We start from the raw sequence: 237,442 nt of genomic DNA, 5'->3' as shown, positions 1-237,442 counted from the left end.
TCTTCTTTAGTGTCCCTTTAAAGCAGTGACAGAATGGATAGGCAACTATTTCGTCTCGCATGATCATAGAATTCCCACCGCAAACAGAGAGATAATAGTGGGAGGAAAGGCAGATTGCATGTGCGTGGGGTGTATGCATTCATTTTTCTGCTGTCTTTCTCTTTGCCCTCAAAATTTTCCTTGCTAAAGACAGCAATGACCAAAGCCGCGAAGGGACACTTATAAAATTACTGTGCTGCTTTTGACTATTTACATTGTTCCTTTACATCACAGACTTTAGTCCCTTTTTCGTATTTGCGACTGCAGTTGTTGGTGGCTAACCTCCGCAGAAGTGGCACTGCACTGTTGGTCAAAGGTGCGTGGTTGAGTAAAATGTTCTGTTCGGCAAACTTTAGGGGCGAACCTCCTTCTGGCGTGGGTCGTATGTCCAGTGTTGTCGTAGTAGTCAGTTGCGTTGCATGTCAACAAAAACGGCGTCACAGCATATCCATGAAGTCAATGATGATGAGTGGGGCAAAGCATCCGTCAGTTCATCCGTGCATCCATCCGTGCTTCGCCCCACTCGTCATTATTCACCTCGTGGATATGCTGTGATTTTTTTTCATGACATGGGAGGAAAAAAAAACTAGCACAAAAGTTCAAAGAAGAGGTAGTCGACAGGTGCAGTACCAAAAAGACCTAGCAAGGGTAGAGCATGCTCAGGGTTAGCAGCAAGGTCGAAGGGGGAAATGACGGCAGAAGCCAGATTATGACGATTGTCAAAGCTTATGAGGATACCATTGGTGAAGTTAAAGAATTGTTAACTACCTTCTCTCACCTCACTACTTGTTGTGCACATAACGGTAAGCTTGGGTCAGAGGATGCTGAATTTGAATATACTTCAACGCTTTCCAGTTTTATATGTAGTATGTGTCAATGATGTCAGGGTTTATGTATACTGTAGCATTGGCACTAATAAGGACACACCAACCTCCACTGCATTGTTATTTTTTTGCACCCATGATGGCAAGCATAGGATGATGCACACAAAAGTAGGATAAATGTTTAGATGCCTTTACATATTCAAGACCTTACGCAGAGCTGCAGCGCACCTCCTGTCCTTTCCATAGGCTTTAAAGCCGTGCTATAAGGTTGTGCTTCATGTCCAGTTTGCCTTGCAAGAAAATGTGGACCCCTTCACTATAACATGAGCCAGTGTGACCGTCTAACCTAAGATGCTGGCATTGAGTCTTACAACTCCACATACCAGATGTACAGCGCCGCATTCAGCTTACACTTCATGGGGGTGATAAGGTGCCAGTATAGTCTTGTCGCTGTTAGTATGCAGTCAACCACATCAAATAGTTGAGAGATAGCTAAAACTATGCTATACATCATTTAGAATCTAGAGGACCGTAGCGCAACATGACTGAAGCCAGGCTTGAGGTAAGTCAAGCGTACTGATCACCATGTTAACCAAAACACTTGCTCCTGCTCTGAAGGCACAGCCACACTGAGCCACATGCTTATCGATAAACAAAGCAGAATCTAAACATTATTGACTATAGCTTTCCTGTGATGCACCATCCACCCTTCCACCTGTTCAGCTGTAAGCAAATAATTACGAAGCACTGTATATAGACCTATTTCATGTTTGTAGGCAGCAGTAGACGCCGCCAATATTTCACTTGTGAAGGTGCACTTCCCAAGTGTTTACAAGCGGCGGGCACAACAGAGGAAGTTGCAGCGGCTATAAGAGAGACTTTGAAATGAACATGCGAGGTATGTAGACGTATAGCTCTAGCTTTGAGAACCTCATCAAAAGATGAGGTATCTTAACGATGAAAATGTGGCTCATTTGCAAAATGCCATTACCATTGTGGCAGTACACGCCACATATGTACATTTTAATTTGTTGACTTTGCAAAACGTGATCACCGTTGTGGCAGTCTACGATGCACGTGTGCACTAATGCAAGAACGACAGACCCAGTTCAGCAAGAGGCTCTAGGGTAGGATATGCAAATACATACTGGAAAAATGCGTAGCGACGAATCCTTACGATAAATTCTCGCATATCGCAAGAACGACTGAGCCAGTTCAACAAGAGCCTTTAGGGTACAATATGCAAATGCACACTGAAAAAATACATAGCGACGAATCCTTACGATAAATCCTCGCATATCCCAACAACGACAGACCCAGTTCAGCAAGAGGCTCTAGGGTGCAACATGCAAATGCACACTGGAAAAATACATAGCGACGAATTTTTATGATAAATCCTCGCATATCCCAAAAACGAGAGACCCAGTTCAGCAGAAGGCTCTAGGGTACGATATGCCAATGCACACTGGAAAAATACATAGCCACGAATCCTTACGGTAAATCCTCGAATATCATAAATTTGCTGGAGAAGTTATACCAAGAAGTTATTCAGGAGAAGAATTCATGCCAACGACAAAGGCGATCTCGGCGACACTTTCATCCCCAATACGCTTGTGATAATGCTTCAACTATGTACTGTGGACAATGTGGTTACGTACCTGATGGGTCCGCAGCTCGATTCGTACACTCAGGTTGAGGCCGTGAAATGCGCACAGACCGTAAATAGACTCGGCAAGTTTCCCGACTGCTGTTCTTCTGTGAATTCTCACAGACACGAAAATCTCGTGAAGCGCATTATAGCCAGCACAGCTCTGCCCAATAAACTTGTGTCCGGCGCATCATCGTAGCCCCACATAATCAGCAAAAGTATAGTCGAAGTCATCCTTTCGTTCATTGCTGCTTTAATAAACTCTGCCCATGCAGAAAGTAACATATGCGCGATGACTGAGTGACACGTTTAGGTCACACGAGTAGATAACGAAATCATTTTTAAGCGCCTTAGCCTTCTGCAGTTATATCAGCAATGGCCACCGTGAAAAATTCTTCTCGTATGGCAATGCTATCCCCAATGCTAATGTGCTTTGAGGTGAATATGCTCGCTGTGCCTCCACACAAAAAAAAACATCACAGTTAAGAAAGCTTGACAAAGTTAAATCATTTCTGCTGAGTAGGCTGCTCCAAAACATAACCGATGAACTGGTGTCGAAGGCAAGCTCTCGCATTTTATAGCTACTGCTAATTTTCTTGCGACAGCTTTGGTAAAAAAAGAAATTGAAAGAAAGAAAAACCTAGCCAATTTTTCTAGTGTTTTGCGTGCAAATATGCATTACAGCTCGCCCGTAAACTGTTCTTTCTTCTTTGCATGACGACAAACAGCCTATGCACTGGCAAAAACACAGCAGCAACTGCAGTTGGCACGGCAGAGGCTTTTGCCTCTCGCACAGAACTAAACAGCCAACGAGAGGGCCACCCAATTTTTGTAACCTATGTCCGGTAGAATTCGCCTATACATAGTTCGTGCAATGCTGGGTTGCGTCTAAATGACCATAGCAACAAAGCAAAATCAGAAGTCACTTACTGACTGCATAGAGTTAAAAAGGTTGTATGCGTTAGTACTAATATTCGTGTTTGATACCGTCCATTCTCTGAAATGCATAAGGTCAGTGAAGCACACTCTTTCACTAGCACTTTCACGGTTTCATTAGAACTTCTACGTGTTCAGCTGGTACAGATACTGGGATCTGCACACATCCTTGCAGGTTTCAGCAGCAAAATGACAGTGACTATCACAGAACCTACCTATTCATGATATATTTTTTGTCCTGATAAGCAGGATCACCAGCTTTATTGCACATCTATGACCACACACAGAACCTTTTTGAAAGCACTCAGCAGTAATAAAGCACCAGCTGTCAGTCAAAGACGCCTCAGCTGCCGAGAAAGCATAAATTCACAGAGAAAAAAATCAGCACAGGTGTGCACAGCACACTGAAGAAAGTAGACAACACAGTTTGGTGTCTGGACTACTTACACAATTCATTTTATCAGCTATACAAGTTCTGTGACGTGACACTTGAGTTCTTGCCTTTAAAGTGAGTTCTTGCCTTTAAAGTGAGTTCTTGCCTTTTAAGTGCTCTCTGACACCTTAGACTTCTCACCACTGGCTCCACTCGTCGTCGCAATCAGCTTCGCCGCTTCCTCCTGGTCTTTTTTCCGCCGCTCCTTTCCGAGAAGGATGGCGGTCTTGAAGAGATTGCAGTAGAGCTGGATTGCCGATGGTGTGTCGTCGTTTCCCGGGATCGGGTAGGTAATGAGGCGCGGGTCGGAGTTGGTGTCGACGATGGCGACTGTCGGGATGAGCATGTTGTTGCACTCCTTGATGGCCGGGTGCTCCTCGAACACAGAGTCGAGCGTGGACAGCAGGATCACCGTGTCGGGAAGTCGCGTGACAGTGCCAAACTGGGCAGTCGCATTGGTGAACAGGCCGGCCCTCCACCATCGGGCATGGGCGAACTCCTGGCACGCCTTGGCCGTTTCCTCCACCATGTGGGCGGTCTGCGAGTTCAAGAGGCATTTAGGAGAACGTGGACCTGACAGAGACCAAATGAACGACAATGTGCTGCTGCACACATTTGCCACATGATTTCATGTATAAGTGCTTAAAAGAGAGTTTTGCAAATTACATGACTTTGTAATTTACGCTGCATGTATGCGCACTTCCACTACTACACAGTTAAAATATTGGTAGCCACGCAAGCAGCTTGAATGCCATCTGTAACAGTATAATTCTGGCGTCCTAGGTTATCATGCTTAGAAACGCCTAATTAATATTATTAGTCGATATAGTATACACTGACATGCACAACAGGTCAAATGCTATGAAACATTTAAAGAAAAAAAAAAAGGTGAGCAACTCCCAGATGCCTATATAGATATTAAAAAACTTGTCAGAGGTATTTGCACCGAAAAACACAATTTAATGAACTCAAGTAAATTTCCTGTGTATATATATCTTGCAAATTCACTGAAACTTTTATTGTGAAAAATGCCTAAATGTATAAGCATGAAATTCTCCAAGCACCCCGCCTTTAAGATCATTTAGTAGTCAAGAAGAGGAATAAGCAAAGTGTTCTGTATTTGTCGCTCTGCGTGACATCAACATTAATTGTTTATCGCTGGCAACTCAATTGAGGAAGACGATGGTGCCCCGAAATAAATCCACGTATGGCATCTAGTCGAGGCACTGGGTAGTGATATCAATACACATGCTTTCGGGTATGCTGCCTAGTCGTAGCACGGTTTTCATTGGAACCGATACACATGTATAAGCTATATAGCTTTTTTTTTTCCTTTGGTTATTTATATTTTGTTCGATATGACTGGTAGCTAGCTCAGGCAGGAACAGGGGCAAATATGTCTGCTTCTGTTGAGAGCTTCAGCCTCGTTTATTAGCAATTGATACAAATCCATTCCTGTGTAGTAGGAAAAAATACTGTTCTTTCGCACTTCTGGCACCTTTCCTTGAGACTGTAGCTGCAAGTTGGTGGCAGCAACATTAAGATGAGAGTCACCTAATTTCTTGGTTAAACTTATCGACAGTTACACAGCTAAATCTCATTTTACGAACACCAATATAATAATGCAATTTCAAAAATTTTTTTTTATCTATATCAGTGTGAATATTTAATATGAATGCCAACTACAACAAAAAAATTTTTTTTCTTTATACAATTAAAGTATAAAGAATTTATGTTACATGTTGAAGCTTGTAGCTGTTCCGTAATGCAGAGTTTAGGAGCCCTAGAGAGGACTTCAAAATGACAGTGCGTATCTCCAGATGAATCTACGGTATTAACTGACCTGCTGGTGCCTGGTGACAAATAGGATGATGCCGTCTCGGTACGCGATGTGTGCGACAAAGTTGAGTGCACGAAAGAGGTGATCGAAGGTCTTTTCAAGGTCAATCACGAGGTATCCCAGCCTGGAGCCAAAGAGGTAAGGCTTCATGAGCTCGTTTAGGGTTCCCTCCTTGTGGCCCAAGTGAACTCGTGCGTCGAAGAGCTCACGCATCGACAAAATCTTGCCGATGCCAAAGTAGTCGGCATGCTGTAGGGGATCCAGCAATGTGCTGCCAGTGGTTGCAGGCTCTGTGAAATGATTGAAACAAGAAAACAGCAGTTGTCAATAACTCAATAAGTTGATAACATTTCGGTCTTGTTACCGACGTCGGTAGAAACAATATGAAGGCACCAATTCTACCATCATTTCGAGTTCCTTGGGGCAAACATTGTATCTGGAATTCCAGGATGGCACAATAACTACCGACAGAAAACAATTCTACCGTAGTGTTTTGCATGAAGTACGGTCAAATCCAGTGCTTTGTATATAAATGAAGGAAAGTGTAAAGCTAAGAGCTGGTTTCTTTTGTTAGGCACAATATTAATGAGAATAGACATAGACGATAAATAATGTTGCATAATGTTGAGGGGATGCTATTAGAAGCAATTCTATTGTAAATTTGACATTACTTTGTCTGACATTATTGTCTATTAGTTTTCATTATTGATATTGCTTAATAAAGGACCACTTATCTCTAAAAGCACAGGGGAAGCTGTGAATTAACCCGGAAAATGGCATACGTGAAGACAAATTGAATTCTCACTACATCAATAGTGACTTACCTAGCACAAACAGCAAACGATCAACAGAAATACAGGTGGTGATGAAAATTCATCAAGCAAGGGTGTCGTTAAGTGCCGTTAGAGGTCAACGCTTTGACAAGCTGACCTGATGCCTTCAGCGTGCTGACAGGGTGAAGTTTTATTGTTGAAGCACTCGTGTCATCTGCATTTCATGTTCTACTCCTAGTGGACTCTCAGCAGTTACTTCGACATATAGAAAAATTCAAAAAAAAAACATTGTGCAAGCGTGCAATAGAATGCCAAGTGACTTAAGGTGCGCAGTAGACTCCTGATAAACGAAAATCGCTTAAATGAAACAGCTGCCTCAAGTGTTTGGTTTTTCACTCGACTGTTGCACCTCTGTGCACTTTTCTCAGTACCAGCAGCCCATTGCCACTTTAATAATAACTTCTGATGTTTAAACACGGAATGATTACGCGGAACGCCGAAGTGGAGGGCTCAAACAATCTTGACCATCTAAGATTCTTGAGCGGGTACCTAAAAGTAAACTGGCCTCTAGCATATCGCTTCCATTGAGATGCGGCCACCGCAGCGGGATTCAATCTCGCGACCTCCGAAACCGCAGCCGCATACCGAAACCAAAGTGCTATCATGGCGGCAATCTTAGGTGACGCATATCTACTGTGCGGATTGGCCAGGAATTGGGTGGTTTCATGAAGTAGTACGAAGTTTTAGAATATTGTAGGGGTAAATTATAGAAAGGTTACAGATTACCCAGACAATTATGGTGCTTGGTCTAATGCATATATCTATTAAAGAAAACAATCATTGCGAAGTTAGCACAGAATTTCATTTTCATCGATCGCACGAACGCTTGTGGTTTCGTATATCCGTAAGTAGTACGGAAAAACCGCAGAACCAGATGCACATGCTAAATCGCTCACCATCTGCCTTTGGTTGAGGACTTGGCTGTTGGCTGAGAGGTCCGCGGGTGCTGATACTCCTCGCAGACACATTTCTGAGCAAAGATGCACCCAAACCTGGGAAGAACGGAGTTGATGAAGCGAAAGCATGCCCTCCAATCTAGTACCAACATACGCAACAATTTCAAAAGCAACTCTGGTTTCCCCCTCTAACCAGCCTTTTAAAGATCAGGGCACATATGCTTATGCCACTTTTTGTGTGATCAAAGATGATTTCGCTTTGAATACGCAGTATTCACCGCAAAATAACCCACCAAAGCGGCGCACGATGGCTCGCATGGCGGGCGCCATTTTGTTTGAAACCGTTTGTTGCCAGAGCAGGGACAGCGCCATTCTCCCATAAGCGGCCGCCATGTTTGTGAGAGATGATAAGCGTATTTATGATAAAAACAGTTCGATAAGTGGAGCGAGTAGGTTGCGCACCTTAAAGATACCTCGTTCACAGGTGAACATTGTTCACAGCTTCTAACGCAATCACTTTATTCGCAATCATGTTCCGTATTTTGACTACCTAACTGCATATAGCATAGGCAATTCATTAATTTTCCACATTAATCGGGAACTTGGAAAATAATTTGATTCAGTTCCTGGCCAAAGGATCACTTGCCCAAAATGTGCGTGATAAAGAAGCAATGCAGTCGTAGTAATGTTGTGGTAGTGGTACGCTCGGCGCTGCGGGTAAAAGCGGGAACGAAAGTTCGTGTCCGAACTCATTTATCTCCAAGGCAACAAGTCAACGCGAAAGAGCGCGGAACAGAGCGGAAGATGGGAGAGAGCAAAGTCGCATCCCGCGGAGGGTTTGAGAGAGGATTACGCGCGCTGCGATGGATAAAGAGCGCGCGAATGGGTGGAGTCACGAAGGCGGCGGGATGAGGAAGATAGGACGATCGAGATGTTCAGTCTTGACCTTGGACTAGTGCCTTCGACGAACCGACCCGAGCGAAGGAAAACGCGTACCGATAGTCACGCGTTTCGCCTCGGGCACGGCGCGATCATACGACCGCCTTCTCATCCCGCAATCACGAACGACTTCGCTGCGCGCGCCTCCTTTATGGCATGGATCGACTCCGTCCTCGCGTCCCTGCTTCACAACGTGTTTCTCCCTCTAATCGTGCTCAGCCTTTGCCTCAGGTACGCGCTCCAGCGAGACTACACCGCGCGGCGACTCAAGTTCCAAGCGTGGCTCTCCAACTACATGTCGTACCGGGAAACGGGTGCCATGCTGGAGGCTAAGGAGATCCTCTTCGGCAAGCTAGAGTCGATCGTCTCGCAGGACTGGTACCTGCGCAACCTGGGGCTCATACGGATACTCGAGATCGGCGCGGGCTCCGGTTCGAATCTCGCCTTCTACCCGCGCAACTGCCACCTCGTTGCGGTGGACAGCAACCCGTTCACGGCGTCTTATCTGCGCCGAAAGTTGGCCCGCGTTCCCGTGCTCCTCGAGATGTTTCTGGTGCAGAACGGGGGCTCGCTGAACAATGTCAAGAGTTGCTACGTGGACGCTGTTGTCACGACGCACGTGCTCTGCGGCGTCAAGGACTTGGACGCCGTGCTCAAGGAGATCGCCCGCGTGCTGGCGCCGGTGAGTTGTGGGAAAGCGCTACTGCGGAAACGCAGTGCGAGGAACTGTGGGGTGCGTATTTGTTTACGGATTTGGTGACCCTGACATTTGTGCGATAATGAGATGGCAATGCTGCGAGAACGTGCCTTATTTCGAAGCAGCCCGCACGAAGGGGTAGGGCATTCAGAATGCACCCTTACCCTTTGTTAATTGGTATCAGTTGGTAGAGCAACTGATTGGATAAACATATATGTTCTGACGTCTTTTCTCGCCGCAACAGATAATGAAGATATTGGCATGATTGTACGAAGACAAGATACACAGAACTGTCAGTTTGGTTCATGTGCCAATCGCATGGTGTCTAGTTTACAAGCTAACGAAAGTCGACTAACATATGACTTATACTGACCATCATTAAGGTGCTTAACCTCTTGAAAAAAAGGTTGTTTTTTATGTGTGTCGCACATCTCCTTTTACAGTTTTACATCTCCTTTTTACAGGATGACGCTGCATCGAAATATCTGGCTGTGTTGACATGTTAGCTCAAGTTTAAGAAGCGGAGTTGGTCAAAATAATTGTGGAACTGCTCATTACACCACATTTGGTTGGTTGACTGAATGCTGCTTGGAATAAAAGCTGTCCTTATTAAAATTATTCAATGGGATTTTTATATCCAGAGATCTTGGGAGCTTGTCCCTATGCCTTAATCTTAATTTGTTGTCGATTATAATATGACCTATGAGGTATTTGTGAAACAGTGCTATAGAGAAGCTTCGTAATGAGCTTAAGCTGCATGTGTTGGCTGTTGGCGGATAATCATTATTCGGTTATGGCATTCAAGTCATGAAGGAAGGAAAACCAAAAGTCAGCACAGGACGTACAGGCTTGCACGATCCCAGGTGCATTACAAAGGTTGTGAAATAGTGCATTGTTTTATATGCTTTGCCTTTCTTGCTTGTGGGGAAACCAGCAATCCTTCATCAGGATATCATTTGCTCTCTTCGATTTGACCTTGGTCAGCGCTGCACTATGCGTAGAGGAGGCATTCTTTGTTCTGAGTGAAGAAGGGGAAAGGAGGATCGGCCTCACTCGTAGGTTGAGAAGGCTCCAGTCCAAGGAGGCTTCGTGAGGACTCACATGTCTTCTGCCAATTATTTTTCCTTCTTTCACACACTTTCTTACACAGCTGTGACTCAAACGACGCAGCTGTAGAAGAAACTAAAGTGCACAGTCAGCAAGAAACGCACAGGACGAGAGGATATGTGAAAAGGCTAAATCCTTGAGAAACCTGGCCACAGCCTCAAATTCAGTTTGCTTCAAACTATAGGACTTCTTGGGACCTGAGCAGAGGCACAGAAATTTAAAAGTTTGGTTCATCAGGGTGCACATACTTTTCTTTGAACCTGTCTTCTACAAACAGAGTTGCCTGATGCTACCAAGCTAACAAGCAAATAATCATGACAAAAGAAGCGGAAACTCAATGAATTTTTCCATTCATCAGGATATTTCTAATTACAAAAAATTCACTTAAATACGAATGGGCATCAAAAAATTCACCCTAGTTTTTTCGTACAACGAGAATATCTTCAGCTATGACTGGAAGGAAAGTCTCTAGGGTAGTTCACATTTTGTTGAATGTGCCTTTGCGAGCGCAATATTAACGTTACGTGTATATCCCCCCAACATCTGTTTGACTTCAACCCTCAACTATACAGCAGCCTTCAGCAAACTCATTATTAGTTGAAGGTAAGCACACTACTCTGAAACGTGATTATTACTAAATAACTATATTTGCTGGGAAAATGTAAATAAGTTCAAAAAACACAAGCGACCGGAAAATTATTTCACAAGGATAGGAATGTGGGCTAGTTGGGCATTCATATTGTTACATCCTCAATAGGCGTTTGGGGGTTTATTGGTACACGGTTCATATGACGAGCCGTACAGGACCAGGATGCAAGAGAGTTCTTGTTCGTTCATCCCCTTTCGCTTCTTCCTTCTTTTTCTAGTGCGGCACATACGCCGTGTGGCAATATTCAAACAGCGAACTTGGGGCACGGCAACGCACAACAGTGCTGTGTGGTTCTTCTTTTGTCTGCTGTGTATTGCCACGCTTACAGTTCACTGAAAGAATATAAAAAATCCCACAAGTGATTCGGCAGAAAAAGAATCTTCCCAAATTCGCTTATTCTACGAGGAATTGGCAACTCTGCTTACAAATCTATTCGAATACTTTACTGGCTGGTTCTGGTACAGAGTTGAATATGAACCTGATACTGCCAGCATCAAATCAGAGGAAACATAACATACTTTTTGAATGGTTCTTGCATATTCATTCGCTTTGACAAGAGATCCAAAATTATGTTTGCATTGTACTTTCCATAATTTCAGCATTAACATTACATGTGAAGTGTCGTATAAATAAATATAAACATAATATTTTCATCTGAGGGGTAATATCACAGGCATAAAGCTGTATGACTTGCATAATACAGCATGCTACCTTACCCTAAAACTGGGACTTTATTGGCTACACAACTATCACTCAGGTTTCTTTAGCAGTTCTCTGGACGCAGATGATCAGCTTATTCGTTACTGATGCCTCATCACTGGCTTTAAAGCAGAAATTAAGAATACTAGGATGTGAACATCTCTTTACATTGATTACAAGAGTGGCTATTCAATATTCGTCAAATGTATCTAGTTTTTGTTCAGTTCTCCTGAAAAAATTCACGACTTGATCGCCCCTATCTTTAGCACACCTGCGATATGAAATTTTTTGGGCTTTCACACCAATTTTCTCTTTGTTTGCTTTTCATTGATGTTTTGAAAAACTGCTGAACTGTTTTTTAAATATTCTCATTCATGATTAGGGGCCGTTAGCTTTGAAAATTCGTTATCGTAGAACACTATACAATTCCATGGCTCAATGAAAAAAAAAATTATTTGCACCCAGCCTCTTTTACATTTGTGGCTATGAGATAGTCCAGATTTTTAATGTCTATTGGAAGGCTTCTGGGAACAAGGTGAACTGATTGAGGGAAGTGCATGTACAGGATTCTGACATTTGGCCAACAATTAAATCCCCCAAGTTATCTTCCTTGAGCTGTCCTTGTCTTCATTATCTTTCAGCTTTATATGACCATGATTTCGGTGGCTATAGCTACTTTCTTGGACTCTGTTTTCATTTCCCTGTGAATGTACTTTACATGGCAAACAGGTAGCTTATCCACTGAGGTGTTACGCCGCAGGGTTTCGAGACATGGATTCGACTTCCACTCACTGTGGTTTCACTTCTATGTGGGTTAAGTGCTAATATGTGTGTGTACTTAGATTTATACACTCTTTAAGTAAATGCCATGCAGTCAGATTTAACTTAGAGTCCCCCACTGCAGCATGCGTGGTAATCTTAACGTGGTTTTAGTTGGCTAAATTCCAGAATTCATAGTTAGAACTAATTGCATGATGATCTCCCCTGACCTTTTGGTTGCTGTCTCCTGCATTGTTTCCATTGCAAATTCATTTACTGATGCAAAGTGTATTCGAATGACCTAACATCTGATGAAACCAATAGTAAATAGAGGCAAGGAAAGTATACATATACAGTCATCATTTGTAACCGTTGACTGCAATGTGGCATTCGTAATAAATGTGTAAGGAAATTCAAGCGGGAGAAAAAGACGGCTTGCTGCCGGTGGGAACTGAACCTGCAACTTTTAGGCAACACGTTGCTGCAAACAAAATGAACCTAATTAGTAGGGCGACAGACAGGTTACTCGAAAGCTCTAAGATTTGCTCTTATCATGGCGAAGGTGTCTTATCATCTGTTTTAATTTTGTTTATATTTCCATCGGAATTACCACACTACAGGTTTAGAGGCTACGTATAATGCCCCCATACTTACCTTGGCTTCGTGTCCGCCTTGGTCGATCAGTAGTTACGGCGCTCGACTGCTGGTCCAAAAGTCGCTGGTTCGATCTTAGCTGCGGCGGTTGCATCTTAGAGGAAGCAGAGTGAATGAGGCCCGCGTACTGCGCGATGTCAGTGCACATTGAAGAACACCGGATGGTCGAAATTTCCGGAGCCTTCCACATGCCCCTCGTAATCGTATTGGGGATTCGGGATGCAAAGTCTCAGATACGCTGAAACCAAATTATAACAAAGTTGCATCTTACACGAAAAAAAAGTTTGTTACATCCGAAAATTAGTTATAAAAAGTATATTCTATATTTATTGTAAGACTATTGTTCATTTACTTCGTTATGCCCCGCCGTGGTGGTCTAGTGGCTAAGGTACTCGTCTGCTGACCCGCAGGTCGCGGGATCAAATACCGGCTGCGGCGGCTGCATTTTTGATGGAGGCGAAAGTGCTGTAGGCCTGCGTGCTCAGATTAAGGTGCACGTTAAAGAACCACAGGTGGCTGAAATTTCCGGAGCCCTCAACTACAGCGTCTCTTATAATCATATGGTGGTTTTCGGACGTTAAATCCTACATATCAATCGCAATCTTAGAGGAAGCAAAACACCTTGTTAGAACTGATATTTTGTTATATCTAGGTTTGTTATATTGAGGTTTGAGCATATCACTATTTCTATGCTTTATTGTCTGTTGATTTCATTATGTTGTATGTAACAAAGGAAAAAACGAGCTCTTGATCTATTCCATTTCCTCGTTCTCACATAAGCACGACCCTTTCATCTCAGGGCGGCAAATTCTTCTATGTGGAGCACATGCGGCACGATCCAGGCGACTGGCGTCGCTACGTGCAGATGCTCGTCGGCCCGCTCTGGCGGAGGATCTTCAACGGCTGCAGCCTGACTCAGGAGTTGCACGACGGCATCCAGAAGTCGGCACATTTTGCTTCGGTGTCGCAGTGCAAGGTGTACTCTGCGCGGAGCAAGTTTGTCGGCATTTTCCTCAACCCCGTTCTAGTGGGTATCGCAACTAAGAGGGAGTTTGTGCGGAGGAGGCCAATGAAGTTGAGCAATGCATTTCTGGCTGCACGGGCAATGTAGAGAGTGGGTGGTGTTTCACACAGTGTATACTCAGAGGTGTAATGACATGATGTTTTTTACATTTCATTTATGCGCATTACATCAAAATAGAAAGCCATAACACACAAGGAAAACGACTGACAAGCCTTAAATTGTAGCAGGATCATTTTATTTTTTCATGTTGAAATACATAAGGCACAGAGTGTAGTGATTAAAAACCATAGAAGGCTTAACAATTTTTGCATACAATGCTTATCTGTTAATATTATTTTTTCATTGTGGCAAAGGCATAGAGGTATTAAAATATAGTGTTCTTATTTTGCAAGTCAAACAAACAAAGAAGATAGGTAAGCAAAGTACTGTTCAGAATAGTTACATTAAATGGGCTCAATATGAGAGTAACAGAAGCAAGAAACATCACTATGACAAAAATATAAATTGCTGGTATTTGCAGGATAGACATTTAAAACACTTTTACAGAATATGCATTTCAAAACGTTTTCATTTCTTTTTAATAGCTTTCTGTAAACCACTTTTGATACAGTTTTGAAAAGCATGGGATAGAGACAGAGCGCTACGATATCATAACAGTACGTGTTACCATACATAGGCCCTCTGGGGTGGTAAAACTAAATCTGGTTTGTATAAAGCTAATGTCGTAAATTTTTATTGAGGGCACTTTGATGATTTCTGGTAGTTTTTCTTTGGTTTCAAAGCTCCGAACTTCCAGATAACCATGAACAAAGAAGTTGAATATGTCATGCCAGTGTCTACTCCTCGAAAAGGGTTAGTAAACAGACTCCGACTTTTTTATACATTCGCCAAACAAGCTCACCAATTCGTACAGTAGGTCGCCATGGTCACATTCGCCAAATGTTACAGTGCTGGGAAGCCGCGTAGGCCCTTCATTTTGAAAAACAATCCTGTGCCTGTTTTCCTCGCCTGACCAGTCACCCTCACACCCTCAATCTGACGAAATCTTCTCCGTGGGCAACGTTACGCACCACTGAGCTCGTCGATTGGTTCTTTGCCCTACGAAACGGAACCATGAGCCTGCGGGGATGCAGTTTTAGCCACGCAGTCCACATTTTCATTTTTCTGTGCTGCCCTCTGCCGTTCTGTGGAGCCCGAGACACAGGGAGAAGTGGTATTGCCAGAAGGAAAGCGTCCGAGGTAAAGAGGCGTCTCACTGCTCTACAGCAAAGGGAAAAGTGCTCCTCGCTCTCATTTTCTGCCCGCGCCGAGAAAAGCACCGCTTGGTCATTGGTTGTGCGCCAATGACGTATCACAGACGTGTCGCGTTGATGAAGTAGGCGGAGTCACAACGACGGGCCACTCCTTCGCGGAGAAGGGCGACGAGTGGACGCACGAAAATTTGAAAGTGGCTGCAAGAGATGTTCTAACCCCTGTAACATCCTTGTTATAGCACGTATTTGGAAAATTCTTGAGGTATGCAGCATGTTCACATAGCAAAAGTGCACATGTCTCTCTTCATACAAATTTTGTTTACTGGCCCTTTAACAGATGTAAATTGCCCTCAATTTTTATGATTCATTCACAAGAAAACTTAAGTTGCGAAGGCCTACCATTCGAATGGATGATACCTCTATACATGCGATTTTATCTTTAATATTGTGGTAATTGGTTTTTAGAGATTTGCAATCAATTTTACTGACTGCAATCTTCTGCAGAGTGAGTCGGCAAGTAACAGATAAATGGTAGGCTTGCGTGCAGGTAGTCTTCTTATTTACAGTTTATAGAATGTTCTAAAAGTCACAGTTGCTTCATGCTGTAGCAGTTTCACATTCAGGGTACAACTAGTCAAAGGTTTCAGACATGACAGTGTCAGTCATCTGCCACTGCAACATTACCCCAGTCACACCAGAATTCGTGTCTCTGGTGGCTGTGAACTGCAAACAAGTGTTGTTTCTTTTTACAAGAAATAGTCGTTGCCATTTTTTCTTTGTTTTGCATCAAATTAATCAATATTCCTAAAAACACCTTGATTCGTTTTGCTGTGCTGGTCACTTGTAAACGATTGAGCAGCACTGGTTTGGTGCAGAAAAAAACTTCAAATGCATAGCATACAATGTCGTGAGTGAATCTATTGAAATAACACCAGGTTTAGTGGAAAGTGCAGGAGCCAGCTGTCTGAATTCTCGCTTCGTGTTGTATGTCAGCAGGGAAACCTGTGAAATTGGGCAAAGTTTTATGTGGAGGACCGTCCCAGCCCTCTAGGAATGGGCGAGATCATATTCTATAAAAACTAGATCATAGTTCACTTTGGAGATATGCACATAGTACATTAGAAGTGGTGTTGTTTAGTGTTTTCATTCTGATGATTAGTTAGCTATGCTGCTGAGAGTCATGGCTATTTTCCCAGCTGTAGTTCCTGTTTAACGAAACATTTTAGAAGGCTAGTTGGTGATGCGTATTTCTCTGTTTTAAAGAAATCTAGCGCTAAACTTTGACCAACAGCACTCGAAAAGATTGATTGATTGATATGTGGGGTTTAACGTCCCAAAACCACTATATGATTATGAGAGACGCCGTAGTGGAGGGCTCCGAAAATTTAGATCACCTGGGGTTCTTTAACGTGCACCCAAATCTGAGTACACGAGCACTCGGAAAGACGTAACAGGATGGGTGCTCAACAGCGACCATCCCGTCACGTCCTTTCGTGTGCCTGTGTTCAAAGTTTAGCGCTGGCTATTCTTCAAAAAAGAAACAAAAAATTGTTGCTGTTGCAGCTTTCACTGAAGTCAGCCTGAAAGCTTGTAAGAGATTCTGCAAACTTGTTTCTGAGCTGTTGTTTTAGACAACACACAGGCTTTCATGTGTGCCTACAGTGCTTTAGATGCTTTTAATAATTAGAGGCAGTCATTTCTTAGCAGCTTCACCTGCTCGGTTTCTGAGTTTCATGAGTACTTAGGTAGTGTGCCTCAAGCTTAATATTCATGCTAATATAAAGATTAGACAACAGGGTATACTTGCCTCGCTTGCCTACAACAACATTGACCATCGTGTTGGCATTGTCAGTCTTTCTAGAGTCAAAAGAGGCATGACTGCCTTTCTAGACTTTAGTATTCTCGGAACGTTGATACCTTAGAAGTTTGCAGCTTTGGGCATCCGGCTACAAGTTCAAATTTTCGGTGACATACAATGAACTTTTGCATTTTCAAGATTTATGATTTCGTACGTCTAACTTACGACTCTTTGCACCGTGCTTTATGGCGCAAACTACAGTCATATGACAATGATGGTGTGCTGTAACATCACTGTGACCGCACCGTCATCGTCAGTCATAACAGGAAAAGCAGCCGGAGCTACATTGTAGTGATAGCTTTCCCAGTGCTGTCTGTTTTTCTGGTTCTTGCTACCTACACTTTTAACAGGATCAGTCAGTCGTGAGCTATAGATGACAAAAATAGCACAGAATCGAGAAAAAAGGCATCGCCACGAAATAGTTGCTGGGAAGCAAGCAGAAATCACATTTCAAGAGCGAGTGCTCTTTGATAGTGCACATCTGTAATCTCTCTTCTTGTTCTAAATCTCGCTGTCATTGCATCCAGGCACGAGAATGGGTGATACGTTTGTGTACAGCGAATACCCATCGCAGAGGCCTAGGCGTTCGAGTGAGTCGTCTCTATGATACTCTTAAATTTTCTATACACTCGTACCTGTCGAAATGGAGCTGCTGGAATTTGTTGCTTCGATAGTCTTGAGATGACGCATGCATTCTAGATTGTGTTAAAACATGCGACTGCTCTACAAAAAAGCATGGTCGACTATACTAAAAAATTCTGTGTGAAATTTTTTCGGGTACTGATTATAGCAGCACCTTCAACATCGTCTCTTGTCTGCCTGAATCACCTCTGGAAGTTTCGATTTTCTTTCCTCGTAGATGTTACTTGCTTCTGTGCATTTGCTTATAATCTTGCCATGCAGTAGCCACAGTATTTTGATAAATTTCTATAGAAACATTATTTTAGCGTGCTGGTAGGCAAGAGACTTTCTTTTAAAGGCTTTCATTCAGTTGGAGTCAACTGGCTCTTCTAGATCCTAGCTTGCAGTCCAGTTGAAATTTTTATCCCGACAGAATTTTCAACTTTGTATCACACAATTCGTGCTTCAGCTGTGCCTAAACTTCGTCATAATTGAATCGACATCACACTGCTTTTACATTCTCTACTTAAAGCTAAATTACGATAATATTGGAAATATGATCACATTTAGCATTTTATCCTGAAATAGGACATCCCCATTTGTGATTAGCCGCTGGATGGTCATCACATATTTGGTCAACCAATCACTTTTATCAGGTGTGGTGATCTAAAGGTGTGATTCGTTCATTTTCAACCTTTAATGTGGTAGAAGAGACAAGATGATTGAAAGGGGTAGAACAAGAAATGTTTTTAAGCAAGAAAAGCAGTACACTGATTAAGAAACAGTATACTGCCTTGAAATCAGATTCTCTTGAAAAGGAATATACTGATTAAAAAACACAGCCTTAGAGTTTCAGACAAGCTTACGCGCTAAAAATTGTTGCGCGTGCAGCTGTAAAAAGTATTCTGCTTACAGTTTTTTTATTTTTTTTGCGACACTATTCAGTTTACGGAGAAACCAGTAAAAAAGTATCACTGGTGCTTCTTTCTCACACGTGCATCTAGTCTTGCAGTGTGACAGTTTTGGAAGTCACAAAACTGCACCGAGTCTTTTTTTTTCTCTAAACAAGTACGACACTAAGTTAGTCAAAAAATTCTATGGAGGTTTGATGTTGCCAACTGTGGCTGAGGAGGAATGAGATACTGGGGCCAACACTTTGGTAAAGAGATCTTTTTTTGTTGGGCCCTTTGAGTTGCCCTGGATAACAGTTGTTTTTTTCGAGAACAGTTTAGAGCAATGTAGGCAAAAACCGTTGCCGCAGTTGTTGCCCTTTCTATCAGAGGAAGCAACTTGCAATAAAGTTACCCATCAAGTCACCCATCAAGGCAACTTGTGTTCTTTCAACCTTCGTCAAGGCGACAAGTTGTCCTAATGAATTTCGACACTTGTCAAAACGTCGGCTGAGCATTCTTTGATTCATCCACTGTTGAATATCAGAGTTCCATACACAGTCGGCAGTTGTATTTCATGGTTCAGGAATTGATAAGTGGACGGAAAATGATGTTCAGCTTCGTTGACATTTTTACAAATGTTGTTCTTTCAATCAGCTGAGCAGACACCTGCGGTGTCTTTGATTATGGATTGCTGTACGACCTCAACTAATCTTTGGCAGGGTTGTTTTCCGCCATCAAATGGGCTGTGAATTGATTTCGATGTGTTGTGCGCCTTAGATCAGTGTTGTTAATGCATCCTGGCATTGTAATGCATCACTGCTTGCACTTGCTGTCATACATGCCGCTGAAGTTTTCGCATCGATTGCAGTGCACAGCAAAATGGTTGTTGGCATATGCTTAGGGTTTATGCCTTCAAAGTAGCTGCACATTGTAAAGCATTTAAAACCCACTTTGCAGTTCTTTCGACAAATATTTTTCGGCATTAATTTAGGAGTGCTTTCAGAGCAAAGGGAGCTCAGCTGCTTATCCCCAATTTTGTTAAGGCACTCGAAATGTGCAAATTCACAATGGTGGCAAACCTGGAATTTCGAGTAAGATTTAGGTCTGAATAGTCGAACCATGTTGAGGTGTGTATACTGGGACATACTCCACCGGCCTTTCATGCGATTTGACTTCCGACATGCTTGATCGTAGGATCTGTTTATTGCATTTATCGGCAGTGGTCTCATACTTTGTCTTATAACACGTGTACTTTGCTTACATGCATGATTATCTTGTTTTCATTATTAATTCGCCTAATCGTTTAACTCATGGTTGTAGGAAGGGCGACATTGTCACTTTGAATCTCAGCTACAGTGATACAAATTGCATATTGAGTGCCTTAAATTGCATATAAAATATAGCTTCATTATAGTGCATTTAAAGCAAGCAGTACACCATTAGACATCTGTTTAGGATACTAATTGAGACCAAGGGATGCACCGTACTTTTAACTTTTAAAATCGGTCATTGCAAGGTGCACTTTGGCTGTGATTGAATAAGTTTCTGGTGTTATGACTCACTGTGATCCATTTATTTATTTATTTATTTATTGTGGCAATATTGCAACTGAACCATTTTTCTGCTAAGCATGATGATGCAGGTTTGTTTTGCAACCGCTTTGCTACATCTTTGATGAGCTTGAGATGAAAAAATGCCTATAACGCTTTCTATATTAGATCACTGTTTTTGTTAGAACCCAGTGACACTACAGTCAATTTTTGCTGATGAATAAACAAACAGGCAAGCCCTAGCAGCCGCCATTGAAATCTGTCACATCATGCTGAGACAGTGTTAAAAAAACGCTGTCGCCACCAGTGTTGTTGTCTTTTTTGGTGTTTTCCAGCTTACATAGCATCTTATGGCTGGGGTAGTATCTTTAGTATTCATGTGAAAGGGTGGTTTGCTACTATGAAACAAATAGCTCCCACTTTTCTCTTATATCATTTGCAGTTTAAACAACAACCCTGCACATTTGTATCGCTCAGCCGATTGCATCCTGAGGCCGCTTGCAGCTGTGTTTTTTTATAACGAGTCAGCTCGCAGGTACACTAGAATGTTGACACTGCCGCATGCATTGCCTTAGTCAAAGTGTGCAACCCTCGGCCGCATGCAGCTTCTGAAGCCTCCTGCCTTACATCTTTCGCGAAAGGTTTTGCTTCTCTCGCACCTTTGTACGCAGCACTACAAGTAGGAAAAGAACCCAAGACGTGGCAAGTCTAGCTTTTAATATATGATTAGCGCTGTTTTTTTGCTATAGTCTCCGAGTTTCTGCGATCACTGAGGGATGAAACTGAGGAGACAAAATGCATTTTATGGTGACGTAATTGGAAGACGTCACTTAGTTAGTGGAATATGCAGGGTTTACCGAAAGCAAGATAAAAGTATGCACACTAGCAACTTTCTTCTTTTTTTTTTGACAAAAATGTGAACCTCTTCTTAAATGTTGCCGGGATTATTGTACCTAGAAGTACAATTGCCTAGAGGTACACTGCAAGCAATTATACCCAGGACAGTAAATGCTCACTTTCAAGATTCATATACCTAAGCTGGTTATTCTGGTATCTGATACATGTTTGACCAGCGAAACTGGGAACGTGTGTCCGAGAGTAGAGGGCGCGTGATCCCGCTCTACTGTTTAGGTTGCTTGATTCGTGTGTTGGTATGTCATATATTAAATGTCATCAGTACACGGCAGTCAACAAGGATAAAGTGCAATATAGCTACTTGTATGTTCCGTTGTCACTTTTTTGTCCTGTGTTAGATACACTATACCGAGTCACTGTACCGAAAATCCAGTTATAGGCGCCGCAACACCCTCGTGGCATTTTTTTTGTTCTGCTGGTCAAACTGGCATCTGCTTCTGTTTTGTTTGCTCTTAGTCCTTGACCGGAATAGCACCCACATCTCCTCTGTAAAACCTATTGTGAGGTAAGAGAACAGTTGGTTAAAATGGCTCCTAGGCACACGTTCACGTCATGTCAAAATCTTGTGCATTAGTAGTAGATATTTGTAACAACATTCAGGAGATACAGGTGCATGCAGTGAAGTGGTTAAGTTAGGCCCTGTGGAGTGATGAAAAAAGCAAACTGCATTCATGGATGAATACCGGGTAGATTCATTTCCTTTGCACGTTTGTCGCTCACTTCTTAGCAACACATGATCTGGGCACCCCCCCCCCCCCCCCCTTTTAGTGTCTGGTATATTTCAGGGAGCACTAGACTCAATATAAGACAAAGCACAGATTAATTCATGCAATTCGTAGAATTGTTGAGCTTTGACTGTTCTTGTTAGTCAAGCTTGGAGCTCAGCCATGAGAACGTAGAGAGGCGCTCGCTGCATGCCTGTTGTTACTGTGCATGGCACAGCAGATGCGCAGAGGTGACAAAACTTTGACACATTGCTTAAAGCGTTGGCACTGTATGCATGTTGCTACTGCCTGTTTGTTGGTGTTATCTCACAAACGACAGCTTTGCTGGCTTGCATATGTGGTTGCTGTTGCATGACGCCACATGCTGCTGCTACTGACTGTTGAATAGGCACAGGTATAGAGGAGTTGAGTAGGGCTGGTCCCCCTCCCCTCCTAATGGTGCATTCAGATGGCGGACCGAATCCGGATTCGTCGTGGACGCGGACGGCTTATCCGTGGATGATCCGCCTGCAGGCGCATCCACACGACGGACGGTGTCGTAGGAGAAAACAGCCGGATTACCCTCGACAGGAGATTCGGAGGTGGCTGGGAATCGGAGCTAAACAAAAGTCTGGTGCCTGATAGCAAGCGATTTTCTACTCAATATATAATTACCTGAATCATACAGCATTTTAATTATTTCAGTCAAATAGGTTGTATAGCATACATAATTCATTGAATGAAACATGTATTCAGTAGAGTTTCGTTTGGGCATTCTGTTCTTGTCTTTATGTCTGTGATGTTGTTGTCGTGAGTTATACACAGAAAGAATAAAGGCTGTTGTCACATTAGAAATTTTATGAACACCACAATATATGGTGCAGATATAATCATATACACATACTATATATATATACAACATATTGTAACATGCTTGTATAGATTTCTTCGTTTCCATTCTTTGCAACTGGGCACAATATTACGTTCCCATCCTACACGGCGTGTTCTGTAACCACGAATGCGTGATATTTTTGTGTGGCAACTGTGTATTTTTGAAAGTCATATTATGCGAGAGTCTGAGAGTACACTATGTATACCCATGTTGAAATTTAAGATAATAAAGTGTTGAACTGCATATTGTTCTGTGGTTTATTCTGTGGTCACACAAATTATTTTTACAATTTTGTAAACATGTGACTGCTGGTTTTATTTTGGTGGAAGTTTGGTGGAAAGGTGGATGCGGAAACACGCAAGTGCCTCTGTGTGCTCTTTGCCTTGTGCTCATATTCATACACAAATGATGGTGAGCTCTAACCACACGTACCGGTTTCTACGGGTCAGCGCATGGCATGTAGACTCGGCGTAGCTTTGCTGTGGTGGGTGAGTGCGCAGTTGCGTGAAGCTGCGCGCCTTCTCCCTTCGCAGGCAGAGGGCATGCCACGCGCTGTGATGCGTGTGGTCTGGTCATTGAAGGCCTTAAAAGGCCTGACCACACGCAGCCGTTGGAGTGCGTGGCTTTCCTGACGCGACGCCGCGCCTTCTCCCTGCGGAGAGAAAGGGCGCGTAGCCAATCACTCCTCTCTATATAGGGAAAGGATGCGACGCCGCGTCAAATAGCCACCCGCTGCAACGGCTGCGTGTGGCCAGGCCTTTACCACACGTGCGCGTTGCAGTGCGTCATTGCATGGCTTTATGACGAGGCGCCGCGCATTTTTCAATAGGGAGAGGGCGCGGCGCCGCGTCAATATGTCGCGCGCTTGCATGCTGCAACGTAATACGTTGTTTGGCGGTCCCTTAATTGGGGCTGGGGTGATAAGAGGGGGGATGCAGAATTTTTTGCGAAAGGGGGAGGGCGCCTTTTTGATTCAAAATGGGGGCCGGGCAAGCAAATGGTACGTCATTTTGCGCTATGTATGCATGGCAAAAAATAATGGGGAGGGAGAGGCACATGCCCGAAGCTCCACCCCTTGGCTACACCACTGGGAAGTGCTGCACGCCCTCTCTAAACGTATGTCATTATGTCTGCAGCGAAAGCGACACGTACCGATCCGCGCCACAAGCATGCTGTGATCATCAAACCATCACGAATGATACGTCGGAAAGCTCACCAAAAAGCTGCATCTCAAATCTTCGTGCTATAAAAAAATCCTCATAAGGCTAAACAGCGCGCTCATATTTACGAAGACGGATAGAAGGAACACGACAGACACGACGGGCGCAAATGATTCCGAGAGGTGCTTCTATAGTTTGACAACCACACGATTTAGCGGTTTATCATCCCAAAACCACCACATGATTGTGAAGGGCGTCGTAGCAAGGCTCCGAGAATTTCAACGATCTGAAGTTTTTTAACGTGCACCTAAATGATAAATCTAAACAAACGAGCCTCGAGCATTTTCGAATGCAGCGACGTTCGAGCCTTGAACAAATGAGATTTTCGTATCGTTCCGTGTGCGTATTCACTGCTCAATGCATGAGCGCCGAGAAAGCCAGGCTGCCTCCCCACAGGCATCTCTACTCCTCTCACCGCTTTCTACTTGCGGAAGAGGTAATAGGTGACCAGTAAAAGAGCGAGGGATTGTGGGATGCATCGTGTGCTGTCGGCTTCCGGTTCGAGGAGAGTATACGACGGCGAATCGCTCGGCCGTAAGCCTCAGATTATTCAGCATTCGCGTGCACGCTCGCCCGTTTATCTTTGTCCTGCTAAACCATGGTCGATTGTTCAGCCATTGCGTGCTCCAACCCGAGCATGAAAGGCAAACGCATGTATCGGTTCCCATAGAACGAAGAAAGTAAAAATGAGGTGGGCCGCAGCTGTGAAGAGAGCCGCAGCGACAAGTAGCCTTTGGGTACTGTTACGCCTGGGAGTCCACACCAAACGTCATAGCCTCTGCAAAGGCAATCTGTGTCAAGGCCAGCGATCGAGCCCACCTGAAGCGATCAACTCAACGACGTCATCGAGTGGTGGCGCCGGTCTGTCACGCAACGCTCAGTGGGCTCCCTCAGCCCACGAGCCCGATGAAGCAATCGGCGCCTTCCAGTCTGGCGAGTCTTACGCAATGCGTGGCAACATGCCTCGTCCTTGGGTGCAACCACGCGCAGCGCCGGGTCCCCATTGGAGGGTTCTGACATCACGGCCAGCGGCGCTTCTGGTTGGACGTTGGTGACGCGAAAGATCCACCCGGTGCCTATAAAAAAGCCAAGCGGCGCGTCGCCAGCAGTTGACCTAGGTGTCATAGAGAAGCCACCGTGTGCGTGCGAGAGAAGGCATCTCGGCTCTTTGAGTCCCTAAGCTGTCGGCCCCAGTGCCGAATTTGTAACGCCTCTATTTCTATGCTGTACATAAACCTTGCCTTAACACACCGTCGTCTCGTCTATCAGCTCTGCGCAGAAGCAGTCGCAAGCTGAGTAACACACGCTACCAAACGGCTGGTGACCTTGGCGGCAGAGTTCGGAGCAGTGGCGCCTTCGGGACCGTGTTGGCGTCGCGCCTTCGTAACAGTACCGAACATTGGATCCAGAGTGTGCGAAGACCATTTAATCTCAAGCACGTGTGTATTCCACACTAATAAAAAGCTTTCGCATGGATTGATGCGAATATTATGTCCAGAAATAAATTGTCGCGCAGGTGCGCCTAGCACAGATATTATGGGAACGCGGGCAAAATCTACCTGTCATATGAGATGAGCGCCGGCATTGCACCCGTATGTATGACAAAAAATGGCTGCATATCCACGGAGTGAATGACGGAGAGTGGGGCGAAGCATCCGTCTGTCCATTCGTCCTTGCGTCCGCCTGTGTGACCGTCCGTGCGTCCATCTGCCCGTCCGTGCGTCTGTTCGTGCGTCCGCTTATCCATCTGTACGTCCGTCCCTGCGTTCGCCCATGCATCCACCCCTGCGTCCGTCCACGCGTCCATCCATGCATCTGTCTGTGTGTCCGTTCGTCCATCTATTCAACACTCCAAGTACCACCATCTCGCATCTTTTCATCATATATTCCCCATATAGAAGCACCGCCATCCAGCGGACATTCCAAGGACTGAACGAGAGGAAGCACACGCACACTTTCTTACGGCTTGCGCTTCGAATCTACTTCCCACCTTGAATCACCTCGAGTTCATGGTATATACTAGTTTACTGTATTCATGGCACTGCGGCCCAACGCTCGTTAAACTTTTCTAAAACCAAGGAGGTTACGCCCAGCGAGTATAACGTAGCAACCCTTTCTTGTAATATAGTGCTCAATGTACATGCCAATGGCTGCTAATGGGGAATGAGAGGCAGGAGAGTTCAGCTTTTAGTTAACACGCACACTGCGATTTTTTTATTTTTCAACAATGCACAGGAGAAATCTCCCACCGGCACCACCTTGCAGGTCAAAACGTAAGACTGCTTACACACTACGACTACTACGAGGGACGAACGGGTGCCGCCTTAAGGAGCTTCGCCCCTTAAAAAAAAACGCGAAAACTTTACACAAGAATAAGCTTGCGCGAAGCACTGGACAAGTCCGTTTGCATTTATCTTGGTCAAACTGTGCGTCAGCACGGCACACAGAAGTGCGTTAAACAAGCGCAGGGTTTCGATTCTTCGGCGCTGTCTATGTCTGACTGTATTGTTTATTTGCCGCCGTGCCACGCAGCTTGACCAAGATCAGTGATCAGCATCCGGCTTCGACTAAGAAATGCATCTTATAGTGCGCTGAAGGCTATAAAAGTAAATGTGCAGATCCCACGCACAGTGGGAATCGATGATATTATGCGAAGCATGAATGGTAAATATTGATATGCACTTTAAGATCAGCACAACGTTACGAAGTGGAGGTAAATGATGCAATACATGACTTCCGTGTCATAGTTATCATGTTTGGATGTGTAGTTTACGTTCGTCATCTATTCACGTCGCCAAATACCAAATTTAATATATAGGGAGCTAACAAAACAGGCGCGCACGCGATGAGCGTGGTATGTTGTCATGTTCTTACATGACACGCGTGTCAGGATTATCATGTTTGCACCGGCATTTTTTCATCCATTGACGTTACGTAACAACAAATTCAGTATATGTGGAGCTTAGAAAACGGCCATGAGAGCATCATGAAGGGCCCAATATACTCCGATGTAGCGTTGACGCGCGCGAACGCTGGGCACAGCGACGCTACGTCTGCAAAACGCGAGCACTATATAGTCTGACGCCAGGTGCGACCAGCGTCCGTCGGCGCGGCCCGACGGCAACCGGCACGAAATGCGACATGCTCCACCTCGCGCCGATGCGTTACCCAGACAACACTGCGTCTCCCTCGTTTCGTGACGGAGGGACGCCGGACGCGCTGAAACGCGTATACGCGTCAAGGCAACGCAGCGCGCGTCTGCGAGTATATGGCAGGACCGGCGCCTGGCGTGATGTGACGAAATGAACGCCGGCGAGCACGCGCACCGCGTCACGTCGAAATGTATTGGCGCCTTGACTGTGGCATGTATTCATATTCTCACATGACACGCCTCTCATGATTACCATGTTTGCACCAGTCGCATACGTTCGTCATCCTTGGCGTCACGAATACCAAATCTGGCATATGTGAAGCCAGCGAAACGGCCGCGAGCACATCATCAGTGTGGCATGTAGTCATGTTGTTACATGATACGCATGTCGTGATTATCATGTTTGGATGTGTCAGTTACCTATGTCATCCGTTCGCGTCCCGTAATACCGAGTTTGGTATATGCGAAGCTAGCGAAACGGCCGTGAGCACATCATGAGCGTGGCATGCAGTAATGTTGTTACATGACACGCATCTATTGTTTATCATGTTTGCACCAGCATCACACCTTCGTCATGCACTCACATCCCGTATTACCAAATTTGGTATAAGTAACTCTAGCGAAACTGCCACCAGCGCATCATGAGCGTGGCATATAGTCATGTTGTTACATGAAACGCATCTCATGATTATCATGTTTGCATCAGTCACATACCTTCGTCATCCATTCACGTACTGTAAATTCAAAATTTGATATATGTGACGATAGCGAAACGGTTGCGAGTGCATCATGAGCGCAGCATGTATTCATGTCGTTACATGACACGCATGTCATAATTTTCCGGTTAGGGTCTGTCAGTGTTCGCCATGTAATCATGCCATACCATACCAGTTTTGCAACATGTAATGTGAACGAAACCACCGCAAGATCTGCAGGACCATGAAATGCAAATAATGACATTCACGACAAATAATGACTTTTAAGTTATGACTAGTCAAATATGTTTTTCATACAGTCATGTTATGCCATACCAAGTTTGGTATCGATGACATTATCGAAACGGCCAGGAGAGCTAAAGGTCGTTGGCGGCTAGATAGATAGATACGCTCAAAGTCACCGAAGTTCGCTTAGAAGTGCTTCGCATTAAAAAAAAAAAAAAAACAGATATCTCAACGCTCTCGAGAAATTCGGCGCTTCATGCCGATCGACTGACGATTTCAGTCGAAGCAGTGATCCCGAAATGAACTCTTAACACACTCCTAGAGTCATCACCATCCCCTGAGATGTTTAAAATCGTGATTTTTTTATCTGAAGTAACGTATCATACAATGAAAACTGTCTGCTGTATCGACTGATCTGTTAGCAAAACGGACAGTACCCCTGAGCAGCATAAAAGCACTGCAGAGCATTTTGGTGCGATTAAAAGTTTCCTTACTGTTCATGGCTTTCGTAGCTGGTCATTGCCGCAGTCACGGCGAGCAGAAAAAACAACAACAACTTCTAAAGCACTGACATTTCACGGAGAGGTGCTTTTTTTCAACGGAGCGGTACAAAAGTGCATGCGTGCTGCTGCTGACCCGCGTGGTGTGTCGAACCGGAAGCCGTCGTATCCCACAGTTTCCTGCGTTCGTCTATTTTATCGAAAAGTGGCCGGGGACAGCGAATTTACACTGCGCTGATTATTCGGTAATACGCGCTTTGAAGAGTTGAATGAAGACTTGACTCGCGACGCCTTGACGCGGAGATGCCCTTGTGACTGTACTCTACTCGCGGCGGCTAGGAGATGGAGATAGCTAGCGCGCGCCTCTAGACCGGCCGTGTTCTAGCAATTCACGGAGGTAGCCATCTCAGTTTTCCCGGCCCTTACCGTACGCTACCCAAACGCTAGAGGGCAGCTCAAAAAATTGGAAATGCAGATTGTTCAGGCATGTGTACTACTTGACAAACGCTGTATTGCTAGTTGCGAACCACGGAGGGCAGCCGGTACAGCGTAGCGTCGATGGTTGCGCCAAAATGAGATCAAAAGAACGCGCCAAAAGTGCCTTTGCTGTCTCCTGGCAGACGGCAGCACCTATGCAGTAAATTCGTAGAATGTGCGTTCCAGGGTTCACGAGAACCGTAATCAGAAGTAAGTCGAATCACTGATTGCACTGTCGTAGTCATTAATGCTTTGTGACGAAGACTGGAATAAAAGTAGGCAATCACTGATCACCGAGAGGCCTTGCGGGTCAGTAGGACAGTGCTGGAGAAACTCGTGGTCAAGCACGGCTAATGGCGACGGCAATCTGATTCTTGAGGATTTACATAATTACGTTTAGCTCACAGGATTGATACTTCTATCAGCGAAAGTCAGTGCGTAAGCACAAACGTGAAACATATTATGGCGCTGCGTGACCATTTGTTTAGAAAGTAAAAACGAGCACTTGGTTTCTATACAGAACTGGCACGCAAGCAAGTGATAACGTCAAGACGGTTGTGACAATACTGTTTAGAACAGAGGTTAGCAAGTTTGTGTACCAATATTGGGCGTTTCGCCAACTGTTACGAGGGTTTCGAGGCCCCAGAACTAATTCTGTAGCGTTGCGCGCTGGCAACAACACTCCACCGTTCAAAACAGCGCCGTAGAATTAGCCAAAGCCCAATAGCACAGCCAACTTCGACGTTGCCAAACAAAACAACGTCATACGACCACTCGCTCGTGCGAGCGCCCAGCGACAACGGTGCGAGGGCAGCCATCCAGAAAGTTCGCCATCCGCAATCAGCTGATTTTTTCTCTCGGCAACGCGGAAAACCGGAAAACACGTGACAGCGGTGGTGGCGCCGCTGGCGCGCGGCGGTCCACTTCCACTACGCTGCGTCAGTGCGCCGCTTTTAGGCCTAGCACTCGGTCGTGTCGTCCCTTTCCTCAGTGCAGTGGACCTCTTAACCAATTAGGTTTTTTTTTTCTTCCTCACCCTACCGGATTGTACTCTCATCTGTCGGCGCCGTGAGGAAGGATCCGGTTCTGTCAGTAACTTCAATTTGGGGAAAGAAAGCGGAGAGATCGTGATTCTTCCCGTGGATAACAAAAACACCTGCTGCCGCCTACGACTCCGACGATGGTGTGAATGGTGCAGTCTCCGGAGGGAGCCCTTGCAGCGAAACCAGCGCCTGTGTGCCTCGAAAACCGGGCGACAACCGGGGCTGCCGTGTTACACCCGCCTCCCGTGTTTTCTGGGTCTTTCCAGCCTGCGCCCTTGAGGCGGTGTAAGTGAGGAGCACGAGACGTGGCTCATCGGATATGTGATTGCGCGGCTGCAAGCCGCGGCTCTGCCCCGGTGGGGTTCAGCACAGCCTGTGCCGCCGTTCGAGACAGCAGCTTCGAGTTCGTCGGTCGTGTGGCCTTTTTCCTATTCGTGGTTCACGCTTCCCTCTAGCGCTCCGAGGCGAGAACGGTTAGCGACTTCGGCGGCTGCTGCGGTCAAAAATGGCGGACGCAGACCCCGAAACGCTGCTCGAGTGGCTCAACATGGGCCAGGGAGACGAGCGGGACATGCAGCTCATAGCCCTGGAACAGCTATGCATGCTGCTTCTCATGTCGGACAACGTGGACCGCTGCTTCGAAAGGTGCGTAGCCCTAATCTTGGAATGATCTAGCGGTATTCGCGTGCACGTCGCCTCTTTTTTTTTTTTTTTTTTTTACCCTGCGCGCTTGGTCGGGATTTTGTTTCGTTTTATTTTACGTGTTTGCTCGAGGACATAGATTGTTGTTCCTCGTTTTTTTTTCGCCCCTTTTGGTATCACCCCTCCCTTGTCAAAGCAATTGCGCCAAATAGCGCAATTTTTTCGGCCATGAGGTTGTGATAACGCGAGAGTGATCTTGTTTTTTTCCTTGCGGCGGAGCCTCGTGTGGCTCTTCGATTCCTAGCGCGACCACAATGTGACCGGCTTTTGTTTTCCTTCCCTCTGAAATCGCATTTCCCCGTTTCTATGTTTGGGAACTATTCGGAGCGGGAGGAAGGGGTTGTCACGGAAACAAAGCCAGTCCTCCGCGCACTGGCCCTCCTTTTCTTTTTGAAATTTGTAGTCCGGCCATTTGACGAAGGCCCTACCAGTAATCCTGTCTATATCTCGTGGAAGTGTTTTTATTAGTCGTCTAAGTTTTGTAGCCGTGTTCGGACTTGATTTTTCGTAATTAATTTATCATTACGAACCGCTTCCTCTTGTGCCGGCCTTCCATGGGTTTATCGGAACAAGAGACGGACAGAGAATGCGACTCGGTGCACGAAGCGGGTGGCTGGCATTGCACTTCACTGGCTTAATGCAAGATGGCTTGCACGCAGTTCTTGTGACCCTGCCGGCGGTTTGTTTTTGATTACGCAGCTTAGCTTTGCGTTAGTTGCCTCTGCGCATGCGTCATACGCTAACTTGTTGGTTACGCGCGTTAAGGCTCGAAGATTACGCACGTCGCTTTAGCACGATACGCTATCTGTAGCGTATTGTGTTAAAGCGACGCTATGTCCATTTACCTGCCTGTACACTGCTACACGAAAACGAAAGGTAAAACAAAATAAGCTCCACGTGAGGTGATTTTTGTCGAAGTCTTTGTGTATTGCTGTGTCGGAAAACCTTTAGTTTTAGAGTTATGACTAAAGCACTCGACAGAAAGAAAAAAAAAATGCGGTGAAGGCGAAACCGAAGAAAAAGGCAAACTGTTTTATTGGCGGTAGCCTAAGCTGCGAACAAAAACTAAAAAAAAAAAAACTAAAAGCAACAAAGGCAGTTATACATGGAACTTAGCCTTTCTTTGCGTGCTCCTTTCTGCTACATCTTGGACAGAAAATTGTTTCACGTGGGAGACGCACGTTCATCCAGTACATGTCGGCGTAGTTTCCTCGTTCCGATTCGATACGCTTGACGAAGTTCGATACGATACGCTACCATCTCACTCGCAGACGCACCTGCCCGCAACTCTAGGTGCTTGCTAATTGATTTTTACTAACTACAGCTGTATAACAAAGACACGGTACACTACTGGCTCGTTATGAGATTCCAACGAAGGCAACGTTGCATTTTTTTTGTGGGCTTCCTAAAATATCGCCTGTCTCATCATGCCGATTAGGTTATTCTAAGACAACAAAATGTCAACTCGGCTATCGCGGTCCCTTCCGCGGTTAGCATAGATCTTGCTCGTTTAGCGGCGTCAAGGACATTTCGAGTGTTTCAGATAGTTGGCTATCCCGCAAAGAGGCACGTCTTGTTGTGTCGCTAGTTTTAGGTCGGAAAATTCAACGTCCTGATAAAGTACGTCAGGAATTCTGACTTAGCCTGGTCAGCTTAACGCATTTCGATAAATGTGACAGGTGGGAGGCCATTGTATTTAGATTTAGGTGCACTTCAAAGAGTATCACGTACGGTCGAAAGGTGAAAACAAGACGCTGACCCCCCCCCCCCCCCCCAAAAAAAAAAAAAAAGAAAACTCTCGAAGAAATAACAGGAGTTTCGATACGTATTTCCTTCCATGTTTTGACCGTGATTTATATCTGGCCAAACCAGTTTTCCTGAGCATTTAACACCAGATATACTGTCGAAATGTTCGGAGCCCTCCTCTGAGACGGGTCCCTCACAATCATATTGTGGTTTTGAGACGTTAAACCCCAGATATTATTATCCTGAACATCAGGCATCGCACTGAGTTTGATTGTTGCAATTAACTTGACGGGGTTCGACAACCCCGTAAAGAAAGAACACATTGGGAATCGATGAGAAGTCGGGAACAAAGGAACGGTGATATCGACGCTTGACAGTGTCTGCACTATTATTGTTAAAATACTAGGGTTGACATTATTAAAGAGCACTTACTTTCACGTGAGATCCGAAGACGAGGGAGAGAGAGAAAAAAAAACAAATGCGTTGAAATCTAACGTGGCACTGACGTAGTGGTGCTCGGTTACTGAAGAGAAAAATTTGAAGACATTTCAGTCTAGAGCAGTCGGCATACAGCGGGGCGAATTCGCTCAAGCAATGTTTTGACTGGATGCTTCATAGGTACTTGGAGGTGGCGTTTAATTGTAGTTCCTATATTTATTTTAAATTGAGCTAGCGTTTGATGAAGCACAATTTCGGTTTTTTGTCAACACAGAAAAATACACTAAAAAGGATACGAAACACGGCATTCAGTGATTCTTGAAGAAATGCCTGCAGATAATCAATGTGCAGCCCACTTCGTCGCGCTTCGAAGCCGCAGTGCGTGGGTTCGACTCCTTGCTTTAGATTCGGGCCGGCGGGGGTTGCAGAGATAACCGCGTGCTCTTTGATTTAAGGTTGTGTTCGTGATCGATACGTAGTCTCCAAACTACAACGTGCCTCCTCGTGATTGTGTTTTGATTTTGACACGCGAACCGCCTTCATTCCAATAGCTTGTTTGCTCCTGCACTGCCCACCACGGGTTAATGCTTCTTACGGCAGGTTTGTTGTTTGCCATAAGCAGTTACAAAAATTTAGTAAACGAGAAATATATCACCGTTCAAGTACTCCGTATACAGATTGGCGAAAACCAGCGAAGTCGAAGTGTTCAGCCTTGGTGTTTGTCGCGAGCTTGAGTATAAGTTGTTTGCTGTTACGGCTTTTTGGTTCCTCTCTTTATCACCTCATTTAAGTGATATGGGCTTAAAACTTTTTTTTTTCGGTGGTTTGGTCACATAAGCGTTTAAAAACGATGTTAAGAACACCGAAATGATTTTACGGGTTACGCTTTATGCTGTGGCTGGTAGTGTCCGTGGTTATACTACATATTTGCCGACAAATCTTGCAAGAGAGAGCTGTTTACCATTAAATGAATTCGCGCGTTACGACTGTTGCCAGACTCGGCGAATTTCGCCACCAATGCAATTGTTTTTTTTTTTGTCTGTTTTTTGCTCGTCCGATAGATGACGTAACTGACATGCGCACGTCGTGAGTCCCCCCCCCCCCCCCCCCACTCTTCCTCAGGGAAAAGAAATCAACAACAACAACAAAAAAAAACTGTCGTGACGTTTTTTCTCGACGAAGAGGTTAAATTTAACGCGCAAAAAATTGCTCGAGCGCTTCGAATTGCCGCCTCTCGCTGACCTAGAAACGGAAGTCCCGTGAGTGAGCAGCAACATCAAGCCCAGCCCCCTTCGTGACGTAAACGATCCCAGAAGCGACGAAGACATGCCCCCTCCGCGCGCGCTCGCATTTCGCGCAGTTTCGTGCTAAGCATTATTCTCGCGTGCCCCACATCTTGCCATTGATATATATGCGATGAACAACCGAATCTAAGTGGTGTAAGTCGAAGAACCCGTTGCGCCTTAGTATGATATCCGCATCGAACCATTATTACGGCTGACGCGCCGTCTGCAAATGCGACGATAGATTTGTCGGCATGCGGCTGGCCGAAAATTGCGTTTTGTTTGGCGTGTGTTGTTTGCGCCCTGTCCCGAGTTACGATGTTCGTTTTCGATACAATTACTTTGCAGGCCTGCCCCTCCTCTTGACGCACAGTATTACAACGACAATGATGTCTAATTGAATTCGGCTTGTTTCCGATAGAGACGTTTTATAGTCGGTCAGTCAAAGAACTTTATTTGGTCCTGAGAAGATTAGAATGCCCCCGTCAGGGGGTACCGTCTTTATAGTTAGCTACCGCGTTTCGCTCGCCTGCAAAAACGGCGTTGTAGGGATGAATGACTGCTCTCGGTTGTTACAAATGGCACTACTTTATTATTTCAGTGTAAGTTCACCGATATAGTGGTTTATGTAAGGTTTTTCGCGCGGTGTTGGTACTTTGTATCTCAGCGTCCGCACTAGTGTACAGAACATAATAAGCGAATCGGGATTAAGCTAGTCAGTGCCTTCCCTTAGAATCGATTGGGAATGGGTAATGTCACTCTTCCATCAAGTTGTGCCAGCATTTCAAATCGAGACAAGGAGTTTGGCCAGCTTCTAGCCCCGCCGCGGTGGTCTAGTGGCTAAGGTACTCGGCTGCTGACCCGCAGGTGGCGGGATCAAATCCCGGCTGCGGCGGCTGCATTTCCGATGGAGGCGGAAATGTTGTAGGCCCGTGTGCTCAGATTTGGGCGCACGTTAAAGAACCCCAGGTGGTCTAAATTTCCGGAGCCCTCCACTACGGCGTCTCTCATAATCATATGGTGGTTTTGGGACGTTAAACTCCACAAATCAATCGAGTTTGGCCAGCTTAAGCACAGTCTTCCAATAGTTTGGTCACATATGTAGACGCTGGGATACAAAAGATTAAAGAATAAGAGCGCCTCAACATCCCCTCGGTGTCTTGTGATATAATTTATTACCAAGTCTCGTTGACTCTTATTTCGCCCGCGTACGTAGGCGGCAGTTACTTTTCGTGAAAGTGATCGGTGTTCATTCCGAAGCGAACGGAACGAAAAGTTTGGCGCATTCTGTTATTTTACAGACTACTCGAATTCTCAGAAATGATGTCACGGCGATGTCGATGTCTCTTCGAAAAGCAAAGCATCTCGGCTTTTCTGCGAGACGTCGCAGTGACGTCTCACATTAGTTGCGCTTAGTGTAGTACACAATGGGGAATTCTAGTTGGAACATGTTACGACGTGTCAGTTGCGTTATACGAGTTTCAATGGTTCTCGCTGAGACGCTACGGCACGTTCACTGTTTCGTCTCGGAGTGTAGGGCCATTCGTAATCGTAGCGGGATTCGGTGTCTAACGAGCCATTGTTCATTGCCAAAGGCGTGTCGTGTCGCACGCCGGGAACACGTTGGAACTTCTCTGAGATCTCGTTTAACACAAACTGGACCGCTTCTCGTGAGCGCGCTTACATTCCAACTGATGTCCTTCGAAAAGCGACTGAAAGTCTACAATGAACAAGAAAGACACAACTTTATTCTCGATTTTTTTTTTGTAAGGGCTGGTGTGTAGCCTCGCATTACGTGCAGTCATTGAGACCTCGAAAAAAAAAATCAAACATGCAACTTCAACAAATTGCTTTTTCTTAGGGCGTTGGTGAACATTATACTATTGTCGTTCGACGCGAGAAATGGGGACACCGCAAAAAAAAAAAAAAAGGCCGGACAAAAAGTCACGCACTGTACATTACGATGAGGACCTTGAATCGCGTGCGTGACCGTAAACAAGCAAACAAACAAAGAACGCAGCCCGATAGTCGTATGCAAAATTTAAAACTTCGAGCTACCGTGGCGGCAGGCGCGATCGAGCCTGCATTTTTCTTTTCACCGAACACAATCGATGCAGCGAATCGGGGGATTCGCATTTTTCGGGCGCTACGTTTGAGCGTGTGTTTAGTATAGCTTACGTACCGTACTTTGGGTATGTCGAGACAGCCCGCGCTGAGCTGCGCTCTCATTGGACAGGCGCTTTTTTTGCCTTTACGCGCGTATGTCGCTATAGGTTTAACGTTAGGAAACGATGCAGGGCTACAGGAGGACTGGACTGGTCGTTCTCCGCCATATCTGTGCGCTGTAACAAACTCGCACGCCACTCTGTTCTACACGCCAACCGGTATGTCCGGTAAACGAGGGAACACGAGTGAATTTCGGTCTTTGGATAGCGGGTGGCGCGGTGTAAGAAGTGAGTCGATTCGCCAAGGATTTTGTTCTAAATTTTTAAGCGATCGCGTTTTTAATTTTCGTGCATTACCCTTCCCCACACCTTTCCCTCCCCGTTCGTTTTTTTATTTATTCTTGGGCACCTATCATCCTCTTTATTTACAGGCTACGAGGTGGTCTATAACCACTGACCGAGGGACTATGCAGGATATGTTATCTTTGCAGTAGTTTGCTTTTGGGGGTTTTATTTACCACGTTTATTTATTTTGTGATTGTAATGGCTTTCGCTTCCCAATCGTCTTCGGCGATCTCTGAAGCCCCTGTGAATGTTTTCTTTGTCAGCTTGTACTTGTGGTCCGGTATTATTTCGATATGATGCTCCTCGCCCTCGCGCCTTACCACATAGCTGGCGCGGATGGACCGACACGTCTTGTTGCGCGCTTGCTGTAGGCCTGAATAGACCTTCAAGTTGCCCCACCCCTTGCTTTTTCTTTTTTTTTTACTTTTTAAGTGCGGTAGAATTGATTAGGCAACTCGGACTGCAAAAGAGCGGGCCACGTAATCTGCTGGGGTTAGTAGGGAACCGTGGGGAACTCTTAAATCGGGAACAGCGGCTTCTCAAGGCGTATAAATTCTTTTTGAATTTTCGCAGAACGCTCAACATACGTTTAGTTCGCTCAACATTCGTTTAATAGCGCGCAGCACAAGACCGGGACGGAATGAAATGTGACAGTCAGACACGGCACCCATCTTTCTCAATTGTGACTCTGGCCTCGAATTGTGCGTTGGATGTCGTGTAGGAATACCGACATGCCCAAGCTTACGTCATTCCGTACTTACATTAATTAGCCTATCCGACCACATGTTCTGTTGGAGCCAATCTTTTGTTATGGTCATTGAGCGGGAACAAGCGACTCGTAATCCTAGTCGCTTTTCGAAGATAGCCTAACTTCAGAAGCAGCAGCCGAGAAAGAATTCTGGTTTACTTATTGTATGTAAACCTGAAACTGATGTAATTTTGGTGCATTTTCTTTTTATTTCCCAATTTCTTGAAGTTTGAAAATCGACGTCAATTTTTTTTTTCATGTTTCTGCTCTGCGGATTAGTAATTCCAAGTGAAAAGGGCTAAGAGCATCGTCAAGGTGCTAACGTAGTAGCTTTTTGCTCTTATCCTTGCGTTTGCTTTCCGCAACTCTGTGAAGAAAATGCTCAATAAAACTGATATGAAATAAAAAAAGATACAGATGGCCGGACATGCGGCGTTCTGGTTTTATCTTCGCAGGGCAGTTTTCAAGGGTCGAAAGGTGTTTTCCGAGCACGGACAGGCGACGGTTATATTTCGCCCTTAAACACGTGGTCGCTGTTTATCGAATTTATTGCGACCTTGTAACGCTTGCCTTGCTGTCCTTCGTGATGCTTCTTCCGTCTAATCGGCTGGGTCTTTCGGCTCGCCGGGGGACGCGCTTCGTGCACCTGCCGCTGATTTGCCTTTTGTACGAGTAGCTAAATTGAGCGAGTTGTAGTAGTATGTTCGCGATCACTCGGCGTTGCAGCTAAACGAGGACCCGAAATAATAAACGATCAAAGGCGGCGTGGCGCGTCTGTACACATACTTTTTTTTTATTTCGTATCCGCGTGTAGCTTATTTGTAATTGGTTTACGCTGTATAACTGAGGGCATGGACGTTAGTTGACGCTTTCTTTCGAGACATACTACAGATCGGGGGGGGGGGGGGGGGGGGGTCTTCAAAATTTTTTGTCTTTAAACATATTGCCCCATAAATGAGTCCTCCATGTGTGTAGCATTGCTCTGATTTGAACGGGGCAGAGGTGTGCAAAGCAAGTACTGCCATTTGATTATTTTTTGTAAGCCATATTTTGGGCTATTTGAGTCGTGTGCGACCATGATGTGTGTGTCCAGCACTTGAGCGGTAGTTCCTTTGGATGCTGCTGAATAAGTAGTAGTAGTATTTGTTGTTGTTAACATCTTTATTCACATTTTAAGCCCTTGGTTGGTTCGTCGTGGAAGCGCCCGAAAATACTCGGAAGTTGATCGCCATTCTATCTCCTTCAATTGCTTGTATCGATAACACTCCTTTCCCCTCGTGCCTGGCACATCAAATTGGACAAGCGGCGATGACGTCATGTGACGTTATTCCTGATCACGTGATTTCTCGGATCGTTTGTGCTGACTCCCTATGATGTTGGATGAAGTCTCGTAAGGCTTTCGTTTGATGAAGTCTCGTTGAGGCTTTCGCCTGAACAAGCCCTTCTCGCGATAGACGCGGTGGCTTCGCGCTTACCGGGTGATAAACATTCGCAGATTGACCGAGGAATACAGGGCAATACCGATAACGCTTACGCGTAAGGTTGCACTATGATGTGCTCTTTCAGCGTCATCTTAGGCCCGATACGGTTAAAGGGGCACCCGACCCTCTGTCGTTTCACCGAATAGCGATATCATGCTATGTCGTACTCAGATCGCTACTTGAAATTACGTCGTCGGCTTTATTAAGTAAGCGGTGTTAGTTAAAGAAGGCAATGGGGGCGCCATCGGTTTTGTCTCGATGACGCAATATCGGTGACTTTTCGGCAACGGGCTTTGCCGATGTTTTCCTCGAGGCACTGGCGCTCTGTAGCATTGTCTTTCGTGGAGCTTTCATCAACGAATATCAATAGCAGCGAGAAGAAAGGAGAGACGAATTGGCTTGAGGCAGTAAGTTGCGAAACGTCTAGCCGCGTAGAGCCTATTCCCCCCCCCCCCCTTTTTTTTTGTGTGCAGAAATGAGACGGTGTGTGTCAGTTAACAAGGGACAGAGGGAATGTGCCGAGAGTGTAATAACAGGAAACACCTTAGACGGAGGCTTGTTGCTGGGCTAGTTACCAAGCGGGAAATCGCCCTTTTTTTTTATCCTTTTACACTGCTTTGAATGGAACGACAGTCGCGGTGGCTCAACTCTGATAACTGTCGCCGTCTGTGCCGTACGCACGACGTCTTCAGAGGTGCTATGACCGATTTCCACACTTCGAGAGCGCCAATGAGCTCCTCTCACGTGCTCCCTTATCTGTCCCTATTGTGCGTCTCGGCCGATCGTCACGTGACCTAGCCCGCAGTCTCGTTAATATTCTGCGCAAACAAGCCCTCTTTTTCGCTGCGGCGACAAAAGCGGGCGGACGAGAGGGGTCTTCCGGTCTTTGCGACGGCGAACGTGGCTCCTGGCAGCGGCACGTTCTCTCGCTCTCCTTTCTTCCGTGCGCCCCCCCCCCCCCCTCTCCATCCTGCGTTTATACCTGTTCCACAAGGACTCGCTCTTCTTCGTCTCGTTTCCTTTAGTTTTATATATATATATATATATGTATGTGTGTGTGGGGGGGCGGAAGGGGGGGGCTGCGAGAAGCAGAAGACCACAGAGAGAGAGGGTGGCATATAGCGTTTCTGTATAGCTGCATTTTTGCTTCGTATAACGCTTAAGGCAGCGAGAGAGAGGGAGAGAATAAGGTCGAAGTTAACCAGAAGAAAATTCTGTTTTCTGCCCGGCACTGGGGAAAGGGAAATGGGATAGAAAGGTATAGAGGGAGAAATAAAAGCGAATGCTTAGAAAAAAAGGAAACGTGCGCGCACACACACGTACGGGAGTGTCACAGTAGCAGCGAGGAAGCCATTGCCCACGTCCCTTGTGACTGTCTTCATTAGTAGCTCCCACAGGCAAACAGCTTTCGGCAACGCTATAGCACGGCTTGATGCCCGGCCGCTCTCGGAGCAGTCATTTTTCGAATGCCGGAACGTCCGACCTTGCTACCCAGAAAGCCACGAAAATGCTGCTGATGTTTCTGCGGTCAACGGGACTTGCAGGTAAAGATGTGTACAAAGCTAATTGGTGTGGTTGCGAGTGCCAGGAATGCGTTCTCTGGTCCAACCAGGGGCGACACAACACGCACCCCGCTTCCAGCCACAGCGGCGAGTTTTATTAGAGCGGTTGGCGAGTGATGTCGTGGTCCACGCCTTGCGACACTGCTCGTGGGGACCCCCTCGTGCAGAGTCGGATTGCCAAGAACGTTCCTTTTCTTCGGTGTTCTTCAGCGTGTGTCGTTCTCGGATCGTGCCTCGTTTGTTCGCTGGTCTGCCCGTCTTCGCGGTATATCACGCGCCGCGTTTTTCGTCTCCTTAATTATTCTTGCTCCTCTGTGAATCTCTTGTGCAGCGTCGGCGAATCGTGAGAGATTTATATTTATGGAAGCGAAAGATGATGTGCGAGCTTTACTGGCGCCAGGGCCAAAATCTGTCCGAAGAGCGCTATTAGTAACTGCGGGGCGTGGACTCACGGGGGTTGCGAAGCGTATAGTTGAAAGGACTGCAGGTGAGAGATGCGATGAACTTTCCGATGTCTGTTGTCGCTTTGGCGAAACACGTTGCGGTGGCTATACGTTGAGCAACGCGTTGAGTTGAGCTGTTGGCAATCGTGCGGGTTCGACCTTTCTTTTGTGTCTTTTTTAGCGCTCAGTGCAAGATCTTGTATTTGTTGTTTCTCTGCCCTGAACGTTAACAAACAACAAAAACACACAGTTGTTTTACGCTAGGAAGTATTCGCAAAAAAACTCCCAAGCATTTTCCCGAGGATGAACATGGTTAAGTGCTAGTACACTGGGTGATGCTATGAGGGGTATTTATTAATTCGCAATATTATATTTATTAATCCCACTATGGTGCCTTTATGGTGTAATGGTTCCTGGGAATCGCAATTTGATCACACGGGGGAGTTTACGTCAACTCACTGGCGAATGCCAACGAATTTTAACTTTACTCCCCCTCCCGACCCGCTCTCGACGGGAGACTGAGAGAGAAGGCGGGTGCGCGAGAGAGAGAGGGGTGCGCGCGCAGCTGCAGCGAGCGAGGAAAGCGGAGGGGGTATAAGACGCGTTACTGACACCGATATCAGCGTCGCGTCCGTGGCTTATTCGGTAGAGCGTCGCGCTGCGGCCCGCCAAGTCCTCTTTCTTTTAAAGATAGAGAGAAGACGGCAGACGCCGCTGACGGCGGTGGATGGTTTGGGGTCGCCTATAAAGTGTATTCACACTTAAAAGAAGAAACATAAATACCCTCGAAGTGACGCACTTTATCATATTGTGACGGGGCGAGATCTAGGTTAATAATTAAGTATAGCGTCCACAGAGAATCGGCAGCCGAACAAGGTGGCTGAGTTGCCTCTCGCTTGCGCGAGAGGCAACTCTGCTGTCGATGGTGCACCTTAAACAATATAGTATGGGCTAGTTGGTTGCTGGACTTACGTGTTAGCGGGACATAGAAATTGAACTCGCCAGCTTTGATCAATTTGTTATGCTCCCATCATCGTTCGTGGCCGTCTGTCAGCGTAAGCCTTCCTTCCATCTTTTTTTTAGTGTACACGGGATAATTATTCAAAGTCGTTGTTTGATTCACTCATTTGGTGAAAAACAAAACAACAGAACTGTCGCTTTTTCTGAAACAGTCACTGCACGTTACGCATGGCTTTCCTTTTGTGAGCAGCCGGGCGTAGCTTAATTTTGTGTGCGTCCGTGCGCGCGCACGCATCTGACATTAGGTTGGTCATCCACGTCGGCCTTCCTGGTTGCGAAGTTATCGCTGGTTATCGCATATCGGAGTGTTCTGCATGTATGCCTGTGTGTGATAGCCGCAGTGCCAGTTGGTCTTCGTGCAGAGAAGCCTGTTTGTTACGCATAACAAAATAAAAAAAAGGAGCATAACGCGAACGGCTCCAGCGAGAAACGGGTTAGTAATTTGCGAAGTTAAATAAAGCTGTTGGCACGGGGAAGAGGAAAGCGCGCCATCCTTATGTGAGGTGGTGGTGGTGGTGTCACGAGGTGGATCGTGATGATTCTGTGCTGTGAACTTTTTTTTGTTTTCCCCGCTGTTTCGCAAGTGTTTTTTTTTTCTGTATTGCACATTTCGCCCGCACAATGGCGTCGGCGTTCCATTGTTCGAAACGACGGCGTAGTGCTAGCTGCACATTCCGGGTATTTGAGCGCGTCTCGTGCACTTGGTTGCATCACGACAAAGACACGTCTACGTTTTACGTGCCACTAATGCTGAGCTTCGCGTGCATTCCTGCACGACTATACGCCGCCATTAGCCGCGCGGGCTGCGTCGTTGTAGAAGCTGCATTTAGGATTACATAATTGACAGATTGTTCCTCGAAAAACTAGAAATGTATCCTAAACGCACGTTGTCTGTAACCGTAAACTTCGAGGCCTCCTTGTTTTCGTGCGCCCCTCTTCGTGCGTGAATTAAGAACCGCATGACTTCCTGCCATGGTGTCACCTTTCGCTGCAGTACCTGTACGCCTCGCTGTCATTTCTTTTGTGTGTGTGTGTGTGTGTGTGTGCCTTTTACGCCATTCGTTGTCTCATCACGGGATTCAACACTAGCGGAGCGGTTTACAAGTGACAGCAATTATATTGAGGGTTAAAGAAAAAAGCATAAAGTAAATGCCTCCCTCAGGCTGCACCACCGAGGTATATAGGTTTGCAAGTGACTGTCATCTCTCCCTCTGATCAATTTGGCTTTTCTTTTGCTGCAGTTAATCGCCTTTCTTACCCTTAATTTCATATTCCTGCCTCGTTAAGCCCAAACTCCATAAGCGCGAAAATGCACGCTACAGCGACGAGCGACGCGACGTAGATCGGCGTCGCGCGATCAGTCGCTAGCGCAGGCAAACCTCATCACGCGACGGCTTCGGCGAGCGAATTCCACTGTTGCTGGCATGAGGCCGTCAACTCGCACCAAGAAAACCGCGTAGCGAGCGGTTTCCAATTAAAAAATAAGATATATTGTTGTGTAATGGAACGGAAAGTGTTTATTATTGCCTTGCAGCATTTTTTATGTGCGCATGCGTAATAAACATTGCGTTATTTCTTGTTGCGCATACGTGACTCGGGCAGGGTCACGTGCACCTATGTAGTATTCGTCTTTTCCGGTTTTTCGCTATTGGCTGCTTGAGCCCAGCACTTCCGGGCGATGAGCGACGGTTTCCAAATCTGGAGAACCGAGCGATCGCGCGAAAACGAGCACGCGACACGTCGCGCGAACGCCCTGTTTCGTCGCTCATAGCGTCGCGTCCTCGCTGTCGCGTGCATTTTCGCGCTTATGAGGTTTGGGCTTCAGTGTGGTGGTTTCGGGGCTCTGCTGCTGATCCGAAGGTCGCGGGTTCGATTCCGGCAGTGGTGGTTGAATTTCGATGGATGCTAAATGCTAGAAGCCCCGTGAAATGTGTTATGACAGTGCACGCTGAATAAGAACACCGTGTGGACGGTAGTTTTCCGAGCTCTCCTTGCCTGACATACGCGGATGTTTTGGCGCGTAAAACCCCCGCAAACTACGTTCATTTCATATTTTTGGGCGTCTCGGCTCGACCCAGCAGGTTGTAGCAAGGGAATGTTCCTTGATCAACTTTTCGCTTCTAAATGTTTAACTACCCTGGTTTGCCTGTTAGGCATTCGCCCGTATGTATGCACACATCCACAAACACGTGAAACGGTGACCAGGCATACGAGCGCTACTGGCCAAGGATTGCTGCTGCCCTCCTCCTCTAACATCCTTCTTGTACCCCAAAGTTTACTTGAAATCACCTTTCCAGCACCGAAATGCCGGATAATCCCCAGCCGTCTTGTTCGAAATCCCTACAAGGAAGCTAATAAAGTTTTAGTCGATCAATCATTCAGAAAGCTCCCTAGCGGTCCGCGAAAGAACTTCCAAACCGTGCCGCAGCGACCGTCGTCGACTCGTCTTCGAACGCTCAGCGGCACCGAAAACAACTCGCCGTCGTCACTGTTGCGGTCTTCGGCGGGCGTCCTTCGACCTTCCTTTCCTCTCCTCTTCTCACCTAACGGCCTTCTCGTTGCCCCCATCCTGCTCGGCGATGTTGCAACGGTCCGGCGCGGTTGGTGCCTGCCGCTGGAGGCGACATCGCCAGGCTTTAATGGTTCGGCGTGGCTGGCGCGCGGACGCCGACTCCAAGGAGAATGGACGCGCACTGAACGATAGAGACGCCAAACTCTCTTCGGCTAAAGATTACTCTACGGAGGGGGCCGCCATCTTGGGCCGTTAACATTTTTGTTTTGCATCTTTTAACCACTACACGAAAACGCGTGAAAGCGTCTGAGTTGGTGCATACGATGTTTCTTGGCCTTATCAATTCGCATTGCAACATGCTCACGCAAGAGCACATCCACTTAAATCCCAAGACGGCGGCTCCCACATGCCATAGCTAATGTGTGGGCGGCCCTGCGTTTCGTTGGGAGCCGAGCGCTTGCCCGCCGCCGCCCTTGAGTGTTTCGGCGGGCTGTTTGCACCAATCAAGTCGTCGGTGTGCGCGCGCGCAAGGCGGCGAAGCGAGCGGCTCTTTTTCGTGCAGATACGGGACGCAATCGTGCATGTCCTTGGCAGCATAGAGCTTCCTAAACTTAACTAGAGGTGACTTTGGCGCTGCGGTAGTTCAGCGACCATGGGAATGATGAAAGAGGTACCCCTTCTAGTGCACTGTAATGATCGGTAGTACACGGATTCCCTCCCCCCCCCCCCCCCTAGTCTTCGTATTTGCGGGCGGCGAATCGTACTTGCGGCTTCGTTTATTGCTGGTCACGGTTTCGTTTTGAAGGAAAGAACGAAACCTTTAGAACTTTGTGACCCGATTCGAAATGGTAAGCCTTAAGGAATAAGGTGGTGACGCGCAACCGCTGCTCATTTGCCGACTTTCGTTTCGTGAGAAAATAGCTCCAAGCCACACGAACAAACACGGAGCCGGAAGCAGACCAGAAGTACGAAGACTGGACAAATACGTGTACTACCCATCATTCCCATGCTCGCTGAAGCGCCGTGCGTTGCAACTCTCTTAGACACTAGCGTCAGAGTTCCCTCTTGTGTATATTAGGACACTCTATGCTTGGCAGGACGATGTGTGTGCCCTGCGCGTGCGTTTGACTGTATACGCATTCGGCTTTGTTGCCGGTCGAGCTCGGTTGGGCTGGCGCTTTGGTTTTGTTTCCGGTCCAGTTGATTGCCTTGGTCCGTTCGAAGCATTAGAGGCGAGCCGAGGTACAGAAACTGCCATTTTTTCCCCTCGAAGTATCCCTTCCGTTTAAACCTATGCCGCCCGTGATGAACTGCCCCGCCGTGGGAGTCTAACTGGTTAAGGTACTCGGCTGCTGACCTGCAGGTCGCGGGATCGAATCCCGGTTGCGGTGGCTGCATTTTCGGTGGAGGCGAAAGTGCTGTATGCCCGTGTGCTCAGATTTATATGCACGTTAACGAACCCGCAGGTGGTCGAAATTTTCGGAGCCCTCCACTACGGCGTCTCTCATAATCATATGATGGTTTTGGGACGTTAAACCCCACAAATAAACCAGTCAGGGACAAAAAAAAAAAAAAGTAACGCTCGATGCTCTTTACGTTCCGGGCGCTCCTTTTGTAAAGGATTGATTGACCTGACAGGAAAACGATAAGCCTCGCATAGCAACATTGCAAGTTTTTTTTTTTTTTCTGTAAGCTTTACTTCCTTATACCGGTTGATTTCACCTCGCACTGCCTGCAGCTCCTTGAAACACGGGAGGGTACAAGCGTGCATACAAAATGGCGCCGAAAAGATGCTTGTATGTTGGTAGTAATGTGAAAATTCGCTGATGTTCGATTAAAACGGGTAGTTGTAAAAAAAAAAAGTGCTTCAAGTGATTGAGATGACCACTGCTCATATCGACAGTGTAGCTCGCGCTTTTTTCTTTTTTAAATAACGTCTCTTTGTTGCGTCGATCTAGCATGCATCAATAGGAGAGAAGAGCGCGCAGTCGGCGTCCTTCGTTCGACCTTTTGCGTTGCAACACCGGGAATGACCGTGGCAGCCTTGTCGTCTCTGTAACTCGGCCCGCAACCCGCAATCACGCGTAACGCTATATACAACGCAAGGGCGGTTTGTGCGACCGACGGACGACGTCGTCTCGGGCAGCCGTCGGAAAGCTGTTCTCGGACACCTCGGGAGACGAGCTCACACGGCAGCCTAGGTCTGCGAAACAAACAAACATGTGGAGGTCACTCTGACTCACTCATAAGCATATTTTGCCTTCGGAAATATTTTTTACCGGGTCTCACCGAAATTTTCCTCAAGTGGACTCGCTCGAACTCGGACATATTTTTTTTTCTCAACTCTACTCACTCGGACTCATCGTCATCACTCTGCATGACTACGCAGGGCAAAAGCCTCTCACCTTTCCCCATTCAAACCGATCCAGTGCTTTCTGCCGCCGCCCATCTAATTTTCTGTCTCCCTCTCTCGCGCTTGCTTTCTCTGGGAATCCAGTCAGTTGCCCTTTATGACCAGCTGTTATCCTGCCTACGGGCGCTGCTCATGTTTATTTCTTCTTTATTTCAACTGTGATACCCTTGAAACCTCTGACTCAAACTCACCAAAATATTTTTTTTTTCTTTCACTCGTACTCGCTCATGAATCGATCTGAGGGAGTTATTTGGCAGATCTATGCGCTTAGAGACCCGAAGGTGAACAATAGATTTCTACGTCGACATGAATTCTCTGCAGTCGTATTGCTGTTTATTCTATATTGCGCAATCATCTCTTTTCTCCTGGCGGTCCGACCCGAAGGTTGCGTGATTGAATCCCGGCTGCGGCAACCGCATTTCGACGGAGATAGAATGTTTACAGGCCCGCGTGCTTTGATTTAGGCGCTTGTTAATAAGCCCCAGGGAGCGGAAATTTTCCGCATCCTTCCAGTTCGGTGTCTCGCGTAAGCGTATCGTATTGAGGCGTAAAACCCGAACCGCAACTTTATTTACTCTCTTTTCTTGGTGTTGAAATTCTCGATTAGTTGTCGGAATTGTAACGAGTCTGCAATTCGTGCACCGTACTGCGAGTTTCGTGCGGGGTGCACTTTTACCAATACATCGCGCTTAAAAATTGCACTTCATGGCCATTGGGAACCCATTACCACGGTGCTGACGCTCTTTGTTCGCACCTTCGAGCAAAAAAAAAAAAAAAGGACATGGAATTTTTATTGTGGTCGTCTTATTATATTTGTTGCCCAAAAATGGGCCTGCCGATTCATGTGACTTCACTGTCGCGCTTTGCTCGATGCTGTGTTCACCATCGTCTCGCCATCGCTGATCGGCGTTTCGTCGTGCCTTGCTCCGTGGCTTGTACACATCACGTAAATAAAGGCTGCTGCGAGGATTATACGCAGGAGTCTTCGGCCTGTAATCAATCCTAGCGTTTGCGCACTGCACAAACGGTATAGGACTGTCGTGTTTGTTGCTTTCGTGTGTTGCAATGCGGCCGTGTTTTTTTTCATTGCGTCTCTACATAACGGCGCTTTGTTTTGTTTTGTGATCGAGACGGCGACTCCTTCATGAGCGGCTGTTTTCTTCAGCTCGCCTACCCTTTGTGTCTGGCGTCGTCCCTCGGAACCGGTCGCAGGCCTACCTTCTACCCGCTATGCGTGTGCGCCCGCTAATGCCCATTATCTCGGGACGGTGCCGTTATGGGCCGTGCAGAAAGAAGACGCATCCTTTAGCCGCCTTTTTCTTGCGTTCACCTCTCGCCGTAGCTCTTCCTCTCGCCGACGTCTTCGTCTTTGGAGCCGTGTAAACATTGCTCAATGGCGACGATGCTGACCTCGGGCGGCCGTATTTCACGCACGCCAAGACGAGAAGGATGCGGAGTCGAAGAGGACGCTGTGCGTCTCGCTAAACTTTTGCTTCTTCTCGTTGTGCCGCGTCGGGCTCGCTCCACAGAGACCGCCATCCCTTCTCCTCCACTTCGGCGCATCATGTTATTAGCGTCGGTTCACGTCGTTGCTTGGCGTATTCTGCGTTGTCGGTTCTCGGCCTAAGGTCGACTGGCCCGATTCGCCGTTACAGTGTCTCTGTGAGCCATAGTCGTGCACGCATCTCGGACGGATTTCGTTTCCCGAGTTGCGACTTGTGATCATGCTTCTTCTAGCAGTGGTGGACAGCTGTGTCGCTTTCCTTGTCGCGCGTATCGAACGCTTCGATGACGCTGCTTGTTCGCTCTATCTGGTGCTATAGAGGTACTGGGTTCGATTCCCAGTGTTGCCGGAACGCTACCCATTTTCAACGAAGGCTCTTTGGGTGAGGCGCTAATCTCGTCCGACGACTTGTGGTAAATACGCCTGCCCCTATCTTTGACTGCACTGTCGAGGCAGTGACGTCAGCCTTTGTACTACCGTGCCGCATTCCAGAAAGTGCGTGCCCCCTCCCCTCTAAAGACCACGTCGATGTCACCTATTTAGATAACTTATACGAGAGTTTGCATGTGTACACCACTCCAACATCCAATGAACAAATCACATCTATCCTCCGCGCAGCAGCTCGCAGACGCTTCAGAATAACGCTGTCTTCTCCGTGCAGTTGCCAGCGGGAACACTAGTACGCCGTCACTGGCCTTGTCAGACTTAAGCAATTCTGCTTTCTCGAACTGCTTGTGAGCATGCGTGGGCAGGTAGGTCGACGGACGTGACGGGAGACGTAGGTCAAAAGTGACTGACGTCAGAGGCCACGGCGGGAAGAGTTAGCAGGCCTGAAGATACTCTGGAGGGTTTTGAGCACGCACTCAACAGCAGTGATGCCCTTAGATTTTTTCCCTTTTACCTGGAAGTACCTCCCGGCCCTCACTCACGTGAACGCAGCTGGTGTGTGCCGTCATTTTCTTCCCATCTTGGAAAATTTATATATAAGTGGCTACTTATTAGAAGAAAAGAGGAAATGGAAGACGCTTCTCTTTGTCTCCCGTATCGGGGACACGGCAAAGCGCCGAGATTTACTAACCACGTATGTCACCGTACATAAGCCGGTGGACGCGACGCGCCTTTCTCATCCGGTCAGTACGCTGTCGTTAGTGAGCGAAAGGACTGTTTCATCAGGCGCTGGCGAAGCGTTGCGAAGAACATGGCTGCCGGAAACGAGTGTTAGCCAGTGGTATTCGTCGAAGGCGCTGCAGTGGTTGTCGCTGAAGCGCCTTCGATCTAGGGACCGTAGGTATACCAGGGGTTATTAGACCTCCGTAAAATTCAAACTGGAGATCATCCAAATTTATTGCGATTTCACAAAATTCATCCCACATTTTATGGACGCGATTGTCCGTGGTGTCGCGACTCGCCACCTACCCTCTACCATATCTCGTGGAGCTGCGTTAAACGGCCAAATGACCTCAATCGCTTACAGCGTATGTATAGAATAGAAAACTCTTTGGATCGGTGGGAGGCGTTCTTCGCTAGCTCAGACTCGGAGGCGCAACTAGCACTCCTGCACCACGTTCGGTTGGCGGCGTGGCGGCGCAAGCTTGTTGACCCTTGGACATGGGGGCCCACCCATCTAGCTCCGAAACTCCTTTTTCAACCCAATAAAGATATGTCTATCTCCCTCTCTCTCTCTCATATTCACATGGTAGCGTTTACGTTATCTCATTCTTCTTTTGACTACTAATCATTGCGATTGCGAGCGAAAGCAGACGAGAACAGTGTTGCTCACTGTCTTCTATTAAGAACCCCGGGTGGCCGAAATTTTCGCAGCCCGCCTCTACGGCCTCTCTCGTAATCATAGCGTTGTTGAGGGACGTTAAACCCCAACAGTTTAAGTGCACTGACCTCGTCTGGCTGTGGGACGCTAAACCACATAAACCAACCAGCCAACGCAGCGGTTAAAATACAGACATCAATGTCTGTTGTCGAGCGTAATTTTTTGAGGCTGTTTCTTTTTCAGCGGTCTCCGCGCAGCAGGCGAAGGCGCTTGCTCCCCGCACTCGGGAGCCTCAGAATGATGCTGTCAGTCTGCAAGCAAACGTGTAAACCACACGTCGTCCTCGGCGAGCGGGCTTGTATTGGTCGCCGTTGCCGCTGTCCTCGTTTTTCGGTGTCGGCGGGCGGGCCTCTTCCTGTTCTTTCCTTCTTTTCTTTTAAAAAGCTTCTCTCTCTTTTTCGCCGGCTTCCTCGAGTGGAAAGTTTATCCACGATAGTTCGAAGGGTTCCACGTGTTGGCCCACACGTGCGGTTGGTATGGCACAAATACGATGACTGCCCGTATTTAAGAATAGCTTTAGTTCTGTACGACGATCATGTGTTGTACAGCGCTCGAGGATTGCCACGCGAAAAAGTTATAGGCTAAGTAATGCGAGTACTGCCGTTTACAGCGTCCACACTTCGTGTCATAGCGCCGTAGTCTTGAATCGAACACTTACGATGGTACCGACATTACGTGCCATATTTGCAGTGACGTGGCGCGGTGACCACGAGTTAATTGTTTACGGCAGCGTGGGGGTTCTCATTGTGGAGGACTTCCTTTACGGGACGTGCTCAGGCTGCTGTACTTCTGTTATTTCCTTTCGTTAACTTTCCTCCTCCGCCATATCGAACTTATCGGCAACTGGGAGGACGCAACGATTCCACCCTAAAGCCGTTCCGTGTGGTACCTACCATACGCCGTTGTCTGTAGCGGCCTCTCGGTCCACGTTGTCGCGCGCTAATAAATGTACAGTTACGCAAATGGGACATGAAAGTTTTCGCTAGTGTTGATGATTGCAGTCTCCGATCGAACGCTCGTAATTACGTGACAATCGGGACAACAGATGCTTCCTTCGATCTCGGCAAAGCGCACCCACATATGGTGTGAAATCGACTGACAGCGCTGTTTTCAACCGGTGTTGCTTCGACAGGCTTTCGCCGGGTAATGCGCGTGAAGGAATGCGCGCTGCGCTATATAGTTACTGGAGCGCTTAGTTCGTTCTTCGAAATATACTCGCGAGAAACTATTCAATGCTGCTGGAGCAAAGAGCGAGCCTAGTTGTGCAGCCTGCGTGGTTCTGCTGATCTTGCGTGTTTGTCGTTACTCGGTTCCGTTTAGTGTCACCCGGAGCATTCGTTTGTGAAACCAGGCGCTGCGAAGCTCAATAATTTGACGCCCCAGTTGATAGATCATATGATTATGAGAGACGGCGTAGTGGAGGGCTCCGCAAATTTCGACTACCTGGGGTTTTTAACGTGCACGCAAATAAGAACACACGGGCTTACAGCATTTTCGCCTTCATCGAAAATGCAGCCGCCGCAGCCGGGATTCGATCCCGCAACCTGCGGGTCAGCAGCCGTGTGCCTGAGCCGCTAGACCACCGCGGCGGGGGACGCCCCAGTTTTAAAAGACGCCTTGTCCTATAATTGTCTCAGCTGCAATATAGCCGCGATCTGTTTGTTTGTGGGCGTAGTGCTTTTTTATTTTTATGAAGAAGACTTTGATTGGGCCTATAGCCACGATCTGTTTGTTTGTTTGTGTGCGTAGTTTTTTTATTTCTCTGATGAAGACGTTGATTGGGCCTGTGACACCGAGGCAAACGGAAGAGGGCCCTTTGGACGGGCTCGCCGTTAAACGATGGTCACGTGCCAACGGCCACACCTTGTCGTCCTCGCAGGTCGTCGGATTTTTCTTTCCCCAGCGCGCATGTTTTGCTTCCGCAGTTCCGTTCTACGCTCAGGTCTGATACGTGCGTGTGCTGACTAGCAGTGGTCGTCGTCCTTTGTCTCTCTTTCACCCACACAAACACACATGCACCAATCGGGGCGTGTAATTGACCGGCGTTGTGGGCCGCTTGCCTCGGCTCTCGCCTTCGTCTCTCCCGCCACGTATTCTAATTGTTCTTCGCTGGGCTCCGCAAAGCGTGAACTGGACAGGGCAGTGGTACGTATCTCGTTCCGCGGCCGTTATAATATAAGCTGCCACGCTGTGTGCGTAGCTGTATAGCGACGGCGGCAGAGACGAGCGAATCGACCCGCACTTTTTTTTTTTTTTAGCGTGGGCGTTCGGTCGTCACCCGTACGCGCCTATAGTAAGTACACGCGACTGGTCACGGTTTGATGATCATTATCCCAGCGGTGATCAGCGCCGATGCTCGGAGGTGGGCCGACCTGTCCTCCTCTGGCCGATCATCTAGCCACGCCTTATGGGCCCGTTCACCTTTTGCCCGCAGGGCGCGCGCAGGACGAATAAGGAGCGGGAAGGGGGTTTGTTTGTGTAATGAGCCGCAGCCTGCGGGTGTCGAAGCTGCGACTATTGACCGTCGTGCGCACCGTGTTGTCCGTGCGGGTGTGCCCGCAGGTCATTGGCGCGGCCCCCCCTACCTCGTTGTGCTTCTCGGACAACGAGCCGAGGTCGGAAATTGGCTGCCCCGTTTTCTAGTGCGGATGGCTGAACCGATGGAAGTGTAGTTTTGCCGACTTTACTTTTTCGCCACCTTGGATTCCTCGAAGTGCACCCGGTCCTGGTGAAGGTGCTGTTGTTTCTCTCTCTTCGCTCCTCCATCGAAATGCGCTGGCCACATTGGTTGGGAAACAACCGCGAATGGCGCTGCTCGCGTTCAGATCGAGAGACGTGTGTTTTTCTCTCAAGTTTGCTTACGATTCATCGGATGGAAGGCTCAGTAAGATAGAGGTTACGCGGAGGTTTACATACGGTGGCTTTTCCCGAACCTCGTACTCTAAAATAGGTCGCATCGGCAAGTACTCTGGTCGAAGTGCACGTTTTGTGACCAGGCTGTTTATATGGTCCACGTGCTGTAGACATGTCCAACTCAGTGCTGTAATAATAATAATAATAATAATAATAATAATAATAATAATAATAATAATAATAATAATAATAATTGTTGCTTACATCCCAAAACCATCACATAGGCACCGCGTAGTGAAGTGCTTCGGAAATTTCGACCTCCTCCGTATGAGAGAGGGCGCGGCGCCGCGTCACAAATACACGCGCTGCGACGGATGCATGTGGTCAGGCCCTTACCCCCGTATCCTAGAACGTACCTTTACTCAACGCTTGACCTTCACTTGAGAAAGCCGATGGGAGCGCCGTCTCTAGGCACGGCAAGTCACTGCATATCAGCGATAACCTGCTGCGATCCTTGAGTAGCGCAGCGTCGTTTTCAGCCGAGTGGTGGCGCAGTGCTCAACTCTGTTCAGTGAAGGGTGGAAGTCGAGTCGAGGAGCGTTTGTGAATACGGGGGTTATACTCCTTCGATTCCCCAACTCCGCAGCCCACCCAGCAGCGAGGGCATCATTGGTCAACCCCATGCTGCTGCCCTGTCTCGAGTGGTGTCGGCCGACGGCTAAGGGCAACAACGGAGGTGGCGGACGTAGCTCCTGGCATTCGTTGAGCGCTGTGGTTGTGAAGCTCCCGCCTTCTTTCCGTCATTGTCCGCCGCGGTGGATCAGTGGCCACTTTGCTCTGCGGCTAACTATAAGGTCGCGGGATCGACCCATGCCTCGGAGGTCGTATTTTGGTGGAGGCTGAATGGTAGAAGCCCGTGTGGTGTGCGATGTCAGTGCATGGTAAAGAACCACGGATTGTCGACTTTTCCGGAGCCCTCCATTTCGGCGTCTCTCATAATCGTATCGTGATTTTGGTTTGCAAAAGCCCAGATATTCTTATTTCCGTCGTCGGGGTGTGTCACGGTGGCGAGCTCGTCGGACAAGCCAAGGCGGCAAATGCGATACGCTGTCCCATTTGTGTCGTCTTGTTTACGCTGTCCCTGGCCTTTGCAAAGAAGAGTCGCCTTGTAGTCGGCCCGGTGCACACGCGTCGCGTGACTTGAGTCATCGCGTCGGCAGCTGCCTGTTGCTGCGGGCCTCTCCTCCTCACGTGCCTTCGCATAGGAAATACAGCGGGCGAGCGTTCACGGCGACGATCGTAACAGCGGTCAAGGGCGGCCTCGTCATTACCGGTTATTGTGGGTGTAACCGCGGTTAGCGTTAGCAACTGTTGTTGTACCTGCAGTTCGTGGTGTAGGTTGTGACGTGACACTCTCCGAAAAAAAAAAAAAAAACGTTGTTGTAAAACTTCGATAATCTTTGATCCCACACTAAACGGCAGTGGGCGTGCAAGTACGAATGCGCATCTCTTGATGTGCGCCATCGTCACCAATAAACAAAAACAGTACCGCAGCTTGCTTGATGTACTCCCCACCAGACCGTCACGCCGACAACTGCGAGTGTTTGCAAGGGCGAAAAGACGGCTACGATAACGCGGAGGGGTACATTTGCAGCATTGCACCTGATGTGTGAAACTGAGTATAACGGTCATGAAAACAAGAGATAAACAGCGCTTAACTCTTGTTTTTTTTAAATTATTTATCTGTCAACTGTGGTGTTTAATGATGGGAACTACACCCACTTTTGTGGGTGGTAAGTCTTATGGTAAGCTCAATAGTACTAAATGGTTAGTGAAAACCATTGAAATTTTCATTACCAGGAATAATCTTGATTGACGAGGATGTTACCCTTGAAAGCTCCTCAAAAAAAAAAATAACTCGCGTTTCTTGAAAACACACTTTTTGGTGCTCCGAACCTGCTTAAAAACTCCCCTTTTACTGCCCTAAACATGTTCGAAAACAGCTTTATTCGTGTTCCCTGAACTGCTCCAATACACTGGAGTCCAATTCCACCCTTGTGACAGGACAGCTTAATTACAGTTGGCTGTGATTCATTTTTTGATGTCTGGGTAGCCGGCTATTTATTCAAAGGGGGGAATTTTGAGGGCCTCGTTGGCTTCGCTTGACGCAACCTCAATGCAAACCAGCCGATAACGAAACCAGCCAAGGATTAGGGGACCTTTATTGTACTGTTTTGACTGTACTGCAGCAATCCTCAATGCAAACCAGCCGATAACGAAAGCAGCCAAGGTATAGGGGACGTTTATTGCACTGTTTTGATTGTACTGCAGCAATTTTAACGCAACTGAAAAAAAAAAGAATTGCCGCTGGACAGGGGACCGAAACTACAACCTTCACCACAACGTGCCACGTGCGCATCCTGTGGCCGCAGTTGTCCAGGACGAGGTATCGTTGTGGAGAGGGTGTTGGGTCTGTCAATGGAGGAAGGAGTACACTTCCTCCACGGGTCTGTCCCGTCTGGCGGTCGAGGAAAGGTAAGAACCTCACCGTTCATCGCGGTGCCTGGCGAGACCGCGGTGACCTTGGAAGCGCGACGAAGACTAACCTGTTCGCCCTTTTGTTTCGCCCTGCTCGGTTGACCTCGACGGCGCAGAGGGCACGAGGGCACACGACACGTGCGCCCCGCGTACACGTGTGTGCCTTCGTTCTCGGTTTTCGTCAACGTCATTGAAACCGCCGGAGCACCTTACATGGAGGGGGGGATGCTTTGTGACGTCACGTTAGCACATCGTCTGGTGGTTTCTTCGTTCGTTCATGCGTAAAAGCCCAGTAACATTGCAGACACGTAACTATCGTAATAAAGCAGGTTATCGGCGCGTGATTATGCTGCCTTGGCCGCCGTGTTGGAACCGTGAAGCGGGTCAGTTACGGCGCGTAAAGGCTGTTATACACAACCGCCAGGTTGTTGGTTCGATTCCACGTTCTTCTCTCTCTCTCTCACCACTCCACTTCGACATCGCACAAACTGGATGCGGCGGAAACAAAAGTATGGGCGCCATTAAACCATGATATTGTCGCATTTGAGTCGGCGAGGACTGTACAGTACGTGTTGCATTTGTAGGTGTACTTAAGAGACCGCTTGCAATCTGTTGCGTGTTTCAACTTATATATGTCTGTCTCACTCTCTCTCTCTCTGCGTACCTGCTTGCAATCTTAGCTGCGCGCCATCGCACTACGCCGTCTCATCTTCGCCCCCCCCCCCACCCCCTACAGCGCAGTGTCGTTGCATTGCATTCCAGCAGCTGTCGCACGCTTGCCCAGTAAGCAAGCACGCAGACAAACAGCTCGGCCAGGTTGCGGAGATCTGCGAGGATGAGTGGCAGCAGTGGCATCATCATCTGCGCGCTCGTTAGTCACTCTTGCAGAACGGTGCGTTTGAGCCGCTTCTGCTTTCTGCTACGCCCATCTCCATGTGTGTTGACTCAGTTATCTCTTCTTCGCCGGTGTATACCGGGAAGGAGGAGGAAGGGGGTAACACCTGTACCACGCTACCACTCGGCTCGTGCATGTCCTCGTCTTGTCTGTTTACGTCTTCGCTCGTGTTCCTTCAGATTGCGCTTTTTTACATTTTTTTAAATTTCTTCCTGTCACACTTGTGTCTGTCGCATCACTGATTGCCAGCGCTGTTATGACGCTACGGTGTCGCAGGCGAGGCGACGTGCCGCCGCGAAAACGTACTGGTCGTCAGGTCTCGCTTGCAATCGCGATGTTGTTGCGACTGATTGCACGTTGCTTGGCGACTGTGGGCTTTTATTGTGGCAAGAGGGCAACGGTTTTCGAGGGTAGTACTAACGACGATAGTTATAGCGTGAGAACAAAACGACGACACAGAGAAAAGGACGACAGGAAGGACACTAGGTAGTGCTGGTAGGTAGTACTAAGACGCGCCGGACTCGTGCGCAACTGTTGCGATACTCCATTTCGCGAAGAACGCTGGCAGCTTTTTTGTCGATCCTATTGGCCCGTCGACGAATCGATTGGCCAGCAACTCGATGAGGGTAGTTTGATTCTAATGCGCTTGAATCTTGAACGAATGGCCTTCGAGTCACCCCCCCCCCCTTTTTTTTTTGGAAAAGGGGTACATCCCGCTTCCTGTGCTGGCATATCGGATAGCGAATCGAGATTGACGCATAAAAGAAAACCTGCACATAACACATGTGCGCTTTAACAGGGGGGGGGGGGGGGATTTTTTTATCCCTGACCCACATGGCGACGTTGAACAGTGTGGTCGATTTCAAAGTGCATGCCAGAAGTTATCGACGTGGGCTTTGAACGTTCTTTTCGAAAGCCCCGACCTTTCGCTTCTCTGCTTCACAGAACTCTTGCGCAGTGGTCCAGTGCAGCCTCGTTTTTTAGGGGCGAAGCTCCTTAGGGCGTGGGCTGTGCGTCCCCTGTAGCCTGTATGTAGCCACCTCTAGTTTAGTTCTTGCAGTGTTCACTAGATGGCGGTACCGTCTCCTGTATGTAGCCACCTCTCGTTTAGTTCTTGTCGTGTTTACTAGATGGTGGTACTTGTAGCTGATGATGAAAAGATGCAAGATGTTATAAACTGGAAAGCGGTACTTGTAGTTGATGAAAGACGCGAGATCTTATAAAATAGGAATGATGTCACATATGGCGCGTGTCATTGGTTGAAGGCAATCGTTCGATTTAGTGCGGCGACGTACGCTAGGGGGAGCGATGTAATAAAATCGAGTGGGCAAAATGTACAGAGGATTCATGGTTTACCAGGTTTACCTCCGGAGCTTCGCCCACTCATCATCATTCACTTCGTGGATATGGCGGAATTTTTTTTTTTTTTTTGTGGGAGGGCCGGGGGACCCATATGTTGCGCGTTTTCTCGGGCATTGATATTTCTTCGTCATCCAGGGCCAGCCGCATTTTGCGAGGGAGGGGGCTTCTATATCAGATATATTGATCATACGTTTTACAGTTAAAGCTCAGTGTTGATGTCCTGCAGTTAGTTAATCGCCGATGACAAGTAGTCAGGTCTGCTTTGTTCCACGAAATGTCATGCAGAATAACTAAAAGATATCGTTGTTCATTTGTGTGTGTGAAACACGCCTGCTTTTGCAGCAAGCGCGTCGCTATCGATCTCCGGCTGGCGAATGCGCATGTTCTGTCAATAATAATAATAATAATAATAATAATAATAATAATAATAATAATAATAATAATAATAATAATAATAATAATAGCCGTTTTCTTGACTGATACCAGAAACACGTGAGGTGACTATAGGTTATATTATTACATTATTATTATTATTATTATTATTATTATTATTATTATTATTATTATTATTATTATTATTATTATTATTATTATAGTCACCAGGGGTAAGAGTAACTAACTGGATTCCCCGAGAAGGCAAGCGGGTCAGGGGGAGACAGAAGGTTAGGTGGGCAGACGAGATTAAGAAGTTTGCGGGTATAAATTGGCAGCAGCAAGCACAGGACCGGGTTAACTGGCGGAACATGGGAGAGGCCTTTGTCCTGCAGTGGACGTAGTCAAACTGATGATGATGATGATACTCACCAGGCGTGTTTCTGGTCTCAGCTAATAAAACTGCTATACTACTTATAGTCCTTCATAACCCAGTTTATATAATATGTAGGCCGGCATGGTGGTTGAGTGAGTGGCCGTAGCGTTTAGCGTTGCAAGTAGTCTAGTAGATCCTCCGTGAGCCGTCACAACATGGTTTATTTCGACCTGATGAAGGGCAGACTCTAGGCCGAAACGTCGAAACAAACCACGTTGTGACGGCTCACGGAGGATCTACTGGACTATATATATATATATATATATATATATATATATATATATATATATATATATATATATATATATATCGGTATAACCGGCGTGTTTACGGTACTCTGTGCGAATCAATATTCCTGTTAAATGGCTCACGTTAGCGCCATGCAACGCTGTCGCTTTTGCGGATCGAAGTAACCGAATGACTGCTTTTCGCGAACCAGACAGGTTTCTTTGCTTCGTTCGTTTATTTCCTCTTGCTTCCTGCGTTCTGTTTTTTTTTTACATTTTGCTTTCCATGGCATACTGTTCGTTCTTGGAAAAGTCTGCACCACCAGGTCCTCCAAGTTTCACCCCCCCCCCCTTACTTTTTCGGCCCGTTCAAGGTCCCCGCAGCGTTTTCGATCAGCCTAATGGTTCCGGAAAGTGGGTAGTTGTTGCAGTTGTACCTACCGCCCACTCCTTTTTTTTCTTGCAAGCGGCTTCCCCCCCCCCCCCTCCTTTTTTTTACCGGTTGCATTGTTGCTTCTACCCTTGTGCGCGCGGTGGGGGCATACGTGCAGGGTAGCAGTCTCTAACGGCCGCTAGTACTTCGGTCTTTGTGATGCAGGTGGCCGTGTCGGACGGTGATGTGTGTCTGCGTGCGTGTTTGTTTGTCCGGCACTCTATCCTCGAGGCAACGGCTTCGGACGGTGTGCTTTTTGTCTCTGTCCGCTTCTTAGTGTACCGAACGTCGGAAGTGAGTTACAAACGTTCCGCCTTACTCCAGGCGCATAAAGGAAAAATAAAAAAAAGTGCTGTCATGTATGTTGCTATGCGCGCGCTGTGTTTGGCAGCCTTAGAGGGATTTTTGTCTCGTCCAAGGTTGTACGGGTGATTTGTGTGGTAATGGTGTTTGCCGTGCGGCTCTGTCGCCATTTACTGGCGAATTCAATCGTTTTAACGGGGTAGTTCAAAACCCGGGATTTTTTTTTTTTTTTTGGCCGGAAGGTTCTTTTAAGCAGTCTCTGGTTGGGAACTCATGGCCATATTTGTGTACGTATATACACTATTATAATATAATACATACAAGGACCCTGGCTATACTAAAGTGGGACCGATTATTCGGAGAAGGTAACTGGGGCTGCAAACAAGCGAAACCGTCTTGCGTAAATTTTTTTTTATCTATCGTAGGGAAAACGCAGGAATTTGATGGCTTAACTACTCTTGAGCCAAACGCGAACGTGACGAAAACATGTCTGGCCTCGTTCTTTGCGTTAGCGGTTGCAATTTCTGATGCCGCGCCTGCCGCTGTATTCGATGCTGTCTTGCAGTCAGCCAGTTTCGTTGCAAAGCAAATGAGTCTGGACGCCCTCGAGTATGGAGTGATATATTGAAATACGGGGCGCAACGCTGGGTCCATACCACCGTCACTGATGTCGACCATGATTTTCCAATATTAACTAGAGGGGACTCTGGCGCTGCAATCGTTCAACCACCGGCCTGCCCCGCCGCGGTGGTCTAGTGGCTAAGGTATTCGGCTGCTAACCCGCAGGTCGCGGGTTCGAATCCCGGCTGCGGCGGCTGCATTTTCGATGGAGGCGAAAATGCTGTAGGCCCGTGTGCTGAGATTTGGGTGCGCGTTAAAGAACCCCAGGTGGTCGAAATTTCCGGAGCCCTCCACTACGGCGTCTGTCATAATCATATGGTGGTTTTGGGACGTTAAACCCCGCATATCAATCATCGATCATTCAGCCACCAAAAAAATTATGGGTAGTACATGGATCTGCCTAGTCTACGTGCTTGCAGGCTTGTAACGCTGTTGTGGCGTTGTTTATTGATGTGTTTTGGTGCTGTTTCGAATAAAAAGAACGGAATGTTGTGAACCCCGTGAGCTGATTTGAATTGGTGAGCTTTAAAAGGTTAGGGTGGTGAAGCGTAACTGCTGAACCTTTGATGAACTTTGTATTGCGGCAAGGCGGTTTGAGGACAAACGGAGGCAAAAGATCGAAAACTAAGCAAATTTGAGGGCTTCCCATAATTCCCATGCTGGCTGTAGTGCCGTGCGTTGCAGCTCTCATCGACACTAGCGCCAAACTTCTCTCTAGTGTACGTTTAGGAAACTATGATGTTGAAGACGTGCTTTGGTAAATCATTATTCGACGCCTTCGTCGCGGGTGCATGGTGTTGCTTGTGTTAACTGGTGCGGTCGATGGAGTTACGCGTGACCTGTGGCCAGAAATTTATTTTCTTGGAAAATAGCGGGCCTTCTATTATTCATTTTTACTTATGCTTCTTTGTATGCATGCACGTTTATACCAGCGTAACTGTTTTTAGGGAAGGGGGGGGGGGAGTCGGAGGGTATTTTAGCCCCTGGCTACGCCACTGTCGGTTGTACGTGAGCGACTTTTAGTTTGAGTGAAGGGAGAGCTGTCACTTGGCGCTCTCGTAGATGACGATATTTCTTGGAGATGACGTCTTACTATATATCATGCCGTCGTGCACGCAGTTCCGAGAACGAGTAGGCGAAAGAAGCACCGCAGGCAGCTGCTGCTGCAGCATCGGGATTTCGTAGAACCTTCGGCATCCCTCGGCGGTGCTTGGCCGCTCACGGGACAGCGTCCGCGTGAGCACGCCACCCGAGAAAAAAGACGCGCGTTTGTGCTGCGGCACGCCAGCACAACCATAGCATACAGCAGCTGCAGGGTCCTCGATGACGCAACGAGTCGGGGCGCTTAAACCCGGGGTCTCCTGCGTTCTCGTGCGGCGACGTGCCGTAGGTTTCTCCCAAGAAAAGCTCGCGGGCGCAACCACCTTCGTCGCCTTGGTAAGGTGGGGGGAAGGGGGAGGTTTCTCAGTCGACGACGTCAATGCCCAACGTCGCATTCGGGAACGGAGCCAAGACAAGCGACCGTCGGAGGTGGAGCGCTCACGTGAACGAGCACGCGATAATGTGGCGGGAGCGAAAAACAAATCACGAACAAAGATGGGGTTGGCGTATATGTGACGTCGGCTTATACGCGCTCCTTCTTCGTTTAGCCGCAGGAAACTTCGAGGGCTGCGATCTCGCCTTGCGGTGGTGGGCGCGTTGACGAGACTGCGTGTGCCAGGGCCGCGAATAGATAATATACAGAAACCTGGCGCGAAATCGGCGCCCTTGAATGCCTGCCTGTTGTAAGCGAGTCGCTGCTGCTGCTGTTTTTCTGGCTGGCACATTGTAGTTGCAACGAGGCGCGGAGACGTACCTTGGCTCGCAGGGTTGCGACAGGTTGGTGAGGCATAAATGAAGTGATGCTGGATTCGGCAAGGGGGGGCGTCCTCACTGCGGCAGGTCTTGATGTTCGCAACGGTGCCGAATGAATTGCCGCAACACGCGCGCGCGCATCTGCGCACGCTTGTGCCAGAATGGTTGGCGTCAGGCGCGGCAGCGGGCACGAACTGTTAACGGTGTCGCAAAGATCGTTGCCGGAAGGCTGACCTTTACACGCTATGGGAACTTAATGAAATATTCAGGTTTCGTAGTCTAAAGATGTCAGCAGACCATAGAGACTTTCGAAATGTGTACGCCGCGAAAGTCTAAAACGCCTCTGCCACGGAATGTCCTCTGTGGAACGTTGGATTCCTCGCGTCGCTGCGCCCTTATTGAGAGCGTTAAGTGCACGCGACCTTTCCAACGAAATGACCTTTATCGCAAAGTACCTCGTTGTATAGAGGCGTATCTCTGCGCAACGCATTTCTCATTTCAGTCCACCTCAGCCGTCGCAGTGTGGTTACGGCTGTCGCATGCTCGCCCGAAGGTCACGGGTTCGATCTCCGCCGCGGCGATCGCATCTCTATGGACGCGAAATGCTTGAGGCGCGTGCGTATACTGTGTGCCACGTCAGTGCAGGACAATGTGTTGCAAAACAATTGGCGGTCGAAATTTCGCAAGAGTCCTTCATCACGGCGTGCGTTTTGTTCGTGTCGTTTTAGCGAGTAAAAGCCGAGATAGTATTTTCACTTTTCGTGCCCAGAGAGATCGAATCGCGTAGATCACCACGTCCACTGCAGGTATACCTAATCCATATATGTCTGTCGTCCCCTTCGCCGTTACGGAAGGAGGCCGGATGCTTATTATACGCGTGTGTCGCAGCTCATCTTGCAGATAGATGTAAGTAGGAGGCACAGTCGCGCGGATCTTTGTCTCGGCCATCCTTCCTGTCGTCGTCTGGTACAGCGAGGCTCGTGTTTCGAGGATTCCGGGCTTCTTATTTCTATACCGCGTGCAGTCCCGCATCCTGTATTGCACGAAACGTAAGTAAAGCCGATCACCCCCATCGGTGCACTACACCAGCGGTACGGTGTTCCATCGGACGGGATGATTCTTCTTCGCCTGCAGTATTTGTGCGGCTCAACACAAGGGTGGCGGTTCAGTTCCCTCTAGCTCGCTCGTTTGCGCTTTCCCATCGCCGTTCTCGATTTCATCCCCGCTCTTTTGCCCCGCCGCGGTGGTCTAGTGGCTAAGGTACTCGGCTGCTGACCCGCAGGGCGCGGGTTCGAACCCCGGCTGCGGCGGCTGCATTTCCGATGGAGGCGGAAATGTTGTAGGCCCGTGTGCTCAGATTTGGGTGCACGTTAAAGAACCCCAGGTGGTCGAAATTTCCGGAGCCCTCCACTACGGCGTCTCTCATAATCATGAAGTGGTTTTGGGACGTTAAACCCCACATATCAATCAATCGATTTCATCCCCGCAATCCTCGTTTCAGCCATCTACCGGTCCGCGTCGACACGATGGCTGGGGAAAATAGCGCTAGTTTTCCTCTCGGAGAATAGAAAGTTTTAGTTTAGTGTACGCAAGATATTACGTGCGCAATGTGCTGTGTACGCTGAGTTTAAGGCTGTGTCCTACAGCATTAGTTTGCCGTGCGCATCACCTGGGGGCACGTGCGCCCGAACTGTGTTGAAACGCTGTTTTTTTTTTTGCATCCTTCGTACGCAGCATCTGTTCGGCAAACAGCGTCGGGCAGTCGGCTTTCTTTTTCGTCTTTTCTCGTGTTTGTTCTTAGGAATGGGATCTTGTGCGATGTCGTTCGCTCATGCACTCGCTCGCTCTCTCACTTCGTCGTGGTTTGTGGTAGTGGTGCGGCTATTTTTGACGTGACAGATGCAGCCTCACTCTCTCATTCACCGACGGACACATTCGCTCACCCACTCACTCTCAATCACGCACTCACAGACACACACTCACTCACAGAAGGAGGCATTCACTCGCAGAGGGACACAGTCACTCGCTCATTCACAGTCGGGCACGGTCACCCGAAGGTCGGTCGCTGTTGAATCCAACTTATCGTCTTGCTTCAACGACGGCCTTGTTCGGCGCCCTCGGTCTTGTACTTTGGTCTACTACCCTCGCTTCTCTCTTTTCAAGGCGCCCGCTGAGCTGCAGTGCACCGGTTCGAACCAGCACAAGGGGTCGCCTGCGGCGCGCCGCAGAGCACGCAGCAGCGCATACCAGCGACGCGTCGAGGTCGCGTGCCGTTCCGGGCAACGGTGTCCCTGACCCTGTCTGTCGGTCGCCACGCCCGTTTAAGCACCGTGCTCCACCTCATCGTTTATTTATTCGATCTTCATTTCTCGAGGCTGTCATCTCCCGAGGGGACGCGTGTGTGTGTTGTCACACTCTTTCGACAGGTGCACGCTCTCATTGTTTGGTGCGATCCTCTCTGGATCGCTCGCTCGGCTGGTGCACGACGTTGTTGTGTTGTCACGGTCTAACGGCGTGTGGCTTTTGTTGTGTGACGGGCCTTCGGTAGATATGCGTGTAGCGGCGTGGCAACGGTGTCGTCCTTGTTGCGTGACGAGTGTTTATGTTCTTTTTTTTTTTGCTTGCTGCAGCTTCTAGCCCTGGTGACATCTGACGGTCGCGGAGGGCAATACTCGTTGCAGTTCGTCACGTGGTTTGTTTTATGATCATTTTGTGGTGATCGTTCATTTTGATTCATTCATTCATTCATTCAGACTTTGTGCAAGCCAATTTACAATTTTCTTAGGAGACGCAGACTAAAGCGGCCTTACTAGGCTACGTTACCCAGACAGCAGGTGCAGCAGTGAGATCTATCATTCACAATATTTATAACTGCGAAACATGTGTGGTACAATACATAACAAACAAAGAAAACCATTCTTTTTGCTTTGAGAGAGAGAAAAAAAAAACAGACTGAAAAATGAAAGCAAGGAAACAGGTGCACTCACGTGGCGATATCTGTTTAAAAAGATAGCATGGTATTCATTACATAGCATTTAGCACAACGATACCCAACTTACCACGAATCCCTAAAGCTCGGGAAATATTCTTTTACTTGCTTTTTAAATTCTGTGGGGGGTATTATATTTTGCGGTAGGATTACTATAGCTGGGCCAGGGCTTTGGTTTACGATGTCTCGTATTAATGTTGCCATTTTTTTTTTTGTAAGCCGTATGTAAGCCGTTGTTTGTGAGGATGGTTTTAGCCAACTACTTCGACGAGGAGCGAAAGACATACGACGCTTCGCTGGACTAGCAACGGAACGTTCATTATAGCAGTTAGAAAGTGCATTGGTCGCTGATTCCCAGTTTGATCGGTTGGTCCCGTTGGTTGCGCTTAGCGAGGAACAACCTACGTTATGTGCAACCAACGCTCGAGCTCAGGCAAGCACAACTCTTGTTAAAGTTTTGTTACGGTTCACTTGAATTCGAAAAAAAGAAATGAACTTCTCTGTTTACTCTTTCTCGGTAACAGGCGACACCAGTCGACTAGTGAAATCAGTCGTAACTACACCAGTCGTAGTGACGTAACTACACAGTGACACCAGTCGTACTAGGCGACACCAGTCGTAACGTCTGTGTTACGCGCCATAGTAGTCGTCCCGCTAAGCTCTAGGACGCAGGTTCGACTGCCAGCCAAAGTGGCTGCATTTCCCTGAGGGATGCAGAATCACTACGGCGTGCATGGATATCGGCGAATGAGAGAGCCTCATGAGCTCATATGATCGAAATTAATTCGGAATGCCGCTACTACGACGTCTCTCGTATGATCATGTCGTCGTCTTGTCTCGGGAAACTCGAGATTCATTACCCTATTTACTATAATGTTATGCGACTTTTTTTCACATTCATGCTACCTCAAAGTCGATGCTCGTGTTACAATGCAATACCGAAAGAACTCTTTCTTCGACGCAAGGAAGGGCCACGCCCCGCGTTATAATCGTTTAAATACGGTATCTAGTGCATGTGCTGAAATATCGCTATTGAATATCGATTTATCAGTTTTGTTCGAGACTTGACTTTCTTACAGATGTCGCCGCAAATAATAATTTGGCTTGCGGTGTGGTGGCGTGGAGAGGAGAGAAACGTTTCATTTTTAATCAGAGAAATGTCGGGCATGTAGAGGATAAAAGAGGAGAGAGACATCCACCTGTGGCTTGACCCCTATTCCCGCGGGAACATATTGTGTCTTGGCCGGTGACGAGCTGGCCGTCGCTGGTCTTCTGACGGCTAGCTGCGCCAGAAACGCGCGCTGCTGAGGATTATCCAGCCTTTTAATCGGTCGCCGCTCGGCGTAAAGAGGATTAATTTCGGTGCCTTGGCGTTATTATTCGAGAAAGCTGGCTTTGTCTTCTAAGGCGCCATTTTTTGGGCAAGCTTAAAATGGTGGAGGCGCGTGATGGAGTGCTTGCAGGGAAAAGCTGCTTAACGCGGCTGCTCGCTCGGGTTGCGCGGACCGTGTCGGTTTACCTTTTTTTTTTTTCTCGTTGGTGGTGTGTGCATCAGGAATCGTTGCTGGTCTAGTTGGTGTTTAGGGTCGTCCACGTATTATATGAACACGTCAGCCGGCATTTAAGCTGGTAGTACTAGAGTAATTATTATAATTCGTGAGCGAAATTTTCATTTTGTGACGTCTAATCACGGTGTTTTTCAAATCATGTATGAAGCATCAGTTTTATGAAACCTTGAATGCTAAGGACGTGTTCACATTAGATGTAGGCGACCTAACGAACTACAGACATCTTCATTTTAGTGCTATAATGAAACGCATTAGAGAGAACTGGTCAAGCCCGTATCGGCGTTTGTCCTGCGGACAAGCGCAGCAGGACCAGAGGTGTATATCGATCCCCGATGACAGTTGGTGCAAAAATTAGTTGTTTACATCGACCCGTAGCGATTGCTGACAGTCCGAAAGCGGGGCTGCATTTGATCTCTCCGGAAGCCCTTGAAAGCTTTACGTGGATCCGGGAAAAGGTTGTCGAATACGCAGAAGTGCACTGTCGATGTCGTCATTTGCCATGTGCGTAAATGTGTAAACATGCAGAGAAAACGAGGTGTCGCGCGCGCCCGAACCCCGAAGGCAATTCGTGTAGAAGACAGGCTGTCCTTCAATCGTAAGCTGTTCTCGGTGCGTGTGGGTGGGTGGTGGTGAAAACATTTAATAACCATTAAATGGTTACAGAAAGGTGATTGGGTTGGGGCCTTATTGGCCTGCGGTCGTTCTGTATTCCTCGTGAGCCACTGCGTCGCGTAGTCAATACGCTATCGACAAGGGCGTGTCTGTGTGTGCTAAGATCAGAGGGTCTCGTATGCAAAAATAGGCTCGCAAAGAGCATAGCGCATGTCCCCGATGCATGATTTGTCTATTCATTGACGCGTGCTGCGAGTGTCAAAAGTTTTTTATGAATACCTAGAGGGAAATGTTGTGCTGTTGTCTACAGGAGCTCCTACGCATGGCGTTTCGACCAGAGTAGGAATGATGGGAAGTACACAAATGTGTCTAATCTTACTACTTGCGACTCCGTTTGGCTTCGCATGGCTTGGAACTGCTTTTGACACGAGACAATCGGCAAATGTTCAGCAGTCGCGCTTCACCACCTTAACCTTCAGGAATCGGCTCACGGATTCGTATCTGCTCATGAACCTCACAGTGGTCCGTTACTTTATTCGAAAAACAAAAACAAAAAAAAACCCCAACAAAAACGCAACAACAAACAGAGCCACAAATGCGATCGAAGCTCGCAAGCACGAAGACTAGGCAAATTTATGTACTACCCGTCGTCATTCCCGTGGTCGCTGAACGATCGCAGCGCCAGAGTTCCCTCTGCTTAATTTTAGATAACTCCATGGTGAATGTGATGTCCTTCGGTGACGTCATCGCTCGTTTTAGTGACGTCACGGCCTCCTCTTGAGGACGCTTTCTCGTTGCGTACTTTGCCGGCGATTTCCCCCCCCCCTTTCTTTCTTTCTCCCTGAGGAGTCTATTGGTGTAGTCGTGCAACCTTGAAATGAACCTTCATATATCGACGCGACGTATGCGGCAGTGCCTCCTCTGCTCGCTGCGTATGTATTTCGCTCGGTTGTCTGGACTCTCGTCTGGCTGGCCTGCTTTGCTGCCCCGCCGCCGTCCTCCTGGCGAGCCTTCCAAGGTCGCGTCGAAATCCGTCAATCGATCGCAGCGCCGTTGTGTGTCGACTGAGTGCGTTGCTGCTTTGCTTTGATTGCCTGCCTGTCTGCTTGCCTGGCCAATTGCTGGGCCAGAATCAAAACAGCTGGCGGCGCGCCGTGCTGCCTGGAGCCCAGTCGTAAAGGAAGCTCTTTTATTTTTTTTTCTGCCTCCTTTTTTTTTGTTTTTGAACTGGGTGACACGCATGTTTACGACGGTCAAGGACGACAGGGATTGTTACTAGTGTGACGAGCGCGCACGTTCCTGTTTCGGATCTTTAACGGCTGGTAGTCAAAAAGTGGGCTATTTATTTATTTATTTATTTATTTATTTATTTATTTATTGATTTATTAGTTTCCCCTGAAAGCCCTCGGTTCGAGGGTATTACATAAGTGTTTAGTGCAGCTGAAATGCGGGTATCGTTACGGGCTTGAACAAAATCTGTAAAAAAAAAAAGCGAGAAACTAAAATGCCTATAACTGATCTGCGCAAAAAAAAAAATAAATGAACCAAACGATTATTTGGCCGCAGGTATATATATATATATATCAATCACAGCATATCCACGGAGTGAATTATCATGAGTGGGGCGAAGCATTCGTCCGTGTGTGCGTCTGTCTGTCCGTGCTGCCGTGCGTCCTATTGCAAACACTAATATTGAACCAACTTCATCTATGAAATGAGACGAGAAATGGTGATGAGACAGTGCCATCTATTATACTGTTCGGGAGGTACTGCCGGTTACTGCCGGTTAAAGAGGAGCTTCGCCCCTAAAAATCGAACAAAAATACAGTTTAATGCCCTGAGGTGTTGTTGCGCAAGGCAACGGCAAATGACCGAATGTACAGGGCTGTCGTCCCGCATCGTTTCTATGCGCGCCGCGCCGCTAGTCAGATGTATTGATCGGGTGAGTCACGATTAGCGCCGGTCTTCCGAGCTCTGTGCTTGAGCGCGCGTGTGCTTGCGATGAAGAAATAGTTAAAAAAACACAGGGGTTATGTGGTCGAGCCGATGTTTGGGCAAGGGGAGTTGTCCTCTTCAAGGCTGGATCTTCCAAGACTTGAGGAAGACGAGTCCACTAGTTGTTCAAGCACTTAACCCTGTTAACGACGATAGTTATAGCGCGAGAACAAAACGACGACACAGGCTCGAGGCAAGAAGGACACGAGCGCTAACTTCCAACTGAGTTTTTTGCGCAGAGCGCGAAAATGTGTCGTCGTTTTCTTTTCGCGCTATAGCTATCGTCATGCCATACCAACTAGCCCAAGCTGCCACACTCCTGTTAACGAATTCTTTTATCACTTTTGTCCATCGCAATCTTCCGTCTTCCCATTACTGTCGTTCCCTTTTTTTCCCCCTTTAGAATTGGCACGTGCTTGCGTGAGACAACACGCTAGACACTGCAGAAACACCTTTTCCCGATTGCCAATCGGCAACAAGTCGGCTTCAAGGCAAGTCTCTTGTGTAAGGAGTCGGGGACAGCGGCGCTTCTCTTGCTGGTACCGTACACCAGCATGAGAGAGAGAAGAGAGAACGGGCAGCGTGCCCCAAGGTCTCTCGCTTCCGGAAACACAAGTGCCGAATCCCGTGTGCTTGTGTGTGTGCGTGCGTGCTGGCCGTACAGCGTGTACTGCATACACGGAAAAGGAGGTGCTTGCTTATTGTTCCCGTTCCCCGCCCTTCCATTACGCCTATAAATACGCGCCGTCAGCTGGCGCTGCTGCTTTGATGAGGAGGTCGATGGGAGCAGCCGAGCCCGGTGTATATTCCAAGAAGTATATATTATCTAGAAAGCGATTAGGGCGTTGGGGGGACGACAATTGGTGGCGTGCACTTGCGCGTATACCGTCTCCGCCTGTGTACCTTCTCCGTTCTCTTACGAAATCGCGGAGCACTGGTTTTTGGCTAGGGAAACTGTGGTAATGCTGGGTCTTCATATACGTGTCAATTCCTTCTTTACTTGATTCATTCCATACTGCTCCCTGAAAGTTCGGCCAGTGTGTGGCAATACATGTCGCGGTGTGAAAGCTCAAGAGAGAGAAAAAAAAGCTTGTGTATACTATAATGCCGTATCGTGGCGTCGTAACCTTACTCCACTGTAAGACGATTTCATTCTTTTATTTCTTTATTAATACTGTAACCCTCACTTGAGGGTCATTACAGGGAGGAATATAAACACAAAACAAAAACAATACACAATGACAAAATAGACATTACGTTTCATGTTGCCGGTAGTACAATTCACGCGAACACTCAAACGCTTTGACATTTGCGCTAGTAACAGCGTACTCTGGAAGTCTATTCCACACTTCTATACTATACGGAAAAAAAGAATTTTAAAGCCATCCAGACGCGCCCAAAAAGGCCTTATTGGGTGACTATGGTTCAACCGAGCTCCTCGTTTGGGTGCATGTTGTATGTATGTGTCTTTATTTATTTTCATTTCGCTTCTTATAATTTGAAACAGGAGTTTTAACCTTTGCTTTTCGCGGCGCACTTGCAGGGGTTCTAGCGCACATGATTTTAACAAATTTGTGACGGATTCTGTCCTCCGGTACCGCGAGCAAATGAAGCGCACTGCTAGCCTTTGAATTTTTTCTATTTTATCTCTCAGTGACTGCTGATGAGGACTCCATACAGAAGACGCATACTCCAAAATAGGGCGAACAAATGTCTTATATGAAAGTAATTTGACATCTCTAGGGGCATGTTGGAGTTTTTTACTCAAGTGAAGATTTGAATAAATAAGGTTAAATATGTAGTATATGTCACGACGCAGACAAAGCAGAAGTCGGATATAGGAGAGCTCACTTTAGTTACATGCAAGGCGCTCGTAAAGAGGACCGGACAAGAACTTCGTCTTCCTTTCTTGCTGCGCGAGCTCTTCTCTGCATGTCCAGGTTGAATATATATATATATATATATATATATATATATATATATATATATATATATATATATAGGGGAAGTTATTAGGCCAATTGTAATGTAAATGAGAAGAAAGAAAAGTGGGTGAAAAGATAACTTGCCGTGGGCAGGATCCGAAACTGCGACCTTCGAATAACTCGTTCGACGCTCTACCACTTGAGCTACCACGACAGCCATCCCCCCAGCCACATTATTGTGAGTATCTATGTCAATTTAAACGTGGGTGTGTCAGTCAGCGCCACTATTCGAAGGTCGCAGTTATTCGAAGGTCGCAGGTTCGGATCCTGCCCATGGCAAGTTATCTTTTCACCCATTTTTCTGTCTTCTCATTTACATTACAATTGGCCTAATAAGTTCCCCTATACCTTATTTGGCATTATTGTCTGTTAGATCTCATTATTATTGTGTAAGCACAAAAAACGAGCCCTTAAGTATACACTTCTTTCCCTTATATATATATATATATATATATATATATATATATATATATATATATATATATATATATATATATATATATATATATATAATGGACTTAGTGTATCAGTACACAGACCAGACGAACATGTGCGTGTGCCCTCCGGCTCTATCTGTATACATACACAGGGAGAAGTCAGAGAGAAGAGATTCGCTTTTTTTCTCTTTATGCTCTCACCTGATGGCGGCGGTCCTCATGATCGCCGAAGCCACGGGCGATTCGAGGAGCGTGGTGCCACAGATACACGCTCTGCACTCGTAATGCTCGAAGGGGCCTTGCTGCGCATGACGACGCGTTTTTTACTGAGCATTGTGCCGGCTTCGATTGCGGCTGTGTGCGCGCGCGCGCTATCCAGCGGGCGTCATTACACACTTGGCAAGGCGTGTGCGGTATATCTTGATGTGTACTACGCGTATTCAGGAAGAGCGCGTGATGTGCGCTCGCGGTTGGTGCAGAGCGATAAGTGCGCCGTATAAGGGACAGTTGCGAGAGCTCTCGCATGCAGGTATGAGCGAAATGCGCACGGGTGTATTTGCGGCGACCTACATATTCGCCTCGTTGAGTCGGTTTTGATTTGCTCCCGCGAACCGCGCTTTCCCGAAATCGAGGTCCTTTGTTTTTTTCTTCCTTTTGTATACGTAATCTTTCTCTTCACTGTGTATCTCGCCTTTCTTTTCTTTTGATTTTTTCCGCCACCTCGCTTGCTCCGTCTCGTCTGATAATCTGCTTATTCGTTTCGCCGGATAAAATCCAGGGCCTCGGAGGGGGGGCAGTGGTGGGGGGGGGGTTGTAGCGGTTCTCCTATTTCGGCATATTCTTTTTCGCTGTGCATGTTCTCGGGAGCTAGCTGACGGGTCTTAATAACGCTTGGAGTCGCCTAATTTAACTCGACGGACGGGAAGAAAATGCATCGAGAACTACGCGTTACGAAACTCGGAGCGGCGGCGTTGTGTAACGTTTCGACTTACTTTACAGTTGCTTATGAAACTGCAGCCCTTTTAAAAAGGTGGAGATTCTAGCGCCACGGATTTGCATTTTCCAGCTCTTCGTGATCTGGCGCCTATAGGACACAAAAGACGTGTTTCGCGAATGAACGTGCGCGGCTCTTCTCGGTCGACAACCAGGCACGAAACCATAGCGTATTCCACATACCTTTAGCGGAACACCTACTGTCGACGCGGGTTTGAAACAGTGGCGCCATGTGTGCTTTTGAAGCCCAAGTATTGAGTGCAAAAATGTAAATTTCTATTAAGAAAGGCTTTCTATGCATGCGCAGTGTGCCGTGGCCCACAGGAATTCGTGTATAGTAGAACCTCGTTCGTACGCTTCTGAGAAAGGAGCAAAAAAAAAAAAAAGGAAAACAGAGAAACACATAAGCAGGTATCATACTCTGTACCTACCAGATGAAATCATGCTCGCTTAGTTAGGTTGGTGACGACTAGCCCAACAGCATGTACTTGTGTATAAAAAGTACTGTCTGGCAAAGCGTGCGATCTGAATTCATTTAAACATCGCGCAGTTTCGATTGATATCAATATCGCGAATATTGGCAATTAAATGACCTTTTAGAGGCTGTCGGGATCTTGAAGTGTCAGCTTGGTGTTCGGGGGCGTGTGTATTAATCATCGGTCGTTACCCTCGGCAGAAAGAGGCTGGCGTGTGTAAAATCGTATGTACCGTGGCCTACAGCCGTGCAAACTTCGAAGAAAAACCTCTAGAGACTTCGTCAACCGCTTCATTTTGTTGTTGTTTATTTCTCGGCGCAAGGGTCTTGTGTGAGTCACAGGCGGCGAGCTCTTTTGGTCGATGTGTGTGTGGCTGGGCGTTTTCCCGATGACTGAAAACGGGTTTGGCCTTGGTCTGCTCGAGACGGCGTCCTGTTATTATTTTCTGCTTTTCTTTTTTTTCTTAAAATGGGCCCTTGCTGCATAGTCCCATCGTCAGTACAGCAGCGTCTCTCTTTTTTTTTTCTCTCTCTGAGTCATACTGTTTACCGACCCACGAGACGTGGCGAGTGCGGTGTTGGGAGTTCACTACATGACCGCTTCTGGACGGTGGAACACGGCCGTTACTTTAGGGTTACACTGACCAACTGTGAACTTGGAAAATCGCTGCGTTAATAAATTCTATGCCCGATTTCAGTCATTTTTTTTTTTTCAGTCGGAAAAAAAGCGAAGCAAAGATAGTAACGATGCCATATCGAACTGCAGTCACAGTTTTGCGGCCCCTGTTTTAGCATCAAAAGCGCTAAAATTAAAGAAAAAAAACGGCATCATGAATGCCTGAAAATTGAAGGTAATACTGATCGCGACTGGACCTGTTGCGAACCACGAATGCCCAATGGTTGGAAATCGTAAGCCAACAAGCGCAGTTGTGTAATTCGGTGAGAAATTACCACCATCCCGGCATTGGCTTACCCGGTTACATGATACTAAATGCGAGGTGCCGTGGTAGGCATTAAGTCTCATACGTAAACTGAAGCACCGACTCCTCTATAAGTACAAATTTGTTAACAGCGCTTCGAGCGCCGGTGCCGTAGAATGTGCGCTGTACTAGCTGACGCTATTCCGACGTGACTGCGCGCTACAGCTGTGCAGTCCCCGATGTCGTGATGTCAACCGGTATCCGCTCCTCGCCGCTCTGCTTTTCAGAAAAAAAAAAAAAAAGACGCGACAACCGGGGTCCGTGAGTCATACACGCGTGCCGGCAGTGTAGTATTCGGAATGCCAGCCCGTCTCGGGCCATGTCACACATATATGCCGCGTCCTCTGGCCGCATCTGTACTGGCCGCAGCTGTTTGAGGAGCACTCGGTTATCATGTACAGTTATATAACGTGAGCGCATCAACTCGTATCTCCCAATCCGCTTTTATTTTTTTCAGTTTCTGGCGGTGTCCTATGCCCGTTTAGTGAGGTTTCAATAGAGGGCCGTCGACAGCCGGTATCGCCGAAATTAAATCGTCCGCATTCAAGACGAGTTTCCCGACTTTTCCCGCCATATAGGGGATCGGCGCGCTTTAGACGTGGCGCTGTGATGAAAAGAGTGTGGGTTTCAAAAGCAATGGCTCTTTCATAGATTAGGCGGGATAGTTAGCACGGCATTTTTTTTTTTTTACTGTAATGTGCAGATAAACGACACGAGAGAGGCAGTGAAGACGCGCGCATAGCGCTACTAATTGACCTCCTTTTAGTTGGCTCTGTATAACGTAATGTTTTAGACAGCAACAGCTATACTTTAGCTATTCGTATGCGTAGTGGTTGCACCAGCCGAGGTTGGGAAAAAAAAAAGTGCTCATAGTTGGAACGGAAAGGGGACGAGATATTGATGACAGGTGCACGCTGCAGTTTGGTGGGCGAAAGGATTCTATTAGATTTTAGCCGAGTATAGTTCGGCTAGCAAACATGCCTTGAAAGATTGTTGCGCCATCAAGGTCAAATGAAACCCAAACAGCGGCAAGCCTTCGCGATGGTATAGTGCGCGCCGTCCGCTTATCAAGTGATGGACAGACACGCATATATGCGCGGAGCGGCCGAACAGGATTCATTTGACGCTGATAGTGAATCAGCTGGCTTAGTCATTTGGAGTTCTTATCTCTTTCGCCGTTGCCCGTACGCGGTGTGTGCGTAAAGTGCAGCGCCCTCGCTTGGTCCATTGTTCTTCCGCATAGCCATCCTATGCCACTCACTTGTTTGAGGTTCTTGAACCGCGGTGCATTCGTATAATGAAAATGCATCCGTGAGAAACTTTTTGTACCAAACGGTCCCGTCTCAGATAGCTTTGCTGATTAATAGCGGTAGGCAGTAGGAAAGGGAGACGTATGACTTTCTCACCGTCAGCTCGGAATGATGCAGTCGATCTCTTCCGAAGGGGCTTCTGTCGTTTCAATCGTGGTTTATCATTTGTCTTTCCTGTGTGGATCCAAGGCAAGCAAACTGCGTACGATTACTCCTATTATATTCGCCTGAACAATGGCTATTTCGTCCGTATCAGCTGCAATCCAACATAAACCAGTTCTGTGCAGCCCATCGAAGACTATCGGGCTCGTGTGAACCACCCAGTAAAAGAGTGACGCGCTCTCTATATAGGAACTCGCTCAGTGCACGCTACTTGTTTACTGATCGTGCGGAGGCAAACAATTGGAACATGCCTGTTCGTCCTGTTATCTGTTCTGATTGGTTGACGCGAAGGACTTGGCCCCGCCGCGGTGGTCTAGTGGCCAACGCACTCGGCTGCTGACCCGCAGGTCGCGGGATCGATTCCCGGCTGTTAGGCCCGTGTGCTCGGATTTGGGTGCACGTTGAAGAACCCCAGGTGGTCTAAATTTTCGGAGCCCTCCACTACGGCGTCTCTCATAATCATATGGAGGTTTTGGGACGTTAAACCCCACATACTATACTGACGCGAAGGACCAACAACTTCTGGGTGGTGTTGGAAGGACTCGGTGAGACGGGACCGTCAAGTCTAAAGAGTCAGTGTAGTCCATTTACGTCATCACGAAATGCACTTGATATGCAACGTTGCTTTTTGATAATTCCTCGTTTCGCTATGATTGAATTTACAGTCGGGTCTAGGTGCGGCTGGTCGATAGAGCGGTCCGTTCGCATGTGCTACATCGGTGTACCTAAATGCGAGCTTAACATGACGTTTTTGGAGTTTATGAAGGAACCTGCGTTTGTGTTAAACACAATTTTGTACAACAGCAGATGGTGATAGCCAAGGAGGCCGTATTTTGAAGTGGTCACTTATTACGACAGAGTCGCATCGCGCAACGTGTAAAATCTCGCGTGCCCAATGACTGCAGCGACAATTTAGCCGCCTTTCCTTAATCAGTTAATCGGCGCTTGCTGAAAGCGGCAGTTTTGGCAATACCTCCCCCCCCACCCCCCCACAAAAGTGATTCTCAAACTACGATCCCGGGTGTCTTCATAAATTTTTTTTTACTCGAGCCTTGAATGTATTTGGAAGCGCAACAGAGCACACAAAATACACTTGTAAGAATCAGACAGGACGAGCCCTGGTCCTGTCTAGTTATTGTGTTTTGCGCTTCCAAATACCTTCATGGCTCGAATACAATCTCTCGCAACTTTCTGTTTTACTTGAATGGTAGTAACAAAATAGAGGGAAACGGAAGTAAATGTGAGATAATTTGTCGCCGATGGCAACTGACACTCGCATTTATTCACAGCGCGTTCGGTCGTGCTTTAGGCTTCCTGCACAATCGCTTCCGGCGTATAACGCAGGCAGCGATAAGAAGCATAAGCCTCCGAGCTCCGTGGTTCTGATATCCTTGCAAAGACCCATCTCAGGGGCTCGACGCCGCTTCAAGCGTTGCAGTCCTCGGAGGAGGGGGGGGGGGGAGGTGTTGGAGGTGGTTGGCGCAATACCGGGCCAAGAGAAACACACGCACGTGCGAGGGGTGTGTGTGGGAAGGGGGGTCACTTTGTGGCTCGCTTTTGGGAGAAACCCGAGGGAAGGAGACGACCCACTTCACACACTTCGTTAGAAGTGCTTCCGCGTGCGCATTCTTCGCGCTCACTTGGCGGCGGCGGTAGCCGGGGCGATTCGGGCTTTCTGGGTGAAACGAGCCGCGCTTCTTCTCCTTGTCCACTTTCCTGATCTTTTGTATGTCTTCCTTTCCCCTTTACATGGCAAACAGGCCGCGTCCGCCTTCTGACATCGCGTATGTAACCATCATCCTACGTCTGTCCCGGTACCACCTCCCCCCAGGGTTGTTTGGGGGGAAGATTTGTTTCGGGCAGACGGCCATGCCCTGGCAAGGGGGCCACCGTCCAGGCGCCGAACGGTGGCCCCCTTGCCAGGGCATGGCCGTCTGCCCGAAACAAAACGTCCCCCACACACGACCCTGGAGGGGAGGCAGTGCCGGGACAGACGTAGGATGATGATGGGTTGATGAGTTAAGTGTGACTCTGGGACAAAGCGTTTCGGCGCCACGTCTCCTTCCTATCTGACAACGGTACCTTCGCTGCTGCGCCGTGGCAAAAGGACGCCGTGGCGGTGTACCGTACCTACCGAACTATACACTGTGTTGAGTGTTTCGATGGAGCCGAAGTGGCAGAGGCCGGCGTACTGTGGGACGTCAGTGCAATTTCCGGAGCCCTCCACTACGGCGTCTCTCATAATCATATGGTGGTTTTGGGACAATAAACCGTAGATATTATATTAGTGTGTGTGTGTGTGTGTGTAAGATTTATGTTCGCGCGATTGGAACCAAGAGTGCTCTCTCTGTATGCCCATGGGGTGTCGACAGGATTTCGTCTTGGGAGTGTTAAGCCTGGGTCGGGAGGAAGGTCGCTGGAGGATACGAAAAACAAAACAGGTTTATGGCACTATTTACACATATTTACAGCAAAGAAAGCTTAGGGGTTTCCCAAACCACGAGCGTGGTGGTTGAACGTTACATAGTTCAGAGCGACGTCCAGCACTCTGCGGCGTCGTTTTAAGCCCTGTCGGGCTCCTCCTGTCCAAGTGGAACACCAATCACACACACACACAACAGGTGAGGGGGACAAGCATGCACGGTCCACGTGAACGTCCAATATTGAGTTGTGAACACTGCACTGCAAGGTGGCGCCAGCAGGGCTCTTCCTCGTCGTGTGTGTGCCGCTAGTCGAGAGTTCCCACGATCCTGACAGCGTACATCAAAGGGTCCGTCGATTTGTTCGCTTAATTAGCGGGGCGATTTGTGGCGTCCGCCACGGTCTCTTCCAAAAAGTTGCCTTCTTTGTTGTCCTCTCTGGAACTGTTTACGATGTCGTGGCGACACGACGTCTCATCCTCCGGCTAGCAGGGACAATGCCAGGCGGGCATAGGCAGCCGGCCGATCGGCTACTTTATTGAGGATTAAAAAGAGCGCCGCTCTCCTGTCAGCTCTGGCGCCGGTCGCAACAGCTTGCCCGTCGCCAGATGAATCACCGAGGGCGTCAGTCACCGCTTCTGCTCGAAGAGACGACAAAAGGGTCCGTAGTTGAAAGTCAGGAACTCGCCTTCGCTTGTCACATGGTCTGGGTAATTACTCAAATCTTCGACAGCGTCTCGCAGACTAGGTGCCGAAGGGATTGTGAGCCTCTCCAGTGGACCGGCTTACGCACCATGGCGTCTGCCCAGATGAATTTCCAGGCCAAACTTAACAGGAGGCGCAAATCCGTGTGACACTATCGGGGGAGTAGTGGTGTTGTGGCTTTGATGAGGTACAATTGACTGCCGTGTTTTTTTTTTTTTTTAATGGATCGGGGTGGGGTGCAGAGAGCATAGGGAGGATGCAAGTGCCTCTTTTGCACCTCCTGCCAACGACCATGTATTTCTGGCATTTTCTTGGCTCCTTAGACGGGCTCGAGAAAAATATAAGTGGCTATTTTAGTGGTAAGAGCGTTAAAATTGTCTGTTTACTTTCATTTACGTTGAATATGAACGCTAGACGCACAAATGGTATTATGCGGGTAATTAGGTCGAAGTGGCAATATCATGCGAGCTAACATGGTACGTGCGTCAGCCAGACGCGAACGGTTGGCTTCACCTAAAAGCACGATCTTTTCCCCGTGGTGATTCCAGGCATGCTGATTTAGACTCATTACGTATGTCCACCACGAGGTCTGTTATTGGCGGTCAACGTGTTTTATCACTCTATCTACATGCTTTTTGGGTCATAATACAAGTTCGTTGTGCTGCACCACTGTTATTTTATACCCGCCCCTTACCTGATTTTCATTTTAATTGTTTTCGAAGGAACGATATAAAAACGTTCGGTAAACTTTTTTTTATTGGGGTGTGTGTGTGCTGCTCATGGGTAGTTGAAAAGTCGTTGTAGATTACCCAGAAAATTCACGCTATTAAGAAATAACATACCAAGCCCAACTTCGCCTCCGCGGGCCCTGAACCTATTGCATAGCTTATATTTTGGAAAGTACGGTACCTACCGCATACTGACACTCTGCATGCGATTACCCCATCGGCTCTTCTGGGCTGCAGTATGTGTTTAGTGTTCGAGAAGGGAAGGGGGGGGGGGGCTTAGAAAAAGGCCGGCGCACTGAATAATGCAGGAAGGCCGCTAGTGGTGGTTGTGATGGTGGTGGTGGTGGCGGAATTCAGCATCCACGCTGTATATAAAACTGCTCTTCTGTATTAATGGAATGAGTCAAACGCTTGACGAGGAAAATTGCCGCGGTGTTTCCCGTAATTTTCTGGGAAAGACGGCGCCTGAAAGTTGCGCCAAATTCCGATGTAAATGCTGATTAAGCTCTATATACTGTTGACCCTTGGCGGGTGTTTTCGAAAGATTGCAATAATTTAACTCTCTCTCATATTGTGTATGTGACGTCATGTTTTTACGCTGCGATGCCGCTAAAAGTTTGCGGTCTTGTGTTGGCACGACAGTGGTTGAATTTCGACTTTGACCGAAAGAAGAGACGCTGTCGTGCTCCACTTCTGGCATTCCTGTCGCGGCGGTCGCGTCTCGACGGATGCGATATGCTATTCGCAACTTCCAGGTAACGTGGCGCCGCGCTGCGGTGCTGGCTGGAAGCTCTGTTGAGATTGAAGTTTTGGACCTGCTTCAAGCAGCAGTTGTTGCTGCCTGTTTTCCCGCATTTGTGGTCGTTTTGCCAACCTTGTAAACGACCTCGATATTACTGGAACCCTGTGAGTCTCCCAAGTTAAAGGCAAAGTAGAAAGAAAAAAGGAAAATGCGACTGATTTCAGTCGACAAAAGCCGACTGATTGCGAGCCTCGATGCTCATAGCCTCTATACACCGTGAGGAAAAGTAAGTCTCCCGTTCAAATTAGCGCCCCAGGTAGCCACGATAGTTAAGAGGGTTAAATTTAGCAGGCAAATAACCAAAGCCCGTGAATCTATGCATCACCTATTTTGTGTACGAGTACAGCAACTTCCAGGTTTGCAGTTTTCGTGCTCAGACCGTCTGCTCGACACGGTCGCTGGGCAAACAGTACCATAACTAAATTAGGAATGCGTTCCGCCTCTGGAATGAACCGGTCTTAAAATATTCATCACATGATTACACATCAGAGGCGTCTGCGAAGTGCCTCCATGACCTCCACATCTGCAGCAATTTGTGCTCGATCTTACTTGCTGATGGCGCTTTTTGCTATTTTTTGTACTTCTCAAACACTCAAAGATAAAATAATAATGGGAACGTCCCCTCTTAAACCCGAAAATTTTATATATTACCACGATGGTTTTGTTCATCCTGCTTGCCGGATTGTTTCTTGATATTCTGTTGTTATTTTACTCAATAAAGCACCCTAAAATCGTGTTACCGGTAATATGACATGGTGCTTGTGCTTCGGCGTTGAAAAACAATTTCTTTTCGTCAGCTTACTCTGTTTCGTGCTTTTAGGTGAGCTTAACGAGCTTTGCGCTGAATACAATGCAAGCAAAACTGTAAGACAAAGCGCGCCTGCGAAAATGTTTCTGACAATACTGAGAAATTTGTACGGAGACTCCCATGATAATAATTTTCCAACATGACACCAGGCGTTGCGCGCGATTACGCTCAACGCCTGGTAAAAAACGTACGTGTGTGCCTCATTTACAATTTTCCGCATATTTATCTGCTCATTGCGCGACCCAGCATTTATTTACTTAATCTTCTATGTTAGCGTTCCCCTACTCTCTCTCAAAAAAAAAAAAAAAAAAAAAAAAAAACATAAATCGAAGGGCCACCGAAGCGCGAAAAATTGCAGCCTTTGCCAAACGTGTACTTTCCTGTATCGTCTCGTTCGGAATGATCATCTCAACGACTGCCATGTTGGATGTACACTCGCGCCACCTATAGGTCTGACCTATAAGTCGTGAAAGTTGCGAATAGAGAGGCCCGCGTGCTTAGATTCAGGCGCGCGTTAGAGAACCCCAGGTGGTCGAAATTTCCGGAGCTGTCCTCTATACAAAGTACTTCGTTATCGTGTCGTGGTTCTCAGACGTAACACCTCATGATGTTATCCTCTCCAGTTTCCTATAGCGTTCTTTCTATACCATTACATACACTTCGCTATGCTCATTTCCTCTGTCATGCGCGGTTGGGCCCAAACCGAATTCCCGCTCAACTATTTGCCCGGAAAACGTGCCAGCACGTTGAGATACTTACAAACAACTGTTTCCAACATTGACTCACTTTTTTTCTTTCTACTTCAAAACGTTTTTTCCCCTCTCTTGAGTTGCCCTTGGCAACGCGCTGCACTTAATATTAGTTCAGGTTCATCGAACCGCGCTTTGAAGCGTTAAACCAGCCGTTGGTAACAGCGTGGCGGCATTTAACGCATTGCGTAACTGCTGTTGTTGCTAAGCGACTGATCGCACGGTTTGTAGTTCTGCGTCGCGCTTGTGTGGCTATACTTGACTCAGTTGACGGCGTTAAGTGGCGCTTAGGGCAACGTTGTATTCATGGTACATAATCGCAAGATCCCGGACCAGATAATCCTTTTGCAAGAAAAAACAGAGAGAGAGAGAGAAAGGTACACTGGTGAAAGATCGGATCTGTTGCGAGTATACTGTTTTCTGACCGAAAGGTGACCTTCCTCTCCCGCCTCATTTCGTTAATATTTTTTTTTCTTTATAAGCCTTTGGCGCAAGTCGTTCAGAATAGGAACGTTATATCGGTCATTTGCGTTCAGTGACCCCTCGATACAACTCGCCGGATATATGAAGGTGCTGATAGAGGCTTCCTTTCCACGTAGCCTCTCGAATGACCTCTGTGTACGAACTAGACAGAAGCTTTCGAATGTGCTATTTCGTGTTAAATTTCAGTATTGGATGGTAATTTCGGTATAGTAAACGTTCATGACTTGTTTTATGGCTCGTGGATGGTAGAATTCTCGAATCCCTAGTACTTGGTAAACCTCGTGAGGCGCGCGTTTCCAACCATGTGATGAGAGGTCAGCAGGAAAAAAATCGATATATTACGAGCCAATTAGTAATTAGGCCAGTGTACTGATGTTAAGTATCGATTCGCATCGTGTATTGAGTAGTGTTGCAGTATTTCACAGGGACTGGAGAAGGTGACCCTAGTTGAGCCGCTCACGAGGAAACCGGCTGTTCTTTCAATCAGTTCATCCAATTAACATTCAATAATTACCCTCACACTTAACTGGCCATTCCTAACATTTAACCCTAACAACTGGCCAATACGTATCCAACAGAACTCGTAGCTTAAACCGGCACAATCGCTGTTGCACCAGCTTTACTCTGGTTAAAATAATACTAAAAAGCATCGTTGTGTCCCGGGCGTTTTTTTGTGCACTGTCGAATTTCGCCTGTTGACTTTTGCACCAATCAAAGAGGCGTGTGTGACACGCCTGCAAAGCAATAGTAGGCGACAAAATTGAAGAATTGAAAGAATCGTACCATACAGACAATTCATTCCTAATGCAAAAAAATGTTGGGCGCAGTACGGAACAGGGGCTGGAGAAGAAAACGGCAGCACAGACGCAGCAGTCCCTCATCTCTAGCCCTGTTCCGTACTGCGCCCAACCTTTTGCATTCAGAATGAACCGCCACAAACTAGCCCAAATGACTGTTTTGCTACAGTGTACTGTATAGACAGTGACGGGAGTGTAGTAACGAGCCCCTTCTACGGAGCTAATCCTCTGCCTGTTTTCGTGAAGCCTTTCCCTGCGCGTGGAAGTTTGCGAAGCTGCTTGCGTGGCGGGCGAAGGTGTATGTAGGCTCTCTGCGGTGCCGTCGCCCGATAAGCCCCCATTGGCCGCGGAAAGGGGAAACCCAGTGGCGAAACGCCGCATGTGCGTGACCTGCCGGATTATTCAGTGCGGGTGTTTGTCTCGGAGGCCTTTGCACCGCTTGAATGCCGCTTTCGTCTTGTGAACTTTGCCGTTATCTTGCGTTTCTACCGAACAAAACAGAGAGAGAGAAAAAAACAAATTCGATGCGGTGTGTATGTAAACAAGGAGCTGTTTTGTAATGGTTATTCCTCTTCTCTGCTCTGCTGTGTCGCAGTCACCTCGACCTTAAGTCAAACAAGCGTTTTTGTTTTGTCGTATCGACAGTGTTGGACTGCTAAGTTCGAGGACGTAGGTTCGATTCTCGTTCCCGAAGGCTGCATTTCGATATGGAGGCGATATGCTAGAAGCCCGTTTACTGTGCGATCTCGGGGCACGTTCACACTAAGTGGTCGAAATTTCCAGAGCCCCTCTACCGCGGCGTGCCCGATAATCTCGTCGGGCTTTTGGCGCCTAAAACCATCGACGTTATTACGGGTCACGAAGAATAGAGCGTAGATTTCAACAGAATTAAAAAAAATCAAATAAAATTTATTGCGGCTTTGACTTCGCTGGAATCTCCGGGCGCTATGTATTGATCGTTCACCGTGCTGCTAAGCTTTAGGATAGTGCCCGCTAAGTCACAAAAAGGTGGGCACGTTCGTGATCGCTCATTGCAGGAGCCCCCCCCCTCCCCCAGCCGGAGAGAAAAAAAAAATCGGGCAACGCCCTTCCAACCTAGCCTTTCCTGCTTGCTTTCTTGCCGATCCAATCGAAGCGCATGACATTCGTCGCTAGCATGCACGGTAACTCGCGTGCGCAGTCGTAATTATTCCTTCCGGGCCGCCTTCGAGGAAGGAAGAAAGCCCCCGCTGCCGCGACGATATCTTCATTGCACCGTGTGTTTTCGATAGTGTGCGCGCACTGATTTACTGGCGCTAAACCAGACCAACGAACCACTGCAGGATTATCTGCGTCCCCTTTTTTTGTTCGTTTGTTTGACTGCCAAATACGTCGACTGTGGAGTGACAGCGTTGCGATACCGCCTTGTTTTCGTTTGAACGGTGCGCGCAGCTTTTTTTGGACGCTGTCGCTTAGCTGTTTTCCACCACAAAAAAAAAACTAAAAACAAAACACGTGAGGATTCCGGTGCATCCTTCTCCTTTCTCATCACGTGACGGTCTGCTCCCTCCCTCATTCCTGTCTACTCTTTAGCATTTTCCTCCTCGGTTTTCTTGCATTTGAAAAGGAAAGCTAAGCACGAAGGAAAATTAAAAAAAAAAACACAGTATCGTTTCCTCGTGATCGTTCTCTGTTGCTGTGGCAGTGCCTGAGGTTGTACGCATCTCGACTGCCACCGCTTCCTTCTTTGCACGTGACAAGTTGAGCGCTCCGCCAACCTCGCGTTTCGTTTCGCTTTTCCACTACTACTTCTCCTCGTGACGTTAAACGAGAAATAAAAAAGTGAGAAAAAAAGTGAGAATATCGTTTTCTCGTGGTTCTTCTCGGCTCCGTTGCTGCGGCATAGCGAGTTATTTTTTTCTAAGTGGCGCTGGCAGAGTCCTCCGACCCTCTCGCTGGCCGGTGTTGTGCGCGAAACCCCCTTCGTTCTCCCTTTTCCTTCTTCCTTTCCTCGCTGTTTGTGTGTCGTCGTCCCACGCGCTGCGTGCAGTTTGGGAAAACCTCGCTGTGCCCTGCCCGCCGAGCCACACCCCGTCCGGAGTGTTTTGGCACGTGCCACGCGCAACCATCACGTGGATTTGTGGTGGAGTCACTCTCCTCGCCGCGTGGCGCCTTCGCGAGACTGCGTGCCGCGGGCAAGTTTCTCCTCTCTTTCCCCCCCCCCCCCCCCTGTCATGTGCCCGAACGGGGTGTTCTGCTCCTCGCTTTTAGTTTTGAGTTCTCTAGTACACCCAGCAATAGGCGGTCCACCTGACAGTTTTGAAACTCCGGGACCTCCTTCTGTACTAATGATCAATGAAGAATTGAATTGTTACATAGGCAGCCTAAACCGCGGTTAACGTAACCGTGGTTACGTGGGACCACGGTTCGTTTGTGATACACGGTATACGCGAAACCGCTGTTATGCCGCTACCCGCGCTTTTGTAGGAAACCGAGCTTGGCAACCTCGGTTTGGTAAAGTGCAATGAACTTTATTTGGTCCTGGAGAACTTCTCAGACACCCCCCTATGTGGGGTCCACCGCAGTTGCTGGCCGCGTCCACGCCGCGACTGCAAGACCGTGGCCCTCCGCCCGTTCGCAGGCCTCCTGAACTGCCGAGTATTGGACTGAGAGTTCGGGGCTTTTAAGAGCCCTCTACCGGTCTTCTTCTGTGCTGAACTTTGCGCCATGTTACGCCGGGCATTGCCAGAGCATGTGAGCGAGATTGCAGTTATGTGCCTCACAACTAGTTTGCTGGTTAACCGAGGAAATGACTGCGTTCGTGGAGGATGGTTTCTTTTGGAAAATGGGCGCTTTTGCGCTGTGTAAACATCGGCGAACTGTGGTTGGTCGCAACCGCGTTTAACTTGCCTGGGTAGCAAGGGTATTTGCACGTAATCTGTCGTGCTGCTGTTTCAGAAGACGCGGGTTCGATTCCAGGGCCTCATCGTTTTGATTGGTATCGGACGGGTTGCAAAGGCGAGGCAGGCGATGATACACCCGGCTGCCAACCCTCCCACCCCGTTTTCCCCTTTTCTGTACACCGGAGCGAACGGAATTTAGCGCATAATGTTTATTACGTTTCTTTTTTCTGTTTGTGCACCTCATGGCGCTTCCACTTACCAGGGTTTCAAAGTTTTTCGTTTTTTTTTTTTGCGAGTGTGCATTCTGATAGCTGACAGTAGTTTGCCCGCCTGTACGTGCTCTGTTGTATTAAATTATTTTTTAGGGCATCCCTCATGATATCAGTCAAGTAGCAGTGGCTAGCCACGCGTTTTACTTAGCTAACCTTTACAGTTACATTGGTTTGCTCTGCGTCGCTCCTATAGCGCGGCTTAGGTGGGCAAAAGAAAAGTGGAACTCTTACTCACTCGAGAAATGTAGCGCTTTGGACTCGCTCTGACTGGAGTGCCGCCAGAATATTCCCGAGCCGGACTCACTTGGACTCGGACTTGAACTCCGACTCGCGGTTCGATCTGAGTCGGAGTGGGTCGATTCGGGAGTTCGCCGACCCGTGTTTAAACGCGGAAGCTTCTTTCAAGAAGCTGTTGGCCGTGCGCCACTTCATTCTAAATACAAAATACATACTTTTGTATTGTCTCTTGTCCTTTCGCTCCTCTTACGTACGTGTCTTTCGAGCTGGCGAAAGTTTTGTGTTTGTGCCAACAAATAGGACATACACCTACCACTATATACTCGTAAAGCCCGCGTTGTTACAAATATGTTATACGTTAGTCGCACTCCGTGTCACTTCGGCCTTTTCTGAAACGTATCGCGGCGGTGACTGCGCGACTCGCTTCGGCGAGTATAACGTATACGGTCTCCTTGCAGTTACCACGCATGCGCGCGCGTTGCGTTTCCGCCGGGAGCGCTTGGGAGTAGTGATAATCGCCGGACCGCGACGTTCACGGTCAGCGCTTTTTTTCCCCTCGTTTTCTTCTGGTCCACGCAATGTTGCGTACGTGCAGACTCGGTGGACCCGTCCAACGTAATGGAAATGTATATACGACGCTACCATTAAAACGTACTTTTGTTCCGCGAAGAAAGGGGCGTCTCGTTTCCTCCTGTTGCGGTTTATGTAGACTTCGATTTCCGTTTTTCTTTAGCGACCACGCGTTTTGTGAAGTCGCAGTCGACTTCATTTTACAGTCTGCCGAAAAACAATTTGGACCAATTACGCGTCGCTACAAGCGTTTTTTTTTTTTTTCGCGAGTTTTCCCACTTGATTTGCCGTCGTCTCACAGTAAGTGAGCCGTTTTCGGTATTGGGAAACTGCGGTGTACTTAATGTGAGAGTCTTTATATTTAGTGCCCATTTTAACACGAGCAAGTACTTTCCATCCGAACAGCAACTTGTTGCATCGGCGTCGCCGTCGTTGGCTGCGGTATCGCGATGCCGAATCAGTGACACCGATGGCTTACGTCCGCCGCGATGTAGCAAAGGTTAAGGTGCTCTACTGGTGACCCAAAGGTCCCCGGTTCGACCCCGGCCGCGCCAGTCGCAATTCGATGGAGGCGATAGGGCCCGTGTACTGCACGTACTGTGAGTGCACGTTTAAAGATTGTAAAATTTCCGAAGCCCTTCACTACGGCGTCATTGAGAATCATACATGATACAGGAAGCGCAAAGTGTGTATAAAAAGACAATCGGCTGCCCCGGCGGCCCGCTTCTCCCGGCCGCACCCGGCAACGTGCATGACGCCGTGCTGGAAGATGGCGGCGCGACTTTGGGAACGGGGAAAAGGGTCCGCTTGGTTTTCCGACGGGCGCGCCCTCTCGCACGTGCGTCCCTCCGCGTGTAGTTAACCTCGATGCACGGAGCGTGTACTCCCCGCCTCCTCCTGGTTGGGTTGAGTTGGTACGTGCTCAGTGGGGCGTAATGGCCGTTCGGTCGCGGTATGTGTAACGTCGCGGAAGTGGTTGTTCTCTGGCGGATGCTGTAACGTGTATCTCTAATGGGGTGCGTTGGAGGCCTCCCGATACTCGGCGCTGGAAGCTTCCGCTGGTCACTAGGTGTGCGGATGATGGGCCTCCGGTAGAGGAAGGGGAAGTGGTTTTTGTCATTGCACTCCTCGCCGTCGGTGGCGTCGCGCAGTGCCGAGAGAGGGGGCTGCGAGCTCGATTTCCGTCCTGTTGCTTGCCACTGCGACTGTGAATGAAAAAAAAAAAGAGAAAGACAGGAGGAGGAATTGGCTTTATTTACTTGTACCGTTTGCTTACGTTAGAGTGATTTCGCAGTGATAGCTTGTATATTTTTATATGACACGTTCACGTTTTCTTCAATTGTGTGTCATTTTGCTTAAGCTTCGTCTTTTCACGGATTGTTTGTAGCTACTCTCGCTGAGTGACTCGTTGTGCATATTCCTTTCAAATGATAAGCTGTTTAATTTTGAGCTTCGACATCGTACACAACTCCTTCGAAGAGTCGCGTCTCCCAAGAGTCTTTCAAGGGAGTATAATGATCTGGAAAAGGGAGCTAACATATACCTATAAGGGAGTGTTATACATGTGGCGTGAAAGGACTCGCCAAAAAGAGGAACAGCTGATCTTCTTTTGCTGTGGAGCTCATCATATTGTGGAGCCGCTTATTGGGCTAACGTGCCGTTTTGGTTGGAAGTTGGTACTGTAGACGTTAACACCTGGATACGAAAACGTTTAGCAGTGATGAGAGACGCCCTAAGGAACACGACGCGCATGTTATGACCATACTCGATTGAATACGTTTTACGCCATCGACGTATTCTCGCAAGTGTCTAAAAATTGAACGCGGCATGATTATTGTACGTTTAGTTCATCAAACCCAAACAGGACGCCTTGAGGTCATCAATCGCATGTTTCTGATACACTTGGACGCCTTTGTGAATGTGAGTATCACCGAAGCAATGTATTCTATAAGTCAATAGTGTATAATCTTAACCGTGGATCAGGGTTTCTGGAGATTAGTTAACAACACGAAAACAATGCCAGCGGGAAGAATCGAATGACAATGGAAAGCCCGAGCTGGTTGATAATAAATCGGTAAATAATCGTCCCACGGAAGCGGGGGTTTCGGAAAGTAGCTGTTCAAAGCTGGTCCACCCTGCACTATATAGCTTTATACACACTCTCCTTGGCAGTGAAAGGCCATGTTCCTCTCGTGTGTAAATGGGGAAGACCTTCGGTCTGTCTACATCTGCGCTAACATTTTTCATCACCATCCGTCATCGCCTCTTCAGCTCGTGTTTCACCTTTCGCGCCGTGTTTCCTTTTCGATGTTGTTGAGGTTGGCCCAGATCGGGTTGGCCTCATTGTTTCAGTGGCGATTCTCCATCATCACAACGCCTGTTACGTTTTGATCTATGTTCGATCACCCTTAGCTTTTTATCATACTTATCATTGAGTTGAGTGCCCGCAGAACACGTCGCTTCGAAAGAACTGCAGAGTTTGTGATGGGAAGAAGAGGATGATTCGGGCAACAGCCGTTCAATCAATACCTGGATTAATGGCTTTGCAGAGGCGTCGAGTCCGTGTGCGGGCGGCCGATCTAATCTCTTCGAACGCGGGGCTTTCTTGTTCCCCGCCTGTATGGCTCGTGGTTTTGTATCGCGTTGTGTAGCCCTTCGCATGGCACACATGCATGCGTGTTCCGCATCGAAATATCCCTCGTGCGATAGCAGCGTCTCCCAATCAGCAGCGGTGGAGTTGTGGAAGAAGCGTTCTCGCGGCGAAACTCGTGCACCGGTTGCCTAATGACTAACGTTTAAACGGCACGGCGATGCAAAGAAGGGGAGGAGCCGATGAACAAGTTGGGCCGCATAAAGAAGCCGTTGTTTTTATCACAGTCGAGGTCGCCCTTCGTGCGAGCCGCCATACCCGGAAATCGCCTCGCAAATTATTGATCAATGTGTCGATATCGTTTCATTTTAACGCGGAAATGTTTGATGTCAGGTACCGCCCCGAAAAATGTTAATGGCGTTATTTCAGCCACGAAAATTGCATGAACTGACACGCTTTTGGCGACGTCATTTCCGTGATGGAAATGACGTCTTGAAAAGCCGATCTTTTTCAGCAGCTTACCGTACTATTATTTTTTTTTTTTTGGCACCCCACGTCCGTGACGGAGTCGACAGAAGAAAAAGCGCGTGTCATTTTTCTCGCATCGATGTAACATGTAAACGTGCTTTTCCGTTTGGAATTCAGTTTTTGTTCTAATGCCACGAAAGGCCTCTCATGGTTAGCAATTGTTGTCACAATGGTCAATTATACCTGGTTACCGAAAGTAATGCAATGAATTCCAGAAAGCCCGGTTGTCGATCCCGTGCGCATTGCAGCATTGGGGTCAAAAACTAGGGCGCAAACGAGCTTCATTCACTTTATACGCATAGTTCCAACTGCCACCGTATATAATTCCAAGTTCCAACTGAGCACGTTGTGTCTGCTGCCGTGTTTTCCACTGGACACTGGGCGAATTTGTTCCCAAGCATCTGCTACTGTTACTTGCTTTTATTTATTTATTTTTTTTCCTCTATCGTGGTAAGCCGCATGCTGCATTGTTTCTTGGCCAAGGTAGTCTGCCACGGGTGCACGTATTAAGCGCACAGTCTGCTATTTATTATTGCTTTGCGGGAGGCCGCTGGGAAGAACTTCGTCTGCGACGCGTTGGCGTGCGTGCTTGGACTGAAATTTCCCGTGCAGCGGTGGCACAGGGAAGTCCATGCGACTGTGCGGGCACGGAGGCACGCTCTGTGGCGTGATGCATGTCGTCATTGTGTGTAACCCGCTTCTCAGCACCGCTTGTGAGACGGAAGGCGTCGCAAATAACACCTAGGGCTGTATACGTACGTGGATACAACACGCATTTTTTTGCTTGGCGGCAGCTTCTGTTGAGTGCTTTGGTCGGGACACTTAACGCCCCACGCTGGCACTGGAGGTATCGTAAGTAAAGTAAATAAACAACTCCAGCTGATTTCATAACATTGTGGACCTTGGCTGGCGTCGTTGTTGCACGTCGTGAAAGACTAAAATTTATGCAGCGGGCTGCACGTGTACGTGTCGAAATGAAGTCGGACATTCATTCCTTGCTGTGTACTCTGAGACTAGCTTGATCCTGTGCTTCGTGCTTGAGATGTACCTAATAAACCCGTTTAGACTTATTTTGTAATTATTTATTTTATAGTATAAACCCTAGTTTACGGACCGAATAAAAGCCTTTTAGAAGGGTCTATTAGGCTTGTAAAACTCTTGTTTTACAGACTTAAGACATGGGCGCGTGGTTACGCGAAGCTGTGCCTCTCGATCGGGAGAAGACGCGGCGCCGCACCAAAAAGCCACGCGCTGCTACGGACACGTGTGGCCATAGGTCTTTGCTCGCCACGGGTGTCTAGTGGTCAAGGTGTTCGAGTGCTGACCAGAAGGTCGCGGGATCGAATTCCGGCCGCACATTCGATGGAGGCGAAAACGCTTGAGGCCTTTGTGCTACTTTTAGGTGGTTGGAATTTTCGGAGCCTTTCTCTATGGTGGTTCTCATAATCATATCGTAGTTTTGCGGCGTTTAACCCCAACAATTTTATTATTACCTCCGTTTTTACAGGGATGACACTCAGAGCAGGATAACTGGGCCGAGTCGTTCTATCGTTGCAAATGGCATCTCAAATATTGGGACGCCAGTACTGAACGTGGCGTTCCGTACGTTCGTTCGCGCTCTGTCGCCGTCCCATTCAACATCACCTTCGTGTAACAAGGCATAATGATGCCTCTCTGGCACTTTTCTCGAAAGAGTTTTAGATGCGAAGCAGCTTTCTGACTCGCGTGTGCAACGCCGTTGCGTTTCCGTCAAAGCAGGTGTTGGAGCGGTGCCAAGTAGGTCTCGCCGCAGCTGCGCGTTGACGTCACGCTGCCCTCGCACGCATCTGGCAGGTGCGCGGCTTACGTCACTCTTCCTCAACCGCAGCACGCTCGCCTCAGCGCCCGCAGCTGCCGGCTCCTCCGCCCTCTCGCAACACACCTCTCTCGCTTCATGCTCTCCACCGCCCGCAATGTTCGACCGCACGTCGAGTGTAAACGCTTTTCCGGCTCGTTTATCTGTGATGGAACTTACACGAAACCCAACCCGTCTCCCGTGTCTTCGCGTTTCGCACCAACGTTTACTCGAGTAAACGCCACACGGAGTTTCGTTTCAAACCGTTCTCCCAGCACCCGCGTCGGCGCCCGTTTCAAACGGGTCAACGTCGTGCGCGCAGCTGCTACTTCGCACCCAACGAGGGTTCCCTTCGGGGAGAGGGTCCATAATTGTTTATTGGCCATATCACGAAGCTTCTTTTTTTGCGCCGTGCGCTCAGAACTCGCCGATTGGCTACACTTTCGACAAGCGCTACTCGTATTATAAAAGCCCGCGCGAAATTCGCGGCTCCGAGGTAGGTCGTAGTGCGCAACGTGCGTGGCCCGTTCCGATGCGCTTGTTCGTGACACCTTCCTCGCCTCTGTTTCTATCTCGTATTTCGTGAGTGCTCTTTTCGGTCGCCCATAAAGCGAGAGAACAAAACAAAAGTGTACGCTTAAATGTGCAGGGAACGCCGAGGCCTCACGCGTCGTAGCGGCCTGCATCGTGAGAAAAAAAAAAAAATGCCGCTACGCATAGTTGCGTTCTCGGCCAGACACACTGCGTACTGCTTGCTTGCTATACTCCACTCTGTGCGCCCGCACGTATACCGGTCGTGCTGTGCTCTCTTTCTAGTTGCGCGCCGCTAACGAAGTCGTCTCGCCGGTTGCACCGTTGTGTGCATGCTTGTGCGCGGTGCCTGCCTGCGAGGGGGCTGCCGTGCAAGTAACGGCTCCGCATCGTAAAGTTGAGGAACGTGGTGTGCGGCGCTTCGAGCGGGGGTAGTCCGGGGGTCGCTCTGAGCAGATGAACGCACCTGACGCCAGCTCAGTGGTGGTGGTCGTCCATTTTAAAAATCGGACCCCCTAGTCACTCACTGTGCGAGATGATAATCGTGTGCGCTTCGAGAAGGAGAACCGCCTCTCTTTGACGCTTGGGTGGTTTTCTATTGTTCCAACTGCGTGTTTTTTTCTTCTTTTTGTCTCGGCATTTGGTTTGTGGAGTCGCTGTCGCTTCCGGTAGGTTGCTGAAGAATGGCCGCCCGACAAAGAGGCGCAGTATCATCTTTGAGTGCGTCCTGATCTGTGGGGCACTAAGTCGCAGCAGGTGGTGGGTGAGCTCGGCTGGTTGGATCGGACAGTAACCACGCCGTGGTCTGTTGTTCCGTGCGGTATAAAGGTTGCCGCGACGCGTGGTGTGGGACGTGAAGGTCTGGTATGTCACGTATCGGTGCATCGCACCGTCGTTAGAAGCACTGAAATTCCGATGACGTCGTTATTTTCGTGAAGCGTCTCACCCGCAACGGGATGGTGCTGCCTTTACGTCATCAAAGCCGCCATGTTAAAGTACCACCAGTACGTTATGTCCATGGCGTCACGCGTGAACTATCTATATCAATATTGAATAACTAACAATCAGATCTGCACAGATAGATTCGCTGGCATTGTTTGGTGGCGAAAATGTTTGGAGCCTGTGTGCTAGATTTTAGGTGTGCTTTAGAGAACCGCAGCTGGTCGAAATTACCGGAGCCCTGCACTACGGCGTCTGGGATGATCATGTCGTGGTTTCGGGACGTAAACCCGAACAGTTATTACTACTATTATATCTAGCATTGTTATTATCACATATTCGGCGGCTGCGTTTTCGACGGAGGCGGAAATGCTGTAGGCCCGTGTACTCAGATTTGCGTGCACGTAAAGAACCTCAGGTAGTCGAAATTTCCGCAGCCCTCTACTACGGCGTCTCTCATGATAATATGGTGGTTTGGGACGTTAAACACCACATATCATCATCATTAGTTCATATCCTGCTAACTTAGTTTTCCCTGTGAGCGGCGTCCGTCATAAGAGTGCGCAGAGTTCCCCTTCAGGAGGAGGGGGGGGGGGAAGGTGAAGGTATATCACGGCGCGCTCCTCCCCTATTCAATCTACGGGTAGGACTTTGTCCCTCCCTTAGGTGACTAGGAAAAGGCACTGACCCCCCCCCCCCCCCCCCCCGCGCTTATGGTGCCAATAACGCTTTCACTGTCACGTCGCCACGGCGTTAGAGGGCAGCAATTCGAGTAAAAGAATAACAACCAACTCACGCCAGGTACAGCCTCATGTGTATCTGTGCCGCTGTGAGTAGCGTTCAGAGTCGGTGTGCCATTAGTCGAGGCTCTCCCATTCCACCCCGCTCGGTGCGCCCACCCGTGCGTTTATCGTTTGACCTTTTTTTTTTCGTGCGCCCCCTGTCATTTGGTCTCCTCCTCTCCTCACGAGTGGTTGGTCATTTGGCCCGGACAGCCTGCTTTAGTTACGTGTACGAAATGGCTCACAGGACCAGAAGAAGCGGCAGCGCGCACATCCACCATCGCCACCAGCCTTGCCCCAGTCTGCCGAACGAAACGGCACTTCGTCGACTGTTCGCGCTCCGTTAGATTTGGCCGCTGTTGCGCAGTTCCCTCTAATGGCCGCTGCCGCTCGTACACTGCGCCCGCGCGGGCACCATCGCTTATATAGCACCACCGCTGCCACTATGTCTGCATGACTGTACTACGACGGAGGCCGGAGACGACTGTTGTTTCATCGTATCCCGCATCGACGGGCTTGGCCGGTCTGCTTCTCGCCCCCCTTCATCCTCGGTCGGTCGTTGACTCTCAAAGGAAGAAATGGCTTGGTTGCTTGCTGCTTTTCGGTCGGCTGCCGATAAGCGGCGGCGCACTTTCGGCTTGCATCCTCGCTGCGCGGTGGCTATTCTCGCGCACACCGTGCCCGCACCACTTGGCGGCGGCATTTCGAGAGTGGCTGAGGGGGAAGACCTCCGCTGGCCGCGATCGCATCGGCTCGATCGGAACATGGGAAGTAGACGTTGAAGAAGTCCGGGTACGGGAAGGGGTGGCCCTTGTTAGAAGGGGTTAGGGGGGTAAGTGTGTCGGAGACTCGTTTTGATGGAGCGGGGGGGGGGGGGGGGGGGCGTTTATATGAAAAACAGGCTGTGCCGGGGCATCGTGCTGAGAACTACGCTTAGCGTGTGTGGGGCGTGAGACTGATTTCATCAGTTGAGCGACGAGGTTCGATGGGGAACGTGGTGTACTCGGCGAGTTAGGAAGCCCGGTTATGTATTGAGGGTGTGCGGTTGGTAGGTGGCCGTACTGCGGTTGGTTTAGCGTCGATAAACCGTTTCATCAAATCCCGACCGGTGCAGCCTTGCTACGGGCGGGTGCTACGATAAACGCGGGCGTGCTTACGTACGATTTGATTATACAATGAGATAACGAGAACGTTTTGAACCGCCCGGGTTGTATCATTTTGATTGGGGCTGCATTGTTCATCAAATACGTGGTTCAAGCTTTGCACTTCGCGTAGCTTTAGCATTGTCTCCGGGATCGCCCATGTTATGGTCAAGTGACGATGTCTTGTAATAACTTCGTTATGTGACAAAAATGACGTCACAAATATTGGCGATCTGTGACATCCTCACGCCGATGGTCACCTTTCGTGTTCGATTAAGCCTCCAAAGCTTTCGCCTTGGTAAAAAATGTGTAAAAGAATTTTTCGAAGAGCTTTAAACTTGACAGATAAGTGATGCGCGTTTACGCCGAATGCTAAATCCGGAATATTCGTTGTTACGCGCCGGCTCAGTATCCATAATAATCATTATTAATATCGCTGTTTTATTGCGTCGAGCCTTTGAAATAATTTTAGTTAACTGTCCGGGGCCGTAGGACTTGTCCTAAACCAATAACAGCGCGACGAAAACGGGGATGGGAAAGAAAAGACAAACTACAGCTTTTTTCTGTTCCTGTTTCCGTCTTGCTATTATTCGCTTAACGTGGACGTGCACCATGTCGCCCAATTGTCCCTTCTGATTCATTGCTTCTGCGGCGAGGTCGTCATGCTGCGGCTCTGACGAGAGTGCCGGATGGTGACCCGACCGGTGAGAGGACTGACTAATCGGAAGATGAAATGGACGACGACCGCGCTGATAAGACCCGCGGGGACGACTCTTATCTTACCACGTGCAGTGGACGTTTCATGGCGGCGCTCCCTTTCGTGGGAGGAAAGCTACTGCTCACGTGGGCAGGGGTGTCTGTTCACACCGTTGCTGCGCCTACATACCGTGAAAAACGCAGAGCATTGCTCATTGTGTACTGCGTGCTGTAGTTCGTTTAGACTGAGGTTGCCTTCTATAAACGGATGAGCTTGATCGCTTCCTGTGGTATGTGCTCTCTGGCGCTCCTACGATTCTGTATAAACAAGTCTGCACTATCCTGCGCTGTTGCTGCCTTGAGGTTGCAACAATGGAGCAGTGTTGTCTGTGTGTGGTCTGGCTAGGCTGTAATGACGGTGTCGTTTCCGGATCTTCATGTGATGTCCGGCGTACGTGATTTCTCGGTTAAAAACGAAATGCCCGGTACAGACTAGTTTACAAATGGGTTTCAGTGCCGACACATTGGGCTGTTGGCCTTTCTGTATTGCATCCTTAACTACGAAACGAACAATGTTACGGAAGACACATATGGATGAAAATGGTTGTGCTGGTGCATGCGATGTTTCATGGCATTATTAATTCACGTCTCAGCATAAAGAAAAAAAAAAACATTGGCTTAACATAAGCCCAAGATGGCGGCACCCATACGTCCCAGGTAAAATATTGTAAAGTGCAGAAGAACTTGTTCTTCGGCTAGTTGGCGCTTGCTAATAATCGTAATGTAGCACGAAAAGACGCAATGGACACACAGAACTCCACACCACAAGCGCTACTAACAGAATTGTTTGTAGCGCTTGGCGCTACTAACAAAATTATCTGTAGAGCTTGTGGTGAGTGGTTCTGTGTGTTCGTTGACTCGTTGTGCTACATTATGAATATTAACCTGTACAGTGGCACTTTGACCATTACAATACTGGAACGTTGCTTGGGATGTGTGGTTAGCTCTGTCATGTGTGTGCCAGGAGCACGACAGTTTGCCGATAACAAAAATATTTCGATGTGTTTTTATTTCCTTCTCCCCAAATATACTTGCACATAATAAAGTTGTACGAGAGTACTGCTATCTGTTTTTCCGAGAGCAGCGGGAATTCTAAAGAAATTGTGGATTTGTGCGCTTGGTACAAGAAGTGTTGTGTAATGTGTGGTTCAGGTCTATGGCAATTTAATAGCAAATATTGAAAAAGAAAATATGAAGACGCGGGTTTAAACAACAGTGTCACCTCAAAAGCTTACTGCGCTAGTGAACAAGGAGGCCTCCCACTACAATTTGTTTTGTGTTTTATTTGAAACTCGGAAGCCGGCATTTGATGGGGCAGGCTGAATTAAATTGCATTACTTCTATGAAGCCACGTATACATTTAGCAACGTTGCTTGTTGGCGAGTTGGAACTATTAAATCATAATGTAGTGCAGCGCAAAAAACAGACACCAAAGTTTATTAGATTGGGACGCACGGATATATGCACTGGCAAAGCAAGAAAGATAAAAACCACGAAGAAAAATATTGGGAAGAAAAAAATAATCAAAAGGTGAAAGTGGGCAGTGTTAGTGCTCGTGTGTCTTATCGGCCCTTGTTTAGTTTTCACGTTTTGATTTTTCTACCCGATTTTTTTTTTCCTTCCTAGTTTTTATCTTTTCTTGCTTTGCCTGTGCATATATTCGTGCGTCCCAATCTAATAAACTCTAGTTGGAAGAATGCACTGTGTCTTTGTTCTCTCGCTCATTTGGTGTCCATTTTTTTTTTGCACTGCACTGCATTATGATTCACGTACGTTTGTTTTGGCTCGCTGATCAAAGTTACCATATCGGTAGCTCTCAAGGGTTCTTCTCGATTTTTCCCTACAGTATTTAGTTTGACGAGTACGTGGCAAGAACCGACGAGAAGAGCACGAAATCAAAACTTACCTTTTTTCTCTCTCTCTCTCCTTTTGTCACTGTGCAGCTGCCCACCCCGCACCTTCCTCCCGGCCCTGTGCCGCATATTTCTGGACGAGGGTGCGCCGGACAATGTGCTCGAGGTCACGGCCCGGGCCATCACCTACTACCTTGACGTGTCGGCCGAGTGTACCCGCCGCATCGTGGCCGTCGATGGCGCCGTCAAGGCTATGTGCAACCGCCTGGTGGTTGCCGACGTGTCCTCGCGCACCAGCAAGGACCTCGCTGAGCAGTGCGTTAAGGTGCGTACGTGTCTGCTGTACTCTTCACCAACTTAAGAACCACCTACTGCCATCCCACTGGAAACTTGCACAAGTGCATTGTCCAAAAGCACTCGCTCATTTTTGTGATGTCAAGCACTTCCTCGAAATATCATATAGCTGACTTGCAGACCAACGTTGGCGTGTTGTAAGTTTTAGGTTGGGAAATTGGACATCCTAGTGAATTTCGCGAGGCATTCTCACATGCTTACACGCATCCAAGTGTACTGTTTTAGGTAGTAATCACACGAGACTAGAAAAAGTATTTGCGGCAGTAGTGGAAATACTGTCCGTCACAGGTCAATGGCAGGCATACTGTGGTTTTCTGGGTGCACCTACCTATTTTTCTTAGCTTGTAACTAAGTATAGCTCGTTGAGTGCATGTGGAAATTTTATGCTCACATTGTGACGAGTCTCCAATTATAGTAGAAGCTCGTTGACTTAAGCTTAAGTAACATAACTTGAACTGATGCCTTGGTTCTAGTGCAGAACACATTGCTATCCACATCACATACTACGAATAAGGAGTCCCCAGTTTTCGTCTCTCCTTGCAGTAGACTCACGACGATCAGAATATGTTGTGAAACCGAACCGAACTAAATTTGCTAGAGGTGTAAAACGATACAGCAGTGTTTCACAGCAGATAAGAATTTGGATGCTGCACTGGAGCTCTTGCGCAAGCAACAAATGATGGAGTCCCAACAATAGAAACACAAGAAAATGCAAATTACTAGTAACTGTTTGCTGTTTAAAGCTTCATGATTTTAGTTTAAGAATTCACCGGCCACAAACATTTATCAGCGCCTTGTTTGCAATGACGAGTGCTGAAGTAGGTTCTTTAAGTTCTGCCCGCACAATGCACAATGTCCATCGATTCTAGCGCCAGCCTGCCCAAATGAGCTCTGCTCAATTCAAACAGTTTAGTTCCCCTTGACATTGAATTAATGAGCTTTTACTGTAATTGTTCAAGTTTTGCATTAGAAAGCCAGTATTACTGAAATAATGCCTGAATTAATCATAAACTTCAATCCTTCGTTTCTTGCATTATACCATGTTATATATAGTAGACTCGCGTTAAACGGAACTTGAAGGGACCAGGAAGATGTGTTGTTTTACAGAAGTTCTGCTTACTGAAAGATGAACATATTTGTAAGATTCAAGTGTCAAACCAATCTTATTAGAGGCAGTAGTAATATCTAAATAGCGATTCCGTTTAAGAGATTCCCAAGTACATAGATTCTAGTGTATGTGTGCTTCGACTTTCCTGCTGATTACCCATAAATCCTCCTCCGTTGCTCCACCTGATCTTTGCTCAAAAATGTTCTTCGTTTTTTGCACCAACGTGTCAGCTTATACGCTCTCTTGACACTTTGTCAATATCTCTGATCGATGACTGCTTAGGTGCTCTTTGCTTATTTCTTTTTTGTTATTTTGCTTGTCTGCCTCATGTATTTCTTCTTTGTCAGTCAGCACAGGTAATCTGCAGTATTCACGAAAAGTTAATCTCCAGGCTACTGTAATCTTCGAAGCTGACATCAGAAGTTTGGTGCAGTAATGGCGGATGGCACACTACAACTCGTTGACTTGGTGCTGTTCAGGTGCTGGAGCTCATCTGCACCCGGGAGGCCGGTGCCGTCTTTGAAGCGGGCGGCCTGCAGTGTGTGCTGTCGTTCATCCGGGACAAGGGCTCCCTGGTCCACAAGGACACGCTCCATTCGGCTATGGCTGTGGTGTCCAGGCTGTGCGGCAAGGTGGACACCAGTGATGCCTGCCTTCCGGCCTGCGTCGAGGCCCTCTCCCTCCTACTTCGGCATGAGGACACGCACGTGAGTCGTGTTTTGATAAGTTATTTCACCATGTAGCAGTGTTAAAGGGTTCATCCCAGTAAGAATAGTTCAGACTTGAAAGCGTTTTATGTTTGGAACTCTGCTAACTCCTTGTTAATGGGCCTCTGCCAAGTTTCAGAGGTGACGTGCTGCTTAGGAAGAGTTATACAAAAAAAAAAAAGTCTCCAATCAGTTGATTAGTGGAGGAGTTAGTTGGACATGCTTTTTGAAACCTCTTGTGGGGGCAGCGCAGAGGCAGTCGGCTCTGACATCGCGATGACACAATGGCACCATTGGTCAGGGGGCTTTTGATGGCGAATAGCTGCTTTTTCTCTACTTGTACCCGAGTATAGTCTATCCCGGTCAAGATAGTCTGATTTCAGTCAGAGGTATAAAAAGAAAGTATATCTGCAGCATGTTACAGACCTCATGCGATCACTATAAATCAGAAAAAACCAGCATCTTACATCATAACATAGGCGGGGTTTTCGCACAAAAAGGTAAAAAAAAAGTGTCAGATCTTTGACCAGATTAAGGGCATAATTGAGTTCCAAGAAACTTACCCACAAGTTGTCACCCTTTGTTAATTTCCAGCAGTAATTTGGGGCAGTGTTCGAAATAATAACAGCAATAATTGAAGCGATCTGACATGTCTTGAGCCTGAAGAATGAACTCGAAACGAGGCAAGGGGAAGGGGTTGGTGAAGAGATTAAAGGAGTGAGGTAGAACAGAATGAAGTCTGCGGTGTGCACTTACGAAGTGCGACCACTGCTGTGCTAGTGTTAACTTTGCGCAGTCACGTGTCTCTGTAACAGTGCTATTAAAGTACTGAAAATGCCACCGTGCATTTATTGCATACACAAAAGGAGGACACCTCCTTAGCTGGTTATGGGGCTCGACTGCTGAACCGAACGTCACGGGATTGAGTCGTGGCCGCATTTCAATGGAGTTAAAATGCCAGAAGCCCATGTGCTCAGGTTTAAATGCAAATATATAAAGAACTCCAGGTGGTTAAAATTTCCAGAGCCTTCCAGTATGGCATCTCTAAATCGGAACATTGGAATTGGAATGTCGAACTCTACCAGTTTTCATTAAGAAGAACAAGGTGTTGTTCTTCAACACTTCACAGGTGTCCGATGGCGCCCTCCGGTGCTTTGCCTCGCTGGCCGACCGCTTCATGCGAAGGTCTTTGGACCCTGCACCCCTGGCCGAGCATGGCCTGGTCCAACAGCTCTTGGGACGCATGGCTCATGCTGCAGCACCAGCATCCTCGCTGCTGGCACCTCCATCCGGAGGTGGAACCCAGAGTGGTGGCACACCTGCACCAGCCACTGCGCCGGCAGAGCCCAAATCTTCACCGACAGTGTCTACCATCATAAGCCTGCTTTCTACTCTCTGCAGAGGATCACCAGCCATAACGCATGTAAGTATTGTAGTGTGTAGTGTGAATGAATTCAGAAGATAGCCTGTCTCTATTTTGTGTTCAGTGAATGTTAGTACAGGTAATGGGCCACGTTGGAAAATAACTCGTAGATAGAAGGGGAAAAAAAATGCTGTATCGTCAAAAAACTTACTTGAAAGCTCCAAGTTTTATTGATACAATATTGAGTGCAGAATTGAAATTAAGCTGAAACCACCAAATCTTGTACAATGAAGCACCAGTTATACATTTTCACGTTGTTTGCAGTGCATCAGCAACAGCATTAACAACAAAATGGCGCTGCTTTGGTTTTCTTTTTTTGGCACTAAATGGTGATGGTGAAAGAAAAAGTGACTGTTTCAAAGACTGGTACAGGATAAGCACTTGAGCTTTTTTCATCTCAACCATGTATAATATTTATTATTATTAACGCAAGCCTGCATATTTCAGGATCTTCTGAGATCAGAGCTTCCCGATGCCATTGAGTCTGCCCTTCAAGGAGATGAACGGTAAGCGTGAATTCCCAAACAAGCTGTTGCTGCGATCAAATTTTGTTTGTTGAGATATTGGAATGGTTTTTTATTTGTTGATATATTGGAATGGTGTTCATAAGATTGACCAGGGCCTGTCATTATGCAAATTATAACCAGATGTGGCCAAATTGTCACGCAGTGTTACATGCACCGACAGTGCATTGTATAAAAAAAAGTGGGAGAGAAAAAGGACATCATGTTTGTTTATGGTTTCATTCAGTCATTGAGAAAAAAAGAAAAGTAATCTACCTCACTTGGGTTGCTATTTCGTACATTGTCAAATTCTGCCATGTTTTCATATTTGATCATTAGTCAACCCTGATTTGCCCACAGAGCTTCTATGGGCCCTTTGACTGACTTATTATGCTGCCATTACAAAATTTGTCAATATTGCTGAATTTCGACAGTGTCAGAAACAGTGACCAGACTTTTTCGAACTTTTGCTTCCATTCCGAAGTGCGCACAATAAGACTGGACACTGGGACCACTACCAATATGCAAGCGCATGGCATCATTTAGCACATAACAGTGCGGCCCATTAGACAGCACGACAAATTTTAACTCTCATTTGTAAATTTTCTCGTAATGACCTTCAACAAAACTGACTGGTGTATTTTTTTGAAATACAGTTTGTCAATATTACACGATACAGCATTTCTTTTTAGCGTCCCAATAAAAGTGTCATTCCGATTACTGTTGTCCCCACAGGTGCGTGCTGGACACGATGCGCCTGGTGGACCTTCTCCTGGTGCTGCTTTTCGAGGGCCGCAAGGCGCTGCCCAAGGCCGGAGTGGCGTCGGTCTCCACACGGCTGAGCTCTCTCCGTAGGGTTGACAGTGCTGGGGGCGAGCGTACCCACCGGCAACTGATCGACTGCATCCGCAGCAAGGACACGGATGCCCTCGTGGACGCCATCGACTCGGGCGGTGAGTACTGTTCTTTTGCCGACAGTGCAAACTGGGGATTGTGGGTAACTGAACAGTGACTTTATGCACGGGCTACAGTTGAACAGCTTTGTGACGGAGTTTCTGGGGCCTTTGGAGTTCTTTACTAGGTAATTCACTTCTGTGTAAAGTTTGCATGACATCGTACCAAGATGTAGCGTGGACTTGAGGAATTGTAAGAAATGGCAAGAAACCTGTTGTGAGGAATCCCGTTCCACACGAGAGTTTGCAGTACCTTTCTTGTGTACGAGTGTCTAAAAATGCAAATGGTTTGCACAATTGTGGGGAAATAAGTTTGGATATCTTTCATTGGTTGCAGGCATCGAGGTTAACTTCATGGACGACGTGGGCCAGACGCTGCTCAACTGGGCCTCGGCCTTTGGAACCCAGGAGATGGTGGAGTTTCTTTGCGACAGGGGCGCTGATGTAAACAAGGGCCAGCGCTCCTCGTCTCTACACTATGCCGCTTGCTTTGGCCGCCCTGGTGTGGCCAAGGTGGGCGGTGCTTCTCTCTCTCTGTCGCATTGTGATTAATAGTCGTCATCATTGTTGTGAGTGTGCACCGCAGGATGACCCTTTGAATTAACCCGGTCTTGCCATTGATAACCTCGTCTTCCAGTAAACTGTCTCTTGAACAGAACCTTTGGTGATTCTTTGCTGAACGTATAAATGACCTGTGTATAATGGAACATGGAAGAATTCTCTGTTAAACTGAACCTTATGGAAGTTTTTTTCGAACAGAGCCTCACTGTTTTTTTTTTTCAAACAGGGCCTTAAATAATTCTCTGTTGATTAAAATCTCAAAAACCCGAGATGGTGTGTTTGGTTTGTCACTAGCTGATAAGCAAAGCTACAGGCAAACAAAGTGTTTCTTCAAAGAGATACAATTGCTTTATTGCATAGAGGAAGACAACATAAACATACCATGGTGGAAATAAAGTATAACGAAGTCAGTTAGTCACAGGTTCAGATACCAATAGCAACCGACGGCGTGCAAATAGCAAGGAACCTTAAGGCACGTTTTTTAATGTTTATTATCGTCCTTGTTTCATTGTGGCCCTATCGGCCAGCATTGGTAAAAGTACAACTGAGTAGACAAGCGACGAATCGCCACCGCTCAATGCCTTTATTGAACCTCAAGCTCGGTGGCTGTACAAACGATGAAGGGTCGATGGTGACACACGCAGTTGCGTTCATGCGAAGTTGCAAGTACGACAGGGCTGTTGAATAAATGACTTGGCATTGGGCAAACTCAAAACCAACACTGTGACGATGGCGTTCTGTTTAAAAGGCAGTTTCGTGCAAGCGATTTTTGTATTTTGTGATTAAATTGTACATGTGTGTGAATTTCTTCACGATTTCATCTTGCCCCTCCAAGCTCTGCCATCCTCAGCTGCGCATGCTTTGGCACCTGTTCTGTATCTGTGATAGACACTAAGCATCCACCCTCTGCGTTGCATGGTTTTCTTCCAGCTTCATTTTTTTTCTCCACCTTAATGTTGGCCTAATGTTGACTATCAATGTTTAATCTGCTAACCTGCACCCTCTTCTTTCCCTCTCTTTATGTTGCACCTAACATTTGTTTGTGCATGAATTTTTGTACGATCTCTAACTTCTTCCTGAGCTCCTCTGCTGACCTCTTGTTCCCTGCATCATGTTGAATAGATTGCGTTGCTGGGCGAATCAGTGCATTGTTTAAAAATAAAGGTAAAGCGCAAGAAAAAAACGACACGGGACATGAGTAGACAGGGTCTGTCTACTTGTCTCCCGTGTTTCGTCTTTTTTTTGCGCTCTACTTTTATTATTGTTTACTGCTGATCCTAAATTCAAAGAGCTTTGTAAAGGTTAGCAGCACTCTTGATTTCCATTGACAAGAAAGACAAAAAAACGTTTGTAGCGAAATGTAGCTATGGTCGGTACTCGTCGATCAAAATGCAATATTTAAATTTCACTACTGTTATTAAAAGTTGCTCAGTATGACCGCATCGTGTTGCTGCAAATCCAGCCTGTTGGCTTAGATGTAAGTGCTCGAGTGAAAATTGTGGCGGATACAGCAGGAACTGCAGATATCGGAAATGGAAGTAAATGCATTACTGAGCCCTAAATTTTCGCTTTTTACTCCAGGAGTGCAGTATGGTTAGCGAGGTGCAACCTATTGCGGTTCATTTGTATTGGAAAAATATACTGTCTGCTCATGGGTTGGCTAAACTGGGGTCACTTGGACCGCGGCTTGCCTAGAGCTCGGAAAGAACCTGGTCTGCAATTTAAGTAGTCACATGCTAGTTGACTTCAGTGGCCACAGGCTGTATTACCATGCAGGATGTGCAATTCGTACGTTGCTGCTGGGGCATTCGGAGTATAATTATCAGCCTGATTATGCCTAATGCACTGCATTGGCCTCCCCATGTTTTCACCCTGACTTGTTTTCACCCTGACCACCCGCCCCCGCCCCAAACTTCTTAATTTGATCTTCCCATCTGACTTTTTGTCTCCCCCCCTGGCATGCTTGCCTTCTATCCGGTCTGGTACTCTTGATTACCAGGGGTTGTCAGTGGCATTTAAGTAAGCATTCACACATAGGCGTGGTACGAGTCGCATCCTAACTGCCACTTGCAGTTATAGGCCGTCTGCACAAACTGTCAAGCCCTGCGTAATGTGCCACGCATGTCTAGCAAATTTATTGCAGGTCAAAATATAAGGGGAAAAGAAGGTTTACTGTATTTACTGGAATAATTTGCACGTATTTCCCAGATTTTTTTCGTATCCATAGTCGACGCCTGCGCTACTGTCGCATACCAAAACTATATTTTATCATCGCGGACACAATCGAAAGCCACCCCTGGCAGTACAATCATAGTTGCGTTATCATAACAACGGCACGTTGCTATATATATATATATATATATATATATATATATATATATATATATATATATATATATATATATAAATAAATATAAGCGGTGCTGTCGCCGAGCCAATGGGCGTGTGCCGGTGTTACTTTATCTAGTCAAATGCGCCTGGCAAGCGAATTGAGATGTGCCTCAAGCCTAACTTCATCACGAAAAAAAAAAAAGGGGGGGGGGAAGGGGGGCTGGGGCGGGTTGAAGGGCTGTAATGGTTCGCACATCCCTTGGCCTTGTTCTAACCCGTGGAGAATACCACATTCGCCACAGTACACCGGTAACCTGCGGAAAAGCGTTTTAATATTTGGAAGGGGTTGTTAGCGTTAGTTACGGGACACAGCACATTCGTTCAATTACTCATGCGTGTGTATGCAGCATAATAATTGTGAGTACTAGTATGATCGCTGACGTCTATAAAAGTTACTGGCAATTATTTGGAGCAGTGTATAACATTTGTGCAGCCCTTAAAAAAAAAAATGAAATAAAACTGTGCGCCAGTTTTCCTTTTTTTTTTTTTTGCCATCGCTAAGGTCGCCAGTTTGGCAGATCCACGTTTGAATCCTCAGTCTGTATTTGACCAGCGTGGCAATCTCTAATGTTGACTTTATCATTGTTTGCTGAGTGGGGTGGTTCAAAACTTTGTTTATTCAAATAGCAGTGCTCATATTCACTCTGCACAATTTAGGGGATGTTGAATGGTTTGTACATATATATTTTTTTTCTAAATTTAAGCCTTATTTTTAATACTGCTCCAAATTTGATCTTTTGTCTTAACAAAAAAAAAATTATCCTGTAACATGCTCCAAATTTAGATTTTAGTGCTCCAAAAATTTTATTTTGGCTGTTACATCCCTGTCCTTCCCCAAATGACCACCGCAGGTTCTTCTTCGGCACGGTGCCAACCCCGACCTGCGCGACGAGGACGGGAAAACGCCCCTGGACAAGGCACGCGAGAGGAACGACGAAGGCCACCGGGAAGTGGCTGCCATTCTGCAGTCTCCCGGTAATGCTTGCTGGACTCTTTCTGTGCATTCTGCACACGTGTGCGTGTGGGCTTTTAATTGAACGCATTCTTACCAACATAGTTATTGAATATAACTTAGCAATGTGCATGTTTGGACTAGTTAGTAATCCTTGAACTTCTGAGATAAAGAAAGCTTCTGCGTGTATTGCTTGAGTGCGTCGTGTTCCCCCGTACCTTGTTTCTGAATTGATGAGCTATAGTAGCATTGGTAGTTCTTCAATGGTGCCACAGTCATAGCACTGAATGTAAGAGAAATCCTGACGTGGCGCTACTGCGACGAAACTTGCTGTATGTCACTGAGGATGGCTCCATTGCTGTACAAGTGAATGCCTGAAGCATTCTATCAACTTTTGCTGTTATTAAAGCTGGGAAACCCAGAAGTATGAGCTCTTCTCTACAGAGTGGGCAATGTAAACTCGCCTGCAAGCAATTTTGTTGCAGCCAGCTCAGTGGCCCTAAATTTCGTAACATTTTAAATACATACCCGATCTCCTGTTTTGACAGCCACAGTTGATATTGCATAACACCTTTCTAAAAACATGCTTGGGGCCTTCAGTATGCTTTGCATTAAAGTCACTCCATTGTAGAGACTGCGTGCCTCGCAGTTTAATCAGGCCCTAGTGATTTTATTTTATTACACACCTGGATCTCTTTTTAAAAAACACTAGTGTAGGAGACAATGGGGTATGAGAGACACAAGTGTGCTTACATCAAAATAGGGGCCACTCGAAAATTGAGGCCATGATAGCCTGCTTTTAAGGGGGCAGACTGGTCTTTGGGACCAAAACGTGACCAAAGCGTGACCAAAAATTTCATTTTTTAAAAAATTGACATATTTGGTTTCTGCAAGTATTTTTGTATTTGTGCAAATTTTCACACACCAGTAAGTGGTAATTTTTTTGTAGTGTCGATATAACTGTCCAGATTCTTGGTGCTAGCATTCATAACCTGCAAAAAAATGGGGAACCGACTTTGTGGCTTTCTTATAATCTGTCGGCACCTGTGTTAGAAGCTCTGCTACGAATTTATGAGCATCTTTATGAGGATTTCAAAACCTGCACACCATGATTGTTGCTTTTTGAAGAAGCTGTGTGTTTTCCATTTTTCTCAAAGTAAATTTACGACTGTTCAATTTTGAGGCCTCAATATTTCTGCAGCTAGGGCAGGTACAAAAATGATTATTTTTGCAATGGAAATCTGTATGTGTGTAGAATGCAAGTACGGGAGCAGAATTTAGAGCACAAGCCTTTTTAATTAATTACTCATCAAAATTGTAACACAATTCCAACTGCTTTTGAAAATGGATAACTCACTTTACTGTAAAATAACCATGAAAGGCCTAAAAACAAAAAAACATGCTTGCATACTTTCAATCTATGCTCTATGTTGGAATATCTTAAATATCACTTTTAATTAAGCACTTTTTTTCTATGGCAGCCTTAAGGGGGGACGTGGCAAGTAAAACTAATTTTTTTATTAATGTACTGTTTGTGATGAAATTTGGTGTGTGTATGTGGATGATTGTGAGGATTCCAAATATGAAAACCGTTTTCAAATACCTTTTGTACTTTTTGAGTTACAAGCATAATTATACTAATTAATGATCTTCACACTTAAAGAGATAATTATTGCTAAATGAAATTATTTTTTCATATTATTATGTTCCCAAAGCATCAACTTGTGCAAAGAAGCTATTAGTTGATTTTTCTAGTTCTTGTAACCATAAATAAAATTTCCAAAACATGGATGTTGTTTTGCGCACACATCGCAGTAATTATAAAATGTGTTCTAAAAATTTTAAATGATGAGTAAGAAGAGAGATAAAGCTTTATTGCACTGCTAAAGGCCTCCTGAGCCTAGTGCAAAAAACGGAACGACTCTATCAGTCTTTGTTAGAAAATGACAGATGTTCTAGCGAAGGCACATAGGCGAAAATCAAGAGTTGAGAAAACTGACTTTGAAAGTTCACTCTTGTTTGGAAGTTCACAACATGCCTAAAACACTCAGAATCCTCCTGGGCAGTAATCCTGAGATGCTGTGGCCTTGGCCTCTGTAGAGCGCAACCCAGTTTTGCGCTTCTTTGTCGTGGAACAATGCGCCTTTTGAGCCCTCTTTACCCTTTTGGCATCCTTTTCGGCTGCTCGCCGCAAAGAGCAGTCTCCTGGATTGAAGCCCAGTTGAGCAGTGATCTCTTGCAGCGCACTCTTGCAGCCACCATTGAAACGGCAGACTGCATCTGCAACTGCACTTTCCACACTTCGAAGGGACGCGAACTGGCTCTTGGACTGGAGTGACCAAATGAGGCTGTTCATACTCTCCACAGCGTTCTGGGTTTTTCCCTGCGCACACCTTTCAAGGAGCTCTTTGTTCGAGAGGCGCTTGTAGATTGGCAGCAGTGCCACTTGCACGTGAGGGGGCAGTTTATGTTTGTGAGGCGGCAGCGGCTCTCCCTTGGCCAATGCCTGATTGTGCGGGCACCAGGAGTCAGTCCCACTTGGGCACAGGTCGTGGTGTGGATCCTGGTCTGTGGATGTTACATGGTAATAAGTGGCCATGATGGCCCTCTCCATGCCAGGAACATCATTGGGATGGCTCTTAATGGCCCAGCCATAATAATTCGTCAACTTCTTTATCAGGCCCTGCGTCAGCCGGCCTTTGCCACCCATGCTCAGTCCTCGGCCTTTGGATTTGTGCTCATCAAGAAGGTTGCGCAAGGAAGTGCCCATTCTTTTTTTCACATGGTTCACACACTCCTGTTTCTTAATCACCATGTAGCCATACACCTTGTCTTGCGTGAGGGCAAGGTACGTACGGCTGTCACCGTCGCAGAGCACATTGATGTATCGAAGCTTGTACTTGGTAAACGATCTTTCAAACATGATCCTAGCTGCTTCTACTTCCATTTGGCCTGCATTAGCATCAATGTTCTTTTGGCACTGTGGCTTGTGTTTCTCAAGCCACTCCTCATAGTTGTCGTCACCTGGCTTGGGGCCAACAGCACAGCCTTGGCAGTAGTTGGACAGGACACAGTGGTCCAAGACCAAGCCTGTGTACAGCTCGATTACACAGCCCACGCCAATATGACTTCTGTGCCCCCTCGTCATCCACGTGCCGTCGTAAATGACGTCAATGTTGCCTGGCACTCCTCCTAGGTCCTTGTAAATGTCATGCACCTTCTGTGCACTTTCTGCTTCAATGCGGGTGGCAGCTGATGTGGTGGCAGGGTGGCTGTACTTCCTTTGCAGTCTCTGGTAGGACTTGTGGTGCAGTGCTCGATGCGAAATGTCCATCGCAGAAAAAATGTCATTTATGGCAGATTGTTTTCTGCCAACTGACTGCACAGCCCTCAAAGCACGCACGTTTACCTCAAAGGGGTTCGTTTTTTGTTGCCCGGAGCACCTCGGGGACGACCACGCACTGTTCACTATGCCACAATTGTCACAAAAAAGTCCCATCCTCGCCGCGAGTCCAAGGCAGTGCGTAGTCTCGAGGCGTATCGACCCTTCGTCGCACTTGTTGCACTTTACTGACGAAAGCAGACCGTTCAGCATCTTCTTATTTACAATGAAGAATGTGGAGTCCTTACCGCCGTCATTTTCGTCGCAGCCTTCGTTCAGAAGCTCGAGCTTCCGCTTTGAAGCGGACTTCGATGCTACGGCATCCAAAACATCCCGCCTTGTCTGCGCCCGCTGCGCGATTTCTTCACTGCTCGGAATCTGGGCCGAAACTCGCGATAGAATGTTCGACGCGCGCACGCCCGGAGTTGCAACGGCTGCCGACGCGGTGCCACCGCAATCGGGTTCGCGAAAGCGTCCATCACGGTCGACGGCATCCGGCGGTCTGACATACGACGATGTGGCACCTTCCACACTCTCGGCCTCACAACAATCAGCGAAGGGTCTGAGTAGAGGCTCCGTGACGCTTGAAGAGCATGCTCCGTCCGGAACTGCGACTGGGGCGGCAGCCGCAGTCGTCTGCCCTTTGTTCCAAGCTTTCCGACGCTTGCCGTACTTGTGGACGCTGCGGAACTTTTTTTGCGACAACATAGCACCGCAGTATGAGCAAGCACTCAGAAGAGACCACCGATGTAAACAAAGCTTGGTAAAAAAAAAGCGGCGGCCGCAGATGCGCTCGCGCTTCCAAGGTTGCCAAGGTGCGCGGCGCAGCTTTGACCAGTAAGAGGTCGCGCCTGCTACCACGTGACCCGCGCAGCCAATTGCCGTTCTTTGTTTTTGTTTTTTTACTTGCTCCTCGCGCTTTTATTTTCACTCGGCGAAATACGAGACCGCGACCATCGGGAAGCCGGCTTTCTCCTCTTTCCAAAGCTACCAAAATGGCGGCCCACAGTCAACAACTTAGCGCGTTTGTGCGGCGTGAACAACACCGTTTCAGGGGCTTTTTTTTCGCACTTTTCGGCGACTAGCCTCGGCAAAAACACTATTTGCGGGATTTGTAGCGCACGTTTCGCTGTAATATTTTAGAACAAGGAAGTTGAAGGTCTGAAGATTACGAAAAAAAATAAATCAGAAAATCGCATATTTTGACCAAAATCGGCACTTTACTTGCCGCGCCCCCCCTTAAACAATAGGAGGTGAACTTAAGTTATATCAGGAACAAGATGAGTTACAGGAAAACTAATAAATACTTGATATCAGTAAAAAAAACTGCATAATCATGTGCAGTTTGATCAAGATCACCGAAGAATTAAACAAAAAAATGTCTAAGACTAGTCTGCCCCCTTAAGGCGCGTTTACACTAGAGCGACACGACACTGACATGACCCCGACGAAAACACTAGGCCGATAACACTGACCACGCCTCAAAAGACATTTCGTTGTAGTGTAGTGAATGAGAGACCGAAAATCTGCAGGCCCGTCCTCGGGGTGTCTGTCTGAGCGAAAATTCACCCCATGTCTTTGCTTCAAACGAAGAAGCAGGCAATCTTGGGGGAGTTAACAATGCCCTCTATGCGGCTTTGTGGCGTCTGCATAGACAGCTCCAGAACAGAAGTCTTTTCTTCGCTAAACTATTGTGTATCCCCTACCTTGTCCCTGGTTACCACGGATTATGGCGGGCTGCGCTGTTTAGCCGGAAAGGGACAATGGCGGAGTGGGAGCATGGTGAAAATTAGGTGCAGGTGTGCAAGTTTAGCCGGCGTGTGCCTCCAATGTGACTACAGAATTGGCCAACCAGAGACCACCTACAGACTGTTTGTGTCTTTGCAGTGTACATAGGCTGAGGACAGAAGAAAAGACACCCCTAAAGACAGCCCACAGACCAAAATCAGTGTAAACACGCCTTTATAAGGGGCTGCTCACATTAACTGCAAAAACTGCTCCACGGTGTTTGTCCTGTAAAGTGGTCCAACTGTAAAAACAACTTTGTCAGACTGTGTGTGCAAATGCACTGTAGCATTATGGCTAAAGTTATGATAACACAGACAACACAGTGCTGATATCTGCTTGTGCGTGTCTGTGTGTGTGCGTGCAGGCGAGTGGATGTGCCCAGTGGGGGAGTCGCCTGGAGAGAAGAGGTCGTGCGGGGGAGGGGCCTCATCGTCTGGAGCCAGCGGGGCTGCGCTCGGCGAGGCAGAGGACGATGGCGAGCCCAAGGGGGACCCCGAGATGGCACCAGTCTACCTGCGGCGCCTGCTGCCCATCTTCTGCCTCACCTTCCAGCACACTCTAATCCGCTCTGTCAGGTGAGTAGCTTGCCTCACTGTCAATACGGCAGCCTCTCTCCTGGTACACTCAAACCTCATTATAACGAAGTTGCGATATACATGAAAATAAGTTTGTTATATCGAAAAATTATTTGTAGAGGCATATCCTAAGACTACATTTATTACTAAACTGCTTTTCATTTACTTTGTTATAACTCATATTTTGTTACATTTGGGTTATGTATAACGAGTTTTGAGTGTACTACTGAACAGGAGCACACTACAGTCGAGCCCACATATAACGGCCCCACTTAAGGGGGGACGCGGCTTTGGGATCGCGAAAAATGGCAAAAAAATCGATTTTTTGAAACTCAAGTTTTCAGTTTCTGGAACCCTTTTTCTATCTGGTTCCAAAATATCTACACTGAAAACCGCGCAGAAGTGCTTCGGAAAATTCGTTTCACCCACCTAGGTAGCAAAAATTTTTCTGGAAATGGCGAGAAAACGGCAATTTTCAAAAAATAATAGCTTCGCTATGCTTGGGCCGGGAGCCGGCTTCTTGGGCTCATCGGATAGAGCATTTCTCCGTGTTTAACTTTCCCGCCTCAGCTGGCTCCTCCCTTTAACAACAAGCGAGGAAAAAGCAAATGTTTGAAGGTCGTTTTGAGGCCCTTGATTGGCCGTGGCCGCCATGTTGCCTCAGCTCGCCTCGCCATTGGCCCGATGTTCGCTCCGGGAGATCGTCCGTCTGCTGCTTGTGCGTCGCGAGGACATGGCTCTCGAAAATCGCCACTTCGTGACGTGTTCACGGCTTGATAATCACTTAAAATATAACTACGCTTTAGTTACGAGCAGTAAGCGGATGCGCGATCAGGTTACTACGAGCGTCGGCGCGGTCTACGAGCGCCGCGCGTCATTGAAGTCGTCTTTAGCCCTAACTCCGCCGACTGCGGGCAGGAACGACGCGCTAGCGCATTCGTGGCGACGTGCTTCTTCGCAAGCAACGAAGCTGTAAGCGGCGGCACGATCTGATTACTACGAGTGGCCGCACCGGATGCACGATCAGATTACTACGAGCGGGCGCGCGGCAGTCTACGAGTGCGGCGCGTCATCGGAGTCTGCTTTAGGCCTAACTCCGCTGACAACGAGACTGCGGGCAGGAACGACGCGCAAGCGCACTCTTGGTGACGTGCTTCTTCGCAAGGAATGTGTCTTGCTCGCTCGCTAGCTCCTCTGAATATTGTACGGGCATTTTACGCATCGGCAGCAGACAACACAGTCAAGCTCGTCACCCCCCCCCTTCACCGCCAAGGATCGCTCGGAACAGCGGTTAGCAGTTTCGCGCGTCGCATTCGAAAATGCGATGCCAAGTGCAGCGCGTGGCGATTTTTTGTCTCCGTAGTTACACATTTCGCGCATCGTCATCAACGCCGCCGGCAAGTGCATTACGCGCCGGCTGCACTGTCCACGCGGCCGCGCACCCCACGGTCATATGGAGCGCCGTCAGTAAGCTTTTGTGATGCGATTCAGACGTGCTTGGAGCCGTGCTTGATATCGCCACGAACGTCTATGAATGTTCCGAGGTTAATAAATTGCTGTAGATTAGAGTTTCCGCGACCGGCTGTATGATGATGCGTTTCACGGCTAGAGCGGTGAAAGAGCGTGTGTGAATCAGGATATGCCCGTTTCGTGTCATTAATTATACTGCTAGACACTCCTGTGCCACCAGTCTTCTGCCCATAACTTTGTTATTTAGAAAGAAGGCATAGGCCGTCATGGTGTGATCCATTTTTCTGATGCAATAAACTTCTCCCCAAATAAAAAAAAAGTTCAGTGAATATTTGTAATCAAGTACTTAATTACGCTAATTACAACTTCAGCACAAAAAAAGGTATGTTTAATAATTTCAGTATATGGTTTTATTCAATTACAATCTTTTCTGTCATACCTATCACACCAATCCTTCATACAAAGAACTTGGTTTGAAATTCATACTTGTTCTTTGTAACTCATGAAAAAGAGTAAATCATGAAAAGAAGTCAAATATCACAAGACAAACCTGAGAGCACAATTTTTAGGTGTCTTAGAGACTTAAAGAAAAGTTGAAACTTTAAACGCAGCTTTCTCAATACTGCTTTTTTTTTTTTTTGACATTATGCTCAGCCCCTCCACATGGTTCAATGAAGAAATAATTTGTTTCTCGTAAAGTATTCGTGGTATCGCTTCAAAATTTTTATGGAAGCACTTTGAGGTTATTCTTAGTGTCTGTGCCAATTTTCATCAATATCCAACGAGAAACAAAAAAGTTCATTGAAAAAAAGCCTGTCGAAAACTTCGACAGGCTTTTTCTCACAAGTGTGTTTTGGACATTGTGCATTGCTCGTGGAAAGAGTAGCACGAGAATGACTGGACCGATTTTGATTCTGTTTTTTTCCCTGAATCCCTGAACACTGCTTGCGGGTACAGCAATCTTCAATTTCTGTTTTGTGGCCCTGTTATTTTTCTAGACGATGATTTGTCTGTGCCATTGTTTCTGACAATGTGTGTCAGCAGCCATGATGATCTCTAAAAAAAAACAAGAACTTATTAAAAAATTCCGAGAGTGTCATACCCTGTAGCTTTCTTTTGAGTAAAGATCAACATCATTCGCAGCTTCCTGGCATGTTTTGTTGCAGCGCTAGGCTTTCCACGAGCAGACCATGTAATTGGATCGTGTAGCATTATGTAACTTGAAAACTACTGAAGCTATCATGATGAAACTGCATATTTCCCTATTCTAGACATTTATGAGTATGCATGCCAAATTTCATTGCTGTAGGTCAACAAATAAAAAAGTTTTTTTTCAAAGCCACCTCCCCCTTAAATCGAACTTTCGCTTGAAACGAACAATATCCGCATGACCGTGAAAATATACGTTGGTTCAATGGCACAAAATCGCACTTACAACGAACATCTCCGAGTGCCGCTGATCGGTTACAGCGAATGGAGTTCAGCGGTTGCCGACTTCCTGGGAAACTAATTTCGACTACCAGTCAGGCATCGGCGAGGTGCCCATGCATTCTTATTGTTAAACATTGCCCCTGCCTCCGCGCCCCTCTAGTTGCCGCCCTCCCCGACCACTTTGTTACGCACCGCTCCGTCCTTAGTCCCCCTCTATTCTGAGCACCCCGCATCGCCAGACGAGGCCAGTGTTTTCACACTGCCACCGATCTTTCGAAGACCGGTCAACCATCTACCCTGTTTTTGATCGCTGGTACTGTTGTAGGCGTCACCGACTTGGAGTGACCAGACCGTTTGCCATCATCGTCAGCCACCGACTGTATCCGATGGTCTGCGTCTAGTGCACGCACATACGCTACCCCACTGACTCTGATAATTTGCGATTCGTTTCGTGTTCAGGACTTCTCGCTCTCTTCGCACTCGGCTCGGCATGCTTTCCGCGCGCATGCGGAAGCGCGATAACGGCTCTTAATTTGCGCGGAACGAATTGCAAAATATCGAAGTTCGTGAGGCCACGCAAACCCGCCGGTGCAACAAAACGATTTTTTGACCATGACCGCCGATTCTTCGAACACCCCCGCGCGCACCGATCTAGGCGGCCATGCTTTGACTTCTGCACGCGCAGGCACTCTTTCCAAGTTTTTCTACGTGCGAGTTTCATGGACCTTTCAAGCAAGCTACCCAACCTGCCTCCTTTCCCTGTGTTTTGATTTTCAAGGTCGCCCTTCCGCTGCATCCTCCCTCTTTATCGCAACTCCTTGCCCTTCCCTCGCCAGTCTGCCCTCCTCTCTTGGTCACAGCCCCTTCGCCTGTCTCCACTGCTTTGCGACGCCCACCACGCTGGCTTGAATTAGTTTCGTTTTCTGACTGGAAACGGGCCCAGAGCTGTTCCACGCGTTCTGGCATGTGTGTCGCATGTGCGCATCTTGCTCGCTCTTGGTGTGCGTATGTGGTCATGAAGGCAGAGGGGAGGACTAGCATGTTTTTTTTTTTCCTGTCGCTCAACAAAACGTTGAAAGTGTGACCGCTTGGCTTGAGCGTCATCCGCGCGTTCGGTGCTGCGTTGCGGAACGCTTGCTCATAGCTGTTGACCACCTGGCAGCCAACTTGCCGCTTCGGGCGTCCCGGTATTCAGCTGTGGACATGGTGAATATTTCGTGGGCGGCGGTGATGACTACATGCGCGCGAAACTGTTTTCGCGAGGCCAACTTTGTAGACGTCGGGTCTGATACCGAGCATGAAGCTTCCGAACAGCGGTGGCGATTTGTGGCAGTGTGGCGTCGACTCCGACCTGGGAGATCGGGTGGGACATCTCTTGCGATGGTTTAATTACGGCCGATGATGATGCTGACACTGCGGAACCGTGCATGGGTTGGGGCATTGTGAATGAAGTACGTGGCGAGAGCGATTAGAAGGAATCTGATTGCGAGAACGACGAAACTTTTGATTCAGTGCCTCATGCAGCTTATGACACGGGGCTCAGCGAACGAGCACCCTGCCGTTTCAAATGAACTCGAGACCGCTCTTAGCGCTTCTGCTCTTCGAAACACGTGCATCACGGACTTTTTGGGGCAAAAAAAGTTTGTGTTTTCACTCGCAACTTTTTTTAAAAGCTGTGTTTCATTTACGATGAACTTCAGGATACAGCAAACGGATGCTGCGTCACGCTCAGGTTTGTTATAAGCGGGCTCGACTATTTGCATCTGCATTCCCATAGGAAAACAATGATCTTGATAGACTCGGGTATAGGAACATCGAAGGAGGCTTGTTCTACTGAAAGATCAACATACTACTACGTCTCTCCTCCCTTAGTCAGCCGGTCCTTGCACGCTCTGCATGTCAATTATCGCAGTGGATGATTGCGCAGACAGCATGGCCTACTAGTGGGATAATCTGCACTGAGGTTTGCGAACCGAGACGGCCGTGCAAATTGCGTGCACAGCCATCTACCGTATTTACTCGCATAATCCTCGCACTTTTTTGCCAAAAAAGCGATGCTAATTGTGGGGGTGCGAGAATTACGCGGGAAGAACTATTCACGAAAACGTACCGAGCGAAAAAAAAATAAAACGAAGTGGCCGCAAATCGGGATTCTCACACCAGCAACTAACAGCAAGCTTTGAGAAGTACTAATTAAGAGTTACCTCAACAATAAAAGCAGAGGTTCAATGCAAGGCAAGATTTATTTGAGACACAAAAAGTGCAAGCAAATAGTCGAGAATTAGAATACCATACGCAAAGCTTGTGGGTGTTGCGGGCGTAATGGTAGCGTTCGTCGCTCAACAGGAGCCCTCAAAAGGTAAGCGTAGGACGTCAGTATTGGGCTTATGGCTATTTAACAGAATCGTCCGCAGTTTCCTTCTGACGAAATAAAGTTTACCATCAATCCCAGTTTTAGGCTCACGGCAGGCCCAACGCGTCTTGGTGGCTTTCAGCTGCCGTCGCCAGTAGCGATAACAAAACTCGTAGACTCCGAAGGGCCTACCGGCGGCCCTGTTGCAGTCGTTTAGTGCCGTTGTCATCTATCACTTGCAACTTGAAGCAGCCGTGTAGCTTCAGTATCACACCATAACGTGCCAAGATTACCGACACAGCATACAAAACACGCCGCAACGCGCACTGGCCACTTCAGCTTGGATTGGATTGAATTTGCGTGCAATAGTATGCTTGATGCTTAAGAGATGGCGCCAAATGGCACGCGCTATCATCATCAGTGGCTGGAACGAGCAGACGACATTATTGCGGCAGTTTTCGGGGGTGCGATAATTGCTCGAGGAAAAAAGAAATCGTATTTTTCTTGGGCGAGTGGGGGGTGCGAGAATTATGCGAGTGCGAAGATTACGCGAGTAAATACGGTAGTGCATCTAATGTTGAATGCCGTGCCCTCTGAAGACTTTTCGCAGGCACGTCGAGGCAAAAGCCAACACAGTGGAACATGCATCTGAAAGGTGGACTGTAGAAGCAAGAAATTCAAAGAACTTGTATGATAAAAAAAATACCGCTATAAGGCACTCTTGATAAGTTGTAGTTTACCCGTAAATACCTTAGAATCTTCTGCAAGTTCTTTTTCTCACTTTTTGTGGTCTCTTTGCAATACAGGAAGTCCAGCCTGAACCTAATCCGGAAGATGCTGCACTACATCCAGCCATCGCTACTCAACGACATGGGCAACACTGAGAAGGGTGTGCCAAACTTCGCATCTCTCGTCGTCGAGGTTCTCGCCAGTGTCCTCGACTCTGAGGTGAGTGTGCTGGGATAGGGACACTTGGATCATGCCTTTGTATGTTGTACTTTTCCAAGTTAGACACGTCTTTAAGGAGGTGTAGCATTTAGCTGGGAGTTGTTCCGTTGGAAAGTGCTGTTTGCTGAATGCTGTTCTGGAACACAGAGCCGCTTGTGTTGAAAGTACCTTGTGGCCTCAACTTTCAGTGTTTGCAGTTTTGTTTTGTTCGCATGGTGCAGGGTCTTTTTCTTTCCTTCTTCGTTGAATTCATACCCTTGTACTGTTTTCTTTTGCGACGTTGCGCAGGAGGACGAGGACAGCCTCCTGATCTGCCTGCAGATGATCCAGGAGGTGATGACTAAGGCCCCGGCCACCTTCCTGGAGCACTTTGCTCGTCTGGGTGTCTTCTCCAAGGTGCAGGCGCTGGCCGGAGGTGGGGCCACCCTGTCGGCCGAGCACTCCTCGGACGAGGCAACGCCGTCCTCCGCGGCGCGGGGCGTAACCCGCGAAGAAGCGGTGAGCGGGCTTTTTGCCCTCCAGTTAGTGTGCGCTGATGCGTAGCCTTGAACAGCAGCACTCTTTTCCTCTGTTGTCTCGTCCCTTTCAAAACTTTCTATATGCTAATGAATCCACGCCAACATGCCCAAGCTGCAACCTTTTCGAACAGGTTGCTGTTTTGAAACATCTTTTTTCCAGAACACTCAGCAAGACGCGAAAGCTTTTTTTGCAATCGTCTAATAGCTCATTATGTCAATAGCATCATCCGTTAACTGTGTACTTTCGAAATGAAATACAAGACGCACTAAGTTCCTTCGTCATCTACCCCATTGCAGACTCCGGAGCCGCCAGCCAGTGCAGCTCACGACGAGGAACCCCAGCCCGCGCAGGCCCAGCAACCTACCGCCCAGGAGGACGCGCGAGAGATTGTGGCGGGAAGGCCGTACCACTGGCGGGACTGGAGCTTGGTGCGGGGTCGTGACTGCCTCTACCTGTGGAGCGAGGCGGCCGCCCTGGAGCTCTCCCACGGCTCCAATGGATGGTTCCGCTTCATCCTCGATGGCAAGCTGGCCACGATGTACTCGAGTGGCAGCCCCGAGGGTGGCTCTGACTCCTCCGAGAACCGGGGCGAGTTCCTCGAGAAGCTCCAGAGGGCACGCGCCCTGGTGCGTTGATGTGGCAGCGACACAGTGCTTCGGTATTTACAGTGTGTCTAAAATTCTCTCTCCCCAGTTGGGAGGGAACTGGACTACTACAGTGAAAGGTGGCAGGAACAGCTGTCAACCAAGTTTGTACGATGAAGGAATTGCAGCATCTTAGGTTAGAGACGGCCGTGCTGCACCTGTTATTCCTCATCAAATGCATTAAGACTTGGCTGTCAGTCCTAATGTCAGCAAGCCTTTAGTATGGAAAGCAGCTAGTTAGTTTCTATTTGTGGGCAAAAGAGCTGTGGTGTGTGCAGTATTCAGTTATACATCCGGTTTTGTTTGGCAACATTACAACAGTGTTCAATTGTATTTGCAGAAAGAATAGATACAATTCGTAGGGAGCAACACAAGTTCTAATAGGCAAAAAAAAGAGAGGGAGAGAGAAATTAACAAGAGCTCTATTATTTCACTTTCGTAATTTAGGACATTGTTCTTGACATAATAGTTTCCTAGCTTACCACACGCTTGATTCTTGGGTGTCTGTTGAGCACTGCATTATCGAATATGCTGTTCCCATTTGTCGGCAGGAAGGGGTAAATGGAAGCTTACGATGAAAAACCGTAAACGGGGGTTGGTGTCGAAACGTCGGCGTTTTCATTGTTCCAATTTGTGTTATTTCAAGACTGGAACACGCGTGCTTGCAGGTGAAGCCGCATACCCCGAGCCAGCCTCTGTTGTCGAGTCCCGGCGCCCTGCGCCTTGTGGTGGGTAACTGGTCGCTCTCCTGCCGGCGGGAGGGCGAGCTGGCCATCCACAACTCGGACGGCCAGCAGCAGGCCACCCTGCTGCGTGAGGACCTGCCCGGCTTCATCTTTGAGTCCAACCGGGGCACCCGGCACTCCTTCACAGCCGAGACCTCTCTGGGGCCTGAGTTCGCTGCGGGCTGGGCGGGACGCCGCGGAAGGCGCCTCCGCTCCAAGATGGAGGCACTTAAGCAGAAGGTGGTTGTTACAACATTCACACTCAAACCTCATTATAATAGTAGCATCTGCCATGAAAATACTTCGTTATATAAAAAAATAGTTATAAACATATGTTCTTATTATTGTATCTATGAAACAGCTACTTTCGCTTATTCGTTACATCCGGGTTCGTTATATTGAAGTTTGAGTGTACTCGGACCAGGAAAGAGCTGAGTTAGTTGGTAGGTATTGATTCTAATAGACGTGTTGCGCTAACACGGGAACAAGAAAAGGTTAAAACACCACGAACACTGTGGTGTCTTACCTCCTTTCTTGCGTCCATGTTTGCACACCCAGTACCATAAAAACCCGCGTATAGCCCGGGGTTTTTTTCTAGATTTTAGGGTGCGAAATTTCGGCCCCGTACTATATGCGGGTCCCAAGAATTTTCGGCCCAAATTCAGTTTCGGTTTCGGCATAGCGCGGTGCTATCATCATCATCAGCTGTCTGCGCGCTTCTGCGCTAGGTAGTGTTAGCGGCGTTAGTCTTAACTGGTCAGTTGGTCAGTGGCCTTTGCTTCAACTTGGTGCCCATAATGACGGCCTCGATTTTGCTCCTGTGATTTTACGCCATGTCAGGACCGCGCAGGCAGTACTCTGCTGCTTTTAAAAGAAAAGTTATCGCTGCTGCCGAAACCATCGGCAACTGTGCCGCGGAGCGGCAGTTCGGAGTCAACGAGCGGAGCATTCGCGGTTGGCGGAAGCAGAAGGAAGCCCTCTTTGCATGCAGCGGCCAGCGAAAAAGTTTCCGCGGACCAAAAAATGGAGCATTTCCTGACGTGGAACGAGAACTCACAGACTTTGTGCGGGAGCAGCGAGCTGCACATCTCGCTGTCAACATCGAGCTGCTACAAGCGAAGGCAAGGGAGATCGCTCGAGACAAAGGCATTCAGCCGGAGGATTTCAAAGCGAGCAAGCATTGGGTGTCTCGCTTCATGCGCCGCGCTGGGTTCTCCCTACGTCGGCGTACGTCGATCTCCCAGAAGCTACCAGAGAGCTACGAAGAGCACCTCGTGGCTTTTCAAAGGTACATAATTGTGTTGCGAAAGGCAGTCCCCTTTCAGCTGGGCCAGATCGGCAACGCGGATCAGACGCCGGTCTACCTGGATATGCCCTCGGCGCTGACGGTGCATCAAAAAGGCTCCAGGCAAGTTATCGTGCGGTCGACTGGAAACGAAAAAACGCGGGTGACTGTAATGTTATCCTGCACGGCTGACGGTCGCAAGCTGCCACCCTACGTGGTGTTCAAACGAAAGACGCTGCCGAAGGGGGAGAAGTTCCCGAAAAATGTCGTCGTCCGCTGCCAGGACAAGGGGTGGATGGACGAATCGTTAGTCCTTGACTGGATAAAGTCCGTGTGGTGTCGACGGCCCGGAGCACTGCTGGGGCTCCCTTCGATGCTTGTGCTCGACGCGTTTCGGTGTCACCTGGCCGACTCCGTAAAGCGACTGCTGCGCGACTCCCGCACCGAGCTCGTCGTCATCCCGGGAGGGATGACATCACAGCTGCAGCCGCTTGATGTGTGCCTTAATAAGCCATTTAAGGACCATGTCAAGCGCCTGTACGTGGAGTGGATGAGGTCCGGAGAACCAGAAGTGACCCCTGCCGGACGGCTGAAACGGGCCTCGCCAGCGATGCTCTGCTCGTGGATAGTCGAGGCTTGGGCCTGCATTCCAGAGGCGCTCGTTTGCCGCGCCTTCAAAAAGTGCTCCATCTCCAACGCGCTTGATGGCACTGAGGATGATGTGCTGTGGGAGAACATTTCCGACAAGGGAGCTTCGGAAGAGAGTGCGTCCGACGACGAGGATGAATGAAATGTCAATAAATGCATTTTTTCCATTTTCCTCGGACTATATTCGGGTGAAAACTTTTTTTCTCACGTTTGCTATCCCCGAATTACACCCCGGACTATATGCGGGTCCGAGCTATATGCGGGTTTTTACGGTATTTTAGTATGAGATTTGCTGGCGGCAAGGCAGCACAGTTGTAAAAACATTATTCACGCCGTAAGGTGTCCAATGGCGAACTCTCTTAGGGAAGATTCAGAAAAAAATAATGCAACTCTTCAGGGAGCATTCAATGTTCCTCCTAAATAGGTTATACACAGGTTTACACTAATTGCTTCATAGAAGGATGCGAGGACTATGGGAGGTGTACGCTGTCGTCATCAAAGCTGCTGCTTTGTTGTACAGCCAGCACTTTCAGAAGCTGCACTTCATTTTGGTTTGTTCACCGGCACAAGCAAAGTAGCAGCTGCACATTCTCAATGTGCGCATTTTGTTGTACGTCAAACGAATTCTTTGTATTCAGAAACAGCGTAGCAAAACAAGGCAGGTGTTCTTTTTTTTAATGGTTTGAAGTTATCTAAAGAGGCTGCTAACAGAGGGTTCACAGCGTTTTTAAGGGGGGACGCGACACTTCGCGACTGAAAATTGGCCAAAAAATAGTTTTCGCGGACCTTCTTTTCGTGTTCGTGACATCATTGCGCACTTACTTACAAAATATTATAGCCTAATACCCCCAACATTTGTCTTTATTCAACTTTAAAAAGCTGAGAATGGGCAATCTGCCCTTTAACGTGAGGGTGAATAGCGCAGATTTCGGCTCTATAATGCGCGGGAACTACGCGCTTGATCGGCATCAGTTTGGTCTTGTTTGAAATAGCCCGTTTTCAGTAAGCAACATTGAGCATTTCCCTGGTTCGAAAAACGGAGCCTCAAAGACAGAGCCATGCTCACTGCCATTGGCTAAGTGGCGCACGTGACTAAAATGGTGCTTTCTGGTTTGGCTTGAAGCTCGCGGCTTACGCCTGCATACGCGACCCGACGCCATATAGAAATAGTTACCGCTTCGACAGCTCGAAATCTGCAGAGCCTTCAGAAGCTTCTGATTGTATCGCCATGCCTATAAACGCAAAAAAGTATCGCACCGTGCATGCATTTGGTCGCAGGAAATGCAAAGGTAGCGGGAAAAAGTCTATAAAGTCATTGGAGCTCTTGGTTGACCCCGACAAACGATGTGTCAACGCTCCGCGGCCGTTCAGCAATGGTGCGACTGAGCGTGTTGCTTCCGCTGACAATGACGGTGAAGCGAACTCCGAGCAGCTATGAATCGATGCCAAGGTGGTGACAGATGCCAAGAAAATCGTGCCTGTGAGAAAGCGACGCTCGAGCAGCTCTCATCGGCGCCAGCAACAGCATGGAAAATTGACTCTTTCATTGGGAGTTGTAGCGGGGCAACTGCCGAGGACTCTTGACGACGGTGCTTCTTATGTGCTTATGCATCTAGATATGCTTAACGCGATGATTGGTGCCTTGTTCTGCAAAACTTGCCACGGACCAGCTACGATTGTCAGAAGGGATCGGGACTACGGACTTGCCATGAAAGTGTTAGTGCAGTGTGAAACGTACGGTAAGATTGCGAATGAATGGATTTCGCCCCGCGTGAGCGACACGAAAACGTGCAACCCGTTTGAAGTGAACCCGTTTGAAGTGAATCTTCTCGCTTCGAGGGCGATGCTCGCTACCGGCAATGGCCAAACGAAAATGAACGACTTTTGTGACAATGGGCATCTGACACCGCGGTATGCACCGTTTCAGCGGCACTTGAAGAATACGTTGCACCGCTGCAACGGGAGCGGCTGAGTCCACTATGAGAGAATGTGCGAAAAAAGTCACTACAATTTATGATGACCTGTGCTTCAGCCATCGGGGCAGCATTGCCGTTAGCTGCGATGTGTGGGAATTGAGGCCGGCCCGCTGCCTTGTCGCGGGCTTTGCCGCCTCTTTCTCCGTTCTCATGTCTGGACGTGTCTCCCTTCCTCCGCTGTCTGCCGCGCCGGGGGAGCGGAGTGAAGTTTGACCCCCTCACTCGGTAGCGGATGTTGACTATGGCACCGTGCGCGGAGTCTCCCGAGGGGTTTTCGCGAGCTGTGTCGGAGGCAGAAAGTCCTCTCCGGGGACGACATGTGGTAAGCACGCTTTTCTTTTCCATCCATCAGCTCCCTGTGGGGCTCGTTCGGACTTCGCCAACAGCGCCTTGCGCCCGCGGTGAACGCTTACCTTATGCCCCCCCCCCACCCTTCCGAACGCTAGGCCGAAGAGTGGTACGGTGTCCTAGTGCGTGGCCTAGCTACGCCAACCCGTCTCCCTCCGAAGCCAATGCGAGCGCCTTTGCCCTCGCTCGAGCAAACGGGCCTTGGTCGCGGTGTATCCGTGGATCACCTTTACCGCGGAGACATGCTCGTGGCACCCTGTGTTGTACTTTTATGCCCATGGCGTGGATAAGCCTATTTGCTTTCCCGTCGCGCCTTTGCAACGGGCTGTACTGCGTTCGGTGGCCACAGACAATAAAGTGTTGCGACTTTGAGCAGTATCGTGTTCTTGCCACGGCGACGGTTAACGCGTGCCCTGCGGCTCGCTAAGACCGGACCCACGCTAGTGGCCGTACTCCTTCGGGATGCGTGTCACCACAGATGGCACATGAAAAACACAGGGTCATTCTTCCCACAGTCCCATATTGAATTATTCAGTGGCTACGTGTTGGACTACATCATTCTTTCAAACTTTTGCCTAGGCTACGAGATGGGCCCAAAGCCTAGTAGTGATGAGGGCTATCAAGAATGGAAGGCTAACCATAAATGCAAAACAAAAATTTGAACAGTAAAGCGGGGCAAATGGAAGTGGAGGCGGCTCTAATTCTCTTTGAGAGATCGTTTGAATGCGATGGCCTGCGCTACAGAACTATGCTGTCTGATGGAGACTCTCGGACCTTTTGCGCCATACAAGACGCCAAGGTGTATGGTTACATTGACGTGCAGAAAGAAGACTGCATAAGTCATGTGCCAAAACGGATGGGCACCGCATTGAGAAACCTGGTGTAGAAACAAAAGTGCAATGTGAAAAGAGGCCTTGGTGGGAAAGGCAGGCTCGCAGGTGAGCTGATCACCAGGCTGAGCACATAATTATGGCCGAGCTCTGAAATTGCATGAAGGGGACGAGGGCGAGATGCAAAAAGGCTGTGATGGCCACATACCACCACTTCACCTCTACTGATGAATGCTCGGACCACAGTCTGCGACCAGCTGGTGAAAGTTCATGGTGTTGGAGCAATGCTGCAAAAGCAAAGGGTGGGCCCGGTCCCAGGAATTCTTACAATCTACCGAAAGACATGGCAGAGGCATTACTACCGGTTTATACCTGGCTTTCGGAAAGGGCCTTGCTTGAAAGTTGCCGAACGCGACAAAACACAGAACTCCGATGAGAGCCTGCATTCGGTAATCGGGAGTATGGTCCCCATGGGGCAGCATGCGTCCCTGTTCGTTGTTGAAGCAGCCGCTGCAGAAGCAATGCTGCGCTTCAACGCAGGTAATTTTAATTGTGCAACAGCAATCTTAGGTGAAATAGACATGAATGCGACAAGAAAAGAACAGCCTTATTGGAACTCCGGAAGCTAGTGAAGAGGAGGCATGAGCACAGAATGCATTCAAACTATGCTTCTGGTGCATTTTGAAGTTGTCTTGTGGCATCTTCTGCAATAAAAATGTGTGCTCATGTTTTTTCTTGATTTCTTAAAATGACAATTTTCATGTGCTTCCCATTATGCCGGAGCATTATCTCTTGTTCTATCTGAGTTATCAATATGATTTTTTTTTTGTTTCGAAGATCAATGCAGGGGATGTGCAATTGTAGATGGGAAATTTTTCATGTCATAATCAACGTCCCACAGCTTTGCGCCCAGAACAATTATTTATACTTTATTACACACTGTGAACATCCTGAATTGGTTTTATGGGTTGCACATTAATGTGCAAGTTGCAGTTAATTAGCTAATTAACCCTTAATAGGAAAAGTGGCAGTTCAATATATCTTTTAAACTATTTGTCACACCAAAAAAAAAAAAAGTCCGATTTTTAAAATAAGTAGTAAAATCTACATAAGCTCTCTAAACTGGACTGAGGTACACGAAACAATAAGAGTTTTTGGGAAGTGTAGCCATCCACCCTTAAGAATGAATGAGTAGTTTTCAAGCGCACTTGCTCTTTGGAGGAACCTCACACTTTGCATATTCCTGTGCTGTTATCCCATAATGATGCACGACCAACGAACCAGCCCCATTTTAAATGTTTCTCGACTGTTTTGGGCCATCATACGCTCATTTTTAATGCAATCCGTCGTGTGTGTACTGCTGATGAACAAGCTCATCTGTAATCTGGCACTTCTGTTTACATGGTTGCAAACATCCGATACATGTCTGGTTTGTTTAGGTGAGGCTAACGAAGCCTCTGCGTGTATGTATATGCAGGTGCGGGTGCAAGCGAGGGACATCTACAACGCCCACTTTCGGAGTGCCCAGGCGCAGCCCCGGGTGGTGGTGACGAGGTTGTGCAAGATCGTGGACCAGATCGACCGTGCCTATCAGAAACAGCTCTCCAGCTGGCAGGAGGTGAGGCCACAGATGGTTGCTGGTCATTAATCTGTTCTATGTTTAAGAAAATAACCGCCCGAGCAATTTTTACGGAGGAGTAACCAGCGAAGCTGAAAACTATGGCCTCTGTGTTTATCATGGTTTGATGGGTAACGATTCGTGCTTCGGCGGGTATCGTCCCGAGCTATGTATGCTGACAAAACCCAGAGAAATACTACCGTATTTACATGATTGTAAGACGACCCTTTTTTTCAAATTTGACAATCCAATGTTGGAGGGTCGTCTTAGAATCGAAATCGAACCATGTACCTTAGAATCGAAATCGAACCATGTATTGTCATCTCGAATAGTTTCCCGCTCAACCCAAAGCGCATAGTTTTCCGCGTGCTTATACAAAAGCTTTTCTTTTTTTAGCATCTACTGCGCGCATTACGAGTGCCTTTATGACGAGCGCACGGCTCTTGAGGGAGCACCGGTAATCGATGGAAGAGCTGCCGTAGGGGGGTATTGGTAGTTGACGGAAGAGCTCCTCTTTGTGATACAATTTTCTAAGCGGGCGCGTAGCCGCGTGCTCCTGTCGCTTGTGTCCACGACCGGCTCTCTCGAGTCATTTCTGTCTGACATGAGTGCCGTAGGCTCGAAGAACACTCGGCGCTCGTTTACGGCAGCGTTTAAGCGGGCTGCTATTCTTCATGCGGAGGAAACCAACAACTGTGCAGCAGGACGGAAGTTCGGAATCGGTGAATGTGTGGTGCGGAAGTGGCGGCTTCAGCGCGAGGAAATTTTCTCGTGCGACTCCAAGCGCCGTGGCTTTTGCGGGCCGAAGTCTGGCCGCTTTTCGGAACTAGAGGCGAAGCTTGCGGCCTACGTGACTGACCTACGCGATCGATCGTTGTTGGTCACCTGCGAAATGGTCACGCAGCAAGCCCGTGTCTACGCTGTTCAGGCAGGGATACCAAGGGCTTCCCCCCCCCCCCCCTCCCCCGAGAGGCGATTTTGGGGGGATCGTCTTACATTCGAGTCGTCTTACAATTGTGTAAATACGGTACTTGTGCAGGCGGGGAGACACCTGGATGGGGCGTATTCTAACACAGATTCTTCATTTTAGTTTCTGCTCACTTACGAACCCACAGATCACAAAATATTTTCACCTCATAGCCATAAAGAACATCGTTGCAAAGATGTCCGAGTTTACGTGTAGATATTTTTCATATCTAATTCAACTTTTTCTGTTATAAGGTTGCTTTGCTAGGCATGGAGGGCATGGATTCAATTCCTGCCAAAGGGGGCATTTTCGTGAGGATAAAATCTAAGTGCACAGTGTAATTAAATTTTTGTGCACTTCAAAGAAGATCGTGTCTTTATAAATGAAATTTGAGACCACTGCGGTGGCGTGGAAAGAACTGGCAACTATATCCTGGTTCTGACACGTAAAGTCTTATAATTTCACTATGTTGATTCTCTTTGCAGCCGCACTCGGACTGGGGACGTCAGCTGCGGCTGGCCCTCCAGGAACTAGTGCAGCTCCTGCAGGACGACCGGGCTGTGTCGGCCTACGAGTTGCACAGTAGCGGGCTGGTCCAGGCACTGCTTCGCCTGCTTGGAAAGAGCGTGAGTCTCGCATTCTTGGTTCACTTGTTCGAATTAGCCGTAACCAGGTGAGTGGTAACGAAGTGGAATAAAAAAAAATGCCGACCAAGGTACAATGCACTGTGTTGGCTCCCTACACTCTGGATGATAACAAGTGACAACAAGCTGCACTGGCTGGACTTGGGATGAGTGCAGACATGGTGGATTTAGGATTGCATGGCAGATCGCAGGTTGTACGTGAGAAAGTATGGTACATCCTGGGATAAGCATGAATCACTCAATGTACGGTGCATGAAACAAATTCCCACGGGTTCTGCCGTCCGGACAATGTCAGAACAATTGTTCGGTGCTGTACTCGTGGAAGAGAACGCCAGTTGGCGAGCACGACGTCAAAGTGCGTCGCCGTTTTGGTGGTACGCTTGCGACGTTTCGCCACTGCGCTGGCCGCTTTGAGAGTTGGCGCTTTTGAGATTTCCTGCTCGGTGCCTTAGTACAGTGGCCAACATTGTGTCCCCTTTGTCGCTTTTTGATTGATCTGAACTGATTTGATTGATTCTGCCAATCTTTCAGGGCTTGGAAGGAAGCAATGGCCACCTGGCTTGGCGAGCCAACCGCCTCCTCAAGGACAGAGTGCACATCTTCAAGAACTGCTTCCACGACAAACCGTACGGCAACGAGTGAGTCCTGCTGTTGTGAATTCATCGTAGGGTTGTTTTGTAGGTGCACTCGTAGAATGTGGCTAAGGCTGTGAAACCAGCTGAGCCAAGTGTACTGCAGTGTTGTTTATCAGTAGACATAGTGTAGTACTAGAGGAGGTGTTGGTTTGGACAAGAGTGTACAACAATTTCATTTTTGTTATAGCACACATTCTACCTTTCACGAGGAAATGTTCATGTGATAGGACAGCTACACTTCTGTTCTCTCTGCACCGAAACGATTGTTGGTTCATTAATTACAAGACTACCGGTGTTACCATCGTCTCGCGGCTGAACCTTGCACCACATACCATGACGATGTGGACTCGGGAGGCAACCAGCATTTTTTTTTTCTCTTTGTGGCAATTGACTTACACGGAATCCACAGGTTAGTCATCGGGGCATGCCCATAATGGCTGCTCGGAGTTACGCTTGTGGAAAATAAGGCTGTCGGCTGTGTTGTCACGAGGCAGCACCGTTTTGGTGACGCCACGAGGTCAACTGCCGGCATGCCGGTCGCTTCAGAGAGTTGGTGCTTGGGTCTCTTACCCGGTGCCTTAGTGTGGTGACGAACAAGTTTCCCACGGGCCGAGCTGTCAAAATATTTAGTCTAGAGCCCTCCACTCTGGCCTCAGTATGGAAAGTTTCGGCATTGTACAAATGTCTTGTGTGGTTTCACTTGTTCTCGCCAAGCAGTGCAAGCTATTAGTGTGCTTTTAGTGATGTGGCTTAAAATGCGGGCGTTTGGTCAGGACCACGGGTTGGCAAACTCATGAGTAGACTCACTGAGGCTCTGGTCGAGCTGCGAGTCTTGAGTCCGGTTGAGTAATATTTAGGGGAGCTTGTTTCGAAGGCATTTCGCTTGAGGAAACTTTTCGCGAGTCCGAGTGAGTCTAGTTAAGGTAAATATTAGTGAGCCTGAGTTTGAGTGAGCCCTAAGCGTGAAATACAGTCGACGACCCATATTTCGGATGCCTAATTTTTCAGACATGCTCGATAATTGGGACATTTACTTGGCACCAGGACATACCCTATAAATTCAATGTATTTTGCAGCTTGAAATTTCGGACACCTAAGGACGGGCTGTTTGATATTTCGGACTTTCCAAGCTTCAATCGAGCCAACCGCCATCATCTTTTGCGCCGCCGCGATCTTGCTTGTTTACTTTTTCATCCAGTAGCCTCGAACCGGTGCTGGATGAGCGCGCGGCGTTCGCCAGCCTCCGCTAGGGTGGCTACCTCGAACTGCTGGATCAAGGCTATTTTCGCATCAGCGTCGCTGCCGAACAATATTTGTTTCTTTTCTGTTGTGACCGTTGGATGGACAGGACCGAATCGACTGACTGTTCGCCTGTGCCATGTGTGTTGCCTAGCTACAAGCGCTGATTCAGAATGGATAAGGGATCGCCGATGTCGTCGGCCTCGAGAGCTTCGATGAAGCACAGAAAGTATGTCACCATGTCGATGGTGAAAAAAGCTGCCATCATCGAGCTCGTTGACAGTGGCCGATCGCGGGCAGACGTAGCGAAAGAGTTCCATATTTCTAAACAGACTATTTTGGACTACATCAAAAATAAGCAGATTTTGAAGGCGGCGGAAAAGTCTACTGGATGTTGTCAGAAGAATGTCAGCCAAGGCGTCTACCCTAAGCTCGAGAAGGCCCTTCTCGTTTGGCCGAAGTCGACAGTGGCCTGCAAGGTTCCCCTCTCCGGGAGCCTCCTCAAACAGAAAGCTGAGACGATGGCGCTTCAAAGGAACATTGAAGGATTTAAGTTCAGTGACGGCTGGCTAAGAAACTTCAAGAAGCGCTTTGATCTCAGTTTTAAAAAACTGTGCGGCGAAAGTGCAGCTGTTGACCTCAGCGTCGTTGCGAATTACCGCTCTGAAAATCTGCAGTCCCTTTTACAAGAGTATTCCCCAGATGATACTTTCAACTGTGACGAGACAGGGCTCTTTTTCAAGCTGATGCCAGAAAAGACACTTGCCTTTGCTGGCGACCCTTGCCATGGTGGCAAACACAGTAAGGAGCGAGTTACTGTACTGATCGGTAATAACATGTCGGGCTCAGAAAAACTGCCGATGCTCGTCATCCGCAAGTCGCAAGCTCCGAGGTGCTTGCAAGGCATAAAGTCCATGCCTGTTTTGTACGAGGCGAACAAAAAGGCCTGGGTAACTCAGCAGCTTTTCGAAAGCTATGTGAGAAGACTGGACCACAAATTTGATTTAGAAGGCCGCAAAATTTTGTTGTTTGTCGACAATTGCGCTGCACACAGGCACATTACCAATTTGAAGGCTGTGCACGTCGAGTTCTTGCCACGGAACACAAGTGTCCTACCACCGATGGACCAGGGTGTCATACTCACTCTCAAAGGGAACTATCGATCACGCTTGCTTTCGCGTGCGGTGGTGTGCCTCGACAGCGGAAAAGCGTACTCGGTCAATTTGCTTGGAGCACTTAGCATGCTCGCTGATGCGTGGAAGTTGATGGCATCGACAACGCTGCGCAACTGTTTCCGCCACACGGTATTTGTGTTGAATGGCGAGTCGGCCGCCTTGGACGAGGACAGCGTCGTCGACCACGTGTTGGGAAGCGAGCAGCTTATCGACGACCTTCGCACTGCGGCCGTTGATATTCCATCAGATGTCTCGTTTTCCGAGTTTGCGTGTGTGGACAACGATTTGGAACTGTGCGCTGGCCTCACGGATGAGGAAATCATTCGGCAAGTGCTTGCGGAGTCCGAGAGTGACGATGACGACTTAACCTGCAACAGCACAGCCGACGCAAGCTGAGCTGATGCAAGCAATTACAACTCTTTCGTCAGCGTACAGCGACACGGCAACTCTAGCCGAAATGCGGGCGGACGTGCTCGCACGAAAGCGAAGCATGGTCCAGAAGAGGATCGATCACTTTTTCCGCCCTCCATCTCAATAGTAACCAATAAAATGAGCATTTTTGGGGCACATTTGCTTTTTCGGACTGCCCGATTTTTCGGACATTTTCGCAGTCCCTTGAGGGTCCGAAAAATCGGTCGTCGACTGTATGTTTTGTGAGTGAGTCTTGAGTAAGCTTCACCTTTAATTGCTGATCTATGGTCTTATCTACTTATCTTCAGCATTAGTATCAATATTATATCGGCTTCAGTTTCATGTCAAGTTCTTTCATAGATACCTCAACAATGCGCTACCTCATATTTGTTTGTCTGAAGCTTGAGTTAGGGAAGAGGGGCATGACTTCACAACGTCACTGCCAAATCGGAATTCAAATAGAAAAGGTTCAGAATGAGCATTTCTTGTCTTTGACATGCTCCCCCTTTTGTTTTATTGCTACTGCAGGAATCGTTCGCCATTTGTGACCCTTCTGCGTAAACTAGTCATGGTGCTGGAGTCTATAGAGAAACTGCCAGTCTACCTGTACGACACACCTGGCTCTGGCTACGGTCTCCAGGTAACAAGGGCATTTTGTGTACGCTTGTTTTCCACTCTAACATGTCTGGACATTACTCAAATTGACTTTTGCTTCGAATGGGCGGCTACAACCATTTAATGTGCATGATAAAAGCTAGAAAAGTTTGGATAGTATTGGTGACATTTTTTAATTGTCTCTACACTAAATTGATTCAATTCGTTGCAAAAGTGTAGAGATACATCACATGCAGGTGTCTGCATCGCATAGACATTTCGTTTTCATTAGCAATTTTCAAGTGTCCTTGCTTTTTGTTTTGTTTTACTGGCTAGTTTAAAGTTTACATTCATTTCAGATATAATCACAAATTAGGTGTAAGAAGTTGTTTGCTATGAACTTCAGGTGCTGACGCGGCGACTTCGGTTCCGCCTGGAGCGTGCGCCGGCTGAGACGACGCTGATCGACCGAACAGGTCGGGGATTGAAAATGGAGCCGCTGACGACGGTCGGTCAGCTCGAGAAGTATTTGGTTAAAATGGTGAGTCTGGGGCAGAAACGTGGGCCAGTTTGTCTGGTGTGAATCGGACCCATTTGTTGAATGCTTAGGCCTCATTATGCTTTACACTGTCCCATTAGTGCTGAATAAGTGTAACGGTAAAAAATAGTATTTCGAGTCGAGAGCCCCAGGTCTTATGAATGCGGTGAAAAGACGCAGGGTTCTACTGTGCCGTCACCACTACTGACGCTTGATTCATCTTTTGTCAGGTCGCAAAACAGTGGTACGACTACGATCGCTCGACGTTCAACTTTGTCAAGCGCCTCAAAGAACCCGGGGCCCGCTTTGTGTTCAACCATGTTCGAGACTTCGATGAGAACGGTCTCATCTACTGGATTGGAACCAATGGGAAGTGAGTATGGCCTTCACCATTGACGGGCTGGTGACCCTCGCTTACGATCAGTGAATCGGTTCTGCTTCGGCTGTAAGCTGTGCTGCACCCTTTGGGAAATAGGCGTGAGGGATCTTTACAGACAGGCTCAGTGAGTGCCACTTAGGCATTGCTGCTAGTTTGTGAGGCAAGCATCGCACACAGGTTGAAAAAGTCTTTCAATAAAAGTGGCTTCCGTTCTTACACGATTATTAAGACCTTTGGCATTTTGAACCTGGACGTTGTCGCTAAACTGCAAAAAGCTTTCGCAGGATTGTACGCTGACATATAGAAAAGACTTGAAAAAGGCTCGTAGATGCCATCTTTCTGAGTGGAAGACATTTTGGATGTTTCAATCGACCTTTGGGGCTATGAAGTGACAAAGAGGTTGTGCTCATGTCTTCATGTACTGTGTGTTAAAATTTGCTGGCCATTGCAGAGACGTGGTTGCACAAGCTTATGATATGTTGCAATAGCATTGTTCTCATTACTGCTATGTGCTAAGAAAGCACTTGTCTTTGCACTGTTGGTCGGAGGCACGAATGGAGATCTGTAACACGTGCAGGAAAGTACTCTGAGCTCCGAAGTTTTTGTAACTGTCGCTTGTAATCAGCAAAAGTAACACTCAAACTGGTGTTGTTGTATTTTTTTCTTTCTGCCCAGGACGTCATCCGAGTGGGTGAACCCGGCCCAAGTAGGCCTTGTGGTGGTGTCCTCTTCGGAAGGACGTAACCTGCCGTATGGCCACTTGGAGGACATTCTAAGCAGGGACCCGTCTGCCCTCAACTGCCACACCAATGACGACAAGTAAGTGTGTTTTTGAGGTGGCAGTGCAGTGTTGTCTCATTGTTAGGACAGCAGAGTGTCCTACAGTCCAGTTCATAGTATCAGCCATGCAGCAAATTTGGGTCGATGTGGCATAGCCAAAACTGTCGCAGGTTTCAGTAAAAGCTGGTGTTCAGTATTGTTAGTCACAAGATTGGCTGTGACATGCCCTTGAGTGATAATGCATTCTTCAGACAGTGCTGCTCACCCATCCTTTCTTCTTATGCTCTGCATCTCATTAGAAAAGTTTTATTTGTGAACATGGAGATGCACGTTGATCATGGGACATGCGTGTTACATGAGTGATTCATCTTGCGTACGATTGTTTTTGATCATACGCTGAAGATTGTTTTGCTGTGCTTCTCTTTTCTCTCCATAGGCGCGCCTGGTTCTCTATCGACCTGGGTGTCTGGATCATACCCAACTGTTACACATTGAGGCATGCCAGGGGCTATGGCAGGCAAGTGCACTTTTCACTGAAAGCTTTAGGAATCGGCACTCAACTAAAGTTTGATCGCTCAATGCCCATAGTCTGTGGTGTCTGCCAGGGTTAAAAAAAAATAGAAAGTGAGGAGTTTCAATGACAGTCGAAGCACAATAAGAAGATTGTCTCCCTTTTTAATAGTTTCTGCACGGCACTTGTCTATTTTGGTTTATGTGTTTGAGAAAACTGAGTCACTGGATGTACAATGCCTTGTCCGTTAGGCTGCATTGATGGGTCCGACCCTGACTGGGCTCAAATGGTTTTGCAGGTCGGCACTTCGCAACTGGCTGTTCCAGGTCTCCAAGGATGGCTCCACGTGGACAACTCTGTGGAGCCACACGGATGACTGCTCCCTGAATGAGCCGGGTTCGACTGCCTCGTGGGCCCTGCCTGGCACGGCCGAGGAGACCCAGGGATGGCGCCATGTGCGCATCCAGCAGACGGGCAAGAACGCCTCTGGCCAGACCCACTACTTGTCCCTGTCAGGATTCGAGATCTACGGCACAGTAACTGGCATCTGCGACGACCTCGGTCAGTGGCTGTGACATGTTTTTGAATTTTTTCGGGTTGATATTTAGACCAGCACAATCTTGGAGAGGGCTAATGACTGCATAACGAGCAGTGAAATGAAAAAAATTGTAGGCATAACTTCAAGAGCCAACGAGAGGGCAACACTAAAAATAGAGCAAATGAGAGTGACTAGCGTTCGTAGGATTGTCATGGCATATGAAATGGATTTAGGCAAATTGCAATTCATAAAGCGCCTAATTGGGAATCGGTTATTTATGACACGAACAACAGATGACCGTTTCCTGATACTGACACCCAAACCCAAAGAAATAACCAACTGAGTTGATACTCGTTAAGGCCGTTACATGTTACCAGCAGTAGGCCATCGCTACTACAAATCACCTCGTTACCATGCGTGAGCACATCTATCCATGAAGTTGGAAGTAGGTCGCACCCTCTGGGCACTGCAGTGAAAATGGAAAGCTGGTGTCACGGGAGGGATTGGTCGTCTGTTACATTAGGCCAAATGAACCTTAACATGCAATTATTCACCATAGGATCCATCGTGCCTATAACCTATGTTCCCAAACCCTGGTAAGTAAGGACACATAGTGACTTAGATTTCCTGGTCACTCACTGTGGCTGCAGGCAAAGCAGCTAAGGAGGCCGAGGCGAATGTGCGTCGTCAGCGCCGCCAAATCAAGCAAATGCTAAAGGTGATGGTGAGCGGGGCCCGAGTGGTGCGGGGTCCCGACTGGAAGTGGCGTGACCAGGATGGCAACCCTGCTGGCGAGGGCACTGTCACCGGAGAGCTCCACAATGGTGTGTTGCCGGCAATTGTCATGGCTTTGAACTTGGCGATCTGCGGCGCGCTTTAGTGGCAGAGGGTTTCCTTGTCAATTTCATTATAACAAGACAACAGGACTGAGCTGTCATAGAAAACTTATTTGCTAGAGTGTATCCTAGTGACATTTGCAGCACTCCCCACAATTTGCAAATGAATGGCGACTTTGGTATCCGGGTATGCCATATTTGCTCGCATACTAGCTGCTCTTATAAGCACTGGATGATGTTGGCTTGTGCGGACGACACAAGAGCTGATGTCAGCTAGTGTTGGCTAGTGCCAGACAAGTGTAACTACAGTAGACTCTCAGTAAACGTAAATTTGTTAAATGGAACTTCTACTGGTAACTGTTGCCACATAGTGGGGAGATAACGGTAAATCTTGTTTTACGTTGACTGTCTGCACTCGTAAGCAGTGTCCTTATCTCAACTAACTGGTACTGTCCCGCACATACTTTGGCAACCCGCTGAATGTTTTATGTCGATGGTAACAGTGATCACACATTATTCAGTGCCAGCTACTGCTATGAGATTTGTCTAATGAAAGATGAAGTTCTCTTTACATCCCCCCATAACAAGTAAAAATTGGCTGCATAAATGTGTGCTCCACGGCAAGTGTCATCAAGACTTATGCTGGCCAGGCGGCCATTTATGTTTTGCCTTGTCTCGAACAGTGCCTTCTCTATGGTGAATCAACTGGCTGGCATTGATAAAATGGAGGAGGTGCTGCATGAGATATGGTCGCCATCTGGCATTGCCATCGGGAAACATGAGCTTGTGCAGAACCCAGGGCCACTGCCAGGTGGCAGCATATGGTCCGCAGAGTGCTTTTTCAGTGCATTTTCTGTGCAGCGTAAGAAATGCCCGCTTTTTCTGTGCATAGTTTCGCGTTTTCAGCGCAACGTAAGAAACATTAGGGTCTTTAGAATTGCACATCTATGTATTTTCTAGTAAAGGAACTCTACCCATTGCTTACGTATTGATGTTGCACCTAAGATACGCGTAATATTTTCATTTTGATTGACAAGGTTCTCTAGTATAAACGCAGCCACCAGTTAAAGATGGTTGGGTGTTCTGGAAGTACTTAAACTTTGTCCGGGTGGCTGAATCGTGTGACACAGGCATAAAAACAATAGACCAAAATTGAGAGCAGAAACAACTTGTATGAAACATGGTGCCCATGAGTAAGTCATCCAAGCTTTCCATCATGGGTGTTTGGAGTTACGCTCATGGGAGATCATGCTGTCGGTTTTACTGTCCTGCGACGCTGCTGTTTTAGCAGCGGCTCAGTGATGGTTCCCGACAAGCTGGCCATTTAAGAGAGTTGGTGCTCGGCGTTTTCTTGCTGGGTGCCCTAGTGAAGTGGCCCACAGGCTCCTCGGCCAGTACAAGTTTGCTTTACCGAAATGGTTTTCAAAGCTGGCAGTAATGTCCCGTACAGTCGAATCTCTTTGCAAGACACACTGATGTAAGAGACGAGTCAGTATAGGAAACACCAGTGTGCCTACAGTGAAATGTGGGTTGATAAGGAAATGCACACGTGGTACCCTGCTCATAAGAGACATCTCATACAAAATTCAAGAATTGCTCCCTTGGGGATGTCTTTCTATAGGGGTTTATTAAGTGTATTGGCATTTCTGTCAATTCTCTCATATTTAAATTTTTATAAGAGCACTTCAGTTTTTTGATAATCATGCTACAGCTGTGATTCTCAACAAACCTTACAAAGATGTTTAGCTGCTGATCCCTGCGGCTAAAGTTTTGGCCACGGTGGTCGAATAATGGCGGGGGCAAAATGCGAGGTTATCCAGATTCTTTCACTGAGGGGTGTCTTGTAGTAACGTAATTGTTTTGGCATGTAAAACACAAATTTTGTCGAATTCGATGACTACAGCAGTGTGAGATGATCGCTGTTGTCTTGCACATGTAATAGCAAGATTTTTGTCGCCAGAAATGTCTTGGGCAGCGGTTTTGCCGTTGGTACTGCGTCAGATTTAGTATGATTGCGAAGAAAAAAAAAAAATTGCAAAAACTGAAGTGGACACTGGTGATGAGTGACAAAATCATGCAGTGGAGCTAGCCCGATTTGCCACCCCTACTAAGTTGTACAGTCGGGCCCCTTTATAAGCGGCAACGATGTAAAAGACAAGTGGGCTTAAAAGATGCCAGTCTGCCTACATAAACGTAGGGGTTGATCAGAATGTGAGAACCTGGTACCCTACTTATAAGTGGCACCCCATGTAAGAGACTATAACTGCTTCCTGGTGCATGTTTTCATTTTTCTTTATTTTTACAGATACTGTCAGTCTTTACCCAGGGAGAGCATAGGAGTGGAATACGAAAACACAACATAATATTCTAGAATCAATATAAAATTAACATCTCTCTTTATAACAGGGTTAAACTGTATTTATAGCTCTTCAGTCCCCTCTTTTCGCGCTTGTCGCTGTCCCTTTCTGCATTTACCCCGTGTCATTATGCCACAAATGTCTTGCTGTTTGTTTGTGCATCAGCTTGACGCCATGTAAAAGAAAGGAAATGGGTCGGAGTCTGTGAGCATGTCGTCTTGTTCTCAATACTGAAGGATGGATCGATGTAACCTGGGACCACGGTGGCTCCAACTCGTACCGCATGGGCGCCGAGGGCAAGTACGACCTGCGGCTAGCACCAGGCTACGACCCGGACGCGGCTGCTGCCTCACGTGCGTCCTCGGCTTCGGGCAGACCAGCCAAGACGGTCACCACGGACAGCGTGGCTGCCAGGGGGAGCCTGCCTGCCGCGAGCTGCTGCCTGACAAGCCGCAAGAGCTCGTCGGCATCCAGTCTAGTCCCAGATTCCTCCGCGGCTCCGATGGAACAGCAGACGGCAGTGTCAGCTGAGAACCTGACCACAGTCAAGGTGAGTATTCCTTTGCAAGCTGGCCATTAGGCAGTGTCAGATTGGTGGCAGTCTCATGATTCCGGCTTCCATACTGGTATCCGGTTGCTGCTTGCACTAGGCAAATAGGTAGCCTCCATGATTTTGTGGCTCTGGCCTCGAAAACCTGTCACCTTTATTGAGAGCTTGGACCCCATGATCTCTGCCCCAGTGACAGTTTCCTCTGAATGACACACATTTAAAAGCTATGTTTTTATCGTTTGTGTATGTTCAAAGCAATCGTAAATGTACAAAGACGATGTGACCTTGCTGGTCTGTTAGGCACCACCCAAGCATTATGTTAGTGACTTTTGTGTGCCTATTTGTTGCTTGAAATAATGTTGTCAGGTAGTGTTGCAATAGAAATGTTAGGTTTATCCTCCTTGACTCATGATATTTGAGATTTTCAAGTGTTATTGAAATTGAAAATATATGGGGTTGCATTGCAAAGCCTTGCATGAAGATGAAATTGTGAGGTTGTCACAGGCACAGATTCACTACAGTGAAACCTCATTGAACCGTAGTTGGCCGCAGCTCGGAAAAAGTACGTACTAAACGGTAGTACTGCTTAACCGAAATAGCGTCAGGTCACTCGCTCACCTGTCAAAAAAAAAAAGAAACCTTCAGGGAGTGCGATGAAAGAACAAAAAACGTGCAGTAATTTATTAACTCCACATGACAGTCTGTAGTCTTCATTTGACGACGCGGCGGCCTAGCAGCAACGACAGCGGCCTCAAACTCACTTATGCTGTGAGCCAGCTTTTCCGCCAGCCCCTCTTCTCCGCTTTCCAATCACGAGGAGTGGAGTTTTGTTCGTTCCAGTCATGTTTATGCAAAACGCCACTGATATTCTGTCTTTTGCATGCTTGCTGCCGGTGCACGTCCCGCCTTTGGACGCGAGCGTTTTGTCTGGTAGCAGCTTAAATAATAGCGCCGATTCATCCACATTAAAGATGTCATCAGGTGGCGTAGTCTTCCAAGATGTTCTTCAGCTGACCATTTTGCCACTGCTCCGCGCCATCCACGTCAGTAGCAGCGCCTTCTCCCGAAACAGTCCTCGTGGTAATTCCGCGCCTCGCGTTAAATCTGGCCAGCCAGCCATTGCTGCACATGAAGTTGTCATGGTTGAGCTGCGAGGCAAAAACCAGGGCCTTTTCTATGAGCAGGGGTCCGCTGATAGGCAGATTTTTTGACCGTGCAGCTTTTAGCCACTTCACCAGCGCCTCCTCTACATCCGAAAACACTGAACCGCGTAGCCGGCACCTTTTTGCAGTTGCAGCAGCACTGCCGAGCAACTTCTCTCTGGAATTCCCAATTCCACACACCGTGGTTAACGGCAGGTCCTTTCCGCGTGCCAGCACCGATTTTTTTCGTGCCACTTTCAATAGCAGGAATTATGTGTAATTTCTTCTCTATTTTCAGCATTCGATGCTTTTGTCCCAGCTTCGGCATGACGCAAGTACGAAGCAGCACAAGCACACTTACACAACACGTGAAAAACGACGCGAGAACTGTACAGCACGGATCAACCAGAGAACACCTATGCACGGCGCCAAAGGAACAAAAGCAAAGCAAGCGCACACCGTGTTTGCGTGTTTGTGCAAAGCGCCATCGCGTGGACATCAGAAGCCTAGCCGGCCGAGTGCTTCTTGTTGCAAAAAAAATCCAAGAGATGGCGCTCACCAACACAGCCGCCATCATCATCAACACAAACAAGCAAGGCGTGTTTTGTTCTCTGGGGCTTGCTGTTCTGTTGGGACGCCCAGTGGCGGACGACATGCCGCGGCGAGTGCACAACGAAAATTGGAAAAACTACTTATTAACCGACACATACAAAATGCATTATGTTCAATGGCCGCCGAGTCGGGGATTTGACTTCACTACTTTTAAAACGAAACCACTGTTTACGTGGGTACGGTTTAACGAGGTTTCACTGTATAACTAACATGGTAACCATGCAGTGTGAAAAATTGGTTGTCAAATATGTGGCATCCAGGTCTGTGCAGATTCATATTACAACACCGGTCCTGTGCACAACCGGGCTGTCAACTAGCAAGCAGCAAAGGGTAGTGCAATTATTTGAACTTAAAGATTACAGGTTGTAAACGTGAAAGAAGAAATGGGAATGTGTTTAGTTTACAAGATTTCTTGCATTGAAAATTTGAAATAGGCTTTTCAGATACCTCTGTGCATTTCAAGATCTTGAAATCCGCTTGAGCTTTTGGTAGCAGCAGCGCGTGTCGTATTTTTGTTGAGCATTTTGCTTTGTTGTGTGCTTCAACGTACATCAAGACTTTCCAGGCCAACCGCGTATGTTGACTTTCCGATCGATTCGGCCCCATTTTCATTGCAGGCAGCCGCTGAGGCCATGGCCGAGAACATGCTCATCCGCGCCCGCGCCGAAGCTGCGCTGGCCACGACGGGCTCAGAGCAAGACCTTCCCGATCTGCCGGTCGTACCGGCCACTTCAAGTCAAGCCAGGGTGCTGCAGGCGCCACTCAACAGCCTGTCACCTACGATGGAAGACCCCGAGACTGAGGACTCGACGGCTCAGCCGCCCGCTTCAACGGCTGGCGTAACTTCAACAGCGACATCAACGGGCCACAGGTTTGTGCACCCCTTCTAGTTGTGCCATGCGAGAACCCCAAGTCGTTGAAATTTATTCAGACTTCCCTTATAATGGCTTGCCTTATACCATTGTTCTGGAAACAGAAATAGAAAAAGCTTGTCTTTTGGTTCACAGTATACACTGCACACAGCAGGAAAACTAAGACTAAAGGTGTTTCAATGCACCTGACGAAGGCTCAGCTTCCCCCCACCAGTAGTTCAAGCCCTTCAGTAGTTGAAGCGCATGCATTTTTAGCATAAAATGCACACGTTTTGGTATGTAAAACCCTGCCAACTGCTATCATTAAGAGTTCACTGCTATGCCATCCCTGATAAATTGGGTTGTATATGTGGCAGAAAAAAAAAATCTTAACTTAGTTTTAGAGTGCAAGTCTTTATTCCGGACATGCATACATGAGTACGTAGATGAGGAGTTGAAAACAGCCACTAAATAGTGGCTTGACGATGCATCCTACACTCGGCCCCGCCGCGGTGGTCTAGTAGCTAAGGTACTCGGCTGCTGACCCGCAGGTCGCGGGTTCAAATCCCGGCTGCGGCGGCTGCATTTCCGATGGAGGCGGAAATGTCGTAGGCCCGTGTGCTCAGATTTGGGTGCACGTTAAAGAACCCCAGGTGGTCAAAATTTCCGGAGCCCTCCACTACGGCGTCTCTCATAATCATAAGGTGATTTTGGGACGTTAAACCCCACAAATCAATCAATCAATCAATCAAGCATCCTACACTTGCGCGTGTCTGTGATGTAGTACAATCGGACCTCAGTACAGTCGAATCTCATTAATTCGTACACGCCTAATTCGAACTTTTGGTCAATTCGAACTCAAGATGAGATCCCGTCAAAGCTATGTGTATTTCAATGGACGAGAACGCCCGGTAATTCAAACGCGCAAGCACTTCGGACGACTAATTCGAATATACTGCGCTCGGAAAATGCTCTCAGCACCCTGCCCGATTCCGCGGTGGCACCTCCGACGCTTCAATGCTGCGCGAAAAAGGAAAATAAAAGGAAAAAAAGGCTGTGGTAGAATTTTCGCTCTCTTAAGGGGGGACGCGGGTCTTAGAAAAGTAAAAAATGGCCAAAAAATCGATTTTGAGAAAAATGCATTTTTCGAATCTTTGAACCTATAAGCACCTCTCCTCAATTTATTAACGCTAAATTCAATAAAAAAATAGGTTAAAATCTATTTTCAAACCATCACGGGAGTCGCAAAACAACCCGCAAAACAGAAAATTTGTTCGAACTTCCCACGCGCGCCGCCAGCGAAGCAGCCGGCGGATCGGCGCCATCTTGGGCTTGTTTTGAAGCTGGTTCCTTTGTGCGCGTTTTGAGGGCTCTCAAAATGGCGTAGCTCCAACACAACGACTGCCCTCCCCCGTTTTGCGAAGCCGTCTGCCAAACCGCTGATTGGCTAGAGCGCGCGCGCGCCGGCGAGCCCCCCCCCCCGTCTCGTGCTTACCATTGGCTGGCGAGGCGGGGAGGCCACGGTTGCTCGCTTTTTTTTTTTGGTTGGTTTTGCTCCGTCGGCGCCTGCTCTCGTGCGTGTTATCTCGTCTGCTACCCGCTCGTGTACCGACGTCGCCGACGTATACGTCTTTCTGCATTTCGCCGGCATGGCTTGGGAAGCTCGCCTGAAGAACAACACTCGTCAAGCTTTCGGCAGGAAACGAAAGCGAGCGTGGAATGCGCGTCAGAAGGGAGCGGCCTGCGCGTCGCCGAGAACGCCGGAGATGGCCGAGGCAGCGCATTGATGAAGGATGTCTGGGACAAAAATGTGTGTTTTACTTGAAATAGTGTTTTATGTATAAAAGGGCGATGTTTTTATATATAACATGTGTCTTCCTTTGGTTTTCAGTGCACTAGAACAGCCACAAAGTTGTAGACTGGGTTTCTTATACTGATTCAACGGCCAGTACACAGTTTTTAAATGAGCTGTGGCAAATATTTTGGGAAGGTGCATTGACACATTTGGTACAGCCATACTCACATAATGTAGAGCTATACAACGGTGCCATTTTTATTGCTCTAGCTTCACTTTAGCAAAAGTTAGTTATTAGAAACTTTAAATGTCTCAGTTCGAAGTTTTTAGAGGTTTTTCTTATATGTTACTGTTGATTGAGAATGACAAACTCGGTATCATTTTATTTGTAGTAACATTACCTATGGGGTGATGCTATTTTGATTACTCTAGAAGCATACTGTACAATTATGGATAGTAATGAGCGAAAATTGAACAGAATATTCATTGTAAGTGCTGGTCTGTTTTCTTATCTATATAATGCCTAAAAATTAATAAAAATAGCATCACCCCATACAGAAAGCCCTCAGCATTGGGGCTATGCATTTATTTTTTGGATCTGGCTTGATTAAGTTGCCAAAAAGCCCCCAATGAAGTGCATAATTAATTAAATTACAGATGTTAATATCTTTTTATCCACTGAAGCTATTTCAGAAACAATTACATATTTGAAATCAGCATGAAAAACTGTTCAAGATGGTGAGGTTTGGTCGAGATTGAGCCAAAAACAGAAAAAAAATTTTAAAGACCCATGTCCCCCCTTAAATGCGGATCTGCGATGCACTTTTGCCACGTTTTTCCCTTTTCTTCCCCTGCCACGTAAAGACCCTTCTCCTTCCAACGCTGTGCGCAAAGAGAGAGAAAAAAAAAGACCTGCGTGGAGTGTTAGTTTATTTCAAACGCCGATCTCCTTCTCTCCGCATGGAGACGCCCCTCCTTTCTCATCACGTGCTGGCCGTGCTGCGGATGCGCAGCGCAGAGCGGGAGGCTCTGCTACGCAGCAGTCGTTCTTATCGCCGTCTTTAGAAAGTGTCCGCGCTGGACATTTTCGCACGCAACTTCTCTTGCCAGGAGGGTGCTGAAGCCGAAGTAGAAATGCTTTGCTAGCTGTGTGCGAAATTGACTCGCTGCAAGGCAAACGTGTGCATTGTGCATCACCAATCACTTCAATTAATGATAGATGTCCTATGATTTGTGAATATATGTAAGTCTTCTGAAACATCCCCCTCGTGTGTTAGCTCAATGCACATGCGCCACTGCATGGGGAGTCCTCTGATTACTTAGCTTTCATATATTCGAACTTCTTTTAATTTGAACAAATTTTCGGGCCCCTTCGAGTTCGAATTATCGAGATGCGACTGTATAACGAATACGGAAATGAAATATCGGCTACACTCAAGCCTCATTATAACAAAGTTGCATCTTACATGAAAATAAGTGTGTTAAATCTGAAAATTCGTTATAATGTTCTGTTCCCAACATTAAATATACTGTAAAACAACTTTTCAAATACATTGTTATAACTGGTATTTCGTTATATCGAGGTTTGAGTGTGTAACAAAGTTTTGGATATAACAAACTTATTTTTTTGCAAGATGTAACATTGTTATAATGAGGTTCAAGTGTCAACACAGACTTATGATGTGTGAAAAATTAAAGACAATAAAAACATGAAGTTTTTTGACATGTACAGTAAGACATCATTAATTTGAACTGTTTTTTCAAAATCTTGCTTAATCAGAAGTATTTCCGCTGTCCTGTATCTTGCAATGTATCAGTGGATAATCTGAAGCAGGGGTCAGCACCAGTTTGATTCATTCAAAAGCTTTAGGTGCAGTGTGCCAATTCCCCATCGAGATTTCGCCACAAAACCGCCGGAACGACAGCCCTTAAGCGCCATTAGGTACTGTGCTGTAGCAATACTAATGAGTGGAAGCTGAAGTACGCCAATCTTTATACTTCCAGCTCAAAAAATAAATTCTAAAAAAACAAAGGTCGACTCGTCAACTGAAATGTTTTGGCGATGTTCTATTGCTTTCACTCCCTTTAATGGTGAACGCGCCTGATAGTGCCAGCAGCACGAGTGAAAAAACCCCAGCACTTTATTGAGAGGCAGTGAAAGCAGGACAGTTCAATCATGGACTTTTTTTCAAAAAGTGGAAGTTGACCCCAATAAAGCTCTTGTTCATCCACATGGTAGGCCTTAACTTGCTTTTGGTTCATATGAATTCGGGGTGATACGAATATTTTGCATGCTCTCTTCGAATTCGTACCGTCAAGATTCTACTTTACTGTGTTGCAGTGAAGATGTCTCGTTTTTCGCAGGCGTGAAACCAGCCCTGATTACTTCGAATAATTTCAAGTTTTTTGTATTCCACTTTTTGTGTCTTTCAATAATTCAAAAACCCACTTAATTCGAAGATTTATGGCGGCGCCAGTCACTTCGAATTAACGAGGTATTGATTCAAATGGGGCATGGTACATTGTGAGCTTTGCTTTTACTGGCAATAAGTGCTGACATTCTCAAAATGCCAGCTATATGGGCAAGCTTACTTCGAAGATGTACTCTGAGCTTCCCACAACATCAACTCATTGAGGTAGAATTTTTATGGTGTCGGTACGGTAATTTACTTGGCATTTCGTCGTCGGTCTCCTTTACCAGCGTGAAGACAAGTGGCCGTCACCGCGATGTTTCTCTGTTGCACCTCGGCCGCGCGGCTCCTTCTTCCGGAGGCGGTGCTGGCTCAGAGGCCAGCCGCACGGGCTCCTCAAACAGCATGAGCGTGTCTGTGCCAAACCTGTCGCTCACGTTGGGCCACACAAACGAGTCCGTGGCCGGGCTGCTCGAGACGTTTGCGGCCGTGAGGCGCGCCGGCAGCAGCAATGCGGGAGGCGGTGGATCCTCGGCGGCCAACGCAGCTGGAGCGCTCCTTCCACCGGCGGTGAGCGCGGCCGTGGCCGGTGGAGGGTCGCTTTTCTCACGGGGCTCCAACAACGTCAGCTCCCTAGTCCGCTTGGCCCTCTCTTCCAACTTCCCAGGTACGTGGTTGCATTGTTACAAAGGGCATGTGTGCTTGTGTTTGCGTTCAAATAGGCTTTACCTGAGCTGGCTGAGCTGCTTGCGAATAATACAGCGGTTCCAATTGTTTCCTATTTATTAACAAGTTCTTTGCAGCAGTTTATCGGAGTGCAAAATTACATTCTTCCAAAATTAACATAGTTAAGAAGAAAGTAAGAAGAAAACCTTTGGAAAACCTATTGGAAAGTTTTTTAGTTGAAACTTGGGATTGAATCCAAGGCCAACGTTTACGTGGAGCGAGCACAATCTTTTTCTTTTTCTCTTGAAGCATTTCTTGTTGCTTGAATGAAAATCGAAACATTATAAAGAAAAACAGTGCAAACTTGAAAATATTTTGCTAGATCGGCAGCATGACAAACAAGCATACTGAACAACATGTGGTGCAGTTGTCTCTAACGAGCATGCACCTAGTGCATCTGATGCCTAGTCTCGCCACATGAGAATCAAGCTTTATTGTTTTTCGCTGGGCAGCTGTTGCTCCCCTAAATGCTGTAGCGAAACGTCCCACAGGTCTAGTCATCCAGTCAACCTCAGATTTGGTCTCTGGAGTTACGCCCATGAAAAATAAAGCCGTTGGCTGTGTTATCCCAAGGCGTAGTCGTTTTGGCTACACTTCTGTGATGACCGTCGACGCAGCGGTCACTTCCTGAGTTGGCGCTGAACGCTAATTGTGTGACGTGCCCTAGTAGAACGATCGACGAGTTCATTTGTACCTCAGCTGCAAAATGAGCGGGCATGGCGAGCGCATCATTGTTTTGGGTGCTCACGTGTCCAGCTGTGCGTAACCCTTTCAGTTCGAATTTTTTTGCCAAATGCAGACCCACCAGGGTTCATGTCACTTTTCTTCTAAATGTGGAGCATTTCTTAGTGTACTGCGGGCGATTTTAGCGGGTCTCTCTGTATATCTGTCTAGCCACCTACATCTGGGTGCACTTGTGATCACACCTTTAACATGGGGTAAACTGAAATTAGTATGTGAGGGTAAGATGGTTTGACGAATATGACTCGCTGGTCGCGGCATGAATAATGTGACTGTCCCGTCAGCAGAGGGGCACCTCCTTGAAATGGTCATTTTCCACCCTTTGTGCCATGGCAAAAAAATTCTAGGTAGGGGGAATAGTACACGAAAATAGCACACTACGCCAGAGTACGTGGTTGCACGGGATTAGTGTGCCGTTCCCTGGTTACGTCACTGGTCTACGTCGAGGCAAGGAAATGCCACGTCAATTAAAAGCCCCCTCAAGATCGGCCAGCTTCGCCGTTTACACACCTAATGCAAACTTCTTTTTGTTGCCGACAAATTATTCAGGCAAATATACTTCATAAAATAGTAGTAATTTTTTAGGTTGTCCATAAAGTGACTAGAAGCTCTGTGTGTTGTTACATATAGGTGATTCTTGGTAGGTAACAGCAAGATAAATTAAAAAAAAAACTATACAACTAATAAAAAATTATGCATTGTGATTAATGTCTGTTTAGTTAACAGATGTACAAAAACAAGTGCACGAAGTAGAAACGCGGAGGGAGAAAAGTCAGTCTTGACCCAGGCAGCATAGTGTCACAGTGCACACTTTTGAAATGTCGTTCGCTCATAATCAACGTCAATTCCTCTTACGACAGACTGACATTTACCGAATAAGATTTTGATTGACCAGTCGAGCGGCAACTCAATTGCAACAAGGAAACTGGTCCGCACTTCCATAAAACAAGCAGACTGCATGGGTGAGCCCACTGAAGTAAACTGTAGTTGAGTGCATCCGGAAAAACGAACAAGTCCGAAACCTATACATTCGACACTCATTATAACATATCCACGTACAACAGACTTTTGGATACAACACACAATTATTTACGAGTTTGGTCTATTAAAAGGAGCGAAGTTCGCTTTTAACCGCGACTCAATGGTTTTCAGCACAGGTGACAAATGGCTGTGTGGATTGCTATAGTAATAGTGCAGCAGGTTTTTGTTTTATTTATATAATATTATTATTTTTGTTGTTGATGAACGTCTTACGGCCAGCTTTAACAGCTTCACTGTTAAGGGGGGACATGGGTCTATGGGATATCTCATCTATTTTTTATCCGAATATGATGAGAGTTGGCATGCTTACTTAGTTTGTTTTCCTGGTTTTAAAAATGTTATTTTTTCTGTAGCTTATTAGGTCATTAAATAATCAAGGTAACAATCTCTATTTTTCTTACCACAATATAAAAATAACCACTAGTCAAACGTTTACAAATGACATATGGTTAACAGTAGAAAGCATACGACACACAACATAACAAGCAATTTTTTGATTGGGTCATTATTTATTACATTACAGTACAGTCGAATCCCGGCACAACGAAGTCCGCTTCAACGAAATTTCCGCCACAACGAAGGTTTTTCCATTCCCCGTCGATGTCCCATAGGGTATAATGCTTCGAAATTCCCTCCAATACGGACTACTTCACGGCAGCATTTCCTTTCAACGAAGTTTTTTGCGGGACAGGCACAAGCAAAATTATTCAAATTACAGCTTATTGAAATTCTCAAAAGTGTTTTAATGCCTTGACGAACCATGGACCTTAATAACATTTAAAAAAAAACACACACACACAAGATGTTGCTCAGAGCGTGCATACTGGGCGCGACGGTGACTCGCTGCGCAATGTAAACAACACGAAGCCGCCATACATACCGGGATAGTGATGGCGATGCAATCAATGCAACGCGCTCTCATGTAGATTCAGAAGAAACGTCGGAAACGTTTTGAATCGTGTCTGTGTACAAACAACACGCATTAATTTGATTTTTATAGTATTTTTAATCATTTTTATAACGTTTGTGAGAATGGTTTCAATGTCAGAAATTTTCAATTTATGTGTACGTACGTACAAAATTGGAGATGCGAGGCGAATCCTGGTAGAGTGCGACGATGCGTTCGGACGACGGCTTCCGCTTCCGGCGGCTTGACTAGGGCTAGCTTCTTCACAACGAGCGATCGCACGCTTTGGTCATTGTTTGTTTCCCGAAGGTGCAGTAACGCGATCCACGATGGCGCAGCCGGCGAAAAAGCGCAAGTTTTTGTCGCTCGAACACAAGGCTCGCATCATCGCACAGGCTGAAGCTGGAACGAAGAAGGCACTCATCGCTGAAGAGTTCGGGATTGGGGCGAGCTCTCTGTCAATTATATTGAAGAGCAAGGACGCGATCGGCAAAGCTCTAGCTTCAGGGACGTCCGCTAAGCATAAGAAGGTGACCCAGCCAGTGCACGAAGCCTTAGACAAGGCTGTTTACACCTGGTTCGTGGAGACGCGGGCCAAGAAAATTGCCCTTAGCGGCGATATTGTACGGCAGAAGGCGCTGGATTTTGCCTGCATGCTCGGCATTGATGATTTCAAGGCCAGCGTAGGTTGGCTAAACAGATTTAAATCCCGCCACAGCATCATCGGCATAGTGTTGTGTGGTGAAGCCGCTTCGGCGGATAAAGACTGCGCCGCCGCGTGGATGTCGGCCAGCCTTGGAAGCATCCTTAAGGACTATGCATCATCGGACATATACAATGCCGATGAGACCGGTCTATTTTACGAAATGTTACCGAACAAGACCATGGATTTTAAGGGGCTGCGCTGTCAAGGAGGTAAACACAGCAAGATAAGGATCACCGTGCTAGTGTGGGCCAATATGGACGGATCAGATAAGTGACTTTTGGTCATTGGCAAAAGCGCAAAACCGCGCTGCTTCAAAGGAAATCGGCGCCTTCCAGTGAAAAACGTGGCCAACAGCCGGGCGTGGATGACCCGTGCAATTTTTGGAGAGTGGGTCGAGGAATTCGACCGGGACATGGGCAGGCAAGGCCGCAAGGTTTGTCTGCTTTTAGACAATTGTTCCGCACATTCTATTGAAAACACGGAGCTCGAGAACGTGCAGCTCAAGTTTTTGCCACCAAACTGCACGTCCATCATTCAACCCCTCGACCAAGGGGTCATCCAAAGCGTCAAGTGCGCGTATCGCAAGCGCCTTATCCAAAGGCTGATTTTGAACACTCGGTTGGGTCGCGAAACGAAAATCGACTTGTTCATGGCGCTCCAAATGATCGCTGCTTCGTGGTGCGAGACGGAGAGCGCCGTAGTCGCGAACTGCTTTAGCCATGCCGGATTCGCAGTACAGTGCGCTGAGACTTCCGATTCTGCGATTGAAGCTTACGATGGAGACGCAGACCGCGGTGAGGACAGGTTGCTGGACCAGGACGAAGAAATCGCAGTCGCTTGGGCAGACCTGCAGGAAAGTGATGTGCCCGCCGACGTACATATCAGCGAGTTCTTGCAAGTCGACTCTTGCTTGGTGGTGCGCGAGGAAATTACGGACGCAGACATCATAAAGAGCGTCCAGGAAGATGGTGTTTCGTCGGACGATGATGACACAATCACGCAACGTGATCCCGCACTACCACCGACTTCACAGGTGCTGGACGCATTCGATATCATCAGGCGTTGTATCGGGTCACAGGACGACGATGAAGCAATGGCTCTACTGGCAGCGTGCGAAAGTCGTGTTGTGCCATCGCTTGGCATTAAAGCTTGTTCTTTTGCTTCAGCAAGTCCCATGTCACGTATGTATTTCATCATATCGCGACAACGAATTTCCGCGATAACGAAATTTTGCGCCCGCCCCGTCAATTTCGTTGTAGCGGGATTCAACTGTATGCTAAACTTCATAGCTCTGAATGTGGCCATGTTTTGGTCACATAAAAGACTAATTTTAAAAACTTGCATCAAAATAAATTAAAATCTGTTTTCTATGTTGTGTGCTCCGAACATATAGCTTCATGTTGCAAAAAGAATTATTCTGCTATCTGTGATACTTCTCGATATGTTGTTGGAATTGTCATGCAGGGTGTACAAAATTGCCATTTTGAGAAAATCAAGAAAACAAGGAGTTCTAGCATTTTTAACTGTAAAAATGTATGTTCTTAAAATTACATAGTCATTAACATATACAGTCAAGCCCACTTATAACGAACCTGAGCGTGACGCGGCATCCGTTCGCTGTATCCCGAAGTTCGTAGTAAATGAAGCGCAGCTTTTAAAAAACTTGCGAGTTAAAACACACTTTTTTTGCACCGAAAAATCTGCGATGCATGTGTTTCGAAAAGCAGAAGCGATAAGGGCCGTCTCGAGTTCATTTAAAACGGCTGGTTTCTCGTTCGCTGAGCCCCGTGGCATAAGCTGCATGAGGAACTGAATCAAAAGTTTTGTCGTTCTCGCAATCAGATTCCTTCTAATCGCTCTCGCGACGTACTTCATTCACAATGCCCTAACCGTGCACGGTTCCGCAGTGTCGGCATCATCATCGGCCATAATTAAACTATTGCAGCAGATGTCCCACCCGCTCTCCCAGGTCAGAGTCGACGAAGCGCTGCCACAAATCGCCGCCGCAGTTCGGAAGCTTCAGGCTCGGCATCGGGCCCGACGTCGACAAAGCCGGCCTCGCGAAAACAGTTTCGCGCACATGTAGTCATCACTGCCGCCCACGAAATATTCACCATCTCCACAGATGAATACCGGGACGCCCGAAGCGGCAAGTTGGCTGCCAGGTGGTCAACAGCTATGAGCAAGCGCTCCGCAATGCGGCACCTAACGCGCGGATTACGCCCAAGCCAAGCGGTCACACTTTCGACGTTTTGTTGAGCGGCTGGAAAAAGCGTGCTAGTCGTCCCGTCGGTCATCGTGACCACACACTCACACCAAGAGCGAGCAAGACGCGTGCAGGCGACACACATGCCAGAACGCGTGAAACAGCTCTGGGCCCGTTTCCAGTCAGAAAATGAAACTAATTCGAGCCAGCGTGGCGGGCGTCACGGAGCCGTGGAGACTGGCGAAGGGGCTGTGACCAAGAGAGGAGGGCAGACTGGCGAGGGAAGGGCAAGGAGTTGCGATAAAGAGAGGGGAGGATGCAGCTGGAGGGCGACCGGCTGGAGGGCTGGAGGGGAATCAAAACACATGGGAAGGAGGCAGGTTGGGTAGCTTGCTTGAAAGGTCCGCGAAATTCGCACGTAGAAAAACTCTGAAAGGGTGCATGGCCACCTGAATCGGTGCACGCAGCACTGTTCGAAGAATCGGCGGCCGTGGTCAAAAAATAGTTTTGTTGCGCCAGCGGGTTCGCGTGGCCTCACGAACTTCGATATTTCGCGATTCGTTCTGCCAAATCAGCAGCCGTTTTTCGCGCTTTCGCACGCGCGCAGAAGGCTTGCTGAGTTGAGTGCAAAGGGAGCGAGAACAAGTCCTAAACACGGAACGAATCGCAAATTATCAGTCGGTGGGGTAGCGTACGCGTGTGCACCAAACGCAGACTATATCAAATACAGTCGGTGGCCGACGATGTTGCTTAATTGTCTGGTCACTCCAGGCCGGCGACGTCAACGACAGTACCAGCGATCAAAAACGGGGTAGATGGCCGACCGGTCTTCGAAAGATCAGTGGCGGTGTGAAAACACTGGCCTCGTCTGGCAACGCGGGGTGCTCAGAGTAGCGGGGGGGACAAAGTACGTAGGGGTGCGTAACTGGAGTGATTAGCTGGTATTCATCATATAATTACAATTCTATCAAGGTTGAGAGAAAAAGAAAAGCTTTAGCCTGTAGTTCAAGTGCTGTGGAAAAGGATGGTACCAAGTTTGTTCAGATATTTTCAGAGAAACTTGCTCAAAACTTCAGCTAGGCAGAGTCACTTCACAAAAATAACAATGGCAAGAAAATTAGGTTTTCAGTTATAAAAACATTTGTAATTTCATGTATTAAAAGTACACTGAAGTCAAATAACAATTTCTGTCAGAGTGAAAGCTCAATGTATGACAACATATAAAACAACTATATTATCAACAACAGGGCCCTACTTACCGAGAAATTAAGGTACCGTAATTTATTTATTTATTTATTTATTTATTTATTTATTGGTACCCTCAGGGCTTACAAGAAGCATTGTAGAGGGGAGGGGCTGAAGTAAATGAAAACACTATAAGGAATACACAGAAAAAGTGGCACTAAGAGATAGAGCACAAAAGGAAACAAACTAGATAAGTTTATACATGAACTAACAAAAGAAAATAGGACGAAAAAATACACTTTGACGTCGCAATCACAGTGAATGTCAGTGCATGTTGCACAAAAAATAATCGACTGATGCCTTTTCAATACACATGTTCAAAAAAAAAAAAAAAAAATTACTCGAATCTAACGCGCACCTTTTTTCCGGTTAAGCGAGTTCATAAATCGCACGCGCGTTAGAACTGAGTACGAACAAAAAAATTACGGTCAATTTATTGCCATCGGCAAATCCAAAATGGCCGCCCCCTACGTGCGTGGGCATAGCGCGTCGGCCATTTCTGCCTATGTGTTTTTCATGTGCGGCACTTCGTGCGTGTGCTGAGGAGTTCATCATCTAGTAGTGCATTTGAATCGACGGCGTGGATGGGCCGACTCCCAAAACTCGAGTGCACCACGATGCCGCTTTTAAAAGAAAAGTCATCGCGTGTGCAGAAACGGACGCAAATCGGGCCGCATCGCAGTCATTCGGAGTTCCCGAAATGTGCGTGCGGGACCGGCGGAAACAAAAGCAGAAGATTGTCGACAGCAAAACTTCCCGCAAAGGCTTCTGTGGATCACACCAGGGTCGGTTTCCGCAAATTAAGGAGCTGCTCGGCGAGTATGTGCTTGAGCAGCGAGTCGCACAGCGGCCCGTGATGACAGAACTGCTCCAAGTGCGGGCTATCCAATTAGTCTTAGAAAAAGGTCTAATGCGGAGCCAGTTTTAAAGCGAGCAGGTGCTGGCTAACTAACTTTATGAAGAGGAAAGGCTTTTTCCTCCGAAGGGGAACATGCATATGCGAAAAGTTTTGCGGAGGAGTACGATGAAAAGCTTCACAGTTTTCAGAGGTTCGTCCTAAACTTGCGGCGCAACAACGGCTACCTGCTTGGGCAAATCGGGAATGCCGATCAGACGCCTCTTTACTTCGACATGCCTGGCACCACAACCGTCGAGAAGAAGGGGGCGAAGCAAGTTCGCGTGCTGACATCGGTTTACGGTAAAACTACAGTGACGGCAATGCTCTGTTACACGTCAGATGGGCACAAGCTTCGCCCGTACCTCATATTTAAATGGAAGACGCTCCCGAAAGGAGTCGTTTTTTCGAGTGGTGTGATCGTGCGGGCCAGCGAGAGAAATGGGTGCGCGTTGCAATTGATATCTTACATTTTTTTTTTTTTTTCGCGGTGGAAATCGGGTGCGCGTTACAATCGAGGGCGCGGTAGAATCGAGTAAATACGGTAAATGCACAAGAACACATGCGCCGCAGTTGGACATTCTCAAAATGATACCTATGACATCAGACGGACCGCCTGCAATTAATCACTAGTAATTGATCTAGCTGCACTAAATAAAGAACGTTCCATGCATCAAGAGACGGAATAAAATACTGCTTGTTTGTTTCTGTGAGATTCATCGAAAAAAGAACCGCTGGACGTTACTACGGAGAATGGTGCGAAGTGGTTCAAACACTCAATTTTCGCGTAGTTACACTGGATAGGGGGTGCCATCTAGTGGGGCGCAGCTGAACGAAAAAACATCTGCAAGCTTAGAGCCAATGGTGGGAAACGACCAGTGGCCGTTGTTGCTCCCGCTGCTTTTGGTCTGCTGCTACTAGTGCAGTAGGTCTGCTACTAGTGCAATGTTGTGCACAGCAACAGTGACACGAGTCGGTCCGGTTGGTCTGCTTTTTTAGGCAGGTAATTTGAAGTGGGCTAACTCAATGCGGACCCCTAAAACGCGATTTTATTTCAAAATAGGTCCTTCCTTGGCGCAAAAGTAACACTACGAGGTTTCTGGACCGCCATTTCAACAATCGTCGACTTTGGTGTTTCTTTAAGCTTTTAACAAAGAAAAATGGTATTTTGCCGTAATATAAAAATTTTCCAAAACATACTTTTGATTGTAAATACTTGTAAATACCTCAAATTGCAATTTTCGAAAGTCGGCATTTTTTACAATTATGTGCTATTCAAGATCCTCATCCCCCCTTGAGTTGAGGGGAGACGCGAGTCGAAAAGTCGCGGTTTTCCGGAAAATTTTTGCTTTTTTTTCCCGGTTGTATTGGCATCCTTGGACTATAGTCTTTTACTTACGGAGATATGAAGGTGAAATTCGCACGAGATATGATCTAAAACTGCTCCCAAGTAGGGAGCGGTGACGTGAGAAATGCGCAAAAGTCGCCAAGAATGGCGTAGTTCGCGTTGTCCTGTCGCGAAAACGACGCGTCGGCCGCCATTTGCAATCGTGCACGCATTCTGCGAAGGCCTTCCCCTTCACAATCCACTAGTAGCCAGTCTCGTATCTTCACCAAGAATAAATAAAAACAAGAAAAACAACGCATACGTGGCGTTTTGAATATCGCGGCAAGTAGCGCGAGGCCGCCATTGGTTGGCGGTGCGCTCCGCCTCCTCACCCTCCTATCTTTCCGTCAGAAGAGCGAAGCCTCGGACGTCGTGTTTCTCCGCAGTTTTGCGTCATGGCTAGCGCCAGGAAGCGCACTCTAGATAATCGAAAGTTCACAACTCTCCCCAAGTATCAAAGGAAACAGGCTGCGACTGCCAACAGGCTGCTTTGCGAAATCGATGCGCTGACTGCCCTTGTGGTGGGTGCGCAATGCCCAACCTGCCGCAAACGGACACTCGGCGTCCAAGAGGTAGCTGAAAAGCGCAAAGGCCTTTCTGCATTCCTCGAACTGTGCTGTGAAAATACCGATTGTCGTGAATCTACACTTTCATTTACGCACGCGTCGAGATGTGCTATTTCGGCCAGGGACCAAGCGACGAGCGCTCATTTCGTGAAGGCAGTTCATGAAGGAAAACGTGAAGGCAGTTCTGGCAGCACGCACTTTAGGCGCAGGCCACGACCAACTTTCACGATTCTGCGTGATTCTCCGTTTTCCGAGCATTCAGTGCAAGCTGCTTTTCAATGTGCCCCAATTTGATGGAAAAAAAAAAAAAACAGTTTCCTAATAAATGGCAACTTTCCAAACTTTCAATCTTGTTTTTCTTTTCCATTTTTTTTGACAATTTTACGTTTTCCGGGCAGTTTTTTAGACACTTATACTTATTGTATAATAACGAAACTTGGCACGCGTATTCTTCAATACATGCAGAATGCAAATATCTACTTTAAATTGCAATGCCTACAAGAATTAGTTGTGAAAACATTAAGTTATTGTTCTAAGAGGGGTTGAAAATAATTAGTCATTTAATACCATTTTTTTTTCTTGGTTCCAATATTTCTGCGACATTTCTGGATAAATATTTGCACTTCACAATCTACCAAGAGTCAAATAATATTAGACACAATGCTTTTGCTGAAAGTTAAGTACATGAAAGAGTACCCGCAAGACATGCGACTTTTCGCTATTGTGCATGGCATAACTCAACAACTATAGTAGCTACACAAAAAATGATTGCATATTTGCAATCTCCATGAAAAACTATATCGATAACAAAAGTTTCAAGTATCTATGACTAGAAATAAAAAAAAAAAGTTCTTTCGAGGAGCGTCTCCCCTTAAGGTGTCTTTTGAGAGTTTTGGGTTTGTGTGGCCATGTTGCTGTGCTCTGATGACTGACAGCTTATTGGATCTTTTCCAGAGGTGCTTGCCGACTTGCTTGGTGACATAGCTGTTGGCAATGAAGCTTCTTCTCAGCTTGGCAATCACCTGCCTGCGGGTAAGCTTTTTTTTCCGTCTTTCTGGAATTGATAGTTTGACAGAAAAACTCCCGTGGTCGAGATGAAACATGACGAATGAAATGAAGTACACACCAACCAAACGAAAGCTTAAAAGAAATTGACCTTTCGCCTTTTTGTTCACAATACGGAAAGCTTCCATATACCATACAGAAGCTTTTTCTTGCGAAGTTTTGTTTACAGCATTGTGAACAAGGCTGCTGTATGGTAGTTGAAACATTTAAGCTTTTATTTAGTCGGTGTACTTTGTTTCCTTCATTTCCCTCGTTCTTTGCAAGTTTTGCTCCTAACTGGCTAGATTGGATTCCAACTTGGCATCTTTGAAGTTTAGGCTGCTAGAATCGGCTAGCATGTTGCTCTTTCTAGTCCACTAGTATCTTTCAGTCCGAAATAGACTGTCAGTAAATTGAAATCTGTCACTGCGTAACTACTGCGTAAATGGAACTATCACCTCTGCAATGCTTGGTTTCATGCTTGTATTCTGCAACCATGTTCATCTCTCGGTAAACGGAACTTCTGTTAAATGGGACACTTTTTTCCAGTTTCTTCAGGTTCTGTTTACCGAGAGTCTACTGTACTGTAGATTGTACTGCACATGAGCATCTTGTGTTGACTTGAAATGTGCGGGATCATGATAGTGAAAAAAAAGGGAAAAATCTGTGCCGCCACTTTTCAGGTAAAATTTATTTGTGACCAAATCAATCAATTCATTATCGTCTTTATTACATTTGGTGATTTATTGCCTGTAAAATTGTTTTGAAAAAATAGCATAATGCCCAATAGTCATGGTTCAAATGTTGGATACAAAAGTAAAATTTCTTACCTCTGCACTGTGAAGGAAGCCAGCTCTGTGAATAGCATGAACATCGCAAGCCATGCTATCCTTTCTTCACACACGACCTTTCTTTTTAGTCTGCCAGGTTGCCAGCATTTGTAGAGCAGCTGCCAAATCTCAGTTGTAGTAGAAAGACAATGCTTTTTTTCATTATTATTATGGTGTTTTCTACTGAACCTCTTAGGGTTATCTGAAAAATCACAGCTATCGTAAAATGTGCCTGTTATGGTTTAAAGTGGCACTTGCTGTATGCAGGGTCCTTCTGCATTGTCTGAACGTTTTGGTTGTTAATGACGTGGCGAGGCTTCTTTGATGCAGGCGGGTTCCTGAGCACGGCTCAGAGCTATCCGAGCCTCACCAGCACAACCACCACGGCAGGTGGCACTGTGGCCGGTGGTGGCGGCGGTGGCCTGACTGTTAGCCTGACCTCGATGTCGAGCGAGAGCGAGCAGGACTTTTTGGAGACTTGCCGGGCCACGACACTCATGGCCGACCTGGAGGATGACGATGACTTGCCCGACGATGACGACAATGAGGACGATGATGACAATGAAGATGACGACGACTACGAGGATGTTGTGGCAAGTCTTTTCGTTACCCTTTTTATCTGCCAGAGTCCTAAATATGAAGCAGGGGAAAAAATGCAGCTTTGAAAACACAACACGGAAATATATATGTGGAAGTTATTAAGGTTGCGCACATGTTTGTTTTGAACTGGTAATCACAAAGACTTCATATTATGTGGCACTGTGGTAAAGGTTACTTGTACTTGCGTGGTCAATGAGGAAAAATTGTTCAACTAGGTGATTATGTGTTTAGGTTTCTCTAAACATTGTTCCGCAGTCAATGATCCTTTCTTTAATTACCACCCCGTCTGTTTCAGTTACGCCTTGATAGTCTGAATGAATGGGTTTAGTGACCCTACATTCTTCCCCGTTCTTTTGAAATCAGGAGGAAGATGGCATGGAGCTGCGAAGCGGCAAGCGCCGCAGCTGGGACGACGAGTTTGTGCTGAAGCGGCAGTTCTCGGCACTGATTCCGGCGTTCGACCCCCGGCCGGGCCGCACCAACGTGAACCAGACCTCGGACTTGGAGATTCCCCCTCCAGGTCGGTCCCCGCCCTCTTCTTCTGTTTTGTCCTCTCTGTCGCCCGTGCAGTCGCGCCGCAAGGTGCGCAACTGCGGGGGCACCGTTGTCGTGTCGTCTTCCGCAAGCGGTCGCAGGCTGCCCCATCTGCAGCAGCAGCACTCCCACCACCACCACTATCACCACCACCACCAGCAGCGACACCACACACAGGGACGAGATTCGCCGCGTGGTAGGTGCCGGCGGCTCGAGGCGGCGGCGCGTCTGGAATGGCGGCGGTTGGATGCCTTTCACGAGCACACCTTTTTCTTTACGTTTCATTTGTCTCACCCCCTTTTTCTTTTTCTCGTCTTTCCTTCGTGGGACTCTCGGACTTAGTGGACTCTTGGTTGGTGGAAGTTGTGGTTTGTTCGCATCTTCCGGTTTGTTCGCATCTTCCGGTTTGTTCCCTCTCTCTACTGAATGACTTCTTGTCATGTGACTACTGGTTCTGGCTGGTGTTCTGTCTGACTGGAACTGTAACCACAGTATCACCTCACATCTGTTTGGAAACGGGATTTTAATTAGCTCGTGTACCATGTTCAAGACAAAATTTAAAATATTCTGTTGATAATTAATGTGCATATTGCACAACTGTTTGTCAAGTTAGCCAGTTTTGATTCCAGCAGTTCAGGTATGCCTTTTGCTGTTCAAAGCTCCAGCGAGTCTATGTGATAGATTTGACGTGTCAGGTGCTTCAAGATGGTTGGAACCAAGTGCCTAATGACTTCTTGAAGTGGGCTTTATTGCCATTCATTTGAACAGGCACCAAAACGAATCGCACAAGACATATGCTAGCAAATGACTTTGTATGCTAGCAAATGACTGTTGCTGGTGGATAGCAAGCGCAACAATTTGGACCGCAGAGCTTTGTTTTGGGATGAACATAATGCAACAGCAGTGTTTTCAACTCTGTGCAGCTGAAGAAGTAAATGTGACATTGTTATTGCAATGCATGTTAGGTAGCACTTTGCAACATCGTCAGTTTTGTTTTTCCCTACAGTCACTCGCAGGTACTGCACCTTCAGTGGGAGCCTGTGGTGTTTTCCTTTATTTTTTTATTTGTTGCAGTCATTGCTTATTCTCCTGCAGTATACTTGCAAATTGCATTATGGCTACTTCTCAATTTAGTTATAATATCGTTGGGCTGCATCATGGGACATTTGTAGAGCAAATGCACGAACTTGTGCTAGTGCTATTTCGAAGCACAGTCTGAATAAACGGAACTTGCAGATGCCGCAATAACTTGTTTATGCTAAGAAAGTCATAAAGTTGTATATAAAATCAGCCAAACTTGGGAACCCACTTTTGTTCACGTTATTCTTGTTTACTGAAATTACGATGCATTTACACCAGCTTGATGCAAATGATTGGGTGTAACACGTGCTTTGTTCATCCCGAGTCACTTGTAGGGAGCTTCTTTGTTGTTAACAGGTTACAACGGTACTTGTACTTGTATTTGTACTTTGGAACTGTAACAGATGTTGCTGTTTATGTATTGACCCGTCACATGGGGTTTTCTCTGACCTGTGGTGGGCTTTGTGTCTCCTCACCCAGGCTCGGACGAAGCCAACGCCGAGGAAGTACGAGAATCGACGCTCCAGCCTCGATTGCAGCTCACCCTAAGGGGACCCAACCTGCCTGGGGTAAGTAGTTCACGACGTAGCGGTGAGCCGGCCTCAGTCGAGAGTGCCAACAACACGGTTGTGGCAGCTACAAACGTCTACACTGTGAAAGTTTTTCGTGCATGCTATAGTAGGGCTCTGCATACATATATTCATGAGCGTTTCGAATGTTCAAATGAATATTGTAGTATTTGAATTGGTTATGACGTGAATTGAAAATTCCCGGACTTTGAAACTATCAGAAAGAAAGGAATAGAAGTGTTTTATTGCATGAACTTCCCGGTACTCGGCTGCTGACCCGCAGGTCGCGGGTTGGAATCCCGGCTGCGACGGCTGCATTTCCGATGGGGGCGGAAATGTTGTAGGCCCGTGTGCTCAGATTTGGGTGCACGTTAAAGAACCCCAGGTGGTCAAAATTTCCGGAGCCCTCCACTACGGCGTCTCTCATAATCATATGATGGTTTTGGGACGTTAAACCCTACAAATCAAATGCATGAACTTCCTCTAAAAAACCTGCACTGCCACGAAATCGCACCTCAAGATTAAGTGTGCATGCTAAATGCACCTGAATAAATTTTTGCAAAATTTAAAAGCTTATATGTGCCTGTACGTGTCGATGTTCCCATATGGGTATATATGCCTATATGGGTCTATACGCCAATATTGGTTCGTATGGCTATCAAAGGTATGCCTATATGGGCAGTGCTTATGGGCTAATTTTAAAGCCTGAGGTATTTTATTCCTTATAACTTGCACCCTACAACTATTCCATCCTACATCTATTACAATTGGCTTTGTAGCAGGAAAGTGATATCAAGGGGGGACATGGGTCTTAGGGCTCTCTTTGTTTTTGAACCAAATGTGAAAAGTTGGCATGCTTACTTAGTTTGTTCTCCTGATTCTAAAAATGTAGTTATTTTTTCTGTAGCTTCATTAGTTGATTAAATAATCAGGATAACAATTTATATTGTTCTTAGCACAATAGAAAAATTTATACCACCTGTCAAAAATTTATAAATGACATAGGTATCGACAGTAGAAAGCATAAGATAAACAACATAGGAAGCACTTTTTTGATTGGGTCATTATTTCTTACTTTACAGTACACTAAACTTGACAGCTCTGAATGTGGCCATTGTGTGGTCACACGAAAGACTAGTTTAAAAAACTTGCATCAAGAGAAATCAAAATCTGCTTCCTATGTTGTGTGCTCCAAACGTATAGCATCATGCTGCAAAAAAAAAAAAAAAAAAATATTCTGCTATCTGTAATAGTTTCCGATATATTGTAGGAATTGTTATGCAGGGTGTACAAAATTGCCATTTTGAGAAAAATCAAGAAAACAAGGAATTATAGCATTTTTAACTGTAAAAATGTATGTACTCAGAATTGCATAGCCATTGCCATATAAATGAATTCTAGAAAGCCTAAGGAGTGCAACACTGCAAGCTGATCGAAAATTGAATGAGTACTTCTCGAACTACAGCACAGTAAAGTTCATTGCATGTAACCAAATACAGAAATGTTTATATTAAAATAAAAAAATGAAGCCGCCCATTAAAAATAGGCTCCCAGCATTGTTATTTGTGCACATTTAGCTACATTGTGCAAAAACAAACTACAGCTCTAGCAGTCCTAGGTCCACTTTTACCGAACAAGCAAAATAAAGTGGTCTATCACGCACGACGATACACTTCACGACAGGCAACCACGCTCACACAACCCTTTATTTCTCCTGCCATACTCCGACCGCACCCGTCCCGACTTCGACCGCCCCGTCCCCTTCTCCCTCTTTCCGTGCGCCCCCTCACTGTTCACGTGACAATCGCGCACGCCACCTCGTTCCTCCACTGTCAACCACGCACAGCCTCAGAGACCCCTTCACTGTTCACGTGACACTCGCGCACGCCACCTTGTTCCTCCACCGTCAACCACGCACAGCCTCAGAGATTCACACCCAGCCTACCGGCACTCCCTCTTATTCCTCACAACTCTCCCCCCCCTCGAATCGTGAATTCGGGGCGGAAGGGAGAAGCAGTGGTTCATGGTACAGTACCAACTGATCAGCATGGGCAATGGTTCGACGACGCCTCGTAACTGGGTCACCCAGGATGAAGTCATTTTCACCAACCTGCCTGACCACACGATAAGGTCCACCTCGCCGTGGTGCCAACTTGGCCGAAACACCTTTGGCTGCATTACTCAAGGTATGAGTGTCCAAGAGCACGAGGTCACCCTCTCTGATGGTTGTTGACTGCCGATGACGGTCATAAGTTGACCTCTGGGTCTGCCAGGCAGCTGCTTGATGCTTCTTGGTGTACTTCAGGGCTTCTCCAAGGCACTGCTGGAGTTCTGCAACAAGGGCATGGTGCGCTGCCTCTGGAGGTTCCGTGTCCTCCTTGTCCCCTGCAGGTTCCCACGGAGTGCGCAACTCTCGACCATAGCAAAGCAATGCCGGAGTATATCCGGTGACTACGCTCTCTGCAGTACGCATGGCAAGGCTGATCTCGGGTATATGACGGTCCCAGTCTTTGTGGTTAGTGCAGTAGGCTCGTAGACATTGCTTAATTGTGCCATTATGACGCTCCACCATCTGTCCAGCCGGCCGGTAAGGCACAGTATGCCGATCTCTGATTCCCCAGTGTTTCAGGAGGTTGCGCCATAATGTGCTGACAAAGGGCTTCCCATTGTCACTGGTGATTGCCACTGGTGTCCCATGGCGGCAGAAGACCTGAAGCATGCACTCAAGTACTTTTGCACTGGTGGCTGCTCGTAGAGGGAATAGCTCTGGGAATTTAGTAAACTTGTCAATGACTACGAGCAAGTATTTGTGGCCACGAGGTGTAGGCGGCAAGGGTCCAATAATGTCAACGCTAAGCTCCTCCATCGGTGCTGTTGCCCACTGACTGCTCATCAGGCCTTCAGGCTTTTTGCGCCTGGGTTTTGTGCGCTGACATATAGCACAGCCCTGCACATACCTTGATATGTCCGCCCGCATGCCCAGCCAGACGAATCGTGCTGCTACACGTCTCAAGGTTTTGAAAAATCCAGCGTGGGCCGCAGTGGGATGGTCATGCGCCATTTTCAATGCCAGGTGCCGGAGGTGAGAGGGCAGCCATGGTACCTTCTTGTTGCCTCTTTGCTGAACAAGCAGGCCACTTGGCTCTAGTTCTGTTGTTTCCGCCAGATCATGGAGAAGGCGATGATCAGGGTCTGAATTTGGAAGCATAACCCCCTGGACCACAGTTTTCAGTTTTGACAGACGACTGTCACGAGCCTGCTCTTGTACGAGTTGCGCGGTGTCACTTAAGGCAGTCATATCATCTTCCAAGGCAACTGCCACTTGCTCAAATGTAATTTTCCCTTCAGGTTCTTGTGCAGCAATAGGAAGCAGTTTCTCGTGCAAGCTGTCGCTGGGACGGTCCTCACATTGAAGGGGGGCTCTACTCAGGGCATCTGCAGGTATATTTGCCAGCCCCCGTCTGTGCCTGATTCGGCAGTTGAAACCCTGCAACCGGAGGACCCAGCGTTTGACCCTGGGCGAAGCTTGGTCGGTGCTGAACATCCACGACAGGGAAGAGTGGTCGCAGTGTATCTCAAAGTTTGTAAACTCGAGATACGCCCTGAATTTGTCCACAGCCCACACCACTGCAAGGCATTCCCACTCCTGGACAGTATAGTGGCCTTCGGCTTCTGTGAGAACCCTGCTGATGAAGGAAATGGGCTGCAGTCCGTCGGGGCCAGCCTGCAGTAGGACAGCTGCAATGCCAATGCCGCTTGCATCCGTTTCAACCACGAAGGGTCGATTGAGATCTGGAAGGCTCATAACTGCATCATGAGCCAAGGACTGCTTGAGCGCAGTGAAGGCTTCCTCTTGACGCTCATCCCACCGCCATGGCTCGCTTTTCTTCAGAAGGACAGTGAGTGGATGTGCCGTCAGTGAGAAATGCGGTATGAAGCTGCGGTAATAACCAGCAAGTCCCAGGAAAGCCTGCAACTGTTTAATCGTGCTAGGTCGCGGATAATCCAGCACCGCCCGCACTTTCTCTTCATCTGGTCTGCACTGCCCAGGGGAGATGACGTGGCCCAAGAACTTAAGGGACTGACGGCAGACTTGCATTTTATCAGGGTTAATCGTAAGGCCAGCATTGCCAATGCGCTGCAACACTTCCCTAACATGTTCAACATGACTCTCCAGATCTTCAGAGTAGACGAGAACATCATCCAGAAAAGCCATGGCGAAGCTGTGATTGATGCCGTGCAACAACCGGTCCATCAGGGTTTGAAAAGTTGCCGGGCCACCTGCCACCCCGAAGGGCATTCTCGTGAACTCATATGTGCCCTGGTGGCAGATGAAGGCTGTTTTTTCTATGTCGGCCTCAGACACAGGGATCTGAAAGAAACCCTGGGAAAGGTCGAAGCTCGAAAACCACCTTGCACGACCCAATTGTGCTAGCAGCCAGTCCGTTCGTGGCATTGGGTAGGCAGGTATGCGGGTGCGTGCATTTAACGGCCGATAGTCCACAGCAAGCCGGTAGCCACCAGATTTCTTGGCAACAAGCACTGGGGCACTAGTCCAAGGGCTGGTGCTATGTCTTATAAGGCGCTGCTCCAAAAGGTCATTTACGCAGTCTTCAATGATCTTCTGCTTTTTTGCATTTACTGGGCGCAGCTTGCATCTCACAGGTGCACTATCTCCAGTGTCAATGCAGTGCTGAGCGAGGGCGGTACATCCAGGAATGGTAGTGAACAAATGAGAGAAGTCATCGAGCACCTTATTCATGGTTGGTATGCCTTCAGCTGGAATAGTGTGCCCAATGCCCGGGACCAGAAGCACTTCCTCAAATAGGCCCTGCAAGCAATAAGATTCACTATTTTCTATCGCGAGCGCGGCGGTTATATCCTTGTCGCGCTTAGCAAATGGCACAATGCACTGCGGATCAGTTCCAATAGTCCACCCCGACAACGCCACATGTAGGGACATGCCTGTTGCAGTCAAAAAGTCTCTGCCAAGCACAATGTCCCGACACAAATCTGGCACACACAGGAAGCGTTGGATGCGGTTGCTTGAGGCCCAATGTATCTTGCACTTTAAGGATGTGCTTGACTGTGACCAACCTGTGGCCAGTCGAAGAGCTCTTTCTTGTACCCGGTGTTTGGCGCCCGTCGCCTCCGCTACCCTTGCCGCTGGCGTACCAAGCAAACTCACACTGGACCCTGTATCTAGCAGGGCCAGGAATGTGGTCCGCCCAATCCGCACCTCCAGGAGAGGCTCCCTGTTGCCGGCCACAGCCGCTATCCGCAGCGCTGTCTCGTAGGTGCTCGCCGGAGTAGCACCTACCGTCTCCCGTTTCCCGGGCACTGGGAGCGGATATGCCCGATTCTGTTGCACTGATAGCAGCGGGGCGGACCGTTACGCCGACCCGAAGGGCACTCGCGACCCATGTGGCCTATGCCTCCGCAGCGGTGGCACGTAATTGCCCCGCCGTCGAGCAGTTGGTATCGCTGCGGCTGTGGTGGCGTGGGAACATGTGGAGCAGGTGATCTGTGCAGCTGGTCCCGGTAGTAGGACGGCTGTATCGCAGCGGGGTGCAACGGCCAGTATGATGCTGCCGACGGATGCTGGAACGGCGCCGCAGCCGCCGCCATTACTCCGGGCTGCGCTCCTGACAGGCCACTGAGGCCAGCCGTATTCCCAGCAGGCCGGAAGGCAAGGTCCCTCGCAACTTGATCGGTTGGGGGTGGCGGTGGTTTGTACTGGAATCGCCTCCAATACCGCTCCATGAGGCCGTCAGCGGCCCTTGCCAGCTCCGCGAGAGTTGCAAACTGCTTGCCCTCCACCAAATCCTGGAGCTGCGGGTGCATCTGCCGCAACACACGGTCGACTTTTTCTGTGTCCGACACTTCGCCGCCGATCCTGTCATAGAATTCCGCGATCGTGTAGATAAATTCTTTTAAATTTTCTTCGGGGTGCTGAGTGCGGAGCTCCAACTCCTGCCTCAGGCGCCGCTTCGCATCAATAGACGAAAATTCCGCAACGAACGCCGCCTTGAAGTCATCCCAGGATGCAAATGATTTGACGAAGCGCAGCCACAACTTCGCGCTCCCCTCCAGCGCAGCGGGCACGATATGCGTGAGCCTCTTGTCGGCGGCGACACCAGTCACCAAGCAAAAGGTCTCGAGGCGGTCCAGGAATTCTTCGGGTGACTGCGCATCGCCGAATCCAGCGAACCGCGGGGGCTGACTTCCCGAGGCCCGGGGAGCGCAGTCAATCGCCGGCTGGATCGCCGCCGCCGCCGCTGCTGTCATGGCGCCTGCAGGCATGGGCTCGGCCGTCATAAGCCTTTGTCTGACGGCAGCCGCGATTTGCTCGCGCTGTATGGCGGATCCGTTTGTTTGTCCCAGCAAGTGCTGCAGCAGCTCTTCCGGCACATTCACGCTGTCCATTCCGGTTGCCATGTCGATCCCGGACGAGCCCCCACTTATCACGCACGACGATACACTTCACGACAGGCAACCACGCTCACACAACCCTTTATTTCTCCTGCCATACTCCGACCGCACCCGTCCCGACTTCGACCGCCCCGTCCCCTTCTCCCTCTTTCCGTGCGCCCCCTCACTGTTCACGTGACAATCGCGCACGCCACCTCGTTCCTCCACTGTCAACCACGCACAGCCTCAGAGACCCCTTCACTGTTCACGTGACACTCGCGCACGCCACCTTGTTCCTCCACCGTCAACCACGCACAGCCTCAGAGATTCACACCCAGCCTACCGGCACTCCCTCTTATTCCTCACAGGTCAAAATCTGTGCTTCGAGAATAATGCTGTTAAAACTTTATTTCGCCGTTCCAAGGGAAAGATATCATGGCACACGTACTTTTAGTCAGTTAATGTGCACCGGGAATGTAATAGGACTGATTGTTTGCACAAGCGTGTCATTTCTTCTAGTCCTGTTGCAAGTTGTCGCTGTGGGCTCGTCTGCCGCAAGGCCGCTTATTAGTTCGGTGGCTGTACTGACGGCGATGTGCGACAAATGTGCGTGCGTCATCCGCGATACGTCGAATAACACGGCGATGTTTTCCGGCTTGTCCAGAATGAGTTACCTGTAAATGTCGCGAACCAAAGTTGCTCCCTCACTCATCAATTTGAATCTACACGAGTGCCGAAGTGTTAGTTTCTTTTCACGTAAGACTGCCGCATTTTCGAGCGGAGATCGCAACAACGTTGCGAACACGTCGTTAAAAGCAGTCTACCTGTTGCCAGTAGCCTCTTTTGTGGGGGCGGCCAGCTTATTCACCGCGAACGAATTGACTCTCTGTTGTTCGTCGACGCGTGGCGTACTCCACTCTGACGACCCGTCGCGCAGTTCAGGGTCCTTTCATCAGGCAAGAGAACCGCGGCATCGGCGTGTTTAGCGATAAGACTGCGCTTTCGTTTCATCACTACAAAGATTGATAGCTCTTGTAGCTTCACTTCTGCTTTTTACTTGCCGTCCTCTAACTGATGAGGCTGCAAAACACAGCCTTTCTCAGTAACGTTGTCGGCAACCAACTGGCTCGTACGTGAGCTATGCCTATACTGGTGACTCGGCGACTGCCGTTGACCGCGTCGAGTTCATTATCACCGTTCTCCTGAGCCGTAGGGGGGCTCTTTCTGAAGTTCACAGCGAACGAGCGACCGCCACACCCGCTTCAGAAATTACCGTAGCACGGAACCTCTTTACTGCAGCAGGCAGTCAGTAGCACCATGACAAATTGGCGCATCTTTGTGCACGTCACGATGGTGAAGCAGACGCCGAAATCGCCCCTTGGCCAATCGTATGCCTAGGTTTTGTCTCATGCCTCAAGCAGCCAATTGAATCGTCCGCTAGTGCTTCTCGATGACCCCTTTTTGCTAAAAAACCAAGGAGCAAGACGAGCCAGCGGTGGCGAGAAATTGAAGATGAAGAATGACCCTTTCAAACGAGACCAAGATGAACACGATAGCTCGTGTTCATTCAAGGGAAAAAATATGTTACCAGCAATCGTTATTTTGTACTGAATTGAAATGGGCTACAAAAAGCAAGCGCAACAATTGCAATGCAGCAGAATGCAAAACTACTATTGTACATTGCTGTGGGGGAGCAAGTTTTGCAGTTATGGCACGCTCTTTAGCATTGATCGCTGTCTTTCTCACCAAGTGCTTACATGTGCTTGTTCTAACACGCCTGCTACGCCTCGAAATGTGCTGCACCTCACTGGGTCGAATTATTGCCGTCAGGTTTCAGACCTGGAGGTGGACTTGGTGGACCCCGAGTGGACCATCTTCCGTGCAGTGCAACACTTGGTGCAGGCGTCAGAGATGGGCTCCAAGCAGGACAAGATTCGCCGCATCTGGGAGCCCATGTATATGTGAGTGGTCCCAATACTGGGCTGTTGCAAATCCCGCAAGGCCCTATGTTTCCAGTCATTTTAGATGCTACTGCGGAAGCAAACATTCACGCTAGTTGTCTCCGAGAAAGCTGCGTTCCCGTGGCAGTTACATGAAAACTGTTCTTTTAGAGAAGTTAGTTGTAAATTTTTCTCCAGCACTCCTTACCAACACCAGTGCAGGTTGTGGCACTTTCTGTGATTACCAACCGAAGACAATCTGACTGTAATTACTTTTTACTTACCCCATTTCTGGGCTCGCATTGCGGAAAAGTTGTAAGTGGTCTCGTCATAATTTCATTGTGCCTTCAGAAAAAGCATCGTTTCTTCTTTTCTTTTAGAATTGTCTACAAGGCAGCGAAAGAAGAGTCACCATCATCAAAGGAGGTGAGCGAGTGTTTGGTTTTCAGTTTACTTTATACTTCACCGGTAATTCCAATCTAGTATTGTCAAGTTTGAGCTCCTTATTTACCCAAGTTGCACGGGGGCAGTCTTGTATGATGTGGTATTGTGAGTGAACGTATTGGGTAACGAGCTAAAAAGATGTGGGAAGAGTCGTGGTCACACTCTGTGTGAGGTTTTACAATATTTTAAAGGCAATAATGTTTTTTAAACACACTTCTTCCTTTCATTCTCCCCCTCCCTCTTTTCTCTTTCTTTTTTTTATTGTTTGTGTATTACTATAGCACAGTGACTGGCTGATTCATTTTTTAGGTACATGGCAGTGATTGATAGGAAGCTAGAATGATAGGTTGAGAACATAATGATCTTGAATTTCAACTATGGAAGATGCGTCCACATTTTTGCAGATTTCATTATGAAAATGTTCCAACTCTGCCAGTACATTCGAACTCCGTAACAACGAACCCCGCTTCAACGAAGTTTCTGCTACAACGAAAAATTTACTGTTCCCTGTTGGCAGTACATAGGAGTCATTGCGTAAATATTGTCACCACAACGAACACTTTTTTTTCTGCTATCCCTCTTCAACCAAATTTTTCCACGCAATTCTAGGCTCAGATATTTATTGCTATACAGTAAGCATAGTCTTTAACATTTTGATGCATTTTCACAACTTAAAAATACGTCGACGAAGTCTAAAACACGCTATCACACTACCAAAAACTGCTATAGTTCAGCAAGCATTGGCGCCGCCATCGCTCGATAACGATGGCAATGAGACTGCTCTGCTTTTGTTGCTGGCTTGCTTTTGAGCCGCAGACGATCTGAAGCTGAAGCTCAGTCGCTCATTTCGTGGTTTTCTTTCGCGCAGCTGTGCAAAACAATGCCTTTTTCAATGCCATTGCGTATAATTTCGTTTGCCCTTGGCCATTGTGGTAACTAATCAGAGCAGCTTCTCATCCGCATTACCAAAAAATTAGCTCCACCAACGCCTCCTAGAAAAACTATGCCTGGAAGGCCGCTCTTTTCAATTGGGAGCCTCCTGCCAGCACGCTATCTCGGAGGCCATGCTTCCTGCCTTGTGTTGCCACCGGCCGTCGTGTGAGACCGCTTGCCTCCGACCCGCTCAGTCACGTGACATAACCCTATCGATCTGTCACGTGGCATCACGGCTGCTCGAAGGCAACTGTGAGAGCATTGCTGTGTTCACAGGGGGCGGCCGTCGGAGACTCTCGCCTTCATACCGAAGGAAGAGGGTAAAATACAAGGGTAGGGCAGTGCGTTGGCGGCTCACGTTCCAGGCATAATTTTTTTAGCTGGCATTGGCTCCACGATACCCTGCCTCCATCTCGGTGTTGTTAGATACACTTCGACAACAGATAGCTGCTGGTGTTAACGTATTAATGCAGCTGTTTGGTTCGTTCACAAAAGCGGTTATAGGCCTTGTTTCAGTGTGCTTTTCACCATGGCCTCGTGATGCATAGGTGACAATTGCGTCGTGATGCTGCTGGGAAAGAATAGGAAACAGCGGACACCTCTTTAATTTTCAGAATAAACGTTCCTTTTTTTGGCTAGCTTAAATCAGCTATATTTTTTCGATTTCTCTACAATGAAGTTTTCGCGCTAACGAAATTTTTTCTGCGCTCCGTCAGTTTCGTTGTAGCAGGGTTCGACTGTACTCCAGCTTTGTATGGTTTTCTTCGTTCACCCTTCATGCATTTTGTTGTGTGCTGAGGTGAAAAAAATTTAAGAGCCTCTTCATACTGGGGTGCTCCATATAGATGATTTGTAGCCCTAAATATATAGGCCACACCAAGAGTTGTATCGTCAGCCGGGCGTGACGTGCGATGATGTTAGACAAGTTGCTCAAAGAAGCAGGATGTGTGGTCATGTGCCTTGCCTGCTTGCTCTGGGGGACGAAATTTCCCGATTATTTCACCCAGTTCAGTGTGACCTGAGCTCGATATTGATTGATATGTGGGGTTTAACGTCCCAAAACCACCATATGATTATGAGAGACGCCGTAGTGGAGGGCTCCGGAGATTTCAACCAGCTGGGGTTCTTTAACGTGCACCCAAATCTGAGCACACGGGCCTACAACATTTCCGCTTCCATCGCTGAGCTCGATATCTGTGCGCTTTTCAGGAGCTTCCACGGCCAGTGCCGGTGGTGCGCCCCGCGTCGAGCTGCAAGAGCAGTTCGCGCGAAAGCGTCCTTTCCGTTTACTGCCCTGGCACGGGTTCTGCCCTGGAAGACGGAAGCTGCACTGTTGACGACGTGCTCCAGCTGCTCCGCCTGCTCAGCACACACCGCAGCCGTGCCAACCACGGATCCATCGGTGAGTCATAAGATGGTCACTTGCGCGCACTTAATTTACTGTAGAGGAGTAAAAAAAATGGGCTAGTCAATAGGAGTTACGGGATATCTTAAAAACAGCTAAAAGAAAACATAGACCAAAGTAAATCGGAAGCAGTGCTGTAGTGTGTCCTTCAGTTTTCCACTAGGAGTGACACTCTTTCAACCTTCCGTTGTCTGTGCTTTTTCGGAAATATGCATTTAATTTGGTAATAATTCTATTGTGAATGCTAAGAGCTAAACTGCACAGTACTTCTGTTCATTGTCCTTTGAATTACTGTAGACTCTCATTAAACGAAACTCTCATAAATGAAATTACTGCTTAAATGGAACAACTCCCACTAATATGTTTGGTTTCATACTTGAATATTGTACCCTTGTTTATCTCTCAGTAAACCAAACTCCTCTTAAAGGAAGCAGATTTTTTTTTTGGTCCCTTGAGGTTTCGATTAAATGGAGTCTACCAATCGGTAGACATGAAAACTTGGGCAGTCATTGCTAGTGTGATTGTTAACAAGCGATGGTTGTATGTCATGATAGAGACCGCTGGCCAAAACCGTCGTCATGACAACAGGGTTTTTGGTCCTCTTCTCTTTTTCTATCTCTTGCAAGCAGGCATTGAAGACATCCTGAGCACGGTGACCATGGAAGATTTCCTCAGTAAGAAGATCACCAACAAGCTGGTGCAGCAGATTCAGGTGCGTCCTTTACGGCTACTAGTTTGTTTTTTGTCACCCAACTTTTGATGCGTTCACTGTTTGGTATCGTCTTTTCTAAAGCCTTGTTCTTTACCATGTGTCTGATTGAAACTCAAATTGGTGCTATAAGTGGGGCTGGTTGGTTCTTTTAGATTAAGGGGAGATGCGGGTCGAAAAATCGCGTTTTTTGCGAAAATTTCCACTTTTGAGATATTGCTTCTAAAATCACTTTTGATCATTCAACTATCATTTCCCCAAAGGTCATAGCTGAATTCAAACGAGAAAGTGGTAAAAAGTCGATCTGCGCTAGTGAAGGTAGCTGCCGAAGTCGCGAATTCACGCATCCGACGGCTATTTTTGAAAATCCGCCACTCGGCAACACGATGACGTCCGCCATCGGGGTTTGTTCGGTGGTGTAGATCAAGGCTCCTTCTAGTGTACAGGCGTCCCCCTAGTTTCGTATTTTAGTGAGGAATTTCACAAAACAGTCGTTTCCAAGTCGGTTTGCAGCCAAGCTGCAGCCGCTTCGCGCATCTCTACCGGTCACATGGTACGCTACCGAGGCCGCCATTGGCTACATCTGATCGGCCTCGCTCGCTGAGCGCTTGCGACGATCGGCACTTGCCGTGCGTTTCTACGTTTTTCCGAGTTCACCATGGATAACTCGAAGAAGCGAGACTTCCGAGCACGAAAGTTTGCAAGCAAGAACAAGTACCAAGGGCGTCGACGTAAACCGAAGCGCAAAGCAGCGGTAGAAGAATGCGAGCCGCGGGCCACTAGGCCTAATCAAGGCAGCGGGGATACGGCGGCTTGCGGGAACTTTGACGAAATCGACGCCGCGATCAAGTTCATCAGCGCATCAGAAAAAAAGATTGAACAGTTCGAAAGCGAAAGAATGAAGAGTGTTTGTGGCTCTGTGAGCGGAGTATTTTGTGACATCGGCGCACTGACATCGATGGTAAGCCGTGCTGTTTGTCCAACATGCCACACCGCTGGACTCGTCGTTCGCGACACCGCAAGTAAACGTAAGGGCCTCTCTTCGTTCCTCGAGCTGCACTGTGATAACAGTGAGTGTCCTGAGTCAGTGGTTTCTGCCGCGCATAGTTCGCGGCGTGTTCTGCCGGAAAGACAGCCCACCGATGCCGGTGATGACTGGAGCTACCGAAGCGGCAGCTCGCGTGACAGCTTCGCTGTCAATGTGAAGGTAGTTGTGGCTGCGCGTGCAATAGGCATTGGGCATGAACAGCTGTCGCGTTTTTGCGCTATTCTTGGACTGCCAATACCTATGCATCATAAGACTTTTATTGCAATTGGCAAAAAAGTTCATGCTGCAGCTACCAAAGCTGTGCAAGAAAACCTGGCGAAAGCGCGGATGATAACTAAAGAGAAAGTGGATGGGGCTGATGTTGCTGTCATGTATGATGGCACATGGCAAAAAAGAGGGCACAAGAGCCACAATGGCATCGGCACTGCTGTGTCTGTGGACACTGGTTTGTGCCTAGATTTTGAAGTGCTATCGAATTACTGCCTTGCCTGTAGCCGGCACCAGGACTTGGGTGATGAGGAAGAAATATGGCAAGCATTCCACACACCTGTCTGCGAAAAAAATACAGAGTGCTCCTCTCATGCCATGGAGACTGAGGCAGCTTTGCGCATATGGGGCAGGACATCCTCATACACAACACCATTGCGCTTCACCAAGTTCCTCAGTGATGGGGACAGCAAAGCTTATACCGCTGTCGCTGAGGCCAAGGTATATGGTGAAGCTGTTGTGGACAAGGAGGAGTGCACAAACCATGTGGCCAAGCGTCTAGGCACTGCACTTCGGAAACTGCCAACAAGACTTCCACGAGGGGAAAAGCTGACAGATGGCACAATTCAGAAGCTGCAGAACTATTACCGTATTGCAATCACAAACAACAGAGGTGATATTCTGAAAATGCATCGTGCCATCTGGGCCTCATATTTCCATTCATCATCGAGCAACACAGCAGGCAGCCACCGATACTGTCCAGAAGGGGCGACTTCCTGGTGCAAGCATAGGCGAGCTGAAGCGCTTGGGGAGGCCCCACCCGACCACACACCAATCTTGACCAAGGCTCAAGGATTGGCTGTGCTTCCCATTTACAAGCGGCTCACAGATGAAAAGTTGCTGGTGCGTTGTATCCAAGGGAAGACCCAAAACGCTGCAGAATCTTTGAACAGCAAAATCTGGTTGTTGTGTCCGAAGACTAAGTTTGCCTCCCGGACAACAGTGGAAACTGCAGCTGCTATGGCCGTGTTGTGGTTCAATAAAGGACATTCAAGCTTTGAACACGTGCTAGAGGAGCTTGGTGTAGTCCCACCAGATCAACTGATCACCCTGGGCCAATCCCGCGACCAGAGGAGAATCGAAAGAATGTCTGCGTGTGAAACAGCCGAGGCAAGGGCCCATCGGCGGAACGTGGCAAAGAAAGCGCGCCTTGATGACTCCCTTCTCAAGCGGCGAGAAGGATCCACATATGGAGCAGGACAATTTTAGGTGCTCTAGCTGTGTCCCTTCTATGATATCACCAAGTTTTGTGCAAATCGCACTGTGTAATCATGAGTAAACATATTTACAACTTTCAAATGCATTTTTCTCGATTTCCATTTTGAGGTAATTCTCTCATCTTGTGCACAATCTTTTTTAGGCATAAAATAGTCCTATCTTGATGAAATTTTGCACAGAGCTTAATCAGCCACTCTAGAATACAAGTATCTACTTTAGGTTGCATTATACATCACAGATTTTTTGTTACACAACTTGATACACTGATAGAGAGATGTAAAATATGCATTTAGTACTTTTAATTTTTTTTTTTAATGTAGCAAATAAATTTTCTGTTTGAGGTACTTTTCTGTATTGTACTGCTCAAGTGCAGCAGAATGAGCCATTTTGCAATTCTGTGTGAAAATTTTTAGTAAGCTTTATTATGTGCACAAAAAACACTATATTTTGATATCAAAGTTGTAGTAACTCCGGAACTACTATAGCTATCAAACAAATAATTGCAGTTATGAAATCAGCACTGCAAGCTTTACTAACACCTAAAATTTCAAGGAGCTGGGTTATGAAATAAAAAAAAACCTTTTTCGAGTAGCATCTCCCCTTAAAAGTACATCCTTATCTGTGTACCCACGTTAATGACAGACACCAAAACGACATTTTTAACTTGCATGGCTGTTCTTGTACGCTGGTTTAAATTGACACATGCTTGAAATCAACGGAACGAAAAATGAAAAAAAAAAAATTCATACAATTGAGTATCAAAATTTCTGGAGGTAACTGCTATCATTTGACAGACTCTTGCAAGGTGGTGCCACAGCACCACCACGCGGCAAACGCTAAGGCTTCATAATGACATTTGTACAATGATTGGTCGTATGTGTATAGGCAGATGTGCACATGCACACATGTCAGTACATGTGCAGCTCTGTGACAGGTAATTAACAGTAGCCTCATGACCTTGCAGGATCCCCTGGTGCTGTCATCTGGTGCCCAGCCAGACTGGTGCGAGCACTTGACCTACAACTGTCCTATGCTGTTTCCTTTTGAGACACGCCAGCTGTACTTCTCTTGCACAGCGTTTGGTGCATCACGGTAAGCTTTGCGTAGTTTATATCGGTACGCTTGGACAAGTACCGATACTCTAAATGTACTTGATTGCTTTTGCTGGACCTGGCAGAAATGCGGTTCAAGTACAGCCTGAAAACGGGCAAGCGCAAGCGCCAAGCCCTGCTGGTGATCTCTTTCTTGCGCCTAAGAAGTTGAATATATTGATACAAGTCATCATTGACATTAATGTATGCACCATAAAGGCGACGAAAATGACGATTGAACAAAAGCTCGTGTTGTTTTTGCCACTCCACCATCTTGGTTCAAGGACACTGTGTACTCCGTGTACAATCTGTAAATATATTTCTACCCTCTGCCTACTCTCACCCTGTGACAATATGATGGCAATTGTCTTTGCCATCGCACATTTGTGTGTCTAGAAACTAGCACAGATTGTTGTTTTATTCCGGACAAAATATAAATTCCTGCAATCTTGTGCACTCTCTCTTAATGCCCTGCTGCCTGTGTGGTGGTTGCTGTTTGGCGCAGGTCGATAGTGTGGCTTCAAAACCAGCGGGATGCCAGCGCGGAGCGCCACCGTGGACCCTCTCCACGTCGAGAGGACCCCCATGAGTTTCGCGTGGGTCGCCTGAAGCATGAGCGGGTAAAAGTGCCCCGCGGAGACAAACTGCTTGACTGGGCCATGCAAGTGATGCGCCTGCACGCTCCACGCAAGACCGTGCTTGAGGTAGGTCACCCATTGTCGCCTTTTGGTTGCTATTGTTTTCAGTAACGCAAATCATGCTTTTGATTAAGGTGTGGTGGTTTGCCGGTTACGCATTGCGTCACCGAGAGCAGCGGATTCTATTCTTGGCCACAGTGGCAGCGGTTTGCTGTTGGCAAAAGATTAAGGGGCAGAACTTCTGCTGGTCAAAAACTTCAGACTCCTCCAGTATGGTGTGTCTTGTAATTGTATCATGGTTTTTGTTTGTGAAGCGCCAGAATTTACTTTGAACATCTTGATTGCACTGCTTGGTTCAGCAAGCTTTCTGCGGAGCCCACCAGTTTTCTAAAGTCAAAGTTGAGAATGTTCAGAATTGCTTACACATTGCAGTTATTGTGTATGCCAAAGCAACCCATATTTCTGCACCCTCTTATAGCTTGCAGCATGTGCTGTAAATAACCTGATTGTTAGAGCTACACTGCAATGTGTTTGTAAGATGCACTAGCCTGGTGTATGCCACTCTATCGTATGCATCAACGTGGGGAGCTGTTAGGGGCAGCAGAAGGCGATTGATTACTGTCACTGTATGGTCAGAAGTAGTCTGTTGCTTTTCTGTGCTGTAGTGTGACAGTGCTACACCCCAAAATGATAAGAAAAGAAAATTGGTGAACTTCTGCGTTTTTGTGTAATTTTTGTCACTTCAAGCCTCGTTTTTTTGCCGCAAACTTCGGTCTTGTTGGAAGTTCTACTGTTACGTGCCAGTGATTTGCATATCCCTGCTGCATTACTCAAGAGTGCAAAGGTTACTGAGCAGATGGATACTTCTTTCTGCAGGTTGAGTTTCAAAATGAAGAAGGCACAGGCTTGGGCCCCACCCTGGAGTTCTACGCCCTGGTGGCTGAGGAGCTCCAACGACGGGACCTGGGCATGTGGCTGTGTGAAGACATACCCACGACCAACGACAAAAAGGTGCGTCGCATAGAATCATTGAATGATTGATTGGTGCTGACTATAAAATTGTGGCTGGACCGGTGGAACTCGCACATCATTATAACAGTTACAGCTGCCATGGAAATGCTTCGTTATATTCAAAAATTTGTTACACATATGTTCGTAACACTGTATCTATGAAGCTAATTTTCACTTCATTGCAACCAATAATTTGTTATTGGTATCCAAATTCGTTATATCGAGGTTTGAGTGCCTAATAGAACGTATGACTCGAAAAGACGTCTGCTTCGCTCACAGCGCTGCTTAATTTTTCTCCCATTGAGAATTTGCATAAATCTAGTAATTCTTACCCGTTGCCCTAACATAAGAGATTTCCATTTACTCGGACTTTGCAAAGCAAGTTGAAGGGAATTAACACTGGGCGTGCACTTTCTCCCCTTAGCCCATGGCGGCATCCTCCGACTCGCGCACCACCACTGAGCTGGGCGGCGAGAGCTCCAAGCCACCGGGCTACTACATCCACACGGCGTACGGCCTGTTCCCGGCGCCCCTGCCCCAGGGCAGCTCCTGCACGGGCCGAGTGTGCGCCTCTTTCCACTTTTTGGGCATCTTCCTGGCCAAGGCCCTGCAGGACGGCCGCCTGGTCGACCTGCCCCTGTCTCGCCCTTTCCTGCGCCTGCTCTGCCAGGGGCCATCCAGCTCGCCCCTCTCCCAGTCGGCCACGGGATTCCCGTTGCACCACGGCGGCCTGCCCAGTGCCGGCCACATTGCAAGTGCGTCGGTGGCTGCGGGACGCCAGACGGCCACTGCTAGGTGAGTAGTTGAATGACATCACTTTTTCAAGGTTCGGGTTAATGAAAGGCTGTGGCAAATTCGTTTTTTTATGACTGGCACACTAGGTGCGTTTGAAAAGATGCATGTTTACTGTTACTGTTATTTAGGTCTACGCTACAGAACTCTGGGTGGTTGATATTTCTAGGGAGTGCCACGCTATGGTACGCCACATAATGCCATCGTGATCTTGACCTGGTCTTCTTGGGTGGGCACCTTGAAATCATTTTAGACCCTATAATTGGTCACGAAGAACTCTATTATGATCATTTTTTCATGTGGGTTAAAAATTATTAAAATAGACGATTAAGGGGAGACACGGGTCTTTTAGAGCAAAAAATTGCCAAAAAATGAATTTTTTAAAATATTTTTTTTCGAAATCTCGACGTCCAAAAGAATCTATTGCTGGAATATTAACGCGTTCCGATTAGTATTTATTTTGTTATTGCATTCTAAAGAGATCTTAATGATCACTTTTACTCGAAAACGCCCCCCCAAAACGGGCAATTTCAATGCCGTCGTCTGCGGTAACCGTTAGCCGCAGCACGGCCATTTTGGAATCGTTTGAAAGCTAAATTCTTCAGCAATCCGGTTTTAGCGAGAAAACAACTCTAAGTCTGGCGACCATGGAGCTACACGCCAGCGAAAAGGAGGGAATACTTGCACGGCATTGGCACGTTTATACCACGTGGGCGAATCCTGCTCTCCGATTGGACGACCGAAATTTCGTCTGCCCGACTGTGTGCAACAATGCGCGACTCCTTGTCACAAATTGTTCGGACGCGACGATGGCTGGCGGGCGACGCAAATTCGCGACAGCTCATGCCTACGGCGTCGGTCTCGGTCTCGCGTCGGTCTCGGATACCTGAAGCAGCGTCGAGTGAATCGATGGCGACGAGCTCCGCGACATGCGCTAGCGAGTGTACGATATCCACCGAAGCTGCAACCGCTTAAGCGATGTCTGTGGCCGACGACACGAGGACAACGCGCGCAATACGCATTTCACGACAGAAGCGGAAAAAGTGGCAATTGAGCATCGCGCGGAAGAGCAACGACAGAAGCTGTCTTCGTTATCAGCTACCCGCCGAAAGCAGTCGCTTATCGGAGATTCCCCGGAAGCGGCGGGGTCCGGCACCCAGTTCACGCTGCTAAGCCTACCGCTGCTGAACCAACTGCTTCGGTGCGCGAAATGCGAATTCTGCTCTGGCCCATTGAACGTTTCACGGGGCGATCGTGAGTACGGATTGGCAGTTAGAATAGTGGTGAACTGTGCCGTCTGCGGAGATGTCAGCGCCGGATGGAGCTCGCCGAGAGCAGGGGGGAATGCGACCTGCAACCCTTTCGAAGTAAATGTGCTTGCGGCTCGTGCAGTTATGAGCACGGGCAATGGGCAGACCTTGCTAAACGACATTTTTTGGGCCCTGAATGTGTCTCGTCGTGGAATGCACAACAAAACGTACCAAGACTACGTAAAAACCAAGATGAACCCTGCCGCGATGAACGCATCCGCGGGTATTATGAGCGAGTGCGCAACAGCTGTGAAGGCCATCTATTCTGAACTTAATTTCGGGAACCCCGGCAATATCGCAGTTTCCTTCGACGGGACTTGGCTAACTCGTGGCCACTTGTCACACATTTGTGTGGGAACTGTAATAGAACTGTTTTCGGGCTATGTGTTCGACTTCAAAGTTCTTTCGAACTTCTGTTTGGGTTGCGAGATTGGCCCCAAGAACGACGACCCTCGATACAGTGAGTGGCGAGCTCGGCACAAGTGCCAAAAAAACTCTTCGAGCAAGCCTGGCCAGATGGAGGTGGAGGCTGCCAAAATTCTGTTTCGCCGATCCTTCAAAAAGCATGGATTCCGCTACACAACGATGTTGTGCGATGGCGATAGCCGCGCTTTCAACAACCTTCAGGAGGAGCAAGTGTATGGCTTCGTGGCTATCGAAAAGGAGGATTGCATAAATCATATACATAAAAGGATGGGTGCTGCACTGAGACACCTCCTGCAGAAGAGCAAGGGGGAAGGTCGGCCAAGCCTCGGTGGCAAAGGAAAGCTCACCGCTGAGCTTGTAACGAAGCTTACAAATTATTATGGTTGGGCACTCAAGGCACACCAGGGAAACATCGATGAGATGGAGAATGCTGTCCTTGCCACTTACTATCATGTGACTTTACTGATGCAAAGCCACAACATGCAAAGCCCAAAGGGAGAAGACTCATGGTGTGCCCACAACAAGGCAGTGGCAAGGCAGCAGGCTCCTCCTAAGCATCAGTACGACCTCCCGGAATATGTTGCAGAAGCGCTCCTTCCAGTGTACACTCGCCTCTCAGATCGAAAGCTGTTGGAGTGCTGCCAAAGAGGCAAAACTCAAAACTCGAATGAGAGCCTCCATTCAGTGATCTGGTCGATTGTACCAAAAACCAAGCACGCCTCGCTCTTCACAGTCGAAACTGCTTTTGCGGAAGCGGTTGCTCGGTTCAATTTTGGAAAGAAACGTGCTTCTGAGGCCATTTTGAAAGAGCTGCATTTGAACCAAGGCAACACAGATGTTGAAAGATGTCTGGAAAAGGACCAGCAGCGGCTAGCGGCATGTGACAAAAAGCATACCAGAGCAGAAGACTTCAAGAATGCCATGAAGAAGAGGCGTGTGAAAAAAAGTGATGGTGATTATGAGCCTGGTGGCTTCTAGAGCAAAAAGGACTCCCATCTGTTGCTTTTTTGGCAAGAATTAAACCTATATCAAGTCTTCAAACTTCTTTTTGCATTTTCTCAAAATCAGTTTTTTGCTTATGTGCTATACTGTTGCCCACAGTATCTGATGATATAGTGATCAGATTTCAACGATTCTTGTTGCAATTGACAGATTACGAGTTACTATACACAATAAGACTACTAAAATTTATATTTAGTCAAGAGAACATTTTTCATGTGCTGATAAATCTCGTGAAAATTCTCATGTTTCCAATCATTACATTACATATGGCAATAACTTTTATAAATATAGAGCTAAAATTACAGTGATAGTATAGTTGTGATCCTTGATTATTCTAGACTATGTGCATATGAAGTGTTCTAGGATATTCAGTGGTTAAATTGCAGAATAATTGGGCAATCCAACTATTCATTATTTCTTCAATATCTCCAAAACTACTTGAGATAATAGAAAATGGATTGCATATATCTTCACAGCAGGTTAAAAGATACATTGCCTGAAAATTTCATTTGAATATGATAAACAACTTTCTTTAGAACACCAGGGTCTCCCCTTAAAGGGAGGAGCCAGCTGAGGCGGGAGAGTTAAACACTGAGAAATGCTCTTTCCGATGAGCCCAAGAACCGGCTCCCGGCCCAAGCATCGCGAAGCTATAATTTTTTGAAAATCGCTGTTTTCTCGCCATTTCAAAAAAAAGTTTCACTACCTAGGTGGGTGAAACGAATTTTCCGAGGCACTTCTGCGCGGTTTTCAGTGCAGATATTTTTATACCAGATAGAAAAAGGGTTCCAGAAACTGAAAACTTGAGTTTCAAAAAATCTATTTTTTTGCCATTTTTCGCGATCCCAAAGCCGTGTCCCCCCTTAATGTTCAAAGCAAACCTGAAATGTAATTGTGGTACGTCGTCCTTGCTGTTTTCTCCATCTTGTAGGGAGCAGTCCATCAATCAGATGAACTCGCTGATGACCCGAGAGGAACAGGGCGGTGGCTGCATGGCTGAATCAGTGGCGCCTGCACGAAGGCCGTCTCAACAGCAGCAGCAGCAACAACAGCAGCAGCAGCAACATGCCTGGTTCAGTGGCATCCTCACCCACGAGGACTTCATGGAGGCAAGTCTTTCCTTCGGAGCTACTCCTTCGTTGCCGTAGACGGAGCTCCTGTCTGCGAGCGCATGTGGCTGTGATGCTGACTTCGCTCTCTGTCGATCGTTTAGGTCAACCCGCACCAGGCTCGTTTCCTTCAGCAGCTGCGCGAGCTGTCGGCGCAGAAGCAGCACATCCTCGGGGACAACTCCCTGAGCCCAGACGACAAGGCCCGACAGCTGCACAACCTGGCCTTCCCCACTCACGACGGCACGGGTATGCCGACGCGCGTAGAAGACCTTGGGTGAGTGCCCTTTCCGTTTTCTCACGATCGCTTCTTGCATCGATCTGTTCGTATGGTGTTCCCGCGAACGGGCTCTTTGTGCGCTGCAGTGTCTCGCTTATTGAAACAGTTTCGCAGTGGCGTCGAGGCTGTAAAACAGAAATAAGGCAGCATGCTGACATCCAAGCAGTCATAATGTACATAATTTTGTTGCTCGATAAGCAGACATAATGATGCAAAGAGAAAAAAACGCCGGGCCTGCAAGGAATGTGCAGAACAGTCGCAGCCAAAACTCGAATAGCGGCCTTTCAGAGCCTTTTCTTAACACTCATTGAGTAACTACTGCAAGCACACTTGCTTCATACCCACTAGGGCATTAATAATAAACTTTTAGGTAGTAGGCCAGCATTCCCTATACTATCTTTCATAATTCTTCTGAGAAGCGTGGTATCCGCTAAACACTTGCAAGGAATTTTGTGCCAATTGTTCATGCAGTGGCACAAAAGACCCTTCTCCTTCCAATGCCGCGCCCGAAAATAGAGAGAGGAAAAAAAAAAAGGCTGTCGCTGGGTTGAATGAATGTGTGGTTGAAGGAAAGGAAAAAGGCACTATCTTCTGCAGCCCTTGCCCCAGCACGGCTCTGCGCCTTGAGGGGGGTCGCTCATGCGCCTGTGCCATGCTTCCCCCTTTCCCGTCCCTGCCATGTAACCCTTCTCCTTTCAAAGACTCGTGGGGAGAGTAAAAAAAAAAAAGCTGCCATGGAGTGTTGGTTTTCTCTCAAATACCGATCTGCTTCTCTCCACGTTTAGACACCTCCTCCTTTCTCGTCACGTGCTGGCCATGCTGCGGCTGCGTAGCGAAGAGGCTCCGCTACACAGTCGTTGTTGTCGTTGTCTTAAAGTGCAAGCACCATGCCATAACGAATTGAGCAAAGAAATTTCACACGAATACTGAAGAAAAAGGCAATTTTGCTAGCATTGTGAATTGCACTTTGACTGTGATAATAACAATATTAATAATAATAATAATAACAATAATAATAATAGGAACAAGAACATCACCGATGCTGTGAGAAGCTTCTTTGAAAACCGGAAAACGTGCAAAGAGAAAAATATAGAGGGAGATGCGTGCCATGGAGAAAACAGCAAGGACGACGTACCACAATTACATTTAAGGTTTGCTTTGAACATTAAAGTGCAAGCACCATGCCATAACGAATTGAGCAAAGCAAGTTCACACGAATACTGAAGAAAAAGGCAATTTTGCTAGCATTGTGAATTGCACTTTGACTGTGATAATAATAATAATAATAATAATAATAATAATAATAATAATAGGACCAAGAACATCACCGATGCTGTGAGAAGCTTCTTTGCAAACTGGAAAACGTGCAAAGAGAAAAATATAGAGGGAGATGCGTGCCATGCAGTTACAGTAAAACCTTGTTAATTGGAAGTCAGTGGGACCGTGAGAAATCTTTGAATTTCGAATGAATTTTCCAATTAACAGAGCATACAAAAAGTGGGATGCAAGGATCTTGAAATCATTCAAATAAATCGGGGCTTGCCGTTTGCTGAGCCGGCTAGTTCGTGGCCTTAAGGATGTTTTCGAGCAATACCTGGTCACAATTTTGTCGCAAACAATGGAGAATTTCGAGCCTAACCCCTGTTACTGAAATAAGAAAAAGTGATCAACTAAAATGCATGCCTGCAAAAAGCATGTCGCTGCTGCAACACAGTAGCGCCATGCGGGGAGCATGTCGCTACTGTGACCATTTGCCCATTATGTTTGGCAAAATATAGAGAATTTATAAACAGACAGTGTGAAGAAATTGGCGGTGTTTCGGCTGAAAAACATCACTGAACCTTTCAGACCGAGTTTTCGAAGTAGGTGTTGTAGGCAAGAACTCCGCCAGCAGTGCAAGTGCGCGAATTGCTAGAGCAACTGGCCCTCGGAGGTTCGCATACATCGCGAATTTCTCTAGACTGACCTTTACTATTTCTTTAAATTCCCAAAAAGAATGAATAAATCGCGACACGCTTATGTGAGAAGCATGCAACATGCTGCCCGCACGTGACTGGTGTATTGCAGTGAAGCACATCTTGTTTTTCCACAAGCACATATTTCAGCTGATCACGAGATTGTTTTTTATTTATTTTATTTTTCGTGCTGGAAGTAGCGAGGCAGGGGTGCTTCAGCTACCGCTCATTTGTATCGCTAAAGTACATTGCCCAGTGGCTCTTAAGAAAGCGTCTGCACTAGTCATTTCCGCGCGCAACTTCTCTTGCCAGGAGAATGCTGAAGCCAAAGTAGAAAAGCTGCGTGCAAAATTGACTCGCTGCAAGGCAAACATGTGCAGATGTGCATCACCGATTACTTCAATTAATAACGGATGTCCTGTGATTTGTGAATAAATGTAAGTCTTCTGAAACTTCCCCTCGTGTGTTAGCTCAATGCACATGCACCACTGCATGGAAAGCCCTCCGTTTATTTAGCTTTCATTAATTCGAACTTCTTTTCATTTGAACAAATTTTCGGGCCTCTTCGAGTTCGAATTATCTAGATTCGACTGTAACAGCTTTCACTGTAAAAAGCTGGCATATTGGCTGTACTCTGCAAAATGGAAATATAAATAATGCTTATTTTTTGCACACACGTAACAAGGTTAAAATTTACACACACACAGACTACTAGTGCAAACCTCCATTTCAGTTAAAAAATGTCACGCTGGCCTTCAGTTGGGAGACGACTAGGGGAGGAGATAGGTTCTGACACTGGGGCGGGGGCTGCATAATGCATTGAAAATCCGTTAATACCTACCTGCGGGGGACGACGGCGCAGCTACGCACTAAACATACTAAGCATTAACCACCAGCTACAAATTTGTACCTTCTGGCACGCGCCGTTGCCACCAGCAAAAAATTAAACTCGGTGCCACTAGAAATATTGCCTGAAATGCCCACTGCAAAGCCATTTCTTTCCTTTAGCTAAAGTACTGAAAAGTTTCTGACTCGCACAACCATCCGATAGCACGCGGTGGTGACGCTGATGAGCATTTCGAAACTGCCGCGGGATCTGGGATATGCTGCATGGTACAGTGACAGAACGGACACAATCGGCTGTCCGTGATACAGCTGTTCCGTGGTCTGCTTCCAAGTGAAAACTGGTGCAGTCTGTTTTTTTTTTTTTTTAATGTGGTACAGTCGCAGAAAACCGAACCTTTTACTGCGTGGCTAGTTGCGTGCAGCGCTTCGCTCACTCTGTGCACGCCACGACTGCTGATCCACTTGCTGTTGAGTACACTCTCTTCGCTACAGGTCATGCACAGATTCGGCGAGTAGCCTGCTGGGTTAAAGCGGCAACGGAGAGCTTTCAGCAAGCAGTGTGCTAACCGCGGTGCTCTAGCAGTCCTTGCAATTGACGGAGGTGCATATGGGCTGTCGCTAAATGAAAGCGTGCAGCATGGTAACAGTGCTACACTTGCTGTGTGGTGCGCGTGTTGGCATAATACAGCAAGGTTTCTCAGTGCTCGTGATCAGCAATGCTAAACTCCGGGACAGCGAGCTGCTTGCGTTTCTGTAAAGTGGTGCACGCTTGAACACTGTCCCGCAAAACGAAGCGGCAGCGATCGGTGGCCCAGCGCGTTCAGGTAGTCTCCTACCAAAAGTGTGCAGTAGGCCTAAAGTGACGCTACGCCACACGCGTAGCTGAGCAGATAACCGGGGATGCTTACTGTGATGAGGCTTTTCGCCGGCGTTAAGTGCTACTGACGTGTTTCTCTGAAATGTTTGTCTATCGCCACCTCGCCTTCGTTTTTTCCCTGATGGTTACTTGCAATGTCATCGCTGCAATCGTGCGGAAGTTGAAATATTTTATCGGATGATCTCTGCACTTATATACATTATGGAAAACCATTCACGGCACATTGTGCTGTCTGCAACAATCAGCGAAGCAGTAGAATTTAGCGCACAAAATGTTATCGCTGTACGCAGTTAGTATGCACTAACCGGTAGGCATAGGCCAAACATTACTGCTTAAGCGGTCAGCCAATGCATTAGTCTCTATGAGACTTGGTCGGGGATCTGTCGCAACTACATTTTAACCATTAGTACGCTTAAAGCGGGTACGCAATAACAATGTTTGACTGTACTGCCCCACGAGCTTCATGCAGCCTGAGGGCCACAGGGTGCCAACCCCTGTTCTAAGCACAGTTGATCCCAGATATATCAGAACTCAAAAAGGATCGTGAAAAAATTTGATATAGCGATAATCCGAAATGCAAGATATGCATATTTAAGGCCTAAATTAAAGGGTTTCAGGCCTCTGAAATCTTTAAAAGGGCTAACATAATGATTCGCTCGCAGTATAATGAACAAGATGTGAACTGCAAGTTACCGCACTTTATTTCGCAGAAAAGCAGTACGCCAACTTGTCTTGCTTCTTGTGTGCCATCAAGTTTGAGGCATCCTCAATATCACTGAAGCTTTTCAAATAAGCGAATTCAGCTCCTTCGGCCTCAACAGCGTTGATTGACCCAGAACACTAATGCAAGCTTTGTAGCGTGGCAAAAGGTTGTTTGGCACGGAAGAGTATTTATTGCACGGGTACACTTCTACGGCACCAGACACGGCAGCCATGATGTCACCATCGATGCAGTCAGAACCAGCTATGTCATCATCTGCACCGATAAGTCGCTCACTGTCCGAAATGGTGCCCGGAAACGCTGTTAAGTCGCAAAATTAACCGAGGCCCCGTACCCCAGCAGTCATGACGCACCCGAAGTTGTCGCCTGGCCCGCAAGGAAAGTGAACGAAGGTGCTTTACTTCATGCCACTTCAAGCACCAGTCATAATTTTCATCACTTATGTGCAGGTCAACGTTCAGTTTAAGGGGGGACGTGGCACTTAGAAGTCTAAAATCGGCCCAAAAATCGCATTTTCTTTCTCATCATTTTTGCGTTCCCGATGCCCTTCCGCACTCATCACCAAAGTTTTGCTTCGAAATTTTACTTAATTCTGAAGTTATAACCTATAAAGAGAGCAACTTTGTGCAAGCGGACCTTTAAATCTAAGTGTAAGCTAGCTGTACTTCAGCCACCAAGAGCACGCGCACTACGCGCTCCACCAGCATCATTTTGGTCTTGTTAGAAAGGTTGCGTTTCTAGATTCTAGATTTTTTTTTTTTTTTTTTCAGTAGACAACTATGTGTCCCTCGCAAAAGCAAATAAAGTGTAGTCAAAATCACGCGCAGCACGTGATTCTATTGGTTGCTTGATGCACGCAACCAAAATGGCGCTTCCCGATTGGCCAGGAAAACTCGCTGGCAGTGTCTGCTGTTATTTTAAAAGGGTATCGCCCTTGCGACGGAGTTATGACTCGTATCCCCAACGTGCTTGTGCGTCTCGCTATGCCTGGCGGTGTGAGAAAGTTCCAATTGCAGCATCATTTTCACCGTTCAGGGAAGAAAGGCAGAAAGCCAAATGCTGCTTCTACTGTGTCGCGGGAGCAAGCGCTGGCACTGTTTGATAACGCCGTCATAACTGAAAAGTTCCTCGTCCGTCCGCGACGTGGACGCTGGCTGCCCATTGTCTGAAGATGTTAATGGAGGAATGTGCGAGAGTGCTCTTCAGGATAGTGGACGCTCTGTGAATTATGGCCCTACCGATGCTATCGGCAACGGTGAAGTGCGCGTAGACACGGGCCTCCCTGACAGGGTGCACTATGTCGACTCCGGCCGTGTGTGGGTAGATGCTGATGTGATGAATGCCAGTGAAGTTCGCTATGCACGCATCCGCAAGACAACCATGACTCTTTAGGGTCTTTCGTCGGTGACGGCAACAGCGCGTAAAATTGAGCACCTCCGGAGTCGAGTGTTGCAGCAGCGAAGCAAGATGCCAGCCAGCAAGGCAAGACTCTGAATTCACACGAAAGCCTCTAACCCGTGATATGGAGTTTGGTATCAAAGGAGCTTCTCTTTTTGCTGTGCAATTTGCTGCTGTAGAACCTGTGCTGTGCTTCAATACGGGCAATGTCTATACATTTGCTGCAATTCTAGAGCAGCTGGGCATCACGATGTTCAGCAGCACATCCCCGAGGGTTAGGGAGAAGGACTGTCAATAGAGTGCAACCTCAAATATAAAAAATCGTCCCTAAGTCTGAGAAAGCTGGTTGAGAAGAAGCTTAAGGATGGGATGCATCCAGATTATGCCCCTGGTGCACTTTCATAAGATTTTATTAGTATTTTTTCAATAAAGGTGTTCTGAAACGTTTTTTCTCGTTTTCTCAAAACATCAATTTTGGCACATTTGCCAAATTAGAGTGAAAATAACTTCTGTTCTACTTGAAATATTAGCATAATTCTTCTTTTGCCAGAAATATAAATGCATGCTGTATGCCATTTGCTTATTTTGAAGGCAATATAGAGTTCAAATTTTTTTTTTATTGGGTCGCATGAGTGACAGGTGAAGGCGGCTTTTTTTTTCTCTGGACAATAATGCTCTCTAACTCTTGTTGAAATTGGCCCAGCAAATTGATTTATAGCATATTGCCCTTATTAAACATCCAACATTGTTTCTACACTGTCGTGAATGTTTTGGTGCTTCCTGCTTAGATGCTAATTATGCTGCAAACAAAGGCCCCAGGTTTTACAGTGATTGGGGAGTATCTTGGAAGATACTTTACCTATAAAAAGAGATCTATAGATAAATAAAAAAAGTTGTGCATCAAGTGTAACCTCCCCCCTTAACGCCTCGAAAAAACAGCAGAAAAACTCCCACTGTTCAAGCCCTCAAAAATTAAAATGAGTTGAATGAGTGTGCCAAAGTTACCTTTAAAAAACACTGTGTTACCTGCTCGCTGAGTGCTTAAATGAGATTCCTACAATGTGGGATCTGCCAGAGTTTACCACCTTAGCACCCGCATCATTACGCCTGGGTTCAACTAACGTGCATCAGCTTTTGTGCACGGGAAAGTTTTAGTTGTCTTGTTGATCGGGAGTGTTGTCTGAGCGCTACCTTTGCCTGCTTGATTTCAGGCTGACCTTCCAGTTCTGCCCGTCATCCAAGGTGTACGGCTTCGACGCCGTCGATCTGAAGCCCGGAGGCGAGCAGGACGAGGTGACCCTTGACAACATTGAGGAGTACACGGAGCTCCTCGCCGATTTCTGCCTGCACACGGGCATCCGCCGCCAGATGGAGGCCTTCCGGGGTGAGCACCGGCTTGCGCCGCATCTGCCTTTTTCTCGTTTTTCTGTGCCACTTTCTGCCATAGTGGGTAGTGTGGCAGGGCATTGTGGGTTGATGCAGGGGTGCGTATCGGACGACGTGCACGGACCCTAACACAGCGTTTCGAGTCTTTTCCACTAGGGGAAGGGTAGGTGCTGCGTTGCACCTTGAAAAAAAAAAAAAAAAAAGGTGGATGGCTGACAGCTTTCCCTCCTCACCAAAAGCAATTTTGTTGTGATGTACAGACAAGTTTGAAGCTTGAAGAAAGACCAGATAACAGAGAACATTGTTGGAGCCAACAGTTGAGCATCTGAAACAGCGTAGTTCAACAGGTTTATATTGTGCCATGGAATAAAGGTTTTTTTTTTTTTCATTAGTTGTGAGATTTGGGTTCGGTACAACTGGGCTTTGAATGCATGTTCGTTTGATCGCAAATATTGCCTGTCTTCTTTTAGGCCATCTTTTAATTGATGTATGGGGAGCCTACTGCAATTTATCAGCCTGTTTCTTTTTCAATATTTGTGATGTGCTTTATCGAGGAGTTGTCAAATAGCATACACAAATGCTATCTGTTGTGGTTGCTGCCACTGCGCATGCGTCTCAACGCTAACTGCCGTTAGTGTTTGCAGTCTGCCTGCCACAAATTCGAAATAGTGTACGGCCTGCAAGGACCGCGAAGCCCCTTCGCGAATGCTCAAGCATGCGCCAGCGTTTACAAGCGACAAACCCTAATCGAAAACTCTTATTGTGCTCGTATGCAAACGCGATGCTCGCTATGCCTGCTAACTTAGCGTACACTATTCGAAAACTCCCAATTGTCTGCTTGGTGTTTCCTTCAGAATGGGACTATGCTGCACATATTTGAATCTTCTCGGAACCAAGTTCTCACAGTCTGTCTTTGATGTTCTTTTTCATGCAGCCGGCTTCTGCAAGGTGTTCCCCATGGAGAAGCTCGGTGCGTTCAGCTGCGAAGAAGTTCGGCTGATGCTGTGCGGGGAGCAGAACCCGGTCTGGAGCCGTGAGGATGTGTTGAACTACACTGAGCCAAAGCTGGGTTACACCAGGGACAGGTGCGTGGACTCTGGCATGGCCGACTGTTCGGCACACCAATCAATAGGGCTACCTTAGGCATCAGTTGATACCTTATTGGGCAATCACACCATTAATGAAGCCCCGTCGGTTTCCCAGATAACGTTATCCTTTAGTTTTCATCGCCCCTTCAGCATCCGGGCAATGACGACCAAGTTGTTCGCTTCAGAAGCTTCGTGCATTTAAACGCAAGGAAACAACATTTCAACAAAAGCAACAGTGTTTGTGGTTGTCCATGGTTGACTATCTTTAATAAATATCAAAAACAAGAAATGCCTTACATCTTCGAACAAACTAAAACTGAAACTAAAATGCAGACGGGCATCACTGTTCTTGCTTGCGTCATTTACTTTTCTTGAAATATGAATGTTCAAAAACTAGCTCAAGCCAAGATCCTCTTTGAATGCAAATTATTTTTGGTATCCTATGTAGAGTGCACGTAAAATAGGGAAAGAGCAAGGCATTTTCTCAGTGCTTAGATGCAATTTGAACTGTTCTTCTTTTTTATTGCTTCGTTCTAAGGTTCATCAAAGCTCTCACGGTGTGCATGCATCGCTTCATCTTCTTTTGGTTGGCTGCATTTTGATGGATAGAGGCCCGTGTACTCAGATTTATGTGCACGTTAAAGAAATCCAATCAATTTAAACTTCAAGAGCCCTCCACTACGGCATCCCTCATAGTTGTATTGTGATTTCTGGGTACAGGGTAGCCAGTCGGTCTGGGAACTGGCTAACCTCCCTGTTCTTCCTCATTTATTCCTCCTCCTCCTCTGGGCCTGAAGCGGCAACTACAAAGTCAACTCTCGCTTGGTGGTTGTGTTGATGGTGCTAACGCTGCACCTACATTAAAACAAAAGTTTTCCCCGGCAATGTTTACCTGCGTGTTTTTTTTTGAAGTTGCAGCATCTTCACCTCGTCTTTTCTACCTCCTTTTTCTTTCAATGCCACAGCCCTGGTTTCCAGCGTTTTGTCAACGTCCTGGTCGACATGACTGGATCCGAGCGTAAAGCCTTCCTCCAGTTCACCACAGGCTGCTCGTCGCTGCCTCCTGGTGGCCTTGCCAACCTGCACCCGAGGCTGACTGTGGTGCGCAAGGTGGACGCCTCCGACGGCTCCTTCCCGTCGGTCAACACGTGCGCCCATTACCTCAAACTGCCCGACTACTCTTCCGAGGCCCTGCTTCGAGAGAGGCTTCTCGCCGCCACCCGCGAAAAGGGATTCCACCTCAACTGAAATTGTGCGAGTGTGGGCGCGCGTGTGCGAGCCGGAAAAAAAAGAAGAAAAAATGTTTGCAATCTACCACCTACGAGAGCTTCAGTTCTCTCCTGTTTGTGTCCAGCACCGAGCCTAACGGTGCCTCATGCCAAGCCCCCTATGCCAGCGCTTGACAGGTTGCCGGTCTCATCTCAAGAAAACTTAAGTGACATTTGTCTGGCATGTGTGCATCTGCGTGGCCGAGTGGATGACGTTTCCTCCCTTTGGAAATTCCTTTGGGCTGAAAAAGAAGCCCCCTTTTTTTTTTTTCTTCATGTGTGCTTGTGTTAAATTTCCGAGCGGCCGGCTTCGTCCGGTCTGCAAGGCACCGAAGCAAGACAAGTGCAGACTGTCTGTTGTGTTTGGAACTTGTATGCAAATCATGTACTTTGATTTCATCCTCTCCCAAGACTGGAGAAGCTGGAACAAGAACTGTTTTCATTTCAGCAGTTACCATCTTTGTATTAAAAAAAGAAAAAAAAAAACAAATGAGGGCACGTTGTCACCACGCTTGGTTGAGCAATCGGTCCAGCTGTTTGTAGGCATGTGCGGCTTTTCTGGCACGCACATGATGCCACGAGAGCTGTTAAAATATTTTGTGTACCCTCCAGGGCTCGTGGGAAGCGTCCTCAAAATTTCGCGAAATTAAAAAAAAAAAAAATTGGAGGTAAGGCCAGTTTCATCAGTTTTTTTTTTTTCTCTCTCTCTTTCTATGCTGGTAGTGCAGTACGCAGGTGACCTCGTAATCTGGCAAATAAACATCATGCCCCGGTTAGAACAGCTGTACCATTTGTGTCTGTGCCCCTTTGAACACCAGGGCATTTCTCGTTACAAGAATTCTGGGCGCCTTTTGGCATTTGCACACACCATTGTCTAGCTGAAGACGCGTCTGACCATGTGAAATGAGTGTGCAAACTTCTCTCCCTGGCATGACCTTTGAACTGCACACAGAGTAGGTGGGGCTCTGTTTGTTGCAAATGTGAACACTCAAGCATCTTTGCAGCTTTATAATATGTAGCAACAAGATAAATTGTTCACTAGATTTGTGTAAAAGAAAGTGTTTGAAAAATTTGCGTGTAGTGAGATTGTACCAATAATAAACAACCTGGCCTCTCTCGTACACTCTAGGGTTAGGCAAGTCCGGAGAGCATTTTTTTTTTTTTGTACGTGGCATGTAAAGCTTGAGTGTAGTGTATACTTCAGGCTTCAACTGCATTCATTCTGTGGCACCGTGAAGGTAGCTTCTTTACACGCACTCAAGAATTCTTGCCCTATTTCTAAGCTCTCGCATTGATAAAAATTCAGCGTCATTTGTCCTCTTTTACCGCTTGCTGGATTTCGGTAGAACCTGGGAATGGTCATTCATCGAAGCTGTACTTTATCGAAATCAAGGATCACTCCTGCCTCGGTTTTTCGTTTTTGTGCCTATGTCTTGTTTTTTTCGCACTTCAAAGCTTGTGTTTTACTGTGCTGATCTCTTCCAATCATAGATGAAGTCAATGCAACACCTCCACTGGACTAGCTTTCTGGAAGAGCCTGCCAGTAGCACTGATGAGTGTGCTGGCACGTGCATTTTTCCTATAAAGACCACAAGTATTGCAACTTCAAACGAGTCATGGTCTAGTGTAGACGCGCACTAGGTAAAAGAATATTTAACGTAATGAAGCGTTAAACGACGTCGATGCATAACAGCGCTTTGTTGCATGGCTTTCTGTCCAAGATTTCATCAACACACGCTATGGTGGACCTTTTGCTTCCAGCTCCACTTTCAATAAGGAAAGTGTTGAGTGCTTCAAACTACACAAGTCGTTTCTGTGTAATTGAAGTTGCCGGCGAACACCAATAAGTGAACTGGCTTATGTAGGCCGAGTTTCTTTTTGTGTACCAAACCTCGCACCTGTTCCTCCCCTTCACTGGGTTGTGGAACTACCATTATCGGTCTACGACAGCCTCTAGTGAAGACAACACAGTGCATTTCAACTGGACTGTCGCAGGAAGGGTTTTCTTTTCCAGATGCTTGGGAATGACCAGTTTGTGAGTGACCATTTCTGTGCTCAATTATAAATGTGCACCATTTCCCTCTCCTCTGTGTGGTGCGTGTGAAGTCTCTCTGCAAGGTTGTTTGTGGCAGTTGACTGTCTGTTGATAAACTTCTGCTATTGTAATCATTTTAGTTGGAGTTTGTGTGAGTAATTTATGTATTGCATAGGCACTGGCATCGCTTTTTCTTTTTTTTGTGTGTGTGTGTGAACACTTTGGCAAGCCCCCGACTTCAAAGACACCTTGTTTTTTTTGTAACACTTGCACTTAGCTGCAGGCAGTGGATGTGTTCTGCACCTACCCGATGTATTGGCACTCAGTGTAGCCTTTTCCCATTGATACAAGCTTTTGGTGCTGTTGCACAGGTTGTCTTTTGTTTCTTTATTAGTGGAAGTGTATCTGTGCTGTGTGTGCATTGCCAGCTGGAACTATGTCTAATGTAAGCCAATGACAGAGAATTGCGTCCTTTCACATGTTTGGGTAAAACATACAAGAAAAATTTTTGAACACTCTTTATTGCTTTGGGATAACAGTTGATAATTTTCTTTGTGAACTGCCACGACTTGACCGCAGCTTTTAAAGCTCAGCTGATTCATCTTTGGTTTTTCTCACCACCCCCCAATCTCTTGTGTGAATTGTGCTGCGGTGAGTGTGCCGAGCAGTCTTTGTTCAACCCACAACTAACTTAACGCATGTTCGCATTGCCCAGCCTCAAGTTAATGCCTTCCATACCTTCGTGTGGTGCAACTGTCTCGCGGAAGTAGTTGCCAAGTGCCTCTGAAGGTGTGTTCACTGAAAAGACGTATATTTTGGTGTGGTCACCTTCTGCGAATTTGTGAGGGACAAGTGGAGAGTGAGGAACAAAATTGGCAGGATTCAATCTGTCGTGCTGTTCATTTTGCAACCCATCTAGTATATTTTACGCTCTTTAACATGGTGTTTGGGCTGATGAGTAAGACCTAAGTTGTGAACAGTAAGGTTTGAGGTGAAAAAGCAAAAAAAAAAAATGCAGCATCATAGTTTAACTAGCTTTGTGTACATACAGAAGTCTATTGTATGGCCTGACAGCTTATGCTACATATAGAGATATATCATGAGAGCCTATAAATATACATATATATATAAATATACATATATATATATATAGATAAAAGGATATAAGCTTTCAGCACTGATTGATAAAAGCAAGACTTTCCTATGGCCTTCAGTTTCTTGCAAACCTTCACGTCAATGTTTCCTGCCTTATTTTATAGTCAGTTTTTGCTGTGGGTTTGCGCTTCTCTTTTATTGCTCTTTTTTTTTCTGTCTTTGTGTGTGTGCACTTGGTGTTGATTTCATTGTGGCCATTTTCGTGCTTGCAACCATTGTGGTTTGCGCATTTTATCTCGGTGTGTGCATGCATGTGTGTGTGTTAATGTGCGAGAAAAAAGTTCTGCTGGACAAGCCCGAAAGAAAGCCGGCGTTGGCGCTGCGTCCGGAAGTGTGTACAATTCTTTAATTTATGATAGCGAACTCGGCCAGCACTGGTTGGGCTTCTGAACTCTACTGGTTTGAAGAGAACGCGGAGAGAAAAAAAAAACGCGATCTGTGATGTACTGCTACTTGCTGCTGCTGTGGAAGAAAATAAAGAACTATTGTCATGAGTTTGTTGGAGGAAAGTATATGTGTTGCTGCTGTCCTTTCCTTCAAGTTGCACTATCCACATACCCTGAAACTTGCATGAAACCTTTTGTTCAAGTGATTTTCATCTCTCCAAGCTTCCATCTTCTGAACTTCTGCCTTGTAGATGAATTAAGGTGCACATGCAACACTGAGGGATGTATGTCTTGCGTGCCTCAATTTGTCCAAGTATTTCCTTGCTGCTCAACCAATACCAGTTGAGATGTGCTAACATGCAGACATCGTCACTCTTGGTCCGCATCTCGTTGCACATTACGATCGCTGTGCGAGATTACTTGGCACAAAGAACTTCAAGGGACCATATCGGAGGGGGAGGACAAGTTTGTAGAGTTCTCCGCATGTCTGGCATGTGTCACCATGCCAGACATGCGTTTCTCGCAATAGAGCTGCAACACTGAAAACCTCATTGCTCAATGGAGGACCTCATTCATTTGGAAGCTTCGACTTAATGTGCACTGCAGTTTCGAAACAACTTCAAAAATTACAGTTGTCCTGCCATATGGGGAACACCTAAAGAATTCTTACGAAATGAAAGTCTGTTGAGAGTTAAGTGTTGCAGACAAGGTTTTCATACAAAAATGAGAAAGAAGGCATCATAGTGTCACTTCAAAGGTGCGATTGTTCAGAGAGCTTATTTCACATGTTTTGCAGCAAAAGCGATATATGGCTTGGCGACACTACAAAAACCGTTCTTCACTAGTTTTGATAACAGCCTCATTGGCAACGCAGTTAGTAATGCCATTCTTTGCGTCGAACCCAAGCACATATACGAATGGATGCACCGTCAGTGATGTCGTTCACGCGCGCAGCTGTGTGCTGAGCCTGCGCAGATCCTATGGACGCCCGAACAGCAGACAGCCTTTCAAGAACAGCGGCGACATTTGGTTCGCTTGAAAACTCATGTTTGCCAGGCCATTGCAGCAAAGTACCCAGAGCAGTCTGGGTAGTGCAGGCCGGGTGGCAAGGGCGCGCGCATCAAGGCCTCGGGGGGCCAATGCCCGCTTTCGGCCAGTTTCTCGAGCGCGCTTTGGCTTCGACTCAGAGGCGCAACTAGTTTAGATGGTGCCCCTCAGGATGGTAATGACAGTGATTCCTGTTCTTTTAGTATTATTTTGTGTGCAAAAAAGACATTTGGCTGTTTCGGGCAAGCGAATGATTGATTCATTCATTGATTGATGGATTGATTGTTCACTATTGCGGACTAAAGTAGTCTGGCATGTTCACACATTGGACGACACTAAATGCCCACAAGGTTCCAAAAAGCTTGACAGAAGAAACGACTTTGTAGGTCAGTTCTCTCAGTTTACACGAAATATGCCAAGTTTGTAAATTGCATACACCCACACAAAATAAAATGAAGCAGGCATATGTAAACGGTTATTGTTTTTGGGTATACATCACCAGAAATAAAAATTATTGTTCCAAATTATTGCATACATGAAATCTGCATTCTATATATGCCTAGTGTTCTTTTATTATCAATGCTAATGATGCATTAAAAAAATTCCGGCAAATCATGTCTCATATATGTGAATGCCTTTTGTGACGCCAGTGCTAATTTTGATGATGAACTGAGGTTGTAAAAAAAATTGCCAGATCTCGCGTACTGTGGGAATCAATGATGTGCCAAGCACGAATGAGGAAGGTTGATGCGTTATGCCGTGCATGACTTCCATGCCATGATTATCACGTTTGCACCTGGCCTTTGTGTTCACCGTCCATTCAAGTCGCATAAGACCAAATTTGGTATATGTGAAGCTAGCGAAACGGCCGCGATAGCACCATGAGCGTAGCGTGTAGTCTGACTTACATGACATCCCTGTCGTGATTTTCACGTTATGGCCTGTCACCTATGTTCGCCATGCAGTCATGTCATATCATACCATTTTCGCAATGTCATGTGAGCGAAAACACAGCAGAGCAGAAAGACTATGATGTGCAATTTATGACGTACATGTCATGATTTTCATGTTAAGATTACTCATGTATGCTCGTCATACAGTCATGTTATGCCATACCAATTTTGGTGTAGATTCATTATCGAAACGGCCAGGAAAGTTAAATGTCGTAGGCGGATAGATAGATAGATGGATAGATAGATAGACACTGTCAAAGTCGCCGAAGTTCGCCAAGAAATGCTTCGAATTTAGAACGTTCTCTGTATCAGACATATAACATGGTGCACGCGCATTACGAAAGGAGCTGTCTCTCTCCGGCCACGCATTTCTGCCGTCGGCTGCCCTAGACCAGGCGTCTCAAACACTCTGCACTCGGACCAGTGAACCACGGTCTTCATTGCTCTTTTTTAAATACGAATGCATATCTTAGGCTGTGCCAGGCGTCGGTAGGTGGTATCTCAGCACTATCACTCCCTTAGCCATAGCACCAGCTGCGGGCGCCCGTTCTTATCCTTACCACTAGCAATCAGAGCATGTGGTGCGAGAGGGTGTAGGAGAGGTGGTGGTAGTGGTTAGAAGAAAGAGGAAAAAGGCACCTAATTTCTGTCTGCCTTCAGGCGACACGGCGCAGTGCCTTATAGGGGTGGGGGGAAGGAGGGATAAAAAAAATGCCGCCATATCCACGAAGTGAATGATGATGAGTGGGCGAAGCTCCGGAGGTAAACCTGGTAAACCATGAATCCTCCGTACATTTTGCCCACTCGATTTTATTGCAACGCTCCCCCTAGCGTACGTCGCCGCACTATATCGAACGATGACACGCGCCATATGTGGCATCATTCCTATTTTATAACACCTCGCATCTTTCATAATCAACTACGCATACCGCCGTCTAGTTTATAACATCTTGCATCTTTTGGACGGACGGACGGACGGATGGATGGATGGATGGACGGATGGATATGGCTGTACCCTTTAGATCGGGCGGTGGCTAGCGTAATACTTAGAACTGAACGAGAGGTGGCTACATACAGGGGACGCACAGCCCACGCCTTAAGGAGCTTCGCTCCTAAAAGAATAGAAGGAAAATAGACGAAGAAGTAGACAGGCAAGCGACGGAAAAAAGAAGGAGATAGGAAAATGGGGATCCGGTCGAAGCAGCCCAAGGGCGGGGCGCCACAATGCGAGAGCTGCACGGCGTCAGGAGACCGCGGAGGGCGAACCAGTCGGCGGGAGCTACGCTGGCGTCGGAGATCGTGAGGGCACAACCGTCCAGCTTGAAATCCTGCGAGCGAATCCGTGTAGGAGAGGGTAGGTGCAGCGCTTCGCCACTTCTCTCGCCATTCGCTCTCTCCTCCCTGCGCCCAACTGTCCTCGTCCGCAGATTTGGAATTACTGGTCTCGCATCGCACTAAAGAGGGAAAAGAAGGGGTGCGAGGAGGATGCCAGCGCGAGCAATAGTTCGCCCCTGGAGGTGACGCGCTGATGACGCAGTGCCACGGACCAAACTTGAACACCTGCACCTCATTTTCAGCCATGCTCCCAGCTCTTCCATTGTCCCTCTCCGGCTAAGTGGCGCAGCCCCCGCCAAAATCCGTGTTAAGGAGGGACGGGGTCGGAGATACATAATAGGGTAGCGAAGGAAACACTTCCGTTGGGTGCTCGAGCTGCCTATTCAGACGCCGGGGAAGTCTCAGATAGGGCATTGTTAACTCCCCCAAGATTGCCTGCTTGGTGGTCGTTTGAAGCAAAGACATGGGGCGAATTTTCGCTCATCCGCGGATCTACCGAAGACACGCCGACAATTACTGTCGTCGCCGCTGAGTCACGGAAACAAGGGAAGTGTTTGCGGCTGTTCCATCGTGCGGAAGCACCCTCACCCCTTCGGTGCCTTGCTTTCCTTCCTCCGTGGTGTCTTGGATGGATCGCTACCGTGCGGCGAGCGAGTGGGTTTCGATAAGATGGCGATAGCACGGTAATGTTTTCATTGAGCAAAAAGGTTCCGACTGTCAACGTGAGGTGCCTCCGCGACGCCTTCCGCACAGACAGCAGCAAGGCGACTAATACGACGTGGGTCGGAACTAATACGACGTGGGTCGTCCTATTAGTTGCATTGCTGTAGCTGGCGAGCCCCTCGTGCGCATCCGTCCGTGCAGAGGTCGACGAGGAGGCACTTCACGTCAGATGGGCTGGTCGATGTCACACACAGGACCCGTTAATTAGGGAGGCGATCGCCGGGCTAATTCCAAGGGCCGAAGTATCAGCCCCCCGAACCGCACCACGAAAGCGTGGACAATTTAGAAGTGGTCCTTTTTGGCGCGCCAGCGGACGCCGGCTGTGGCCCAAAGAACAAGTCAGAGCCGAGAGTTGATAAACAAACAAAGTTATATTCTCAATAATGGCAGATCGAAAACAACACACGAGAATGCACACTCCACAATAGTTGCATACAATATGTCACCCAATGCAGTCGCATGCATTGAACAACCAAGACACTTAAAGACTAAAGAGATAGAAAACCTATTCAGTCCAAAGTTCTTGGAACAAAAGTCCGGATGATACTCTTCCGAGAATCACTCACTCAAAGTCCAGTGTTGTTGTCGTTCCGCAGCCCCCTGAAGTTTCTCTTCCAGGAAACCTCTCCGAAGTTTCTCTTCCAGGAAACCTCACGCCTTCAATAGGCCACTCTCCAAGCTTCAAACTTCTTCGCCGGAAACACGTCGGCTTCATACACACAGCTGTTGCCACGCGTCTTCGCTCGATAGCGGTAAACACACGCTCTTGCCGGTAGCTCGAGCCTTCACCCATCAGGTGGAAATCCTCTTCTTCTTCTGCTTTGTCCCTACGGACAAAACCTTCGCCGACTACACGGCGGTATACCCTACGCGCTCTGGCGCTAACTTCCGTCTTCTCCTGCTCTCTCGTCTCGGCTGCTCGATTAAATACCTTCCGCACGACATTCCAGAAAGTTCTCGTCATTTCGTCGGCGCGATACTCAGCGAAGGCTGGGGAGAGGGCGAGACGGTTGGAATGCCCTCCGCGATGGATGACTCAACCCGGCGTGACCACGCCTCTTTCGTTCTAGAAATTTCGTGGGCTTGCTCGGCCGCCGATGTGGGGTGAGGAGGTTCGTCGGCGAAGCCACGCTTCCAAGGGGAGAGCGCGCGCCCGGGGAGCCTTGGATGTTTGTTTTCTTTTTTTTTCCTTTGACCTCCAGGTGTCTCTCCCGCGCGTTATCGCAAGAATTTGGCGGCGCGCCCATTTTTAGCGCTCGTTCTGTGACACTGCCCCCTACTTTCAGAATATTATCTCATAATATTCAAAACCACACAAACGAGCGCGAACAGTCACCACACACTCTTAAAGACTGTAACACAAACCGTCGCTCATGACACTTCACATTCGGAATAGATCCTCAATACAACTGTACATTGCAATTCGATTCCACGACACATGAAATATAGCCACAAATACATGACTACAACACTTCATCACACATTCCAAATAATACAAATGTATAAAGTTCTCTCATTACAATTACTATACTCGCATCATTACCATACATCACATCACCGAAACAAACATTTTGACTCACTCAACATACAATTGCGACACAGGACAACAAGAACATTAACACAGCATATGGCACTCAGCCCTGCCAGACACAATCCGATTCTACCTCAGCACCTATCCTGTGTATTTTGAGCGGCGCTTGCGCCCTTTCTTGCGGTGCTCTCTCGATCTCTTCTTATTGTTTTTGCCCGTTTTGTTCCGTTGAGCCCCTTCCAACGACGGTATCTGAGGCAGCGTCTCAGCCATCGTTGTCACTTCCGACACCGTTAACGGGTCATAACATTCAACGGGTCCTGTCTGTTTATTTACCAGCTTGATCATGTCTCTACATTTTGCCCGGCTGGCCAACTCCGTCTCCTTTACACTGTCGGTCGGTTGAGGTCGTGCCGACGTAAGTCCAGTTGCTCAGCCCGTGAATTCATTCAACACGATCGTCTTCTCATTCGCTGTCTCTTGCGCCGCGGCTTCACCTTGGGCTCTAGTGAGATCCGTCACGGGATGCTCCTCCACTGTATCTCGCGGTCGCTGGGTTGGCGAGGGCTCCATTTTAGGGTCTTCTCCCAAACATTCCGGATCATTAGGTCCTCGCGCCCCGGCGATGTTTCCGATGACAAGGTCGCAAAGGGGGGTCGTCATACATAGAGCGGTAACCTTCCCGCTGAAGTACGGAGTTTCCAGCTCAATCTCTGCTTCGGGAAGCATCCGAACCGTACGGTCAATTAGGCAAACTGGTTTCGTTCTGCCTGTCAACTCGCTTTCCCGTACCAAATTTCTCCGCACGATAACCGTGGAGCTATCGGTGTCTCTTAGAACCGTAATCTTCTTGCCTGCAACCTTTCAAGGCAGCGTTGGCATTCCCTTTGTAACACCGGTTGGCTGTTTTGACATTACAGCACCCACAATAGGAATTTTCTCCCCATTCTTCAACTCTACTAATCCATCGGTGACAGCAATATCATCGGATTTCGGTGCTGCTAGCACACAGGATACCTGGTGAGTTTGACTCGCTCCGTTTCGACATGCGTCTGCTTTGTGCCCAGTCTGACCACACTTAAAACATTTTACTGCCGTAGGGCTCGTAAAGATCGTTCGACGGTTTTTCGCGCGATGACCCACTCGGTTGCACAGAAAACATCGCGGAATGCTCTCTGGTGCATGCTTCTTTTCTTCGGGAGCCAATTTCTTCGAATAATCGGGACAATCCTTCTTGACCTTGGCCAAATTAGTTCCACCTTGCGCTTCCAAGAATTGATCAGCCAATTCAAGCATTCCTTCAAGTGACTCAGCCTTCCTCTCTTTCAAGTACAGCGACAGGCTTGGGTGGCAACTAGTAAGAAATTGTTCTCTAATTAGGAGCTCTCTAAGTTCATCGTACTCCTGCGCTGTCCCTGAAAGTTCAATCCATCTGTCGAAATAATGGCAAAGTCGGGCGGCATTTTGCGTAGCCGTCTCACCATCAGCTGGCTTTCCTGTCCGAAATCTGTCCCGGAAACCTTCTACAGTGAATCTAAATCGCTTCAGCAAAGCAGTTTTCACCTTTGCGTAGTTGGCTGCATCGGTCGGCGTCAGCCTACCGTACACACTGAGCGCTTCACCACTCAAGCAAGTACTCAAAGCAGTTGCCCATTGATGTTTCGGCCAATTCTGGTTCTTTGCAATCGTCTCAAATCGGTGAAGGTACGCGTCAAGGTCGTCCTTCCTTTCATCAAACGCGACGAGCAGCTTGCTTGGGTTCAAGCGGAAGCCATGATCTTCCCGTTCGCTGCTTTCAACTCTAGCTTGGACGGTAGTTTCACTTCGCTGTTGCAAACGGAGCCGCTCGAGTTCCATCTCGTGTTGCCGCTGCCGTTCCCTTTCCTCTCTTTCTTCTTTCAGCTGTTGCTCCTTTGCCTCTCTTTCTTCTCTCGCCCTTTCGGCTGTCAACTTTTCTCTCTCCAACTCTAACTTCAATTGTTGCTCTCTTTCTTCCTTGGCCCTCTCAGCTGCCAACCTCTCTCTCTCCACCACCTCTTTCTCCTTCTGGCTTACCCACTTCCGTAGTTCGGCGCCAGAAAGACCCATCTTCTCACCAAGAGCTACTAACTTTTCGAGATCCATGGTGTCTCGCAAATAAAGCCTGGCCGTGTGCAAAAAGTATCTACCTAAATCAGCCAATCGGAACACTCTCCTGCACTCGTTAACGAGAACACTGCAAACACACAAAATCGTTCCGATAGCACTATCAACAACTCGAGGCTCTTTCTCACTACTTTGGACACACTGTGCACCAAAAGGTCCTGTCGCGGACGCCAGATTAATTGTCACACACAGGTCCCGTTAATTAGGAAGGCGATCGCCGGGCTAATTCCAAGGGCCGAAGTATCAGCCCCCCGAACCGCACCACGAAAGCGTGGACAATTTAGAAGTGGTCCTTTTTGGCGCGCCAGCGGACGCCGGCTGTGGCCCAAAGAACAAGTCAGAGCCGAGAGTTGATAAACAAACAAAGTTATATTCTCAATAATGGCAGATCGAAAACAACACACGAGAATGCACACTCCACAATAGTTGCATACAATATGTCACCAATCAAACAACGTACTACACAGTACAATCAGCCACACTCGAAACAACGGACACAGACAACAATACGCACTACAATGCAGTCGCATGCATTGAACAACCAAGACACTTAAAGACTAAAGAGATAGAAAACCTATTCAGTCCAAAGTTCTTGGAACAAAAGTCCGGATGATACTCTTCCGAGAATCACTCACTCAAAGTCCAGTGTTGTTGTCGTTCCGCAGCCCCCTGAAGTTTCTCTTCCAGGAAACCTCACGCCTTCAATAGGCCACTCTCCAAGCTTCAAACTTCTTCGCCGGAAACACGTCGGCTTCACACACGCAGCTGTTGCCACGCGCCTTCGCTCGATAGTGGTAAACACACGCTCTTGCCGGTAGCTCTAGCCTTCACTCCTCAGGTGGAAATCCTCTTCTTCTTCTGCTTTGTCCCTACGGACAAAACCTTCGCCGACTACACGGTGGTATACCCTACGCGCTCAGGCGCTAACTTCCGTCTTCTCCTGCTCTCTCGTCTCGGCTGCTCGATTAAATACCTTCCGCCCGGCGTGACCACGCCTCTTTCGTTCTAGAAATTTCGCGGGCTTGTTCGGCCGCGGATGTGGGGTGAGGAGGTTCGTCGGCGAAGCCACGCTTCCAAGGGGAGAGCGCGCACCCGGGGAGCCTTGGATGTTTGTTTTCTTTTTTTTATTTTGACCTCCCAGCGTCTCTCCCGTGTGTTATCGCAAGAATTTGGCGGCGCGCCCATTTTTAGCGCTCGTTCTGTGACAGTCGAACTGGCGTCTATTTCGCACTTAAATGTGTGCGAGGCTTCCATGTAAATCGGAACCGCGTCGTTGACCGAAACACGCTTCACGTTTGATGTGCTGGCGTCTAATTCAGACGTGAGCGTCTGGGCGTCTGCCATGACAGTCGGAATCGCGTTTCTGCAAGGGCAGTTGGAACTAGTATGGTATGTGAGAAAAACGCGATGCATGTGATCGAACGTTAGATGGTAATTTCGAACTTTAATTCGCACATGAGCGTCGACTACGTCAGCAGTAGCGCGTATGTAGTGGTTGTTGAATTAAAAAAAACAGTCACTCTTCTGCAACTCTTACAGGAAGCATAGTTTGGCTCAGCTCTTACAGGGACAGATAAAGAGGGACGCAGAAAAGCAGAAGGGAAAGGTAGAGAAAGAGTGTGGCGGCAGGTTGTGGGTGCTGACGTACGATGAAACAGACAGAAAAACTCCGCGGATTCCATCGCGGGCCGTGCGTGCGTCACCGGCACGTCACCTACAGGCGTGCACGTCACCTACAGAGAGGAACCAACAGCGCGCGAGCAATCCAGACGCTGGTACTGGCGTCCTCCTCACACTCTTTCTTTTCCCTCTTTCGTGCGATGCGGCACCAGCAATTCCAAATACCCCTCCCGTGCGCTCGCGCCTCCCTCTCCACCTTTCACTGGCTGCAACGTTTGGCTGGCTGGGCGCCTCTCAAGGGCAGAAGTCAGAACTATCATCATGTCATACCAACTAGCCAAAGCTGCCACACTCAAAAGGTGAATGTCTGAAGGCAATGGTACCCTCCCTCGGTGCAAGAAATGTATTCGCATTTCCTCACAATTCCCTTCGGGGAGGAGGGGGCATTTTTGTTTTTTGCCTGCGTCCACACTCGATTCTTTTCCTCTCTTGAACGGAGCGCGTTACTCTCTCCACTTGTCTCCTACCACCTGCTTGCGCTCGCTCCCTCAATGCGCATGCGCGTCCCCTCTTTTCTCCTACGCTACCAGTCTCCTAACGCCGACGCAGCTGGGAGCGTGTGCCAACCTGCGTTCGCTCTCCTCTACATTTCTCCCCTCGGCGTCTCGCAAAGCCGGCGCAGGCAGCGTCTGCTAACGAGTTCTGAAAATACCGACTGCTCGCGCTGCACAACTGTTCCTTGGCCACCCCGTATATGTAGGCACTATAATCTTGATTTCCAAGGTAGTGCTGGTGATAAATTTTTCCTGTGCGTTGTTGAATAAAATTTTGCAGCGTGCGCGTTAGCTAAAGAATTACACAATCCCTCCCCGAAGGAGACCACGGGGTAGATATGGAACATCGCGGGTGTTTCCAACACAGCGTCCACGCGATGCGTGGTAACGTACCAAGTTAACAACATTATAATACGCAAGGTTCACCGCAAAGGTAACACCGCCAGCCGGTAAACACTACCGTTAAAAACAGCGTTGAAACTCTCCGCGGTGCTCCGCATCGCCCCATAGCTCCCTTTAGGGAGATGGTGTAATTTAACGCGAAAGCATTAAATAGCTCGTTTATTCAGGTGTCGGTGGCGGCGTCGTCCGTTGTGAGCGAAAAATCATCTTATGCGGGACAGAAAAATCGAGAATGATGCAAATAAAATATACAAAGAAATCCTGCATGGGCAAGAAGAGTGGAGATTGAAACCGGGTCGTTTGTGTCTAAGTGGGGGATCGAACCCGGACTGTTTACGAGGCAAGGGGGTGTTTTACCTCAGAGCCACGTGTCTGCTCGGAAACTGAGTGAAAATGACTTCCTCTGGTTGTAAATGCAGTGAAAGTAACTTGCATACTTTGTAACCGCATGAGTCCTGTTTACATGCTTCACAGTGCAACATGTAATATCGCAGTAATAATGCGTGGTACTAGCATACATTGCGATCAGGCGTCAGGACATGTGATTATGACGACGTCATGGACGAAAGCGGGCCACCCACTAAGAAAGGCACACACGTTACTCACACACGTGAATAGGCACACACACGTGTCTAGGGTACCGGATTGTCAAGGGTACCGGATTTGGCGAATAGGTAGCCATTTATTGTTACGTATACTGCGCACTGCTTAAAAGACGAACACTATGGATGAAGGCCTAGACGGACGCCTAGTGTCCGTATAGGCCTTCATCCCTAGTGTTCGTCTTTTAAGCAGTGTGCAATAACGTAACAATGCCTATACTTGACCGGAGATGTATTGAAAATTACTGCAAAAATCCTAGGAACACACACTGAAAAATATCACAGTCATTTGGTGTCCATCGCACGTAGGGCTAGAAGGTAATGAAAGGGCAAATTTAGTATTCCAGCAGCGACAGGGACTCTCGAAGGACTTCTATAGTCACCCCGCGCGACATCCCGGAGGCACAAAGAAAAGAAAGGTGAGAATTCAGCCTACCACATCTCAAACTTGATATCGGGCAGGCTATAGGGACTGGCACTGGTTACCAACTAACACGTACTTCAATCTATTAATCCTCAAAAAACACATGTCACAGCTTTGGCGCAAAGGCGAAGCAATGAACGCGATAGCAACAAATTGGAAGGTCACGCGCAGAATGGCAAGCAGATCAAAACGTGCCCCGCGTGCACGCACAAATGACGCACGAAACGTACTCACAGGTACAGATGAACGCGAATAAACTTCTCAGTTGTTACTTCGCTGTGTCTGAAAAGCACGCCCTTTTCGCTAACGGAGGCTGTGCAACGATTGCAGTGACCTTTGTGCGCCCCGTAACAACAACAGAATTGTTCCAAGCGTAACGCCAGCCAAGACGTATGATCCTCCCCACCGGAGAGATAAGTGTGCGTGAGTGATCGTCCACTCACCTCATGTCCGCGAGCCAAAGTACGCGTGAGAGATGAGAGCCGCTATGCGCTCATTGCGCCATCTTGCTGATAATGCTGAAACCACAATAGCCCCGCCCCCCTCCCGAGATGCCCGCCAACAGCGGTAATTGGTAGGTATAAATAGCTTGCCGTTTTAATGTACAAGGAGGTACTTTTCGGTGGCTCAGTCGTTAACGCCTCACATTCACGTCGCGGAGGTACCACATTCGATTCCGCGTGCCATAGTACTTTTTCTAGATTTTTTCTTTCCTGCATTTTTATATATATAGATACGTATACATATACGGTGCATGACGTCGACGCCAGCGGCGAAATCCAGCCGAGAGTGCCCATATAATTTCTAACGCAATAAAATCCATCCAACGCAGTACCCCGACAGATGTCCGTGGTGTTGGGAGCGGCCATCTCTCACCCACATAACGTGGACGTGTAGACTCAGGCCACCCAAAATTAATTCACCCTTATTAGGGAGGAACACATTTGACAGGCAGTGGGAGGTCTGGCTTGCGAGAAAAGATAAAGAGAGCCAAGTTGCTGTGCTCGAACAGGCCTAGCGAGCCGCAAATGCGAGTGGGGGCTGTGGATTAAGCGACCCACCCACCTTCGCCCTAGTTCCCATTAGTACAACAATGTTTTTACTGCTACTTCTACCTTGGGATTTTAACAGGTCTCAGTTCCACGTCGTGCATTCGCATTAAACGATACGAAACGACACACACATTGAATAGTAAAATATACAACAGACCGCATTATACTTATTCGTTCAGTCGGCACGCCATCAATAAACTGATAAAAAGGGCGGTGTTGAAGCTATACTTCCACGCTGAACAGATTGAGTAATCTTCTCCTGTTTGGCTACGGACAGCGTGTACCAGGCCATTATGCAAAAGTTGAAAAAAAAAAGATTGTCTCCTGGCAAGTGGGCTACTTGAGAAATGCAAAAGAGGCGTATTGAAATTTCAAAATAGTGAAAGATTGACATAAAATATTTTGTTTTCACTTGTCAAGCTGATCTGTTGTAGAAATACAACGTGAAAATGAACGAAAGTCGCCCCGCCGCGGTGGTCTAGTGGCTAAGGTACTCGGCTGCTGACCCGCAGGTCGCGGGTTCAAATCCTGGCTGCGGCGGCTGCATTTCCGATGGAGGCGGAAATGCTGTAGGCCCGTGTACTCAGATTTGGGTGCACGTTAAAGAACCCCAGGTGCTCGAAATTTCCGGAGCCCTCCACTACGGCGTCTCTCATAATCATATGGTGGCTTTGGGACGTTAAACCCCACAAATCAAAATGAACGAAAGCCACAAAGCATGAAAAAATGTGTTGTGCGCATCTAAAAAAAAAAAGTGAGTGCGCTTATCTAATATTTTTGAAGTTCGGCATCACGAAGGTCTTTCGAGGGCACTGAAAACAGGCGTGCCCGTGCAGGTTCATCGGAGATCGAAGTATATACTAAATGAAAAACAAGGGCGTCAACTGGTGTTGTATTCAGGCAACATCGACTTCCGCGGTGTGTGTCGTCACATCCGCCGATATCTGCGGCAGTAATATCGTACATTCGCGCGTGTATATACAGGCTTCTTTATTTCGACAGATTGCACTTGGGCACAACGGGACGGCTTGTAGATGGTACACAAACAAGGGACTTATACTCCCGCACAATGTATGCATAGTCTATGCCTCGCCTTCACGAAAGCAGATGTCGTAAAAATGCGGCACCCCTCGATGTCAGCAAATCAGGTACATCTTTCCTTCTTTGACATAAACGGCTGCTTTCATCTCGTAAGTAAACGTACACTCGCGTCGTGATCAAAATATACCTGCCTTCATTGACGTTGATATCCAAGATAGATATTCCCGTTGCCTGAAAAAAAATGCTTGCAGACGACAGACTCACGCTTCGGGAGCAAGGATCAACAAATAGCCGCTTTCACAGAACACCCGCAGTTCTATGCACTTGTGCTTATTGGTCAGTAATCAAGATCCGTTGCCTGGAGACCCAACAAGTTTTTCGTAATTTTCGGTGGAAAAAATAATTGCCGCACAGTGTACCCCTGTGTTTGCTCATAGCGTAGGCGCTTTCTGCTAGGCAAATCTACCCACGGTACATTTTCTTGTTATAGCCGTACGCGAATAGCGTTTAACAGCCTTGTAACCAACAAGACACTCTCACGTGTCTAACTTACAAAATATGCCTATGAAAGTTACTATTAGAAAATTTTTCTTCATTTTATTAATCCTGCAATGTACACTTGCGAGGAGTGATACGACATATTCCACCATTCTAAGCGTAATGAACGCATCGAAATAGTTTCCATGCCACCCATTGTTACTGTGCTCCTTCTCAGACAGAGAAGTCCTTATACGGAACCTCAACCGCCTTCCCATTTCCGTCAAGTTCCTCGCTGCATATTTCACAAACATGCGGCGAATTTTGCCGATACAGTGAGCGCTGCAAGCCCCCTTAAGTTCCCTGGCGTTTATGCGTGGAGTGAGCCAGAGAACCTTGCGAATTGTCCTGTTGTTCGGTCTCCTCAGGCCGTGGCGGGCAGCGTCCCCGATGGTGCCGCCAGGCGGAGCGTTGAAGACTTCGCCGATTTCGTGTTAGACTGTCGATTGTTTTTCTTGCTCGATTCCTGGCGCAAACTGCCCGTACATATTAAAAAAAAACAAATCAAAATATCCTTATATGAGCGTCGCAACCAATTCTCTTTCATATCGACGGAGTCGCATAGCGGGAGCTTCAGCGAATTTGAGACTGAGTACTTAGTTCGTACTGTGGTAGCATGCCACCGTCGCCGATATAAATGTCCCAGCAGATCGGTATCGCCGTTGTGCATCGAGAAAAAGTGTACGGGCGTCACAGTCGTTATCTGAAGAGAGATATGAAAATAGATTTCCCAAAGGACGCACGTTCCGAGTAATATTGAAACCTGACGGTGGGCCACGAAGAAAACCGCGATTGAAAGCAGAACAGTTGGCGCTGCTCGACGCATACACATCACTGAACAACACCATTCGCGAAGCAACAAATGCACAAGTATAGTGCATTACGTGTTAATGCGCGTTGACTCGTACATTCCTCCGACGCGGGGCACTGATACATCAGCGCCTAATACATTTCTTGAGGCACAATATTCGCCAGCACCACTGTGTTTCTTCACCGCAATGTGAACCGTTTCCTAAATCAGGTTCATCGATTCCTGGCGTTCCCTCATTTTGTTGCGGACGACACTCTCAATTTGCTGCAGAATTCTGACACTCTACCTACACATCCGCTCCAGTCTTTTTTAGAGAAGACACACCCAGCCCCGTGAATCCAACGTGTCGCTCTTCTTCGGGTCAAGTTTCCTGGGAAGGTCTCTATAGCTCCATCGTTGGACAACTTTCCGAAGCTTAGCCACCTGGGTTTTAGGTATGATATGATACTGATGGGTAACTACGTCCAGTCCAGCATTACGGCCATCCGATCGGCACCCGAGGCTGTCAAGGTGATTGACTCCTTTCCAGATTTGTTTCACCTAATCCGCGATGGTGCATTGATTCCTTTCTATATATATACGAACAGTATTGGTTCGATAAGCTCCTATTCACAACTGACCTATACTAACTGCTCATGTGCACCGTCGTATTCTGACAGCGGAAGTAGGAAGATTTTTGAGTACAGTTTCCGCCGGAAAAGACATTTCTGAATGCTACTGTAAAGCACAGGCTAAAACACACGTCACCCTGTCTGTGTGCAACGATGAGGAAGTGGAAATAGCCTCGCAGTGGAAGCTTGTCCCCGGTGAGCACTACGTGACGTCGTTGCAAGCAGCTGCGATACACGTCACGAATCCACTTAGGTAAAAAAAGAAGCCCATTTTTTTTTTTTCATGGTGTGATCTGTGACAATAATGATGTGTTACTACTTTGTAAGAATGCGTTATTTCCCAACCATCAAAAGAAGACAGAGATTCGGAGCAAAGCCCTAGCGAGTTGATAGAGTTCAATCAAAGACAAAAAAGAAGCTGAGATGACGCGATACAAAGTGTGTTGAAGCAGTCAACGGAGTCTCCGGGTATTAACGACAAAAAAAATTAGCTTGTCTCACGTGCAATGGGAATCGATAATATGCAAAGCACTCGAAGCACTGTGGTGTAATTTTTTAATTGAGCGAAACATTACAAAATGTCGCTGAATATACGTACAAATTTTGTAAGCACAGACACGTTGAACAGTCTAATATGTTTTCCATAATCAGTTGTAGATCGCTGCGTAACTACACCAACAGCAACTGGGTCATTACCAACACCAGAAGCTGTAAGCTGATATGTAGTGCTTGTTCTTGAGAAGGTGGTGACCGTGGATAGTGATACGTAGACCAAGATCCGTGGATGGAGCTTATCTACAATTGACGTTAACCTGACGTCACGCCTGCATTATAGAAAAAAATGTGTAATCTTAATAGCCAGCGTTACATCCACTATTGATTTTCACCAACAAGCGTGAGCTCTTTTTCTAAAGGAGTTCCGAGACATATTATAGCCTTGTGGTAGAATACTTGATCACCACGCAAAAAGTTTCAGTTCGATTCTGGCTGGAACCATGGTATTTATTCTTTGCATTCGTCGGGTCAGCACTGCCGATGTCAATTTTTCTTGAAGTTCTCACAATAATAGTACCGATGAGTGTTCGTCCCACTCCTGGGATGATATAAGCTGACACCTATAGCTGTGGCGCAAACCCGCGTCGTACACTGGTATGTACCACACACGCGTAATAGCAGCATTGATTAAAATGGCCACAACAAAGAGCACGGCGTCACAAACACACGCGCGTCATTTGCGACGGTTTTCAGGAGAACAGCTGGATGGATGGATGAATGGATATGGCTGTACCCTTTGGATCGGGCGGTGGCTATAGCGCCAACAAGCCGTGCGAACACGACAGCGCCACCACTCAGACAACATTTCAACAGTGCAAGCGACGTCAGTCAGCGTCATTGCAGCGCTATCTTTTTGACATCTCTACGTTGCGCCTCCCACAGGTGTGTTCGTGGGTGTTTGTCCTCTTTCGGGGCAAGCTTTTTCGTTTTGCCTGAAGCACTGTCATGGTACCAGTGTGACTGTCAAACGTTTCCCACGGTGGACGCAATCAGCAGGTTCTTTGCACATAAAATTAGTTGGACAGCTTGCATTAGTATAGTGCACTGCTGAAGCCATAGAGGACCTTGTGATTACATAGCATCTTCCAACCTTTTACGTGCCTCGTCTACTCAGTCTGCCCGGTCTGCTTCGGAGTGAAAACCGCGTCAGTTTGGTCCTAATATGAATGGTACTACCTAGTGAGGGCTTAATAACGTAAAACTGGACAGTTTTTCTTCATTGGCAACATACTAATTAAATGGTAATAATTAGTTCCATTGTAATTAGAAAGGTATTCAATATTACTAAGGTTTAGCGTAATCATATCTGGCATCATATTAATTAGTCATTTTTGGTGCGTATGGTCTTGATTTGATTCGTTATGATTATTCTACTATTATTAGTGTCACGTCCAGTAGCACGGTTTTAGTTTTACACGGTTTCATTAGCATGACCTTACCGTGATCTGGCTTAATTAGCTTGGTCATAGCATGTCCTTACTTTGTTAGCTATTGGTATACCGCCCACCCAATTATCTAATCAGACCGGCGCACGTGCTTGGAGAGCTAGCAGATGTAGACGACAAAGAGGGCACGCGCTGGCCAAGCAGCCCGCTAGAATGTACACGTCGACCATGATCACTATGCAAGTGGCCTCAGTGAGTGGTGCAGCGATGTTTTATAAGGCGCACGGACAAATGCCACGGTGCTCATTATTTTAAAAAGGTACTTAAGGGATGCGTCAAAAGCTTGAAAATGAATTTAGGCAGACCTTGCCTCTAAAGAACAATAATAGTAAGAGTTTGTAACACCTTTCTTGCGTCGGTGCACTTCTGAACTCCTGCAGGGGAAAGACAAGCAAATGAAAGACCACACAACTTAGCCGACCACCTTTGACGTGAGACCGCATTCAAGCGCAATCAATAGACAGCAGCGCACGCTGAGGCATAAATTTGATGTATTCGTAGTGCTAGTTAATTCCAAATGGCTTGGGGCCAGAGCTCGGAATGATTCCTGGCCGAATTAGGGCCATCCTGCCTTGTAATTCCGATTTCGCAACCACGTTTTACTCTTGAAAGCGAATATCAAGCGTCTTCAGTATTTTTATTGTAGGATTCAATATCGTAGGATTTTGATAATATGCATATGATTGCACCCGTAGGCAGATGATGTTTCATGTCCTTCATAACAAATTATGCAGAAAAAAATCGCGCGTTGATGTATGCTGTCGGGTGGTGCGCCGAGAGTGCGTCACACCGCATGCTTCTTTCCAGATACCAGCACAGCCGTCTCCTTTTTGCCATTGCGGAAGCCGGACTTGCCAAGCGTCACAGAGAGCTCTCGCGACCAATGAACATACCTGAAGCAGCTATCTCGGACCAAATAGAGCTTTATTACGCTCCTTTTGTGTATGGCTGCGCTGCTCTACCTTTAGAATTCCTTTCCAAACAACGCTCGCCAAGGCTTGCCAGAGACGTTTACTAAGTTTCTGTCGGATGTACCGATAAATACGTGGCATGTTGTTTCCGGACTATGACTTCAAATTTACTAGTGAAGAATACTGCTTGCACGTGATGTCGTGTGTGGACGGAAAGGCTCGCACACTCTTGCAGTTGACTGAGCTCTATGTCTCGGGGAATGAGTGCTGTTACAAGTTAGATTCGTCGCCTGCCTTACTGTTCTTACCATGTTGCCGTAGCACTTATTAGCACTAATACTGACAGCAATTTACCAGAAAATGCGCAGTGAATTTAGCCGCAATAAAGCACTTGCCCGCCATCACAAGCTTAGTTGTCTAGATACAGGTAACGTATTGAGACAAAAACGGCCACGAGACCCGTATAATTTACATTTGCATACAAGTATATCTAGACGATCACTCCCTGCAATACCGATTTACGCTGACCAAGGCATGTATCCTTTAGAGCACGTCCAGGATCAGCGTATGGCATTGAAAAGATAGCGTCGGGTATACTTTGTGAGGGTTTCCGAAGGCAACGATGACTAAATTTAGTTAACTTGATTAGTACGGTGTATTTCAATTTCCACTGCGGTGTATTAGTGCATTGTATTTTCCAGCAAACTGATTCGAAGCTCAGGTGAAGAGTTTCGGCGAAGCTTTAAGCAAACAGTAGCTCTGCGGTGAAGGATGTTGTTCCTTGCTCCTGCACTTCCATGTGACCGGGCTTCAATCATAATGTCCTTAGCCGCACTTCTCTTTAGCTACCCTGTGTACTGTATAGGGGCTCAGGGCTACTAAAGCTGTTCTCACAGCTTTTACCTGCATGCCCTCCTCGTAAAATGTCCTTGTTGCGGAATGAAAGTTCAATTTCAATTTCAATTCCAATACAATTTCAATACAATTTCAATACAATTTCAATATCACATCTGTCCCCAGTCAGCTCAAGCTGCCTTTGAGATGCATTGCAAGGTTCTCAATTGCTTTTGGCGATTCTCCTCTCTATTGTTGAGTGCAATAGGGAAGGCGATGTGGATTGTGAAACTTGCTCGCGTACCGCACTGGTAAAACTGGAATGTACGATGACATTTGTTTCACGGGAAATCAGATTGTCCACTGCCTTATACGACCGCGCTCGCCCTTATCATTGCACTGCGAGTGCCTATTGCCATGCGTTTTCAGTGTTACTTTTGCAGAGTGTTGGTTGCCCGTATTCGTGAATTCGGCAAGTGAGAACATTAGGAATACAATATAATTGCTTTTCATCGTGACCAAAAGATGTGAGTGGATTGATCTGCACACGAGGTGCACCCATGATGTAGTGCGAAGAATTTATTTATTTATTTATTTATTTATTTATTTATTTATTTATTTATTTATCGTACCATCAGGATATAAATACATTATGGAGGGGGTGGGGTGTACATGGTACATCTGATCAAGAATACCGGAGCTCAAAAACTTTGCGCAGCGCATTTATGATGCGGGAACGACTCTGTTCATACACTAGACATTTGAATGTGATGGAAGGGTGTGCATGCAGCTTCCTTCTACTATAAGCAAATACACACGATAGTGCGGTATCTGCACGAACTTGTACACTACATACATTACATTTATTTGGGGCACGTTTGCTAACAGTTGGAAGTCTTTTTTTTTCAAGGCAAATAAACCTCGATATAACAAAGTCAACAAAACTTAAATCGGTTAATTCATTATATCAGACATTTGAGTCTTATATACTGCATCAACAATTTTGTGCGATTGTTCATGTAGTAGCTGACGACGATGAGCCATTATGCCTGAAGTGGGTATGCGCCTCTCTTAACAAGTCAAGAAGAACAAGATTTTGTGATGGGTTGGAGCATTGGACGACCCACTCGTTACGCTGTTCGCATTGTGTGAGGACTGGTTTTTCTTTCACTGTTTCAAAACGCCTTATAAGTCATATTAACGCGATTGCTTTCCCGGCATTATTGAGCCTTTCTAAGGCAAGTTTGGCAACAAGTCCGAAGCACCGGTGTGGCTCAGTGGTAGAATATTGGGCTCGCAAACAGTGGAGCCGGGTTCACGCCCTACTATATATGTCTTAGTTACTAGGTTATTTTTCTAATTTCGTGTGATGTGGTTACGGACACCGGCGGCAAAGAACTAGGGCGCTGCGCGTGACCAGAGTTGTGATCTCATAAGAGCTTTCGTTGTAATACGCAATTGCGTTCGTCACAGTGAGGTTTCATTGTTGTGTGTTTCATTTCTTTTACAATATATGTGAGGACACCGTCACAGCACCGTGTCAAAACCTCACAAGGTGTGGCGTCTTGATCGTGATTAATCCACCATTGTGATCTATAAAGCTCGTAGTGCTCGATTATATACTTTCACTAAACACATGCAGAATTGAATCCCGCGGTGGTCTAGCGGCTATAGGTACTCGACTGCTAATCCGTATGTCGTGGGATCGAATTCCGGCGGCGGCAGCTGCTGCAGTTTCGATGGAGCCGAAAATGCTGTAGGCCCTTGTGCTCAGATTTGTGGGCACGCTAAAGAACCCCAGGTGGTCGAAATTTCCGGACCTCTTCAGTACGGCGGGTGTGAAACCCCACATATTGAGCATCGAATCCCAGCTGAGGAGCTCTACATTTCAATGAGATATTATGTTTGAGGCCCGAGTGAATTACGGCATTCATTACGGCAGTAATTTAACCCCCGCCTGATCTCATGAACACTCTTTCACTCGAGGCGTGGAAAAATGTATACTCAGCAACCCGAGACTCGACATGCTGTAGCGATCGGGCTATGCCTTGACCCAGCGAGTCATTTGCCACGCCGGATTAGTGCAAAAAGGACAGTCTCGCCACGTCTGGACGGAGGAAGCAACAGAGGCCGGCCCCACGAGACGTCGCTTGCTGATTGACAGCGGCGCCAACGGGATGGAATGTCGCCAAAGAGGGTTTTGGAGCCGCCACTCTATCTCCCGCCTGGGCCAGTCACGCATCGTTGGCGCGTTAACCGGCAGACGACGACGGCGCTGGTCAAAGGGCTCTCCCCAGAGAATTCCACGAACCTGGCACCTCTCAAAAGGCCGCTCAAAGCTCTCCCCTAGTCCTTGGCTCGACGGAGCGACGGCGATCGGCCCCGCTACCCGCAGACTGCGGTCGCCGCGACCCGCAACAACTGGTGGCAGCGGTGGGATGTGAGCCTGGAGGACGGAGAATGAACAACACGCCGAGATCATGGAGACTGGCAGCTGTGGACTGGTGAGTGCTGGCTTTGGTTTTTTGTTGCCAGGCTGATAAGATAGAAGTGCAATCTTTTCGCTGGTAGAGGCTACCACAGAAGCAGTTGTTTACGGAACTTCTGGGTAGAGAGTGAGCTTCACCACACTAGTTCTCTGTCATGGATTTGAAGCGTTTGTTGAAGAATCAGCTCCTGATTCTGGGGGAGGAGCTGGGAGCAGAAGTAAATGCGGGGATGAAGAAAGACGCAATTGTTAGCGCTATCGATGGCTTGAATCTGAGCAGTGAAGATATTAAAGAAATGTGGAGCGAGATTCAAAAGCGTGAGGAACAGGAGCGTCAGCTAAGGCAAAAAGAAATGGAGATAGAACAGTTGCGACTCGAAGTGGAAATGAGGAAGATGGCAGGGGTCCAAGGAGTGGAGGTAGAAGGCAGACAAAATCTTTGTGATTTATCTAAACAAATGCAACCCATCAAAATAGGGCAAGATGTGGGCCTCTTTCTTGTGAACTTTGAGAGAACCTGTGAAAAATCGAAGCTTGGTCGTAGCACATGGGCTCGAAATTTGTTAAGTTTGCTGCCATGTGAAGCAGCGGATGTAATCACGCGGCTTCCGGTGGAGGATGCGGACAACTATGACAAAGTGAAGGATAGCCTTCTAAAGAGGTTCCGACTTTCGCCAGACGCGTTCCGCCAGCGGTTTCGCAATCTGACAAAGAAGCAGGGCAGCACGTATTCTGAGTTTGCCTACGAGTTGAAGGTCAACTTAATAGAATGGATGAAAGGAGCCAACGCTTTTGGGAACTTCGAAATGGCTCTTGAAGTAGTGGCTCTCGAACAGTTTTTTTCAAAACTTTCCGAGCCAATGAAGCTCTGGATCCAAGATAGAACCGGCGTAAAAACAATACAGGCAGCGGCCGACTTTGCTGACGAGTACGCGTCACGTCGGGGAGAAAGAGACGAGGTTCCTCCAACAAAAGCGGGAGATAAAGGGAAACCTTGGACGGTGAAGCAAGGAGCTGGCGCAGGTACGACTGCACAGAAAAAGACAGACTTCGCTGCAAGTGGTCAAGGATCACAAAACAAACAGGGGGGAAAGGTTTCGGGGGATTCTTCCAAAAAGAGTCCTTTTGAGGCTCGGAAACCACCTACTTGCTACAAATGTATGGAGGAAGGGCATATTGCCGTAGGTTGTCGTAGGCCCAGGCCAGCCTTTTCGTACACTTCTGACTCAGCCACTAGCGAGGAGCTTCTTAGTCCGTACCTTTTTAACCTAACAGTGAACGGAAAGCCGTGCTACGTCTTACGAGACAGTGGGGCAACCATGGATCTGGTGCACCCGGACTATGTGGCACAAGCAGACTACAACGGCAAGTGTGCATAGATTAAACCAGTTTTGGACGATGGAAGCATTTGTCTTCCGGTAGCTCGAGTAATTCTGACAGGACCGTTCGGAGAAGTGGAGACGGAAGCGGCGGTGTCAGACAAGCTGCCCCCGCAGTATACCCCTATTTGTTCTCGAATCGGACCGACCGTCTGCTGAGAGAACAAGGGAAAAGTTTTCACGAGGGAACAGTACAAGCCTTGACACGAGCTAAAGCACGAGCGTTAGCAGCCGAACTAGAGCGGCAGGAACCGAGTTTTACCGGAAGTCCCGCAACACCAGCTATAGTCAGCGCAGTTGAGCCTGCTATCCCGTCGCCTACTGAAAAAGAAAGAGAGGGGTCAGAGAAGCAGACTAGCACTGATACAGCGGAAAGGGAATCGGAGGAGGGGCTGCTCGCGTTGCCGGTATCAAAAGCACTAAACAATGTACTGGGGAAAGTGACAAGAGACGAGCTCATCGAGCAGCAAAAAAGCGATCCTAGCCTTAAGGAGATTTGGAACATCGTCAGGGAAGGGGTGGCGAGGAAGAATGTCAGTTTTCCTGTCAAAGATGGCATCTTGTACCACCACTACCGGACTGCAAAAGGTCGCACGTTCGACCAGATTGTAGTGCCGGCTAAGTATCGGTCTGACATTGTGGATCTCTGTCACGGAGTTGGTTGGTCGGGGCATTTAGGAGCTCGGAAGACCAAAAATAGGCTCCTAACGGAGTTTTATTGGCCGGGATGCTTCAAAGAAGTTGAGAAGCACGTAAGAGCGTGTGACACCTGCCAGAGAGTGGGAAAACCGCACGAGAAGGGAAAGGCACCACTTAAGCTTGTTCCGCTCATTTCGGAGCCATTTCGCCGGCTGGTAATAGACGTTGTGGGACCACTCCCAGTGACAAAGTCAGGCTACCGGTATTTGCTTACCGCCATTTGTCCAGCAACCAAATTTCCTGAGGCGATCCCAATGAAGGAGCAAAGCTCCGTAGAGGTAGTCAACGCCCTACTGTCTATTTTTTCGAGAGTGGGCTTTCCTCAGGAGATACAGTGCGACCAGGGCTCAGTATTCACCAGCGTTCTCACTACGGGATTCCTGGAAAAGTGTGGAATGAAAATAATTCACAGTTCCGTGTACCACCCGCAGTCCAATAGTGTAGAGCGGTGTCATTCCGTGATGAAACGAGTTCTGCGAGCCCTTATATTTGAAAGGAAGTGTCAGTGGGATGCTTGTCTTCCGGCAATGCTGTTTGCGCTGAGATCGGTCACTCATGAAGCGACGGGTTTCAGCCCGGCGGAGCTGGTTTACGGACGGACGCTCAGGTCTCCACTGCGACTTTTGCGCGAAACCTGGGAGTCGAAGAGTACCGACCCTACGGTGGTCGAGTACATTCTGGAATTGCTGGAAAGGCTGTGGCGTGCTCGCGACCTTGCTGAGGCGAACATGAGAGAGGCGCAAAATAGAGCCAAGAGCTACTACGATCGAAACGCGAAACTGAGAGCTTATCAGGAAGGCGATCAGGTAATGGTCTTGCGCCCCTCGCGAGCAAATAAGCTGAAAATTCAATGGGAGGGGCCCTTTCGGGCTGTGAAAAAGCTCTCGGACACAAAGTACGCACTGGAACGTAAAGGAAGACGCCGAGAGGTTGTCATTTACCACCACAATTTAATGAAGAGTTATGTGGGAGAAGTGCAGAAAGTGAACTTGGCTCTTAACAGCACGGAGGAGCTAGCACCTGATATTCCAGGCTTGGTGGGGGTTGAAAGATCAATGGATGTTACCGATGTCATGAAAGCCGTAGCACCGGTCGAGGGCTTGACTGAGAGGCAGAAAGTCGACTTACGCAACTTATTGTCAGAACACATCACTGTTTTCTCGGAAAGGCCAGGGCGAACTGAGGTTATCACTCATGACATTGAGCTAACTTCTGACACCACTGTGAAGTCGAGGCCGTATAGACTAGCCCCGAGACAGCAGGAGATCTTGAAAAAAGAAGTAGATCGAATGCTCGAGCTTAAGCTTATCGAACCTTGCGAAAGCACCTGCACGTCCCCTATGATTCTCGTTGAGGTTCCGGGAAAGGATCCACGGCCTTGCGTGGATTACCGCAAACTTAACGCGATCACGAAGGACCAAACCTATCCTATACCCAACGTAGAGGAGCTGGTGGAAAAAGTGAGCGCCGCTAAATACGTCTCGACTTTGGACTTAGTAAGAGGCTATTGGCAAGTTCCAATGACTAAACGAGCTAGTGAGTATGCGGCCTTTGTGGCGCCGACGGGCACATTTAGGCCCCTAGTTCTGAGCTTTGGCCTTAAGAACGCCCCCTTTTGCTTTTCAAGGCTAATGAACCGAGTTCTGCAGGGGCTGAAGGCTACGCCGTTCCCTACTTAGACGACATCGCTATTTATTCCAATACATGGGAAGATCACCTGTACCATCTTAGCGATGTCCTTAGACGTTTGACGCACGCTGGACTGACAGTGAAGCCTGCTAAGTGCCAGCTGGCTCGCGCCGAAGTACGGTACCTAGGGCACGTGGTAGGGCAGGGCAGGAGGCGACCTGATGAGTTGAAAGTAGAGGCGGTTAGCGAGTTCCCGCAACCAGAAAGCAAGACGGCTATCCGCTCATTTTTAGGCCTGACAGGGTATTATCAGCGCTACATCCCTCAGTACTCGGAGGTAGCCGCTCCGTTAACGGATGCACTGCGCAAGAATGCTCCAGAAAAAGTAGTTTGGAGTGCGGAAATGGAGGGCGCCTTCCAGGGGCTCAAAGCGGCTCTTGTTAGCTCACCCGTACTGCATGCACCGAACTATGATCGTCCCTTTATTGTGCAGTGCGATGCCAGCAACAGAGGCTTAGGAGTAATACTGTGCCAGGAGGATGAGAACGGGAACGAGCACCCTGTGTTGTACGCCAGCAGGAAACTCTCTGTTCGTGAGGAGGCCTACAGTGCTTCGGAAAAAGAATGTGCCTGCATTGTGTGGGCTACCCAAAAATTAGCCTGCTACCTCTACGGAACTTCTTTTGTCTTCGTCACTGACCACTGCCCACTGACATGGCTATCGCAAATGTCGGGAAAGAATCCACGACTACTACGTTGGAGCCTTGCGCTTCAGGAGCTTAACTTCACTGTGAAGTATAAGAAGGGTTCCGCAAACGCCAATGTTGACACATTAAGCAGAGCTTTTTAGCTTTTCTTTTGATTTTGCTTTCTTTTGTGTTCAGTTGAGGGGCGTTTTTCCGTAATGATTCAAGGGGTAATTGGAGTAATCGAAATTTTTTAGCTATGGGCAAGAGTATTAGTGTGGTTGCCATTAAAAAAAAAGCGTAGGTGCATTGTGGCACATTTGAAAGACCGGCCTGGTTGCCGAAAACTCATTGCCGGCGCTTGCTGGTTCTAGCGGTGGGTCTTTGTGGTTTAAATGGTGTTGGGAGACTGCGGTTACTGTGATCTCTCCCGTCGAGCAGCTGATACTACCCGACGTCCGAGATCTTCCCGTCGGCGGAGGAGCTGTAGCGATCGGGCTATGCCTTGACCCAGCGAGTCATTTGCCACGCCGGATTAGTGCAAAAAGGACAGTCTCGCCACGTCTGGACGGAGGAAGCAACAGAGGCCGGCCCCACGAGACGTCGCCTGCTGATTGACAGTGGCGCCAACGGGATGGAATGTCGCCAAAGAGGGTTTTGGAGCCGCCACTCTATCTCCCGCCTGGGCCAGTCACGCATCGTTGGCGCGTTAACCGGCAGACGACGACGGCGCTGGTCAAAGGGCTCTCCCCAGAGAATTCCACGAACCTGGCACCTCTCAAAAGGCCGCTCTAAGATCTCCTCGTGGGAACGCAGCCCGCGGCCGGCATCAAAGGGGTCGAGGCGCCCGTGAGTCTTCCGCCCTCCCCCTCCCTGTTCTACGGCAGCGCTGCGACTAGTGGCAAGAGTGTGTGTGTATGTGCAAGCCTGTGTTGTGCCTCTATGAACAGACATGATGGGCGGTACTTCAATGAGAGGAACTGCCACCTCACCATTGGTCCGCATTGTTTTATATAGTGATCCCCAACCTAGGGACCTAGGGAACGGGGGTCAACAAAAAGGGCGTGGAGTGCCTCGCCCAACGTTCTTCTCTTCTCTTCTGTCATCTCAACAACTCACTGTAAAAATGTAAATAAATCCGTTAAGTTTGCTCAAAGCAAACTCCCCTAGTCCTTGGCTCGACGGAGCGACGGCGATCGGCCCCGCTACCCGCAGACTGCATGCGGTCGCCGCCATCCGCAACAATGCAGCTCCAGGTCACACAACGAGCTGGCAGCCGGGTATGGCCTCACTGCCATCCCCCCACGAAAAAAAAAAAGAAATCTTTTTCACATTAAACAACGTTGCTTCTCCCAATATCGTGGTGGAAACCTTTTTTGGAGCTGTCTCTCACACTCTATTTTGTCCTCGTTCGCTCTATCGGCTACGCCGACCACGACGGAAGCCGCTCAAGGCAGTAACGGGAGCCTCGGATATGCGCTCTAAAACGAAAAAAAAACTAACAAAAAAAGGCAAGTGCCGTAGCACACATACCGTAAATGTGCCTAGTTAAGCCTCTTTTATCAGGGCCTGCCCTGCGGGCTGTGATCCGGTGAGTAGCGCGAGTGCGCTTAGAAACGCGCATCCCTAGCAAACGCTTATCAGGCATGACGATAGTTATAGCGCGAGTACAGAACGACGACACATAGACAAGAAGGACACGAAGGACATTCTTGTCTCTGTGTCGTCGTTCTGTACTCGCGCTATAACTATCGTCAATGCCATACCCACTATCCCAAGCTGCCACGCATATCCGGCGTTTGGAGCAGGCCTTGATCTATACGACAGTGTGATATAAAGCGGCTAACTTTACTGCTATTGAAATGTCTATTTGTGCTGTCAATGTGATAGAGGCTGTTTGTTACGTCGCACTTTAAGGGTTTGCGTAAACCAAAGGAGTTATTCCAGATTTGGGTGCACGTTAAAGAACCCAGGTGGTATAAATATCCGGAGCCCTCCACTACGGTGTCTCTTATAATCATGGTGGTTTTGGGACGTTCAACCCCACATATCTATCTAAAGGAGTTATTCGGCGAGTCATGTTTCACCGTCCTGCACGCGTGTGGAGTCTTGTGCGCCAAAAACGCGATGTTATTACGAGGCATGCCGCAGTGGGAGACTATATACGGCTTAGTTTAGATCCCCCGATCAGGTTCTTTAACGGGCGCAGAAAGGTAAGTGGAAGGTCCTTTAGCATTTCGTCTTCATCGAAATGCGACTGCCGTGGCCGGCATACGTATATCTCGAGTCTGGCGCACGTCACCAACCGAGCGCCGCAGTACCTTTTTGTATACTTCGAAGGCTTATTATGACCGCGTATGTAGGATAATACATGAAAACGAGTTGAAAATGAATAAATCTATTTGCCTGCTAAACCTGAAATGAGAATGCCAAGACTACACTTTCACGATGTCTTCAACTTCTTATGTTAAACACGCACCATCAAGGTGACAGATGAAAAGGTAACTTTTGCAGTTTAATGAATGAAGAAGCCGTGGGGCGGATTATACCCGTTCGAACTGTAATTCATCTATTTGTGCATGTGCTTTGACCAACGATTGTGGTTTGTCTAAAAGCCGACGTGGAAACAGGATACAATAATGTTACGGGTAACTTATTTAATAAATTAAATACGATGCACCGTGCTCTGCGAACAAGATGGCGACAGTACATCAACAACCAGCCACCAACGTCGTCTTTCTCTTTCTTGCAGACAGGCTGTGCCGGCTGTTGCGTATCATGACCCCCCGGTGGTAGAATCACCGTCTCGGTGCTTGAGCAACTCGGATGCGGTAGAAGGAGGGTGATAAGGCTCGAGTCGAGCTATGTGCACGATGTCCCTCAAAGGTGACGATGATGACGTTGAATCGACTGGAACGATGTAACGTCAGTCACCTGGCGAACGACACGGTATGGTCCAGTGTAGCGTGACAGCGGTTTTTCAGAAAGCCCTACACGCCGAGTGGGGCACCATAGGAGGACAAGGGAACCCGGTGAAAAGTGCATGTTTCGATTATGGGAATCGTAGAGCTGTCTTTGGTGCTCCTGTGAGGCCTGCAGGCGGCTGCGGGCGAGTTGGCGTGCGTGGTCGGCTCACGCGATGGTTTCGCCGGCATACTCAGTGACCGAGTGGGCAGCAAGGTGTCAAATGGTAGGGCGGGTTCTCGGCCGTATAGAAGATAAAATTGGTGAATAGCCGGCAGTGTCGTCACGTGACGAATTATATGCGAACGTCACAAATGGCAAATGAACGTCCCAGTCCTGGTGGTCGGCCTCTACGAATTTAGAAAGCATGTCGGTTATGGTGCGGTTGAGGCGCTCCGTAAGACCGTTCGTTTGCGGATGGTACGAAGTGGAAAACTTGTGCTTGGCAAAGCAAGAGCGCAGGATTTCATCAACGACAGCTGATAGAAAGGCTCGGCCCCGGTCAGTGAAAAGTTGGCGTGGAGCTCCGTGTACTAAAATAATATCATACACAAGAAAGTCCGCCACATCGGTTGCGCAACTCGTCGGAAGTGCTCGTGTACCGTGTCGCATAGTCAGTGGCGAAGCAATCCATTTGTTGCCTGAGCTGGAGATCGGGAATGGGCCAAGCAGGTCGAGGCCAACTCAAAAAAAAGGTTCAATGGGAATGTCGATCGGCTGTATCCAGTATAAGGGGGTTTATTGACTAAAACCAACTGCCTGGTCCAAGGGGCGTCAGTCAATGTCACGAGCTCAGCTCTTCGTCGTAGTCATCTTCTAGGTGCTCCGACTAGATACTGTCTCTCTCCCTCTTCCCCACTACATTTGCCCTGGTGATGAAGAGGAGCGACTCACGGCGAAGCAAGCACGAGGGTATCAAAGTAAGGTTTTAAGCGGCTGATGTGGGCTGTCTCACGACCACGGCATCGTCTGTCCTCGGCAGGTTTCACTGGTTCGACGACGAAGTTGACCGGTGACGTGCATTGAACGATGTGGTACGGACCGTTGTACTTGGGTGCAAACTTTTTGGAAAGGCCGGGGGACTGGAATGGAACCGAAAGCCATACAAATGAGCCTACGGGGAAGGTGTGAGCAGGCTTGTCCAGGTCAAGTCGTTCTTTTTGGAGACCTTGTGCGACGGACGGGAATGAACGCGCTAATTGACGGCACTCTTCGGCACACTGAACAAGTTTGGAGGCTAGGCGGTATTCTGAAGCATCTGGGCGGTAAGTATCGTGTCAAGCGTAGAAGAGGGCTCACGTCCGCACATTAGAAAAAAAGGTGAAAACCCAGTAATGGCTTGCGTGGCCGTATTATACGCATACGTCACGAAAGGGAGCACCAAGTTCCAATTAGAATGGTCGGAGGATATGTACATAGACAGCATATCACCGAGCGTGCGGTTAAAGCGCTCCGTCAAACCGTTTGTCTGTGGGTGATAGCTTGTAGTGGTGCGATGAATAATATTGCACTCACTGAGAAGTTCCTGGACGACTTGCGATAGAAACGCACGTCCACGGTCGCTAAGCAGCTCACGTGGCGCGCGAAGGACAAAGCTACGCAAGATGAACAAGGCGACATCACGAGCAGCAGCGGCTGGCAAAGCGGCGGCATCAGCGTAACGGGTTAGGTGGTCAACGGCCACAATAATCCAGCGATTTCCAGCAGGAGTACAAGGTATAGTGGGACGTATAGGTCGATGCCGATTCTATCAAACGGCCGAGCTGGACATGGCAATGGTTGTAATTCGCCAGAGCTAGGCATGACAAGTTGCTTTTCATCGCTGACACTCAGTGCAGGAGCGTATGCATACTTGCGAACGTACGAGTACATTCCACGCTAGAAAAATAGCTGGCGAAGCCGGTCGTATGTTTTCAAAACGCCAGCGAGCGCGTTTTGAGGGTCTGCGTGGAAGTACGCGCACATAATGGAGCGCAAATGGCGAGGTATAACAAAAAGTCATTTCCTACCATCCGGCTGATAGTTGCGACGGTATAAAACATGGCATCCCGTATCGCATAATGGGGAATTCGCTGACGTAGTGCACGAGGTAGACGCTGGCGTGGTGTCACCGAAGACGAGGAGAGAACGTCGATGAGCGAGGCTATCCAAGGGTCCTTGTGTTGTTCCGAAGACATGTCAGCGGTATCGATGCTGTTTCCTTTGCTTCAGCAAAGGAAACGGGTGCAACGGCTGTAGGAAGGGGCGAAGAAGAAAGAGCATCTGCGTCGGTACGCTTGCGGCCTGAGCGGTAAATGACGTGAACATCAAATTCCTGTAAATGCAGCGCCCAACGTCCAAGCCGGCCCGAAGGATCCTTCAATGAAGCAAGCCAACAGAGTGAACTACATCTGTAACTACATCAAATGGGCGTCCATATAAGGACGAAATTTTTGTGATGCCCAAACAACGGCCGAAAATTCCTTTTCGGAAACCAAGTATTTGTGCTCTGCCTTGGTTAGGGTGCGACTGGCATACGCAACTACATACTCCGAGAAGTCAGGCTTGCGCTGAGCAAGGAGAGCGCCAAGTCCTATGCCACCGGCATCCGTGTGCACCTCGGTTGGAGCAGTAGGGTCGAAGTGGCGTAAAATAGGTGGTGAAATATGGAGGTTGCGTAATGTTGCGCAAGCATCATCGCATGCTGGCGACCAATCAGAGAGGTGTCCATCGCCAGTGATCAGCTGTGTCAGTAGTGCGATTATCGAAGCAAAGTTCTTCACAAAGCGGCGAAAGTACGAGCACAGTTCGACGAAGCTGCGAAGCGCTTTCACGGTCGTAGGCTTCGGGAACTCATCGACAGCACGAAGCTTCTCTGGGTCTGGGAGGACGCCATGTTTTGAGACAACGTGGCCAAGTATTGTGAGCTTCCGAGCTCCAAAGTGGCACTTCTTGATGTTTAGTTGATGGGCTGTGCTCGTAAAGCAGCTCAAGACTTCGCTGAGACGATGGAGGTGGCTGTTGAAATCAGGGAAGAAAACAACGACATCATCCAAGTAGCATAGGCATATGTCTTCCATTTTAGCCCACGCAAGACGCTATCCATCATCCTTTCGAATGTGGCTGGCGCATTACAAAGGCAGAAGGGCATTACATTAAATTCGTATAGCCCATCGGGCGTTACAAAAGCAGCTTTTGGACGACCTGATGGTGCCATGAGGACCTGCCAATAACCGGACCGTAGGTCTAGTGATGAGAATAATTCAGCGCTTTGCAAGCAGTCCAGGGCATCATCGATGCGCGGCAAAGGGTATACGTCTTTAAGCGTGACTCTGTTTAAATTGCGGTAATCGACGCAAAAGCGAATCGAGCCGTCTTTTTTCCTCACAGGTACAACAGGTGAAGACCAGGGACTGCTGGACGGCTGAATGACGCCACGTTGAAGCATGTCGGCTACTTGCTCGGTGATCACACGACGCTCGGAGATACACGGTAGCGACGCTGTCGCAGAGGCGCTTGGGAGCCGGTGTTAATGTGATGGACAACAGTGTGCGTTCAGCCTAAGGACGTCTGCTGGCAACCGAACGAGCCGCGAAACTGGTGAAGAAGTTCTAGAATCTTCTCACGGTGTGGTTCTTCAAGTTCGCCATCAATTGAGGGGCCAAACAAATTAATGTTTTCGTGAACAGGTGAACGGGCAGATGGCGTCAGTGCATTATAAGCTGCAAATCACTTTCACCGTCAAGGCCGAAGATGGAGGAAACGTCTAAATCTTGGAATGTTCCAATACATTCTCCATGACGCAAGGTTGTGGGAGCTGGCAAGGGATTTTTGACAAATTGGTAGCGCCCACCGAATTATTTAGAGCGGCAAACGGCAACGCGAGGCTCTTGCGACTTTGGAATGTTTGGGAAGGCGTAAACAACACTGCATGCTTAGACACATCAATACAAGACACGGGAACAAAGGCTGCGCTAGTCGGTGGTATGTCAATGTCGTCAGCGACAAACAGCTTGTTCAACGGAAGTTCCGGAGACAAGGCACACAACGCAGAGAAGGCGTTGTGTGCCGGCGTGTGTCGCGTTTTCACGTGACAAATCCCTATGGAAGTGCTTCATATGATGCACTATAGGAATTCGTCGTTCTCACGACAAGGACCAGGCATGCCACATGTCACGAGCCTCACATCGCATATAAGCAGGACCTCTGTAGAAAATACTGCTAAATAGTAGTCTATTTTGTTTTGTCATTTTTTGTCTCCTGTTGGTGTTCATTTTTTTGTTTTGATTTTTTTAATTGGTCATTCTGAAGTCCCCTGTGCTTCTTGCCTCTTGGTCGATTTCGCAAGTGCATTTCTGTGGTTGTACGACATTCATTAGATAATATGCATTGTTCATTCTTTGATTCACACCAGCATGCCACGCTGTCTGTTTCCATATCGATAGGTGTAGGCTACTCATCTGCAAGTAGCCGTCGTTGCATGTCGTTCTCTTTTGTGCTATCTGTTTTTCGCGCACCACCGTCAAGATGAGTTACGAACTCGCCCGGCCCGTGCTGCTCCGTAGAATATATAGGTGTTGCGGTTTACCTGCAGCCTGAACCTGCTACAGTTGCAGCATTTATGCTGATTGATACGTTTATATTGTGTATCTGTTCACGGCACAGCATTGTGGCACGTTGGTCTATTATACATACAAAAAAAAAGTGGCTCGTTGGTCTAGGGGTATGATTCTCGCTTCGGGTGCGAGAGGTCCCGGGTTCAAATCCCGGACGAGCCCTATATTTTTTTCTCTTTTTATTTTTAGTAGCAAAAGTGATATTGTTGTTAAGTGGTTTATTGGCAGAGGACGCAGGAGAATCGGCAGTGGTCAGCAGCGTTCAGCCAAGCGCAGCATGAGCTCATGCCGATGATGCTGAGGCATTCTTCTTCACTAAAATTGCCTTCCGCAGAAAAAGACGCCATCCTGCCAGCCTTGGGTGAGGACACAACTATTGGGTCGTGGTACGGCTTTAAACGAGAAACTTGGACAAGTTCACGGCCGCGATGGCGTAGATCTGTCGATGGCGTGGTGGGCTCCACGATGTAGTTGACGAAGGACGTTTGTCCGACGACATGGTATGGTCCGAGGTATTTGAAAACGAGTATTTCGGAGAGGCCGGGTTCGGTAGTGGATACCGGAGGTCATACTAAAGAACCAGGGAAGTTGGTGCTGAAGGGTCACCGGGTTGACGGGATCGCTGCTGCTACTGGTCCTCGGTGGAAAAGGAGTGGGCAAGCTGGTGACATTCTTCAGCATGTCGTGTTGCTTGAGGGAATACTTTCGGACTCATCAGTTTGTACGGAAGAATGTGTTAACAGTATGTGAAAGTTGTATATGTGAACTGTATGTGAAGGTGCTTGCCTCTATGCCCTTGGGCATGCACTTGAATCTCCCACCGAACGCAGCATGACGCTGGAGCAATGGAAGAATTTCTGGATTAGTGCTCTCATGGGCATCTTTTTCGTACTCTCGCTTCCTCACAACATCGTGTTATGCGCCACCAGTCTACCAGCTTTAGCGTTCAGGATGAACTTCTTTATCGACGCCACTACACTTCCGAAGGTCACAAGTGACTTCTTGTGATACCTTGTCATCCCCGTCCTGTTATATGCTACACTTTCCACGCAAGCCCACGGTGCGCTCCTGCGGGCCTCTTCGAGACATATGCTAGGACTTTGCTAGGATCGAACTGAAACGAAGGTCACAGGTTCGGTTCCTGCCCACAGCAAGTTATCTTTTCATCCACTTTTCTTCCTTCACATTTACATTACAATTGGCCTAATAACTTCCCCAGTACTGTTCTTGGCATTATTGTCTGTTGGATCTCGTTAATATTGTGTCAGAAACATGGGAAAACAAGCCCTTAAGTATATATATATATATATATATATATATATATATATATATATATATATATATATATATATATATATATATATATATATATATATATATAAATATATATATATATATATATATATGTATATATATATATATATATATATATATATATATATATATATATATATATATATATATATATATATATATATATATATATATATATATATATATATATATATATATATATTGAATTAACTTGAAGATAGCACATAAGAAAAGGATCGTATTTACTAACATTTCGGCCGTGGCACGGCCTTCGTCAGAGTAAGTAGGTATGATACAATGCAGCCGCTTTTATGGGCTCACGTGATGAACTCTCGGTATAGCAGCTAGGACAATCAAAGTAAAAAATGGTAATCTGTCAGAACCTTGTGTTGACATGACTGACATGTGACGGGTGCATGGATATAAAAGTTTCAAATTTCCTTGCGCATCGACACGTGGGGCACAGTATGGTTGGCAGGACATGTCAAAGAGCTCAGAAGTAAAGAAACCACGGTTGACTAATATACAATTTAATATACACTAAAATATTTTACTAATCTAAGAAGTCGTGTTGTTATAGTGCGAGGCAGGTGAGCTTTCCTACGTTTTCATTGATACCTGAACGAATGGTGTTAAATTTGTGGATCAAGAAGGATTCCCTCACTTCCCTATCGTGATTTGTCTTAAAACCAGACTGAATAATCGTGGCCCTAATTTTGTCGAAACCATGGCCAGGCATACTGACGTGCTTCGACAGCGGTAGATTATGGAGGCTTACGGCATGTGCACGGTGATTATTAAAACGAATTCTGAAACTTGTCTCTGTTTGACCTATGTACTGAGCACCGCAAGTTGAACACTCAAGAAGATAGATGACGTTGATACTATCACACGTGTAGTTCCCATTTATCTTTAGAGAAAAACTGGACGATGTACTTGAAACTGTTTTAGATGTCGTCATGTGCGCGCACACTTTGCAACGTGGTTTGTTGCAGGGATGACAGCCTTCATGATGTGAACACGTGGTTTTAGATGAGGTTAGTAAATCACGAAGGTTCCGCGATCGTCGGTAGACCACACGTGGTTGTTCTGCAAAGATTCCTTTGAGCCGCTCGCTCTGTATTAAAATGTTAAAATGTTTCTTTAAGATATGGTTCACATTTGGAGCTGAGGCCGCATGTGTCAAAATTAGATTAGTCCGCGAACAATCTTTGGGTCTTTTGTTAGTACTCAGCAGGTCTGAACGGTCAAGCTCTTCTGCACGTTTGATGGCGTCTGTGATTATGCTGGCCGGATAGCTCTGTTTTTCGAGCGCGCTCCGAAGTTGTTCGCAGTGGCGGGAAAATTCGCTGCTATCAGAGCATATTCTTTTAAAACGGACTGCTTGGCTGTAGGGAATACTAGTTTTGTTGTGTTTCACGTGACTACTACTAAAGTGAAGATATTGCTGCCTATCCGTGGGTTTCCTATAAAGATTAGTTATTAGCTTCCCGTTACGTAGAGTGACCATGACATCAAGGAAGCTTATGTTCACAGGTGAATATGAGTGCGAAAAAGAAATCGCCGGATGAGCGTTGTTAAGATCTGCTATGAAAGAAAGAAGTTGCGATTCACTATGGTGCCAGATTAGGAAAATGTCGTCGATAAACCGCTTATAGTAAAATGGCTTATATTCACAATTTGCAAGAAATTTGTTTTCAAGGAGCCCCATAAATATGTTTGCGCAGTTTGGTCCGATTCTTGTGCCCATAGATGTACCGCTAACTTGAACATAATGTGTCCCATCAAATTCGAAATTGTTAAGTTCAAGAATGAGCTTAAGCAACGTAGCTAACGTAGATGCGGAAACTGGTTTGTTGGCGTGGCAATCATTGTACGCGCAGATAACTGCCTCGATGCCATCTGAGTGAGGGATATTAGTATACAGTGACGTGACATCTAACGTAACGAGAAACGAATTTTGAGGAACCTGTAGGTCAACAATATCTGATAGAAAGTGATTGGTATCTTTAATGTAAGAAGAAAAGCTGGATGGAATGGTGTTGATGAGGCCATCTACATAACGGGAAAGGTTCTCAGTCACTGTTCCAATTCCAGAAATTATCGGTCTACCGGGATTATCTCTCTTATGAATTTTGGGAAGAAGGTAAAACCTACCAGCTACTGGGCTCAACGGTATGAGGGATTTCAGAGTGCCATAGCTTATTTCTTTATCATTAAAGAGCGCAGTCAAGGTATCACGAACAATATCTTTGAACTCGTTTGTTGGGTCATGATCTTTCCGCTTGTAATATGATGCATCACTGAGCTGCCTATGGCCTTCGCTGATATATTTGCTTCTGTCCATTACAACAATGGCGCCTCCTTTATCTGCAGGTTTTATAATTATGTCATTACGACCAGCGAGGGATTCAATTGCTTGTTGCTCTCTGTCAGTAAGGTTGCGGTGCAATGGTGTACGTTCTTTATATGCCTGCATGACATCGCGTTGCACAGCTCTGATATAAAGGTCCAGACATTTGTCTCTTTGGGAGGGGGGTGTCCAATGCTTGTAAGATGGCAATGATGAGCTATCGGTATTGTGAGCCGAGGACCGATCATAAAAGTACTCACGGAGGCGCATGTTACGTTCGAAATTGTGAAGATCCTTCACCAACTGAAATTCCCTATAGCCTCCTGTAGCAGGGCAAAAATTAAGTCCTCGAGATAACACACTACGTTCCTCAATTGATAGATCGTAACATGACAAATTTATAATGTTATCCTGTCCAGAAGATTTACTTTCCAGCTCGGGCTCGCGCATTTCAGCTGTAGTTAGAATGTTTCCTCGTCGGGAGCATTCCTTTTTTTCTATGTTGTCTCGCGCGACCTTCTTTGAATTTTTAGCATCCAGCTCGGCTAACTTCTGTGACCGATATAATTCGAGAGTTTTTAATTCTTCAGTCGTAAACTGAGAGGATTGCACAAGCTGTTTTTCCTGATTCCGCAGACTTTTTTCTGATGATTCATAATGGCTAATAAGTATGCTGGTTAGTTCAACAGACGCCCGATTTAAGGTGTTGTGCCACCTTGACAGGTTTTTCTTTGACATCTCTGATGTGGCCGGCTGCAGTTTTAGTGGTAAACCTTTAGGAGCACTTGTTGCCGCGACATACATTCTAAGCATAGAAATGTGCGATTCACAACGAGTCCGTTTTTCTATAACCTTCCTGGTCCTTAAAAAAATTCATTGAGCCAACAGATAAAGTACTCTCACTTAGCTGGCGTTGTGTTAGTCAGTTGGTTCCTCTCGTGGTTGTGCCCCTGTTCCGGAGTCCGTAGCGTGGTTGAGACGGCGAAAGTGATGCAACGACCGCAGGTGGCGGTAGGCAAGACTTGGGCTGTGTAGATTGAGACTTGTTCATGTGGGCGCGCGATGCTTTCGAGGTGACGTTCTCTGCTACGGAAGGCTTGCTCGTCATGGTGAAGGTTGCTGTCGGCGTGGTGTTGTTTCTTGAGTTCGGCTGTGCTGTAGGATGACTGGGTGCTGAAGGTCGCCCAGCTCGGTCCACTCGATGCGGAGAGTCGTCATTCGTTGATGAATCGCACCAGGCAGCTGATGTCGCATCCACCGGTCTCCTGAAGCACAGGCGGCGGATGTGGCTTGCAAGCAACGACACACCCTCGAAGCTCATATGAAGGCCGTCTGCTGCGAGGACGCGTGTGGGTGGTAACCATTCGATTTCATGATCGAGGTAGCAAACTAGCCGGGAATAGCGGCAAAAATTCCGAAGCATGTTGTTGAACACTCATGCTTCTCTGTTGCAGCGTCGGACGAATGTCAGGTTAGAGTTCCTTTGTCGACGGTTTCCACTTCTAGGCAGTATCAGCGTGGCGTAAATTCGCCGAATTTCTGGGCGGTATTTTGCAATGTTTTCAAGTAGATCGCGGTACTTTGCAAACGCCTCGTGTCCCGAACACGAAGCCACATCGACCGTCCCAACATGAAGAATAAGACAGGATGCTGAGCGGGGCACTAGACCCAGTAAGTCACGCACATCACCGATTGTAGCACCACACTGCGAAATGAAGGCTGGTGCGCCATTGCTGAGGGGGTCGAAGTATTGATGTATATACTTTGTTTGTGAATCTCCCACAACTGCTGTGGTAGGAGTGTGCACAGGGTATTTCGAAATCATCTATATATATATATATATATATATATATATATATATATATATATATATATATATATATATATATATATATATATATATATATATATATATATATATATATATAACTTCTGGTATTCTTGTCATCCCCTGTCTGCGTAGCTTTCAACGCACTTGCTGTGAACAAAGTGCTTAGAGCGTGCGACAAATCCCTGTATCTGCGCTCACACTTGACGAATTCAAAAAGAAAGTTTTTGCGGCACTTTATTCGTGAGGTGATGAACTCATTTAATGAAGCTACTAGGCAAAGAGTTGCAGGGCCTCTTCAGGGACTATTTTCTTCTTCCATCAGAGGCTGCATGCTTCAGCGGTGACCTGGTTTTTGGTCTACATTCGCACGTACTACAACAGTAGGAGAAGAAAAAGGTCTACGGTTGTTGGTGGTGTTCTGTAAGACCAAGTTGGGTGCCCTCCGGCAGCCCTGATGCCAAGCCGCGGACAGCCGAGTGCGTCCAGCGACGGGGCTACGACCTGAGCGCCGTGGCCACCACTGCTTGCTGGCCACCCAAGCAACGCCGTGTTGCCATGCCACCGGTGGCATCGAGGTGGGAACATCCTCGCCCCCACCTTGTGAACAGCCAGGTGTTATGGACAGAAGAGTCCACATCGCCAGTCCCGAACAGCTTCCAAGACTGGAAACTGCAGCAAAAAGCGCCTACGTTTCAAAGGTACCATGCATATTCATACCTACTGCGTTAATCGCAATGACGAAACAACGGAGATCCTGGTGAGTTTTCATAAAAGTGGTGCTTTATTTGCCGCTTTCACGCGATTTCCCGTACGTTCGTTCTCTTCGCTCTGAATAAGGCAGAAGTTCAGAGGAAGATGGACGCTTGGAGAGGTAAAAAGTCCTTAAACACAAGGAAAGTGTGCCTCTGGAGCCACCGCTCCGACGAGTGTCTCCTTCATAGCAGCATCTGCCCATACCATAGCACGTCTGTGTGTAGTTTCGTCGACTCGCTTATTGAAAGTGAAAGAGTAGGAGAGGGCAAGTGAGTTGGCGCCCTGTCCTTTCCTTATTTCTGCTCCCCCCCCACCCCCCACACACACATGCGCGCGTGCGCAAAGGGGTGCAGTTGAAGCCTTTAAGAAGACACTTGTTGAAACGTGGCCTTCAACGACAAATGATTTTTCATCTCTTCTTTTTGAAGTATATTTGACCCCATATCCAGTTATTTGCTCCCTGCAACACTTGTGAGAAGGGGTATCTTCCCAGACAAAACAAAATGATTCAAAACAGGTATCGCAGACCTAGTATGACGTCTATTCCCAGCGTTTAGGTGTTTATTAACGCTTGGTTTCACAAAGCATCTAGATGACCTGCTTGTATGCCGAAAGCAGCGTTACGCCATATTCTTCCACATCAACGGTACACGTGCGGTCAATTCGTGGCGCTTATACATATAACGACAAAGATTATGTTTCGCTTTCAGTTCCACAGGCATTTGTGCATAGCCAGCTTGTCGCACGTGCATGTTTCGACAATAACATCTACTCTGATTGCAACATGTGTGTAAATATGAGGAGAGCTTGACATTGTGGCCGCGCACTTGTCAGTATTATACTTGAAGTTGGATCTGAGCCCAGAACACGTAGTTGAGCTCAGTCAGCCTGGGTGTTACTTTTGGTGCTCTCCTCACAGGTTCGTGGGTGACATTACGCAGA

General features: G+C 47.5%; 3 protein-coding genes and 1 non-coding gene across 8 annotated transcripts; 3 read left to right on the top strand and 1 right to left on the bottom strand.

The window, feature by feature from the left end:
- Window positions 1-3,674: 3,674 nt before the first annotated feature.
- mRpS2 (mitochondrial ribosomal protein S2) lies at window positions 3,675-7,886 on the bottom strand. The gene is made up of 4 exons (XM_037418884.2): window positions 7,743-7,886; window positions 7,450-7,545; window positions 5,724-6,010; window positions 3,675-4,418 (listed from the first exon to the last, which is right to left on the bottom strand). The coding sequence occupies exons 1-4, from the start codon at window positions 7,840-7,842 to the stop codon at window positions 3,990-3,992; spliced, it is 912 nt and encodes a 303-aa protein (XP_037274781.2). The 5' UTR covers window positions 7,843-7,886; the 3' UTR covers window positions 3,675-3,989.
- A 280-nt stretch (window positions 7,887-8,166) lies between these two features.
- Window positions 8,167-22,906, top strand: LOC119167409 (thiol S-methyltransferase TMT1A). Of its 5 annotated transcripts, XM_075866445.1 has the most exons (4): window positions 8,167-9,070; window positions 13,753-13,980; window positions 17,616-17,678; window positions 22,241-22,906. In XM_075866445.1, the coding sequence occupies exons 1-4, from the start codon at window positions 8,381-8,383 to the stop codon at window positions 22,292-22,294; spliced, it is 1,035 nt and encodes a 344-aa protein (XP_075722560.1). In that variant the 5' UTR covers window positions 8,167-8,380; the 3' UTR covers window positions 22,295-22,906. The 5 variants fall into 5 exon arrangements, 4 of the variants coding, with proteins under 4 accessions (XP_075722560.1, XP_075722559.1, XP_075722561.1 ...); XM_075866444.1 differs by having other exon boundaries at window positions 8,168-9,070; window positions 17,616-22,906; XM_075866446.1 differs by lacking the exon at window positions 17,616-17,678 and having other exon boundaries at window positions 8,169-9,070.
- A 7,179-nt stretch (window positions 22,907-30,085) lies between these two features.
- Window positions 30,086-193,522, top strand: Ufd4 (ubiquitin fusion-degradation 4-like). The gene is made up of 43 exons (XM_037418885.2): window positions 30,086-30,640; window positions 98,084-98,318; window positions 99,935-100,162; window positions 101,292-101,585; window positions 102,033-102,091; window positions 102,824-103,041; window positions 103,379-103,554; window positions 106,845-106,968; window positions 112,480-112,690; window positions 118,751-118,892; window positions 119,181-119,390; window positions 119,708-120,037; window positions 120,724-121,020; window positions 127,345-127,485; window positions 128,938-129,078; window positions 129,628-129,734; window positions 133,085-133,196; window positions 133,557-133,691; window positions 133,919-134,061; window positions 134,743-134,886; window positions 135,284-135,364; window positions 135,657-135,919; window positions 136,547-136,720; window positions 139,326-139,639; window positions 142,011-142,264; window positions 146,741-147,117; window positions 157,825-157,902; window positions 159,075-159,337; window positions 159,708-159,864; window positions 161,439-161,527; window positions 169,769-169,899; window positions 170,259-170,304; window positions 172,465-172,657; window positions 173,290-173,372; window positions 176,867-176,994; window positions 177,499-177,697; window positions 178,508-178,642; window positions 179,067-179,437; window positions 183,104-183,281; window positions 183,386-183,558; window positions 190,570-190,742; window positions 191,679-191,829; window positions 192,798-193,522. The coding sequence occupies exons 1-43, from the start codon at window positions 30,501-30,503 to the stop codon at window positions 193,078-193,080; spliced, it is 7,881 nt and encodes a 2,626-aa protein (XP_037274782.2). The 5' UTR covers window positions 30,086-30,500; the 3' UTR covers window positions 193,081-193,522.
- A 36,817-nt stretch (window positions 193,523-230,339) lies between these two features.
- On the top strand, window positions 230,340-230,411 carry TRNAP-CGG (transfer RNA proline (anticodon CGG)). Its single transcript has one exon. It is a non-coding gene; the product is annotated as a tRNA-Pro (tRNA).
- The last annotated feature ends 7,031 nt before the right edge of the window (window positions 230,412-237,442 follow it).

This window comes from Rhipicephalus microplus, chromosome 6 (assembly GCF_043290135.1).
Source record: "Rhipicephalus microplus isolate Deutch F79 chromosome 6, USDA_Rmic, whole genome shotgun sequence".
Classification (NCBI taxonomy): Eukaryota; Metazoa; Arthropoda; class Arachnida; order Ixodida; family Ixodidae; genus Rhipicephalus; species Rhipicephalus microplus.
This window is presented reverse-complemented; position numbering and strand designations above follow the sequence as displayed.

Coding starts and splice junctions, on each gene's coding strand:
- mRpS2 (XM_037418884.2), bottom strand. CDS start 7,842: ATGGCGGCCGCTTATGGGAGAATGGCGCTGTCCCTGCTCTGGCAACAA. Junction 6,011..7,449: donor TCCTCAACCAAAGGCAGATG/GTGAGCGATTTA, acceptor ATCATTTCACAG/AGCCTGCAACCACTGGCAGC. Junction 4,419..5,723: donor TTGTCACCAGGCACCAGCAG/GTCAGTTAATAC, acceptor TTGAACTCGCAG/ACCGCCCACATGGTGGAGGA.
- LOC119167409 (XM_075866444.1), top strand. CDS start 8,381: ATGTTCAGTCTTGACCTTGGACTAGTGCCTTCGACGAACCGACCCGAG. Junction 9,071..13,752: donor TCGCCCGCGTGCTGGCGCCG/GTGAGTTGTGGG, acceptor CTTTCATCTCAG/GGCGGCAAATTCTTCTATGT. Junction 13,981..17,615: donor TTTTCCTCAACCCCGTTCTA/GTGGGTATCGCA, acceptor CATTGCATCCAG/GCACGAGAATGGGTGATACG.
- Ufd4 (XM_037418885.2), top strand. CDS start 30,501: ATGGCGGACGCAGACCCCGAAACGCTGCTCGAGTGGCTCAACATGGGC. Junction 129,735..133,084: donor GACAAACCGTACGGCAACGA/GTGAGTCCTGCT, acceptor TTGCTACTGCAG/GAATCGTTCGCCATTTGTGA. Junction 135,365..135,656: donor CATGCCAGGGGCTATGGCAG/GCAAGTGCACTT, acceptor ATGGTTTTGCAG/GTCGGCACTTCGCAACTGGC.